The sequence below is a fragment of the Anastrepha obliqua genome, chromosome 5 (assembly GCF_027943255.1).
Source record: "Anastrepha obliqua isolate idAnaObli1 chromosome 5, idAnaObli1_1.0, whole genome shotgun sequence".
In the NCBI taxonomy this organism is placed as follows: Eukaryota; Metazoa; Arthropoda; class Insecta; order Diptera; family Tephritidae; genus Anastrepha; species Anastrepha obliqua.
The window spans coordinates 76399267-76661946 of NC_072896.1; the positions used below are offsets into that span (position 1 = coordinate 76399267).

General features: G+C 35.5%; 6 protein-coding genes across 12 annotated transcripts; 2 read left to right on the plus strand and 4 right to left on the minus strand.

Moving 5' to 3' along the window:
• Positions 1–185: 185 nt before the first annotated feature.
• LOC129247199 (intersectin-1) lies at positions 186–18203 on the minus strand. 3 transcript variants are annotated; one of them, XM_054886209.1, is made up of 13 exons: positions 18091–18203; positions 17298–17867; positions 16276–17079; positions 15786–16210; positions 15452–15725; positions 15248–15395; positions 14869–15129; positions 14153–14802; positions 11996–12251; positions 11429–11743; positions 10967–11240; positions 9771–9944; positions 186–567 (listed from the first exon to the last, which is right to left on the minus strand). In XM_054886209.1, exons 2-13 carry the CDS (start codon positions 17459–17461, stop codon positions 557–559), a joined length of 3756 nt encoding a protein of 1251 aa, XP_054742184.1. In that variant the 5' UTR covers positions 17462–17867; positions 18091–18203; the 3' UTR covers positions 186–556. The 3 variants fall into 3 exon arrangements, with proteins under 3 accessions (XP_054742184.1, XP_054742183.1, XP_054742185.1); XM_054886208.1 differs by lacking the exon at positions 186–567 and having other exon boundaries at positions 9343–9944; XM_054886210.1 differs by lacking the exons at positions 186–567; positions 11429–11743 and having other exon boundaries at positions 9343–9944.
• A 3110-nt stretch (positions 18204–21313) lies between these two features.
• LOC129249314 (ATP-dependent RNA helicase DDX47) lies at positions 21314–23336 on the plus strand. The gene is made up of 3 exons (XM_054889047.1): positions 21314–21611; positions 21683–21941; positions 22188–23336. Exons 1-3 carry the CDS (start codon positions 21429–21431, stop codon positions 23240–23242), a joined length of 1497 nt encoding a protein of 498 aa, XP_054745022.1. The 5' UTR covers positions 21314–21428; the 3' UTR covers positions 23243–23336.
• A 1052-nt stretch (positions 23337–24388) lies between these two features.
• LOC129249315 (transcription factor E2F2) lies at positions 24389–26282 on the minus strand. The gene is made up of 5 exons (XM_054889048.1): positions 25935–26282; positions 25604–25713; positions 25271–25526; positions 24876–25200; positions 24389–24815 (listed from the first exon to the last, which is right to left on the minus strand). Exons 1-5 carry the CDS (start codon positions 26109–26111, stop codon positions 24706–24708), a joined length of 978 nt encoding a protein of 325 aa, XP_054745023.1. The 5' UTR covers positions 26112–26282; the 3' UTR covers positions 24389–24705.
• Positions 26283–26609: 327 nt separating this feature from the next.
• LOC129249317 (M-phase phosphoprotein 6) lies at positions 26610–27308 on the plus strand. The gene has a single exon (XM_054889051.1). It carries the CDS (start codon positions 26720–26722, stop codon positions 27200–27202), a length of 483 nt encoding a protein of 160 aa, XP_054745026.1. The 5' UTR covers positions 26610–26719; the 3' UTR covers positions 27203–27308.
• Positions 27242–28599, minus strand: LOC129249316 (ubiquinone biosynthesis O-methyltransferase, mitochondrial). Its single transcript, XM_054889049.1, has 5 exons — positions 28398–28599; positions 28158–28346; positions 27727–28099; positions 27510–27669; positions 27242–27447 (listed from the first exon to the last, which is right to left on the minus strand). Exons 1-5 carry the CDS (start codon positions 28445–28447, stop codon positions 27332–27334), a joined length of 888 nt encoding a protein of 295 aa, XP_054745024.1. The 5' UTR covers positions 28448–28599; the 3' UTR covers positions 27242–27331.
• Positions 28600–34867: 6268 nt separating this feature from the next.
• Positions 34868–233998, minus strand: LOC129249318 (slowpoke-binding protein). 5 transcript variants are annotated; one of them, XM_054889053.1, is made up of 12 exons: positions 140080–140088; positions 122431–122507; positions 78685–79496; positions 76208–76327; positions 75756–75833; positions 59673–59880; positions 59343–59579; positions 58851–59032; positions 54126–54327; positions 49531–49656; positions 49286–49428; positions 34868–38116 (listed from the first exon to the last, which is right to left on the minus strand). In XM_054889053.1, the coding sequence occupies exons 2-12, from the start codon at positions 122434–122436 to the stop codon at positions 35152–35154; spliced, it is 5079 nt and encodes a 1692-aa protein (XP_054745028.1). In that variant the 5' UTR covers positions 122437–122507; positions 140080–140088; the 3' UTR covers positions 34868–35151. The 5 variants fall into 5 exon arrangements, with proteins under 5 accessions (XP_054745028.1, XP_054745027.1, XP_054745029.1 ...); XM_054889052.1 differs by having other exon boundaries at positions 75666–75833; XM_054889056.1 differs by lacking the exon at positions 34868–38116 and adding an exon at positions 45229–45546 and having other exon boundaries at positions 75666–75833.
• Between the last annotated feature and the right edge of the window lie 28682 nt (positions 233999–262680).

Consider the following 262680-nt stretch of genomic DNA (forward strand, 5'->3'; position numbering starts at 1 on the left):
AATCCAAATACGCCATTTCACAAGGCATTGAACTAATTTTCACATACACTTAACTCTTCGGGTGTATGTGCTGATAAGAGGCTGACAAAAATCATAAAGTACATTTTGAATGGTACGTGTTGACTTGCATAATAAAAATAAAAAAATTAAAAATAAATTAAAAAAATAAAAAACGATTTGCTAAAAAAAAATAATCAGCTTTGTTTACAATAGTTCTAAATTTAACTCCTAGGCAAATATTTAACAAATAAATTATGCTACAATCAATGATACTAGTAACCCTTTACTTTAAATACATTTATACCTTGTTTTTGCATTAATACTTTTCGTTTACAGTTCCTTTACACTTTGCTTTGTATTTTTCTTTCTACGGTTTTTTTTGTGTTTTTGTTTTTGTTTTTCAACTTCACTTTAACCTCAATATTTTTGTGTTTAGCAAATACCACAAATCCATTTAAACTTGTATAGAATAGCTCCTTAAGGTTAGTGCGGCTATATTCAGCATTGTTTTGTTACCTTCATCTGCTTACGTTTACATGCCAACGCGTATGACTCGTTATACGTTTCCTGCAAATGCAAAGAAGCAAATGTACTTTTAACTACATATACATAGTACGTTCAGTTTGTCTGATAAATCTTTTCATATGAAAATATTTGACAAGGAAAAAATGTTTAAAGTGGATTTGGAAAGTAATGTTTAATGAGTTATGTACGTCCAGAATTAAGAATATACTGCGAAATTTGCATGCGAAAATTCCCAATACTATAGCTTATACAGCCCATTAACTAGGTAGAGAGCGGTCCGCGCGTTCCAGAGCCTCAAACTTTAAACTCGTTTTGCTCGAAACTACTGTTTCCGACACGGTCTGCATGATAACTCATACAGTTTTTAATACTTTTTGATGCGGTGTTTTTTTTTTTAATATTCGAAAGTGTTTTCTCTATTTTATTATTTTTGATATTTTTATTAAAAAATTTTATAAACATTATTAAAGTGCGACAATTATGACATAAAACGCATACTTTTTTTAAAATGCCGTAAATTGCAAAATTTTTCGAAATTCAAAAATCCGGCTCGACCGACTACAACTAAAACTTCATTTTACAAGAGTTTTTTTACTTTTTACACATCCATCAACATTTCAAGGAGAAATGATGCAGACCATAGAGCAGCTTTTTTTCATTGTACTTTGGGTCACGTGATTTTTTACATACTAATTTTTGTAAAGAAAAATTAAAATAATTTTTTTTATTTATAAAGTTTAAATACTAATAAACAATGCATACGATTTTGTTTATATTTACTTCTAAAAACAGTTTATCTTTTGGCACTGCTGAGCGTATGTAAACCCTTAAAGTGGTTTGGAAAGTAATGCAAATATTGATGTATTTTTTTTTTTATAATAAAACTAACTTATTTCATTTGTGATATAGAGAAAAAGTGATTAAAAGAAATGTTATTTATATTTAGCACAGTCTCAAAATTCTTTTCACATTTCAACAAAATAAAAGTTCAAATAAATGTACACGACTATTTTTATATTGGTATTTGATGTGACTTCCTGCAGCATCTGTTACCAATTGTAACCAGGGATTGAAATTGCTTCGTAGTTTTCATTTTTGCTCTCGCTACTACTCTGAACTTGAACAGCTGGGTAGTAGAGCAGGTAGCGCAAAACGCGCGATCAACTCTTTCACTCTGCTCCAAGCTAGGTTTCGTTACTGCTTAGTAGCTAAGAGCAAAGCCGAAAAAAATTTCAGTGCTCTCTGTAGTTGGAGTAGTAGCAAAGAACTTGGAGTCGGCCGGAGCGCTACTTGCGAAATTATTCATACGTACTGTAGCTATATGCTGATGATATTATTGTCCTGGCAGACAATCCTAATGTCATGTAAAAAACTAGAAATATGTATATTGCGCTGAGTGGAAGCAAATTTAATGCATCCTGAGATGATGGTCTTTAGAAAAGGTGGTCAACTAGCCAGAGCAGGAAAACGGTGATACAAAGGCGGGAAAATAAATGTGGTAGCAGAATATAAATATCTAGGACTCACTCTCACATCCAAAATAGCGTTTGCTAAACATGTACAAGCCAGAAATAATTCAGCAAAAGCTAGCATTAATTGAACATGGAGCAATTTCTTAGCTACACCATACATTTCATATAAAGCAAAAAAGAAGTTGTTTCAAGCTGTGTGCAGAGCCATACAAACATACACAGCTCAAATCTGGGGTTATACGCTGTTTTGAAGAAGTAAATAAACTGCAGCGCTATTTTCTTAAAAGAATTTTCAAATTTCTTGACTTCACCCCGAATTATGCAATAACGCTAGATACTAACGTAGAAGATAGCTTCTTATATTCGTTAGAACTACACATGAAATACACTTGGAAAACTATCTATGAATACAACAGTAGACTCCGGCACAAAGCTTGATATACTCGTATAACTTCTACGGACTGGCAAGACCGCTGTAGCCAGCTTTTATCAAACATGAAATTACAAAATTTAAACATGGCAAAACAAAAAGCATTATCAAGCACGACACGAATATTTGTAAAGGGTTTTCCAATAACAGGTGTTATTTTGAATAGCCCGCTATATCGGTACATGCCAATTTTGAATATTTGACAAGTAGAAACTATGCCATTAATAAAAATGGAACGATACACGCTTAATCAACGCATTAAAATTCATTATAAAAATGGTAAAAATTTGGCAGAGACGGTTCGTAAAACTCGAACATTTTTGGGTCATCGTGAAGCACCTTGTCGGACCGCAATACAGCTCAAAAAATTCGAGCAGTTGGGACAAGTTAGCGATGTGAAGCATAAAACCCGTGCACATCGCTCAGGAACAGCCGAAAACAAGCAAAATTGTCGGATCAGGGGCTCAGAAAATCCTAGATTTATTGTTGAAAAGCCTCTCTATCCTCAACATGTCACGGTTTGGTGCGGTTTGTGGTCCGGTGGAGTCATTGGACCTTACTTTTTCGAAAATGAAGCTGGAACAACAGTTACGGTGAATGGATTGCCCTATCGAGAGATGGTTAACGATTTTTTATGGCCGGAATTGGATGGTATTGATCTGGGCAACGTTTATTTTCAACAAGACGGCGCTACGTGCCACACAAGCAACGAAACCATTGATCTTTTACACAGTAAAAAATGTTGGTTTATATTTAATACCAGTTGCTATTGAATTTATACAATTTTGGAATTAAATTTGATTTTTAATTCCAAAAAGTTTTATTTTAAGACGATGAAATATTCTTGCAATTATTTTAAATCCAATATGGGTTTAAAACAAAACTTTAATTGGTGCTGAGCGTTGCGTTTTTGAAATTTAATACCTATTAGATTTAACGTAAGACCGAAAAAACATTAAAATGCTCTCTTTAATGTTTCAAGCTATTTTGGTTTCAGTTTAAGTTTCAAAAACCAAAAAAGTATTAAAAAATTTTCTCGCTCTCAATTAATTTTAATGTACTCTGAACTTTAGTATTATTTGCTTTAAAGTAAAACCAAGAATGTATTAAAAAAGTCTCTCACTCTCAATTAATTTCAATGTACTCTGAACTTTAGTATTATTTGCTTTAAAGTAAAACCAAGAAAGTATTAAAAAATTCCCTCACTCTCTGTCACTCACTCACTCTCAGTGTCATTTTTTCCACTATTCTAGAAGCATGTTTTTAAAAGTGAAATACCACGCGGAAGTGCATTTCCTTAAAATAATCAATCCTGAAAGTGAGGAGTTCTCGGTGGATAAAACAATTGCATCAAGTAAGTAATCGAAACAATTGTTGAGATTTTATAAAATTTAATGGTGTTTTTTGGCAGTTGTACAACAATTAAATATTGATACTGAGTATGAACTAGCATTTAGAGACCGCGATGGAGCTGAATTTTTTTTTTGATGATTTCCAAGAAATTATTCGCCAATATAAGGGCTGTAGCTGTTTTTTATTGGAAATATACGAAAATTCGCCAAGGAAAGAAGCATCAGCTATTTCAAGCTTAAATCATAAGGTAAGTTGCAAATAAAGTGTAAGAGACATTTTAGTGTTAAAAAATTCAACAGGATCTGGAGAACTACATCAGAAGTGGAGATTTCTCTAGTATTTTTGAGGAATATAAAAACACTAACACTTTGAGTGATAGTTCCCGACGTAACTTAGTGCGTGAGCCGAGTCAATAATACGTCTTTTTCCTGCTTATAAGATTACCAATAGCAAGTTTGGAGGAATTGTAAGTATGCGTACCATTGTGCTAACACGTAAAAATACCATCTGATTTTAATTAAACTCCAAAATCATTTTAGGATTTGTTCTTTAATGAAGAGAACAATTCAGGTTATTTAGTTGCAAAACTAAAAAACATAAACACTAAACTTACAAAACTCGGTGGCTGTAGTTCCAAAAAACGTAAACTGTCCGAGGTCAACAAGGAAAGCGATGATAGCGAGGTAATTTCTGAAGAAGATCTTCGTTTTTTCAAAACTGCATAGTTAAAAACGAACTGAATCTGGTGCAGCAGAAATTGCGAGAAACGTTAAAATCTCGACAAAAATTTATCGCAACTGCGTGCAATGTTTTGGAAAATTTCCCAATATTTGTATATGAATCGTCACTGGTAATGCATAAACAATTATATCACCTACATTTAAATAGTAATAATAATTAATAATTAATATACGGGAATAACACCTCTTATTGTAAAACCCTTTATAAACATTTAGATCACTCAAAAAGAGAATCATGCTTTAAAGAAGATATGCGGCTAGCTGGCATCACAACAATATTTAAAGCAAGATGTAGTTTGTTAAAACTGAATGCAATAGCCTATGGAAACGCCGTAAAAATTTGCACACTATGCAACTCAAACGAAGGAGAAGATATGTATGTATCACTTCTTAGGAAGGTGCCCTGTACCGAAGGAAATCAGACAAAGATACGTAAATGCAGAGAAGCTAAGCAACGCTGAAGAAATATATATACTAAATAGCCAAAATTGGGAGTGCTAAATGGTTTCATATACTCAGCCTGGCAGTATAGAGATTTTCTTATAGCAGAGTTCAATTATTTATTAATTTAAGAGCTGTGACAGACAACATCGTTATTGCCACAAACATTTTTATTTATTTCTTTATTTACTTTAATATATTGAATTAATTAATATATGAATTAAATCAATTGTTAATCATGGTTTTTATACATTAAATAAAGAATTCCTACTACTACTACTACTACGTGCTGTAGCTACCGTTACTACTCTCGCGCTGGTTGCTCTGCTACTACTCCCATAGCTGCTATTTGGGCACTGTTCATTTATGTTTTGGTGTGCGCTTTTGTGGTGCTATATTGAAAATATAACCGACAAATTTGCACTACATAATTTGTTGGTATGGTTAGTGAGATCAGAACAATGTTTTCGTTTTGCTGCTCGAAGTAGTTAATGCAAACACTGATTGTAACTTGTTGGGCACTGATGCATTTTTTTGTTTTGGGTAATATTCTTGTGGAATATTTTTCCATGCCTCTTCAAGGAAAAAAATCGATTTTTTGTTTTTTCGATACTCCGAAAGTATAGCATCTTAAGAATATACTGTGAAACTTTCATGTGGAAATTCCCAATATTATAGCCTCTACACCCCATTAACTAGGTAGAGAGCGGTCCGTGCGCTCCTGCACCTCAAACTTTAAACTCATTTATCTAGAAACGACTTTTTTCGGCCTGGTGTTGTCAAAAAAAAAAAAAACTATTCAACCAGATTGTCTGAAATTTTAATATGTTGTTCACAACATCAAAGACTATCGTCCGTATTAAAATCATATTATTATTTTAATTATTCCGTATTTTTTTATTAAAAAACCAAAAACCTCCGATTTTTAGACTGTCAAATTCGCGTATCGGCACCCACGTCACTGTTGACAGTTATAATTCGAGGTTGTAAAGGACTTCGTTTATTTAGGAACCAGCATTAACACCGATAACAATGTCAGCCTTGAAATCCAACGTAGAATCTCTCTTGGCAACAAGTGCTATTTTGGACTAAGTAGGCAAATGAGTTGTAAAGTCGTCTCTCGACGAACAAAACTAACACTCTACAAGACCCTCATCATGCCCGTGCTAACGTATGGCGCAGAAGCTTGGACGATGACAACATCCGATGAAGCGACGCTTGGAGTGTTCGAGAGAAAGATTCTGCGTAAGATTTTTGGACCTTTACACGTTGGCAACGGCGAATATCGCAGACGATGGAACGATGAGCTGTATGAGCTTTACGACGACATAGACATAGCGCAGCGAATAAAGATCCAGCGGGTACGTTGGCTGGGTCATGTCGTCCGAATGGATATAAACGCTCCGGCCTTGCAAGTATTCGATGCGGCACCAGCTGGTGGTAGTACAGGAAGGAAAGGCCTCCTCTGTGTTGGAAAGATCAGGTGGAGAAGGACTTGGCTTCACTTGGTGTGTCCAATTGGCGGCGGTTAGCACGAGAAAGAAACGACTGGCGCGCTTTGTTAAACTCGGCCAAAATCGCGAAATCGGTTATCGCGCCAACTAAGAAGAAAAATAAGCAGCAGGCTATAATAAACAAAACAAAAATGTATCTCGAAAATACTTTTTTCGGCCTGGTGTCAAAAAAAAACTATTCAACCGGATTGCCTGAAATTTTTATATGTTGTTCACAACATCAATGGCTATCGCCCGTACTATAATCATATTATTATTTCAATTATTTCGTAATTTTTTTATTGAAAAACTGGAAAACGCCGATTTTCAGAGCGTCAAATTCAAAACCGCGCCATTTTGTTTACTTTTTATTCTGGTACGGGACTAGCTACAGTCATACTGATTAATAGTTTTTTGGTTTTTGTGTTTCAGATAAACGGCTCAAAATGGGCAATACCGTCCAGGTCCAATTTTTTCGGGAGGGTCAACTTCATTCAAAAATTTCATCTGGGCTTTGGACAGGAGTATCTTATGTATGTTTCCACGAATTTTTTGAGCAAATATATAGCAACCAATACCTGCATATATATATAAGACTTGTGCTTGAAGTCATTATCTTGATATATTATAATTTGAATGGTAATTTATTTGGATTTTCTGGGCCAGTGAGTCCAAATTTTTACACACTTCGTTCCAAATTGTTAATGTAAAACGTCTAAACAGATTTCTTTTGCCATGCTGTCTTCAATAATTTTAATTTCACCAATGACTTTGCTACAAATATAACCCCGTTCAACTAACTTTGCTTCCCAAATTTCACTGTGAGAACAATGTTCTTGTTCTTTGAGGTTTTTAACGGCTTTCTCTAAACTGTTGAGTCCATCGTGGTTATATAGCATTATTTTTGTCTCATCACAAAAACAAAAACATTATTCCTATATTTCGCTGAGTGCGAAACGCCAGTTAAAGCAGAAGAAAGTATTTTTTCACCATTAGGTTGCGATAGCAATGACTCTTCCCTTGCACTTCTTGATGTTGTGTTATAAAAGAACTCTTCGCAGTGCTTCATGACCTATTTTAACACCCTGGCGGCATGAGCCAAATCTGTGGCTAACATTCTGCGCTGCATTGCGGGTTTTCGTCAATATGTTTCACTATTGGCCTTTCCATCCTTGGGATGAGGTTTCTTGGCCTGCCACTGGAGTGTTTTAACTCTGGCCGATTTTCATTTTCTGCACAATTTATAACTTTGTACACTATCCGTACTTGAATAGAAAACATTTCAGCTATTTGTTTTGCTGATTTCCTTTATGGTAATTATAATAAATCGACCCAAATATTTTCTAATTGATGCGATGTACTGAACAGCACTAATCATTTGTAACTACCTGAATCATCGACTCTAAGTACGGCTGCAACCAAAAATTTACAAAAAAAATTATAGTAGACCGTTAAGTTTCTGGTATTTACTTATGTATGTTTCCACGAATTTTAAAAATAATTTTGATATGGCTCAAAATAGGACGCATTTGGGCTTTCGTTGTTGTTTTCGCGATCAAATAGCTATTTTTGTTCACAGGAACAAAAAGAAGGTGCCTTCCAAGTATTCTGCTACAAAAAACAGGAATTTATATAATATTCCGTAATCTAATCTACTAAGAAATAGACACTGTCCAATATTAAACTGTGAGAAGAACTATGAGACGAACTTTATATGTATAGGTAAATTGACCTAATGAATAATAAAGTTTTAAAATTTTGCCACTTGGAAAATTGTTCGCTGAAATTAAAAAACTGTACAATTGTAAAGACAAAAACAGTTGGCATTGAAAAAAAAGAAACAAAAAACAGCAATTGGTATTGATAAAAAATCGTAGTGACGAAAAAGGTATTGATAAAAACAAACAAACAACAAAAAAACAATTAGTATTGAAAAAAGCGAAAAAAAATTGAATAAACAAAAAAAAAATTGCCATTAAAAAAAGCAAAAAACAAAATTGGCATTGAAAAAAACAACAACAAAAATTGCTATTGAAAAAGAACAAAAATCAAAAATAAATGAAAAAAACGAAAAAACATTGGTATTGAAAAAAAAAAACAAAATTGGCATTAAGAAAAGAAAAACAACACTGCTAATGAAAAAACAAAAAACACAATTGGTATTGAACACAAAAAAAGAAAACAAAACACCAAAAAAAAATTGCTATTGAAAAAAACAAAAATAAAAGGCATTGAAAACCACAAACAAAATTGGCATTGAAAAAACAACAACAAAAAATAATTGCTATCGAAAAAAGCAAAAATAAAAAATAAATGATATTGAAAAAAAGAAGAAAAAAATTGCATTAAAAAAAACCAAATTGGCATTAAAATAAATAACAAAAACACTTCATATTGAAAAAAAAACAAACAAAACAAAAGAGTTTGCTGAAAAATAAAATATATTTTCGAATTCAAATCAATCTATTACAAATAAGCACTAAACTTAAATGCAATAACTGTGTATATTTATTATATTTATTATTGAACTATTTATGCACAAAAATTGAGTTCGTTTTTGTGTTGATGAAAATAAATATAATATATGTATATTTATATCAAAAACTATAAATGTTATTAGCTAAGCGAAATAACTTGTTTGCTTTTACCAAATTGAAAAAAAAGCTAGCAAGTTACTCGAAAAAATAAAAATAACAAATAACCAGAGATACATTATAATTACGTAACATTAAAATTATATTATTGCATTATTAAAATTATTTTACATCACGTGACGTTCGAATTTAAATACTAGGTATTTATAAGCAACCTATATATCATATATTTAAGAGTGAGCGATAGGTATTTGGGCATTTATCATATAATATCAATAAAAGTTATATACTCATTACAAAAACAAACAAAAAAACATTCTTTTATTAATTGAAAGGCAACAAATGGAATGAACGAGTAATCATTATCAGCAATCATGCCCAATTTCGCTGATTACCAATTACATTTTAGTATACAGCTGTAAATGCTAATAAACAAAGCAATAACAAAATAAAAATGTATAAAGCACATTCACTATAAAGTGTGTAAAGTGAGATAAGTGTTCTTTAAACTTTCGACCTAATAAAAAAACAGCTACTACGTTTGCACAGAGAGCATAGAGAAAACAATAACAAAGCGTAATAGCTTCTATGTAATATATAAATACTTTTAGAAAAATCAACTTAAAAGTTAAATTATGGAACACCATAACAAATCGAGTTATTCGTTCTTGCGCATTATTAAATAATTTGTTTGTGCTATTTGCCACTATTCGCCTTCTTACCGGATGTCACAAATGGACCAACATAATTACTAGGAAATAAGCCTGATAAGCCATTCAGCTCGCCTCGCCACCACTCGGGCTCATCGCGGCCCAATACGCTGATAATATCATCTTTTTCGAAAGAGAGTTCATCGTCGTTTTGTGCCTTATATGGATACAAAGCAATGACCTTGTCTGTAAGGGAAATATAACATTCATAGTAATTATTCAAATACAAATACAAATACAAATGATTGAAGGGTATTTCAAAGGTGACGCTTATATGACAGTAGTGAATAATTCCTAGACAGTAACTGTTTTATGTCATTTTTGACATTTGTCAAGTAGACAGATGTACAATTTTATACGATGGAACGCGTTAAAATTATTGAAACTTATGTATTATGAAAATGGTCGATCTTTAAGAACACATCGCAAAAATCGTGATTTTTTTGGTGGAAATAATCGTCCGAATGAGTCGACAATTCAAAACTTGATGAAACAATTTCGAGAAACTGGTGCTGTTGAGGATAGGAAAAGGGCTGGCAGACCAAAAACTAGACAATCTGTTGAGAATATTGCTACTGTAACGCAAAAAGTTGCTGAACAACCGTCAACATCGATATCCCATATCTCGACATTCTCAACAATTACGTGTTCATGAACCGACTATTTGGCGGATTTTACCTGTAGATTTGCTCATAAAGAAAAAAAAACACATAATAATTGGCCCGTACACTTCTATTAGGTGTTTGGCTGAGCTCCTCCTCCTATTTGTGGCATGCGTCGTGATATTGTTCTATAAATGTAGGAAGCTACATATTTAAACCGGCTCCGAACGGTGAGGCGCTTTTTCATGGCAGAAATACACTCGGAGGTTTGCCATTGCCTGCCGAGGGGCGACGCTATTAGAAAAACTTTTTCTATAATTTTGCTGTTTCATGCACGGAGATTCGAACCCACGCACTCCCGGATGGTACGCACGTACTCATGGTGGGCATTTAAAGGATGTCACTTTTCATATAAAATTGTTAAGAGGCGTTTTTTGAACAAAAATAGTGAAACCTGAAAGAATCTAGATTTTTTACTTATTTTTATTTTAAAACATCATCTACGCGCGTCTTTGAAAGACCCTTTATAAATGTTTACAATTCAAATACGATTTACTATCAATATTAAAAAAAAAACACTGCAAATCTTCATATATATGTACATACCTAAAATTTGTTCCGTCATTTCAATGCGACTGCCGGACACTGGCGTATTGCGCCCACTATTGCGTCCGCCTTGCAATACTTTCACATAGGTGGCTGGAAACCAACCGATTTGGCGACGCCGACCTTTCGCTTGCAGCTCGCCCTCCCACCAACCGGAATCGGTCTTCTTTCGTATCATTATCAATTGGCCACGGGTCAGTGACAGCTGTTCGGGACTAGTTGCCTCATAAGGCGCAATAACTTGTGCAATTTCTGAGCGTTTGGCGCGCATACCCTACATCGAAATATATATAAATATGGTATATATAAATTCAGCATTCATGTAAAATCTTATAATATAATTTTTATAGCAAAAAGGTTAATTTTAGTACGATAAAACAACATCACAAGATTACAACCTGATAATGTAACTACAAATGTAGGTTTATAAAATAGGATAAAGGTTGTTAACAAATTATTTACAGGCGTCATGGAAGAGGTGCGTGACATTGGGCGACTATACGATTCCGCAGTTTCATTTTGACTCTTTGACTGTGTATTGATTTGTGAAACTTCCGTGTCCAAGTCTTCATTAGTACGCGTGTCCTCAGCAGCTGCAGCCGCTGCTGTATTTTCAATTACCGTCTCTGCACTAATATCGCTACTAATTTTCTTTTGTTGATGTGTTGTTGTTGTTGCTGTTGTTGCTGTAGCGGTTGTGTCATTGCTTGTTATTTGATCGTGTGGTGTAGTGGCTGTTTTGGCGATACTGGCGATTGTATCAGCGTTGCCATTTTCCTGTGGAATGTGACAAAAGGCGGCAATGGAGCAGCATTTGAAGGAAATGTGGAAAAGCAATTTGTATTGTTAGTAGTCATACAAAATACATACACATGTAGTAAATGCAAATACGCGAACATGGTAAATGAGTGGGCGCTTGGAGCAACAGGAAGCTAGTAAATTTGTCACAAACAATTTAAACTCTAATGACAGCTACTAGTCCTTGAACTAAGAAACGAAATTGATAACTATTACAAGTTTTTTACTTACCTTTTGATCATCAAAGGCGCTGGTGATATCTGCTGGCATCTCTGTCACCGCCGCACCTACGTCGGCCTTCTGTACGTAGTTGGACGGGAACATACCTGTTCGTGTGCCAATTGTTCCTGTCCACCAGTCGCCTTCTTTCTTGATTACCATGACCATTTCACCGGCATTGAAACTCAAATCCCCTACTTCAGCAGACTGATATGGATAGGCAGCGATATAATATTCGACTTCACCGTTGTGTGCGTCTGCGCCGAGGCTGGGCAATCGAAAGAGAGAACAAAAATGTAATGTTAAAAAATAAAGTTAGTGTGTCACGAATTCAATTGAAACGAAATTGTATCTAATTTGACCCGGTAGATGTGCCATACGGGATTTGATCTAGGGACTCTTGTGGTTTCTGCGCCCAAACCCAGTAGACTTCAATGCACCTTCTCCTGGAATGCAGCGCTATAGCGCGGAGAAGGTGGAGACACCTTGACCAACTGCATCCAGAAAAAAGGCACATACGCTCAATCCAACCCAAGTCTACCTGAGTATAATAAGGGATCTGGGCCTGGATGAGTTACTGTAATGAGTAGAGGGCACAAACAACCATGATGTCGAAGTGCAAATCTCATAAAGTATCTATATAGATGTACCATAAAAGTTTAACGGCCATAAGGCCTCTTCGATTTTCCAAGCGATAGCAAGTGGCGAATAGATGAAGCAACGGGCATAAATAAACATTTGCTGGTAGCACTGGAAAATATCTGCCAAAAATTATATTTGTTTGGATGCACTTAATGAGTTTTAGTAAGACCGCGTTCGTACAGCGCAACATTTGTAGCTTCAATTCGTTACTTGTGATGCTCGTGTCCTGTCAAAACTCTTTGTGTTTTCGTTGTTCTCAATGTTGTTGTTGACTGTAGATCAAAAACTAATTAATTGCAAGGTGTGTGAACACGACCGGAACATCAAAAGAGAGTTTTTAAAGTTGAAGCCACAAAATTTGCTCTGTAAAAACAACAACAGCTTAATGAAACTTGCCAAATATCAGAAAAGAGAGTTGGCAGCATTCATTACAGTCAGTTTAATGAAGTGTAACCATACTCGCTCGTGGCGAATCTTGCTCGATAACTTTGTAGTTGCTTTCACATGCAAATTTTTCGTCAGGCGGACAGAGAAGTGCTGAATCGAAGGCGAACATTCGCTGCGCAGACAATACAACCTTGGTGATAAATTATTTGTAGGATCTCCAAAACACTATAAACAAATTTTGAACATCCGCGAGTAACTTGGCATAAGCGAGTCACATCGGCTGCCACGTCACCAGGGATTGGGCAGCAGAATTCTGCCCGCTCACTTCATACATATTCACAAGCTCGTCCAATCACTCGTTGTTCAGACGGCAACAAAGCTACGTTTTTTCATATACCACCTACACAATCTCAGTTTTTTCGCTGCTGGCAAACTGCTGACATAACCTCGGCTACGTTAACAAATCAGCTGCTTCCTTCAAATTCGCTAGGAGCTGGTTAACGGAATGATGAAATCTTTTCATCATGTAAACAAAGTGGAGACTTCGGACTAAATAAAAATATTGATAAAACCACATTTCATCATCATCACAGTTGGTGTGTCGCTCCGGATTGAACTTTATCCTCCAAACCAAACCGAAATTTATTATTGTAAACAAAAGCGACAGAGACTACTCAAATGCGAGGCTTACCATACGAAATAAAACAATAGAAAGGGTAAACAAAAATTTCAAATACCTAGCAGTATGGCTGAAAGACCAATAGGGCCATCAACATGAAATAAGCGGCAGAATAGAAACTGCTGGAGTGACCTTCATGCAGATTAGTAAACTCCTGACACGCCGGGACATATTAATTAAATGAAGGACACGATTTTTAAAATACTACGTATGGTCGACAGTTTTTTATGGATGCAAAGCCTGGAGGTATACTCCGACTAAAAGCCTTTGAAATGTGGTACTATAGAAAAATGATGAAGAAAATAGCTGGACTGACAAATCATCAATTAGCATAGTGCCAAATAGGACAGTAAGACAACTAAGGTGGCTCTACGTCGACCAAGAAGAAGAAAAGCAGGTTTGATGTATCTCTTTAATGATATTCAATAATCTGTCAGTTTCGTAGGTTTTACAATACTTACCTTTGACTGTTGTCGTTGAAGGCATCTTGTGCCGCATAACCGCTTATTTGCGTATCAGTATCCGCCACTGCTGTAATAGCTGGCGCCGTTGTAACAGTCGAATATTCGTCTTCGATTTTCTCCACATAAGTTTCCGGGAACCAGCCAGTGTGCCCATTTATCTCACCAGCCAACCAGCCAGGCTCTGCATTTTGTTCCAGTGGTACCAGTATTATATCCCCAGGCACGAATGTAATTTCATCTTGATTGCGCGCTGTGAACTCGTAAACCGCACGATATTTGACAAAGCCTTCAGGTGCTGGCCCCGACATATCTACAGGCGCAGCGACAGTTGTTGTAGTATCTGTAAGCGCACTGGTATCATTGGAGAGAGCATACTGGTCTACACTGCTGCCCCACGCAGCGGATCCTGTATCCCAGGCAGATGTCACTGCTGTAACATTGTCGTTCTTTTTGTTGTATTTCAACTCAAGCACTTGAGTGCGCTGCGAATCATAATCGGCATAGAGTTCTTCGCATTTAGTTATGAGTGCCGACAGTTCACCTTTTACTTCGGCCACTTGTACATCGTTTGAATTGATATCTTCTTTTTTGGAATCGATTTCATTGCGTATATTTTCGACTTTGTCTTTCAATTGCTTTATGATCAACTGCAAACCAAAATCGAGAAAGTACTATACAAAGAAGTTGCTTATGAAATGGCAAAGAAAATTTACTTGTTTGTTGGCAAAAGCAGCATTCAACTGCTCTTGTTGTGCAGCATCACCAGCTAAAATCGCACTCTTACTCTTCGTGTCCCATTTGGCGCGCTCCTGTGTAAGTTGTAGTAATTTTGCATTTTGCTCTTTGATGCGTGCTTTAAGTTGCGCCATTTCTGACATTGAAGTATCTCTTTGAGAACGCATGCCATCGATTATAGTTTTAACATTTGTTACACCAGCCCGTGTATCGCAAATTTTTTGAGACAAATCCTTAATCTGAAATTAAATAGCAAAATGTTCGGGAGATATAAATATATCGTACAATAACGCACACCTTATTATACTTATGATATATATATAAACCTTTTTCTCGTACAGCTTAACTGTCACTTACCTTTTCATTCAATGTGCTCAACTCAACATTGAGCTGTGTGTTGTGCGCTTTCTGTTTTAGTACACGTTCTTGTTCTCGTTGCTTTTGAGCATTCATCTCTGCTATACGAGCCTGCTCCCACTCCATTTGTCGCTGCTTTTCCAACTCCCTGCATAAAGGAATTGTTAATTGTTTAGTTCAGATCAATAAGTTTTCACGACTTACTTTCTGGCTGCCTCCTTAGCTTCTAGTTCTCGTTTTCGTTGTTCTTCCTTTTCCATTTCCAGCTCGCGTTGCTTCTGCAACTGTCGTTCTAACTCTTCTTGCTGCTTACGTTCGGCTTCAAGTCGTGCTTTCTCACGTTTCTCTGCCTCGTCCCGTTCTTTACGTTCACGTTCTTCCTTCTCTTTGCGCTGTTGATCTTGCAATAATTTACGCCTTCGATCCAATTCTGCTTGACCCTTGTCAAAGTTCTCTTTGCGTTTGTCTTCAAACGATGCTGTATTGATATGATGGCAAAATTAATATAAAACAGACATTTCATTGAATTTATTATTACTTTGGGGTAGGCCTGCAGCTGGATCAGCGTCAACAGTGCCTTGCGAGGACACGGAGGCATGTCGGGATGCTGGCGTAGATCCAGTCCGTGACCCAGGTCCTGATATAGATCCCTGACGTGATTTATTTTTCCTAAAACTCGGTGGTATCCAATCAAGTGGCAAGGTTACGGGCACCTTTTCTCCATTCATGGCTTTATCGCATAGAAACATAGCCAAAATGAACTCGTCACAGCTTAGACGTCCATCTGAGTCTAAGTCGGAGAGCGTCCAAATTTGCGCCAGTGTAGCTTGGGGCAACTTACTTTGTACGAGTATACTTCGTGCCTGTGCGCCGGTCAAATAGCCAGAACGGGTACGATCGGTTGCATTGAAGACTTGTGTGTACTTCCGCTTGGCTGGCCCCTTGATGGCCCACTCACTCTGCCTGCAAAGTTCAATAAAATAATATTCGTTTAAGTATCAATTTAAATTTACTAATTCGTCACTTACGGTGATTCGATGGATGGTGCACGGTCTGAAATTGACATATGTCGGCTGGGTGGGTTGCTTTGTGGTGGTGTTGGTGTGGCCGGTACCTTGGAAACCTCACCACTGTTCGGTGGAGAAGCAACTTTTCCAGGTGGTGGTAACACAGCACTTGATGCCGTTGTTATACCAGGGATCATAGTTAGAGGTACAGCCCCGCTAGTGGCAGCAACTGGCATTGGTACCATGCCGGGAACTGGTACGCCCCCTGCAACTGGTGGTACAATTCCGGGTATTATACCAGCCGTACCTACGCCAGTAATTGGGCCTACTCCAGGTATACCAGCTGCACCTGCAGGCATCATGCCAGGCGGTATAACACCGCTAGGCAAAACCATTCCTACTGTACCAGTAGTGGTGACAGGTATAGGCGCTGCTGGCATACCAGCCGGTGGAATACCAGATATCACGCCTGTAGTCATGGTAGGTGGCAAAACTTGTGGCAGCACGCCTGGTAATGTACCTGGTACGACGGGTACTGCTCCCGGTAATGTTGCCCCTGATATTGGCATATTAGGAACAACACCAGCGACGACAGGTGGCTTAACACTAGTAGCCATTGATTTCAGCGGATCCAGAGGACTCAGACTACCCGTGCCAGTGGGTGTCATTGTTGGTGTGCTACCTACAGCAGTAAGTGACGCAAGTAAAGTGGGTGGTAAGACTTTCGGGACATCCATGCCACGTAGCTTCAAATTAATCAATTTGCATGCGATGCTAAACTCATTGATATTCATCTTGCCATCGGAGTCAGTGTCCGCTAACGCCCTAAAAAATCAACGGAAGAAAGAAAAATAATTTTAATGTAAGTGACAAGTTATTTCTGAAAACGATGATAAAGAAAGTGAATTTGAGTAATTTATTCACAGAGGGCGTTTGCTCGATAATACTGATAATTTTGACACATTCAATTTACATATATATAAACATAATTATTTACGGATATATGCATGTAGTCCACAATACATACTTAAGTATTGACTCACCATATTTGTCCCAGGATAAGAGGAGGCAATTGCGATTGCAAAAAGAAACCTTTCGCTTGGGCACCAGTAACGAAACCACCTTGTGGTTGTAGAACCTTAAATTGTTCCTGATACTTCAGTTTCTCTCTTTGGGTAATAACCCACGGGTCCGTTGCGGGATTCATTGCAAATGCACTTTTGCTTTGGGTTTTTTATCGTATTTGTTCTACTTTCGGCAAGATGAAACGAATTCAATGACCGAAGAGGGGCGTAAGTGCTATGCGCAATGATCTGATGGTATATGAGAACACAGATATAGATGCAGGTCGCCGGTTAAGTAAAAAAATATGGTACTCTGCCAACGCCACCAACAAATATTAACTTCGGTTGCCGTTCAATTCTTTAAGAATTTTATTTACACTTTAAGCTGCGCTCGACTTTCTTTTGATTCTGTTATCGTGTGTATTCCTTGACGCCCCCTCTTGCTGCCGTCACCTTATCACTTTTATTTCCTATTGCCAGCCCCCTCCTTTATTGTGTACACAGAATTGTGTGAGGCTGCTACTGATTTCAATACAGAGGAGTGCAAATCTAAGACGTGAAAAAATCAATTAAGCATTACAAAGTTCTATTTTTTAACTGGCAAAGAATTTCTGTTTAGAGAATTCTTTTTAATGTGTATTAGAACATTTCACTTGCGCTTGATAGCGTATTAGCTATTAAAATATTAGCAAGAGTTTGAACTTCTTATAGGCATCGTCTCCACAGAAAACTCATTATTAATAGTTATTATTTTTCGTTCGCGGATTCTTACATATTTTCTTCTAGTGTTTCACGGTTCGTTTAATTTTAAGCTAATTTGTTGCACAGAAAATTTAACTTTTTCGAAACTTTTCGCGACACTTAACTTTTTCACGAAGCAATAAACGTCACACCGAATCAATAAATCGAATTGGAGCGGAGATGCCAGTAGTAAAAAATCGAGTAATTTTTATCGAAATCTTAGGTATCGACCAATATCGATTGTAGATATGAAATAGTCATAGGAAATATTTAATGCTATGTTGCTACGGCACCAAATTCGCGAATTACTGTCTCCCCGGCCCATTAGTAATTTACCCTTGTTATTTGCTTTTTATTGTTATTATTGGTTGTGCATATCGGTGAAGGAGAAATGGCTGTGCTTTCCTTTTCTACCACGATATATTTGCTTATAATGTCTAAGTGCGTGGACCGAATTTAAATATTATAACACGCAAATGTAGGCACTATATCAGCCTTTTGATTTATATTACTTTTTATAAATTAAAATTAAGAATTAATATAAATATTTAACGTTAAAAATGCATATTTTTTGCATAAGCTTGAAAAAATGCCCTATTACAGACGCTTATGTCACTTAAATACAAACACAGAAAAGTAACAAAATCACTTATAAACATTCTTTACTACATTAAGATTCGATTTAAAGCTATTTTTACTAAATAATAGTCCAAACTCTATTAAAATTCTATTATTACAAATGTTCTTCTAACCGTTTGTAATAAATTTGAGGAGCGAACTGTCAAACGAACGATAAGAGAGAGAAGAACAAAGCGAAATAAGAAAAAACCCAGTCAACCAAAAGGGAACAATTCTTTTATTATTATTTTTATTATCTATAGGGGCGTTTCTTTGATTTCAAATATACATATATATAACAAAAACAAATATTTTTACAAATACTGAAAATTTGGAATAAAAATCGCCCGGTTTTTAGTCCAAATTTTCGCCTGCGGCGCTTTTTTAGTTTCAAATATACACAATATTACAAAAACAAATATTTTTACAAATACTGAAAATTTGGGATAAAAATCGCGCGATTTCAAATATACATACATTGTATATTACAAAAATTCGAGCTTTCCCAATTTATGCTGAAAACAGTGAAAAACGTACACAGTCCCTTACCGCAGCCCATAACGAGCACAAAAACTCATCCCGAGAGAACAACTGCGTTCTTTTAATTACATATTTACACAATACATCGGTTTGTGTGTGTATGTGTTTGGTTGTATCTACACAATGTTGCCATTGATATTTTTGCTAACACACTTTTTCACACATCCGCGTTATCAGTTACAAATTTTCATTGTTTAATAAACCAAAGCCAAAAACCAACAAATGCAAATAGTTCATTTATCTATAATTAACATTATTCAACAGTGTTTTCAAGTTATTTTAATATATAATTATAAGTTTATTTTGTAAATGATTTCGAAATGTACTGGTTGGCAACACTGTGTGGTGAGAGAGCAATCAGCTGACAGGGTATTACGGGAATTTTTAAATATCGTGAAATAAAATCTACGATACTACGATACGGAAGGGAAGTAATTTTTCATTTACATGATGTTCTCATTAGTTTGATCGTAATAGCTGACAGGGGACTGCGTTTACGTCGTTCACTGTTTTCAGCATTAGCACGGGCCATTGTACAAATCCGTAAGCAAACACATTCTCACCTGGTCGTCACAAAATGCAAACAGCTAAGATCACCGATTTCAAAACGCCCTTTTCCGTAACATGGTTGCACAAAAAATTATTAAAGTTCTTAAACAATAGTATTAAAATAAGTGCAAGAAGGATTTCCTTACCTTCAGAAAATAGTACGAAACAATAATTACCCATTAAACGATTTTTTCTTTTGCTTATATTAATTTATTTCATAGTTCAAAAAACTTAAAACTGGTACTTTTATGGAACTGAAGTTTTTAAAAATATATATTTTTAATTATTTTTCTTCCATAAGCCGCATTTTAATTACAGTCTCAAAAAAATAAATTAAATAATTAAAAGTAAGAAATTGTATAGCTCGGCAACTTTCGACATTTCGAAAATTTAAATACCAAAAATGATTTTACCATGCCTTATAGTCCGGAAATCGCTTCACAAAACGCTAATTCGGCATAGCAACGCTATTAATACACGCAAGTGAAGGCGCATTCATTGAAAGTGTTGGCACTAGACCAACAACAATGTTTGTATGTTTGATTGTCACCAAGGCGACTTCAGCAAGTTTAATGTCAGGCTTATTTGCAAAACAAAACAAACGAACCGAATCAAGGTGGATTTATTAAGGTGACAGCATTCACCCAGCTGAAGTTTTCGCCGTAGGTATGGCTTACGTCAAAATGGTATGCTTTGTTTGTATGTATTGGTATGTTCACATTCGTATGTTTACATTTGATTACTGATTTTGACGTGATGCTTGGACCAAACGCAACAACAAATACATGTGGGGTTTTACTTATATGTGTTTGCTGTCACCTGTAATAAATTCGCCTTGAACCGAATTCACTGCAACGTTCTGTTCCGAGAATATGCAAAGAAAAGTAAGAGGAATTAGGTGTGGGGAAAAGTGGGCGAAAGCAATAGAAATTACCACACACATCACGTTCCCACGACAGTCGGCTCTACGTTACCGGAACGACCCGAATTTATATCCGGCCAAGGACTGTCACTTCAGCAGCATTCCCCATATATGTATGTGGAATCTTTATGCTGCTACAACAACAACAACAACAGCAAATTATACATACACATGCAGTTTCTTGCCACTGCGATATCCGCATAAAAACGCAAACAATTGCATTTGGAGATATTGTTACAATTCGAGCTTTCACATATTATTACGGGTCACTTCATTTTCATTTATTTTAAAGATGACAAATCAAAATATTGTCAAGCAATTAACTGAACTTTTACAAGCATGTAATTTCTCTTCCTTTAACTTATTTACTTTTAAAGAAAAGCTGATGGCCTAGTCGCTAATGCTTTTTAATTCATTGAGATTGTAATTCATTACATTTCCAATTTTCAAATAAAAAAAAAATACTTTTAAAGAAACGGCACATGAGGTATTCCGTCTACCTTGGTAGAAAATCAGCTTATGTAAATATGGCTTAATTCGCAGAAAACTGCCGATCAAACCTATTTGATACATTTATATACATCCCTGAAGTAATTTTGAGGTTATGTGCATCCTCATGGAAATTCTTTCACTTAAATTTTGGTTGGGGCAACGTGCACACTATACAAATATTATATTGCTGCTGGTAAAGTTTGAAATTTCAGCGCGATTTTCTTATTTTATTAATTTGATATCCAAAAATGGGTAGTTCAGAAGAGGACGAGAATTCTGCAAATGGGAGTAGTGAAGAGGAGGAAGTTGATGAGGTATTGTCCGGTGATGAAGAAGCTGCAGAAGACGATGAAAGCGAAGATGGATTGGATGGAGTAGATGAAGAAGAGCCAGACGAAAAGGTCGAAAGCTCTGTTACATGGAAAGACCTTGTAAGTATATTCAATTACAGTAAAATTCTTTAACTTTTGTACGTTTTGAAATCGAATTAATTTATTTACAGGGCTTAACAGATGTATTGTGTAAAGCATGTGAGGAATTGAAATGGAAAGCACCTTCAAAAATACAGAAGGAAGCCATACCAGTAGGATTGCAAGGGAAAGATATAATAGGATTAGCTGAAACTGGTTCTGGTAAGACGGGTGCATTTGCTTTACCAATACTGCAAGCACTGCTGGATAATCCGCAAAGGTATTTTGCGCTCATACTAACGCCTACGCGTGAATTGGCCTTTCAGATATCGGAACAGTTTGAAGCTCTAGGTGAGTCATATAGTATAAATGTAAAAGATGTATGGATACGGTGCATGCGGTTCAGCCCCTCATTCCCGTTTTCCTTCGAAATGTAAATTTGTAGAATGCAATGATGTTAAACCTTAATTTTGATTTTCTTACGTGAAACCATTTATTTTAGTTTCGTCACTACCTCTGAGTGCCAATAATAAATTAAAATTGTTTTTTTTTTTAAATAGCATATATTCGGTTGTTGTAAAACGATTTTACTTCCAGGTAGTTCGATTGGTGTTAAATGTTGCGTTGTCGTTGGTGGCATGGATATGGTTTCCCAGGCATTGCAACTTGCGAAAAAGCCTCATATAATTATAGCAACTCCTGGGCGCTTGGTTGATCATTTGGAAAACATGAAAGGTTTTAATCTGAAGGCTATAAAATACTTGGTCATGGATGAAGCTGACCGCATTCTGAATATGGACTTCGAAACGGAACTGGATAAAATATTGAAAGTCTTGCCGCGCGAACGTCGCACATTTTTATTCAGTGCAACTATGACGAAGAAAGTGAAGAAGTTACAACGGGCTTCGTTAAAAGATCCAGTTAAGGTGGAGGTTTCCAACAAGTATCAAACGGTTGAGCAATTGCAACAATACTATATCTTTATACCAGTGAAATATAAAGACGTCTATTTGGTCCACATAATAAATGAGTTGGCAGGCAATAGCTTTATGATATTTTGCAGTACCTGCGCAAATACTGTACGTACGGCGTTAATGCTCCGTGCATTGGGTCTAGCTGCTATACCCTTACATGGTCAAATGTCACAGAATAAGCGTTTAGCTGCATTAAACAAATTCAAAGCGAAAAATCGTTCGATACTTATTTCCACAGATGTTGCATCTCGTGGTCTTGACATACCGCACGTGGATGTGGTTTTGAATTTTGACATCCCTACACATAGTAAAGACTACATACACCGTGTTGGCCGTACAGCTCGTGCGGGTCGCTCTGGCAAAGCAGTCACTTTTGTTACTCAGTACGATGTTGAGTTATATCAACGAATTGAACACCTGCTTGGAAAACAGTTGCCAATATATCCTTGTGAGGAGGACGAAGTAATGGCACTGCAAGAGAGAGTGAGTGAAGCGCAGCGTACTGCGAAATTGGAACTGAAGGATTTGGAGGATAGTAAAGGTAGTAAAAAAGGAAAATACAAGAAAGGTGGAGATGACTACGATGACTCCGAACAATTTACTGGCGCTCGAAAACGTATGAAGCCGCAAGGTGGTGGTGGAGGTAAGAAAAACTGGAAGAAGGCGAAAAGAAAATAGAGCAACACTAGTATGTACTAATATTTAGTATTGTTAGCTCATTCGACTTGATATATGTAAATTTATTTTAATATTAAAAATTCACCTAAAATTACGCTTTCGTTATTCAATTTAAACAGACGGGGAAATACATAAATGCGAGTAGTAAGTACTATATACAGAAAATATGAAATAAGTGCATATCAGTGGATCTTTCACTGCTTTCGCATTCCTAGTTCAAACGCTCCTGCGGCCCTCACTTTTGTTATATTAGCAATTAAGAATTATTGAAGTTTTAATATTCTGTTTACCCCCAAAACTTACAGAAACACCCTAAGCAACCACAAAACACATAAACAAAATCAATGACACAACAAAATACTTAAACAGCATTAAAAATCTGTATAAAACTAACTAACTACTAACCTATCGTGCGCCAACACGAAATTATCCTTAACTGCTACCCATCCTCTATCCTACCCCTGAACGCAATGCTTAAAAAAAATATATAATGTATAATTTTCGGAAAGGGGTTCCGCTCAGACGAATTTGGAACAATCGTTTAAAGCAATTCATAAATTTCAAGCGGATGGTCTTGTCTACTAGGGTCTTTTGTCATGTAACATTCTTCTTCTTCTTGATTGGCGCGATAACCGCTTATGTGGTTTTGGCCAAGTTTAACAAAGCGCGCCAGTCGTTTCTTTCTCGTGTTAACCAGCGCCAATTGGACACATCTTTGCTCTGTTGGTACCGCATCGAATACTTTCAGGGCCGAAAGATTTGTATACACTCGGACGACACGACGCCGCCAAAGATGCCGCTGGATCTTTATTCACTGTACTATATCTATGTCGCTGTAAAGCTCATTGTTTCATCATCTACGATACTCGCCGTCACCACCAACGTGCATAGGTCCAAAAATACCCCGTAGAATATTTCTCTTAAACACTCCAAGGGACGCCTCATCGCCTAATTCAGAATTATTAATTCATATTATAAGTTTGTACAATAAGGAAAACAAAAAATCAAATATAATTGTTTACGGTATTTTTATTAAATCTAAAATAATCAATTTAAGTACGTTGATATTTGTTGAAAGATAAAAACCCAAGCCCAAGTGTGTTAAATCAAATTTAGGTCTAAAAATAAATATTTATTAAAATTTTGCCAAAGTCTTTAATTTCTTAAATTTCATTTACATAATCAAAATTTTTACTAGTCATTATTTACATTGTTTAATATTAACTAAAAATTTAAATACAAATATTTATATATCATTTTTGTGCTCATACCTAATACGCGTAGGTACCAACACAGTTTTACTTTACTTTACATTAATTAGGCTAAGTAAAATGAAAATTCAGCTACGCAAAGTCAAATCTACTTGTCGCGTTTGTATTGCAATTTGTATGGAAGTCATGTATGTATGTAACATACAACGACTATCAAAGATCAAAGTTTCCATAACCATTAAAGGCATAATCTCAGTATGTATTGCACTGTACGTCAAAAAGTTCACATACACCTTCATCTGGCGTCAACACGAAATTATAGATATCGTGAGGGGGATTTAGTTGAATGAGGGGCGCGTTTTCTGAAATACAATACGCAGCCCATTAGTATTAAAGTTTGAAAATAAAATATTACTTCTCACCTAAATTCGGATCATCCGGAAAAAATCTGCGTAATGAGTGTTTCGCTAATGAATTTTGAAAAATTACACGAGCCGCCAATTGATTTTCCAATTCATCCTGCTCCTTTTTGTGTTCAGGATTGCAAAAGTACGTATGCTCTTCAGTGACTAGAGTTGCTTTATTGGATATGCTCGCTTGTGAGCAATTGGACGAAGAGGGTGAAGGTGTTTCCAAGCGGGATACTAATGATGCAGTCTCGGGCTTAGGAGCAATGCAGGTGCCTTGTTGCGTTACCAGCCGTACATCAATTTTACCACCATTGTCCAGCGACACATACAAAGAGTTCTGAAACGTAATCAAAAAAAAAAAATGAAAGTAAAAGTACGCGATATAAACGAAAAATTATGCTTCCTACACGCGAAGGCTCTATTTTGACCTCCTCATCATGGTTGGGTATTACAAGGACAACATTTTCTCCATACGTCGAAAGTAAGTCATCACGCGTCACGTAGGCGTAGGACTTGTTAACTGAATCTTGTTTTACGTATTTCAGATTACGACGGGCATACTCTAATTGCAGATCCACATCGGCCTCCAGCGCCTTCAAATGTCTGGCTCGCGCATGCGCCGCCCTAAGACTCTCGCGGCCTGTACTTGTATTAAGTGCGCCGCTGTTAGTGTAAATATGAATACACATTAATATATAATAATATAAGTGTTTTGTTGTTTTCACTGCAAAACAACTTACCGCCATCGTACAGTACTGCTGTGTCGCGTCTTCTCAATTAACCCGATACCCTCCAAAACATTTGTTATATCGTAGATTCTACGTTTTTGGACATCCAACAGCTCAGTTGCCTAAAAAGTTACAAATTATGTTCATATCAAGGCAGAACGATTAGAACATAACCAAATGTTACTGCCCGCCAATAGCAGCTGTTTAAACTACTTGTATATAATGAGTGTTCAATAAGTTTTTGAAGCGCCAAATACAGTCATGTATTGTGCACCACCCTCCATAACACCCCACCCATTGCTATAACATAAATAGCTTGAATGCTAATCTACTTGCAAATTACCTCTTTGAGATCAATACGACCATTGTTCTGCTTCATTAACTGTACGAACTTTTGGGTAAGTGCCACTAGGGAACCAACCGCTCGCTGCTGTTGGTCTTGTCTATTTGGGGTGGGCGCGGAACCATTCACTACCACTCGTTCGCTCATCAATGCATCTTTCCCAGCTTTCACATCCATAGTACGAACGTTACTGCCTTCCCCACTTTTGTTATTATATCAGCAATTAATAATTCATAAAATACACTTGTCTACGAATTTATTTTAGAATAGTTTTTTTCGAGCGCGAATATTTTAGATAAAAAGTGGAGCAACTAAATTTTTAACACTGCCGCCATTTGGTCTTCTTCTTCCTTGCAATATTTCTTGTTGTGTTAAAAGTTCACAGTAGTGTAGCCGATTACGATTCGCAATAAGTACACAACATGGATGGCCGTAGACAAGGATAGCAGTTTATTGTAGTATGAAATACTCCATAATGCGCTATGAATTGGAAGTAATAAATTATAAAAAAATATATATGCATGTAATAAGCATTGTAACATTATAGAAATATTTCCATGGTTATAAACTAGATAAAATCTGTGGACGATGGCACTCTTCTTGGAAGGTAGTGACATCTGTCGACTATTTGAACTTATGATTTCAATTATCTCAATTTCCACGATTCATCAATTTTGTGTTTTTTTCATTGTTTTCGTCAGCGTGCATTGAGCATGCTTAAAATAATTTTCTTAACTTAGGATCGTATTTGCCAGGAAATAATTTATACATATACGAGTATAAAAATGTCTGCCAAAAAAGCTCGTCCACGTCTTTCCAAGGGTATCTTGGAGATGAAGTTCATGCAACGCACCAAGGCCAAAGTGGACAAGGAGATTGAGGAGGCCGAGGGTCGTGAAATGTACTCGCATGAGATCACACAAAAAATGTTGAATAGCAACTCTAACTTTATAATGGAACCTAGTTTTGTGCACTGCGAAGACCTTATTGAGGGTCGGTTAAGTTTTCGTGGCATGAATCCGGAAATCGAGCGTCTCTTAGAGTTGGAACAGCAGGAGAAAGCCGCTAACATACGCCATGAACAACCTACTGAGGTGTCTGATAAAGAAATGGCTGAATTTTACAACGCTCAGCAAGTGACAATGCAAAAGAAATTCCAAACAAAAGCCCAATTTAAAGGAAAACGCCGGCCGGAGGATAATACACGGCAAGGTAAAAAGATGAAGTTCCAAAAGCCAAAAGAGGACAATGGTGAAGATAGTGAATAGAACATAAATAAAGAATTGTGAGAATTAAAAAAAAAAATCTTTCATATTTTTAGTGTTTTTTATTTCGGTACTTATTATACTTCTAATATAAAATATCCAAAAACAATTTCCATATTTGTTTGTAATGATTTAACCAGCTTTAACAGCTTGGAGAGCGTAACACATTGCAGTGGTGTTAATCCATCGCCAGCGTTTGCGAAAAACGTCGTAAGTAAAGCCATTCACCATTACAGTTTGACAATTCACTAAAAATTACAGTTTAAAATTTAGTAATTTCGGAATGGAATTTCAAGTTTATCTAACTTACGCGCAGAAAGAATGCGTTGCACATCCAAAGGTGAAATCAATTTATTCCAATGGTGAGTGTTTTTCGGTGCGATACCAAACACGTATTCTCCTAGAATAATGCCACCAACCCACAACGGGATAGTTTTGTTCATTGTCGATATGAATATCGAACCACCAGGCTAAAAGCATCGGTAAGTACACAATTAAATAGTTGATTGTTACAATAGGAATTATACCTTCAATGCTTCTACACAATGTGTGAGAAATCCTGCCTTATCGTCAATGTGCTCCAAGACTTCCGAGCATACTACTGCATCGTAATGATTCGAATTCGTTTTTGCATGTACCTCTATTGGTTCGATTTTATAAGTTATACGATTCTTCAGCTCCGGACTATGTTCCTCTAAATGTTTTCGTGCCGCTGTTATGACGTCCTCGCCCAAATCAATTCCCGTTACATTGGCGCTTAAGCGTGCCAATGCTTCAGTTAATATGCCGCCTCCACAACCCACTTCCAGCAGATTTTGATCTTGTAGAACTTTGGTTGTGTTTATCAAACTACGGTCGACATTCCCACGGGCCACCATACCGTCACGCATGAAAGGAACTCTGCATAAATAAATACATCTTAAAAATTTACTTAACAATGCTTACTGGAATACCGCACCTCACTTCGTTAAGCGAGTGTAATCCATGCAACGGACCCCTCAGATCCCACCATGTTGAAGACAAATTCGCATGATGATCAATTTCTTTTTGTGTGCTGTCTGAACGTGCATCTGATGTTGATGTATAAGTTGTATTTGTAGATGTCTGAGCGTATCGAAAATATGCGGTATTATTTAACAGCAAATACCTAAAGAAAGGACATTTGTTTATAAAAGTAAAAATCAAGTAAAATTATAACCTTTGCGTGCTGAGTATAGGAGAAATTTGCTTGACCACCTTCAACGACATTTTTCTTTTGATTGAAAAGGAAGTATCACTGCACTCAAAATGAAAGCTAACCGATTAAAAGTACATTTTTTCACTAAAAGTTTTCTTATTAATATTTCGTGGTTATCAGCCGGGAATATGTAAGCAATACTATTTGATGGCTTAGGCGAAAATAATAAACAAAAATCATATGGAAATGACAACGAACCGCGTTGCCAGCGAGTGTAAGTAAATGCGATATCTTTAAACGTATTATCGAAAGTATTGAGCAGTAATCAGATTAAACAAAATATTTGCGTAATGAGTGACAGAATTATAGTTTTTATTGATCGACTCAGATGACGAATAGATGAAAATTGTTTACACTATCAATAAAATCTTCATGATAATTAGCTTAAAATGATCAATTTATTATGTCCGATAATTGCCTTTTGCTTTAAGTGCGTTTTGCCATCAGAAAACGTTCCGGTTACGTTTTATCGATTTTTTCCGTTATATTTTTTAGATCTTGAAAAAAACGAATACAAGTTATTTGACTTAATTTATATTTGTATCAAAATTTGCGAAGTCTAAAATAACTTTAGTTGGCTGACAGGCGATATTTCAAAAATAGAGCGTAATTCTTTTGAACCGCTATTAATAACAAACAATACCAGAACATTATTATTATTATGTATCACTAATTGCCGTATTATACAACTGGTAAACGCGTAGATTCGTACCTATATCGACCAAATCAAAAAAAAAAAAAAAAAATCAGTTGCTATAACGAACTCACCTTTTGCGGGTTTATCTTCAGCTCATCTTCATGTTCTTCTCTAGTTTTAATAATTTGCCTGTTAGCCTTTTATTGTTAGATGGATTTACTACAAATCGGCTTGTGGGCGATGTACCAATGAGTTCATGAAAAAATATAGCTAATTTATTTAAGGGGTTAGGGGTAATCAGAAGTAAAAAATAAATGGATTTTTTTGCATTTTCTTAAAGTATAATATCTTAGAAATATTGTGTGAAAATTTGAAGTGAATCCGTCAAATTCTTTTCGAGTTATTCAACAATTAACAAAGGGCGCTCGGGCGCTCCGTAATCCATAGCAAAACTGTAATTCGTTTTTTTGAAATGCTGATCACTGTAACTTAAAAACCACTTAGTAGATTTCAATAAAATGCATACTACTTTAGAAAAACATAAAAAGCTCGTGCCTGATCGAATGACTTTTTTCGAAAATTTCGATTTTTTTAAACAATTGTCGGTTTTTTTCTCGAAAATCTGAAAAATATTTCTTGAGGTCGCCATATTGTTATTTTTGAAAACAAAAAAAGCTTCGATCAGGCACAAGATTATCTATTAATAAAACTAATTTCTCTTATCCGATTGATTTTAGATGAATCTCCAAGGAGTTGCAATGATCACCGCAAGGGACTTTTGGAGAAACGGACTCCACACAAACAGCGATAACTTTTGCAATTATAAATTTTTTTTTTAAATTTTAAAGTCAAGTCGAAACATGATGTATTAATGCTATGTTTTAATTTTTGTAAAATAAAGCAATTGACTAACAAAAAAAAAAAAAATATTGAAAATCCTAATTTTTTCGACCCTCTGACTACCCCCAATCCCTTAAACATAGACAAGATAATAGTTGCTGAAATCAAAAGTGTTGCATTTAAAGAATAGAAGTTGAGAGTTTTTTGCTTACGCGTAAAATAATGAGCTGCACATCGAGTGGTGATATGAATTTATTTTATTCCTGGATGTTTTATGCAGCCTTCGAATGGCAAATGGTTTCTACATGTAAAAAGCTAAAAGTAAAAAGCATATAGCTGATATGCAGTTGAAGGTTTACCATTTGTTTGTTGAGAGGCATCCGCTATTAAAAAATATTTCAACACATAAGTGGGTATACAACTCGTGCATATAATGATGCTTTCTTCCAAGTCAATGCACTTTAACTCGATAGTCAAGCGCGCTGAAGCTTCAGTGAACCAATAAATTCTTATCTTTTACTACTGTGCTCCGAAAAAATACGTAAATATATTCAATGTTAAAATTTACTTAACGATCATTACCCGGAAATAAATGTGCCTTAATTCGTTATGCTTGTGTAGTTCACGCAACGTGCGATTTACTCTAGATTCTAGAAGATATGTAAGTGCGCATGATGATGAATTTTACCTTTTGTAACAGCTTACAACAATAATAACATCAATTTTTGTGTGTCAGCCGTATGTTGATGTGGTTCTTTTATGTGGCGGCTGAAAGTTCCAGGAATGCCTCAGTTTTCGGCCTTATACTATACGTTCTTGGATGTATCTTTATCCTCACGGCAATGCCCTACGAAAGTTAAGTATTCGTTTATACATACCAGAGACCTGCATGGCTCACTGTTTTCTTGAGTTGTTCATACGCTAAATTTCTTGCTCACATTCAGTCAATTGAACCAAAATATTTGGTCAAGTGCAGTCAGCTCATGCAGGCGAACGCGTAGTTCAGCTCAGTCAACACGTTTGATCTAATGTCTTCGACTCAAATCTAATCATTGAACAAAAAGCAGCATTGAATGAAATTAGCATCGGCCTTTGCGTTCAAACGATCAAACTTGTTCAAAGAAGTAATTGTCATTATTGTAAATAGCACATGTTCGATCAAACGAGCGTTGGCGTACAATGTACGCTGTAAATTGCGTTTCGTATTTGAAAGGATTAGTTGGTTTCAGCAATGTTTCCTTATTTACATTATTTTCTTTCGTGTTTTATTATAAGTTTTAAGAAAAAAAAAACAAATATGAAAATATAGTGTTTTTGCTTTAAAATTTTGGTTTTACTTTGCTATCGTTAGTTACAAGCAAAAACTCATGCGGGATCATACGTGTTCAAACCGGCTCATTTGCCTTTTTATTCTTGCTCAAAAAAATGAATGTACAGCCGAACGAGCAAATACTCGAAACGCCTGCTATGAAGACGATTGGTGATAACATCGGAGAGCTAAAACGCAGCACATGATTTGATTGAGCTGAAATGAACAATCACAATAACTTATTTGAACAAGTTCGATCGTTTGAACGCAAAGGCCTGTTTTTTTGTTCAAGCGAAGCGTATGAATGTTTTACACTGAGCCGGTGCAGTTCTCTTATACATACTTACGAGTCGGTGTAATAAGCCTGTCACAATGGCTCCGTTCCGTCCGTTGCGGCAATGAGTTTAACTCAGAGCTAAATAAATTATGTGTATTTGAGTCGAAGGCGCCACATACATACGTACCGTACATGGAGTAACCCATTATCACCCTTCCGTGTTTAAAATATATATTATTTACTTCTTCCGCTTTTTCTTTATACAGGTTGGCAATATATAACTTAAAATATTTCATAACATGAATTGCCTACTTTATTCAATTTGCAGTCCCTATTGGCAATTTCATTCAAATTGACCATTGAAAGTCATCCAGACGTTGAGTTAGCAACATTGCACGCATGAAATACGAGTTAAACAATCATTAAGATTGCAAAATCACCACAAGGCTCACACGTACTTTAATTTCGCTTTGCTCGCTGGACCACTTCGTTATCGTTGTCATTCTCTTGCATCTGCAGTGAAAATTCTCACAGCCTACAATAAATACAAGATCAAAATAACTTATGTAGTGAACTCTCTTGAAGCGCTAAAATTTCTCAATTTTTTTTTATATCCATGTTCACTCCGCTCGGGAGCATAGGACTTCGACAAGGCTCTTCCATCGTACACGGCTCTGGGTTGTTGTTTTTGCGCCGTCCCATGTTATGTTGGTATTTGCTAGCTCGCGCAACATCGACTTTCTCCAAATGATCTTTGGCCGACCGCGACTCTGCTTCCTTGCGGATTCCAGTCCAGTCTAAACTTCTCCGATGAAACTGTGCAAAATTTATGTTATTTTAATTCTTTATTATTAAAATGGTGTGAAAAATAGGTTTATTTTTGGATTATGCTCGTACAAGCGCGAAATTTGTATTAGTAGTTTTCCAAGGTTAAAACTTACCTAAGAATATTTCAGTCAAACGCCACTCAAATACATTCGTTTTATTTATTTAATTTTTATTTACGTAGTACAGTGGAAAATAAAAGTTAAACTATATACTTAACAATATCACCGATTTATGAGTACCTAATGACATAATTTACGTTCTGGGAAAAATATTTTTTCTAAAGCTAATCAATACACTAACGGGTATGAAAACGAACATGCACTATGCATTTTAATTTAATATTATATGTTTTTTACATATGTAACAACATTATCGTATTTATAATTTAGTTTTTGAATGAAACCGAGGCAAATTATATGCTTTGGTATCTAAATAAAAGTATTTTGTATAGCCTCTACAGTAATTATCTCTTCGTCTTTACAACAAAATGAAACAAGTATACTGACATGGCTGTTGTTGTCGTAATTCGTTATTCGGTTAAGAGAACCTTTGCCGTGCATTTTGTTTTTTTTACTACCAAAAGCAATAACAAATAACTTGAAAAAAATAGTGAATAACAAATTGCGACAATATAGAACTCGGCCTTCATGGTTATTCTGCATTTTCTTTTAAATTTTATTTTATGAGGTGCATTCCAAGTATGAACTGGATATTTTTCTACATATATAGTATATATGTATATACGAGTATAATATATTGTGAAATGTCGCATGCATATATTTTGACTGACTTTTACAATTAACGTTAGATTCGTGATATCGGTTATGTTGCTGCTTGATTGTTTTACATCGTTAAGGTAACTAGTTCATATTATTTTGTGGAATTTTCCTTTCGACTCTTGTACAATTTTTGCTGTCTGGAATGTGCGATTCATAGTGCTTGTGTATGTATGTGTGGGCATGGGTCTAAAGTTCTTTAATTGAGTTTTTATCGGAGATTTCGGCATTATTTAACATTTTATTATTTAACATTTAAACTTTTTTGCGTGTACTACATTTACTGAAGTATGAAAATAAAATTGAAAATAAAAAACAAAGTTAAATATTATATAATATTTATGTATATAGATTTTTTATGAGCTGTTTAAAAGCCACTTAATTTACATATATGGGATTCTCTCTATGCGACGGTTGTTACATAGTACTTTCTTTCGGTTTCCATTCCAGTTTCTTATCGAAGTCTCACTTAGCAGCAGCGACGTTTCGTTGCCTGGCGTTTCACATTTGTTTTACTTTAACATAACCGCATGCAAAATGTGTTCGTAATCGAAATGAATTTGTTAAGGCTTTGTTTTTGGTTTTCATTATAAATTAAATGTGCTGAGAGCATTTACTCGTACATGTTTTTATCTTTTCTGAATTTTAAAGCTAATTTACTACCAAAAGGTTGGGCATTCGTGATGTCATTAGCCTACTACTTAATGCGCCTAAAATTATACTATTATATGATACCTTAAAAGTATATAATAAAATTTGCCATCGTTTGCGGCGTCATGTATGCACTTAGAAAGAAATCTGGGGAAAATAATTTACAATACATTTATATAATATATATAATTTTCTTTTAATTTTTGAAAGCTCGATGCAATTCTTGTTTAATATTAGAGTTCAATATTTTTCACTAACTTCAACACTAGTACAACATGTTTTGTTTTTTCTTGGTTTTAGTTTTGAGAATTGCTACTAAGTATTTATTTTGTATTCAGTGGTGGTGTCAAAATGACACAAAAAGTTTTTCTGCAGTTACACTGTTTATGCTATTTAGTTAAAAGTTCGCATTTTCGAATATATGTATGTATGTGTATATATTTTTTCTATACCTTAATAAATTATTATTTTTTGTTGTTGAAATTTTCAAGCAAATAACGTATTCCCTAAACATTACGTCATATTGTATAATAAGTTTGTTTTATAGAGTTCTGCAATTCTTTTCAGGGTTTTTAAAGATTTATATGATTTAAAATTTTATAACACTTTGGTTGAAGACTGAAGGAAATATTCTTCAAAACACGACTCACTTAAATACATTTTAAATATATCTGCTTCATTTATTACTTAAAATTATCATAAGGATGGTAGTTGCTGTAGTAATGATGATAGTTAATGACTTTTCAATATACCATTTTTTATGTTGATATTTTCCTTACATAAAATTTGTTATTTCCTTTTTAGTTGTTCCTGTTGTTTTTTTATTGGACAATTTGTGAACGCTCATATATACACATGCAACCCTAAGAGTATTTAAAAATCGATTATATTTTCAAGAAAATGTTTTGTTGTGGTTTAGTTGAAGGAACACCTTATTTTAATTCCAAAGTGTTGGGCAAAATGGCAATTATGTAAGTTAAAAATAAAAATAACATTACAAAAAAAAAATCCAAAAGACAATACTAAATTTGTGTGCTTAATATTTTCAACTAACTGTTTTCTAAAATACGAAAATTTTTATAACATAAAAGAGCGCAATTTTCAATTTGCCGCAATTAAAACAGAAAAAAAAAACACTTTATAGTTAATTTCACATGCTTTGCGTTCAACATCTCAAAAATAATCAAAATAAATCTTTTTTTGCTTTATCTTTATAAACCTTTATCTTTAAATAACCTCTACTTTTTCTTGAATATATCGTGACTTATGTTTATACTCTTTTTGTGATCTGTTGAAGATCCGCTTCCTATTTAACGGGATTTTCACATACTTAAATATCATTTAATTTTTCGCGAGTTTATTTTAATTGTTTAATGTATTTACTGAAATTTAGTATATCACATTTTTTCTCCATTGGCCAATTCCTCCGGCTCAGTCGGACTGATTGGCGACATTTCAACGCTGTCCAGCAGCGGTGTCTTCTCCTCGCTACACTGGCTGCCTTGGGCGTCGTGCATGGCAAAAATCTTCGAGAGTTCAGCGCCACTTAATGTCTGATGTGTTGGTGAATCGTCGGGGGAACTGTTGTCGTCGGTGGCAGTGCAGGTACCGCTGCCTCCACTGCCAGCACCACCGTCACATCTATTCTTCTCGGTCAAGTTGACAAATTGATCGACGGATTTGAAAATAGCGCTACGTGAGACGTGTGGCAGAGCTTCTATAGTACTGGCTGCTGTATTGCTAACAGCATTGGGGGAGTGTGCTGAAGCGGAGGAAGCTAGATTTTGATGGCAGGATAGTGTAGCCAAAGAGGTGGTTTTCAGATTGATCGTCTTGAGCCGATTTATGGAGCAACTGCTCCAGCTCAATTGATTCGGGTAGGGACGTTTGGACTGTTGTTGTTGTTGTTGTTGGTGGTGATGTGATTGCTGTTGCTGATGTTGTTGTTGCTTTGCTTGCTTGACTGGCTGGTGTTGATTATAATGACTACGTCGCTGCTGTAGTTGCTGGGACTGCTGTTGCTGGTGCTGTTGTTGCTGCCGATTGTGCTTTTTCGCATGATGCTGATGATGTTGTTGCTGCTGCTCCGCGTAATACATATAACTGTAAACATTATTGTCATCATAGAAGCTCATTTCATCCTCAGAAAGGCAACATTGCTCACTTCCGCTCATCGTGTTGTTTATGGCAGTTTGCTTTAGTTTGGTTAGTGTAACTAAATGCCGCTCCGAATACGATTTACGTGCGTCCATAACACGTAAATAATTATTCGAATCACCGAGATCTTCACTCTTTGAACTACAGTAACGTCGGCCAGCAGCCGATGTGCCGACGTTACTGCAGAAGCTGGTGGTAACCGCCAAGCCTTGAGTGCCGCCCCCACAAAATGTCTGATTTAGACCCGATATCTCATTGATAGAACTGCCACGATTTAGTGATTGTCGACTGTGACTGCGACTGCCGTAAGAAGAATTGCTGTCGAAGTGATTGTCACGCAACGAAGATGGCGACAGTCGAGCTGAATGATTTGGTGATGTTTCCAGCAAGGAATCATTCGATTTTGCTATGCGATTCTTGCGATAGAATTTGCTATCGCGCCACATAGTTTGTCGGCTGGTCACCGAACCCGATGCTGTGGCTGGGCGCTGCAGCTCGTCACTTGGTATGACATTTGTAGTGCCTGCTGGTGAGGTGCTGATCAGTTGATTGGGCGAATTGTCATAGACAACCACTTGACTCGAAGTCTTGCTGATGCGAAAAGAGGCGTGAGTGAGTTTTTTATATTTTTCATCTCGTTGCATGTTGACGCGATTTTCCGAGTTTGTGCGATCTACAATGGGCATGAAAGCGCTATCAATGCGTCGTTCCTCTTCGAGGGAACGGAATGCCATACGATTAACATTTTTCAAGAGTTTGTCGGAAGATGAGCGTTTATTAGGCGACATATCTTCGAAAGAACTGACGCGATATTTTTGTGAAAATACTTCAATGGTGCCGGTACGTTTCGAGGGTGAAGTTGTATAAATAGAGTTTTGATCGTTAACAAGAATTTTGGGTGGATCGAATTGTTGTGCTTGGGGTAATGCGGCGCTAGACGAAGAAAGTGACGAATTGCTAGAGTTAGTGGTGGCAGTGACGAGTATTTTAGGCGAAAGAGAGACGGGAAACTGTTGCGGACGTACATTGCCTGTTGACCCGGACGAAGTGGATGCACCCGAACAAGAGCCGGACATGCCATCGTCAATGTTCAAAAAGTTACTTGGCGACGTTTCTCGACATGGTGATGATATAGCGGAATCTTGTGATACCATGCTCCTTGGTATGGTAGCTAGTTCTAAGCAAATTTCTTTCCCACCTGTTGTTGTCGCTATTATCACATCCTCTACACCCTCATCAATCGGTGATGAAATCGATTGAAAACTACTTATGCGAAAACTAGACGACCCAACTGAGAGATCATTGTCTGTCAACGACCCAAAAGCCGAATCCTGCGACGGGTTACTGCGACCATACTTCAAACACTTGAGTGAATACTCGAGCCGTCGGCTCTTTGAATTTTTGTAGTTGCATATGTCGGCCGTCAATTGATGGTTGAATGAAGCACCAGCCGATGCGACATTTGCTGCTGCGGCCGCTGCTGACGTGGATGCCTTTGCGGTATCATTGACATGACTTGGGCTAGTTGAATCGACTTGATGAACAGACGATTCACTGCTAGCTGTGCTGTCATTGTTTGATGTGCTATCATCGCCTTCGAGCTCCAATTGACCTGGCTGCATTGTATTTTCGCCAGAGTCATTATTCTCCTCAGCAATGAATGTAGCCGGTGCTGAAGCAGCAACGCCAGTTGTTGAAGCAATGCTTGTGCTACTTCCCGATAAGCGACCAACACTTGAACTCAATGTTGGTGCATTTAAATTATTGCTGGAGCTACAACGTATTGTTGGCAAAGGTGGTGGTGGTGATGGCGGCGGTGGCGTTGGTGACGGTGACTCGGTTCGTAGTTGTTGTGATTTTGAATGTTGTGTCGAAAGTTGATTTTCTTGAGTACTATAGATATTGTCATCAGATTGGGTGGTGGTATTTTCACAATAGTGAAGGGGTGACGACTCAGTGGCATCATATTCCAGCTGCTTGTTTTGTTTACAGTGCTGGTGATGTTGGACGTGATGTTGTGAAAATGCTGAGAACTGACCGTAGTAGTGCTGTGGGTAAGAGTGATGCTGGCGCTGGTGATAGTTTTGCATGCGCTGCAGCTGTTGTAAGCGTTGCTGGTGATAATTGCCATCGACAAGGATTTCATCAAGCAACCCTTCCTCGGAATCGCTAGATATATCGAAAGAGTCCATTGTACGACTAAAGCTGCCAGTTGGTTGTTGGTTGTTTTTGTTTTCGTTTGTTTTTTGTCATGATGTGGTGACACCCAGCATTGACAATGTTGTGAGTTTATCAGCACAAGCGAAGTAATTGGATGTGAAATGAGAAAAGATACCAAGTTTTAATCAAGTTGTAGGCAAAATACTGTTATGTTTTATATTTATAAGCTTTCTATGTTCACTCGCACAAAATTGAATGAGCTGTAGATGGCGTATGGTGGCGTGAGTTGTGAGTGTGAGCATTGATAGAATGAAATCATAAAAGTGATAAGCGAAAACAGGTAAACCAGCCAATAAAGTATAACAGAAATTATGCAAACCATATGAAGAGAGGAAGCGAGGTTGTAAAGCGTTCAAGTATAAAAAATGTTGGGAAGTTTACCTAGCAATTTATATATGTACAAGTTTATACAATATATCGGTGTGTAAAGATACTAGAAAAAATATTTTACTAATAAACTACTGATAATGCTTACGAAGAAGGATGTGAAAAATAATATTCTCGCAGAATATATAAATCTTCTCTTACAAAATATGAATCGCTTGCACCCCTTTGCAGCATATGAACTAAAACAAACAAATGTAATATTGTACAGTATATTTTATGTTCGAGTAGAGCCGAGCTTCATATCTGTAATATTTTTTTTATAATAGTGCCAGACATCTGCCAAGTTTGAAGTCTTCAGGAACAAAAAAGATTCCTCACTCTACTAATTTTTACTCAGTTATTGGCAGATTTCAATTAACCTGGATCTTTGTATACTAAATATAAGCTGATTTTTAAGAAATTTCTGTTGGAGTCCTTTGCTGTCAAGAAGACATTTGTTTCTCAAAATTGGTTCAGCTTCGGTAAAAGTTCACGAATGCAAAAATTAAAAAAAAAAATTTGTAAAACTTATGTTTCATCTGAGTGCTGCCATTGCAGAGTACAAGCAAGTAGATAGTAGAAGCGAGGGCTATTTTGCATATAAGACCTTTTCTATTCGCCATTTCCCCGTTCGCTATCCCTATGCTCAATTAACTTCACCAAAAATTTACATGCGAAAGCAACAACAAAGTTATCGAACCGCTAGCGAGTATGGCTATAGCGCATTAGACTGGTTTAACTCACTATCGTACAGACACAATTTAAGGCAGCTCTATTCCCGCGTTAGCAACATATCTTCATTTATTCCAGTTTCTTTATCTATTCGCTACTTGTTAACGCTTGGCGACATACACCAGTGTTCAAAATAATAGAAACTCGAGGAATTATAAAGTTTTAACTATCTTATTTGGAAGTCATCAACATTTTTTCAAACGTCATCAACATTTTCAACTTTTTAATCAGAATTTTTAGAAAACTTCAAGGTATGCAATTTCTAAGAAATTTTGAAGATTTTTTTTGAAATTTGTAAAATTTGTGTAAATTTTGTACAAAGTTTGGAGCTTTGTATTATTATATGGGTTTTGTTGTAGAACGCACTAGCCTTTTATTAAAAAATAAAAAAGAGGGAGAGACCCGAGAGAGAATGAGAGAGAGAGAGAAAGAGTATATACCTAATAAGTGAATTTGCAGAGAATACAAATAGACAAAATTTACAAAAATAATTTTAGATGAGAATTCATAGACCATACAAGTAAGTGTTGCTCAATATATACATACATATGTATGTATATTATGTTAGTTATGTTTGTGCAAAAGTTCAATTGCATCTTCAATTCTTATAGTGTTACATTGTATGTGCATACGCACTGCAGCAACTATGACCGACATTTTTCCAATGCATTTTCTAGATAGTATAAAATTTTGAAATTGAAAATAAATAAAAGAATACATAAAGAAAACCTCAAAGAAACGTGTTTGCATATATGGGACAACTAAATATAGTGTTGCACGCATACATATGTATGCACTGACGAAACCATGACCTACCTCACGAGCATCGCCTTATCATATTTCATGCAATAATTAATGAGTAAATATCCTAATGATCAAATTCCTGCCTAACAAATGCTAAAACAATTATCTTTTGCATATGCATGTACATGCACGTATATATTTGTATTCTGAACTTCCAGCAAAATAGTGCTTATTAATATACATACACATATGCACGCACATATAACCGCACACACAGCGCATTCCCTTTATTCCTCTAAATGCGCATGTCGTCCAAAGCTAAAATTCTATGCCTAGCGACTATAAGAACAAAATGCATTAATAGGCGCAGCCGTAGCGCCCATCATTCTAGTTGCCATAGTGCTGAACAGTCTGAAATAGTCGCGGCGGCGCCGAACAGTTTCAACTATTGTACAGTACAACAAAAACTCATCATAAATGGTATAGCTCTCTCTCTCCTTTTCCTCTACGTTATATCTTTTTTCTCTCTCGCGGAACGAAAATCCCCAAAACGTTGCATGGCTTTGAAATTTTACTCTCCATTCTCGCTCGTCCATCGACGCCCAAGAAGTTTCACTTCAAAAAACAAATTATATATAGGGTTTTCCAATAAGGGCGGGTAGATGTTGAAATGGAATAAAATGGCGTTTGCTGTGTGGCACGTAGCGCCGTCCTGCTGGAACCACATGTCGTGTAGGTCCATATGGCTCAATATGGGCCATAAGAAATTGGAAGGGCCACCACGTCTACCGAAAAATGCGCGCAACGTTTTCGTTAGTGAACACTCATTTTGATAATAAAGTTTTATCATTTGAACGTGCTGTTGCCATGATGATTTGGCATAAACAACTGAATAATAAACAAAAGATTTGACAGATGTCACCAAAACAAAATGGCTGCCCTAGGGCACCAAAATCGACCCGCGCCAATTGAAAAACCCTTTAGTAAAACTTAGTAATTCATAGCGCTCCTATTACACTGAATACACGAAAACTTCAAAAGGTAAATGTAATAGTTTCTATGGTTTCATCTGCAGGCTCTTTTCAATACACCAAACTATTTATGTCGGAAATATTATTCTCGAACTTTCTCGCAAAACCCAATCACACAAACTCACTCAGAGCTAAAGAATCAAAAATGAGTACGAGTACTAGAGTAGTTTAGTTTTCATCGGGTATTTTAGTTTTTATTTATAGTTCCTGAAAAACTTGGCAGATATCTGGCTCGGCTCCACTCAAACATAAAATACCATATATTGCTGGAAAGGTGTTTGAGTGATTTACATTTTATTTATAGTGGACTGGAATTTCTAGTTTGGTTCATTGTGATTGGCCGCAAGCCTATAATTCCAGGCCGATTTGAGCCACTCGGAACAGACAAACAAAATAAGCAAACGGAGGAGAAATTACATGTTTGTGTAAATTCAGTGAATGGCTTGGTAATACAAGTATTGTGATTTGTGACATTGAAACTAGACAATCTAATGAAAACGAAGTGCCGCGTGTTAAATTGTGAAAGCACAAATAAATATAAAATCTCAAATGCAGGTTTTTGAGTTTTTATTCGGATGGCGTGGCAAGAAGGTGTGTGTGTGTGTATAATTTCTTGTGTTTGATTTTACCCATTGCTTTCGCCTATTCTTCCTCTTTACAAGCAAGTAACTCGCTTTCCTTTTGTTCATTTATTCATGGGCTCTGATGACATGGGGAATTCGGAAGGATATCTTATTAGGCCTCTTTTGTTTGCCTCTCAACGAGTATGGTTGTACCTCGTAAAACTGGTATAACTCACTATTTTACAAACAAATGAAATTTTAGGCACGTCTATTTCAGCGCTGCCAAGAAATGTTCATTTTACCAGTTGCTTCAACTATTCGCCACTTGTTAACGCAGAAAAGGCCTATTCTATCATTCTGGAGACAAAATTATACTCGCTAGCGTCGAATCTTGCCCGATAACTTTCTTGTTTGTGCTTTCACATGCAAATGTTTCGGCAAGTGAGCAGAACCCAGAGATCGCGAGCAGAGAAGTGGCAAATCGAAGGCGTTGATTGGAACAGCTGATTTGTATTGTGAGAGTTATGACCCCTCTAATTTACCCTTAAGCCGGTTCATTTCGCATTCCAGTGTTATAGGGCTGCCACAATGGGTCCGTTGCATCCGATGATATTTAAAGCAAATACTATATTTTTATTTAATACTATATTTATGTTTAACATTGTATTTAAACACGTTTTTGTGGGTTTTGAAATATATTATAAAAGTAATGCTTATAGAAGCGAAAGAGGGTTTTAATAGTCGTAGTCTTAGCCGGTGAGTGCGACCATAACTTCGAGATCGGGACGCACATTCATTTTTCAGGACAACTTGGTCAAGCCTAGCCTTTTCTCTACTCTTTTAAGCTTTTATCGAAAATATTTTGTAAACTTCATTAGTATACATTTCATCATGGAACGCTACACACTTGAGCAACGATTGCAAATCGTGCAAATTTTTTATGAAAATAATCGTTCTGTTGCTGCTACTTTAAGAGCAGATTTTCCAAAAAATCATCTTCAGTGATGAAGCTCACTTTTGGCTCAATGGCTTTCTCAACAAGCAAAATATGCATTACTGGGCAGAAAGCAATCCACACGTGATTCATGAGGCACCGTTACATCCCGAAAAAATCACTGTTTGGTGCGGTTTACATGCCGGCGGCGTAATTGGCTCATATTTTTTCGTTGACGAGAACGATCGCCACGTTACTGTGAATGGAAATCGATACCGCGGCATGATAAACGATTATTTTTGGCCGCAATTGAATGGTATGGACTTAGACAACATCTGGTTTCAACAGGACGGGGTCACAAGCCACACAGCACACGCTACAATTGATTTGTTGAAGAGTAAGTTCGTTTTTTTTTTTAAGTTCGATGAGCGCATTATTTCCAGAAATGGACCGGTCGAATGGCCGCCGCGCTCGTGTAATTTGACGCCTCTAGACTATTTTCTTTGGGGTTATGTGAAGTCATTGGTCTACAGTAACAAGCCGGCGACGATTTGTGAGCTCAGAGCCAATATTGAACGCGAAATTGCTGGAATTTCGGCCGATTTATGCAAAAGAGTGGTCGAAAATTGGGTTCAACGATTGGACTTCGTAAAACGTGCACGCGGTGGTCATGCAAAAGAAATCGAATTTCGTACTTAAATTTATATGTTCAAACTCGATAATAAAAAAAAAATTGGTTAAAAAAGTCAAACCGTTTGTGTTTTATTCAAAAAAAAAAAGTTAAAGCGCTCTTACTGAAAAACGCTTTATAAGGGTGCATTTGAATTAACTCAATTAATTTAAATTAAGAAAATCCCAATTTGAGCGCAAAGCGTCATGGGGATAAGGATTTCGAATTCTGAAAGCACGTTTTATTAGCAGATGAAATCAATTTTAGAATATTTAGGTCAGAGAAACAATCATATGTGTGGAGAAGGCCTAATGAAGAGTTGCTGGAAAAAAACTTACGTCCGACAGTTAAGCATGGGGGTGGGTCGGTAATGGTATGGGGTTGTATGGTCTCTGCTAGTACTGGAAAATTGTGCTTCATTAAGGGCAATATGGACCACAAACAATACCTAACAATTATGGAAGAAAATTTGGTCCAAGTGCTGAAAAGTTAGAAATTAAGGACAATTTCCAGTACTATCATGACAACGATCCCAAGCATAAGGCACTTGATGTCCATCTATGGCTTATGTACAACTGCCCTAAAATACTTGAAATACCTCCGCAATCTCCAGCCATTAATATAAATGAACATCTATTGGCTCATTTGGAAAACCAACTGAAAAACCTTGTTATTAGAAACAAGAAAGACCTAGAAAATGCTATTAAAGAAGAGTAGGGGAAAATAGAACCTTTAACATGCACGAAGCTGGTGGAATCCATGGCAAAAATACTGAATGCTGTGAGGAAAAATAAAGGCTTGCCGACTAAATATTAATTATATTGTTTTTCCTCAAATATTATTTGCCTAACTCTATTTTATATAATATAAATGCCCGAGTTCTTTTTTGCCATGTATTTTGCTAAGTTTTTATGTTTGCATTTTCTATGTACGAATGAGTTAAAGTTTGTTTATGTTTTTTGTAGTTTTGAAGCATACGCTTGAAGAACAAACATAAATGTGACACATAAACGCATTAGATTTGCATTTTAATATGTATTTTTTGATGTAAAACCATATCACTTGGGTGTCCGAGTTCTTTATTGAGCCACAGTGTGTAATCTCTTTTTTCATGTCAGTCAAATTCGTTGCCGAAACGGACGCTACGGGCCCATTGTGACGGGCCTATTACACCATCTGTTTTATTCGTTGGAGCTGGCACTGCGCGACTTCTATCTTTTTTCAACTTACACCTTACAACTTTTTAGATGAAATCTGTATTATAAGGAACAATATTTCGAGTAGAAGAGGACGTAGAACATTGCTTCACAAACAATACAAGACTCAAATGAAGAGTTGTATGGATAGAGGAAAAGCTAGAAGATAAATATGATATAACTAAATATACATATACATACATACTCGTATGTAGGAAATCAAAATAGAAAGATTAGTTATTTAATAGGCTTGTGTACCTATAATTTGTCTCTTTCGAAGCAGGCTTACAACTGCTTCTCAATTTGTGACAAAAATTAGATTTATCCAATACAAATACCAAGTATGCTTGGCCATGTATCTATCATGCCATCGTAAGTAATATGAAAATGTGTGTAAAATATGGACAACCACCTCTTTTAAATATAATATAAGCAAGCTATTTAACTAATAGGGCATACATCTGTACTTAATTAGTGTAAACCAAGAAGCATCTTATCAAAAAAGCGAATAAAATACAATTGAATAAGCAAACAATCAATAAGTTTGAACATCAATACATATACCACATACACTACTACATACTACAATAACTAAATTGTATATGCACAATGTAAATAGAAAAATATAAAAAGCCGGAGAAACTCTTTTTCTGCACTCTACTAATTATTATTTGTTGTACACCAATGGCACTTGCTTGCTACATATATACATACATATAATTTACTTGCGATTAAAATTTTGGTATTGTGTAGTTTTGTTTGTCTGTGGTGTTGTAGCGATAGTTTTCGTTTTTATTTTGTTTTTGGTTTTGTTGACAAAAAATAGCAAGAATATATAAAATAAATCACACTTACCACTTTGACTAATATTTGCACATTAAATTTATATGTAGTAGTAGTAGTAGAAGAATTAATTAGTAGTAGGTAGGTGGAGGTACATAGGCTGTTGGGTTGTTTTGTCAGTTGTTATGAAGGTACGAGTAGGTACTGTATCCAGTTTTTTTTTGATTGTGATAAACAAAACCGCAAAATAGGCAATTTAGTAATTTTTTGCATCCATAAGTAGTAGTAGTAGTACAAGTAGTAGTAGTAGAAGTTGTTGTAGTTTTTGAGTTTATTTGTATGCATTTCTAAAAATGTTAGTACATACGAAAGACTTCATAGGGCGCAGGTAGAACACTGTATATATTTTGGTAACATATAAGTACTTGAATTAACTATAAAATGTGGCAAAAATGTTTCAACTTAGACGAAAAGTAAAAAAAAAAATTAAAAAAAAAAAAAACAACTTAATCGTTAATAATAAATATGTATTACACGAAAAAACAGCAAAATTAATGATATACATACACGCATATTACAAATAAAATATATTGTAGAAATAACAGATTTTTATTAGATTATGCAGAATTGTATTAAAAATAATCATAACTTTATTTGAGTTAGTGTAAGTAAAAGGTATTGAAATTTATCAAATAATTTAGTATCAAACTTCATGTTAGCGGCACAGTTATTGAGTGTTAGGGGGTTTAAGTAGTTTTTAAGCAAAATTGACTATTCATAGCAAACATTTAATATGAATTTTTTTTAGTAAATTTAAATAAGATAGAAAAATTAATAAACATGCTCGATTTTGAACAGCTTAGTAGCTAAACTGGGATATTTACTTTGGTTGTAAATTTAATTTCATTTCAAAAGGATATTTTAAAAATGATGTTGAAGTGTCGAGCAACAAACAAAGTGGCCACTTTATAAGACAAAAAAATTGGTGACAAAAAAAATTTTGAGCTAAGCCACGCTGTGATGATGAAACTGATAAATTTTATTAACTAATTCTAATATAAGGTGGTGCAAAATTAACCACTATATAGCAAAATTTATAATTTTGCATGTGGTTTCGTACGTCAATTATACGAGGGTCGTTTGAGAAGTCCGTGCAAAGTCAGAGAGATGGCGCTACGGGTGCGTATCGAGGTTATGGTTTTTTGAGCACAGGACGGCTGTATGAGGAATTAAATATTATGGTTGGTGACCACAACATCATGTCTCAGCCGCATATAAAATACTTGGGAGTACTGATCGATTCACACATGGCATGCAAGTCCCGACAATCTACAGTTAGTAAGTGACAAAGCTACACGTTTAAATGGTGCGCTGTGGAGGCTAATGCCTAATATCGGCAACAGTGACAAGCTCTGTGATCCTGCACGCAGCGCCGATTTGGGCTCATACGAAGAAAACCTATCATAAAGATATTTAATCAACATACAGAATTGGTGCGAAAAAGGTACCCACTGATCTTCTAGCGCATGAAATGGCACAGTTGTATAGCGACATAGGCCGTCGAATGCAGAAAAACAGGAAGAGTCCCACATCATGGCTTCGACCACAGGCTTTTGTTGCTCCCCCTCCTCTACCAAACAAAAATCATAAAGGTTATGTTTAGTTAGTAGCATCTTTTGGAAGAACACACACCAAGCTTCAGCCAGGTCGGTTTTGTTATTTGTATTTGGCGTTCGTTTGAATCGAGGAAGTAGAGTGATTTTCAAAAAAATCCTCGTCCACGACAACGCACCGGAAATAGGGGTTTCCCCCTATTTTCCAGATTATCCAGACTTGGCTCCAAGTCTCCATCCCTCGGACTACTATTTGTTCCCCAATTTTAAAAAAATGGCCGGCAGGAAAAAGATTTTATTCAAACGAGTAGGTGATTGCAGAAACGAATTACTACTTATCAGACTTGGAAAAATCCTATTATTCTGAAGGGATCAAAAAACTTGAACAGCATTGGACGGAGTGTATAGGCCTAAAAGGCGACTATGTCAAAAAAAAAAAACAAAAAAAGGTTTACCCCAAAGGTGGCCAAGAAGTATCCTAATTATAATAAAAGTTAATAATCACTCTTCAGTAAGCAATGGTATAACAGCAAACGCATTTCCATATTAAAAAATGCTTTTCATAAAAGACCACTTATATATGTCAAGGGTGATCAATTGAGAGGTATCGGATTTTAAATTGAAATAAAAGAACGAAAATTCAAAATGATTGTGCTCTCAAACAGTCGTTTATCATGACGCGATAGCGTTCGCCATTCACTGTAACATTGGTGCCAGCCTCGTTTTTGAAGAAATATGGGCATATGATTCCTTCAGCTCCATAGACCGCACCAAACGGTTGTTTCCAATGGAAGTAATGGCTGTTCTTGAATGGCTTTTGGTTACGCTTCAGCCCAAATATGGCAATTTTGCTTGTTGGCTTAATGGCTACGTTAATCGCTGAACACCATAAGTTGGCCTGAGCGATACGATTTTCTACGGAGTTGTACGATTTGTAAATGTTGTTGAGGCATCAAGTCCTTCCATGATGAAATGCCAATGAATATTGAAAACAATTATGTATTTAGTTTGACAGTAGTCTCGCGAGATCTGTCAAAAAACCCTATTAAAAAAGTATCTCCAACCTGATCACCCTTTATAAAGAAAAACAAAAATTATAAATAAAGGATAATTATTCCATTTGAATGTTCATAATTCTTTTATAAAAGTTTGGCTCACAGCCTAACAAAAATCAATATGTAAATCTAAATTTCAGACTTCGTATAAAAATTAAAAAAATTCCATAATCTTTTTATCATAATTCAACGGTTTTTAATTAGAGTGTCATGTGTGTCAAATATGATTAAAGAACGCACTATTTGCAAAAATTATAAATCATCCTATAGAGTGATTAATTTTGCGCCACCTCGTACATATGTGGCAGTTTGGGCCCTTGACCTTATAAGCTACTAAAATTAAAACTGTGTTATATGTTGCAAAAGGGGATTTTGGAGGCTGAAAGAGCAAAACATCAATTTTTAATTTGAAACACTTCACTTTCAACAGTGTTTAACCACAAGTGACACCGCAAAGCACACTGGCTATTAAGTACTTTAGTGTAACGTTAATAATAATTGAGTAATAATTATTATTTATTCTTCAAACAATCGGGGAGTACTTAATTATGGGCTAAAATTTTGTTTCCCTAAAATTGAATGCCATTTTCACTGACTGGTGCGTTGCCTACTCAAATATGCTGAAATGGCTCAGTCGAACTCAATGTATGTGTTTTGCTGTTTGTTGGGTGCGTTGCCGAACGATTTTCTAATTAAGTAGGACCACCTTTACAACAGTGTTAACTGGCAAAGGTGTGTGTACCTATGTGTGTCTTCGTATACTGTTCAGAGAGACACACACACGCGTTCTTGAAAACCTGGAGTATTTTTGCCTTTGGCACTTTATTTGTTGAGGACACAGTACAGTTTTATGCTGATTAAATTCGTTAATCCAAAAAACCAAAAAAAAAAAAAAAAAACTATAATAAAAAACACTGACAAAATACATACAAATGAATATGTTTAAATGATGATGAGAATATGTCATAATGAAGTGAATGTTGATAAAGAGTTATAACCATAACGGCGGTAGCAGCACTCACACAAATGAACTTACTGAAAATTTACGATGGTATGAGTATGAAATGAAGGAGTAAAGGTGACAGAGAAGGGATGAGAGTACATAGTAAGAACAATAAGAAATTTTCAGGATACAGCTAACAATGACATTAAAGGAATTTTTTTTTGTTAAAAAGTTAGAAACACGAAAAATACAGCGAAAAGGTTAGTAGTTATGCGTTTATGTTAGTTAATATGTATTAGTATGAGCTCAGATGAGATATGAAATGCTGTGTATGAGCTTAATGCAATAGATTTGTGCTTGGATGAGGTACAACATTTCATGTTTTGATATACTCGTACATATTTTATATTTTCTAATGTAGTTTTTAATGTAAATTAATGTCTCTAATGCTTGTTTATTTATGTACAAACTCATGTGTCTATGTATGTATGCTTATGTTTGTGTCGGTTTTCGTAGCAACTTACCCGCGTTGACTGTCACGTGGTGTTGATGGCGGCGTACTTGGTGAGCTCATCTCGCTAAGTGAGCTGCCCAGTGATGCACATTGCCGCTTTTTAACTGCATATAGCAAATTAAGTGTGGATCTGCTGAGGCTCGGCTTGATTGTCTACACGTGGCATTAGGTTTGATAAAAATTTAAAGCAATATTATTAAATTTCTATTTTTAGCTTTTCTCTTTTTTTCTGTCGCATATTTTGATTATACTTACGCTAAAGCATGGACCACGCAATTCACGCAAATCGATGCTTCTGAAGAGATCACATAAAACTAAGTCCTCGACGGAGGGGCACACACCGCTGGGCGGTTCGAATATTAGGCCAAGTACATCTAAAATCTAATGCGTGTTTGAGAGTAATTAGAAAAGGAGTATTAAAGAATGGCTGTAAATATTTGAATTTATTGTAAGTAGTTTTTTGAAATCAAGAAAGAAGAATGGATCAAAATTCCAAATATTTCCATATAAAAAATGTTCCCCTGAAGTTTTGTATTATAAAACTCTGTTTACACCTGGGCATGCCCAGAAAACTATTAGAGCAAATAAAGCTAATCTTGTTTAGTACGAATATATATATTAGGTGCGCAACTAAGTTCCCGCTGTTTGTTGATAGATGCCGCCAGCAGTGTGTGCTAGTCTATTCTAACATAACCTAAACGTCATAAAACAAGCTTAGACATATGGTAAACAAACTGCTTCGACATATTAGTGCTTTTGTTTTGTTATCATATACTTTTGGTTTTGTGAAAATGTCTGATTTTGTGCCGAATAATCATCATTTGCGCGAAGTGTTGATTTTCCTCTTTCATTCGAAAAAAAATGGCGGCTGAGAGCTCATTGAGAGCTACAAAAAGTTTATGGAGATACTGCTTTAAGTGAAACAACGTGCCGAGATTGGTTCCGTCGCTTCAAAGACGGTGCTTTTAATGTTGACGATCGTCCGCGTGACGGAAGGCCAAAAATGTTCGAAGACGCTGAATTGAAGGCATTGCTCAATGAGGATCCATGTCAAACGTAAGAAGAGCTTGCTTCAGTATTAGGAGTTACCTGCCAATCCATTTCCAAACGATTGCATGCTTTGGGAATGATGCAGAAACAGATTCAGAACAACTGCTCCAGCGGCAAAAAAGAAAGGGTTTTCTACATCGCATCGTGACGGGTGATGAAAAATGGATTCATTACAGCAATCCAAAGAAAAGGAAGTCACGGGGACTGCCCGGTCATGCTTCTATGACTTCAATTGATGCGATTGAGCCGAGCACTGCGCGAGATGCGGTCGCAATACGCGGTTGGGCATGAAAAAGTGATTCTACAGCATGACAACGCTCGGCCTCACGTTGCCGAACCCGTTAAAAAGTACCTGAAAACACTGAAATGGGAAATCCTACCCCACACGCCATATTATCCAGATACTGCGCCGCCCGATTATCACCTGTTCCGATCGATGGCACATGGTCTAGCTGACCAGTTGTTCCATTCATATGAAGACATCAAAAAATGGCTTGATCCGTGGATATCCTCAAAAGATGATCAGTGTTACCGCGATGGAATACGAGATCTAGCAGAAAGATGAGAAAAAGTAGTAGCCAGCGATGGGTAATACTTTCAATGATTCACTGTAACCATTTTTTCAGAACAAAGTTGTATTTTCATAAAAAAACAGCGAAAACTTAGTTGCGCACCTAATATAAAAAAAAATAATAATAATTTAAACATACACTTGCGAGCAAAACTGGTAATATACAAAGTATACTAAGTTACAGATTTTTTGATAATTTAAAATAAAATTTTAGAAGTAACTTCATGCTTCAAGTAACTTTAAAAACAACATTATTCAAGAAGCCAATAGTTCATGGAGAGATGATGATGCATGCCCAACTGCTAGGCTACTATAGCCGCAAATAAACAAGCAAAAGATAAAGGAATTGTTTAGGCTCTCAAGAGATGATATCTCGAAGGTCGTGGCTTGTTTCACCGGTCATTTGGCTATTTGGCAGGAATTTCTTGAGACTAGAAGTTTTCTTCCATCAATATTGTAGGAGTTGTAGAGATAAGGGAGAAGAAGAAATAGTTGAGCACTTCCTTTGCAATTGTCCAATCTTAGCTAAACTCGGAGTAGGTTGTCTGGGTAAACACTTTTCAATTCTCTTACTGAACTGTGTGACGTGGGGATTAGACCAATTCTGCGCTTCTTAAAAGCCCCAAAATGGTTTCAAGAAGATAAATAATAAAGTTCCCGTCTCGAACAGTGGTATCACAATGGACCTGTAAGTTCTAAGTGAGTTGGTCGTACGGACCGACTACCACCATAACCTAACCTAACCAATAACATTAAAAAATATGAAGTTTTAACCAAATTTATGTTAAATTTTATATATTTAAATTAGATATTTTATACAAAATTGTATATAATATTTTTACACTCGAAACTCAACAAATTTTCATCTATATTTTGAACCTTTTAATCTGAATATTTGGAAAACTTTCGTGTGTATAGTAACACGGCTCATGAAATTTTACTAAAATAAGTTTAAGTTTTAAGCGACTAACAAATCGTGTCTATTTAATAATTTTCTTTGCTGACAGCTCTTGCAAACTGGCGTTCGTTTTTTAATTTTTTTGTAAACTATGGTACTCTGATGTGTTGGCCCGAGACCACATCACTGCAGTGTATTTCAGCGAGCGAATTGTAAACTACATTTTTATTGGGTTCCAGAGCATGAGGGCATTAAAGGGAACCAGATAGTAGACGATATAGCGAAAAACGGGGTTTCTCTATCCCGACGGAATACCAAATTCAATACGAATATTATACAACGAGCTGGACAAAAACATGTTAAGAAAATTTAGGACAATATAGGATGATCCCAGTCGTACTCGATTTATACAATCACTAACACGAAGAGATTGAAGAACTATGATAGGTGTGCTGACGGGTCATGGCCCAGTATCTCGGACAGCGAGGAAGGAAGAAACACGTTTGAAATATCTGAGGTTACCCCAGTTTGATGGATAGGAAGATATCTCAGCAGTAAGTTGGAAATGTCTCCTTAAATTCGCAATAGAAACAGGCACCATGCGGGTGGACTATTTCAAAACACAAAACTCATAACTAATGAAGTACATAAGGCATCGCTATGGACTGAACCGGTCTATGAGTGACAACAAGTCAAGCAGTTCAACCTATCTTAAACTTTGTAACTGATCGTGCGCATTTCATTCCACAAGAAATTTAGTTTTATATGGAATAAAGAGCAAACTGCTTATTTATAATGTACGAGGGAGTATCCTAATACGTTTCCGATAAAAATATCTAAATATTTCGAGAAGTGATAATTATTTAAAGATAACACTGTAGGAGAGCGCAGATGATTTATTTAGATTCTTTTGCGTTTTTCTCGAAACCAACTTTTCAAAATGGTGGGCATTTACCCAAATAGTTTTAAACGATGGACCTAAAATTGGAACATATAATATCTTTTTAAATACTTATAGATTTCTCCCAGAGTGGCAGATTGTTTTTGATTATTTAATTAAAAAACAAATTATAAATATCTTTAACTAACTTTTTTACAAAAAAAAAACTTAAGGTCTACTATTTAATAATTTTTTAATATCTATTTATTTTTTCGGTCTTGGACACTTATAGTGTGATCAGGCACCATCTAAATATATTTTAGCATAAATACACTCGAATATTTTGATGTGTGAGCCATATTAGAATTATTTTAGGTAGCTTTAAAAATTGGTCTTGACGAAAATATGGAATTAAATGGGGATAATTTTCATGCGATTATTTTTAATATTTTATGACGTGTATTAGACAAGACAAAAATTCAGCGATGAACTAAAATCATTGTACTGCAAGCAAGCACCGTAAAAAACTATCACAACGAACATTTTCGTGGGTGCTGTTCGCTCAACGATGAACTCCGGGAAAATCGTGGAAAATCAGTTGTCGAGCCAGAAAATATCGATGTTATGCGTGAAATGATTGTATGTCAAGCATCAATAAGATTTTGCATTATAATTTTGTGGTAAAAAAGTTGTGCTTGCATTGACTTCCAATCAATTTAAAAAAAACACTTTGGAAACGTGACTGAACAGAGTGCTTTAAAATCGTTTCAAACGAATGCGAAAGTGTATTGATAATTATGGAAAATATTTTGAAAATCAATAAAACGATCCTCAACTACCAATGCACATTTGTTCCCACGACAGTCGGTTCTAAGTTGCCGGAATGACCCGGATTTATATCCGGCCAAGGACTGTCACTTCAGCAGCATTTCTCTTATACTTCTATGTATCGGGAATGTTTATGCTGCTACAACAATAACAACAACAACAACCAATACTCATTTTTTCATTGTTAGACCAGAAGTATAAATAACACTTCTCGTACCTGTTTCACATAAAAATTGTGGTAGGTACCACCAAGACAACCATTCGCCCACCAAGAGGGAGTGTCACAGAAAAACTGCTTCAATCTGAGGCGTGTATCTCCATCTTTCTAATCGTTAACAAAGGTGAAAAAGTTTTACGCCTAAGAGTTTAGCAAAAAAGTTATTTGCAATCATCTAATATTAATGCCATTAGAGCAGTTAAGTTTGTTAGCTTGCAGAAAAGCTTTTCAAAAATGTATAAAGAACTTTTTAAGCAATTTTGGTTCATAACAGGCTCAATAACGTAAGACTGTAGGAAATGCAAAAACTTCTTATTGAGAAATACGGCAACCTAAACCAGCAATCTTCCACAATTTTATTGCTGTTGCTATCAAAATCAAAGTCAAAAACGTTTATTTTACTTACCTGTGGGAAATGCTCCAATTCCATTTCGAGCACCCGCATGGACGGTTTGGGTGTGGTCATTTCTTGACCAGTGCACATTTCGTATATCAAATGGCCGAAGCAGATGATATCGACATTTTCGATTTCCGTTGTTGAACGCGACCACATAACAGCATTAATACGAGAACTAAGACCAAGCAGGCCATTCTCGAGGCCGGATAGTCTAAAAAATTTGAAAATGGTATATAACTTGTTTATTGAAGACGATTGTTATAATTCTTTCAATTAATAAATTAAGGTTTTAACTATTTTAGAAATTTTTATTATATCATATTACAACTGCAACGCATGTTACTTATACGCCCGGGTATCTCTTCGAAACAAACATGAAATCAAATGCACTTTGCATCCAAACATCTATTAATCCCTTTGTGCGCATACTTTTTGTATTATTTATATCTTGACTGCAAGCTAGCGAACCAAACGAACGATATAGGATATGCAATTTTCTTTTTTCTTTGTTGTGCTGCAACTGAGATTCGGTTGGGACGATTTTTCACAAATATGTACGCGGTAATAAGGTGAATTTTCAAATTTCGCGGGCTACGTACATTCGGCTTTTTATGTTGGTATACTTGTCTTGAAGATAAGTTAACGGTTTTAACAATATTCAGTTTTTAGTTTGTTTGTGAGAGGCATAAATAAATGGAATTAAGTGCTTAAAAATACTTGAAATGTTGACAGTGGCATACAGTGAGAAGACTCTGAGCATAGCTCAGGAATTGTTGAATGATGTCAACGATGATTCAGACTTGCTTAAAATGGTCATAACTGGTGACGAATCATGGGGAAAGGGTTATGACATCGAAACTGAAGCCCGATCGTCCCACTGGAAGAGTCCAGGAGACCAAAGAAATCACGCCAATTTCCATAAAATTTCAAGGCTTTGGCCACTGGTTTCTTCGATTACCATAGCAAAATGCGCCAGGAGTTCTTACCCCCAAGTCGTACGGTAAATAAGGACGTAAAAAACAATATTTGTGCAATATTTGTCATTTTATATTTACTATCCTCTGTTCTCCTCTATTCTGCTGAACGCCGTTTTCCATTTTTTCATTCTTCTTTATTTGGCTTTCCAATAAACCGAATGTGCGAATAAGCTGAGCTCACGATTTTAATTAAATAAATATAATGGACACTGTTATTCCAGTTAGTTGGGGATGGAGGTTTTCTATGATGAGACAATTCCGTCGGCATGTTACTTCGTTGCCATCTGAACAAGGCCGATTGGATGAGGGCGAATTCCGCTGTCGAAGCCACTAAGATGTGGCAGCTGAAGTTACTATCCCAATTTAACTTCATATGGCCAAAACTTGTAAACTATCAACTTAAGGTAGCAGTAGTATATATATATATACGTGAATTTTTTTTTTTGCAAATTGGTGGCTTGAGTATCAAAATCAGCTGAATATGTCTATGACGAACTCTTGTGAAAAGAAAACTAGGAACGTAATACCACGAATTTTGGTCAAAATGTAAACAAAACAAATTCTTTTGACTTGTAGTCCAATAAAGCGAAAGAAACAAAAAAAAAAAAAACACAAATCCGTTTTTCTAGTAATAACTCCTTAAATGAATTGAAGGCTTAACTCCTCCACAATGATCGCTAGAGTATTAGGGAATGGGCGCCGATATGCCAGCAAAACAAAACGAAAATATATCAAAAGGAAATCTTATTACAGAAATAATAGTAATAGTAATCATTTTTGTTGACAAAGCAAGTATTGCAAATTTACTTTATTGAGTTTTATGCGGCCAAAGAAGTCCTCCATGTGTACTTACATATATACATACATAGGTATGAATTTCCGCATACATTTACATAAATTTGTAATCCCTTTATGATCTGATTCCATTTCAAAATGCGTTGGATTTTGAGTGCAAAAACTACTTTAACAGATTGGGTAAAGTGTAGCCAATGCATTTTCAAAGGCAATTGAGAAGTTTTGAATTGACAATTTCATTGGAAAAATTGCCAACCTAAAATAGCGGCATATATAAATGTGAACTTTATTAATAAAAAAATTTCGTATGCAACGATGAAAGCCGTATTATTACGCAGTATTTAACTATCTGAAAATTTTTTATATTTAATATCTGCATTAAGGATAGAACCCAGGACCCGGATTGAAACATATAGGTTATGCGGCTTCAGAAACTTTAATACAATTCCTCATTTATGGTAAAATCTGTGATACTTCATTTGAATTGCTTAATTGAAATGCTTCTACAGATATAAAAGAAAATAAACTAATTATTTGTATTCACCATTTTATGACTAACAAACGACATGTAGTTTTTATTTATATGCAATGGGTTGAAAATATGTGTATGCCTCAGTGGACTTGACTATGTTGCTTAATTTTGGTATGCATTTATTTCTAAATACATTTTTTTAAATTTTTTGCTCTTTATTTAATTCAATTGCAAAGTGGCTCAAGAGCACCATTAGCATATACAAAAACAACCAGAGTTGAAAAAATTAAATTCCATTGCATATTCATAGATGTGTATGGAATTAGTTTGTTTTTGTTTGTTGTTCGTTGTTTGTTGCTTGGAGCGGCTTAACCTAGTTTTATGACACACTCAGAGAGTAGAATTGTTCCAATGTTTAGGTAACCCGGTGACTGTCAACATCAGACTGATTGTCAGAGTTCGTGCGTTTCAATTCAGCTACTTGTGTTTGTGTGCATGTACTCGTACTTATACATATATACCTATGTATATGTAATGAGGTGAAGTAGTAATTCTTGGCATACAGCAACACACTTATGCACATTTTTGACAACTATGCCATGTTTTTGTACAGTGGCAATATAATCACCCACCAATGAGATGTTTTAATTAAATTGGGTGGAATCTTAGGTCACAGCTGGATAAGAGAAATAATCGATTTAAAATCCCCGAAGGATATAGGTATACAGCTGGGATAAAGTATGCAGCGTTTGTTAAGAAGAAGATGTTGAAGCATAGGGTATTGTAGTTACCGGCATGCAACTTAAACGCACTTTATATAAATAAATTTTTTGAGTATCGCGGTTGTACTCTACAAGAGAGGGTGCTGATAGGGCTTGGAAAAGTCTATGAGGGCGATAGGAGAGCGAGAAGACTAAAGAAAATTTCCTTGTACTCACAAAGAGTATGGAAATAACTCTGATTTGGTGAAAGACCGTTAATCTATTTTAATTCAAGTATCGGGAAATACTCGAATCTGATAATCGTATGATTTTCTTGAATTTTTGCAAATTATAAATAAATTTAAACTTTAGAAAAAATACAAAAAAAAAAACTCAAATCGGTTTTCGGAAAAATCAGTGAAATATGCTTATAGCCTCACTAGGACAGGATGCACGTTGGAGCGTCGAAGCAAATATTAGCTCGATTTATTAAGTACTTTGGCGCTACTTAGATATATGCATTCATGTGATTCTATGTCTATAGAGAAAATATAGAGACTCCAGGAATGGCTTGATGTTGGAAACCTACAGTCACAAATAATAGTAGATGATATATATGTCCGCCATTTTGGTTGGGATGCATTTTTTTTAATTTGGCAATATGAAAAACTAAAATTTTTTCGTAAATTTAATCTTATTGCTGATAATAAACTAGAAAACACTTAAAAATATATATCTAGCCACTTAGTTATAATTCCGTAAAACCACAACCGATTGGCAACGGTATAAATGACTTGATTAAGACACCGAATGCCACTTCTAGCTACTTACCAGGTATACTTTGTTTTTATGAGTAAATCTTTTTTAAACGGGTTGCTGGCATTAGCCAACAGCAAAAAAAACAACAGACTATTCAATTCTTATGTAAAATCTTTTGCTGAGTTCCAAAATTCAAAAAACTTTTTTATATAATTTTTCCAGATTAACAATATAACAATAACGGGTTTGGAGTAAACAAGGGGAGATTATAAGAATTCTAATATCTGGTGATTGCATTAATCGATCAAATATAAAATCGATCGATATATAAAATTTTGGGAATATTGTGTTTTACTAATTTCTTAGGCCGCATATATTTCAGATATAAAAATTGTTTTGTTTAATATTTTTTCAATATATACAAATTTTGGGTTTTGAATCCGGACTCAACCGAGTGGTAGTCAAGCACAAGCACAAATTCTGCTACGGCAGCTACCGACTTTGTCGCCTTTGTCTTGAGGATGATGGGATATCTGATCATAATTATATTGCGAAATTTTTCGGCCGCGGTCAGACAAATAATTCTTTTGTATAGTCAAACACCTGGGTCTTGTCTTAACTTCGTCTACCAAGATAAGCTTCAAACAGCAATAAAATTATTTAAAATAATTATAGCTCAAGAGATATATTTATATTTATATTTATATTTATATTTATATTTATATTTATATTTATATTTATATTTATATTTATATTTATATTTATATTTATATTTATATTTATATTTATATTTATATTTATATTTATATTTATATTTATATTTATATTTATATTTATATTTATATTTATATTTATATTTATATTTATATTTATATTTATATTTATATTTATATTTATATTTATAATTTTCAGTTTTATTTTCTTATTTTTTTGTTTGTTTGCAAAACATCTGCACACCTTCTCATCTCGTGCGAAAAATGTCAAGTTGTCCATATGAGAGCAATTAAATTATTTTGTTAAGTGTACCCACCTGGCGGCGCCATTTTGTAGAATCACATTTCCGCTATGCAAATGTCCATGTAGAGGGAAGCCGCGCTCTTTCAGAAATAGCAATGCCTCTAAGATTTGTCGACCCAGTCGCTGCACTTGAGAGACGGGCAGGCCGTTGGGCTTGCCTGTGTATTTCCGTGCCCATGGTTCATTCCATTGCGTCTAAAAACAAGAAAGAATGGAAGTGGAATTAAAAACCAAAAACAAAAAATACAAAATACAAAATGAATACAGTGAAAAAGGTAAACGCGAAAATAATTGCTCCACCACGGACAAAAATAAACGAAGTGCACTTGAGGCCAATGCCATTTGCATGCATTTACATGCGCACACACACACATGTATACATGTCGAGGCATGCATAGGGGCCCACATGCACTACGTTTGCACTCGGTAGCAAGCATGACATTTGCAACTGGACTCCAGTGCATGAAAATATAGTGCATTAAATAGATTTTTTTGCATAGTTTACCCTATAAATTAAATCCTTTAAGCTGCCGCGCGAATTGAATGGCGTAACCAGACAGGCGAAATTACTTGAACTCAACTGCAGAAAACCCAAATCCAATATCGGATAAATGTATGGGTGATGCAGTGAGCCAAGTAATTCCATCAGCATCGGCTTCGGATTCTCATTTGCGGGCAAATCCTCAAAGGCGACACAGTCCGGTGGGAGTGGCAGCAACGTCAGTAGACGATCCGTGCGCACCTGCGAAGATGAAAATAAATAAAGTAGATAAATATTGATATTTGTAGATTCAGTAAACTTTGGTGCAAAACACTTTCGCCAAGCGCCACTCACCGTCGCATCGGTTACGAGAAACCAATTCTTGCCATGACGCGAACCAATCTCATCCAAATGTGCGATTATCTCGTAACGACCATTCGAGTTCTGCACCCACTCCTGCAGTGTATTAAAGGCGCGTTCGCGTTGGGCACGCTCACGTGGACTGCGCTCCACAATGCCATTGCCACTATCCAATGCCGAGTATTGATATTTCAGATTTGGCCTGCAAGGTGAATAAAATGATCGAAAATATGGCAAACTCTGGCTTAAATGACTATTGGTGGAAGCGTTTAGGAAGTTGGTCGGAACGAAAGGATGGCATAGGGTGGTGTCGGGAGGAAGGGTAAAATAATATAAGTATATACATACATAACTATACAGTTTCTTCTTTTATTGGGGAGGGGGAGTCTTTACAAAAACATATAAATTTTAGCTATATAATTTTGGTAACTAATTTAATTAACATATTTTATAACAATAAAATTCTTGCAGTTTTTTTCTCAATAATTTATATAAAATATTATTATATTCTAAATTTTAGCGTTGTACTGAGACAAAAAATATTTTATAAACGTTTTTTAAAAAATAAATACTTTATATGGCAAATGCTATTCGCTGATGATTAATATAATTGTGGCGAGGAAGCGGAGTTTATTGTTGGATTGATCTTTGCAAGAACATAAATTTTATGAAAAATATCATAACTCCATAAGTTAAAATTGAAATACCCAATCTTTTCAAAAAATTAAGAATTCCAAAAAAGAAAATCAAAAACATAAAAAAGCAATAACAAAAAAATAGCATTTTCAGCAAATATGTCTAACTGAATATGTATTTGCTAATGTTTATTTAGGGTGTTTTTTTAACAGCTTGAGAACTTAAAATGTTAATACTAAACATAAATATTATTGGAATGCTTTTTTTGATTATAATCTAGTATATAATTTCATGAGATTTATTTTGTGAATATGATATCCGGCATATGTTCGCCGCGGTAATGACCTATATGGCTCATTCGATCAGTCCAATTTTTTGACTAATTTTTGAATTTTCCACAATAAGTCTGGCCGTAAGGCCGATTGTTAAGCGCACTGTATGGCCAGTTGCACCGTCTTGTTGGCACCAAACACAATGGCTCTTTTGCGTGAAAAATTTGATGGCCGAATAATCTCACGCCGCGGCGATGTCAATTGGCCGCCAAGATCATCTGATTTGACACCGTGGACTTCTTTCTTTGGGGTTATTTGAAAGAAAAGGTGTGCGTCTATAAGTCAGCAACAATTCAAGAGCTAAAGGATGAGATAATTGGGCACATTGACGGCATAGAACCTCAATTATGCCTCAGCGTCATCGAAAATTTAGACCATCGGATGGAGGTGTGGCCTCGGCGGCCATTTGGCTGATATTTGATTCAATATGTTATTCAGCCATACCAATATTATCATAATACAGAGAAATGATAATAATTTTCATTTCAATACAGAGAAATGATAATAATTAAATTGCATTTTATTTAAAATCAACACCGGCCCGTGAAACTTACCCACTCTTTATATATACATATATATTTTTTACAGCACTCTTTACTGCTTTGCTTGACGCCCTATGCTCCAAATAGGAGTTAAAGAAGTTTGTGTTCACTGCTGCCAATATGCCTCTATCAAGGTTTATGCTGATAATACTAAAATTTGTTATTCGCTCCTCCCTATGTACCTTTGTGAGGACTTAGTTCTAAGACTGAATAATGATTTACAGAGAATATCAGTCTGGGCGAAAACAAATAGCCTTTATTTAAACGCTGTTACTACCTACATCGCATGATACTTTCGACCTTCGAATTATTGTGGAAGACACGGAAATCAAATTTCGATCAGTAGTGACTAACCTGAGATTTAAAACGAACTCGAGCAACACTTGTATGGATCACTTCAGTTATAGTGGGTCAAAATTATATTACACTTTAAGAAATCTATGACATACGAGTACTTGTTACTGCCTATTAGGGATGTCAATATTAGTGGAATTTCGGGACTCGTCCCGGGAGTCACCTTCGAACATAACTTTTTTAAATTTGATTCAAAACTCTATAATTCAATGCATGTACCATGAAATGAAACCATTTAAAATTTAAGATAAACTGACTTTGATGAATTGCACATTTATTAATACAAGCAATCCTGATGTAATATATGATATTTCCAAAATTGTACAAACAAATAAAATTTAAAATGCAAGGGCGTTTGGAAAGAAGGGTAAACAAAATGTTTAATTTTTTCCTTAGCAAAATTAAAAAAATATATTTAATTCTAAAAACATTTTAAAACAAAAAAATAATATTCCAATTAATATTCCAAAACAAAAACCCCAGAAGAAGTCCGCGCTTTAGAAGTGAATTGATACATTACTTTGCTGCTAATATGTACGTATATCTTTCTTTTCACCTCTTCTCTTCTCTTCTATATATTTCTATACTTTCACAACTTAAGAATAGTATTCATAAGTTCAAGCACAGTAAAATAACTTTTGTTTGTGTGTTTGACAAGCAAAGAAATAAAAATAAAAATTTGGCACTAAATAAATCTTAAAACGATTAAATTTAATTTTTTTCTTTCTTTCAATTTACTTATAAATGTAACCAAACATATAAATAAACCATTTATATTGCAAATGAAACTGAAAATTCAAGGTAGTTTGGAAAACACGCAAAACAAATTAAAAAAAAGATTGAAAAAAATTTATATTTTTTATCCTAAAAAGTGAAAAGAACTTTTTTTGATATTAAAAATACTAAAAGATATATTCCTTAAAGACCCTGTATCAAAATTCGGCTCTAAATAAATATTAAAACTATTAACTTTTTAATTTTTTTTTCTTTCTTACAGTTTACTTATAAATGTAACCAAACATATAAATAAACAAAAAAAAAAATAGCAAACAAAATTTAAAAAAATTTATTTATTTTATCCTTAAAACTGAAAAGATTTTTTTTTGATAAAAATAGTCAAAGATATTTTATTTTAAAAATTCTGTAGCAAAATTTTCGGCTCTCATTGAATCTTGAAACTATTACCTTTTTTTAATTTTTTTCCAATTAGTTTTTTCTTTCAGTTTACTTCTTGATATAGTCAAACATACAAATAAACCATTTGCATTACAAAGAACAGCAACAAAATTTAACCCTTTTTTCTTAAAATAAAAATTCATTCATTTTTCAGGTTTATTCTTAATATACTCAAACCTACAGTTTATTTCCATATTTTCAGAAAAATAGAGGGATGCCGAAATCACGGGATTGCAAGATCACGAGATTGACATCCCTATTGTCGACTAACAAATAAAAAACTTAAATTACTGCCTCATATGACCTCCTTGGATTTACTATTTTTCAAGCTAAGTTATGAAATAAAAATAAATTTAATTAAACTTTAAATATTAATGCCAGATTCATATATTGTAAAAGCGATAATCGATAACTCACTACAGTGACAATGCAAACTACAAAGTGACGCAACACCATCCAATTTCGTTTTTGAATATTTGTTTGTTTACGCGCTCCATTGCTTGCCTGTCTGTATACTGCAGTGATTGACGTACGCCGGCTTTTACAAAAATTAAAAATCTTTGGATAAAAAATAAATAAATAATTGGCGCGTACATTTCTGTTAGGTGTTTGGCCGAGGTCATTCACCTATTTGTGGTGTGCGCCGTGACGTTGATGCACAAAGGGAGGGACCTACAGTTTTACGCTGACTCCGATCGGCAAATGGCCATTCCCTACTGAGGGGCGACCGCTATTAGAAAAAATTTGTTCTATTATTGGATGTTCATGTACGGAGATTCGAGCATACGCACTCCCGAATGGTAGTTACGCTCCAACCCTATCGGCTACCTGCGGCCGCCGTAATCTTCAGATAGGATGATTAATTTTGCGCATATACACATGCGTATATACATTAATTTCAAGGATTACATTCATTCAAATAATTAGAAAAAGTTCTTTATATTTTTTAATTTTTTTGAATTTAATTGTTTAATTTTTTAAATTTAAAAACTTTTTTTTGTTAATTTAGAACCAAAATCAAAAATCCCTGGAAATGTGTCACGTCTGCTTTAACTTCTTATACATTTATCAATTTAATGAGATTAAATTTTAAAAATTAAAAATATTGAATTGAGCTGCCTTTTCATTTAGTTACTTTAAAAATAATCGATAACAACAAAGAAGTGCTTATTTTAAATTATTTTTTTTCAATTTAAAAAAGTAAATTTCTTGAAATTTTTCTTTATGTGGATGAAATAACAATAATAAAAATAAAAAAATACATTTTACAGTTTCATGTACAATCCCACAAACTTCCTGCGCACAATAAAAATCATCAGCTGCAATAAACAATGCACAAGATCAACCAATACATTCATATGTTTATATGTATGTAGGTTTGCATATTGCACATACATATATACAGTTTTTGCAATGGCATTCAGCAAATTGTGTGCTGTACAGTGTGGTGCCACTGTCATCTGACAACTGACTGCCTGGCCGTCTACAGTTGAGCAGGAATAGGGGCGACAGCAGCGGTGGCAGTGGCAATGGCAGCACAATATAACAAAATACAACACCATACGACAGCGTAGCACAACAGATGGTAGATATGATGTCACACAGCGGCAGCATGGCACAGCGGAAACGGAAGAGGAAAAAGATCGACCATTCGCGGTGGATAAACACAAAACACGCTGGATAATTTTTGTTGGGACACGAATTAACTAATTAAATTTTGAAATACACATTTGTAAGCTGATAGCTTTTCGCATAATTTTTAGGAGAAAATGCAAGAGATTTCCTATGAATTTTGTGGTTAGTTAAGTGACATAGACACACAAAAATTGAAATTCAGACACAAATTGTGTAAGCAGTTAATTTTTAAAAGTATTTAATTTATTTAAAAGTCGTAAAAATGTTGGAAATACTGAGAGTAGTTTAAATATATGAATATTTATAACAAAAACAAAAAAAAAAACAACAACATACAGCAACAAAAACACATTTAATTCATTTTTAATTGAAAGCACATGTAAACATAGAATTATGCATTTTATAATTTTTTTTTTTTGGATTTATGGTAAACACAGTTTTTGTATTATTAACGTGAAAGTGTGTGTGTGCTTGAGATCAAATTTGCTTTAAGTGAGAATTCAATATTGCAATTTGTTGACCATTAAAGCAAAAGTGAAATTAAAAGAGAAAAATTGTAGAGTTTGGCGTAAAAGCGAGTGAAAGTAAGAGTAGAGTAGTAGGAAAAATCGGACAGTATAGCTAAGAATTTGAATATACAGTTTTTTATCAATTTATTATATTATATTGTATTTAATTTTAATTTTGTTAATTAATTAAAGAAATTAAGTTTAAGAAGCAAAGGTAGTTATAGTGAAAAAATAAATTTACAAAAAAATGCAATAGCTGTTATAAGAAATCTATAAGAAAATCTCAAGTCCAATAACCTCCTATTAAACTTCCTTCCTATTTTTTTTATTATTCTTTATTTTATATTGATAAAAAATAATTTTACTGCATTAATTTTGTGGCAATGCAGGCAAATATGCAACCCAAACAAAAATATAAATTAGTCTGCATTTTTTCCAAGCTGAGTGAATGTAAGGGAAATATTTTCTGTTTTGTATTCCCCATAATAATCGCATATAAGTTTCGTAACGAATAAAATAAACGAAAATAAAACGAAAAAGCGTCATAAAACTCAACCAAGATATCAGTAAGCAATTCATGCTGGCTGCTTGCCACTCTTTCTATTTTTGTTGTTTGCTCAATGTGAAAGTTTATGAAGGCTTTTCCGTGCCCCTAAAAATATTTCTAACGCAGCCAGTGCGTATGTGAGCACATGCAAACATACACCATACACAGGTCTACTTAGCAAATGCATATTTGGGTGGATGTGTGCGTGTTGGCAAAAAAATCTAAAGCGCCTTTGGCAGCAAGATACAAACAACAAACAAAGCCCAAACAAAAAACGAAGTCACATTTTCTTTCAACCATGAATAGTGAATAACTTTAAATTATTCATATGTAGGACTAACAGCCTTGAACTATGCTTCTGAGGAAAAGCGCGCTTGAGAAAATAGTGTCTAAATTAAAGCGCATAGCGAAATACATAGGAAACCAGACATGCGGTTAGGCTCAGTGAAATGCCTATTTTGGACGCGCGAATATTTATAAAATTTTGACTTGCTTTGTATAATTTGTGCTTGCGCTCGGTTTTCTTTATGTTGAATAGACACGCATATTTGTATGTAAAACCGTTAGTAAGTTGGTATGTACTCAGCCGAAGTCAGCATTTAAATTGGTGCTGAAATAGCGGAAAAGACAACTGAAAGCTGAGAAGGACAGCGCAAAATTTCGCTGTTGCCGGTTATGTGGCATTCAGGAAAAAAATTTTGAATGAAAAAATTTATAAAATAAGTTAAATAAAATAAATTAATTAATTGCAAGAGAATGCCTGGGCAGATGTGAAGTAAAATGAAAATAATTGGTGTTGAATTAGCTTAGCTGAGTGACGTTTGAAATGCAAAGGAAGGTGAGTAGAGACAGGAAAATAACGGACAGGAGAACATAATGAAAATAGTAGGGCGACGAGGAATGAAATTAAATGAAATACAAAGCAACGAAATTAAAAGAAAATAAGATGTAGAAAAAATGTATATGAAATTTATAATATTTTTACGGAAAAATAAAATGAAAGAAATCAAAAAAATTTTATAAGAGATGGTTGAATACATAAAAATGTAATAAAGTCATACGAAGTAAGATAAACAAATTAAAAAATACGTAAAATAAGGTAAACAAAATTAATTCATTCATGCAAAGTAAGGTAGAAATTAAAAAAAAGAATAATGAATAGGGTGAAGTAAATGAAAATAAGATAAAAAATAAATAAAATAAAATTAAAACAAAGCAAATCCAATGACATAAAAAAAAATAAATATATAAATGAAATGAATTATAATAAAATAATGCAAAGTGACAAAAAATATTGTAATAAATTAAATTAATAAAAAATTAAGTAATAAAGAAAATTAGGTAAAATACAATACAACAATGAAATGAAATATAATAATATGCAGAGAACTAGTAACACGACATGAAAAGAAAACAAAAAGTATTAAGAAAGGAAATGAAACTCAATAAAACAAATAATATACATATTAAAAATAATAAATAATTAAAAATTAAAGAAAAACCAAAATAATCGAAATGAAATAAAATCAAATAAAATAATTAAATAAAATGGAAATATAAAAATAAATCAAATAAAGTGCAATAAAATAATGTAAAGTCAGAAAAAATTAAGTGAAGTTAAGTAAAATAAAATAAGAAAAATAATAAAAAATAATGAGACACGTATTTTTTTGTTCGCCCGAAAAAAATTTTTTTCAAGAGTTATCGGCAATTTTGTTTTTCGGCTCAAACTCGATTTTTTTTAATTATATAAGAAAAAAATTTTTTAAATGCCCATAACTTAGTCAAAAATGAACCGATTTTAATAATTCTGGGTTCAAAATGATCGTAATTACTTACACGAGCGACTTTATGTAGAAACAATTGCAAAACAGTAGTTGAAACTCTTGAAAAAAAATTTTTTCGGGCCAACAAAAAAATACGTGTCTCATTATTTTGACCAGAGAGCAACATATTTGAGTTACATCGAAATCGAAGAACATGACCCGAATAGCCCGGTTGAATTGAAATGGAAAGAATCAGAACCAATTTAAATCAACATAAATTAAATAAAATAAATTATAATAAAATAATGTAGAGTAAGACGAACGTTTTCTGGATTCCTGAATGCAGAAGAATTCCTAGAAATTGCATCGCAAATGAGTTTGCTAAGAGGAGATCTGAATTCCTAAATTAGTGAATTTTGCCCAAAATGTGGGCATCCCTTTATCCTCAAGTAAGTTCTTGATCAGATTGGTCTACATCACGCTAGCCAACAGTAGATGGACTACGGAGCCCATTTGTGAAATAAGTAGACAGGATTGGGCTAGAAATAATGAGCACAGAAATGGGTGCCTCATCAATCTGGACTAGTTCTGTGGTTGGTATCATCACCTGGCATTGTGTAGTGGGGACAGGATGGGAAAGGATAGGGTTTCATTCAAACGAATTCCGTTACAGTCATAGAAAAAGGAGGAGGCGGAGGGCGTTGAACACTTCCGCTGTCACTCTTGACCGAACGCGATGTCGCTCTTACAGCTTTGGTTGTCTTACAGACTAGGGATCGGCAGCTATCCACAGTATTTATCGGGTATCTGAGAGACGAAGTGATTTCACCACATAAGGAATTAGAGGAGGACGTCAGTCCCAATTTCTGATATCACAATGGGGTTCCAGGCCTAAGTAAGCCTCTAATGGAGAGTGGTAACCAACGTACCTTGAAATAGGAAGAAAAAATAAAATAAAAATGAAATAAATAAAAATAAAATAAGATAAATAAAAAGTATATTAAAGTTAAAATTAAACCAAATTAAAATTAAATTAAACCAAGTATAGTAAAGTACATAAATAATGTTAAGTTAGATAAAAGCTATAATAATTAAAAGTAATAGAAAAAAATACAAATAAAATAAAATATAATAATGTAAAGAAAAATAAATGAATAAATAAACTAAATTTTAAATTCAACTCTCAAGAATTTAAATATTAGTTCATATTCAAAAAAAAAAAAAATAAATCCATTATTTTTTCGGTAGATGGCTCAACATCTCGATCGACATCTCGTACCATCAAACAATTTAAAGTTTTGTTCGTTGTCAAGGCGACATTTCACACTAAAAAAGCTAAAGATCGACGATGAAAAAATTTTAAACCATTTATGCAAAATTTATATGCAAAAATAATGGATATCATTACTGTTTTATTAATGGCATCTGGATGAAAGCAAAAATTAATAAAAAATAGAGAAGAAATATTAAAGTTTATTAAGAAATATAGAGTTTATTAACTTATATATACACCGTAATATTAGGTACTTTGTTAGAGAATTCGCAAATTATTTACTGAAAACTGAGCGTCATGATAAAAAAGCATAGTAAATAATAGGCGCGTTTCTACTCCGATTGCAGGTGTGACCCCTAATTTCCTCTTAATTGTGCTCGAAACTTAAAATGTATGCAGCTCGGAATAACAAATATTTTGCTAAAGTGGTTTTGTTTGGCAAAAAAATATTCGATATTTCGGAACAGTTGCTTTTAGCAGCAGTAGCTTTTAAATATTATTTAATCAACTCACAACAGTGGCAGCGGCGGAAGGTTTGAAAGCTATGCTTAGTGGGGTCATCAGTTTACGTGCGCCATGCCTATCGTTACTAAAACTTTGGTGAAATAATAGAAGACTTTTGTTTAATTACATTAAGGCCCCGGGTACTGCAATGAGTCGCTGCATTAAAATATGCGTGTGTGTATAGACTCCAACAAGTGGTATCCGAATACTCTCTTCATCATATTCATTTTTGTACTTTTAACCGAGTTGGAAAAGTAAGAAAAAAACATATTTTGAGTGAGGAAAATTTTTATTTTGACCCATACGGGCTCCATTGCTTGCCTGTTTATAAGCTTCGTCTAGTTTACAAGAGCAAAATAAACGATGTACGTCGCCATTCGAAAAAATTATAAATCTTACAGTGAGGAGATTGTTTAAAATCTTATTCATTTTGCGTCATCTTGTATATTACAAATTTGCATGATAAATTTCAAAGCTCTTTCGATTGTTGATTTCCGGATATTTTTTGCTTCCTTTGCCACTCAAATATTATATATAAATATATAACTGGTGCTTCAACACTTTTTTTTTGCTCTTTAGCCGAGCTCCTTCTCCTATTTGTAGTGTGTTCGTTGATGTTGTTCCACAAATGAAGACATATACAGTTTTAAGCCGACTAAGAACGGCAAATGGTTTTTTATGAGCAGGTTTCTCATGGCAGAAATAATCGCCTGGGCTTGCCATTGTCTACTAAGGAGTGACGGCTATTGGTAAAATTTTTTTCTATCATTTTTCTGTTTTATGGTAGAAATACTCGCCCAGGTTTGCCATTGTCTATCGAAAGGCAACCGCTATTAGAAAAAACTTTTTCTATAATTTTTCTGTTTCATGGTTATATCGTTTTGCTACTCAAAGGTTAAAGATAAAGTTTTAGCCCGATCGATTTAGATTTAATAAATTTGATGTGAGTTTGAACAATTCACTTTGCTTAATGAAATACCGATTTCTTTAATTTTAATTAATCAATTAGTTCACTTGGGAATCACTAAACCTAAATCGATTTTTTTGTATATCCTAAGCTTGGGGTAGTAAGGGAGCCGCCAACAAATAAAATTCGGAAACCAAAATAAGCAGATCATTGTGAATTTCGTCACCTTTAATTGTTATAGCAACATTTTTTTTGAAGTATGTAAATTCTCTACAAATACAACTGCGAAAATATATCTTGCTTATTAAATTTATTTTTCGGTGACTTTTGCATATACAAATCGTGTTTGCCATTGCATTATCGCAATCATTCCATTGCTCATCCCATACTGAACCTCTTATTTAGGCACTCGCATGGTGTACATTTTTATCTCTATTCGATATGTGGACGTATTATGAATTATTGACATAACTGTTCGTGACCCGACATACCTACCGCCCACACAGTCGTATTCCTACATACATGCAAAGTGCAAATGTCAATCCGGTAATATACTTATGCATATATTTCCATACATTTGATTTCGGTGTCTGCTAGATAGCTATGATTCTATATGTTCTTCTGCTGCCATCTTCTCATCTACACTCATCCGCTTACGAGATAATAAAATGAAATTTTAATGCCATAGCGTGCTCGATCTTATCTTACGTTTGTGCATATGTACATAGACTCGTTCGATTGCTGTGCTATGCTGAGCTGTGCGTCGTGGTCTGCTAAAGTTCACATGTGTTCATATGTATAATAAAAAGTATATAAAAATTATGTAGCCCTGCCATGCTATTCAGTGCTTCATGTGTGTGCCTTGCCGTGTGTCGTGTGTAACGGTCGTCAGGTGGAGGAAGTGCCTTGCTCTCTTTTGTGTGTGGATATACTTCGGCACACCTTTCTGCGCAACAACATACTGAAACACATTTCGTTGCACATAGAAAAGGGTTTACACTAAGTGAATAACTGTTTTTGTAGATAAGTGTGGTGGCCCAATGATTGCCTAGCGATGATGTCATAAGTAGCTTTGGAATTGTATTACGTGCTTGATAAATTTATTATTACCGAATAAATTTTATTATTATAAATTTGTTACTATTTTATTAATATAACTGTTTATGCCTATCGAATGCATTTTTCTTTTGGCATAGTAAAAGGCTAAAATCAAATTATTTTAGATTAAAGTTGAATTTGGAAATAAATGAATGATTATTTTAGAAGACACAATCAGGAGATATGATGATACAGTTAGATATTGTTAATTTGCCTTCCCTAATTTTTATGTGCGAAAAGTCCGTGCGGAAATAAAAACTATGTACTTCATTTTGTGGGATAACCATTTTCTATTTTTCGACATATATTTCCTTTCCTTTTACACTTCGACCAACGCTGTTCAAGTTTGTTGATCTCATCTGAATGATAAGACTGGTTTGGGTCTGAAAATAGCCATTCGTGTCTGCAATCACCTCCTCGTTGAAAGAAAATCTTTTTCCCAGCAACCATTTCTTCAAATAATAAACCGAGGGATCCAAGGAAGACTAGTTTGGATAATAGGGGGGATGTGAAACAATTGTAATCTTATTTCCATTAATTTTGCAATGTCGTGATGGAAAACGGAAATTACTCGACTTCCTCGATTCAAATGAATTCCAATCACAAAAAAATATACCGATCTGGTTGAAACTTGGTGTGTGTTCTTCCAAGAGATTCTACAAACCAAAAATAACTTCAATACACGACAGTTGTGACATTACATTTTTTAGTCAAGCAAGCCACTTTAATCTTAGCTTTTCATCCGGGAACTTCGGATTATTTTAATTAGAAAGTTTTTAAATTTCATCCAAAATCCATACCTTTCTGGACGGAAAGTGAAGCAAGCCCTTAAGCCTTCCCTCATTCATTGTATTTCTCAAATAAATTTTTATAATATTTTAGGCTGCCTTTAAATTTGTCGCATGAGACCATTTTTGGATTCTTCAGCACTCGGTTTACATATCAAAAACAGCTGATTTCTTGTGAGGTGCAATGTCTTTAAGGTGTATTTTACTATTTTGGCAAGTGGCAGAAAGGTATTTTGCTTGCTAAGTGTGTAAAAATAGAAGGAAAAGGAAAGGCAAGGGGTCTATTGGCGGGGTCTTGATAAGTTCTAAGATGCCGTTTATATTTAAGGCTCAAATTTGAGCTTGTGATATTAAGCTAATTTGCTTTAAGGAGATAAGCCAAGCCGGGTATTGAAAACCAAGTATTATAGGGTACCTACTAGTGAAGCTAAACCACCGATCCTGATATTATATACATAAGTATTGAAAATCCCGATCAGTTGTAATGAATTAAACCTCTCGATTTTGCTCCCATATTTTCAAACAGTCCAGTCAAATAACCTGTTCGATGCTCAATACTCGAAAATTTAAAACGTGAGCTAGGGTATCTGGAGCTTTTTCGAGCAATAATACATATGTTATACAGGGTGGGCCATATAGCGTTTGCTTTTTGAACCACCTATTTTTTTGAGAATGGTAACACAAATGACATGTCGAAAACCGAATAATCAGCCGAAATTCCGATATGAATTGGCCGCCTCGGAGCTGTGATTTAAGCGCGCTGGACTATTTTTTGTGGAGAGCCGTTAAGGACAAATGCTATGCGAACCATCTAGAGACGATTGATGCTTTAAAACACGAAATCGAAGTTACCATTCATGAAATTGGAGCCCAAACAATCGAAAATGTGCTTAAAAATTGGGTTGATCGAATGGCCTACTGTAAAGCCCGTCGTGGCAGTCATTTGAACGATATTATTTTTCATGCATAAATGACAGTGTTCAATCTTCAAAATAAAAAAAAGTTTGAAAAAATATTGATTAGTTTTTTTTAAAAGCCGATTGCCGATGGAGAGATCTACTTACAAATAAAGAAATTAACTTTCCAATAGCGTAGCAATTCGACAGGATTTGTGTGCAATAAATTTATATCACCGCTTAAAGAATCAATTTAAAGGCTCTGTTATTTCGAAGAACCGACGCACACAACTGTTCGCAAAAGAGAAGGGTTCACTCGTGAATATTACGTTTACCCAATTCCACTGTGTATTTGCTTTAACTCATGCAAACGCAGTTTTTTGGATTTGCTCCGGAATTTCAGGTATTTTGCTCGTAAACGTCGTCGAATCATGTTTTGGGATACATTAACCCGAAAACTGCTTCAGCTTCACGCAACGGTAAATTCGGTAACAAAAAAAAATAAATAATCTTCTGATCTTGCTTTGGAGAGGTATTTTTTATCGGGTGAAGTTGTTTATGAGCGTCTGAGACTTCTTCAAATATTTTGTTGCTGATGCACATGTCATTTTTGGTCCTTTAGCGTGTGAAAATAGGAACACTGCTTCAAATCGTTTTTTATACTCGGAACTCATTTGGTAAAAACAACGTAGTTTTCTAATTTTCTCGCAAAGCTAACAAATTGCGCAATATGCGAAATGATTACTCAGATTTAGCAGCATTTAAATTTGTTTTATAACGGAACTCTAAGTTTGAATTTTGCCGGTCACGCTATCATTAGACATACTGCATTCTACAAAGCAATATGATAATACTCGGACTATGGTTGACTCGCAGATAAAATTTAAATACAATTTTCTGCAATACGATTTTTTACAGTTTACACAAACTGTATTAGGACGACTCAAAAAAAAAATGAGGTAAGCATGTTTTTTTTATTTAATTTTTTTTTTTTAAATTTTGGGAGGCATTCAGAGTGGTTAAAAACTAGTTCGAAATATATTATTTTTAAATAAGGCTAGGGTATAATTTTGGGGCATTAATGGAGGAATTTTTGAAAAACAGAATAAGTTAGTGCGATCACTTCACGAACACGAACGAGATTTCGAACTCTAGCTTTTTCGGTGGCACTTGACCGCGTGAAAATATTATTTTTAAAGATGAGAAAATCTTCATTGTTGAAGAAGTTTTTAATAAGCAAAACAACAGAATCTATGCTAAAACTTCTAAAAACGCAAAAAAAGTTGTTCCAAAGGTTCAGCGTCGCCACCATGCAGCCTACGTAATGGTGTGGTGGGGAGGTTCTTGTAAAGGCGTTATATCTCTTCATTTCTGCGAAAAATGGGTTAAGGCCGTGGCAAAAGTGTACCAGGAAGATGTCTTAGAAGACTTGGTGAAGCAGTTGAGCAGTAATCTCTTCAATGGAGAGTGTCAGATCTTCCAACAAGATTCCGCTCCAGTCTTTAAGGCCAAAACCACCCAGCAGTGGTTAAAAAACAATATTCCTGGGTTCATATCCGCAGATCTAAATCCATTGGACTACAGTTTGTGGTCAGAATTAGAGAACATGGGCTGTCGCATGGCCTCACAGAAATTTGGAGAGTCTCAAACAATCTTTGGATCTAGCAGTGACTTCAATATAAATGGAAACAGTCCTAATAGTTTGAAGGCTTGTTTAAAAGCAAAATGTGATCATTTCGAATGAAAATCAAAAAAACTTTTTTAATATTTACATAAGTAAATAAAAAAAGCATTATAGTTTTATACCTATAACGGATTTAACTTGTAACAGAGCTTATCGCAGAACTAAGTAGTATACAGGGTGTGCCTCACACATCGATCGAAGTAAATTGAAGTAAAAGTAATTCTAATGAACGAAGTAACTAATTTTGCATTGGGTGTTTAGAATTACAGTGTAACCTCTCCTAACGGACCCTTCTACTAGCCGGATACTTCTCTTGAGCGTACATTTTTTTCTATACCAAATCTTATGTATCACAAGAAGCTACGCTCTCTACGTGGAGGCACTCACTTGGGCGGACAAAAGTTGACTGACGGCGAGTGTACGCCCAAGAAAAAATTCTCTAAAAATATATTTTTGGGTATTTAGAACAGAAATAAAACTAAGGCCCCATAGTTTGAGAATAAATTTTCAAGCATTTACACTGTTAATTTCACTTAAGTTTCTGACCCAATTTAAAATTTTTTTTTAGATACTTTAGCAGATTCCGGTAGCTTAATTACTTACCTAAACCATTTTTTTCACATGAAAAATGCTGGAGTGATGTAAGATTTCAGGTTATTAAATTTTGAAATGCCACTCATTTTCTGATTATTTTTTATGTTCAACTGTCCCAGCACCCATCGAGCACGTATACATAAGTATTCATATATGTATTTATGTACATAGATGTAATAAATGATAAGATATGAAAAGCGTTTGTGCGAAAGGACATTGAAAGCGTAATTTCAAAACATGCCAGTGCCATCTAAATGCATATATATTTATATAAACTCACACATACATAAAAATACAGACGTCCATAAAATACAGCGCTACTAAATAGTTTATGGTGAGTGCAAAGTGTTCATAAAATAAAGTTAAGCAATACTATTTTTTTTTTGTCTGTGTAGGTGTTTAATACTTAGAAAAGTAAGATAATCTATAACATCGTACATAAGTACATCAAGATATTTAAAAACAAAAACAAAAGAAGATCGTTTCGCTCGTTCTGTGTTAACATTTAGTTAGTAGCGATAAGATTTAAAAATTTTAATACATACAAGTATTTAGGCAACATAGTTCCATTTAACATATTTTACTTCAATTCATACTTTAGCAACACGATTTGAACTAATTTTAAATATTTTACTTTGAATAGAGAAATATTATTTACTTAGCATTTACAATTGGAATAATTGGAAAGAACTTAATTTGATTTCTTAAGTCAATATTTTTAAGGTAGAAAGTAAAGAAATTGCAACCTTGTTGTTAGCACAGAATCTATGGTATCTCTACTTCCGGTTTCCGCTGGCATCGATTTGCTAAAAAATAGCCTAGCTAGATTGTCTAACCTCGCGCTAACCAATGGTGATTTTTCCGAGTGCTCGGATAGATCTGAATTATCTTGTTCCGAACTGGCTGATCGATTGCTGCAAGAGAACAATTTTGTTTGCATCGAAAGAAACGAAACGAAAGATAAAAGAACAGAACAAAGAAAATACACACAAAAATTAGAAGATCAATTCAAAACTGAAATCTTTCGAATTGTGGTATTTCAAAAAATGTTAGGTAATTTATGGATATTCTGTTTTTGTTATTTTTTGTTATCAAAAAAGAGCTTGGATATACTAATAAAAAACGTGGATATTGATTTTCAATCAACACTTTTTTATGGAAATAAAAAACAAAATTAAATGGCACAATTGGTGTGAAAATTAAAATTTGAGAAAAAACGAACAAAAACAACTAATAAAAATAAATTATGGGCAGAGATATTGTTCATTTCTCAGTTAAAAGAACTTACCTGCTGTAGATGTGCCGACGGTTGGCAGCTGTCAGTGCGGATACGTCAAATTCGATCGCTGAGTTAGAGCGTTTCAGGCCATTTTGCTTATGTAATTTCTTCATTATATGCTTAACTTTCCTGCGATTTTATTTCGGTGTTACGCGTATGAGTAGATTGTTATTTTAATTTTTAGTAGATTATTCACATATTCACGTGTTTTTGGTTTTGTTGTAGGGCAAGCAAATTAAATGGATGTATTAGTTTTTTATATTAGCAAAAAAATGGAAATTTGTAGTTTTTTACTTTGCGAATTGAAAGTGGTGGGAAATTTTGTTGTGTGCATTAAAACTCGAAATGGTGAGTTGTATAGAGACTAGAAAGGTCTGTTAGAAGATGGATATTTTGTAAAAGTTTCTAACTTAATCAGTAGAGAATTTTAGAGGAATTTATTTCTTAAACTACCATCTCTCAAAACCTCAAAGAGTGTAGATTCTGTCTGGAGGATTATGAAATTACAGAGATTATTCTATGCAACTGTAATGCCTGGGCAAAGGCAAGACTGCACATCTTTCATCGAGAGCAAATGGATCCGAATGAAATCAAGAATTCTCCTGTTGGAAATATTTGGAAATTTGTCCGTGAGATAAAAAATTTACTGAAAGAATTTGGCTTTCAACTAATTCTCAGTCTAAGGCAGGGAAAATCTACGTTAAATAAAACACAATTTAATACATTTAATGGCAGTAGCGCCAGTCAATAGGATTATCATTAAATACTTCTAAAACATGTAGTAGGACACAAAAGATCTTTTAGGTCGAAGTGTTGGCTATTGGGTACACTACAGATATTATACTTAATTATTAATTAGATGGCAGTTGGCAGCATGCAACTATTTATGTTGGTAAATAATAGCCTTCTTTATTATACCAGCTCAAATGAAAACAAACTTGACATTTTTTTGGAAAAGTATACCCAATAATGTCAGCAAGAAAAGAAATTGTCGAAAGCCAAAGTAATTTCTGAGCCATGGGCAATAAAACTGCATGCACGAAATATTTTTAAAAGCCTTGTCTCGAAGTTTTGATGAAAATTTGTTGAATTTTTTTTAAATTTCATAAAGTTTGAAAATTGAATTTATATAACTTTTATGCTGGACTATATTTTCATAAAAAAATTATTAAAAGAAAATAGGAGACAAATAAATCGTGAGAATTGTACATTAAGTCACTGTGCTATAGTTATGAAACGCACTGTACTTATATATAAGTATGAGTATGTAAATAAGTTATACTAAGTAAAGACCAATCTTCCTTAGACCCTGCCTGGTACATGTAAATATTATTTTTGGGCTTAATAAGTCAGCCATATCACTAAGAGATGAGCAGCATTTTATGTGTGGCTATCCCGAGTATTTTTGACTACAAGGAATTTTGCAGCCGCCTTAGGCTAGGTTAAGTTAGGTTCAGTGGCTGTTATACGACACACTTAGGCCTGAGTTGATACCACTGGAGGTCATTCTTTATACTCTTAAGTCTTCTCGGCAACCCTGTTTGTAAGACCTCTTCAAAGATGCCAAGCAAGGCGAATCTGAGCGTGGAAAGCCTTCTACGGTTTCTTCTCCTTCAATATCCTCCTAAGGTTCAGTAGCGATTTTTTGTGGCCGTGGTTCCATTCTGACCTGTTTATTTGACAAAAGGGTGATTGCTTTCAAGGCCAGAGTGTCTATCTATTACAGCCATCACCCTTGAGGGTCGAATGCGGTGATGAGAATTGAGGTGGGTAGAGCACAACGAATGTAACGAAGAGCAGAAAGCTCTGAGAATTTGGTAGTTTTCTCCCATGATAAAAACTTGTGCTTGACTACATATTCAGAACCTTCAGTTGAATTAGGGCACTATATGAGACGTTGCTGGGAGCATTATTTGCCATTCTTCTGCACTGTTCGCTTGACCGATGGGTACCGAAGTAAGGAGTTGGAATGAAGAGGCTCGAAAGGTTATGAATATTGGAAAATGGCTAAAAAACCAACGCCTGAGTTGAATTACTTATGCATAGTTTTGGACAAATATTTTTACATTCAGCATTCTTGGGCTAACAGCCAAAGCGAAACGCATACGAACGCTATCAAAGGAGAAAGTTTAGAGGGACCTGACTGCTCTTGATATAAATATTTAGTGCTGCCTTTCAAAGGGGAAATGTAACTAACAAAGTTGTTCGGTATCGGCAAAACCACTTAAGAAGAAATGAAAAAGAAGATCAGAAGAGGAACGAGGTTTTGATGAGTGATTTTTCCTATATTATGCCATCATTGAGGTCTAGCTAGAAAATATACTAAATACTAAACTCTATTACTCGAGTGATCCTTACCCCTTACTGTTTCATTTTTAGCAAATTAAAAGTCATTAAATTTCCCACATCAAATCATAAAATTTCCCACCACCATCTATGATAAACAAACACTTTTAAATCATTTTTTAGTTCACTTCCACACTCACTTTTCGGGCACTGGTGGACGCACGAACTGATCGTGACCGGTGCAGGCGTTTGCTCGATTTTCTGCGCGATTTTGCGCAGCCGCCTTATTGAATTTGAACATTGTGAATGACTTCTTTGCACTGGCCACCTCACAAACGCGCACTATGATCTTGCGACTGCTCTTGAATACCGTATTCAGCGTTTTGTAGACGAGTATCGACACGGACTTGGATGGCGGTGGATGATGGCTACCGTTGACCGCTTGCGGTGGATGTAGGGTGGCTGGCAACGATTGCTGTTGCTTTAGTTGATGGATAGAGTGCTGCTGTTGTTGGGGATGCTGATAGTGGTTGTTATTGTTGTTATTGTGCAATTGCTGCAACTCCTGTATAACTTTAGATGATTGTGATCTTGTGATAACTTTTTGATTTTGTTGGCGGAATGGTAGTGGCGCTGGTGCGGTGGTTGTGGCTGGAGTGGCAAGAGGGTTGTGGCCGTCGGATAGGGGTGTGAAAATGGATTTCGTTGGGTTAGTTCCTGGTTGTGAGGTTGGTGTGGGTGCGGCGGGAGTGGTAGGTGTGGTGGTGTTGGTGGTTGGGGTTGTGGTAGTGTTGTAATGTGATGCTTTGCACGGCTGTTGATGCCTTTGTTTTTGCTGCTCAATAAGCAACAGCTGAGACGGAGGCTGCGTATGACTGTGCAGCAGTAATGGCTGCTTTTGCAGCTGCAGTTGATCGTTCTGCCGGCAACTGTTGCTGATGATGACGTCGTCGGCAATGTGCACTGGCGTCGACTGCAGTGACGGTATATCGCTCGTAATGTCCTGTAGTGGCTGATGAGCGTTTACAAGTACGACGAAAGTATTTTTTATTTTGGAAATTATATCGAGTTTTATTTTTTTTGTGTTTTTACATTTTTAGTGTTGTGGTTTGTTGTTATTGTTTGATTTATTTGCGTTAAAGAAACCGAAAAAAAGAAAGAGAAAGAAAATTCGTTTTAAAAAATGTGTATTAGTGAAAAATGGCAGAAAATCTTTAACAACAACAGTAAAAGCATTTTGACATTTGACTTTGCGCAGAGGCTAATAAGAAATATTACAAAAAAAAAAAACAAAAAAAACAACAGATAAGCACAATCGTTGCGCATAAAACGAGTTGCAAGTATTGCTGCACTGCCAGAGCGAACGAGTGAATGTCGAGTGAGCGGGTGTGGAAATACGAGGGAAGCGCGCAGTTTGACGTGACATGACTTGAGGTGTGGCATGAGGTGTGGCATGTAGCATGTGGAATGTGAAAAAGACGTAACAATGCAACAGTTGCAATTCGATATAGCCTCGACCGAGAGGGTGTGGATGGGGGTACGACTACTACGATAGGCAATATGAATGATGGCACGCAATAATAATAAGTTCGATGAAGTTAAATGCACTGAAAGAGGATACTAAATACATGGTTTTGCTATTGTTTTTTGTTTTGCTTTAGGAAACGTTGCACCATTGCTATAGATATACATATGTACAAGTGGCTGCGTGTTGGTGTTTGGTGAAAAGTGAAAATTTGCTGTACAGCTCCTTACTTCAAGGTTTTACGAAAGCTTTTGTTTTTTTACAGTGTTAGAAATGTGTATGGGAAAAGCCGCAGCACATGCTGCATATATTTGCGTTAAAGTTTTTAATAAATTTTTAATAAACTTTTTCTAACAATTGAATTGTCTTTTAAACTCACAATTAGTTAGCAAGAACTTGATGCAATTTGTTCTGCTTTCAATTCGTTAACGTTGATAAATACAAAAAAAAAATAGTTTTTTATCATTAGGACAAGTTCACATACGTATGTATTGGGATGATTTTACTAATAATTTTGATACAAAAAAAAATTAAATAAAAAAAAAATATATAAATATATATATATGAAAAATGCGTACTGGTAAATAAAAAAAAAAAATAGTTATTTGATAAAAGGATTACTCTCATGTTAACTAATGCTAAAAAAAATATAGTACGTTTTCATATCAATGGTGTATAATTATGACAAGTAGACCAAGTTGCAGCAGTGCTTACTTATTGAGAAGTGATTGTCTGCTTGCATATGGTACTTGTTAAACTTTTAGAACTCCGGTCAATTACACTTGTTTACAAATTTTGATTTTTGTTTGTAGAATCTCGAAAGACGCCGAAATAAAACTGGCTATTATGTGCGGCCAACTAGGAGCTCGACAATTTTTAATTTTCTGCTCAGGAATAGTCGCTATGTATGTACCCATACATAGGTAATTAACTCATGCGCGGTTTCAACAAATCACAAATAAAGCGGACTTTCGCCAATTGGGGCGGTACAACCTTTAGGATGCCCTCAAGTGTAGTAAGTTCTAAATGAAAATAGTTCACCAACAAAAGGAGTAGAAAGGGGGTATTTTTTATTACGCATAAAGGAATCGGAAGTTTAGGCTAATATCAAACAGTATACTGCTAGTAAGTTTGTAAGCTGACAATCTTGAATTCGAGTGTAATTCCTGAGAGCTAGAAATTTCAGAATATCTAGAAAGTGTGACTTTCAATAACCTCAACAAATAAAAAAACAAGCTTCACGAAGTGCTAAAAGTAATGAAAATGTCTTAACTAAAGTAATATAAAGTAAATCCAGGAAATTTATTGAGGTTTTTGCAGTTGTTTCCGGTGTATTTTCATGGCTCAGAAGTGGGCAGCTAAACACCTCTTTGGATTTTTTGTTAAATGGGCTAAGATCTTTTCTAATTAATAATAAATAAATATTAATATAAATTAAAATATGCAAGACATATCGTTTTCTTACTCTCATCGTTGTGCTAAACGACTCGAAGTGTATACCTATGAAACCGGAAAGTATGACCTTTCGAACGGAATTAGTCGCGTATTTAATGATTTCGACCTCTGTTAATAATAATCTGTTATAACATTATACGTTTTTATACAATGCAACTTTTTCGGATTTTTTTTTAATTTCTGATACGAGGCTCTAGGTCCAGTTGAAACTGCCATAAATCAATTCATCGAGTTACACTGCGGTTTGCTGTGAATATAATAGGTCTAGAAAATCGTGAGTTGCAAAATAAAGTAGTTTTTTCTGATGGGAATGCACATTTCTCAGTGCAATACGCACCAATCAAATGGTAAAGGTATTTATCATCACTGCCCCATGCGACTTAAATATTCACCAGATTCATACACCTACTATGGTCAGGCAACATCAAGTCACCCGACACAAAGAAGAGTAGGAGCTCCGCCAAACATTCAAAAGGGTATATACTTGTATATATATACATATATGGTCAGACATGCAACTTAATTGCGCCATTAGGAAATTTGAGCAATTGAAGTCTAAATGAGGCAGATTCATCATGCTGTGGTTTGCTCAATGAGAAAATCATGAAATTAGGAATGCAATGGAAACGAAAAATAGGATTATAGGTACATCAATAAAACCCGATGAAGGTAAAATTGACGGTGGGTAAATAATAAAAAAATTAACGAAAATATGTTTTAAAATACTAACTAAATTTAACTTAAAAATGATACCACCACTACCACCAAAAATAAACAAAAAACCGAGTGTAAAGTGGAGGTGGGTGGAGGTAGGAAAGTTGTACTCCTTGAATAGCGGCCAGAGGGCGTGAAAGAGCTCAGGGGAAATCGAAAAAATGGACACACCTACGCATAAATAACAGATAACCTCTCTAAGCTAGGGTAAATCTAAAACCCATGGGATATGGTAGTAAAATGCAATATTTATTTTTAAAACTGAATGTTTTTCCATTGCTTCAAATTCACAAACACAAGTTTTCACAAGCAAAATCAATACATTTTCAGCTTCCATTTGATAGTTGAAGAAGCTTAATTGATTGTGTGCGGTCAGCAAAATCCACAATTTAAAAGAATGAATAAAAATTGAATTAATCTAATTTAATTTCCTTAATTAAGTTGCTGTACGGATGCAAAACTTGGAATGTCTCAACAGCTAGCAATAAAACAATGTAAACCTTCATAAATTGTTGCTTGAGGAGAATTTTGAAAATATTGTGGCCGAACTTATAAAGCAAATGTCCGTGCGCTTTGAGATATGAAAAAGAAAATGCAGCTGGATTGACCACATCGTGCACAGAGGAAGTGGAGACCTAACAAGAACTGTCATTGGCTGCAATGCTTACAAAAGCTGTAGACGAGGTAGACCAACAAATACCTAGAGTTAACTTCTAGCACTGAAAATCCGCTCCATGAACCTGAGCTGGAGTGAAGCGAAAGCTTTGGCGTACAATTGACCGGAATGTAGGAATATTGTTGTGGGTCTTTGTTCCAACTTAGGAAAGATCTACATATGTATATACACATATATGTGTGTACTTACATATGTATATATGATCAGCACCACCTTGTTTCTTAAGAGAATGTAAAAACTAACTCGAGGATTAGTTTGGATGAAAAAACGAGACATATGTTCGTGGCTGAAGAGAGAAACACAAGGTGGCGCAAAATGAATCAACCATTTTTGTTTTTGAATCACACTTTTACTAAATAAAAAACAAAATAAATGAAAAAGAATTTTCGAATAATAAAAGAGTTTTTTATAGGTTTCATAAGTATGAACATGGTACTGCAATATATCTTTTTGGAACATGATTATTTATATATATATATAATATATAAATAAATTTAAGTGCCTAATTTTATAGAGTGAGCATTAAGTGTGTAATAGAATTTCAAATGTAGCTCTGAGACAGAAAAAAAGTTACCGATGTAATCAGCAATGAACGCCTTAACAATTTTCTATTTCGTTTGCTGTGCTAATTGATGGCTTTCTGAGAATACATTTTACTAACGCCCTTTTGGGGGGAAAAATTAAAAATATTTTCCCTTCTCAATTTTCTAGCTCTTCGCCGGTGATTATAAACCTGTTATTTATTCATCTGTTAAGGTCCCAGTGGATGCTTAGAAGCGTCAATTCGACTTAAATATTTTTCATCGATGAGGTCGCGCATATTAAAAATGTTTTCCTTTAACATTTTCGAGACCTCAGCACATTTTTAACACATCCTACACGATTCTACAATAATTTACTGCAAAATGTCACAGAGTTTAAGGACTTTGGAGTTTTTTCGACACCATATTTCCCTTCAATGGTCACATTAATTTTATTATTTCAAAATCTTTTCTGATCTTACAGATAGCTGCTGTTTACAGCTCTTGTTAGATCTCACTTAGTTTACGCTGTTATTTTTGGGAGACCTTATGACCTAATATTAGCGTTGAGAAATTTTTCTTAAGCAGGCATTGTGTTTCCTATTATTTTAGGCCACTGTTCCATTCTATAATTCTCGGCTAGTTAATTTAGAATCTCTAGAAAAGAGAGATTCGTTAATTCTCAGTTTATTATTTATTTCAGTTCAATAGCATCTTCGGCTGTCTAGTTCTACTTGAGCGGAAAGCAATTTTTATTCCGTTTCATACTCGCGCACTTTGAGTTGCTTGAGGGGCTTAGGTGACCTAGAATTTTCAAAAAATTGATTTTTTTTTCGGAAGTATGGGCTTTTAAGAAAATACTGCAACATTTTTGGAAGGATACCTCCAGCACGTAGAATCAGATTCGTCGCGCGGCTACTCTCAAAACTTTAAACCCAATTATCGCAAAAGTACTTTTTACGGCCTGGTGTTGTCAAAAAAACAAAAAAAAAACTATTCAACCGAATCATCTGGCTATCGCCTGTACTATGATCATATTATTATTTCAATTATTTCGTTTTTTTTTTTTTATTAAAAAACTGAAAAAAACCGGTTTTTAGAGTGTCAAATTCAAAACCGCGCTATTTTGTAAATTTTTTTTTGTTTTAGTACGGGACATAGCTACAGTCATATTGATTAATATTTTTTTTAGTTTTTGTGTTTCAGTTAAATAGAAGAGTCAAAAGGGACAACACCATTCAGGTCCCATTTGTCGGGAGGGTCAACTTCAGCGCCATTTTTAAAATATTAAAATTAAAGTTTTTATTTTTTTCAATTCTATGTAAAAGAGGGTAAATAAAAAGCCTAAAAAATTTAAATATCGTTTTTCATTTTTTTATTTAAAAAAAATCCTGAAAATACCATAATACCAAATAAATTTTCGAGCTGTAGACCACTAGGATCCCTTAATATTGTAATCTTAGTGATTGCTTATATTTTAGCTGCCAAATTTGGCTTAGGTTTTTTTTACATTTTTGTGTAGTCTGTAAGGCAATTTAACCTGTAGTTTATCAAAATAAGTAAGAAATAATAATAATGCAGAAATTTAGAAATTTTCAGGTTTCATAGAGGCTAAATTTCCCACATAATAAACGTAGATTTAAATCTGTTTTGTGTATGCATGGTTTGTAGATTATGTTAATCACTGTTAGTTAAAATAAAACAAAATAAAGATATTTGTATATTAGTAACAAAAAATTAAATATTTAATTTATGTTCAAATTTACGAAAATTATTTAAAATTTTGTGCTAACTAATTACTGTATAAATCTAATGTTTGTAAATTTAGCATTTCCAAAACAAGCTCGCATGCAATGGTACAATTTTTATTTACATAAAATTCTTTTCATATAAAAACATAAAGTTCAGATAAGTCCAGGGCAGCCAATTCAATTCCAAATTCAGCAAATTAAAAAATAAAAATTACGGTAAGTGTTACGGATAGACTAGTAGTTTTTGTTATTTGTTCGTTGCTGACAGCTTAGAATCTTTATTGATTTGTGTTACTTAATGAATGATAAAAAATAATTTACGTTTCGACTTGATTGTATTTTTTTTATTTGTATATAAGTTTCCATATATTGTAATATATTTAAATACAGAAGATATCTGCTTAAGTAAGGGATTCCGATAAATATGAAAGGTTTGCTTTTAAAACTAATTACCACGTTCACAAATATATGACAATGGTTTAACTTAATTCAATTAATACATGAAAAGTCCCGGGCCTAACAAAGAAAACACGTTTTTTGTTTGTTAAAAATTAGCTTTATTCATCTACGTAACTTCCATCAAGAACAGCATTCCAGAGCCGCTCTAATATTTCAGTACCACTTATGTAGAACGATTTATCTTTTGCCTCAAAGTAGGCCCCAGTTTCAGCGATACGCTCTTAATTCGAGCGAAATTTCTTACCGGCGAAAATTTTGTTTGGTCTGCGAACAGCCAGTATTCGCTAGGAGCCAAATCTGGCAAATACGGTGGTTTCGATACGGGAGCAATTCGAAGTTGAATTTATGTAGTTTTGCCATTGTTTTGCCATCATCAACACGTTGAACCCATTTTGAACAGAGTTTTCTCATAGTCAAATGCTCATTCAATATTCAGCCAACACTTCTTTTAATATATTTACGATGTCAGCTAACTCACGCACCTTCACTTTTCTATCATTCAAAACGGTTTTGTGGATTTTTTTGATGTTTTCTGGTGTTACCGCCTCATTTGGACGTCCACTGCATTGTGCATCATCGGTATCTCTATGACCACCTTTGGAGTCAGCGAGCCATTCTTTTATAGTTGTTTCTAATGGGGCGGAGTCTCTATAACACTTTTAAAGCCATTGCTTTGCTTGAACGGTATTTTTTTCCATCAAGAAGCAGCGTAAAATTAAAAAAACGAAGTTCTTTTTGATCCATTGCTCTAAAAGTAACAAAAGTCGCGAACTAATGAATCGAATATCATGAAACTTGAACATCTGTCTTTTTAAGGTTAGTACTAACTAAAAAAGAGGTGAATGCAATAAAACTAGAGGCATCTATGTGTTAGGCACGAGACCTTTAAGACGTTTTGGTAATGTGTGCAAAACACAGGGCTGAAACTATGGGTGTAACAACAGATAAAAGAGGAAATAAAAAGTCAAAACCAGTTACCATAATTCATTATAATTTGAATATGTGAGGTATTGACACGTGCGACCAAATGGTTTCTTACTTCTCAACCCTGTTAAAATATGTCCGATGGTACCTAAAAATATTTTTCCATATCATAGATATGTGTTTTTCTTTAACTCTTTGTAGAGCATAGGGCGTCCAATCAAAACATGCTGGTTGTATAACCTTGTTAACAACAAGAAAAAAACGTATTTACAATTCCGTGAAGATATTGCCTTGGATCTTCTTCATATTGATGCTCAGTAATTTACCAGTTAGCGACCACCTAATTTTCCGAAAAAATTAGCTGAAAAGTTAAGATGCTGTGTCTGTGTCTATCAAAAAAAGAATACGTCGCCAACCTATTTTACGTTTACGCGTCCATTTTTACGAGATTATCATATCTAAAATAAGCCATAACACCATTTAGACATAATATTTCGTAAGTTTTGAGTAAAACGGAGTTGTGTAAAATCTTACATTTTACTGTCACATAAATGTAACCCTGGTTTACACAAAAATATATTTACCATAGACCAGCGTAAAAAATATGTGACAGTATTAAGAGAATTACTTTTGTAATAAGTTTGAGTTTCTAAGATACCCAGTGACAAGTAAAACCAACATTACTAGACAAAAGCATATTCATTTCTCGCTGGTCTGTGATTGTGAACTGCTTTAATCCCTTTGGTAGCAAACGTGTTAAATATAAGAAGAAATTTCAAATTTCTTCAGACATTTCATTCATATAAATTGTTGCTGAATAATAAAACAATCTTAGTGAAAATTCAGTCGCCGTAGCCGAATAGGTTGGTGCGTGACTATCATTTATGCCATGAAAAAGCCCCTCAATACTCTGAAAATTAGCTGGTTACTTAAGCTGTTAATATTAGTAAATTCATTATTCAGAAAAAGATAGGTATATATCCGCACTGTTTTGTGCTGTTTTTTGAGTAAGCACGAAAACATACCAACGGGTCTGCCATCAAACAAAGTTAGGTTAGTTTAGGGAAAGTGTTCATCAGATGAGCTCAGAAGTCCATTGTGGTGTCCAGAAAACCTTCCCAAATCCTATATCTACATCTCTTCAAGCCATCCTTAACTTTTTTCAAATCCAGTCAGCACCTTCAGTGAAATTAGGTGATATTGATACGTGAGAAAGTAATTTTTTAGAAGTCTAATCTTTATAAATCTGTTCGCGAAGTTCATAGAGCACTTTGTCCATTTTACGTGCGGTTTACACGCGTAATCATCGGTACTTATTTCTTTCGAAATTAGAATGCAGCTGCCATTACGGTGAATGGCGAGTCCTTTCGAGTCATTTTGATTGAATTTTTATTCCCTGAAAATTAATCAGCTAAACATCGACGACAATTGGTTCCATTAAGACAGCGCAACTTGCGATACAGTGCGCTTAACAATCGGTTTGTTGCAATATTCAAGCCCCCATTGATGTCATGACGTCAGATTTATTGGAAAAAGAAGTCAAAAATTGGACTGGTCGTATGGATCATGTAACTTGTAGCTTCGAAGGACACATACGCCGAATATCATATTCACAAAATAGATGCCATGAAATTTTATACCAGATTATAATACAATAAAAGAAATTCACCTGAACAATATTTCTATTCTGGAGGCCGCCGTAGTCGAATGGGTTGGTGCGTGATTACCATTCGGAATTCACAGAGAGAACGTTGGTTCGAATCTCGGTGAAACCAAAATTAATAAAAACACATTTCTAATAACGGTCTCCCCTCGGCAGTGAATGGCAAGCCTCCGAGTATATTTCTGCCATGAAAAAGCTCCTCATAAAAATATATGCCATTCGAAGTCGGCTTGAAACTGTAGGTCCCTCCATTTGTGGAACAACATCAAGACGCACACCTCGGCCAAACACCCAAAAAAGGGTGTACGTGCCAATTATATACATATATTTATATATATATATATATATATATTATTTTAAGTTTTCAAGCTCTTAAAAACACATCCCAAACTATTTTATGTTCAAGAATCATTCCATGGCTTTAATCCAATGCATGAAACCTAAGTTTGTACGATAGCAAAATGCTTTTATTTGTAGATCGGCTTTTAATGGCTTTGTTTTTGTTAGTCATGGTTTTAGGTAGATTGGTGGTAAATTAATGACAAGTTTATAAAAAGTGAAATTCGCGCTTATGCTTTATGTAAAAAATAAGTAAATTATCCATAAATTTACAATAAATTTTTTAATGTTTTATTCGAGGCGCATAAAAACTGTAAGACTCTCTCAAATTTGAAATTTATTGTAAACTACACCCAAATGTGAGATTAAGTACAGAAATGTGAGCATGTGTGTGCATTTCATTCATGCCTATTTTAGCACTGATTTATTTCCACCATTCAAGCGCAATTTAATGGCATTTCATTTCCTTACTTTGTCCTTTATTTTTGGAAATTTTTTATGTATTTTTGTTATTGGCAGGAAATCTGCTAACGCGCATGTGTTTGCCCGCACCTCCCAAAGCGAGTATCTGTTTAAGCGGCATCCTGCCATGCATAACCAAGCAATCTACGAGTACAAACAAAAAATGCGAAGAAAAAACACACTGAGCTAAAAAGCAAAGGCAGCCAGGTGCGCTCTGTGTCTAGCAGCGCCCCCACGGCAAGTTAGGCTACATTGCCAGATATGTTATTTCTAAAGTAAATAGAAATACCCATGCCCTTTTGCCTTACTGCCCCTTTTTGTGTGCGTTTTTTTGAATGGCTGTGTGCCGGCTTATTGATAAATACTTTTGATGCTTTTCTATTGTTTCTGTTACTTTATTTCAATTGCTACTTTCTACTTTTTGCTAGAGTTTTTTTTCACATATCTTGCCTTTGTGTCAGTGTGTTAGAATCCATATGTTCATATGTACATATTTGTATTTATTTCTCGACGAGCCATCAAAATCAAATCGAAAGTCAACTGCGTGTGAAATGGTAATGAATGTGAAGGCAAAGAGAACGGAAGGGTACGATATATTTGTACGCCTAATCTCATGCCAGTAAAATTTTGCTTTTTTCTGTTTTTTCTGCTTTTGTACTTTGTGCTATCCTTTCTTAGATTTCAATTTATTGTGTCTTTTCCTGTTGTTATGTTTATGTTAGTTTTTATAGGTTTATTGATTTTCCACTACAATCTGCTTATATTTATACGAGTATGTGTACCTATATTTTGGTATGCAGAGTGTATAACCAAATGTGGTGGAAAAACATTAGGTTAACTCACGCAATGGGTTTGGTTTTTTGGCGCTGGCATGCTTGCAAAAAGGGAATTGGCCATAAATGTTTGATATTATATTTTTTTAAGTGTTTTGTTCAGGTTCAAAACTTTTTGAATTGAGGAAAATCTTAAAGCGTTTCGCGTCGTCCTTGCGATCTCTGATTGTTCCAGTGTCTACAGTAAATGATTCAATATAATCATATTTCCAAAGCGACATTGATTGACATATTCATGTCGAAAGTTAATACCATGACTCGGTGAAAGTGGAATGAGCAACTCGACTAGATGAGCTACCGCTTTGTGCTGAGTGTGAAGCTATGCTCAAGAAGAGATACCAGTATCTTTCAGCTGAAGAAGCTTCCTCCCCTAAACAAGGCAAAACATTGTGGATATGTTGCAGAATACAAAAAATTAGTTGATTTTTTTAAATTATTTTTCCTGACGGAGTTGCACCTTTTCGCCATATAAAAAATCTCGTGCGCGGGTAAATAAAGGGTGCTTTTTTTAGAGGTTAGGTTTTCAAGCTGGCACTACTTTTTTCGTAGATGGTCTTTTTGACAGCTGTCACTTGATTTATGCTCAGTTTGGTTTGCCATTTCATAATGAATAGACTTACACCTGAACAACGTTTGCAAATCGTCCAAATTTATTACGAAAATAATGGTTCGGTTCGCGCGACGCATCGAAGAAAATTTTGTTCAGCGATGAAGCTCAGTTTTGGTTGAATGGGTATGTCAATAAGCAAAATTGTCACATTTGGAGTGAACATAATCCACAAGCCATTGCTGAGACGCCGTTACATCCTCAAAAAGTCACTGTTTGGTGTACTCTATGGGCAGAGGGTATCATTGGTCCATATTTCTTTAAAAATGAAGCCGGCCATAATGTTACAGTCAATGGAGAGCGCTATAGAGCCATGATTAATGACTTTCGCGCATTATCTCGCGCCGTGGACCTGTGGCGTGGCCTCCAAGATCGTGCGATATAACACCGCTGGACTATTTCTTGTGGGGCTAGGTGAAGTCGCTTGTCTACGCAGATAAGCCCGAGACGATTGACGTCTTGGAAGAGAATATTCGGCGCGTTATTGCTGACATACGGCCCCAATTGCTGCAAAAAGTGGTCGAAAATTGGGCCTCTCGGCTGGAATTTATTCGAGCCAGCCGCGGCGGCCACTTGCCCGAAATCATTTTTAAAACATAATGGCAAATCCTTATCTTTATAATAAAGCTAAATTCTTGGCCATAACATTAAATTGTATACGTTTTATTTCATCTTGAAAACCTAACCTCTCAAAAAAACACCCTTTAGTAAAAAAGGGGTATTTTTGGCGCATAAAACAAATTTAGGGAGCAGCACTAAGATGCTATCTGATAGTATCTACAGTTTAAGGCACCTCAGATGACCTTATATTCATAGTTTTATTTGGAAGGAAATTAGTTAGATGTAAATGTCACTCAATGGAGTAATCCAGAGTGCATTCAAATATGTTTGACGGATATTTTCTTTATCGATTGATCCACGAATGAAATAGGTGCTGGAGCCGGATAGTACTTAAACGGTAGTAATAAGTATCATTCGCCATGGGATGAATGGCAACTGTTTTCCAAATGGAAATTTTGCCCATCCGAAAAGTAGCAGAATGAATAATTCAGAGAAGATGGAGCGGGAAACAGAATGGAGTTTTTAGTGACAGTTAGGCTGCACTAAAGGTTCTGAAGAAAGCACAGTAAACCTCAAAGATTATTGAAGTATGTAATTCTGTTGCAAGCGTTTACTTATATGGGTCTTTTCAGTATTCACTTGTATGCCCTTTATGACAATTCCGCCCAGTTCAGCTACAGTTATTTAACCCCGTTTTTAGCTGCTTGCCTTTGATATTTAAATTACATAACTCAAGCCTATTTGGTTTTGAGAGATTTTTAGTGATAACGTATTGATCGTACTCTAAGCTTATAATAGGCGTTTTCGATTCGCCAAGCGTTTGCGAGTCGCGCATAGATTAAGCAACTGGCATAAATAAACATATGTTGGCAGCACTGGATAGGAGCAGGCAGTAACTACATCTGTTTGGCAGGCCATAATGAATATTACCAAGTTTATATAGGGCAACTTATGTCACTTCGTTACTTGTGATGCTGGTGCACTGTCATCACCTTTTGTATTCTCGTTCTTCTTAATGTTGTTGTTTATTGTAGATCACAAAACTAATAACTGCAAGGTATGCATACAGGGAACATCAGAGGAGAATTCGTAAAGTTAAAGCAACACAATTTGCTCTGTATAAACGCGGACTAATGAAATTGCCAAATATCAGAAATGTGTTAAAATGAGTTATAATAGTTGTATGAGGTATGATATAACTATACTCGCTATTGGCGAGTCTTGGTCGATAAATTTGTTGTTGCTTTCATATGGAAATTGTTCATTAAGCGAGCAGAGAAGCGAGGAATCGAGGACGCCTAATATCAGCTGCGAGCTAAAAGCATGACAATAATATTGAGCTGAAATGTTCTATTTGCTACTCTTGGTTTCGATATGTGAAAAGTAATAAAGCTGCTTATGCAATAATTTGTTATTGTTTATGAAAATCGCTTTTATTTTACGCTTTGCGGACTTGCTTTCAAACATAAACCAGAAAAAGAGGGAGAACTGTCGCTTTTCCTGTTCGTTTTTTTATTTCCTTGTATGATCAAGGAATTAGTGTGAATCACAGATATCCCTGAAACCCGCAAATAAGTTGAAATATCGAGCAACACAACTTTTGATTCGGAATCGAAATACAAAAAAGCCTGTTTGCTTCATCTGTTAGCATCGAATAAATTTATTTTAAAATTATTTTAAAATTACGTTTGAAGTGTTTGAAGGTTGCTCAAAATTGTTTATATAATGAGAATTGCAAAACATTTGTTAAGAAATATTGTAATAATACAGTAAAACAGTTGAAAGTATTAAGCCTCGTAGCATCGCTTGTAGACACAATATTTGCGCTTCCTACTTTATAGTGCTTGCAAAAAGATATACGCATTCAATGGGACATCGATGCGAATTGATACCTCGGACGAAGTTGCAGTGGTGATCACAGGCATGACGCTTATCGATATATTGGCGGAAGAACAACAAGAGTGTACGCGCAAGAGGAGCAGTGCCACACTAACATATCAGCGATTATAGAGAAAGAGAAGACTGCATCCTCACTAAAATGGCAAAAGCGGTGAGCTAAACTAGCTGGAATACAATTCCTGACAGGTTCTAATTACTAACAGAAGTACTCACACCACTTTAAGGTACGCGAATCGCCTTTATGACCAGTATACCATGAAGAGGACGATGCAAGATATGGATTTTTTGTATGCGCTCGATTTACGGCCAGCCAAAAAGATTTAGCTACAGTATCAGAAGATCCGATAGCAGAACACAAAGTATGCGTAGGATATGATTTCGTCAGCAATCCGTGATATGCAACATGCATTAAAGCACGCAAACGGCTATGAGGCGAGCGACAGCTAAACAGACGGTATTTGACAAAGAAACAGACTCTTAAATCGATGTGGAACAAGTATGGAAGATCAAAGTAGATGCAGTTTGGGAAGATCAAAATAGATGCAATTTTTAATGGACTGCATGTGAAGAGTAACTGACGTAGATTTCTATGCAAATTGAGCCTCCTGATCTCTGCGGCCTATACGAAATTGAACCCAAGATAGTTCCCATACATAAATCAATACCTTTGTATTTTGACTTTCTTTTTATTTTTGGATGAGAATACTTCGATTTTTGTTGCTTTTTACTTCTTTCTTCTTCTACTACTGCCTACAAAGTACCAAATAAATGACAGTTTAACTGCTTTTGTAGTCGTTGTTCGAACTTTCATTGCTATTTTGACCATTTGTTCATGTGCGTTGACGTTGTGGCGTTTTTTGCTATGTGTTAATAAGCAATTACAAGCAGAAGGCGAGTCGATAAGTTTGACCGCATGTTTATATTCATATCGGTGTATGTACTTGCTGTCGCCGATTGGCCTTCTAAGTGCAAATATACAAACCCAATTGGCTATTAGGCAGCCATTTGCTCGCAGTTTTCTCTAATGCTCTTCCCCCTGATTTATCTATGTTTACTTTAGCTACTCGCACAAAATATCCACAAACAACTTTTATAGCAACAGTAGTTGCTCAACTTCTTTGTTTGGACATATATTATAAGTATATACTTTGTGTTACGTGTCCTCCTTTTCCAATAATAAAAATAAAAATATGGCGCATGCAATGCCAACAGGTTTGGGCCGTTGCTTCTGCCTACAGTTCATGTGAGAAGTTTTTGCCCGACAAAAATGCATTTGAGCTGAGATCGAACCAATTGCTTTCGTGACAACAGCCGACAAGCTACGATACCTACGATTTTACCTACGGCGGCCTCTCCTCTAACGTACTCATTGATGTTGTGCCGTGGTTAGTTTACAATTCTGTCAGCACATTTCTCATACCGCATATTCGTACACGTGGCCAGAAGCGTATATATGTATAAGCACACAAGTGCATATGCATGTATTTGTGGCTGGCCGCATGTCTAAGCCCATTAACTGAGTAGTGTTCAGGTACAGAGTGGTGTTAGCGTTATTTACTATATTTATTTGTAGTTGTATGCATGTATAATGTGTGTGTATGGTACTTTTTATTGCATGAAATGAACGCTTGTTTGCATCTCTGCTTATTAATGTGTTCTAAGGCGATTTTGACATTTATTGACGTGTTTATTGGTTATCTGTTTCAAATTGAGTGCGCGAATGACCGATTCAACGAATCCAAAATGAAAAACACGGTGCATTACTATTGCAAAATCAAAATTCAAATATTGAATTGTTACAATTAAATGATAGAAACCAAAAGATAGTTTCATTACAACCACATCAGCGAAGTGCAGATTGGAGCTGAATGAAATGGAATTATGGATGGCCAGAAAACGCTTGGAAAAACTACCCCAACAATATTGCCAATTGTACTTGAGACCAGGAGAGAGATTTTAAAGAATAGGGAGAAAGGATATACTGAGTGTGCATTCATTATTCCTCTGCAAGCTTTGCAGATTTTTTTTTATATCTTAGCCAGACGGCGGTGTTAATGGGGACTACCGGCGCAGTTAAATCAGATTAAAATTGTAGTGTGGCAGACGGTTGTTACGCGTATTAGTGAACAGCTGATTTGCTTTTTGAATTGTATTGTCAAAGATGTACCAATACGTGTATTGGCTGTCCTGATACTAAGAAACAATTATTTGTTTAAAAAATCTTAAATATAATATCAAAACAGTTAATGTAATTTCGAACGTGTTAATGCAAACTAGCATTGCATTCAGTCTTTCTTGTTCTTCTTTTTATAATTTTTGTTACTTTTCATTCACAATAGATGCTAACAGTAAGTTTTCAGGAGTGTTGCCATTTAAAATTTTCCTAATCCTCTTAAATTATGAGAAATAAGTCGAATTGTCAAACAGCATTAATTGCATTTAACTCCTGAGAAAATCCCAAATTAAGCCGTTAATTCCGATTAACGCCACCGTCTGTCTAAGCTATGAGGAGTTTGACGAGGGAAAAAAGAATGTAGCTCGTAAATTTTAAGTACATACGACCCAAAAACCTAAAATTCAAGTCTATCGAAAGTCGGACAGCGGCAGAAAAAATGCTCTGTACTATTCTCATTCTTCAAACAAGATGGTCATGGTGAATTCTCGGGGATGTCTATGGTGACCATATATCGTCCCCATGGATTGTGCCGCGCAATTAGTCCTTTCAAGGTTCATAGCGAACTTCTCCGCTGTATGAGAAGGAATTTCGTAAAAAATAATTAGAAACTTTCTAATCCTTAAATTACTCGGATGACCCAAATCAGTTCAAGACCATTGGAAGCCTTGAATTATAAGCGCGTAGTCAAGCACAATGGCTGTAACAGAGGTCGCAAGGTACTTTGACCCAATAAAACTAGCTAACAACTCTGTTGGATATCAAAATTTTAATTTTATGGGAGGTGGGTGAAAGTTTTGTGAAATTTAAATAATTTTCCCAATCATATCGAAACGTCACAATCTATCTATAGTGTCGTAGATTATGTTTGATTGGTTTATTTAACATTTTTTTTTAATTTTTAACTAACTGTTTTTATAAAAAAGTACCTCAATTTGCGTTTCTTCCTACAAAGATTCCCATAAACTGAGTTGATTTGATAATTAACATTGTTTTTATAATTTTTGAACAAGCTCCTTGACTACAAAACAAAAAAAAACAAAAAAATGTAAGTTGTTCTAATTTGAGTAATTTAATTTTGTTTGTATACATTTTTCATTTCACTTTTTTATAAAAAAAAAAGATTAAAAAATAAAGTGCTGTTTGCGCAAATAGTTTCTTTCGAAAACGGTTACATCCCTGTGTAGATATTTTACAAAACTTTAAAACGTCTTCATTTACTTGTTTCAGTTAAAAATCGCTCAGCCAATATTCAAAACTTATTCCTAACATATTCGAGTTCAATGCATTAGTTTTTACAATTACCAAAAATCAATTCTCAACAATTCAAAGATAATTATTATCCTGTTTTTATTAATAAATGGTCTATATTAGCATTAAGTCAGTAGTCAGTAAAAACTTTTGTGTTGTTGATTAAAAAATAAATAAATTAATAGGATACATTAATAAAGGATACCAGATACTGACAGCACCCTTAAGCAACATTTTTTTGGAAAATTCAATTAAAAACTTGTTTTCAAAAAGTGCATTAACAATTCTCTCAAGTGATTCTCAAAATAGCAATCGCTTATATTTATTTTATTATAAATATATTCCAACTGGATATTTAGCTTTATATTTTTGGCAGAAGTTTGCAAGGCGCCGATTTTTTAATGTGGTCGGAGTTCTCTTTCACATGAATTTCGGCGGTTTTTTCATTCATTCATCCTTTGGAATGGAAAACAATCATGACCCAATCATCTATTTTTTTGCAAATGCAACAACTTTTTCTGAGCATATTGTTTAAATAGTCTTTGAAAGGACGCGCCCAAAGGTTGTTTTAAAATAAAACATGCGAAAATTTAGATTCTTTCAGGCTTCCCGTGTTTTGTGACTTAAGACTCCATTCTGTTGAAAATAAAGATCGCCAATGCCCATTCCTTCAAGATCAATCCACAAAATCTCTTCTATGAATTGTCTATAGCGATGCCCATTAACATAACAGCTGTTTCATTTTCATCTTCGGAGAAAAACGGGCCAATATTTCACCATCCCAAAAACCACGCTAAACAGTACAGTTTAGTAGATGTAATGATTTTTCTGAAATTACTCGAGGGTTTTCTCCCCCCAGATGTCGAAATTTTGTTGCGTTGATAATGCGGAGTTCTATAATGTATGTATCCATGGTACATCTGCCTACTTGACAAGTAAAGATGACATAACAAAAGAAGATAGCTATTCACTATTGATATATAGGCATCACTTTTGAAGGATCCTTTATAATATATACACAATTGCTTGGTCTCAATTTTTAACAAATTTGGTTTTGAAATTTTGGAGTTGGTTAATTTTCAGAGAGTGTTGGGCAAAAAATCTAAATTTTTTGGTCAGAGGCAAAAGAGGTTGTCATGTAAGTCAGTCATACTTTACTAATACACTTCGATTCCTCCTATTTATTTTGTGTTCACATGCAACTTGAAAAATTTTACTGAAACCTTAATGAGTTCGCGCAAATTGGATAAGCCAGAATGTCCGACCATATGGTGCAAATGGGTCAAGACTCACCAGCGACATGCAGTCCTAACAGTTTCGCGTGAGAATCCTTACAGAATATTAAGCGCGAAACAATATTCGTATACAAGGTGGCGGAAAATTAATCTCCCTACCGGCAGATTTTTACGTTTTGAAAATGATGCTGTAGGTTAATCATATATGACACTTATGCACTATACAGCTGCAGTATAAAAATGGACAAACTTACAATGGTGCGCGTAAAGGTCACAATAAAGTATTACATCATTTAAAATTATTTTTTTTAATAGTTAATTAATAGTTAAAAAAATGGGTGTTTATTATTAGTAGAACCCACAACTTTAACATTGATATGTTGTCAGTCAGAATAATTTAAAATAAATACGAGTATATGATGGCACATTTTTCTTCATTTTTGATTCAAAGGATTCAGGTTCAAAAGTTTTATTATAGAGTTTGAAAATAACAAAAAATTTCAATACGCACCAAATATTACTATTTCCTGTTTTTTTTTTATTTAGTAAAAAAGTTATTCAAAAACAAATTTTTATGATTAAATTTGCGCCACCTTGTAGTTTAGTAATTTTTTCACACCATATAAATCCAAACATTCAACGCGCAAAGTGAATGGAATAAGGCCAATAACTTGGCGGTTTGAGTTTGAATAGTTGAGTTGGCAACTAAGCATATTTTAACGTGACAAGGTGCAATATGAAACAATTAAATGAGCACAGCTAATTTCACAAGGCGCGCATCGTATCGTACCTCAATCGCGTGCATACATTTCCCTGCTATATAAATATTATATACTCGTATGTGCATATGCTTGGTTTGTGTTTGTGTTTATGTTGGTTAATGTGGAACGCGCGTAAGTTTTTGAATAGATAGTTTTGCTGTGTTGTTACTTTTGCCTCTAGTTTTTATCGTTTAATGATTTATAACATCGAGCGACAAAAAACTTTTACTCATTTTATGATATTAATCAGGATATTAAGGGAAAAAAGGATGCACGCAGCTATTCAAAATTTGTTTTCGTCTTACAATTTTGTGTGTAAAAGCAACAAACAACAGTTTAGTAATGTTCAAATTATTCGGTTTTTAAACTCTTTTAAACAATACTCTGTTTTCGCTGTTCGTCTTTGAAACTGTCTGCCACTAAAGTCGAAAAATATTAAAAACTCACTGCGTTTTAGAAACAAGCTTCGGAAATATTACATTTTACCAATTGCTAAGTAACGGGTGCTTTTGTTAACTGCATGAGAATTATCGATATCCATAACTGTGGTTTGATAGCTGAAAATGGGAAATTGTGTTGACATTTCTGTTCAGTAAGGTTTGCCAAGTCATCATGAACGTTCTAACGCCAGAACAACGCTTGCAAATTGTGAAAATTTACTTTGAAAAACAAAAAAAATATGTTCGCAAAGTTCATAGGGTCCTTTCCATGCATCGCACATATCAATCGATTAATTGCAAAAACAATTTAGCGACAACTTTCATTCCAGTAGTGGCCCAATTTACTGGCCCCTCGTTTGTGCGCTTTAACTCCTCTGGATTACTATTTACGGGGCTATGTTAGGCCATTGCTTTTCGCCAATAAATCAGCAATCTTGAAGCATTGGAGCCAATATTCAAGCCACTATTGATGCCACACGGCCAGTTTTATTGGGGAAAGTAGTCAAAAATTGGACTGATCGATTGCAATTCCGCGGCAGACGAACGCCGGATATCATAATCAAAAAATAAATGCCATGAAAATATCTACCAAATCATAGATTAGATTGTAAATTTGACTACGCCCAGATAGATTGTAGTGGAAAGAATAGAGTGACAGGGTAGATACAGTATAGATGGTAAGACTGAAAATCTTGCTATGAGGTCACTCTTCCGCGAATCTTTTGGATTCATTGATGAATCTTAAGAGATCCACAAGAGGCAGAGTATAAAGTTTATCCATGCTCAACCTAAGAATTCCTACAGCCTAAGCCTGATTCTAGAAAACGCCGGACAACTACAAAGAAAATGTTCTGCAGTGTCCTCGTTTTCTCGGCAGGATAGGAATATGGGCCGTAAATGATTCTCATGGTAGCCATATGCTGACTACAAGCGTTGTGTCTTGCGATTACACCCACTAGTACTCTCAGGTCCTTCCTACTAAGTTTTAGGGGAAAGGTCGCTAGTTTTCTTTTTGGTTCTTTCACAAAGCACCTGGCTACCCTGCAGGAGCCCAACTTAGATCAACGTCTTCTATGGGTAGAATTCACGAAATTGTCTACCAGATTGAAATGAAGCAAAAAATCATTCCAACAATATGTTTGTTTTGTATTATAGTTAAGTTCTCAAGCTCTTAAAAAACATTATTTTCCATGTACTATTTTCTGCCACTTGTTTTTTTTCCCATTAGCTTAACAACGAAATTGAAAAGTGAAAAAGTGTGAAAGTAAACATCACTTTTTTAGCAGCTGAACACACCTTCTGTCATTTGATATCCATTTTAATTATTTATTGAAAATTTAGTACTTCGAAACTCTAAAAGTAAATTGATGAGGAAGAAAACTAAGCATGCAGCATTACTAAAGGCACCTTCGATTCACATTAGCGAAGGGAGAATAAATGAAGCAACTGGCATAAATGAACATATGTTGGCAGCTCTGAAAAGGGGTAGCCAGAAATTACATCTGTTTGGCAGCACTTAATGAGTATTAATAAGACCGCGTTTATATGGGGCATCTTTTGTTGCTTCAACTCGTTATTTGTGTTACTCGTCAAGACCCTTAATGTTTCTGTTTTCTAAAAATTGTTGTTCAATGTAGCCTAAAAAACTAATAAAAGCAGGTGTATGAACACGACGGGAACATTGAAAGATAATTCGCAAAGTAGAAGCAACAAAATTTGCTCTGTGTGAACACGGTATAATGAAACGTGCCAAATATGTGAAAAGAGAGTTAACAGGATTGAAAATAGCGAGCCAGTTTTATGAGGTATAACCATACTAGCTAGCGACGAATCTTGTTTGATAACTTCGATATTGCTTTCAAGGCAAATTTTTCGCCAAATGAGTAGAGAAGTGGTGAATCGAAACCCATAAGAAAATAAAAATATGTTTAGCGTTCTAATAAACATTTTCTAGGATTCTTTTGTTGTCATACATTGAATATAAGGATTTTCGGTGGTTAAAAATGTCATAAGTTTCGCAAGTTGAGTGAGTGTTTACTTTATAACTGCTTTTTGCTTTTTCAAAATTCATGCGCTTAAATTACTTTAACTTTTACTTTTAAGTTTATTTTTACTTTTACTTTTTTTCCTTTTACTTTACGCTAGGCTTGACCTTTACTGTTGATTTTAACTTACTTTTCATAACATGTTTTGCACGCAGGTATTTTTTATTTTATTTTTTCATATATTTTCAGCATTCACACAGGCGCAGATTGTGCCAATTTACTATTTTAAGTGCACCTTTTCTACCTTTCATCTTACACCGAAATATGAGTCGCACTCTTCATAGAATGAAAGCGGAAATATTATTCTGTGAATTTTTGCACGCTTACACACTCCTCTGCCTGCGTGTATTTATTTATTTATTTATTGCCTTAAGCCGCCTGCATTTCCCTACACTTTTCATGCTTAAAGCGAAGGTCGTCCAGTACTTTTTCTGAATATTTATATTACTGTGGCTCATTGCACTTTAATTAAATTTGTATTTGATTAAAAAATTTTCCTTTTTGCTCTTAGTTATATTTACACTTGCTTTTATTCCTTTTCTGGTGAGCGAAAAAATGTATTATTGGGTTTTAACACACTACTGCGCAACTATCAACAAAGTTACATAATTTTACGGTTTAAAGGAAATAAATAACAATTAAATTCAGTTAATTTAATACGTATAAAAATATATGTTGCAAACACAAAAACTTTTTCCCCGCTAGCATTAATATCTCGCACAGCACGAAGTAGTCCAACGCAATGGCTCGTCGTCAGGTCGCTTTTGACAATGAAAGCAATTCACCGAAAGTGTATTGGTTAAAGCGAAAAATATTGAATTTCATTTCATTGTTTTTGTTTTTTTATTATCGTTTTAGCTGTCTATATTTGTTGGCCCTATGTTTCGATTGTATTTGTATGTATATATATATGTATTGCATATGTATATGCGACGATTATTTCAACAGCAGTGTGGCAAGAGCTGGTGGTTTGCTTTAAGTGGTAAATTCAGGTAATGGGTTTAGAGCTATCGATTCACCTCTAGATATATATATACTGCTATATATTTACGTATATAAGTAGATACTGTTAGCGCTAAATTTCTATACGATATTTGCACAAATATTCCTTGAATATGTGTGTAAAATGTACAGGGTCTCTCAAGCACGGATTTTTTTGTTCGTTGTTTTTTTTTTGGTAACAGTCACAGTGCGATGTAAAATTTGATCAGATTGGAGGTACTTTTCCAATAGGGGGGCTTTTGTGGCAGAACACGCGTGACACATGATTATTTTCAGAATTTATTGATATTTCATCGGGGAAAGACTTCCACCTCAACAACGCTTCCAAATCGGAGAAATGTATTACGAAAATCGACGCTCTGTGAAAAGTGCTCATCGCGCGCTCAGGTCAGTTTATGGTGTATGGCGATGGGGCCAATTTTCGGCTAAATGGCTACGTGAATAAGCAAAATTGTCATATTTGGGCTGAAACGCAACCCGAAGGCATTCAATAACAGCCCTTACATCCATGGAAAACAACCGTTTGGTACGGCCTATGGGCTGGAGGAATCATCGGTCCACATTTCTTCAAAGACGTGGCTGGCGCCAATGTAACAGTAAATGGCAAACGCTATCGTGCCATGACAACCGACTTTTTGATACCGTAAATTGAAGCCCGTGATTGCCGCAACATTTCCGTGAGTAATTTATCTTTCCCCTCGAACTAGTGGATTGCCCACCAAGATCGTATGATACCACACCCTTGGACTTTTATTTGTGGAGATATGTAAAGTCTAAATACTTTGTGGACAAACCAGTTTCGATTGAGGCACTAGAGCTCAACAGTACTAAAATTAATATATTTTCAAGATACCGACCGAAGTCTTCCAGCAAAGACATTCAAAATGGTTTCTTGCGAATGGCTGAACTACGGCGCAGTTTTGGCTTACATTTGAAAGGGCTTAAAATAATAATTTCATGAATGATTCTATACAAAAATAATAAAAATTGCTCAATCAATTTGATTTTTCGTTGCCTAATTTCAATTTAAAATGCGATACCTCTAAATTCATCAGCCTTTATAGAGGAGAAAAACTAGAATTTAATAAAAGGGGTTCGATGTCGTACGAGAAAAGCATACAAGTAATTGAAATTAACTTGTGAACTTGTTGGATTCTTGTTAGCTACATTTTACCAAATTGTGAATTAATTGTAAATCAGCTTGCTTTGTTACGGAAAAAGTGTATGTGCTCTTCAAAGTTTCAAAGAAAAATTTTCAAAAAATTATTTGAAATACCTGCACCCACTCTAGGATAGTAACATGGATATTAAAGGAAAGAGATTATATTCAGTACCTTGGCATACTAAGGAGCGAGTGAGAAAACTGAAAAGCTTGAGAAATAAATATTTGAAAAAGTTTAAGTTATCGCACTCCATTAACCGCAAGGGTAAATATTTAGAGAACTTAAATCTTTAGATTGGAATTTAAATTGAAATTATATTCTTAAGCTCGAATCGGACATAAAATTATATCCTAGTTCCTTCTCCAGGAAATCCTGCTAAAGCAGTCCTTCTGTTGTAGACTACAATGAAACTCTTCTCTAGATGCAACTAATATTTTTGCAGATTTTTTCCGCTCAAATTTTTGACGTATACTCGTTTTTAATTCATGAGTGTCACTTGCACATGGGTTGTTTAGTTAATTTTGATCGTTAAATTTAATGCTTTCTGTTGTGTAAGATGGAATTCGGCAACTCAAGGCATCAACAAAAGTTAATTTACACAGACCAACTTCGTATCTTCTTAAAACCGCAAAAACTGCTCTGCTTTGCTCACTTTTATTAATGTTCAACAAATGCCTTGAACGCGGAGGGTTCATAGATGCCTGCCATGGAAAGTAACAACCATTTATCTAGCATTCCTGACCAATCGTAAAATTGTCTACGGCTTCAAAATTTTTGTCAAATATAAAATTAATTTTGTAGTTAATCATTTAATCTCTGTTTTAAATCATGGAATGTTTTCTGAATATTGTAAATCAGTCTTTGAAAAAAAGCTTAAGTGGGCACTGTTTATACTATCTATAATTTTTAATGATATTTCCAATTGTTTTAATGATGCAATTTTTTTGAATCCTTATGATTTAAAAATAAAATCTGTGATTGCAAGTACAGCAGATTCTATAAATCTTTTGATTTAGAAAACGTCGTTGCTTGGTGTAAAAGGAATAAATTCAATCTTAATATAAACAAATGTTTTATGCTCATTATTCTAAATCTTGTTCTCTTACCACACTCCTACTATCTTCCTATCATATTATTGGTTCCAGATTCTCCAATCCAGGTGATATGATTGATTTTTACTCTAAATTTTCTTTTAAATAACATTTAACGTCATTGGGAAGCCAAATTCTGTACTTGCTTTTATTCGACGTGTTAGCTCGGACTTTGTTTGCTGTTATTTTCGTCTCTTGTGGTCGAAGCTGGAATATGCCATCATTATTTGGAGGCCATATTAGGCTTGCCATATTAGTGGTCTTTAACGTGTCCAGAAAGCCTGTGTGCGTTGTGCTTTTCATTATTTGAATTTCACTGATCTAATTTCATCCTGTAAAAGTCGGTGCTTGTTCATTATCTACTCTCTCCTTCACTTTCAAATTGATAAGTGGAGCCAGTGACTCGCCATCTCTACTTTGGAAAATTAGTTCAATATTCCTCAGCGAAGCTTATGAAATCAGGATATTATATTTTAAGTTTAGCGACGGTTAGAACTGACTATGGTTCCAATGGTCCCATTTCTAGAACTGTGAGCGAATTTAAAATTATGTTGGTATAGATTTTTAAATGAATTGTTCAACTAGATTCAAGTATTCTCTTACATTCTTTCACTGTAAACTATAAGAAATCTTACATTTTCTGCTATTAAATAAGTAAATTATTATTTAATTTATTTTTGATTTGAAAATAATAAAAATGAACTGGCTCATTGTATCGAATTCAAAACTGTCTACATATAACAAAATAATGGTATACAATAAAATTATCAAACCAGTGTGGTCTTATGGCGCACAAATTTGGAGCGGTTCTAGTCAAAATAATATCAACATAATCCAACGATTTTTAAATAATATTCTCAAAAATATTGTCAACGCACCGTGGTACATTCACAATACAAATATTCATCGTGACCTCAAATTTCCTACGGGCCACTCTATGAGGCTCCAGAGGCATGTTAACGAGCAAGCAAGCAAATTTCTCAACACCGCATTCCTAACTCGACGACTTCAGGGAAAAACCATACGATCTTATTGGTTGTTGATAGAAAAGAAAGATTTGAAAATTATTAACCCGAATTAAACACCCCACAAAATTGTTAAAGTCACAATTTAGTGTCAACAAATGTTTGTAATAAAAAAATTGAAAAAAATTATTTTTGATTGCATTAAAAAATTAAAATGTTTTTAATAGGGCTAGAAAATAGAAATATCGCATTCTTAGATCCTTAAATAAATAAATTAAAAATAAATTTTTGGCTATTTTTCGGGGACAAGTATACATATTTTATAGTATCCATGGCGTATACTTCATTTCGTAGGAGAAAAGTTGAACTATTAATTTTACGTGGAAGCTTAACTACTCGCAGGAAGAACAAAGTTGAGATAATAATTTTTTTTTAAACAGCTGAATATATCCTCCTTTAATCAGTTTTTGAAAATTTAGTTCGTTGATATTTAAAAACCTTTAGAAAATTGAGTTCATGAGAATGTTAACAACTGTATCTGCAGCATTACTACATATCTATATAAAATCTATAGTCTTACGTGCAAATTAAATTTTTCCTTAACCCTCCGTTGACCATTCAGGTCTGCCCAAACTGGCTCTTTCGACTGTGGGCGTGAATTTCACATATGTTTATTATAGCTAACGACTTGAGCTGCCACGCAACTTCCTAAGTTTTAATTTTCTATCTATTTATGGATGTAACCTTTTAAAAAGGATCCCCGAACAAGTCGAAAAAAGGCCAGACCCGGGTGTCCAGCCGAAGGTTTTAAGAAAGGTGTACAACGGAGCATTAATTACTTTTACTATCGCACGGCATTCGTTCTATAGAGCGCAACAGAATAAAAAAGTTACTTAAAATATTTAACATTTTTTTTATAGAACCAATAATAAGAGTGGAACAACTGATGTTTTCAGCGCGAAACTTTGACACATAGCAGATAGTAAAATCCAATTCAAAATAATTTTCTTATTTGAATTTAGAAAAAGAAACTTCGACTTGCAAGGTACTGTGTAATTTTATCACAAATACATATTTTGCAGGTCTGCCCAGCACGTTTAACAGATGGTGGTGTAGCACTGGCCAGCAGTACACATCTGTAAATACCCCTCTACGTTCGCGCTCATATTTGTACATGCGCCATACATACACATACGTCATGAGTCTTACTGCCCGTCTTTTTAGTGCCTTCTTTGCCATTGTTGCACTAACTGGATTAAAAAATTGATTTTTAATTTTTATGACAGGTTCAGTAGTGCTACGATAGCTGGAAAGTAAGCACAGCAGCGTTATTTATTTGAAAGCAACTGCTACTGCACACGCCGCAGACAATATGTGGTTGCTATTGGTTGGCCGTTCCTCGTTGTATCGAGGTTTTCTGTCCGCAGCTCAGTGGGTTGAGGTCAATTAGTTGCTTTTGCTAGATTAAAAACAAAATATATGAGTGAACTCGTCGAAGAAATCGTCAACACTTTGGCTACTAATGTCAATAGCAGGTGTTAAATAGCAATTGATATTCGAGTGTGTCATGGCGTATGAGTGACTAGTAGCACTCCACATATGGAATGCTAACCTTTAAATCGTTGCAGTATTTTGTTTAAGGTCATAAGATAAACGTTTGGCTTTCATTGCAATAGTGAAATTAAAACTACAAAGTAATAATTCAATTTTGCAAGCATTCACTCCTCATGTCAATATTTTTTTAATATAAATAAAGTGCTTGATTGAGCTTTCAGCCCGCCTGAAACTTTGAAAACCCCCACGTTCTTGCTAATATCGTTTTTACGAATTATGCTGAGTTTACATGAAATGGATTATCTAATTTTCTCAATGTATAACAGAATTCGCATATGAGACATGGTTCTCTTTGAACAATTGGATAAGCATTTTAGGCGGCAGGCACTGTTGTTTTACCAATCCAATTACCTGCGCTGCATACTTAAATTTTCTGTAGAAGGCAATGCTTGGTTTTTAAAAGACATAGAATTGAATTAAAGGCAACAAATGTGGTTTCAGCATGACGGTGCCGCAACTCATTTTCCATTTGCCACTAAAGAGTCTTTATATCAAAGGTGAATAAGAAGAGATAGACCGTTATTATGCCTGTGCATTCGAAAACTGTAATATTTGGTAATAGCCTTGAAGGGCTGTTGTTACGAATTAATCAAAACAGTCAACAAATTCGAGCCCACTTTTCGCATTCGACTCAGAAAGGTTAGGCTTTAAATTCTTTTTCAAGTATCCTACTAAAGAGAGATTACAATACCCAATTACTCGGCAGAATACAAAGATCAACCTGTGCAATAATAGTCGGTGCAATCATATCATGTCCTATGTAGGCCCTCAATGAAACATAACCCATACATATTCAGAAGACGGCAACCATGAGTGCATTTTGGTTAAATGAAGCGCTACGCTGGAGGGGAAACACTTATGATCATGCAAGTCTATTTCTGCCACAAACTCAGTTAACCTCGGAGAAACCCAACTACATCGTCCCGATGGTAACATTTAATAGGAATTTTGCCACTCTCTTTCCATCTAAGGAGGAATGCAACAAGGGATTTTCACTAAACAACTTCGACACTTTAGTCAGTAGATGGCAGTTGTGGAGTGTGAGCTGGTATATATTTTCATAGACTTAAAATCGAAAAATCTGTGGGACTCCTTAATACCAGCAGTGCCTTCCAGGCGGAAGTACTGACAATAGAGGAAGTTTGTAGGCTACTCATCGCAGATTTCTCTTTTAAGGGCAATATCGCTATTCTTTCGGTCCAGACATTGGATTCGGCTACATAAACCTCTAAGTTGGTGGAACAAAGTAGGAATAGCCTTACCACCTTGAGTGAAAACCACAAAGTTACCTTATCTGGGTCCCGGGGAAACGGAACATTGAAGGTAACGAAAAAGTAAATGAACTGGCAAAAGGGCGATCTGCCATGAATAACGCTCTTGCAGGATCGGTATTCAGACTATTAGGTGCAGTCAATAATATAATTTCCCTAAAATACCTCCAAATTGCAGATTGTAGATGGAGATTGCAAATTGTATTTGGATGGACACCTGGACACTAACGGCAGTCATAACTGGCATTTGGTCTGTCGGAGAACAAGTGTCCATAATGGACATCCCTTACAATATAAACTGTCATAGTTGTAATCAACCGGGGAAAAAGGAAACTAGCTTCCATTTCCTCTCTAAATGCTCTGCCCTATAGAAGGACAGAATGTTAACCCTAGGCAAACCGCAGTCTGGCGTGGATGTAAACAATTTTATAAGGTTCTTAAACGCACACACTGAATAGAGTCTTGTTGTAAATAACAGTTAAACAAGTTGGTAATGAGGATGTGACAACAAAATGGTGCGGAAGCGCTAGTTTGATTCTGTATGAATCACCACTTCAATCAATCAACCAATCCTCTTAAAGTTATATTGAAAAAATCAGAATCTCTTAGGCTAATTCGACTTTACTTAAGTTCTGGAGCCTTTGTATGTATAGCTAGTATTAAATTAAAATGAGCTGGCAAACAGAGAACATTCTAAAATAAGAATCCGTAAACTTAAAAAAATGCACCCTTTTGCGGCTTTTCGTGTATCGAGCATCAATGCTAATTTAAGCGAGAATTTGTTTGGCATGCATTTAAATCCAATTAAGAAGAGCTCGCTTCAGCGCCTGGAGAAGAGAATTGGATGTAACGTGTTGAAAGTCACCCCATGATCCTATCACAAAATATTTTGGCTTTTTCTACATAAAGTTTTCAATGAACCTTTGGAAAAAAATTGGGGATATTTTTCAATGGTAATGAATATTATTTTCGATAACAATGAAATCGAAGAACTGCTAAGTGGGCAAAAAATAAAATGCGATTAGGGAAGACACATATTTCGAATGGATGACAACAGAATTGCAAAGACGATTTTCAATTCTCGCATTGTGGGCAGCAGAAAGTGCGGACAGCCACCAAAAAGGTGGGCAGATAATGTGGAAGACGATCTGCGTAGTAGTGACCGCCATTATAAAAAACTTTTGCTATCATTTGATGTTTTATATCCGGAGATTTGAACGTAGGCATTTCGGACTGGTAGTCACGCAGCAAACTATTTGGCTATTCCATTAAAAAGGAGTATAAAAACATTAAATAAAACTCCAACTCCAAAAAAGTTGTAAAATTCACTGAAACTGAAGCATAAAATGGACGGAATTCATCAGATTTGGAGTATTTTCGAAGCTATTTTTTAGACCCCCTTGAGCGTGTAAGTATAAAATGAAAAAGTTCTCAAAAAAGAGCTCACATATAAGAGAAATGCTTCGATATAAAAAAGTTTAAAATTCATAACATAGTCTTTGAGTTAGCCGCGTGTGTTCACTTTTTCGAAGTTTGCGTAGTTTTAATTCGAATAGAATTTAAGTACAAATTACAAATATCCAAATATTTATTATGTGTTAAATAGCAAATTTGTTCACTTTTTCAAACTCACGCCCTACTTATATATGCATTTTTAAGCGGTGCACCGTGGCGTATGAGCAACAACAAGCACACACAGTAGCGCAATCAATGAAAAGTAGCTTATTTGTATGAAATACTTCTCGCACTGATGTGTATTTTCTCACTTGCTACTTTAAGGCGAACTAATAATTGAAAATAGTCACCCAGTAACCAGATATTGAATTCAAATGAATTAACCGAAAATAAACAAAAATCGCTAAAATAACTTCAAAATTATATTTACACAAATTAATTTATTTACGAATATCTAATTCACGGAATATGCGTTGTGATTCGCTTTACAACTCAACACTAACTAAATTATACTAAATATATTTTCGCGGTAATATACTTGGGGCGTTCAAAAAAAAAAACAAAAAACAAAAAGAAAAAAATAGAGAGACAGCGTGTCCTTAACAGTAAGCCATTAACAACAACATGGCAACTACAAAAATTCATACACGAGGTAAATTATATTGAAAGGAGTAGTTGGCAGAATAGGTGCCTCAACACGCTAGTCCAGCGCAGGGGAAAAGGCTGGTAGGCGAAGTGGCCGGCAGGCATATGCTAATCGCTTGCTCTGAGATTGCTCACCTAAATACGCTTTATATAATATTACGAATTAGCTTAGTTGTTACTTTTGCTTTGTTTTATGCTTTTGTATTTACTTTAGTTACGTTTTATTGCTTTGAGCTCATAAGAATGGTCAACCGATTTATCGTTTGTTGACTGCCAATGTTGCCAGTTTAGAAAATAGAGATAGTAGTTTTTGGACTGAAACATTTTGTTTCTTTTTGCTTCAAACAAAAAAATTTTAATATGCTAGGTGGTGATCACTATGAAAATCTGGACTATTAGAAAGCATTTGCTCGACCAAACCACAGTAATTTATGGTGTGCCCTACTACGGAGAGTCCCTGACAAGATCGTCGATTTGCGCACTACGGGACTTTTGGATGTCGGATTTTACGTAATGGAATCTTATCAGAGCCGATTCGAAATGAAGCGCGCATGAAGCAGGTCTGCATCTTATCACGCTTCTTTTCCTGATCGTCATTAATGAAATGCTAACTGCTTCAATTCATGATGTAGAAAGAATAACGCTGTCGTGACATCCTATTTCAATGAAGCATCTTGGAGAGTACCGGGAATGTTTAAATAAAACAAAACAGAGTTAAATTTCAGGCAAATTTATTTTATGTCCTTCAAAATATGACCCGTCTGAAGCAACACATATGTGCCAACGTTTAACCTAGTCTTCCATGCAGGCCGACGAAGGGATTACCTTCAGCTTCTTCTTCGCTTTCTCTTTGATCTCCTCTATCGACAGAGATTTCCTTCCAGCATCTCTAAAATGCTTCAAAACGGATAAATAATATTACTACGCCTTGGCAATCGAAGAAAGCAGTCAACATTACCTTCCAGGTAATTTTTGATCATAGGCTAATACGGCTTTCTCAGCGCAGATCAGACGTGTAAAACAAACTGAACGACCTTGTCAGACACTCTAACACTGCTGGACTCAAAGTAAATGCAAAGAAAGCAATATATTTGGCGTAAGCGACATTTAATATCTTGGAAGCCAACTAACGACAGATGGAGAATGCAAAAGTGAATTGTACAAGGCTGCAGGAAGCAAGAAATGCATTTGCTAATTTTTGGTCCAAACAAATCGGCGAGTGTAGCAAACTTCGACTCCTTATTACAAATGTCTGTCCTTCTTTAAGTTTGTGAAGCTTGGTGTGTATCAGCAGAAACCATTGAAATCTATGCGGATTTGGTGGCCAGATAATTGGGTATCGAACGCCAGTTTACACCGACGATGCGAAAGTGGAAGCTCTGCACATATACTACGCAAGGGAGACATGGATATCAGCAGGCAACCACTAGATCGGAATCCCCAAGGTCAGCGAAATCGAGACAGAAATAGGAGCTCATGGCTCCATTGCATCGAAAGTGAAATAAAAGCTGTGTATAAAAACCCGTCGTGGAAGCAAATAAAAGCAAAAGCAGCGAACAGAACGAAGTGGAAAAATTTTGCTTTGACCCTAAGCTTCGCAACTGAGTTCGAGGAACTATGCTGATGTTGAAGGCATCGAAAATCTATCCTGATTAAATTATTATTGACAACGTCTTGTTAATTTTATTTTAAGTAATAAATATGAATCAATTTCTTTGTTTTCTATGGACTAAAATATGTTTTTCCTTAATGTCGGATATTTTTTTAAAACCTCGTTGGATTGCATTGCTTTTTATTATGATCTGGAAGATAATTTCATGGTATTTATGTTTTGAATATGGTATCCGGTATATGTCCGTCCCGGATTTAGAAGGTCAATTCGATCAGTCCAATAAATGGATTGTTAAACGCGTTGCATGACAAATTGCGCCGTCTTTAATGGAACCAAATGTGTTTGATGTTTAACTGACTCATTTTTGGTAACAAAATGTTAGTCAGCATGACTCGATAGCTCTCCCAATTCATTTCGAAAGAAATAAGGACCGCTAATGCCGCCAGTACTCGATGAACTTCGGGAACAGATTTATTATTTTCAAAGTAAATTTCCACAACTTAGAAGCGGTGTTGTGGCGTTAAACGATTCACGATGACTTGCCAAACCTCACTGAATAGAAATGGCAACACATTTTGCCATTCTTAGGTGTCATTAGAAAAACGCCGCTATTAGAAAAATGTTTTTCTTTATTTTGGTGTTTCACCAAGAATCTACCATCTCTGTGAATTCCGAATGGCAGTCACGCACCAACCCATTCGGCTACGGCTGTCGTCTTAGGGTTATGTTAACGCGTACGAGGTTTTCATACTCGATGATCGTCTATAAAATAGTCTCCTTGCAATTTTGATGGAACATTTTAACCCTTTAGTAGCCTCTTTTAACCACCTTTTATTATCGCTATTGTGATAATGGGTCAAAAATGCCCATTTAGGTATGAGTTAGAGGATTAAGATATCTTACAAAAAAATTCCTCGTTAAATTCTGCTGTGGAAATCTGTAAACAGAAATTAAATTTCAAGTCGTTTCATAAATGATAGTTTGGATGAACTAATCGCACTTTTGGTTGTGTTAAAAACACTTTTACAACTTCAACCTCCGTGGAAAAAATTCGACTCACTGGACTAGTGCTGTCTTTCACAAAGTTGGTCTAGGAGACATTCTCTTTAATAGGTGATAGCATTTGTTTGTGTTGAGTACAATTTTTTTTTAAATTATTGGACTGTATTTTGGGTAAAAGTTCAGCCAGAAGACCACTGCGGGTGCAATAGTTGGGTAGCCAGAAGCTAAAAGAAGTCCCTACATGTTTGGAATATAGCGAACTACAAAATATTTTCAAAACAATCCACAATAAAATATTCATTCAGTTCGCAAGGGAAAATTGTACCATTAACGAAAATTACGCACTAAGTTACCGCAAATAAAGAATACCATTCAACCATAATGAATTCATCACATTGATCGCTAAATGATCTCAAAGTCAGTTTCTCACATGGATGATGGATTTTATGGTTTGCTCTTTAACTATGGTGAAAAAGAATATTATGAGGTGAAGTTAGCCTGCCAACTTACTTGGGGATTCGGCAGCCGAAATCCGCACGATTATTTCACACGCTCCTCCAATGAGTCGTTGCTCAGACGGCAACGAAGTCTCATTGGTTTATTTTTTTCGTATATCATCAACACAATCTCAGCTGTTTGGTAAACACACCCCAAGTGACGTCAGGCCATCAGCTGATTCTCTCAAATTCGCTCACACAATGACGGTCTGCTAAAGACTACACCTCTAAAATCTTTTCACCGTGAGTTTCTCAGTTTATTCACTCTGGGCGGTGACCGCAGAGCCAAATTGGTGCAGTTTACAAAGAACTGCAGAACACAAAATAAAGCTGGGTGCTCGGCTTCTCGATAGCGTAGCACTTGTAATATGCTAGGAAAATAGAGATAGATACACAGCCGATAGAGTAAGGGTTTTAGTTATAAAAGCATTTCAGTCCCACGCTACAGGGGCTAGACTTTCGAGACATTCTTCTTGTAAAAAAATTGACATAAGCCTACAAAATATTAACTTACTCTCCTTCTTGATTTTCTTAGACCTTCGAGGCACTCTTCTTGTCAAAAAATTGACATTAGCCAAAAAAAAAAAAATAATAATTTTGTCCTCTATTTAATTTTTCTAGACTTTCGAGACCCTGTTCTTGTCAAAAAATTGACATTAGTCAACTCCTATTTGTGTTGAAAAAAGTCTAATTGATGGTAAATACACTCGTACATAAATATTTACAATTCTTTTTTTTTTAAGTAAATAAAATTTTGGTAAGATTGGTTTTATACCAAGTGTATTATATTTTGCAATATTTTTGTTTTTTCATTCTTGGGGTAAAATTTTTGCTGTGTGGCAATACTGCTGGCGAGTTGTATTTGCTTTGGCTTTCCGCTCTTGCAGTACACACACATACACACCATGACCTTTGAAGCTTTGGCGCTTTTTTTGTTGTATTTGAATTTTGTTTTCTTTTCCCATTTACTTGTCTACCATAAATTTAACAGTCATTATTTTGATGGCAATGGTTTACTGTTTATTTCACTTGCCTCTTATTGCCATTTATTATGGGGGTGTTTCCTGCCAAAATGTCATTTGACACGTGCGAAGGGTTGTCTGCAGGTAACTGCATATGGTTGTGTGTCGAAAAGTAATGCCATGCTTGATTGTTTGGCGACTCTGTTGTTTGATGTAGTGTAGTCTGTCATTTTTTAGACGTGCCCACCTCTTTTTTCTTGGCCGTTCAAATGATAAATATTTCACTATATATTTATTTATACATAAACATACAGAGGAGTTTGTGTAAGTGTTTTATATATTTGCCTTTATTGGCACGTAAGCTTGTGCGTGACCTTGACTGTTTTGTACACTGTTGCATGAACGTGCATATGTGTGTTGGTAGGTTGCAATTAATGTACTATAAATACATGGTATTGTACATAGATATGTATACATTTACCTTTGTGCAGGCCGTGCTTTCGCCAGCTTTTGACTTTCTTGGACAAAATTATATGTGTGTTTTTGTTTGTGTTGGCGCTCTTTTCATTTCTTTTTCCGCCTTGGCAATTGCCATTTAAATTTCGCTTAGTATGATTGCACTTGAACTTGTCAACGACAATAGATAATCGCTAGCCGCTGTCGTAGTGGCTGTCATTATCGTCAAGGTTATGCTAACTGTCGCAATGGGCTTTCTAAAACGGCTTTTAGTTTTTAGTTGAAAGCCAGGAAAGTAAAACATAAACTAAAGATTTCAAAGCTAGTTTCAGTTTTTACGAAGAATTTGTACGAGCAAAAATACGCGAATTCCATATACTCGTCTGTAGGTGTGTGAGGCAAGTACATTTTTTATTGTATACGCACACATACCCACATACACCTTTTTTGCCTTTACCATCTGAATATGACACATTCGGCACATTTGCTGGACGGTGTGTGTGAGTGCGTCACGTTTCTATTTGTCTGACTAGCTTTGAGGCTTAGTAACTCTATACTACGCAGTGTATGCGAGTGTGTGTCATATGCTTTCGGGCCATGTGTGCATACTTATAGGCGCTTGTGTGCTTTAATAAGCATTTGTTTCTGACATACACGTGGCACTATCATGGAAATTACCTAAATGGATACCCTTTTGTTTACTAGAATCTGCGCAATATGCAGTAAATAGCGTTTATTCAAGATTTTATTATTACAAATACATATGGAGATATATATATATATATTTATAACCACATGTGAATGCGAGTATCTATTGCTAGCGTACAGTGACCACAACCTGTAATAAAAACGAGTTACTAAAACTTTAGAAATACATAACATGCACGTTTGTATATACATAGATTCAATTTATGCAAATGTTTGGTCATGAACACGAAGGCAATAGAAAATTTCGAGCGCATCTCTACCGAACGGAAGCGACATAAAACTATATGGCACTCAAACAAAGGGTGCTTACTTTTCAGTAACAAATTACACACGTGTGGGACACTTATAAATGGTAAAACTTTATTACGATCGATATGAGGGTATGCTTTTCTCTTGATCTCTTGATGTTCAGTTAATAAAGCATTTTTCGTGTGGGGGCTTTTTTGAAGTCGCCGGCTGTCTACTTCAAAAAGCTGACATTAATCCTTGCCCACGAAGTTAAAATAAATAACAATGGCTGTCTTTGTTTCAATTCTGCCGGATCTCGGCAGCAGAGTCATTGAAAATTATACCAATTCACTATGAGCCAGAAGCTCTTTACAAGTGTCGAAAAAATCAAGCCCTTATTCAATTTTGAAACTTTGCATGGAGAGGAGGTTGAGATCGCTTATTACGAATATAAAGTAAGTTTTATAAAAGTAAAATTTACGAAGTTTTATAAAACTTCAAATTGCAGATCCAATATGGTGGATGACTTCATACCATTTTAAATAAACTTCGTATAAGACGTGTGATATGAAGCGTCTTGTGGAATCAACTCTTGCAGTTAAACACAGTGGGCTTGTTTTGATTAAAATATAAAAAATACAATATATGGATGGTAACTAGGAATTATTCACTTGACCGGGGTCGGTATTGAAAGATGCTTTGCTTTTTCATATAATAAAAGAAAAGTTTCATGCGAAAAAAACAAATCATGGGCACGCTCTGACCGTTAAATCTGATCGTTGTGCATTTTACTCTAAAGTTTTCGTAGATCTGGAACCTAGAAAAATGTATCAAGAAATTCTGATTTCGGGGACAATAATTCATTCGATTCTAAAAATCCATCAGGAAAGAAATTAAAGATTTGGAACTTACCGACATAGAAGACGAATTACACAGTGCTACAAAAAAAAAACGAAATACACCTGACATATTACACACTGTAGGTTGTTTATATGGCCGAATAATGCATAAAAATATTTTTGTTATTTTTGTTGTACCCTCCAATTTTTATTTATTTATAAAAAACCGTTTTTTCAGACTTTGCGCGGTAATCTACGGATATCTCGGTCATTTTTTCACCGATTTTCAATATTTTATATGTTTTGAAAATGATATTGTCAGACCTTTCAAATGATGTACAACAAGTAATTATTCAAACCAGTTAGTTCTGATTTTTATTTGATTAGACCTGGAGAAAGTGCGTTTTTTATCATTTTTTTAACTTTAACAATTTTTTATTGCATAATTTTACTACAAAATTAAAAATGTTTGTTAATATTCTTTGAGTGCATTTATAAACGAAGAAATTAATGTATTACTTTCAATAATCGGACAAAAATTGCGTAAACTACGCTAGTTTTCCGTAAATAGAAAAAAATGCCTTGAATATCTATCCATCTGTGGAACCATAGTTTTTGTCTTTAATGATTATTTACTTGGAAAAATCACTGCATTCTTTCGCAAAATCCATGAAATACTCACTTTTGCACGATCCATCGATGAATAATCGCAAATTTTTCGATTGATGTTTTTTTAAATTTTTAGCTAGACCGCGACAAAAAACTAAATTTGACGCAACATCGAAAAACTCAAATTTCAGCAGTAAAAATCGGAAAAGTAAAAGAAGTTTGTATATTTAAAGAAAACGAGTCAAAATATAGTGAAAAACAAATACAAATTAAAAAATAAATATTAATTATCTTAATATTCATAATAAAAATTAAGTGATGATGGGGTCATATTCATACACGGGACTGGTGTTTGTTAAAAACCTTATCAAATAAAAAAAAATATATTTTAAAAATTCACAAAAAAAGAAAACCATTTAATTTTTACATAAAAAAGAACATTAAAAAAAATTAAAATATATATAATATATATAGAAATAAAATGGTCAAAAAATAGTGCCGAAACTCAGTCGTGGGAACAAGGCGAGCAGTCGGCATTAAAGGATAAATGAAACCGACTTCAGATTTTTAATTAGCACATTGCATAGAAAATACATCAAAATATATTTAAAAAATACTATTGTGCTTTACATTTTTCACACAAAATTCTGCGAAATTGTGATCAAATTGACAGAAGGGCAGTTAATAAAACTTATCGAAAGTATAAAAAGGTTAAAAAATGTTAAAAAACAAAAAAAAAATGTATACAAACTGAAAGAAAGCAAAAAAAAAAAAAAAAATTTAAATAATAAAAATATATAAATTGAAAATAAATACAAATTAAAATATTAGTTATGCTTCAAGTTTCTGACACGATACTAAGCGGTGATGTGGCGTCTTAAAAAAACTTATCAAAAATAAAAAAATAAAATTTGAAAAATTTTACAAAAAAAAAAAATTATAAAAATTTAAAAAGGGCTAAAAATAAATTAATAAAAATGTCCAAAAATAGTATGGCAACTCACTTGTGGGGACTAGATGAGTTGCAGGCGTTACAAGATTTGTAAAACCGACTTCAGATTTTTTATTAGCACAGACAAAGTAGACTATTCAAAACTTAACATTTTGGATGTGAATCTAAAAAGTAGCAAAATGTGACATAAAGTCCTTTAGTGTGTACTCAAGAGCAGAACATTATCTAGGAGAAAGTGGCCTGCGATCAAAGCAACTGACATAAAGTCATTTTTTCTTGACCGATTAAGCGCCTTTGAGCATCTGACGTCCCAATTACGTCAGATTTTTTTTGTAGCGTTACATGTCAAAAACAAAAAAACAAAAAACAATTCACTCCTGAACCCCAAGAACCTTATCTTTCTAATCCGTACTCTCGCACAAAAGTCAGCGCATTATTTGCATTGTGGCTGCTAAAACAAGCAAAAACAAAACCATAGAAAAAGACGCAGTTACACATTGCGTCATTCGCGCCAGCAAGAGGAAGCGGGTAATCGCGGTAATAGCACAGGCACACCCAAATTTAGCGAAGTCTTCAACCATCTATGTGATCCTTCTGACAGAAAAATGTGAAACACAGATGGCGCTAGAAGCAGCAAGAAGACGTTGTTCTTAAACAATGGCAGGTGGGTATTCCCAGTATTTAGGACTGGGAGCGGCAGGCTAATTTCTTACCCTGCCAGAAAGCAAAATAGATTAACGAAACCAACGCAAGACTGAGTCTTGTCGAGGCTGTATGCTCTCGAGTGGAGTGAACAAGGACAAAAAAAAAACATGTCAGACTATCAACCCATCTCGTGTTGGCTGAAGTCGCAATGCTACTTGTACCACGCAGTTTGTAGGTTGATAGGGGTATAACTGCAATCACCATAGAAAGAGGGAGGCGAGTGGAAAAACCCTTCGCGCTAATCTGTCTGTCTTACATTTCCCTGTAATGTCAGTATGCCCTGGCACCTATCAGAGTAATGCGGAAATATTCCTTCATCTGTTGGACCAACTATGTCCTTATTTTCTGCTGTATTATTTTTCTTTCAACCTGCAAAAAGAGCACCCGGTGTCGGTTAGATTTTATATTTACTTGATCCATTTTGTTTGGTGTTATTTGCGTACCCAGGAAATGGACGTTTCGCTTTATTCAAGGCCAATGCATACAAGGAAAAAAATAAAACAAGCCAAACAATAGGCCCCTTCCATTCGCCCCTTCTCTGCTTCCTATCTCAATGCTCGGCTAACTTTACATAAAATTTGCATGTGAAAGTTATCGAGCAAGATTCGCCGCTAGCGAGTATGGTCATGCCTCATCAAATTGGTATAATTCACTATTTTACAAACAAATGTAATTTTAGGCAGCTCGATTCCAGCGTTTCCAAAACATGCATATTTTCAGCTGTTTCATGTAATCGCTACTTACTAACGCTTGGCGAAAAAAGATGTCTAATAACGAAAACATTTAAACCAAATTAAAAATCAGCTAATCTACTGCTTTCAGCTAGTATCGACGCGCCTCTGTTTCATCCAGCAGTTTGACATTTAGCTAGAATTTTTCAAGTACTTTCCAGGACCTATTTCTACTGGTATTTTGTTTTTTACTCTACAATATTAGTAATCAGGTTGCACATAGTTGTGCGCTTTGAACTTAAGCCGAGTAGGATATTTTTTGTTGATGCATTCCACGTAATTCTCAAAATTTCATAGTATTTTTTTAGAAGTCGGGTGCAAAAACAACATAGTTATATATAACAACATAGTATTATATTGAGGGACTGCTGGTCCATAGTGCAACCGGGTCTGTGATACCGATCCTTGGCAGACAATGCTAAAATTTTCGGTGGCATGAAAAAATTTCAAAAAACTTTACTATCATTCGCGGCCATTATAAGATGCACTCAAAGTTTACACTACAAATTATAATATATATATGAGAAGTTGGACATAAACGCCAGTTTGTTATTGCGAACTATCGGGTCAGTCCATAAGTTCGTGGGTTTTTTAAAGGTGGTTTTAAAATTAATCAAAAAGATGTGTAAAGTATTTATTAATCAATAATATATTTTCCTTCATTATTTACAATGTCTTCCCAATGTTTAGGCAAATTTTTAATTCCCTGCTCAAAAAATGTTTTGTCCTTGGAGTCAAAATACGCTTCGATATCCCTTTTTATAGCTTCTTTTGAGGAGTAGTTCTTGTTACTCATATGGGATTGAAGTCCACGGAAAAGGTGATAATCGCAAGGTGCAATATCCGGAGAGTATGGTGGATGCGGCATTAACTCCCATCCGAGCTCGTTCAGCTTGCGTAATATTTGCCTTGCGGTATGAGGTCTTGCGTTGTCGTGGTGAAACAAAACTTTGCGTCTATTCACTAAAGACGGTCGATTTTTTTTAAGTGCCTCATTCAGGTTTGATGATAGATGGGAATAATAATCAGCAGTTATCGTCTGGTTTGGTTTCTGTTCGTTAACAGTGTTTATTTCTGCAGCAGCAGTTGTTGCATTTTTACCACTTTTATAAAAAAAATGCAAAATATGCTTCTTATACGCGTTCGAAGATTCCATTTTATTTTTTAACAACACGTGCTTCTATCCGCGATTAAAATCACTTGTTGAATGCACAATATATCAAAGAAAATATGAATAGTTTCGTTATATTCCGCGAATAATTTTTTGTATGCAAAAATCGTAAATCAAAAGTGAAATTATGGGTAAAATACGCAGGAACTCATGGACTGACCTGATAATTTTGTTTGTACATTTTAACCTTATTCCAGTAGTTATTGTTTGCCCTATAAACTGAATAAGTTTCAACAAAAAAACCAAAGACTAATTCGACGACAATCCGTAGATTTTGACGCGTTGTCTCTCATAGAATTAAATGCCACAGAATTAAGTGTCTTTTTTTTAAGTCATATTTGAAAAGTGACCCTGATGGGCTGTTCTATTTGCTTCAAGCTTTTATTGCTTTTATTCTGCATAATCAATTTTTCCTTCTACTCATATTAACCATTGGAAATTGGCTTCAATTACACCCATTTTTAAATCTGGTAACAAAAATGATGTTAAAAGTGGATTTTTGTATCGGTTGTACAAGAGCCCAGAACGTGGATCTCGAAATCGGCTAAGAAGATGTTGCCATAAGTTTTTGGAATGCGAAAAGAATTTTGTTTGCACACTGGGAAAACAATAAATTTTGAATATTATTGCAACCTTTTAAACCAGCTGAGGGAAAAAATTGCTAAAAAAAAAAAATAGAAAAATTGTAATGCACTGTGTCCCAAGAGCATTTTAAAGTAAAGATCGAATTGTTGGAACATCTACCGTATTCACCAGATTTACCTCCAAGCGAGTTCCATCTATTTCCTGGCCTAAAAAAATTCATGTGGGAAAAGCGTTTTTCATCAAATGATGAAATTCAAGGGATGAAATTCATAAATTGGAATCTCGTTGGAATAAGTGTATTGATATTCAGGAAGACTATACTAAATACATAATAAAGTGGATTTCAAACCATAATACTTTGTTTTTCTTATCGATCTGAGAAACCCATTGAACAACCATGAGCAGATACGTTTCAAAGTAGCAAACAGTGCTTAGTAATGTAGTTACTTTATTAGAAACCACCTTAAGTTAGCTTTTTTAACATTTAAAAGACTTAATAAAGAAATGAAATTTACTTACAGTTTGTAGTAAATGTTACGTTTTTTGAAAAACAAATTTTTCTTTTGTGGATTTTGCTATGTAAAAATACTTAATAAATATCATCTAATATTTTCTAAGAATATGCAGTAAGGCAGGGACGGTAATTAAAATAAAATGTTAGCTTAAAAACTGTTGACTCAAATTTTAAACTTATGCCTCAGAATTAGTTGCGCAACATACACTTTTCCTGCTAACCATGCAGGCCGAACAGGTTTCGAATTCAACTGCATGTAAAATTCACTGCTTTCTTTTTTTCTTGAAACGAATATTTGGCTGAGATATGCATATCTAATTGCATTTAGAAGTTTGCAACAATAGGAATCTAGCTTCTGCATTCATGTATATGCAGCACGTGTGCCTCCTTTACATCCATATGCATATGCGCAGACTTTATGATATTCATATATCAACCAGAAATTTAGAAATTTTGGTAAATTTTTTAACTAATGCACGTTCATTAGTACCCCAGAAGGTATTGAGAGGGGAGTTTAGAATATACCAGCGATATATTAAAGTCAACATTTAAATTTTTACATCTGAAGTTGTTAATATGTAGCTAAATCTAATATTAATATAATATGTACATACAGTTACACGAAATTTGTTCAAGTTTATTTTAAAATTATTTTTATTCTTACATGGAACTTTACTATATATAATATTTTCACTTATTCCATGCACACCGTACTTTAATTTTCAAGTCGGAATTATGGTATAACATTAGCTAAGAAACATATATATTAATAAATTTAATTATTGTTGATATTCTTAAAATTCTTATTGAAATCTACTTATACATACGCATATATTCGTAAGGCAATGATCTCATGCTTTCTTGTGGATACATACCTGCATCGTCGTATCCAATATGATATTACAGCGATACCGGCTATGACAATGGCACCCAAGGCACACCAAAAAATGGTCTGAAAAATAAAAGACGGATTCGTGTGTGGTTAAGTCCGAAAGTGAAAAGGGCCAAAACAAAGAGAACAAAATAATTCAGTTATGAAATCTTAAGCTTTCTTATTACTATTATGCTTATATGAAATAATATATTTTTAAGGCCAAGCTTTTTTAAAAATTGTGATGCTGCATGCTTTTCCAGGTCTGTAGGTTAATTCAATAATAGTCTTAAGTGAATATTTATTCAAAAATATTAAGATTTATGGCACCTAAAGCAAGCTTGGTTCAGGTAAAATTCCGTACGAATCAGAGAAAGAAGTTTTTTTTTGTTTTTTTTTTATAATTACAATAACATTTTTTATTTATATTTTACATTTTTGACTTAAATTTATACAGTGAATCAAAAAATTATTGGCACACTCGAAAAATCAAAGTTCTCAGTGCAAAGAATATTCTTCTAATGAAAGTATAAAAAAATAGAAAACGGTATTTTCTAAATGACCACTGTAGTCGAATGGGTGGGTGCGAGATTACCATTCGGAATTCACAGATAGAACGTTGGTTCGAATCTCGATGAAACACCAAAATTAAGAAAAACATTTTTCTAATAGCGGTCGCCCCTCGTCAGGCAATGGCAAACCTCTGAGTGTATTTCTGCCATGAAAAAGCTCCTCATAAAAATATCTGCCGTTCGGAGTCGGCTTCAAACTGTAGGTCCCTCCATTTGTGGAGCAACATCAAGACGCACACCACAACCACAAATAGGAGGAGGAGCTCGGCCAAACACCCAAACAGGGTGTACGCGCCAATTATATATATATATATTTTATTTTTATTACGTTTCTGAACAAAGAAAAAATTAATTTCGACTTAGGTTTGCAAGCTCACCTTGAAAGGTAAAGTAAGGCACAAATTCACATCAAAATAGTATTGGCACAGGTAGTGTAATCAACTTGCACCTTTGCAGCTGTAACGCGCTAATACTTTGTGGGCCCTCCTTTAGATTGAATAACGGCCTGCAAACGTCTCTTCATACTATTTACCAGATTTGAAGTTTCGGAAGGTGTTATTTTATTCCATTTAGAAATTATTGGCTTTTTTAGAGAATCCTTTGACGTTATGTGGTGAAATCGTATCTTCCGTTCCAGAAGATGTCATATATGCTCAATGGGACTTAAGTCCGGCGATCGGGAGGGTGTTTTAAGCAGTGTGCAATGGTATATCAACCACTCCTCCACAAGATAAGACGAGTGTTTTGGGTAATTATCTTTTTGAAATTGCCAAGTTGTTCCATTAAGGCCCAGTTTTTCGACACTTGGACTTAAATTTTCTTTAAGAATGTCGCCATACACATGCTTATCCGTTGTCTCATCTATGAATACGAGCTTTCCGACATCAGATGCCGCAAAACACTCCCAAACCATCACATTTCTTCCACCATATTTAACTGTTTTGAGCAGGTTGTTCTATTGAAGCTATTTATTTGGCTTTCGCCAAAAAGCGTCGAGCTTATTTAAATACTGTTTAGCAAATTCTACCTTTTTTTCTTATTTACCTTCGAAATGAAGGAATTGCGTCGATGATACCCAGCCTTATATAGGGTATTCTTAACAGTTTGGGAGTTGAAATTGATTTCAAATGAATTTTTCAGGGTCGCGCACAGCTTGACAGCCGAAGCTTTTGGATTTCGTGCCACCGCACTATAGGTCAAATTACTACTTTTTCAGTGCAACATTAATTACAGCTAGAAAATCGTGATATTCAAACCAAAACTAGTCAGAAATTTACTAGTAAGAATAAGTCTTAAAAAAAAATGGAATGGAATGGGTTAACGACCACAATTAATGTAAACGTGACAATTCATTTATTTATTTTTTAATTATAGAAAACATTATTAATTGCTTATATCTAATTCATTTTGTAGATTTAATTTAAATATAACACCTTCATATTCATTAATTTCGTCGTCTTGGATGTTAAGATTAAATCCTTAGCAACATAATAGTTCAATTACTTAGGAAGTGTGGAAGGTTTGCGCTTTTGTAAGCGTCTATTTAAGAATAGTGCGGAAATTAATGGATTTGAAGTATCGACAACCCAATTAAATACGTTTAACAGACGCTTTGCTCTCTTCTTCCATTACTGCTTGAAAAAATTCTCTTTGCATCTCAACAATTCTTTCAGATTGCAACGAAACTTTTACAAGGGTATCTTTTGCTTTTATACCCTAAGGTTGACATTTGAATTTAGTGGCTATAATTTTAGAATAGTCTGGATAAATACCGCAGTTTCTTAACTTATTTTCGTAACGTATTGCGCTGTTTTGCTATTTTGTAAAACTCTTTTGAAGAAAGAAAGCTAAAACCTTATGTGCAGAGAGTTGAATTGGCGATTTGGTAGCTTGAATACACATCTTCCGCATTTTTAATGGCCTTGTTGGACTTTCCATACTATCTTTCAGAATTGCAGCCAAATCGGTATCTCCTTGCTTACGAGCCGATGTTGCTGCAGCTTTCTCAGTTAAAAGCTCTGCGGCTTCTTTTTTTTTGCCAAATTCTGATTTTTCGCTGAACGGCTTACGTGGACGACCAACAATTGTAATGGTTGCTTTTTTGGGAATGCTATTTACCACCAACTTTAACTCTAAATGCAGCCACACATGATTTTAATCCTTAAAGGCGTTTATCTTTCTGTGGCATTTTTTCCACTATTACGTTAATTTTCTCATTTCATGAGATATATTAATGTTTTTAATTTTTCTAAGAACATGATTAAAAACGGCCTCAAATTTATTTTTTGGGAACATTCTTTTCGCCATATTTCAAACATATCGTTTTTTTATACCGAGGATGCCTAAAAAAAAAGTGGAATTACTCTTAAAACGCAAAAAATCGCAATTTGAAATAAATTGTCAATAACTCATTAAATAGCATTCCATCTATTTTTTTTAATTTGAAAGAGGTCAAATGGGGTCAACATTTTATAAGGCTTCCAGAAAGTCAATGTGGAAGATAGCTTGTATCACTTCAAGGTTATGCAGGATAATAAGTTATTTACAAATATAGCAACAAAACTATTAAGCGTTTTAATTAAATACATATATTTACTGTATTTTCCATTTTACACTAATAAATTATTTTCAACACAATTCGAGAAACGCGGACTCAAAGTTCATCAAGCACTGCTGAACTCGGAAGCAAATTTCTACGAAAAATTACGTCCTTTGACGCGTGCCTGTGTCACGGTGTACTTTTATTAAGTGAAAATATTATGCACGCACCTCTGTTTTAAAGTATTTCTAATTACAAAACAACAACAATCACATTATCACTTTTGCACAGCAAAAAAGGGTCATTTCACCTAATGTGCACTGTGGACACCACACTTCGTTCCTGTCGTTTGGTTAATTTTTTTGGGCGCCTAGATCTGCTCTCCGGACCTATTTTGCTAGTGTTGCAATAATAATTAACGGGAGTTTACCGTTACGACGCTAACATAATGAATGTTTCAATACTTTTTTAATGTGAATTTGTGCCTTATTTTACTTTTCACGGTTGAGCTTGTAAACCTAAGTCGAAATTAATTTTTTATTTGTTGAGATACTTAATAATTAAATACATTTAGAAAATCCCGTTTTCTATTTATATATACATTCATTAGAATAATAGGTATAGGACTGAGAACTTTGATTTTTCGAGTGTGCCAATACTTTTTTGATTCACTGTATGTGCACACTTAGGTTATGTTAGATTAGCCAGGTTGCTTGTCTAAGACATGACACTCGGTGGGGCTAAAGCCCATTGTAATAAGTGTATTTGATGGCCATCCCCTAATTAAGTTGCTTAAACCACTTGGATTTTTTTAAGAAGGTGACTAATCCCTTTAGCGAGGCTTTTGCAAATTTCCCAGGTCTTCAAAGAAATAATCGCCTTGGCATGGCTTCGAAGAAGTGCAGGATATTCACCGACTCAATTTCTTCTACGTCTCTACAGCTCCTGCAAAAATCATTATGAGTTACGTCTTTTCTAATGTCTATGGTGCCAATAGTGCGATGGCTCGTTATAACACTTGTAAGGACACTGGTAGTTGATCTGTTGAATGCAAGCAGACATTTTGTCCTTTTAAGAGTCAGTTTTGGCCAGAGCTCCCTGGGGACCCTGCAGTTAATAATCAGAGACCACCTTCTATTGGTTTCCCCGATATAGTTCGTTTGGAGGAACACTTGTATCCTCTACCACTCGCTAAATGTCAAGCTTAGTGCCTTTCTTCGCATACTCATCCGCTCTTTTATTTCGCTCCTCTCCAGAGTGGTTGGGAACCCAATAAAGTGTGGTATTGTGTTGTTGAATAAGCGAGATGATCCTTCAGCATTCTTTAGCACATCTTGATTTTATGCGGTCCTAAGACAGTTTGAGACCATTTGCGAAAAAATAATAGATTCCTTTTTCTTCGAAACGGTAGTTGATTATATCAGTAGTACCTCACTGAATTTTTAATAAATAGAAATAAATTCTAATAAATTTTATATCAAGCTCTACATCTAACCTGAGGTGTTCTATGACCCAAACTGAGATGTGATAACAAGGAGTTGCTCGCTGAACGTACTGGAACACATGAGTAAATAATCCAAGTCCTATGTGTGAAATTCTCTTTAGTCTATCAACACCTTGTTAGATGTTAAGGCGGCATTGTTTCGCAATGTAATATGTTACATGGTTTTAGGATTAGTATACGTCCCTTGTGAGGGTGTTAAACTAAATTGTTGCTAATGCGAAGATGTAAAAGCTATTTTAAAAGCCCACGTGAAAACCAATAGCCCAATTTTTCAGAACTTGACAAAATCCTTATTTAATGAGCTCGCCGAAACTTTTTGTTTATATCTCAAAAAGAGATCCAGTTAGTAACAAAGTGTTGCAGACATTTGTGACTTCAGAATAGTTAAATTTTGTGGGTTTATATAGTACAGGAGACATAACGTTTTTTGTACACCATACCAGTACCGTTGGTTGGCTAAATGTGTACCGCCATTGCAGTTCATATGATTTTTCTTTAAATAATAAACTGTGAACTGCATTATCTAACCAGAGAAATGTAAAACTTTGGCTGTGAAAAAAATGAAATAATAAAAATATAAAAAAAATCACAACTAAATTATTTGTGCCTGCGCTAATGACTCCTTAATATCCAATGCCTGCGGCTCACAGAATCATTTAAGCAGCCGCTTGCTGTCATTATATTATAAATTTCCGCCACTTCAGCATAAATTCGTTTATGCTTGCATGCAAGAATGCCATTTTTCCAGCCAAATGACAACTTTTGGCATGTCACACTCCAAATGAGTTGCCGAAAAATGAAACCACAAAGCAAGCGAACAAGAAAAAAAAACAAAGACAAAACAGCAACAAGAACAAAGTTGGCGGCATTTAGGCAGGAATTGCACATTACTCAGAGCGTCACTGTTGTTATCTTTTGGCATTTACTTTTTGATTTCGACTTTGCTCCTTTCAATTGCATTGGCACAAGACCAAGAAGTACAAAGTGAATGCATGACTGGCTGTGTATTTGTTCAGAATAACTGCAAAACCAGACAACATTCAACTGCATGCCAAAAACGAACGTCCAAGTGACGATAGATTTTTATTGTTTTACAATTGTATGAAAAATTATATATTTTGGCAGCCGGCAACGTAGTTGGAGAGGGTGTGGAATGAGGAATTGTGATAGCGAGAAATTGCATGTGGTTGCCTGCAGTAAGTTTTAGCAAAAATGCCACTGGCCACTATTCTGTGGCATCCACAAATACTGCTGCTGGCGAAAACTGAAAATCGACACCCAAATGCGGATGAGAATGAATGTGTGTATGTACTTATCCGCTTATATGTATTGTAACTACTTGTACATTAATTCAAAACGTGATTGTGGTAACTCGTATGGTACGTGGATATTTGCACTCTTATACAGATTAAAATACTTGTGCGTACACCACGTCCACTGCCGCAGGCAATAAAAATATGGATGAGTTTACGAGCTTATGCTGCATCGCGTTGACAACTGTGTGACAGTGTTGTATTTTTACAGGCTAAGTTACTGAATTTTTACACATTTTATTTATAAGTTAATGGTACATTATCCAATAAAATGGGGAAGATTATTGTTGTCATATAATAATAAACTCAACAACTGAATAAAAAGCTTTCACTTTTCTCTGTTATTGGATGTATTTGAATTTGGGTCAATTATGTCGTTTCTTATTTCCCATATAGAGAAAGCCGCTGGCTGGGCGAAAAAGGAACATTTTTTATAAATATTTTTATTTTTTATTTTGTATTTTTAATTTTTTTTATTGGGTACGGGAATAACTTTCCGTCATTTCTGAGCAAAAGTTACGAATTATTAAACAATTCATGCTATTATGTGAAGCATGTGCCCCCGTAGCAGAACGGGTTGGTGCGTGATTACCATTCGGAATTCACAGAGAAAACGTTGGTTCGAATCTCGGTGAAACACCAAAATTAAGAAAAACATTTTTCTAATAGCGGTCGCCCCTCGACAGGCAATGGCAAACCTCCGAGTATATTTCTGCCATGAAAAAGCTCCTCATAAAAATATATGCCGTTCGGAGTCGGCTTGATATTGTAGGTCCCTCCATTTGTGGAACAAAATCAAGCCGCACACCACAACCATAAATAGGAGGAGGAGCTCGGCCAAACCCCCAAAAAGGGTGTACGCGCGAATTATGTATATAGATATGTGCATTTAGAAGCTACAATTTGACTCCATCTTTCAGGCAGCATACGGTTTTCACTGACGAAAAATTCGAGTTGTTTTGACTTGGTCCATTCATTGAGCTGGTTTGCGATGCTCTCGTAAGAAGTTAATCGTTCTCCAATAAGGGCTGACTGCATTGATCGGAACAGATTGTAATCCGAAGGCGCAATGTCTAGAAAATATGGCGAGTGGGGCAAGATTTCCCAAATCAGTCCCTCTAAATATTTCTGCACCGATTTAGCAACATGGGGTCTGGCGTTCTCATACAATAAAATCAGTTTGACATGTCTACCGTCCCATTCCGGCCACTTTTCTTTGAGAGCTCAGAGCTCGATTGATACGCATTAGCTGTAGTCGGTAACGATGTCCAGTGATGGTTTCAGATGGTTTAACGAGCTCATAGTTGGTGACACCCTTTTGATACCACCAGATGCACAACATAACCTGGAACGCATGAATATTTTTGTTCGCTGTAGATGGGCCTGGTTCATGTGGCAGGCGCCAACTTTTTCGACGCTTAGGGTTATCATAATGGATCAATTTTTCACGGTCAGTGACGATGCGATGCAGAAAAGCTTTTCTTTTCTACCAGCATCTGACACGTCACTCTTCTTCAGTTGATGTGGCACCCAGTTACTTGCTTTCTGGGCCATTCCCATCACGTGCAAAAGTTTACCGACGGTTGATCTGTTAACAACCAACTCTTTAGACATGGGTTCGACATGCGTCTTCATCCAATATATGTTGTAGTTGAGTATCTTCGAATTTTTTGGTGCCCCTTCGGGATCTTTATCACTAACGTCGAAATTACCACTTTGGAAGCATCGAAAGAACTCTTTACAAGTTGTATTTGATGAAACGTGGTAACCGTAAATATTGATGAATATACGTCGCGTTGAAGCTGCACTTTTCTTTAAAAGGTAATAATGAAGCGTGACATCCCGCAAATGCTGTTTTTCGGGACGAACGTAGACATTTTTGAAGTCAGATAAAAATTTTTTATTATTCAAACATTCCAATTCTTACACAACTTCGTGGCTGTTTTCCTGCAAGCCAAATGTGAACTCTGTTTTTATAAGTTCATATACTATCGTATTCTATCTTAAAGTATAACTACAAAGCATAAATATTTATTTCAGTATACTAATTTGCTGAACCCTTCAATAATTCAGGAGACCCGGTGTTTCTCCAAATTGAGTTTCTTGAGGTTTTCCGCCAGATTTACTTGAACGAGTCCGTGAACCGTTATAATAAGTGGCAATATGAATATCTTTCTAATTTTTCTCTGCCGCTTGCTGTCAACATAGGAGTATTTGCTCGGTTTTTGAGGGCTTTTGTTCAATGGAACACCAATGTCTATGACAATCAAATGCGGTGTACTCATTTTTATTTACTACAAATATTTTTATTATTCTTGTGGTATTCGTAAGGATTGTTCTGTCGTAATAGAGAGGAATTTTGTTGTCCTTATGCGCTGGTTCTGGATCTTATCTGTAATAGGCTGTGTTCTCACGGTACAAATCACAAGTCGTAGGTGTAAAATTTTTACAACGTCTTGTGGTGTAGTTTAAGTCAAAAATAGTTTGTTAACACAGCACCCAGGCAAAACATGGTTCAGGGTTTCGCCACGGCCGCCTCGTGCATCTATTCGGCCTTTCCATAGAAGTAATTTCAACGTTTCAGGATCAGCTGGTCTTGCAGTGCTCCGATGTCAATTGTACCTCTCCCTCCTTCTTTCCTAGACAATGCAAATCTTAACACGAGTTTTTAGGATGATGGCATCTATGTTTTGTCATTATTGTTAGCATCATGCATTCCAAGTTATTCAGTGTAAAGGTTGACCACTTTACTATACGAAATGACAGGCACTGCATTGTTCCTACATTTTTATTTTGCATTCCCCAAGTTACTTATAAAATTCGCCCTTTTCCATTTCCTTAATGGTCAACATTTGGAACTTTGCTCTTTACAATTTATATTTTTTGGCATTTATTAAATCCTATAGGCATTCGGATGACTTTAGAGAAGCTAATTACGCATTCTAGCAATTTTTTCAAGTGTTTTTCTTTGCCAGCTTATAGCTTTAGGTCATCTACATAAAATAGTTAGCTGATTGTAAACTTTCTCATATCGCCATATTTTAACCCATATCCATGGTCCGTTTTCTTAAGTATGTCGCTGACGGCTTACTTACAATCGCAGCCAAGAGTGTATAACAGAGTCGTAATCAATCTATGCTGCATACAGGTTTCGATTTTGCTTTTTCACCTGCCCTATAACTACTTGATCTATAATTAGCTGCTCCTTGTAACCCTTTTTATTCTTTCGTAAGTATGCCGTTCGGTTGAGCTTGGTCGTAAATCAAGTTCGATATGCATGATGTAAGAATCTGATAGATTACGGTAAACAAGTAATGGGCCTATATGCTGCCGGACTGCTAGTTTCTTCGCCTTTATGAATTAAACACGTTGTGGCTAGTGTGAGGAAATTTGGTACTTCTTCAGCCGCCTATTTTTTACGTTTTATTTTCTAATTTTTACTTTTTATATTTTCTTTTTTATTTTTATGTGTACGAAGTGTATTCAAAAAATAAGGTGGATTTTCATTTTGCTCCAAAAATATTCATTTATGCATCAATTTCTATTATTTCTCCCTCAAAGTAGTCCCTATCAGATATAATACTCTTGCGCCAGTGTTTTTTTTCCAATCCTGGAAGCAGTTCTGGTATGCACTTTTTGGTATGTCTTTGAGCTCTCTCGCAAAACGCCGTCCTTTCATGGGCCTCTTCAAACTTGATAGTTGAGACATGGTAACGGTGTTGTTTTTGGCCAAATAATCTCTCATTAGCAAAGATGAGTGAGAAGGATTATTATGATGCAAAATCTATGAATTTTTTCGCACAATTCCGATCGTTTTTTTCGTATTGCTTTTTACGTCGTTATTTACCATACGACCTTGTGGTAAGAACTCCTGACGCACTACGCCATGATAATCGAAGAAATCAGTGAGCAAAACCTTGACATTTGATCGAACTTGGCGTGCTTTTTTTAGTCTTGGCACTCCTGAATTCTTCCATTGGGACGATTCGTCATCAGTTATGAGCGATGCTCATGCAACGTTGTTTTTGGTCAACGCTTCGTGCCCAAAATTGCCGAGAAGATTGCATGCCATGAGCCAACCGATGTGCCGACACCCTCAGAAGCATTTCTAATTGTGATTCCATTATAATTTCCTTCCCTTTCTCAAGATTTTCGCCGAGAGCGAGCGTCGCCATTCACATCTCCTCGACTTTCTGTGAAAAGCTTGTAAACAGTTTTTTGAGTCAGAGTATTCTCACCGAATGATACTGTCAACACTTGAAGCCTTTTTGAGCACTTAATTCTATTTTTTACACAAAATTTTATACAACTTCTTTGATCCATTTTTTCGGTAGCAGAAAACCACCGAAGACGCAAGACACTTGTCTTATTTATGCCTCTCACAAAGAAACAAAAAATGCTATATTGCTAAAACCGTGAACATATCCTTGAAACGAGTGTACCAACATAAAAAAAATAATAATAATCGAAAGTCGAATGTACGTAGCCCTAGATATTTCAAAATCCACCTTATATTTTGAACACACCTCGTATGTGAAGTTTCATTTGATAAGCCAATTTAGTATCTGTAGTTTTAATATCTTTACTGGTAAAACAATAAATTCTGAATACTTTTGTAATCTTGTAGACCAACTCAGTTTGCAAAAGAAAAAGTTCTTTTTCATCTGGACAATGCACTGTGTCACTAGAGCATTCCGTCAATGGCTAAAATCCATGAATTAAAGTTCGAATTTTTAGAGCATCCACCGTATTCACCAGATTTGCCGCTAGAAATCTCGTTGAAACAATGTATTGCTGTTCAGGGAGACTATACCGAATAATAAAGTGTACTTTAAACCATAAAATTGTGTTTTTCTTATCGAACCGCAAAACTTATTGAACAACTTAGTATGTAGTATTAATGACTTAGTTTTGTGTGTTTTAGATTATTTAGTTTTAGGTATTTAGCTTAGCGAATTAATATCTATAATCGATTATGTCGGTTCAAGTTGACTGCCTAAACTCTACTCCCATATGCTCTGCTTTTTGCCTCTGTCAGTATCCTTTTCATTTCGATCGCTGTTTCTTCTATTCTTACTTGTACAGGGAACACTGCTTAGTGACAGTATTTGGCCGGCTATAAACACGGATCGTTCCGACTACGTTATGCCTGTTATTAATTTCATGTTTCTAGTTGATTAAAAATTAATTTTAATAATTCAAAAAAATCCTAATTAAATATTACTAGAGACATTTTTTGCACCACCTCATTTATTGGCAACACTTGCGCACCGAAGTCAACCAGCCAGCAACCACAAAAACATGAACAAAACATTTGCTGCTGCAGCTGATTGTGGTTACGGTCAATATGTGTACACATTCATGCAGTATCGCCAAGTGTAGGGTCTTTCAAGCTTAAGAGTGGTTTTTTTTCAATAAACAATTCAGCACATATTTTAAATGGGAACTCTTTTGGCTCAATTTAACGGCGGGGAAGAAAGTGAATTGGTTATTTTATACTTTGTATTAGGGGGCGCTAAATTAATCCACCTATCGGAAGATTTATAAAGTTTGCAAACGGCGTCATGCATTACGCAAGCATACAAACAATGGAGCGCGTAAAGGCCAAAATAAATATTTCCATCCCTCAAAATCCTTTTTTTTTATTTAGTAAAAAAGTGATTGACAAACAAACTTAATGATGATTAATTTTGCGTTTTTTCCATTTTTCGAAGCACTTCAAAAAATAGTTTTTTATATCTTGTTTAGCGCCTCTTTCGATGCTGTCTTTATCTCGTCGATCATAGCGTAGCGTCGTCCTTTCATGGGCCTCTTCAGTTTCGGGAACAAGCAAACGTCACAGGGGCCCAGAACTGGTGAATACGGTGGCTGTGGCATCATTTGTGGCTATTTTTGGCCAAAAAGTCGCGCACAAGCATTGATGTGTGAGCAGGAGCGTTATCGTGATGCAAGAGCCAATTTTTGTTCTTTGTTCTGGCGGGTTGCTTCGCAAAATGCGCATAACTTGCAGGTAATATTCCTTATTGACCGTTTTACCCTGTGGCAAGAACTCATGGTGCACAACGCCCCTGCAATCGAAGAAAACGGTAAGCAAAACTTTTACATTCGACCGAACTTGGCGCGCTTTTTTCGGTATTGGTTCGTGCGGTAGCTTCCATTGAGTTGGTTGAGCTTTGTTTCCACGTCATAACCATAAACCCACGATTCGTGACCAGTTATGACCCTCTGGAGCAAGTTTGGGTCGTCTCTGACAGAGTCCAACATCTCATTAGCAATGTTCATGCGATGCTGCTTTTGATCGAAATTGAGCAGTTTTGGTACGAAGTTTGCTGCGACCTGTCTTATGCCCAAATCATTGAAAAAAATCGAATGGCACGATCCAATCGATATGTCTAGGTCCTCAGTAACTTCCCTAACGTTGATTTGACGATTGGCCAATACCATTTTCTTCACTTCATCAATTTTTTCATCTGTTGTTGAAGTGCTCGGGCGTTCGGCACGCTTTTCGTCGTTCACATCTTCTTGGCCTTCTGAGTACATTTTGCACCACCGATAAGCGTTGCTTTGGTCCAAAGTAGCTTCTCCGTATGACACAGTCAACATTCGTTTTTCACACAAAATGTGATACAGGCTCTTTGATTCGTCTTTTTGAATAGGTAAAATCGAAGATAAGCCGGATCACGTGCAAGGAAAGCAGCTGTCAGCTAATTAACTGAACATTCAAAATGGCCGAACTCGTCGGCATGAGTGAGAGACATGAGTACCAACATATCGCCACAAAAAATCGAAATTCGAATATACGTAACCTGCGAAAATTCAAAATTCGCGACACTTTTTGAACACACCTCGAATAAGACCAAAAATAGCCGTAATTGGGTGAAATGTAGTAAATGTATAGGTTCATCATTTTTGTAATAGATTTTAATTATTTTTCTAAGACTTTCTCATGCATTTGTCTCTCTAATGTATTTTTATTAAATTGTGGGAGTCTGCTGAGCTTTCCTGAAAAAACCAAAAAAAAATTATCAAGAAAGGATTGTGAGCTTGAAAAACCCTGTACATATGTGTGCATATAAACACAGAGCACAGTAGAGAATTTCGAAGCTCGCGGTTATTCGCGTGGTTGAGTATGTATGGCTGAGTGTACCCACGCTGCCACTGCATGCAAATTGTTTACTCTCACGTATTGCATTTGCCGATTTGTATTTTGCATATTTGTTTTATTTAGTTGCTTTTGTTTTCGCTCGCTCATTTGCGAATTTATTCTGCATACAAATGTGTTATTACCGAATAAAAGTAAAATGAAATTCAATTTAATTCCGCTTACAATTTTTGCCAATATATTGAAGTTTCTGATTGGTTTAGTTTGTAAGCTCGAGCAGTTTACGCTTAAAGCAAATGGGTTTAACTAAAAATGTGTTGAATAATTGTGCGTAACAGTTTCTGGTGGTGTTCTTGACAAAATTATACTCTAAAGGGATTTGACGGCAAGCGAAGTGAATGGTGAATAGCTGCATTGATTATTTAGGACTGGGCTTGGATTAGAACTAAACAAATTTATCGAAATGTTCTGCCTTCTAAGCACTAAGCTTATTAATATAGATTGAAAATAGCTGCTGTAGCCAAATGCTTTTGTGCATGACTATCATTCGGTAGCAGCCAGGTTCGAAACCCACTGTGTCCATGAAACACCAAAAGTCCTAATAGAGTGTGACAATGTAAGTTAACACCGGCTACGTGTTTATCCACGAAGCCTTGCAAATTCCAGAAGAAGCTATCATTTGTTTTTCCAACTAAATTGAAATCAACAACAAGCACAGCTATCCGAAGATTACGATAGTTAACACCGGCTACGTGTTCATCCACAAAAGCTTACAAATTTCAGAGGAAGCTAACTCTTCTTTTTCCAACTAAATTTAAAGTAATATGAAACTGCACCTGCTTTTGAGCTGCTACAATAACAAGATGTGCTACGTCAATATCAAGGGCAGCTACCCACACACTATTCCCACAAGAAATGCTGACGATAAGTCTGCTACCATACAAAACATTTAAACAAACAAAACAACATGTTGAATTGCATCAAATAACTGTGGCAATAGCGGATGCGCTGGCAGAGGCAATGACGGCAGCGCAGCAACAGAGCAGGGTAGAATAAACATTATAATTGTCTTCATAATAACTAATTTAAAATTGTAAAATCACTTTCCCGGCAGACTGGCAACGTGAAGCATCACAACTCGGCAACTCCTAATAATAGGAGGAATAAAAATTAATTGAAACTTTATAAAAGTTTTTTATTTAACCGATAGAGGTAAACTTGCACTCAATAAACGGGCGACTCATAATCAGGTCTCACTGATTTGGGTACCAGGACATGAGGGACACAAAGGAAACGACAAGGCAGACTTTTACCAAAAAAGGGGTAGAAGGGCTATTTATTGGAACAACCCCATTTTTCGGCTTTAACAAAAATAATATAAAACAGGAAAACAAAAAATGGATCCAAACAAAAACCAAGGAATACTGGAACGGCCTTAATCACTCCAAAAAGGTTTTGAACTTCAATGCCAACAGTGCAAAGTCTGCTTTAACCCTAGGTCACTAACACTTACAGGCCAGTACAAGATCATGCAGGTTCTGTTGTGATGAATAGGAGTCTATGGAACACTTAATCACGAACTGTGAGGCATTAGGCCACTGGAGACACAGAATGCTGGGCTCGTACCTACTAGAGGAGGAAGACCCACAATTGCTACCTTCTAAGGAGCTCGTTCGATTCCTCGGTATACTAAATAATTATAATTAAGTAACTAGGGGCGCACAATAGATCAATCTGGGCCTCAGCCTAACCCGTTCAACCATTACCATTACCCACACCAAAAGATGGAAAAGGTTGTTTCTAAGAGCGGTCGGCCATTGAAAGGCAATGACAAACCTCAGAATGTATGCCATAAAGAAGCTCCTCATAAAAAAACAGCTCTTGTTCGGAGGGGGTATGAAACTCTAGAACTCCATTTTTGGAAGGACATCAAGACGCACACCACGAACAGGAGGAGGAGCTTGACCAAACACCCTATTATATAAATCCATATAGCTGCGTAGCCTTAGCATACTGATTTCTATTACAACGGGCACTACCTTATAGGCTGATGCGACGTGACTTCTGAAAAAACTGTTTAAACGAAGAAGAGAAAGAGACGATTCCGCACCTTCTGAGCAGGACAGTGCTCTATCTAGACAAAGGTTCACCACTTTTGGCAGACAATTTTTTTTAGTGAATTGGAAGATCTCAGCATTGTGAAAAAAGGATCTTCTAACATTTTAGAAAAGTGCAGACTGGTTTTCGGAGAGATAAGGGCAAGGACAAAGATGCCCACTATGATCCGGAGTGTGTCCCATAATGGATAACCATTATGCTGCCGTTGAGACTGATCTAAGCTTTAGAGTACTTATTTTTTATATTTATTAAGTTTTCATTGCGACTTTTTGAATAATATTTAAAACTAACGAGCAACAATGTAGTGCCTTGCATAAAACAAATTAGTATTAGGATATTCTACTTAAATAGTAGTAATAGTTCGTAGCGCTTTTACCGAGACTTATTTAAACAAAAAAACAATGAATATATCAATAAGTTTATCAATTATCCTTTCGTCCAACCTGTAGATGCCGTTACACCTCTTTGTTATAGAAGGTAAGGCTCTTGATACGGTTTGACAGGGTGCAGAAGAGATGGTCAGAACAGGGAGCAGAAGATCGGTCGGTGCAAGGCCCGGAGAATACGGCGGATATTGAAGGTCCTCTCATTCGAGATCTTGGAGTGCGGTTTTGACGACTTGTGCAATATTAGGCCTGGCGTTGTTGTGAAGGAGTGTGGTTTGACCATATCGATCAGGTTTTTCAGTCGAATAGCTTCATTCTCGCGGTGTAGCTGGACAATTATTTTCGAGCATTTCCCTGTTTACCATGCGCTCCCAGTCCCACCACCCACTTTCTGCTTTGCATTATATTGTTGTAGAGGCACCATTTCTCATCTTCCGTGTCGTTTCGGTACAAAAAGCGCTGCTTACGACCGCGTGTTGCTCGATGTCGGACGAGATTTCGAGAAGCAATTTTAGGTGACTTTCTTTGTTTTTTTCGTTGAGCTCGTGACGCACCAAAGCTCCCAATTTTTTGGTAGATCCCATTGAATGAAGGTGATTGAGAATGGTTTTATGATCGCAGTTCATTTTTTCCGCCAATTCATGACTGGTTTGGTGGCCCTTTTCCTTCAAAAGTGATTTGAGATGATCCTCATCGAATTCAGAAGGCCTTCCGCTGCGGGATGTGTCATCGGCGTCAAAGCCATTTTTGAACTTTGCAAACCATTTCCGTGCTGTAGACTCGTCTATGATACCTCCTTCTTCATACACGTCGCAAATGAGTCGAGCTGCTTCGGCAGCTTTTTGACCTCGATAAAAAGCAAAGAAGAGCTGGTGTCAAAAAAGTCGATTTTTGCCTCCTGAGTATTCGATTTCTAAGCCTCAGAACTAATAAAAAATTAAATAACTCAAAAATACAATTAACATATTAGGGCAGGCCATGTAAAATTTGCTTTTTGAATCGGCTATAAACAAAAAACTAATCAATATTTTTTCAAACTTTCTTTTTTATTTTGAAGATTGAACATTGCCATTTATGAATAAAAAATAATATCGTTGAAATGACTGCCACGACTGGCTTTACAGTAGGCCATTCGATCAACCCAATTTTTAAGCACATTTTCGATTGTTTGGGCTCCAATTTCATGAATGGCAAGTTCGATTTCGTGTTTTAAAGCATCAACCGTCTCTGGATGGTTCGCATAGCATTTGTCCTTAACGGCTTCCCACAAAAAAATAGTCCAACAGCTCCGAGGCGGCCAATTGATATCGGAATTTCGGCTGATTATTCGGTTTTCGAAAACGGTAGCCAAAAGTTCGAGTGTAACTTTGGCAGTGTGACAAGTTGCGCCGTCCTGTTGAAACCAAATGTCGTCCATGTCATCCTCTTCAATTTTTGGAAACAACTCGTTGAGCATGTCACGGTAACGCTCGCCATTTACTGTAACCGCGGCTACTCGCTCATTTTCGAAAAAAAGGCCCGATGATGCCGCCAGACCAAAAACCGCACCAAATAGTGACTCGTTGTGGATGCATTTGCTTCTCTACAGTAACGTGTGGATTTTCTGAGCCCCAAATCCGACAATTTTGGTTATTGACGTAACCACCGATGTGAAAATCAGAAAAGAAGAAGAATACTCACCACTTTGGAAATAGGTTTTCAAGATTTTCCAATTTTGTTCAAGCGTATAGCGTCCCATTCCGTAAATGTCAAACCTTTAAGTAAATTATGAACATATTTGACATGTCATTTGTGTTACCATTCTAAAAAAAATAGGTGGTTCAAAAAGCAAACGCTATATTGCCCACCCTGTAGTTTTGTAGACCAGAAAGGGTTCTATCGAATGAATACCTACTCACCCAAATAGCAAATAAAATTTAAAAACGCTATGAACTTAATCCCTAACCAGTTTTTTTATGTGCAATGAACTTCTTAACAAAAACTTCAGACACAAATTCTGAAGTCGTTTATACACGTATATTGCTTTCTATCCCTTCTACCGGAGTCCATTGCCAAAACCGTGTTATTTTGTTGTGTTGTACAGTGTAATAAAAATTATTTTTTTAACAATATTACTTACAATCCAATAGTGTGTTTCAGCACGTTCTCTCACATTAACTTTCATTTCACGTTAATATCGTGTGTCACAGAGTTAATCTGGAAAGATAATAAAATAAATAATAACAAATTAAATTCGTGTCTGTGACAAATTTTTACATTTAATATAAGAATTTGTTGCTTAACTATAATGTATGCCACTACGGCTTCGTAAGGAACTTATAAAAGAGTTTAAGCTTTACATCGTAATACATCGTTTGTTTTTTAGCCGCATGAGAGCTATCGATATTGAGAACCATGGTTTGACAGTTGAGAATATTAAACTGTGTTCAAATTTCTGTCAGTAAGGGTTGGAAAATTCTCATGAATCGCATGAAAGTGTTGAAGACGACACCGCAATATCGATATTCTCAACTTTCCGGCCTTTGTTGTTCGACTATGTGTAAAATTTTACTTAGGGATCTTGGCCTATAAAATCCAGCTCGTGCAGGAATTGAAGCCTAATGAGCATCGCTTGCGTTGCTGTTTCGCTGATTAGGCTCATTTAGATTTATTATTCAGATTTATTGGACAAAGTAGTCAAGAATTGGACTGGTCATATGGACCATGTAACTTTTACCCACGGTGGACACAGGTATGCCGTTATAGTATTCAAAAAATAAATGCCATGCAATTAGCTACTCGATTATAACAATATTTCTATTTTGTGATATAACGTTCTAAAGCTCTTAAAAAACCTAAACTGTACGTGCTTGCATTGCATATTCTGTAACTATAACCAATTTTTTACTGTTACACTTATCATTTATCATTTGCTGGAATCCAATTTTACCAGTTACTATTTTTGTGGTATTAGATATAAAAATGATTCTGAGTTTAAAGCAGCTGTTCCTATACATGCATGTGTAAGTTGTTGTAGGTTTCTGCATGAGTACAATTCAGTGAGTTCCGGCCCGACGTCCGTTGTGGGAATGAAACTTCAAAGGCAGATAAATTTGTATCCAACGGCTGCTCTTGCTGGGCTTGGCATGCAATGACAAGTCACCAATATACTGTGCAACATAGAAGCTTCACATAAAAACTATCTGCCACACGCAGGTGACATAAAAATGTACGGAAATTGAAGTTTAGGAACACAAATCGACTAAATGTTTCGATACCATCAACTGAATGGAAGCGTATTCCTTTCAAGGCAATGTTTCATTGATCGAAACAAGTGGCAAGGAGAATGAGAAATCATTGGGCTATTCGGCAGGCTAGGTAACAATCTCGGTCGCTATGTCCTAATAGGTTTTAACGGCTTGCGCAAGATGTGTTCGAGCCTTGATGAAAAGTCAAGTAGCATATCTGGATGTCCAACCCGATCGTTTCTGGTTCCAAGAACGCTTCAATTTAATGAATTTTTGTTAACACCGTTGCCGATTACTAATTTTATCCAGTTTAATCCAGCAGCTCATAACATACCACACTCTTTTGGTCCCATCAGATACACCAATTCACCTTCGAACCATGAATATTCTGCTTTGGAGTCGATGCGTCGAGTTGGTCAGGGTTCACATATGATTTTCTATATTTGCGGTTTTCAAATAAATTTTTCGTACCTAGTAACGATACGCTGTTCTCCATAAGCCGCATACAGCATTCAGCGACTTTCATGTTTCTTCAAATGAAAACAAAAAATGAAAGCCTCCGGCTAATGGAATTTTGTAGGCAGAAAAGTTGACATAAGAAGTCGGAGGTTAAAAAAATATGACTAAATGGGGTTTCCATAACTTAACGGTGACGCTTGAACATATTATTGCCTGAACTCTTATAATTCTAATGGGCCCAGGTAACTGGACTCCTGCCTGGAGAATCAGTTGGCAGCCCTCGCACCAAAATTGGATGCGGTAAGCCAATCACCGACCAATCTTAATTTGAGGCCCAATTCGAGTTGAACAAATATAAGTACGAGTATATGGGTCACGAAAACTGTCGACTACTTTTTAAATTTTTTCGATACTTCAAAACAAAAAAAATGTTTTAAACTTAATAAAAAAATAGGACAAATAATCAAGCAATAGTGGGGTGGGATGTATAACAAAGATAATCAAGGATTCGTACGTCATCAAACATTAAAAAAAATTTAAGCTTAAAATTTAAATAATCATCTGACCCGACGCAAATATTTATTTACTTATTTAATGATCTAAAAATGGAGTATTTTTACAGACTGTGAAAAATACAATAGATTAATGTTAAACAATTCAATCAATAATAAATTAAGCTAATAATTTATTTATTTCATTTTAATGCAGAAAATCTACATTTTCTTACAGTCTACAGAGAAATAATATTAGAGAATACTTAGAACCTAGTTTAGCAATTCATTTAGTAACATTTTGAAGTGGTACTTTGTGAAAGAAAAATCTAAGCCAATATTATTGCAAACCGAATTAATTCTTTCTTAGTCCTAGAAATTGCAGCATGCAAAACATAATTAGTTCAGACCATCCCTAATCAGAAAATATCATGATTACGTAAACTTCGCTAAAGAAAATCGAAATTATCAGATCGAAAACGAAAGTGAGGGACAGAAAAGTACTTCTAATATCCAACTTTTATAAGATGGAGTGGAGCCAGTGCCTACTTATATGACAATAATAAAAAGGACTATAAATAAGGTGGCCTATTCCAGCATTGAACGTACAAGAAAGGTATAGAATGGAAATGTCATTAAAGACAATTATAAAAAGTTGGGACTCAGTACACTTCCTTGGGGTATACCAGAGGACGAAGTAAAAGAAATAAATGACGCACCATCAACATTAACAACACATTTCCGAGGAGAGATGAAATTTAATCCATTTTAAAAGAGTGGAATGAAATGATTTATATTTATTTTATTTATTGTATAAAAAAAACTAAATTTTGGCAGTACCAGCCTACGTAGATCGTATTATTTTTTGTGTAAATATCGGTGTTATAAATGCTGCCATATTCTTCCAATAAAAGTTGCCTAGAGTTTATTAAGTAGAAAATATTTATGTTATATTTTATGTTATAGCACAATTTTCAGAATAGGGTATAAATTTTAATTCTACATTATTATATTTATATATTTATTATATCTTATTATGTATTAAGATTTTTTTCGAAGGAAACAACTACACACCGCTACACATCTTACAGGCTAGTGTTAGTAGATTTGGCAGATTTGCAGTTTCTTAATATGCGACTATGTGATATTACTCCAGGCTGGACGGGCATATAATATTATTGGCTTAAATATATATAAATACCTGTAAATTATTAGTTTGTTTTCATCGCTTAAGCCTGAGCGTTTATTTATTATTTATATTACGTGATCGCAAAAATACACTTTTTTATCAAAAATCACCCCAAGATATCGTACGGTATTGGCTCATGGGATATCATTACTACCGAGTTTCAAACCTAGCTTCTTTTTCTAGTAAACCAGGCAGCTTGCGTCTTATCAATCTTTACTTTTATTTTTTAAGTACACAAATAGTCTGGCATGTTTTGTAGCGCATCCTGAAGTTTGGTTACGATTTCATTACCGAACCCATGCGAATAAAATAAGTCAATGTCGTCTGCATACATAGCATTTGAACAATTGGCCAATTTGGGAAAATCAGGCAATAAAAATGCACAATAAAGGACCTGCCTATCATAATTTTCTAAAAAGCTATTGATGGAAACATATTTACCTAACAAAAGGGCTTCTGTATAATTTAGAGGTATATCATATGAAGTCTTTTTTCGAAAGTATGATTTTCGACTTAGGCTATTACATCTTTTATTTGGTGCTCGGTTGCCCCTGTTGCCATTTGTGGGGTGTGTCTTGGCGTTTTTTTACAATTATAGGAAGCTGCGGTTTTATGCCGTATACTAAAAACTTTCTCCCACACAAGCCAACACTTTTCCGTACACGGCGTATACGCAACATTTACGGGTATATGACTTTTACTGCTGACATTGAAAATGTAATCACTGAATTATATGCCTAACGAATTCCAAATGTTGTCCTCGAGAAAAAAGAAAACACAAGAACCATAAAACCATGTATACACGAATTATGGTGTGAATAATAATGAAACCAAGTGCAATGAAGATGAAAAAAAAACACACAGAAAAAGCTAAATATACACAAACCACAACCAAGAAATCAAAACAAAAAATTTACATGCAAATTGTTGTATATACGTATATACGTATAACGTATATTGTTGATGTTGTATGTACATGTATAAAAGCGTTTCACAGTATACATGTGCATTTGTTTGTACACGAAAGTGTAGGCGAATTTCGGTGCGGTGCTGCACTGGCTGGTGTTTTGCTACTTACAAGCTTTGCAAAGGCCGATTTTGGACTTTCATAGGAAATTATATGTGCATACCTACATATATACTTGCTACCCACAATATGATAATAAATATTTTTTTTTTTACTGACAACATTAAAACAACTTATCTGCTATTTAGAGTCGAGTTATTGTTATTGTACTGGTCGTCGCCAATGAACTCTGGCAATGTGAGGGCATCAAGGCTTGGCGTCAGCAACTCTATTGGTCTTTACATTGTCTCGAAGTTGTGTTTTTGAGTGTCACTTAAAGTTAGTTCATGTGCGTGTTATGAAAAATTTTGAGTTCTTTTCGAGTTAGTTCGTAAGTGGTTTAAGTGTCAGAAGGCGGTGATGAGTTGAAGAAATGAAGTGGTCATAAAAATAAAAGTGCATCAAGGTTACAATGCACACCTTACTCATAGCTTAAAGCATATAAAAAAATGGCGATACTTCAATAATTATTCTGCATATTTTTGTAGTATTTGCGTTCAGAAAGTTTAAATTTAAGTGCTTTTGGGTAATATGCTAAGTATTATATGTAAAGCGATTATTCGCTATACATTTTTTTATCATCATTTTACTGCTTTCATCTTTCAATCTAAGATTTTCTTGGTCACACTTACTTCGCCGATTAAACAACGTCATTTGCACATCAAAGACCCAAAATTTAATTTTCATTACAAAAGTTGGAGAAATTGTAATACATATTTGACAGCATTACTCGAGGCAGAATAAAATAATCAAAAAAAAAAGAAGTAAAATTCACAAATACTCAATTTAGTGGCAAATAAAAAATTGAGGAGGATGAGAAAAGCGACATCATAAAAATACATTTTTCAGCAGAAATTCGCAAGTAGTGGAATATGAAAGTGATGCAATACCGAGACAGGCAAGTTGTGTAGGAGTAAAATTTGCGGTTATAAATCGTGTCAAGGCAGTTGGGCAGCTGAAGTTGAAAAATCACAAATTTCACAGAAAATAAGGAAATGAATGCTCGATTCAGTTGGGTGGAAAGAGGCGTATGAATTTGCAAGTACAGAGACAAAATATGAAAAATATTGGGATAAGAAAGGGTATTGAGGTTTTTGCATACTAATGCGAATCATTGAAATGAAATTGAGTTGTAGGAAACTTAGATGGAAAAGTGTGAATGTAAAATAAATATTTATCATCAGTGAACAAACTAATTTTGTACTGACTACACATAAACCTAGTAATAAAAACAATATTTCATATTTTGTGAGAAAATGAGGTGATAATTTCAATAATTCCATTAAGTTTTCCAAGAGCTTGACTGATTGGTGCTTTGATAGCATTGTTGGATTTAGCTGTAAATAAGTAGATTAAGCTAGTACAACGCCGGTTCCTAGTAGAGATATTGAGAGGTATTCTACTTTGTTGAATAAATGGCTTCCCATGTGAGAGCCCACTTCGATAAAATATCAAATTCATCCATAGTGATGCCATACAGAGGAAAAACAGAGGGGGAAAATCGAACAGGGGGAGGAAAGAAGAAGGTCCTTTAGTTCATCAACTCCCTAGGTTGATGACCAAATGTTGACTCATTACACTGATGAAATTGACCAGCTGTTTGATATTTAAACGCGCAATATCCGCAGATATAGCAAAAAAGTGAGAGCCCGATGAGAGCAGGGCGGCTGAGAAGAAGGGGCTGAGATGATTCCATTTCATCCAGATTTTGCTAAAAGGACTTGAAACATCCCAAGTTTCATCGAATGGACACCTAACAGACAATGCCCGGTAAGGAGACACACCAAATTCGAGATCTGTGGCTTTGTTAGCCTTAGAAGTTCCTTCGTGCGCCCTCGACCTATTCTCGGTCAGAAGAATCTCGCGATTTTGTATGTTTATGCACAAACCCAACGCTCACTGAGGCATATCTTTCCAGGAGCAGACTATAGGTTCTCAAAGGAACCACACTTCTCTCATTTCGTGATGAAAATGTTTCGAGGGTCTTTTGTATATCCAGCTCATCAGCCAGTACTTCTCCGCTATGCCACTGTGAGCTTACCTAATATAGAAATATTCTGATCCAGTCGAGAGGGAAATCCGGCATGCCCCGACTGCTTCTTTGGAAAACACTACAGTGAGCTTGTTGGGAAGATCCTCGCGAGCTTTGCTATTTAGAGCATGGAGTTTTGTTTTGCGTTTTCAAAATTCATATCATCTCAAAAATTTTCTATCAAAATTTCAAGCAGAAGCTAAATTAAAAAGTCATGAATATTTGAGCGCTTGTTGGTCCAGGTCGCGTCTAAAACAAAGAATTTTTAGAGAAAATCGGTTTGTAGGCTCTTGGTGCTACAAAGAATTGAAAATTCAAGAAAGGCTTGCCAAGGATACCTCAAGAAACATCTCCTTTAACAAATGCATTTGCATTATTTTTTCATTTTGTTTTTATTTATTTTTTATTTTTATTTCAGATGATTCAGTTGTATGAAGCCAAACCACTTTTTTCGAGGCACCTCTGGGAGATTCATTGCCGCTCTCTCAGTTTTTAATGTATTGCAATTAAAAATTTATTTTAATGTTCCACTATTATATGGAAATTATTTGAATAAACTTTTAATCTAAATAATCTTAAAACATACCTCGTTTTAATCGAGTTAACCTAACCTCTCCCTTTAATAAAACGGACTAATTTCACTTTCCTTTTTTTAAGACAGAACAGAATTTAATGTGCACCGCAAAAACTGTTTTCTAAGGCGTCTGCGGATACGCACTGCCACTCGCTCAATTTTCAACAATATGAAAAATTTACCACGTAAGAAAAAAACTAAACGGTACCAAATAGAGATGCCAATTCTGGAATACCGTAATCCTGGAATGAATATTTTTCGCTAGTGTTGACATCGTTCCTATCAAACAAAGTGTTTGAGGGAGCCGTATCAGGCAACATTTTAAAAGTGAGTGTATTTTTGTGTAGATTAAAGTTAACTATTGCAATTTTAGGGCAAGTAAAGAGTTCAAAGCCTTCATACACACACTATGTTTTTTTAAGTATTCATTTACCAACGAGCAATTTTTGGAAAATTCCAGAATGCTATTCTCAGTACATACTGAAATAATATTTTTCAGTGATGTGCTACTTCAATTACGCATTACCTTTTAATAAATTGTTTTTGTTTTTAGATACCAACATATGTTTGTATTTTGAAGTCTCCCATGAAATTAGATTTTAGCATTTCTAAGAGAGGCTGAGCACCCTAATGACCTTCGGATAGATGCAAAATATTTAGAGATATTTCTTAAATTACCGCCGCTAATTGCCGTGATCTTGTAATATGATTATTTATAGTAAAGTAAATAAATAAATAAATAAATAAATAAATAAAATAATAACACAAAAAAGTTGTATTGAAAAATTTTGGACTCATACTATAGTGTATTTATATATTTGCTGCTAGGGACACATAAATAAAGAGTTTTCCAATAAGAGGTGTTATTTTGATATTCAAGGAAAAATGCTATTTTTTAATATAGATGATCTGATGTTTATTTCATTATAAAGAGGAAGGTATGCCGTTAATAGTGGAAAATAACATCAGGCAAATGACCAACACGGCCACGCTTACAAGACAATATCCTTTTTATGAAATTTATCATAACCGAATTGCAAAGTGGCTGCCCTATGTCCTCGATAGCCTCACGAATTCCATCTTTGAGGTTTTGAATCGACCCTGGATTGTTGGCGTAGACCTTCTCTTTCACATGGCCCCAAAGGAAAAAGTCACAAGGTGTTAAATCACAAGATCTCGATGGCCAATTGTGATCACCTCTTCGAGAGATAACACGATCCGTAAAAGATCAATGGTTTCGATGCTTGTGTGGCACGTAGCGCCGTCTTGTTGAAAATAAACGTTGTCCAGTTCAATACCCTTCAATTCCGGCCATAAAAAATCGGTTAACATCTCTCGATAGCGCAATCCAGTCACCTGTAACACCTGTTGTTGGAAAACCCTTTAGCAAACCTTTTAAATAAATATTTTTTTGTAAAGATCTTTGTTTACACTAAGAAATTGTGGATACTTATATTCGGTTTTGTAATGAAATTTACATTTGTGCAAAATATATACCGTTTATTTTAAATAAATCAGAATCATAATCACGTTTTATTTTTTGCATTTATGTTTGATATACAAAAAATAGCAAAAAAAAAACAGCACTAGCTCACGATCCTCAGCTGATTTTTCCAATAAACTAGTATTAATTATGATATTAGCTGGGTCTTATGTCTAAAATAGGAATAGATGTATGTATATAGGCAAATAATGCTTGAAATAACTCGAAAATATTGTTTTGAGGAAGCTAATAGGAAGGTGACTCATCAAAGCTCAGTTCTTTGGCGGTCGTAGTAGCAGAAAAAGGACACTCTTATCAAAAAGACATATTAAAACTCACCTTACGTTTGCAAAAGCCCACAAACGTAATCATTTGCAGTTTTTTGAAACCGAGATAAATATAATGGGTCTAGGTGGGAAAACTTTTGTATATCGTCCGAGTCGCCTTTAGGTGTTTAATTTCAGGTTTGCACAAAACCTGTGTCGGAATCATCATGTCTGGAGAGGGTTTTTTTCTGCCACGGCGTTGAATCGATGGTGCGCGTAAATTGCAAAGTTAACCCATTTCAGAATTTGGATCATCTTCAGAATAAATGGAAGCTCTTTATGAGCAAATGTCACTAAACTGGACATTTATGAAAAACAATGATCCGCAGCTTTGACAATGATGTCAAAGTGAAAATATCAAGTAAACATTTTAAATTTTTTTCTAATTATTAGAATTTTCACGAATTCATTAAACGGGTTACTCGATCACAAAGCAAAGATGTCAACATCCTGTGGATAGTATTGATGCGTGGAATAAATATGTGAAGAATTTATTAAAAATGGTGGCTAAAGCACAAAATGCTGGTATGGTGAAATATATTTTAGCGTAAAAAAAATGATTTGATTAATCGTTTTCTTAAGCTTTATTTCAACTATTTTCAGATGCTGTTATTAATATGTCTCAGTTGTTTTGGGTATTAGAGAAGTTTTCGTCAGTTAAAAGAAAAATATAATTTAAATAGTTTTAGTTCTTTTCTAAATATTAAAATGTATTATTTTTAACACAGAACTGTGTGTTAGTACAAGGCGTACTGGTTTGTGCAAAGTGGCGTAAAAATAATCACCCGGGGGATTTATAATTTTTGCAAATGGCGTCGTACGTCAATCATATTTAACACTTGTGAACTAGACAGCGGCAGTAAACAATCATACAAAGAGTGGAGCTCGTAAAGATCAAAACAAAGATTTCCATCTCTAAAATCTTTTTTTTATTTAGCAAAAGAGTTATTTGAAACCAAAATTGGTTGATTAATTCGGATGATTAATAATATTTGCAGAACAAATATTGGCAACCGAGGGATATTCTGCTAAAAACGTCAATAAAATCCACATGTGGTTAACTCTTGTCCTTAAACTACCGCGCCCATTTCGATGGGTTTATCTCCTTAAGTAAAAATATACTCCAACAAATATTTTAGCATGATTTGTCTGTTCCGGCATCTGCAATAAAACTTCAATATTTGCAAATGCAAGTTTTTTGACACCTTGTATGTGTATTAGAAACTGTGTTTAGAACTTCCTCTTGTATTTTTTTTACGCTTGACATTTTTTTTATTATAATTGAAGTAACTTACAAAAACTCGAAGTTATAGAGTTTTTTGGCGGAATATTTCACTTCCACAGTTAGAAATTAAATTTATGTTTATGTACATAAGTGAAGCTTCAATTAATCTTTGTATTACTGCGAAATCTGAGTAAAGGTTAAATAAAGCCAAAAAATTAACTGTCTCACAGCAATTACACTCCCGTCATGCTTCTAACCAGCAGTCAGTAATGACCGCCTGAACTCAATTATTTATGCTCGAAGATACAAATTATTTAAATTTCTTCCGTCCAAAAGTTTTTAAGTGAGCTTCAACGTATTCAAATATTTAAAAAAAATTTTCCAATTGCGTCATCACTGACCTAAGTCAACTAACTTGCAATCAACCAATCGCAAAATCCTGCGCATATGATTTGTTTTTTTAAATAAATTAACATCATTTTCCGTAACCTACACGTATTAAATAAATTCTAATATTCTTAAAAATGTTAATTAAGTTCACTTTCAAAACCCATTCCTTTCACAGCTCATTTAAATAGTAGATGAAAATGTAAAATAAGAAAGTCTAAAGAACTAAGTAAGTACAAAAAATAAAATTATAATTTTCCATAATACCTCCCACTTGGATGCTTTTAAACTTCTTCGTCTAACTGTTGGCATACTTCTACGAAAGTTGAAAAGTTTTCCAAAAAATTTCGTATCTTGTTATCAAATATCAACAGATGTGCGAGTAACTGTGGCAGCTGCTATGTAAGCAGTAGGTACGTAATTTTGCTGGCGATATGAAGCCAAACACTCGAGAGGCAGAATGTTCATTAAAGCAAAAGCGTTTGGCTTAATCGTTGGCATAGCAAATCGAAAGTTATAGAAGCTGCGAAAAAACTTTAAGGAAGTGAAGCCAGAAGAAGAGTATGCAAAAATTAAATTTATGCGAGTGTGAGTATTTGTAGCTCAGTAAAATATATTTGTGTGTATATGTCTGCACCCAACAGCAAAAAATATTATCGACTGCGCAACAGACTTAAAATACTTGTAATTTAGTGACTAAAAAATCAGTACTTCTAATAAAAATAGTATAATTTGTAACTCGAACTATTTTTTCTTGCAAGTGTATAAAGTCATTCTTTTAATTGAATTTATTTTTACTTTTGAGATCATCTAAACAGATGAGTTTATTATTAAGTCGGATTTTGTACTCTGCAATTGCACAGGGTGTCATTTTAATGTTTTTCGTGTTATATTTTTTCAAGAGGAAATCATAATATTAACACTCATAAACTCATGGCCATATCAATAGTCAAGTTTGATGCAGTTGAGCTTCTCAGGCGCCTATGGAGCGTTTACAAATCGAAGGCTTTTCTGACCGACGGCTGCCGTAGGTGAATGGGTTTGCGCGTGAGTAACATTCGGTGGAGCCCGCTTTCTAGACATACTGTGGGTATGAAACACTAAATGATACAAACGATTTTTTCAATAGTACGAGTATAGTTCAACTCCGGGGCCGGCACTCGAAGCATAATGAATTAAAAAAGGGCATAAATTTAGTTTGGAAAATTCAAAATAACAATTGTCTGAAAATAATACAAAATTAAGAATAGATTTACTTTTGCTCGATATGACCACCTTTTACCGTGACTATGGCCTTTAGATGGTCCAGAAACGAATCGCAAGCTGCCCGAATGCTTTTTTGCAGCGCCTCGAGACTGGTGAATCTTTTAGTAGGGACCTTGCTCTCCAAAATGGCCTAAAGAAAATCCATCATCCATCCATCAGATTCGCGTTTGGTGAATTTGAGAGCCATTGTGTGGACGTTATGAAGTTCGGAACGTTGTTTTTTTAGCTATTCTTGGTCCACTCGAGCTTTGTGAGACGGTGCCGAGTCCTATTGAAACGTCCATGATCTGCCACCGAAATATTTGTCTACCCACGGTTTCAAAGCAACCTCCAGAAAAAATTCCCGATAATACTTCGCATTTATCTTGATGCCATGCTCGATGAAAAGGATTAGAGACAGCTCATCTGCAGTTACAACGGCACAAGCCATTACCTGTGGTGGGTGTTGCCTCCTTGTGGCCAATCGATGTCTCAAATTCTCGTATGAACGGTTGGTCAAATAAACTCTATCGTTCTGGGAGTTTACGAATTGCTCAATTTGAAAAATATTCTCACCAGAAAGCACCATGTTTGGAAATTGACAGCTTTCGGCCAAGCGAAGCAACTCCTTCGCTCTCTAGTCTGACTTGTTGCTGCTTTGGTGTGAGATCACGCGCCTGTTGGATCTTGTAAGGCGTGACTGTGAAATCATTTTTCAGTATCCATTACATATTTTTTTTTTCGCTTCTACTCTCGGCAAAATGTTTTCGCGCGGTCGTAAACAATACTCTGGACTGTCATTTAGCCAACTAACAGACAGTTGAAGCCCGTGCACCAGCTGGGCAGTAGTGTGAAGTTTGTAACACTTCAAGTGCCGGATCCTGTAGTTGCAACTCGGCAAGCAATGGCGAACATATGAATGATTTTCTGCCTTAAAACAGCTTCTCATAAAAAACCGCCTGCCTTAAAAGATACGAGCATACGTTATATGGAAAATACAAATTATCTCAAGTCAATACAAAGTTTGGCCAACTTTAAGCGTGCACAAAATTACCTTCATCAAAAAGTTTCCGGAACAACCGCTAGGTGATGCTCTAAGGCAATTGATTTGGGTTCTGTTTTTTGTTCATCACAGAGTTGGAGAGTTGGCAGAGGGCTTGAATATCTCCTATGTCTCCATTCAGGATAGTTTAGTTAGTGATTTGGGTTTTTGACGTTTTGCTGTAAAGTTGGTCACAGTTGGGAGGGCCCTTAATTTCATGCAAAAAAGGTTTGATATCGCCAAACACGGGATTTCCAAGGCTGAATAAGACACTACATTCATTACACGAATCATTACTAGAGTCGAGACGTTGGCTTACGAGTCCAATAAGCAATCAAGTCGTTTTCAGTCAAAAAAAGAAAGCAATGCTCACGGTTTTTATGGATTACAACCACGATTTTTTGTCAAAAGATCAGACAATATATAGCCAGACAGGACTATTATTTGGATGTTTCAAGACGCTTACAAGAAGCAATTTGCCAAAAAGAAAAAAAGTATTTGTGGGAAAGTACTACGTGGATTTTGCACTTTGACAACTGACCTTCGCACATTTTTGGTCAAGAATGAAACGAATACCATCCAACAGCCATCAAATTCACTTGATATGGCTCCGTGCGATTTTTCAATTGAAAGATATGTTAAGAGAAACCACTGTAAGGTAACACAATGCGACTCTGAGGCCATCGAGTCAACTTTTTTAGAGCAGCCTGTCTCATTTAACCTTACTTTTAATTTTTTTTTTAATTTTGCTAAGTATTTGCGTTAAAAATAATACGAAAGGAAGAAATTATTTTTATATTGAATTGACAACTCTCTTTTTGCACACTTTTACAGTAAAGTACAGCAAAGGCAGCAACAATTTGATATTTATTTTTTCCCAGAAATAAGCAAATGCTCGCATTTGAAGTGGCATGTTCAGGGACATATCTAAGTGCATATACTACGTATTTTTTACCTGAATAAATTAATGTAAATAAAGTTGTGTTTTCCACATAGGGACTTTTGTGTATTAAGTGCAGTTTCACGGGTTTGTTCATGTACCCTAGGGTGCACCAGTACCCATATTGATGAAAATTATTGTATTTTAAACCATCCATCAATATCGTACAAATATTCAGGGCTGCGAGAGCTGAACCAATTTGGAAGTACTAAAGAATCTAATTTTTTTGATTTCGTTAATAAAACTGTTGAATTCTAGCATATGGAGTGACTTTGTGGAAAAAATATTTTTAAAAATTAATTTGGCTTATAGAAAACTCGATTTTTGGAAGTATTTTTAAATCGGTTAAGCACACATAATACTTAGTATTTTTCCGAAATATTTTGACGGTTGTTTAAAATATAATAAATTTTATAATTTCATTGGAATAGCCACAGTTGTTTTGGATGAGACACCCTAATGTAGATACATACATTTTTGTCATAAAGAGCAGTAACAGATGACAGCGGCATCAACAGCCGTTTGCTCGTTCTGTTTTTTATTGTTATTTTTCGTGCCCATTGTTGTTGTTAGCGAAAGGGCTTAAACAGTTTGTTACGAGTACAAATGTTATTTATTATTTGTTTTTATGGCAGTCAGCTGGCGTTTCCATTTAAGTTGAGCGAGTAAGTGAAATGATTTTTGAAAATAAACAGAAGTCTGCTTATAAGTACATATTTAAGCTAGCATAAGTAGGTGTGATAAAGTTTGTAATTTTCATACATATTAACTACACCTAACGACTTGCGCACTGAGCTAAATTTGTTTTGTGTAAAATTTCTCATAATTCAGCTGTAAGTAATTTGTGCATTTGCGATTTTATGACAGCACTTAAATACCCATGGAAGAGTATATGAAAGGAAACACATATACATATGCATATACATATTCATATACATGAATACATGAGTACACACATACATATAAGTAGTATTTGGAGCTTAAAGGATATATGAATTCCTACGAGAAAGTAATTAATTCGATTATTTGTGTTATTTTAACGCCCAGGTAATTAATAAGAGGAAATTCCCAGATACCCTCTGCAACATAATGCAAAATGCTTTGAACGATGTAAGCCGGTGGGCTGCATCGAGTGGGCTTGAGATAAATACCAATAAAACAGAACGAATCATGTTCACCAGAAAATACAGGATATGCTCTAAGCTCCTCTACCCTTGAGGGAATCACACTTTCAATTAGAGAAGAGGCAAGCTACCTAGGACTAGTATTAGAGAGGAAACTCTCGTGGAAACATACGATTAATGATAGAGTAAAAAAAGCAGCCACAGCACTCTATATATGCAAATGAATTGTGGGGGCAAAATGGGGCCTAACCCCAAAAATAGTGCACTGGCTATATACAGCAGTGGTAAGGCCTATCATGACATACGGTGTCTTAGTCTGGTGGCCAACACTCGAGAAAAGAACAACAGTAAAACGCCTAGAAAGTATTCAAAGGGGTAGTTGTCTCTGCATAAGCGGGTCACTAACGACTACGCCCACGGCAGCGATGAATGTCATGCTGCACTTATTGCCGTTTGAGACCTACAGCAAACAGTTGGCGGCGAAATCGGCACTTAGGTTAAGAGAATCTTCTAACTCAGCCACTAACAGAAGAGGTCACGCAAGAATACTAGACGAATACCGCATCCTATATCAAACGACAGACTTCAGTGGAGTTGCATTAAAACACATCCTTTACCACAACTTTCCCAAAGAGAGAAGATTGGGACAATGGGGTAATAGACAATAGAAGCGGAATCAGCTATACTGATGGTTCCAAGCTAAATGATCAAGTAGGCGGAGGCCTTCATTCTGAAGGAATGAATGCCAACATCTCATTCCGATTACCGGATCACTGCAGTGTATGATATTTCAAGCTGAAATATTGGCTATCAGGTAAGGCCTGCTAGGCCTAAATAAAAGTGTCATTACAACAAGAGATATAAACATATATTCAGATAGCCAATCGGCCCTGAAAGGCTTAAAATCGCCTAATATTAACTCAAAAACAGCAAAAAAATGTATCGACGTTTTGACAGAACTATCACAGTACTTTGTAATAAAACTGCTCTGGGTGGCGGGTCATAGAGACATAGAAGGCATTTGCAAAGCAGATGAACTAGCGAGATTGGGTACCACATTACCGATCTAACCAGACAAAGCGAACATACCTATACCTTTAGCAACTTGAAAGATGCTTATAGATAAACACACTATCAGTGCTGCCAACAGGCTATGGTCTCAGTCCCTGACCTGTGAAACTAGTAGAATGACGTGGCCGGAATGGAACATGGGCCACCCAAACCGACTGTTGAAACTAAACAGGAAAAACATGAGAAATCTTCTCGGGGTCCTAACAGGGTATTGTCTGATTGGCAGGCATGCCAGTAGACTGGGAGCGCCCTATAACGACTATTGGAGAAGCTGTAACGACATTGAAGAAGAAAAGACTATAGAACACTTTCTATGCGGGTGCATGGCTCTGGCAGAAGTAGCCAATATAAAAATAACAAATCTTGTGAGATATATCAAAGCCAGGTTCAATGAGGACGATGTAGAGTGAGGAGAGGGGACAGGCCCGGTGGTATCACAATAGGTTCTACAGCAGGCCTAGGTGTGTCAAACGACACCACTATACCTACCCTACCCTAACGCCCAGGTATGACATACAAATGCGCGGCTCATAAGCTTTAACACTACTGACTTTGTATTTATATATTGACACTAGGCAACAATTTTGTGGTCATTGCCTGAGGTGGGAATGAAAATAATTTTAGATCAAAGCACAAGATGGCGCAAAATTAATAATCCAATGTTTTTGAATAATTTTCGTACTAAATAAAAAAAATGATTTTGAGTTATGGAAGTCTTTATTTTGAGTGTCAAATATGACTGACCTACGACGCCATTTGCAGAAATCATAAATCTTACGATAAGGTGAATAATTTTGTGCCCTGTACTGGGACCATGTAGTAAAGCCTCAAAAACTTCTGAGATACTAAGCTAATTTTTTTTTGTTTAAATCAATTATTTTTTAATTTATGTACCTGAGCATTTTTCGAAAAAGTGGAAAAAGTGGTTAAATTACTAATCTGAGCAAAATACCTAGTTGAGACAAGGATAAAACTGAACTTTTTACTGCTTCCTTCATACGCATTTGCGTTGTGAATGCTGCCTGTGCTGGCAATTGTTATTTGTATTTTATTATATCGACAAAAATTTTTAAAGATGGGCTTATTCAGGCTTGAGTATAATAAAAAGTAAACTGAATAAATTTTGGAATATTGCTGAGATTTATTCAGTGCTGAAAATAGAGATCTTGGTATAGAGTGAAATATTTTCAGTTCTTTATTCAATAATTTCTTTTTCATTTTGGTTCTCTATTCATTTATTTTCATTTTCATTATGATTTTATTTTTATCTTTATTCATTTATTTTCGTTCTCATTTTAATTTCTGGCTCTTTTTCATTCATTTTTCTATCTTTTTTAATTTTTGGAATAAATAATTTTTGTTTTAATTAAAAGTTTTAAAAGTGTTTTTGATATTGTCATCAATTCTGAATAAATTTTGAAACAATTATGAGATTTATTCAGTATTGAAAATTTTGCTTATTTTTAAAGTGAAATACTTTGCATTCTTTTTAAAAATTTTGTAATATTTTTGTAATGTTATAGGAAAAAACATCTATAAAAAATATTTTTTAATATGTTTTGTTTCAAAATTGTGGGAAAACAATTTTTTTGTAATTCCTGGAAAACGCTCTCGTTCAAATTTATTCGATGTTGAAAATTTTGGTACAGAATTTTTAAACGGAGATATTTAACATTTGAATTTTTAGATTTTTGGTTTTTGAATTTTTAGAGTAAATTATACTTTTTAAAAATTTCTTTCAGGTATCAGGTATCAGTTCAGATATCAGTGAAACTTAGCCTAAGATATGGACTTTTTAAAGTGAAATACTTTTCATTCCTTCTAACAATTTTATAAAACAAAAAAATGGTTTTTAATTATATTTGGTCCATTAGAATTAAAAAAAAATTATAAAATTTAACTATACATACTTTGTAAAAATTTCTTTTCGAAATATTAATGCAAAATACTGCTCTAGCAAAAGTTTCATAGTAATCCAGTTTCATACTAATCTAGTAATAGTCTGAACTAATAATAAAAGAAATAATTAAAAAGTTTTACGGGCAAAAATGGCAGAAAAATTTATCTTCCAAATTTGTTTTTCAAATTTTTTTGCTTACTTATTTCCCAAATGTTTTTTTTGATATGTTTTGTAAAAGATTGTGTTTTTTAATTATATTTGGTCAAAAAAATATCAAAACATCCGAAGATATTCCATTTTAAATAATTCTATACCAAAATTTTAAACTTTGAATAAATTTCATAGTTATAAATTTTATTTTGGTATTGATGGGTGAAATGCAAAATTGCATTACAGCTGAAGGCAAACTCAGATATTTGACATTAATTACATCAAATTGCAAGAACAAATTACATGGGAGTTTTTTAGTTGATTCAGATACTGATAATAGCCACGGTACACGGAAAAAAGAAGGAGGTGCCAAAAGCCATTAATCGCTATTTTATTTGTTCGCGATTTTGACAACCGAGTACAGCCAACAAACAAAAAGTAGGTAGTAGTAGTACTCAAGATGCGAGTGCTGTTCGTGCTCCAGTTCAGGGATACATTCAAGTATTTGAAAGCTGAGAGCACCCAGGTGGCATAGTCTAGTTTGTCTAGTTTGCATTAGTCTAGTCGAGCGAGCTTGACAGCAGCATAGGAGATACTCCCGGGTTTCTTTTGCATCCGGCTCATTTTTCTTACTTTTATTTGTACATATATTCGCAACACTGGCGTCACGGCGAATTCGGAAGATGCAAATAGCGATGATTGCTTTGGTGGTGACTCTGGCCACGAACGACCACCGTTGAAAAAATTTTATTAGTATGAACGATTAAGCTTTTATGATTCTAAGCTATTAAACAAAAAATTAGAACATTTTTTATAACTGAACTAATTTTCTAAAAAAACAAAACAGATATTTTTGCAGGGAACCTGTGTAAATTTGGACGCAAAAAGGAGTCGTAACAAGTAATTACAAATATAATTTTAAAATGAATTCAGTTATAAATACAACAAAATGTTGATAATGCAAATAGTTTTGGTGGCCGATGGAAGCGTTGCGCCCCCAACATAGCTTTTAGACTGTGTTATCAGACATGCAAACGTTGATTTCTAGTGAATATATTTTCATTTCTCTACTAAATTTCCATTTACACTTCCATGATATCGACATCGAAATGCTTTCATTCACTTTATTTTATTTGCAAAATTTCCATTAAAACTACACCAACTCAGCATAGTTTCTTCGTATTTTCTAATAAATGCGCACAGAATTTTCTCTTTCACAGCAACCTATTTCGCATAAAGTAGCCTTAAGTGCTAGTTATAAGAAAATGATGCCTTCAAATGTACTACAGTAAGCGAGCACCTACTCCTGGCGCCCGTAGGTATGCAAAGAATAGCTTGAGTGTTCGGTAGCATTGCGCGTTGGTATGAAAGTATGTGTATTGTTGCGAAAATAATAAAGAGAATAATAGCAAAAGTATTTGCAATACCATTAGATTATTTAATATTTTTTATTATTACACACTGGATGCTATCGTAATTCTATACTCACATTTTAGTGTATGCATTGTACTCGTAAGTAAGAAAGCTTAGTGCGTTGAGTAGCTAAGAAAGGAATGTGGGCATTTTACTGTCATTTCAATGCATTTTACGCAAATGAGTATGAATATAATCACATATCAGTTTTAATAAAAGGTAAGTTGCAATGCAAATGAATGCAATGAACAAAACCAAGACGCACGCGACAAATAGAAGGAGGAGCTCAGCCAAACAGCCAAAAAGGGCCAATTGTATACATATATATATTCATATATACTTATATAAGTTGTAATGCAATTTATTTTCTCCTCACTAAAAAATGCATTATTTTTTTATTCTATAGAAATATTCATGAAAAAATTGACTTCAGCATACAGCCTCCGTAAGCTGTTTGGCCAAACTTGTGTTTGAATTAATGGTGTAAAAATGAATTTTATTAGAAGTTTTTTCAAGATAAAAATGCTCTCGAGGGTTTTTGTCCAGGTTTTACCCACAATAGATTTCTACATCGGGACCTAAAACATAATAACACACTGATGAGCTCGGTTGCATTGGCCGTAGGGCTGACGATATTAGTGATGTTTATCAATCCCGATATTTTGAGTTTTTCAAACAACTTATCGATCACAAATCTACGCAGAGTGAAGCCTTAACTTTAATACATAATGCATACAATACATGATCCATACAGGTAAACCAAGAGATAGCGTCATAAAATATGCTGTTTTCACTAATTAAATTTGTCCATCAGAAGAGTGAAAATATTAATACATTTTTGCATTTACAATGTGAAAGTTTTGAAATTTCAAATTTTTGGACATGCTTTCTAGGAAGAAAGATCTCTAGGAAGAAAGGCACTTCGTCGGGGATTTCGGTCAAGTCGCTTCTTCACATTTTGAACCATTTCACATAACGTTGCAGTCTTTTGGTGACCACCTCCATGACGTTTCGCGATGATACCAGTATCATTGTAACGAGTAATTGAGCGATAAACACACACTTTATTTATTTTAAGGTGCTCGAGCTCACGAAGAATCGCTATTTGTGGCGTGCGTCTTGATGTTGTTCCATAAATGGAGGGACCTACAGTTTCAAACCGACTCCGAACGGCAGATATTTTTATGAGGAGCTTTTTCATGGCAGAAATACACTGGGAGGTTTGCCATTGCCTGCCGAGGGGCGCCCGTTATTAGAAAAATGTTTTTCCCCATTTTGGTGTTTCACCGAGATTCGAACCTACGTTCTCTCTGATTTAAGAATGGTAGTCGCGCATCAACCCATTCGGCTATGGCGGTCGCTGTACACTACAGCTCCGAAATAAGAGTCTGATGTAGAGCATTTCATAGTAGAAGCTTCTCTGTCGATCCATGCACACCGTTAACGCGTTAATTTTTGTGCCACTCATACACACTTCTTTTCGTATCCACCTTTAGTCAAGTGGTTCCAAAGAATTTTTGTTCAATAGTTATTATATGTAGCTTCTGGGAAATCGTAAAAGTACTTACGAGTACATTATGGTTCAACTCAATCGGGTTATTTTAAAGATATTTTAGAAAATTGCCTTTCAGTGCGCATTTTTTTACATCGAATATACCGGAACAAAATACACAAAATCAAAATTGCGCGTGACGGTATAAGAACCATAAATATTGGGCTCATTTTCGCTCATGTGAATTGTGTTTTCGCTTTTGCGAAGATAATCTGGAAAAGTAAGGCGTATTTTCTCTTTGTTGGTGCTCATCCATGGAGTGTTCTCAAATAATAATGAGCAAAGTAAATACAAAACTAGCTCAGAAGTTATTTAGTACAATATTTTACTCATCTAACTCCATCTAGCGTAACCTGAATCCATTTATAAAACGAGAGATAGCGACTACTGAAACCATTTTTTGGAAGAATTTGAATGAATTTCTATTTGCTTCAACTTATATCTATGTACTTATATAGTCCATCGTCCCATTGTCCTCCATTAAAACAATCCCAACAAATCGCTTATTACTGGAAAGTCATAGTTACATGAACAAATAATTTTCTGTTATTTTTTAAATCCTTCTTTTGCCCGAGCCAAAAAAATCGAAATTTCCGATATGTTCAAACGGAATGGAACGTAATTGGGGTTAGTAAAATTCTCCATTGCACTTAAGGTCGAGAGAGATGATTTAAAGGAAAAGTAGAGTCAGGTGGAGTGTGCATTCATTACTGCTCCGCAAACTTTACAGATTTTTTAAAGAACCTTTGCAGTTGATTGAGGGAAAATGAATGCCCATTCTCATTACATCCCACTCAAAAATGTACTATCTAAGTCTGTTGAAAGTTAGAAAGAACGGCGCTCATTCTCAACATGTCTGACCCAAAAATCTACTTCCTAGAGAGCACTCCACATCCTCAGTCTCAAAACAAGATGTACTAAGTTTATGAGTTCTGCTTCGTAGTTAGTTAGTTAGTTTAATCAGAGCTTATAGTCTGAGAAGAAATGTTGATATCATCGCCAGGTCTTTTGTCACGATGTACTGGGCTGGTTTGAAGATGCCAGTACTGAACCAGTTGTTTTCAAGAGCTTTATTAGTGAAAACCTTGATAAATACGACTGTATCAGCTTTGCTTAACCCTAAATTTGGTTCCGGTCCAATTGGACACTCCAATGAACGGCAATTCACCATCTCATCAGCCTGTCTGTTGTGTTGAACGCCATAGTACCCAGAAACCTATATATGTGAGTTCAAGCGTACTTCATCATTTTATTTTGATAAGATAATTTTTTTTGTTTTGTCAACAGATTGTTTATTTATTTAGTCTAATTTATTTATTTTTTTCCTTTAACTCCAATTGGAGCATAGGGCGTCGTTCTCATTTTTTATTAGATCTGCTTATAAATAAAACCTTAAAATAGCTTTTAAAATTCCGAGTCCAGAGTCCACGCTTTTAGCTCAAATCTTTTGATCGACCCATTTTGGGCAAAGGCCGATTTTTAAAAGCCTGGTAGATCTCATAAAGCATAAAGCTTTTGCCAAAGAGTTTTGATAATTTAGTAATTTTGTGATGTATTTTGCTCTGCTGTTCTCTACTTCAGCTTCGATCACCAGTATTTGCAGATCTCTATGAATACCATAACTGTGGCATATTTTTTTGAATTTGGAATGATTCACTTTTAACCTAGTTTGGATGTACATAACTTGTTTGGATTAAATTAATATGAAATACTTAATATGAGTGTAAATATTTTATTCCAAGCTCATCCCACACTTTAACTTCAAACAAAATTAGCTACTAGGGTCTTATATGATGACCTATTGTTCCGTTTCGTTGATGAGGTTAGTTTAAGATTAGCAGGTTATCAGTCTACCTTTCCGATTCTGGTGCCGTATCTCCGGCTTTATGCAATGGCATTTCCTCAGTCTCGAATGCTCGGCCGTCAGAGTCTCGTTTGCGAATAAGATGGTTGGATGTAGTTGAGGCTGACAATTGAATGGGAGAGGCAGTATTTTCGCAATTTCCATCTCAGAGCGTCAACTTGATAAGATCTATACCCTTTTAGTTGTGTAATATTATCACTGAAAATTATATTTCATGATAATAAGTAAAATATAATATAATAATTAATAACTAAGCCCGGGATTTCTTTTACCTTACATTTCTTTTTAATTCTGTGATAGCAGGATTTCCATCCCAAATATGCACCCATATGTAAGGACTCTCTACGAGTAAGGTAAACAGTCAGATGTGCCCATAAATATATTCCCATACCTTGACTGTATTTCAATCACTACCCCTGTAGCATAGGTACAGGTAACAATATTTTTTACTCCCACATAAACACTTAAACAAAAGCATATCCCATACAAAAGCGGCACTCCATGCCAACGCTGATGATCAATGCACACAGACTTGAAAGTATTGAACGAGTGAAATCCAATCAATAAAATTGATTGCTTGAAAAAAGAGTGAAACGAAACCGTAAGCCGAGGGTATGATAGTAACAGTAAAAATAAAAGTGGAAAATGTTGAAGCGGCGCGGAAATTGTGTCGCAGGTGAAAAGAATCAAACAGAAGCCATTACTCTCTTCCCACGTCCAATGGAAATATTAGATGTGAGCGCAGGGCAACGGGACTCATCAGAGGAATGTTGCAAATTTTGCAAAATCATTCGCTGTTCAACTGGTGGGATTCGTTAAAAATGTAGCATTCTTGTTATTGTATTCGTTGGCTTCGATTGTGTAGTAGACAGGTGGTGGCGCGCTATTAGCACTTATACTGCAAAACATACATATAGCTATACATACATGCACACATTCACGCCAAAAATAGGTTGGTTGTCAAGTGAGTCGATTACACTAAGCCGAATCAGTTAATGAGGGAAGGCAATAAGGTTAAAGTTTTAATTGGACTCAAGTTGGCTGAAGGAGGTGAACAAGCGGCGGATGATTACGTTTTCATTGGTAGTTCTGTCGCTCAGCTTATACCTACCTATATTAGTAACTATGTGTCATAGAGAATTCAGCATGTCTCGTCAGTGTTTGTGTATGTATGTATGTGTGGGCGTATAGCTAGCAATCAAGTGCCGCAAAGTAGGACAAAAGTGCAAAGGATGATAAATGCGAAGATAAAAAAAGTTAATAAATAAAATAAAATTGAGCGGAATTTATGGAGCATAAATTTATAACATCTGTGTGATGTTGATTTATTAAATGATAAGGTGAAAAATGCAGTAGTCTGCCAGCTTATCTGGAGAGGAAAGTCTTAATACTACTTAAAATTACCACAAGTGGGCGGAATTGAAATGTCAACAACTTTATATTCTTATCCTTTTCGTTTAACCTCTTTTAAAAGCTTAATTAAAGGATTAGATTAGAAAAGAAATTAAGTAAGATTTGCTTGACTTTCAGAGCACAAGCGAAGCTGGTGGGTACGCATTCGGCCAATTTCATATTATATAGGGTTATTCAATAGGTGCGCTTCAAATTTTTTCCGATAGGGAGGGCGAACGACGCAATATTTTTTTGTTTTTCGCTTGTCATTTGTAAACTTCATTAGTATACATTTCATCATGGAACGCTACACACTTGAGCAACGATTGCAAATCGTGCAAATTTTTTATGAAAATAATCGTTCTGTTGCTGCTACTTTAAGAGCATTACGGCCATTTTACTGTCCATTTAACAAGCCGTCCTGTTTTGGGGTTATGTGAAGTCATTGGTCTACAGTAACAAGCCGGCGACGATTTGTGAGCTCAGAGCCAATATTGAACGCGAAATTGCTGGAATTTCTGCCGATTTATGGAAAAGAGTGGTCGTGCACGCGGTGGTCATGCAAAAGAAATCGAATTTCATACTTAAATGTATATGTTCAAACTCGATAATAAAAAAAAAATTAATTAAAAAAGTCAAACCGTTTGTGTTTTATTCAAAAAAGTTCAAAAGTTGAAGCGCTCTTACTGAAAAACCCTATATGTATTATAGTTTGCTGATTTGATTCAATTTTCGAATGCAAAATTTCTATTGAAAGCGTTTAACCTACAATATTGGATTAAACTAATTTCATTTTATTTCTTTTCAATTCTTTTGTTGCAAGTGGTGCTGTTGGTGGTGTTGGTTGAAGTGGTGATTCTCCAAGAATCTGATTAGGGCTTCCGCACCATTTTGTTGCCACATCCTCGCTACCAACATGTTATAGGAGTTATTCCTGCACAACTATATCCAGCCTGTGGAATTGAAAAACCTTACGCCAGCTCTTCGAGGTTTTCAAAAAGCGGTTTGCCAAGAGTTAGCATTCCATAGGGCAGGGCATTCACAGATAAAATTGAAGCTAGTTTCCTTTTTCTCCGCTTGATTACAACTATGAAAGTTTGTATATCGTATATTGTAAAATGGGTATCTCATTTTGGCTGCTTGCTCTCCTATAAGCCAGAAGACAGTTAGCACTGCCGTGAGTCTGCAGGTATCCCTTCGTTACACATTTATCAGTATTAACGTTTGCTTGTGGTTAAGGGTGGGTCCTAATGTACTGCTATCTTTGCATGCCGTCTGACCTTTCCATCTAAAATCCGTGATTCGGAGGTGTTTTGAGAAGATTGCATTCTTGATTGCACCCAATGGTGTGAATACCGATTCTGCAAGAGCGGTTCGTCTTTTCCCAGTTCGTCTGCTTTTTCGTTTCCTTCAATATTCCGATGTCCCGTGACCCAGATCAATGTAAGATTAAGATTTTCCTTGAATGTGGTAAAGCTATTCCTGTTTTGTTTCACCAGTTTAGAGGTTTTTGTGTCCAAAGCCAATGCTTGGATTGCAGTTCGGTTATTCGAAGGATTAGCGATATTGCTCTTAAAAGAGAAGTCTGAGATTAGTAGCTTACAAGCTTTCCATATTGCCAATACTTCCGCCTGAAAGGCACTGCAATAATTAGGAGGACAGATTTCCTAATGTCTAAATCTAAATTCTAAGTCTATGATAATATAAAATATTTCTGCTCCAACACCACAATCCATTTTTGAACCATCGGTATAGACTGCTGTATTGAAGTTGTTTTGTGAAAGTCCCTTGCTCCATTCCTTTCGAGATGGAAAGAGAGTGTCAAAATTCATAATGAATTTCACCGTTGGGGCGATGTAAGCAGTCCTCCCTGATGTGTACTGAGTTTGTCACAATAATAGGCTGGTATGACCATACGTTTTTTCCTTCGAGCGACCCTCTTCATTTAACCTAAATAAATATGTGTCTGTGTATTAGGAACCTCACTAGGTAATGATGTAATTTAACCAACCGTAATTGCATAGACTGATCTCTGTATTCTGCTAAAAAGTTTGCTGTTGCAATCTCTTCGTAGAGCTTATGATCAAACTACCGATCCGAAAGATAAAATTGGTCGTATAACTGCCTTATACAACTGTAAAGTATATTTAAGTAGAAGTGGATCCATTCTGATACTCAAGCGGCTATGAAGGTTTTTAGCTCATTGATAAGCTAGTCAAAATTAGACAGAATTTGCCGGGCTTGCAAGTCTAACTTTTCTTTTGATCGTTTTTGAATATTTCCTTAATAATCTGATATGGGTGCCTGCCGTGACCCTGCAAGAAACTTCTCGGCTGATCAATTTACTAGGCAGGATAACATTGATTTGTTCATTCCGAGCAAGAGAGTTTATTTATTTACTCGTGAATTTGAGCTAGTGAACCTCATGCTAGCTAAAGAAATAAGCCTCTCTTTTTCTAATCGCCATTTATGCAATTTCCAAGAATGTCTCAGTGTCCAGGGACCCAATCGACGTTCGTACTGCATCGCTCAGCCAGCTCACTTAGAAAAGCACTGCACTCAATTGCTATTTTCGAGGAAGTAAACGTGGGCGAACATTCGTTTTTGATGAGGAGCGACCAGGACGCCCAGCAGACGTGGTTACGGAGGAAATCATTTAAAAAGTCCACGACATGATTGTCTCTGATCGACGAACGAAAGTTTGCGAAGTAACAGAGGTCATAGGTGTGTCGACCGGAACGGCAATTAATATTTTATATGATAAGTTGGCGATGAAAAAATTATCGGCCCGATGGGTGCCTGGATTGTTCCCGATGGACAACAACCGGATGCGGCTGTTAAATTCGAAGCAGTGTTTGGAGCAATTTAAGCGAGATTCGGAGAAATTGTTGCATCGATTTGTCATCGTTCATGAAACCTGGATTCATCATTACACAGCAGAAACTAAGCAACAATCAAAACAATAAATTTCTTCCGCTGAATCTGCACCATTGAAGATGAAGACAGTCCTATTGGTCAGAAAGGTCATCACGACGAGTTTTTGGGATGCGAACGGCGTCATCGCCACCAAACTGCATGAATTGCTGCCGCTCCCTCCGTATTCACCAGATCTGGTTCCCTGCTACTTTTCCTGGGGAAAAAAATTTCGTTCAAACGAGGAAGTCATCGCCGAGACAGAGGCGTATTTTGGAGACTTCGACAAATCCAATTTTTTGGAGGGGTTCAAAAAATGGCATGAGCGTTGGGAGAAATGTATCTTTCTTTTGTTGAAAAACAGAACAATTTTTTTTTTTAAAAATTGGTGTCTTCATTTCTTGCACGGGTACATATTAAACCCCCTCGTAAAAAAAGTAAATAAATACGGATACTAGAAGAATTTTAAGATTTCTATAAATTCGTTGTTACTAAAAATAAAGTAAAAGAAAAACCGAAACATGTAATTTCTTGCTTAATTTAAGTAGAAGTACTCTAAAAGAAAATTAATGAGATTTTCTATTTATAAAAACATCTGAGAGTCTCATTGTTTTAGCCTTCAGAAGTAAGCCTCGTGCTCGCGATATTAGTCATTCTGACGGTATTTGGAATCCCAGAAGTCATGTGGTTATGTGAGCGCTAGATAAATCTCATTAAGAATTTAACTAAATTTCGTAAACATTTTATGAAAAACACTGTCCAGTTATTTTCCATTACTTATTTATACGTTTGCTCGCTTAAATGGCTTTGTGCACTTTATTTTGTTTAAATTGCATTATTTATGTATTTCATTAACCAACAGGCAGCGCTTGGCGTGAGTACTCACACGCTAAATGAATTAGTCGCATATTTGAAATTCCATGCAGCTTTGCTAATACCAATGAACAAGCACTTCTACACATACACATAGGTACATGGAAGGTTATAGAATTAGGACATTGGATTGACGGACAAAAACGTCAATGGCGCACCTGCACGCCAATGTTAGTAGATGGTTTATTGAACTATGCATACATACGAGTACAAGAGCAATTAGCGCCGAGTAAATAAATTACAGCAAATTACATTTTATCGTATCAGAGGAATTGCATTATATAAAGAAGTAATCAATTACTACTCGTATACGAGTATAATATAGGCCATATAAATATCAAGAAGAAAGACTGCATAAAAAAATTTGGAAGCAGTAAATTTTCATTAAGAAAGTTGCACTTATATACCGGGTGCGTACGGTATTTGAGGACAAAGTGGAAGAAAAACTAATTGAAATGAAATTCAAATTTCCTACACAACATATTATTATATATGTACTAGCAATCCCGGCCCGCTTCGCTGGGCACACTAAAATAGAATAGATATGGTTTAGAACAGAAAAGATATGGTTTTCATATTATTTATTTCTTTATTCTCATATTACTTATTTCTTTATTCAATACCACGTTTTGGTCTCTATCTCGAGACCCTAGTCACGGAGCGGCATGAAAAATACTCTGAACTAAAGCATTCACCAACAGCTTCCATTTGATATCCATATTGTACAAACACATTCTGGGTCCACGTGTTGGTCTCTATCTCGAGGCCCTAGTTAGGGAGCGGCATGAAAAATACTCTGTACTAAAGCATTCACCAACAGCTTCCATTTGATACCCATATTGTACATACACATTCGAAGGTTACCCGGGTCCACGTTTTGACCTTTATCTCGAGCCCTATCAACCAATAGGCATCCAAACTATAAGGAAACCATCTTCAATACCTACTTAACAATGTGTGTAAGTTTGGTTTAATTCGGTGCAAAGACATGGCCGGTTAGCGAACACACACAAAAAGTTGACTTTATTTTATATATAAGATGATATATATATATCAGTAAAATAATATATTAATAATATATCAGTAAAATCATTTAATAAAATTTTCATTAACTGCAATAACCTCCTCAATTCGAAAACGATTGGGTACCCGAGTCAAGTTAGTTAATTTTGTTTATAAGACGATTTAATCGAATAAACTCGCTGTCCTGGTGTTTCTCCAAGATTAACTATCTTCTACTCATAACTTAGGATTTATACTGGAGATCTTCATGAACAACTCGACGGATAAGACTCATAAAAACATTAAGCTTCCTCGCAAGGGCCCTCATTTATTTTGAATGAAGACACTAAAAGTTCGACTCAAATTGGGGGATATCAGAATTCGTTTTAGAGGTATGGTTCCTTCGGCAAAGTTTCTTATTTTGATCCCTAGAATATTATTTTCACAGAGCAATGGGCGATTTTTTTGCCTCCCCACAAATCGACCCAGCCTAATATATATATAAATAAATGTATGTTAAAAAACATGATGTTGTTCCAAAAATGGAGGGACCTACAGTTTTAGAAAAAACGTTTGCCGTCATTTGGTGTTTCAGGCACGGAGATTCAAATCTGCACGCCTCGGAATGGTACTCACGCGCCAAACCATTCATATGGAGTGACCCTTGACAACAGAAAGTCACTACAAAATCTGTATATCCGAAATCTCAATGAGAAGCGTGCTTTGAGGGCTTTGGAGCACCTCTGCGAAAAGTTAATGTATGCAATTTTAGTGAACACATTTGGTACCTGTGAATGCTACACATTTTATGAGGAAGGGGCTAGCTCATCTATATCTATTTCAATTTCATGTGAGCAAATAAAAGCACAGTTTTCGAACGCGAGCTCGAGGGCTGGGCCCTTGCTGCTGGGACTGCTTTAGAGTGATGATTTGAATTTAGAATGGGCATTTGAAAACAAAGAAAAGCCACATTGAAAACTGTGTCAGCGGAGGTCAAAATTGAACTCGAATTGGTATTATAACCCAGGAAAATTGTCACATGCGCGGTAGACTATAAATCTTATATAGTAATGCTGCATACTCCGATTTTCATTTTTTCATTAATAAAAGTTGGTGGGGAAATCTATACAGACGTATCCGTTGCGTAACCTTTTTTCTTTTTATTGTAATAATTTTGAATGGTTTTTGTGAAGTATTTAAAAATAAAATGTAAGACCCAAGCCTTCATTATTTGATTCTCACTTTTTATTGTCATTCATTATCATTTCGTCTTGCAAAAACAACAGCAGAAGAACGGAAAGGTGTGCCAACTATTAAAATATTTGTTTTTAAACTTACTTGTATAATACTTTCAGACTAAAAAGAAAATAACTAAACTAAGAGAAATCTCAAATCTTAAACCGATTTTTGTGTTTTTTCGTATTTAAAAAGGCTAACGCTTCCGTAATTTTGTGCCAAAATTTGAAGCAAAACGGAGGAAATCTGAGGGAGTTATAAAACTCTGACTGAAAGGATTTAGCAAGCGCAAGTTGGTACTAGAGAGGCTAGATTTTTATTTTATGTAGAACCAATTTTTGTGTTTTTTACATACTGAATAATGCAATCTGTCACTGTCAAGCTCATGCAACTGATTGTTTCACAAGCTAAAAATTGTTACTGCTCAGGTTTTGTCTGCAGGGCTATCAGATTTTGGTTGAACTTTGTTTAACTCACAGCCAATAAGCGTTGCTGATAAGTTATACTACTATATACGAGGTGTGTTAGAAAAATAAGGTGACTTTTCAAATATCGCGGGCTACGTACATTCGACTTTTGATTATTATTTTTTTTTTATGTTGGTACACTCGGTTCGAAGATATGTTCACGGATATAGCATGTTTAGTTTGTTTGTGAGATGCATAAATAGGACAAGTGGTTTGCGTGTTGGGCGATTTTCTGCTATTTTTTGAACACACCTCGTATACATAAGCAAGCATAATGATAATTTGTTTATTCTCTTTGAAGTTGTATTTATTACTAGCTTTAACCCGGGGCCCCGCTCGCGTAGGAGTAGTTTTGAGGGATTTGGGATATGTATATAAAAGAATTACGAACAATAATTTCATAGAAAATATTTTTTTATTAATAAACATAATATTACAATACCCGGCATCCGTTGCTATGCCTTGAAAACAACCAATCAGAAAAATATCAAGCAAAATTATTTTTATTAATTTTCTATCTCAAACCGTTTTTGAACTTTGCATTTGGGTCATAGTTGAACAACTTATGCGGATTATGAGTGTGCTATAAATAGTTGGAAATAGGAAAAACTAAGATTTTTAGATTAATTTAAGCAAGTATTCGATTATTAGTGACGAATAAGAGTGGTGGCGCAGCCTGGGGGCTGTGGGAAGGGAGTTCCATCATAAAAACTTGCCTATGACCTTCATTGGGTGAAAATATAAATGTATAAAAATTTTTACGTCATTTGGTGTTGTCGTTTCTTAGTGATGCGCGGACAACGTACAGACATTCACCTTTATAGTATAGATATTTAAATATTCAGATAAATACCACTTTCTTTATGAACGAAAAGAAAAATTTAATAATAATTGGTTTTAATTGTCGTGTCACTTATCTGATGGGAAAAATCAATAATAATAATATTGTGCAACATCATTCATGGGCGCAATAATTCCAATGCAGAATAAAAGTCCCGTACAGTAAAAGCTCAAAATAGTCTTGCATTCTTTGGTCAAAGTTCTTGCCTATTTTAAATATGCAATATTCTGCCTGATGTGGGATGAGACAGTGTCCCGTCAGTACTTCAATCAATATTTTCTCGTCTTTTCCACAGAGTTTTTTGTCTTTGTATTCCAAGTCCTTAGCATAATTTTGGCAGTTTTGTACGAGGCTGGTTTGTTGCGCCACAGATTTCAGCTTCAAACATACTACAGTAATTAGGGAATCTGAAAGACTTTTTGAGATCAAATTGCGGATCCTTTCGCCATTTCGGACCCATCTGTAATAAAATTGTATGAATGGTTCGTGGATTCTACTCCTTTCTACCATCCATTTTGCCAAATTAAATTTGTGGAATTACGTAGTCTGACCTTTCGATTGATTATAGAACGTTGCTGTGACCTGACATATTCAGTCTTGGAACAGATATTTTGTTTTCTTGATTGGATGCCAGTTGAGGATTCTTTCTATTGGCGGTGTTGAATTTATGCTCACATCCCTGCAATCCTTTTCACATTTTCCAATATTTTAATGTAAGTCTCTTTATCGCACGCCGTCCCCCGTACTAGTGCGCCATAGAACATTATTGTTCTAGTATGTTAGCGAGTTGCATAAAAAAAATATGGTGGTAGACTGGAAAAGAGCAGCTAAAAATTACATTTGCTTGGCAGCACTTAATGAACTGTTGCTTGAACTCGTTACTCATGCTCTGTCAACACCCTTTGTGTTCTCGTTTTTCTCAATGTTGTTGTTGATTGAAGACTAAAAAATAATAACCGCAAAGTGTGTGAGCACGATGAGAATATCAAACGAGAATTCACAAAGTTGTTGCTACAAAAGTTTACCTCTATGAACACGGTCTAACGAAACTTGCTGAATAAGAAAGAAATTTCACCGAATCGGCAGTTGATGATATCAGAGAGACCAATTTTGTTTAGGTTATATGTCAGGTTGCAGTGGCCTATAAACATCAACACCTTTGCCAGGCCTTAGAAATTCTTTCGCTTGTCGCTGACTGAGAGAGTTTTGCGAATGCTCAACTTTTTCTTTCTGAGAAATTCGTTAATGTGGCATATTATAGGTCCACACAAAGGCCCAGGACCAATTATAGGCATGTTTTCCCCATATCCCTCATGCCCTGTAAGCCAACCTAGTATTGTGAGTTGTACTAGTTTTCGAATCTTGCCCCATAGCTTTGTTATTGCTTTTACATGTAAATTTTCCATCAATCGAGCAGAAGCCAATAGGCGAAACGAGGACATCTATTGTTTATGTAGTATAGGAATATTCCAAACAAAATTTTCATATTCACTTGATATAACTGAAAAACAAACATACATACATATTGGCCTGAGTATTTTCAATTTTATCTGTCTTTCAGATTTTTCTTTGCCAATATTTTGATCTATGCTTCTGACAGTTATGCGTTGATAAATCGTTGAGAGTTGTGTATGAATGGATTTGACATGTTTGCAAAGCTCGTACACACCTATACTCAAATTTCTCCATTTATACAAAAAATATTGTATATGTAAATATGTATATGTACAAGTAGGAAATTCTGAACTGGAGAGACTGACAATGTCTTTTTGGACATTGTACAGGTTGGTAAGGACTTTCATCGAGAGAGAGCTCAGCCGCAATCCGGCAGAAGGGAACTTCTACTGGTTTCCCTTCGGTCGATCTTAAGGAGGATTCTGGCCTAACAAGCTTAGTCGCCTTATTGTTACTTTCGATGTTTCTTTGTTGAATTAGGGATAAATAAGCGGAAAATTAAATTTCATTAAAAATATTTGTTTAATTTTAATTTGAGAAATAAACTGGAACTTGTAACAATTGTGTGTGCCCTCAGTTGAGCGATTGCGAATTTTCGTGCTAGGACAAAGCGTTAAAGTAAATACGAGTATCCGAGTATAGGTATAAGTATTTAACACGAGGGCTGCTATTTAAATTTCTTGCCAATAGTGTTGCAGGGTACTTCTGGTGTTGTCCGGCGCCATTTGACATTTCCTTTGGAAAGTTTGACATATTTCTGCATAAACGAATTCAGAATGTTTTTATGTGTTAGCGATATTAGTGTTGTTTAAAATAGCTTTGAAAATTCATCTCGGGAATAAAATGTGAAGATTTTCATGTGGCTTCTTCTCCTTCCTCTTAAATGGCGCGATAACCGCTTATGTGATTCGGGCCGGGTTTAACCAATCGTTTCTTTCTCATGTAACCGGCTCCCATTGGACAAGTGAGGCCAAGTCCTTCTCCACCTGATATTTCCAAAGCAGAGAAGGCCGCCTTCTTCTTCTTTCTCTGCTAACACTAGCTGGTACCACATCGAATACTTTCAGAGTCGGAGCGTTTGTATCTATTCGGGCGACATAACCCAGCCGACATAGCCGCTGAATCTTTATTCGCTGCGCTATATCTATGGCATCGTAAAGCTCATACAGCTACATACTCGCCATCGCCAACGTCCAAAAATCTTCGTCATTGTCCAAGCTGCTGCGCCATACGATAGGACGTGACTGGTGAGAGCCTTATAAAGTGTTAGTTTTGTTCGTCGAAAGAAGACTTTGCTTCTCAACTGTCTACTTAGTCCAAAGTATAACTTTTCGTGGGACCATTTTTCACAATTTTCGGCGTTGATTAACAAGAGAAGAATGCGTCGACGACCCGCACCGAAAATAAACTGGCACAATGAATTTTCTTGTGGTTGCTGTTTGCTGGCCGACGATTTACGGAAGGTTATCCAAAATCAGTTGTTTGGCCAGAAATGATCAAATCTGTGCGAGAAATGATTGCGCGAATTCGTTATGTTACATACCGTGATGTGAGATATCCTTTGGCCATTAGTATGATGAGAATCAATAAGATTTTGAATGATCACTTTGTGGTAAAAAAGGTGTGTTCGCTTTAACTCCTGGTTTGCTCCTGGTTTGCTCCTGGAAAGATGGGCCTCGCGTCATTTCAGCGAGCGCTGGGTTAGTGCGCAAATGATAGGTAGATCGGGACGCTCGAAGGAACTTCTCAGGCTAACAAAGCCGCAGCTCTCGAATTTTGTAGGCATCCTTAACGGACATTGTCCGTTACGTGTCCATGCGGTGAGGCTTCAGTCTTTAAGTTCTTTCTGCAGAAACTGTCTGGAGGACGAGGTGGAATCATCTCAGCTGCCCTGTTCTTGTCGGGAAAAGGTTAAGACATCTGGGCTCTCACTTTTTCATTACACCTTCGGATATTACGGGTGTGAATATCGTACACCTGGTGAAATTCTTCAGTAGCTTGCAGTGGTTAATGCGAACGTAAATCGTCGGCGTTGGCCGTCATCCTCTAATTCAAAGCCTTTTTTTTCCTGTCTGGCTTCACCTGTCTGGTACCTTCATGTCTCCTTTCCCCTCCCCTGCCTCTTTAAGTTATCACAACGGACAAAATTTGAATATTTGTCCAAGTGAGTCCCTCGCAAGTGCAGCCATTTACCCTGGCTGACAGTGTTAATTTTTCCATTTTAAGGCCAAAAATATAAACAGCAACCCTCGTGACATGTGTGTGCAGATCCTTGTGCGCAGATTGTCTCTTCAATATTTTCCATTCATTCGCCGCGACTGCTGCGAGTAGTAGCACTATTTGACCTCAGCACAAACAAAATTGTTTTTGTAAATGTAATTGGTTCGAGATGCTTGGTCAATATAATTTTTTTGTTGTTTATTATTTTTGCGTTTTTCTGTGCATCATTCTTTTGTGTGCCAATAAAAACTGATACGCTTTTTGTTTTTTGTAAATGGCGTCACAAGTTTTGTATGCACAATACATAGTTGAATGTTTTTGTGCCACAAGCACTCATGCTTTACTGCAACATTTTTATAAATTCTCTTTCATGTGAGTATATCAATCAATACCAAAATAAATGGGTAGATGAGTGTGCACGAAAAAAATTTAGTCACTTTTTATTTGAAAATATACGTAGGAGACTTACTAACTTGACGTAAATTCTCTTTGGCGGCGATTTATTTATTATTTGTGTGGTTGTGAGCGAGCTACCAATTTATTTGATTAATGAAAACATAGAAATTTTATAAAACTGCCAATTTCCAGGCGTTCACATACATACATATATCCGTATGAATGTATGTAAATATTATGTATGTATATTTACTTTGATGTTTGGCCACTCAACAATTAATGAAATATAACTGCAAAGTGGTCGGTCAAGATGGCATATTTCCGTGTTTACTTTTGTACTGACCAGCCTTGTACCGCCTACTGCATTCCATTTACTGCCCACCACTTTTTCTTTAATTATTATGCTTTTTTGGTTGGTACCTAAAAGGCTCACTTTTTGCACATTTCCTGCCACAAAGCTTTGCTAACTAAATTAACTGAATATAGCCGGGATAAGCAAAAAGTCGTATTGCTTTCTTTTTGCTTTTGATTTCATTATTTGTTTACGACTTTGCTCCATTTACTGAATCCGAAATTGCTTTACAAGCCGCACCTGCTGGCGTAGATAGTTAAGTATAATATAAATAGTTGTATGCCTTGGTGATAAAATTAGCTGGCATATATTATTCGGAACCTTAAATTTGTGATGCGTGGAGTTGCTTGAACTGAGTGGCATGTAGGAGGGGTGCCTTTTATATGTCGGGATTAGAGAACAAAAACAAATTTTAATCATCGAAAATCACTTTATTGCTTTTCAAAATATGAAGATCTATACACTTTTGCATGTTTTTGAACCAATTGTCGAAGCACTTTTGCCACTCTGAATGAGGTACCTCCAAAACATGCATTCTGAATGCCGCAACCGCTTCTTCAGCTGTCAAAAAACGTTGACCTCTCAGTTTGTTTTTTACGTACGGGAATAAAAAGAAGTCATTCGGTGCCAAGTCAGGACTATACGGCAGATGACCCATTAATACGATGTTTTGGGTGCTCAAAAATGCAGTTGTTTGAGCCGATGTGTGAGAGCTCGCATTATCCTGGTGAAGAGTGATCCGTCTTTGGCAATTGGTTTTCCTAATTTCTTGGAAGACAACTGGCAAACAAATGGTTGTGTACTACTCAGAATTTACTGTTCTGCGTTGTTCTAGTGGTACGGTTGCGACATGTCCAGTTTTTCCGAAAAAACAGGCGAGCATTTGCTTGCAAGTGCTTCGTGCGCGAATAACTTTTGTTGGATTTGGCTCATCCTGAAACACCCATACAGTCGACTCCTGTTTACTTTCGGGCTCATACGCATAAATCCATGATTCATCACCTGTCACGATGTCATAGACGTGTTTCGAAGCCCCGCGATCGTATTTTTTGAGCATTTCCTTCGACCAATCGACACGAGCCTTTTTTTGAGCGATTGACGAAATTATGTGGGATTCAACGCGAACAAATTTTTTTGACAGTCAAATGTTTATGCAATATTGAATGTATGCTGGTCCCACTAATGCCTAAGATTGTCTCAATCTCACGATAGGTCACATGACGATCTTGCAATATCAGTTCGCGCACAGCATCAATGGTTTTCGGAACAACAACTGATTTTGGACGACCTTCACGAAATTCGTTTTGGAGTGAACTACGACCACGATTGAATTCACCATACCATCGATAAACACTGGCCCTTGATGGAGCTTCATCGCCAAAAAATGAATTAAGTTCATCCATGCAATGTTGCTGAGTTAATCCACGGCGAAAGTTGTAAAAAATAATCGCACGAAAATGTTCACGATTTAATTCCATTTTTGGACCGACTTTTAAGTTACTGTAAAGAACACAAATAGCGCTGGTATTTCAAAACGTTCTGAGTACGTAAAAGCCAAAAAATGTCAAACTTTGCGATACAGCTGTCAGTTGCCAGATTGCAACACCAGGGTTGCCAAATCCCGAAATATAAAAGGCACCCCTCGTATGACATTTTGTTTACTTCTCTTGTAGGTGTATTTTGCAGAGCAACATTTGATTATGCTTACGAGGTATAGCTGTCTGGTTAGGAAAAAATGTGACTACCTTTATAGAAATCTATATTTATTCTGATAGCCAAGTGGCGATTAAATCTCTTCGTGGGGTTGTCACTAATTCCTTCATTGCTCGCAAATGCCGGACATCTTTTAACGAAATGGCGGAATATATCCGCATCCATTTGATATGGGTGCAAGCATAGTCACATATCAGGGAATTGTAAGGTAGCCAAATTAGCGAGAGAGAGAGCACTACCACTCTCCTCCCACTCGGTATGGAGAGTGTAGGTATACCTCTTTCAACCTGAAAACTGCGTGATGTAAGTAGCATTGTCACATCAACCAACACGAGATGTATTGTTGGACGCTATAAAAAGAGTTCGACTACAATAGGCGCTTAAAGGAGCTTTGATCACAGGCCACTGTCTCCTAGGTCGAGCTGCTCAAAGATTGCTTAAAGAATAATTTAAGTAGGCTGCTAATTTCTTAATCTGCCCAATTTCTAATGCTGAAAATTATGCAGTTTATTCGTGTTTTCTTAAGTGCAGACCAGTGGCAGACTAGGGCAGTGGCTACAGTTTGGTTTAGCTTCGTCTGTTGAAACTTGTACCGAGGATAGCGGTACTTTTCTGCGGCGTGAATTCTCTGTATGAATCTTGTGTTTTGTTTTTGCATTACAATGAAATGAGTGGGCACTTTTTTGTATTTATGTTGAGAAATTATTCAGTATAGGAATAAGTCTCTGCCCTCGCAAAAGAGTTGTCGCTGCTGATACTATTTTTGTGTTCGCTATAGTAATATGCTGGTGATTTGAAGGTGTGAGGTCTCGATTGTAGTAGCTGACATTCGTTTGAAGCGTAAAAATCCTTTTTTATTTGACGTCAAAAATGTTTACGTTTTTCCCGAAAAAACAGCATTTGTGGGAAGTCAATATTCATTATTACCTTTTAAGGAAAAGTGCAGCTGAAACGTGTCGTATATTCATCAATATTTACGGTAATCACGCTCTATGAAATACAACTTGTAAAGAGTGCTTTCGACGCTTCCAAAGTGGCAACTTCGACATGAGTGATAAACATTGCGAAGAGCCATCGAAAAAATTCGAAGACACTCAAATACAACAATTATTGGATAAGGACGCATGGCGAACCCTTGATGGTATGTCTAAAGAGTTGGATGTTGACAGATCAACCGTTGGTAAACGTTTACACGCGATGGGAATGGTCCAGAAAGCAAGTAACTGGGTGGCACATCAACTGCAGGAGAGGGATATCGAGAGACGTTTGGTGCCGTGTGAGATGCTTCTTGAACGGCAGAAAAGAAAAGGTTTTCTGCATCGCATCGTTACTGGCGATGAAAAATGGATCTATTATGATAACTCTAAGCATCGAAAATGTTGGAGCCTGCCAAGTGAACCAGGTCCATCGACAGCAAAAAAAAAATCATTCTTCAAAGGTTATGTTGTACATCTGGTGGGATCAGAACGGTGCCATCTACTATGAGCTCCTTAAACCATCTGAAACCATCACTGGCGATAGTTGTCGATTGCAGCCAATGCGTTTGAATCGAGCTCTGAGCTCTCAAAGAAAAGCGGCCGAAATGGTGAATGATTTTACTCCATGACAGCGCCAGGCAACATATTGCTAAATCGGTCCAGAAATATTTAGAGGGACTGAATTGAGAAATCTTGCACCGACCCGCCGTATTCACCAGACATTGCAACTTCGGATTACCATCTGTTCCGATCAATGCAGTCAGCCCTCATTGGAGAGCGGTTCACTTCTTACGAGAACATTGCAAACTGGCTCAATGAATGGACAAAGTCAAAAGAACTCGAATTTTTCGTCAGTGGCATCTGTATGCTGCCTGAAAGATGGAGTTGTAGCTTCCAATGGCACATACTTAATTTAGTTTTTTAAATAATTCGTAATTTTGGCTAAGAAATGACTGCAACTTATTCCCATGCCCAATAAATAAAAACACATTAATTTTTATTTTTTGTTGCATAATATGGCAAATATTAGCCGGACAAGATCTACCATTGAAATTTGTAATTTTACAGTTATTTATGTTGTTTTAATTTTTCTCCACAAATGTCCAAAACTTGCACTATTTTTTGAAGCGCTTTATTTAAAATTAAAAAATAATTAGAACCATTTTTTGTAGTTTACATTTTTTTGTATGACAGAAATGCAAGCCATCGTTAGGAGAAAAATTATAAAAAATGTACGAAAATTTTGAGCCACTGTAAACTTTGTTCCATTTACATTTCATAAAAATGCGTTCCGAAATTAAAAAGAAAAAAATATTAAAAATTTGATATTTTGCTGAAAATTTAAGTGGATCCTGTGATCCTTTATTATAAATTCATGGTGATGAAGCATCAGTGACTGAATAGTAAGCAAAAGTTTTGATCGACGCCGCCAAAATCATATGCCCACTATGGGATAGCAACAACAATGCATCGCTTTACAGAAACCTATACATGCAATTGTTGAATTGTGGTGTTGAGTTCATGGTCGTATTCGTTTGCATATTAATGTACGAGTATTAATGCATTGTTGATTGTTTGCTTGTGATGTTAATTAATGGTTTCTCATGAGTCAAAAAAGCGGTAAATACATACGCATATCATGTTCGTTGTTCATTTTGTTCAGATGCAAATCAAAAGTGAACTAACAATCACAGAAGTACTAAAAATTAAAGCCCAATAGAAACACTCTTGACTCCCTCGGTTTTCTCACTTTTAAAAACAATACCACAAAGATGTTTTTAAGTTGTGTGCCGAGGCGACTGATCACCGAAGAAGAAGGAAAGCATTTGCATGTTTCACAATAGGAAAATAGCATCTCACTGTTAGTTCATGTTTCTTCAATATCTCCACAAGCGTCGCAAGAAAACGATTTACGGTATGTTTTAAATCAGGCAGCCAAATCTAATGCATGGTCTATGAAGTTGAAGAAGCTTATAACAAAATCTATGTATCTCGCCTGCAGAAGTTTTATATTTTATTATTTTATTATGAATATAAATGATTTCGATTCAAAACTGCTCTGCTTCCTAGAAAAATCCGTTGCTCGCTAAAAATTTGTATGTGAAAGCAACACCAGTTTAACGATCTTCAAGTAATTTTATTTTTAGCCGCTGAGCTCGTGCGCTTGTGAGGTAAGGGCTTCCAAGATTAAGAAGAGATATTTGAATTATGTTATAATTTGCAGACTTTTAGACGAGATGCTTTGGAAAGCAATGGAAGTATATAACAGTTTGTGCAACGTTGGATTTGAGGACATTTTTTGTTTTATTCTGTTTGGTCCTCTATGACTTATCCGAAAAAAAGTAAAAAGAAAAATAATGGTCTCGGGAAATTGTAGCCATACATGCCCTCAAATACTGTATGCACCCTGTATATATATATATACTGAAATTCTTTACACTTACTGTTTTTCTGTGTATGCAATTATATGTGTGTGTTGGTAAGAATAAATATGGCATAAATAACCTGGTTTGTAAACAGAGTGGATAATTAATGATCGATGTCATTTGAATGCTTGGCATAGCTAATAATATTTTGTGACAAGATAAACTTCCTGAAATGCACACACAAACACACTTACATATTCTTCTGTACGTGAGAACAAATACTCGATGCGATTGAGTAGATAAGTGTCTGCTGTCATAACACGCTTGGGTACATATTAATTACATCCCTGCAGGAAAAGCAAAACTAGTATGGGAATATTCCAGTTCAGATATTCGTATTTAATGGGAGAAACCACACTAGCTTGTCTTTGAGTAGAATAATAAAAGTAGTAGAATAATGAATTTGCCAGCAAATTGACTGATTTTTCTCAGATAAGAAAGTGTAAGGCTCATGTATGGATGCACGGCGTCCATATATAGGAATGCATCGTGATGATGGAATTAATATATAAAGGGTCTTTCAAAGAACACATATAGATGTTAGTTTAAAACAAAACATGTAAACATACAGATTCTTTCAGCTTTCACTATTTTTATTAAAAATATGGTTCTCAAACATTGTATGACATCATTTAAATGCCCACCGTGAGCTCGTCTACAGTAAACTCCACCAAACAGACAATTTTTGAAAGTCTAATTGCTGAGCACATGGAGATATCGAAGGTTGAAGGTTTGTTCAGTAACACTTTGCGCTACAGCAGCAATATTCTCAACATTCGGTGCAGTTGTTGGTCTATCAGTTTTTTATCGTCTATAGCCCCAGTTTCTTGAAATTTTATTCAATTTAATCTTGTTATCTTCTCAACTTTGCAGAAGTTTAATTAATATGAATGAACTAGCCAACTCGGCCGGTGTAGCCGAATGGCTTGGTGTGTGACTACTATTCGTGAATGCGTAGGTTCGAATCTCCGTGCATGAACTTCAAATAATAGAACAAGTTTTTTCTAATAACGGTCGCCCCACCGCGGGCAATGGCAAATCTCCGATAATATTTCTGTGTGAAAAAGCTATTAATAAAAACTATTTGCCGTTCTGAGCCGGCTTAGAACTGTAGGTCCCTTCATTTGTGGGAAAATATCAAGATGCACTCCTTAGTTAGCCAGTTCTGCCACTCCCTTCTGCAGCCATCAAAGCCACGGTTAGCAAATGGTTTACTACAACCCGCAAGCGAGCTTGGCAGGCTGAGAGAGACTGCAGATGGACTAAACGGATGTTACCTGTCATGTCAGATCGACTGTCGCAAATCCTCCTGTCACTAAGCAGAAAGGACTGCAGACAGCTAGTTTGACTGACGGCAGGGTACTTTCTCTGTGTACAGACAGTGTACTCTGGGCAGCTTGTGAAGAGGAGGTTGCGGCGGCGGACCACTTCCTGCGTGTCTGCCTCGCTTTCGCTCGAAATCTATTTCAGGTATTTGTCTTTGATTTGTTAAGAAGCGGTCACCTTGGCTCCTTGGCACCACAAGATCTACTTAGAGTTCTTCGAAGATCGGGTAGATTTAAAGAAAATTAAAAGGGACTCCAAGTGTAGTACAATCGACTTAATTCTGTTTGAGTGCTGCACTTGCTAGTGGTTCCGACAAAATAAAAAAAAAAAAAAAAAAAAAAAAAAAAAAAAACTACAATATGAACTGGTTGAGCTGGAAAGTGGTGTGCTAGTATTCTAGTTCCCAACTACTATTTTTCCCAGTCAAAATAAATGTGCATATTTTCAATGCATTGTTTGCTAATTGACAAAATAGTGCGGCCGTTATTATTTTTGTAGCTGTTTACAAAACCCTGCCTAGCGCGGTGAGGAAATCAGGCTATTCTTCAGTGTACGACCAGAGAGAATTAGGTGGTATATGTATGAGTGATGTTAAAGTTTTTGTCTAAAAGATAATTTAATATCGCATCCGCCACATTCTGGGTTCTCGTCCTATTCCTTTTCATTTGGTCGCCTTCAAATCGAAATTTCTCGCTATCTTGTTAATCTTTTGTATTTCTTCTTTTAGCATATTTTGCTCTGCGCTTATTCGTAGTTTTCGATTTTATTACTTTGTTTATCATCATTTATATGCACACAGTTTTAGCACTATCCACTTTCCACCGTTTTCGCGTGAAGAAGCATGGAGAAGGGGATAGAGGATGTTTTTTTATCGAATAATCGTAAGGAGTTTGACGCATAGGTACATAATTTATTTTCTTAATAAAAAATTTTCACCACGACGTTATATTTTGTTACTTTGATCCAATTGGTTCAGCCACTACCAACCAAGTGGTTGTAAGATGCATGTGAAGAAGTGATTAATGTCATGCGTGGTACCTTCATATATCGAACATATGTTGAGTATTTCTAGGTCAATTTTGAATCATTATCCAAATCGTTATTGTGCGAGTCTCACACGGAAGCTCTTTTTCTGCAAATGGTAATAGTTTAACTACGATAATGACATTGAGCGAGCGAAAGTTCATCAGAGTAGTAAGAGACTCTTACTGACGATCGTTAATAGCCTGTCTGTATACTGTGAGGTATAGCGATTGAAATTAAAAGAAATTAAAAATATCTAACATTCTCGTCTACCCCAATTGTGCAGGCACAAACTCACTTGGTTGAAGAATAAACCATAATTCATTCAAAAACTTGAACAAATGCCTGACCAAATTACTGACTTGAATTAAATCTCACTTTAATCTTTTAGCTTATTTCCGTATGAAGAGGAGTATTGTTGTACAGCAATGCACTTTCTATTCCACTATGGCAAAGTTGCATTACCCTTTTCCTTGAAAGTTTTTCAATAATGAAATAGCAAGAAATGCTTTGAACTGGCGCTATATTCAAAAGAAATATTATCTAAGGAAAGAGTTACAAAAATGATTTCCATCGTTAATAAAAGGTGATCAGATAGGAGGTAGTTTTTCAATAAGGGGTTTTTGACAGATCACGTGTGACTACTGCCAAACTAAATACAAGATTTTTTCAGTATTTGTTGACATTTCATCGTGGAAAGACTTAGGCCTCAACAATGTTTACAAATCGTAAAATTGTATTATGAAAATCGACGCTCTGTTAAAAGTGATCATCGCGCGCTCAGGCCAGCTTATGGTATATGACCCATTGTAGGCCCATTTTTGCTTAATGGCTACATCAATAAACAAAATTGCCATATTTCTGAAGAGCAACCCGAAGCCATTTAAGAACAGCTTGCATGCATTGACAACAACCGTCTGATGCGGCCAATGGGCTGGAGGAATCATCGGTCCATATTTCTTCAAAGACGAGACCGGCGCCAATGTAACAGTGAATGGCGAGCGTTGTCGCGCTATGATAAACGACTTGTTGATGCCGGAAATTAAAGCCCGTGATCTCGACAACTGTTGAATTCGGTTCCATTAAGACACTTCAAGACGCTACTTGCCATACAGCCAGTGAAACAATGGATTTACTGTGTCGTCGTTTCGGTGAGCAATTTACTTCTCGTCTCGGACCAGTGGATTGGCCACCAATATCCTGTGATATCACATCTTTGACTTTTATTTGTGGAGGTATGTAAAGTCTAAAATGCAGCTTCAATTGCGGTATTGGAAGCCAACATTACTAAAGTTATTCACAAGATACCGACCGAAGACTTTCAGCGAGTCGCGAGTGATTCAAAATTGGTGTTTACGGATGGCCAAATTACGGACCAATTGCGAACAATAATTGAAATAATTGAATTAATTTAAAAAATAAATGTCATGAATGGTTCAAGACAAAAATAACAAAGATTGCCCAATCAATTTCAATTTTCGTTGTGATATTTCAATTTAAAATTCAATGCCTCTAAATTGATCACCCTTTATTATTGTAAGGTGCAAAACTCAGTAGTTGCTTGAGTTGCTTGTATTTTACCTGTTTTTCTTATTCTGATTCCTTTTCATTTGATATTACAAATCATTTTATTCGGAGTTTTGCAAGGAATAATGGGGCAAGAACAATTTCCTACCCATTGTTACACTTACGCGTATATACCTCGAAGTATACGAAGCACAGGCACAGTAGAGTATGTGCTCAGTTCTCCTCTCCACTGTTTATCTCAACACATTCTGTAATGACAGGTTTAAGTTAAAAACAAAAGTAAACAAGCAATAAAAAGCAAAACAAAGTAGCTCGAATTACATTTTAATTGTCATTTGCTGTTGTGTTTAATTGCCTGCTTTGTGTCTTTAGTATTCTATTACCGGCGATTAATTTTTATAGTAAGAATTTATGTACTAACTTTTGCATTTTGGTATTTGTTGACATCAGAAAATAAGAAATTGTGTTGCTATATAAATTACATAGAAACAAAATTGGGTGTAGGTACTGCGAACTGAAAGCCTTTTGTACTTCAATAAAGCGTTCCAAAATCTGATGTGCCAAGGATTTCTTCAATTTCTCTAGAGAATGATAAAAGCTCATTGTTAGACGAATTGTCAACACTCAGACTTTTGACTATATGAGTGTTTAAATCTCTGTGACTAAAGCTGGACAATTATTCATTATCTTTCCAAAAGCAGAGTCTGATGCCGTATCGGTGAAAATCGTCTGGAAGCTTTTCAAAAGTGGTGATTTTGATGTGAAAGGTAACAAACTTCCTAGGTAAATGAAAAAGTTTTAGTATGCTGAACTGTAAGCATGACTCGATAAGTACTGGTGAATCCATTACTTGCGCACGACGTCGACTAGACCGAATCGGAAAAAAGTAAAAAACAGAGCGCAATCGCTTAATTTTCCAGCACTATAACTTTAGGTTTGAACCTTCGTGCATGAAAGAATGAAATGATAGGAAAAGTTTTTTCTAAATAACAGTCGCCCTCCGACAAGCAATAGTAAGCCTCTTAGTGTGTTTCAGCCATAAAACAGCTCCTCATAAAAAACCATCTGCCGTTCTGAGTCGGCTTAAGGGGTCCCGATGGTCTAGAATTTTCAAGAAATCAATGTATGTAATCAAAGTATAAGCCTTTAAAAATATACTGTTAAATTTTTGGAAGGATATGCCCAGTATTTTCGATTCTATAGCCGTTTTAGCAGGTAGAGTTAGATTCGTCACGCTGCCACTCTCAAAACTTAAAACTCAATTATCTCAAAATTACATTTTCTGCCTGGTGTTGTCAAAAAAAACAAAAAAAAACTATTCAACCGAATCGTCTGAAATTTTATTATGTTGTTCACAACATCAATGGCTACCGCCTGTACTAGAATTATATTATTATTTCATTTATTTCGTATTTTTTTAATAAAGAAACTGAAAAGAACCCGATTTTTAGAGAGTCAAATTCAAAACCGCGCTATTTTGTAAATTTTTTTTGACATAGCTATAGTCATATTGATTAATAAATTTTGGGGTTTTGTGTTTCAGATAAATGGCTCAAAATGAACAACACCGTCCAGGTCCTATTTTTCGGTAGAGTCAACTTCAGCGCCATTTAGAAAAATATTAAAATTAAAAAAATATTGGTTTTTCATTTTTGTATGTAAAAGAAGTTAAATAAAAGCCTAAAACATTTAAATATCGTTTCTCGTTTTTTTTTATTGTAAAAAAAAAACAATCCTGAAAATACATTACACATACACATTAAAACTGTGGTCCTTCCACTTGTGGATCAACATCAAGACGCACACCACAAGTAGGAGGAGGAGCTTGGCGAAACACCTAACACAAGTGTACGAGTCAATGATTTATTTTTCTAACTTTAGGTCACATGTTGTACATAAATGCCATCAAAACGTATTTATATGCATTCAAGCGTAAAATCTCATCATATCCGGCATATTCACCAGATATTTTATCTTCTAATAAGGGATTCTCTCATCATACGCAGTAGAATTTGACTGCCCAGCGAATAAAATTGAAATTGAATTAATTTGTTGATTACTTCTAAAAGGAAATCATTTTTGTGAGGAAAAGTTCAATAACTGGCTCAGAGATGAACGCCATTTTGAATCATTTATTGTAAATGATTCGCTTTCAAAACTACTAAAAGTTTTATATTTTTTAAATAAAGTAATTAGATTTCCGCATAAATTGTCGCAGTATGTGATACGAAAAAACATTTTTCATGTAAACATCTAAAGGAAATGGACTCAGAATTCGGATTTTTTCTCGATGAATGCATAATAGTACGCGGTGGCACAGCCTTTGCATGCAGTTGCTGACAGAATTAAAGGTCAAACACACCAGACAACAAAGGCACTTGCAGGTGCTTTACGCATTGGAGGTATTTCAATGATTTTTATAGCAGGATGTGGCCTGCTTGTAGTAAATGCCTATACATTCGGAAACGAGTAAAAAATGTGCAGCCTCTGCAATTTGAACGAAGAAGAAAATGTGAAGCATATTATTGGAAGATGTCCTGTACTCGTTGAGCTTGGAAATATTTATTTAGAAAAATTAAATTAACAGAAAAAGAAATTATAAGCATAGTAAATGCAGAAAACGATGAGAAGTGCAGATAATTTTTTTTTGTAGTCAGTTTTAGGCTACAGAAATTATTTGCTAGCGGAGTTTAACTAATTGGTTTTTTTTTATATTTATAATATATTTATATTATAAAAATAATATGACAAGCGACAAATAAGCAAGTCTGCTGAATGTATAAAGTATGTATATATTATTATATAAAGAAAATGAGTTGTTAAAACTATTTGAATACCTGAAAAACTAATATGTCTTACTACTACAATTGCTATCATACCACCACAACTTAAAGTTAGAAAACAAACGGAACTTTCCAAAGTCAAGGTTTTAAGGAGAAAACAAACGAAAGTTTCCAAATTTAAAGTTTTAAGGGGAATTTGTTTTTTTTATTTATTTGTTTAATTATCTAAAAATGCATTCTTAAGATAGAAATAGAAAAAAAAACATTGTGAAAAACAGATTAATGCTAAACAATTCAATCAAAAATAAATTAAACTAATAATTTACTTATTTCATTTTAATGAAGAAAATGTAACATTTCTTATAGTTTACAGATAAAGAATATTCGAGAATATTTAAAACTCAGCTAAATAATTCATTTAGTAATAATTTGAAGTGGCACTTTGTGGAAGAAAAATCCAGGCCAATATTATTTCAAAGCGAATGAAATTCTTTCCTAGAAATCGGAGCCTTCAAAGCATAATTAGTTTTAAACATCCCTAACCCTCGACCAGATTTTCACATTACGCCAAATCCTGGAGAAGACCCTAGAGAAGTAGATCGATACCCACCACCTTTTCGTCGATTACAAAGGTGCATTCCACAGACGACAAGACTTCACCTGTGTGTCGCCATGTCAAGGTGATCTCTTATCATGCGATTTTTTTCAATTTGATGATGAAGAAAATTATTCGCGCCGCCAACATCGACGTCTCAGACATTATTTTCCATAAAAGTTTCATGCTGTTCGCTTACGTTGATGATATCGATATCGGTTGCATTAGTCAACGAGCAACATTCTCCAGTCTTGAAAATGAATCCCGTCGAGTGGGTCTTGCGGTAAACGAGGGCAAGACAAAGTACCTTGTGTCAACAACCAAAACGTCTACGCATATTCGGCAGCAGGTTGCGATTGACAGTTAAGAGTTCGGCGTAGTCAAGGACTTTGTCCACCTAAGATCCAGCATTAACACCAACAACAACGTCAGCCAAGAGATTCAGCGAAGAATAATTCTTGCCAACAGGTGCTACTTTGAGCTGGATAGGCAATTGAAAAGCAAAACCCTTTCTTGATACACGAAAAAAGGTCTACCAAACACTCATCCTCCCAATAAGACAGGGAAGCGCTGAGTCTTGGACATTGATGAACACCAACGGAGGTTATTAGGAGTTTTCGAGAGAAAGATTCTTCGCAAGATCTATAGTCTGATTTATGTGAATGATGCATATTGAATAAGATGGAATCCCGAGCTGTACGAGCTGTACGCCGACATTGACGTAGTAAAGCGCATTAAAATTCAACGGCTACATTGGCTAGATCCCGTAGAGCCAATGGACAATAACGTTCCAACAGAGAAGGTGCTCTTTTCGAAATGCACTGGTGGAACTTGCAAAAAAAGGACTTTTCATCTTGGAAAGACCAATTCGACGACGACCTGATCGCCCTTGGTGTTTCTATCAGAAAATATCATGATTTTGTAAGCTTCGCTAGGAATATTGAAAGCAATGCTTTCGAGTAGAGATGGGGAGTCAATCACGCCACTTATCAATAAAAATAAAGAGAGGGAGAGAAAAGTGATTCTGATACCTAATGTTTTTAGATTAACAAGCAAGCAGCGACTTTAAGGAAAGGGATTGGACCAGTGAAATGCAAAGACCGCGAAGCATAAAGCGCAAAGGCTTCCTGGAAAGGTTGAAGCCTACTAATATGGCAAGCATAATAAGGTCTCCAAATAAGGCGGTATATCCAGTTTCGAACGCACAAGAGAGGAGGAAGATTTGTAGAGTCTGCTGTACTCGTAATGTTTGGAGTTATATAATGTAATAAGTGCAATGACACTCACTTCTTTCAGTATCAAGGACCTGGACATAGAGAAAGTTTTTTCAGCCTTCTATTAATAAATTTTCATTTCAACTAAAAGGATGGCTGGTTTTCAGTTCTTTCAATTTTCCTTTTCCAAATAAAGAAACTAGTTTTATGCAAGGCATTAGGAATTGTTCGCAAGAATAAGCAATAATTAATTTTTACATCAGCATATAAAATAAGTTAAGCACAGCATAATTAGCAAGAATAGAACTAAAAATGCAAATATTCTATGGAAATAGTTACATATATCACAGTAAACATTAAACCATTACAAATTCTAAGGCAATCAAAGCTATTTAAATATGTATAATATAATAGTTTAAAAATTCTATATTATAAAATAAATATAGCCGGAATTCTGAAAATCACGAAGTTTGCGTTCGTATTCTTTACGAAAAGTGTTTAATAAACTAAAAGTCCAATAAGTTGAAATATCCTGTACAAAGCCAATTCCCTAGTTAGTGGTTTTTGGGCAGAACAGGAAGGTCATGACAGTAATGAACAGGTGAACTGCTTAGTGAAATTAGGCGCAAAATGAAAGTTTCAAGGACTAGAACAATTTTACAAGCTTAACAAGACCCACAAAATGGAAAATGTCACACGGAACTCATAAGACTCTTGATGAAAGTGCAGGACAGATGCAGGCAAAATATATATACTGTCTTTTTGAGGAACGTCAATTAGGCGCTTAAATCTAAATAGAGAGTCCTCTCACTTTCACTGGTTACGGGTCGCTGTCGTTTTAAGTATTCTTTCAAGAAAACTAGGATTGGTCGAATCAAGCGCTTGTCATTTTTGAGAACTGGGCGATAAGACACCAAAGTACATCCTCTGCGAATGTGCAGCACTCGCAAGACGAAGACTCACTCCCCTAGGTGGCATGACTCTGAATATATAGCTAATATGGAACAACACTACGAAGAAGTGCTCAAATTTATTAGAAGTCTTCAATTATAGGCTCGCAGTCGAGCACAATAGACCACATCGGAGGAGGCGGTGCGCAATGTTCTAATAAAATTAACCAACTAAGTTTTCGAAAGACGTTTTGCCAGTTTTAAAAGCTCAGTTTATGTAGAGTTGTTTTCTGTAAGAAAACTTAACTGAAGAAATTGTAATTAAACTGGTATTCGAAAGCGCACACTAGAAATGTTAGAATTCACATTTTAATCCTTAAAAGCCAAGTTTGCGTAGTACTCAAATTTCACCACCATGCGTTCCCTAACTTTTGTTCAGCCGAAAAAGGCTGTGCGTGTCTTTTAATTGGCCAAGTGGAATATTTAATTTGCATATAAAGTTACAGGCAAAAAGGCTTTTTAATTTGACAGTTTGTCATGCAGATTAGATTTTAAGGAATGTCCTTCCAAAAAAGGGTAAGAATACTAATTAAGCACATAAATTTAAAGGCTATAATTTACGAAAGAGCTTTAAGGCTTTTTAGCAAGTGAAAGCACCGTTTTGTTAAGCATTTTCTTAATACTTGTGTGTGACACAAAAATACCACCCTCTTCTGACTTGGTTCACCTGCTTAATATACTTATAAACACATCTGCGAAAATCACGTATACGCCCCGTATTACCTTATTGACATCATAAAGCCATTTACGGCTTACATACATAACTACATATGCACATGTATGTCTGCTGCAGGTATTTGGTAACCTTGTTGGCTCACAATTAAGTAATGAAATAAATGGCGTTAAAAGGAAATGTAATAGGCAACCGTTGATTAACCGACAACCCGGCGTATCTACAGCTACAATAAAACGTAATAATTTACAAAATACATTCCTACAAATACATACAAAGTTTTAGAAAAACTCAATAAGTTTAGTCTTACTAAATGGCAAATATATAGCGTTGTAAATGAAGAAATAATATAAATGGAATTTAACGAAATAAAATAAAATAAAATGAAACGTAGTGAGTGCAAAGGTGAAAAATGTAAAAGAAAGCAAATAATAGACAATAATCATGCCATGCAATGTAGACAGAAGTGTATAGGTACATTTTTCGAAATAATGTCAGTGTTAGAAGTAAAATAATGAGTGCGTGACTTATTCCAAACTATTCCCAAAAACGGTGCTGAACATGACTACAGTAATAAAACCTGAATAGCCAACACAGAATAAACTACGACTTTGTTGAGTTGTGAACCATTTAAAAACAAAATAAATGTTTCTTGTATGAAACAAGGAAGGAAATGCCTGAACCATATAATATTATAATATTTTTTGGAGATAAAGCAGATACTTATATAAGCCTAAGATAGGCCAGGCCACGATTTTTTTCGACATGCTGTGTACAATTCTAGAAAATAAAGCTGAGTAAAGCCGTGTTTTTTCTCAGAATTTCATGTGGAATCCGAATTTGCTAGAAACTATATGGAAAACAATTAACCCGTTCTAACATAAGATAAGCTAATCTGCTACTGAAGTCTTTCTACGTGCAAGCATACGACATTTTTATTGTCTTGCTTGTGTTGCAGTGATTTTATGGTTGCTTAATGCCACTCTTCTTCTTCTGTTTTGAATGGAAAATGTGTTATAGTGTTAATGCTAACATGTACACCAAAATCATCTACCCCCCATTTTCAAAGGCTTTCGTGTGTACTTATACATCCACATGAGGCTTACATAAAATTTCGTTAATGTTGGTTGTTTTAATGAAAGTGAATTGAAAAATCTGAGAATTCAAAAGGTTATATGTTATAAAAATGTGTCTCAAAATACTCTTTGATTTTTGATAATTTTTTTCTCTGACGGCGCTTATACCCTCTATTGTGTGGTTGGCCTATTTGTGATGTGCGTCGAGATGTAGATGAAGCGACCTACAGTTTTATTCAATCTCCGAACGGTAAATGTTTTTTTTTTTTGTTTTATGAGCAGCTACGGCGGACGATAATAATTTTTAATTGGTTGTTACTATTTAAAAAACTAGCTACCTTAAATAAAAATAGATATTCTTGTTTGCTTATAAAATCGAATATATTTTTAATGACCAGCGCAAAATATCGTCTCAGCTAAGCGTTAGCATACGTCAGTTTGCAAATCGGTCGAAGAGAAGCAGTTAAACGGATATATTCCGGGATTACTGAGTATAGTATCACCAAAAATAAGAACAAAAATCTGAGGGAACGCGTTTTCAAAAATGACAAGCACAAGAGCACTTCTAAAAATTAAAAAGAAAAAAATAGTTTTCCAAAAAAAATTAAAAAAAAATTTAACACTAAGAAAAATCAATTTCATATTTAATTTAAATTATTTATTTTTTTTTAATTTATAATAAATTAAAATTTATAGTAAATTAAAAAAATGTTATTTTCAATATTTTTGTTTACAATATTTAGGGCAAAATGGACATTTTAAACAACATTTTTTTAAGGGGAAATAAGAGGGTGGCCTGGAAATTTCAAAAAATCGATTTTTTGTTTTTTCGGTATTTTGAAAGTACCTATAGTATCATAAGGATATACTCTGAAATTTTCATGCGGAAACTCCCAATATTATAGCTTCTACAGCCCATTAACTAGGTACGCGCGCTCCTGGACTTCAAACTTTAAACTCATTTATCTCGAAATGACTATTTCGGTCTGGTGTTGGCAAAAAAGAAAAATAATAACTATTCAATCGAATCGTTTGAAATTTTAATATGTTGTTCAGAACATCAGTGGCTATCGCCCACACTAGTATAATATTATTATTTCAATTACTTCGTATTTGTTTGATTTAAAAACTGAAAAAACCCAATTTTCAGAGTGTGAAATTCAAAACCGGGCCATTTTGTCAATTTTTTTTAACCTCAGCGCCATTTTTAAAATTATTAAAATTAAATTTTTTTTTTCATTTTTTTATATTATATAAAAGAAGTTAAAAAAACCCTAAGAAATTTAAATATCGTTTTACATTTGTTTTATTTAAAAAAAAAAAATTTATTAAATTATTAATTAAGTTAATTGTTCTATTTATTTCTTAATTAAAAAAATGTTTAATATGGCCGAGTATATTTAACTTTATAAAAATCTAAGCTATAATTTTCGACATTAAATGACGCATAAATCTCTGAATTTTCAATTTTCTTTTAGTTAATTTTTTCAGTACTAAACTGAAGTCTACAAATGAACTAGATTTTAGAAAAATTGACTACAATGCCAAATTTCTTGGATCGCTTGACATAAAATCACTCTTTACGTAGTAAATATCCCAGTACTTTTTTTCTCTATTTGCTCATTTTCCTCTATTTTTACTTTGTCGCCTAGCGCTCTACTTGCTTTTCGTGCCTACATATATTCTTTAGTAATTTCAATTATCCATCTTAAGTCATAAAACAAAACCAATTTCAACAGAAATATTATATTTTGTCTAAACAACACCTTTTAATACATAGCAACTTTTCAAATATGTCAACACATGTTAATTATTGTCATTACTTGTCAAAAACTACATCAAAGATTTAGCAAAGGCATGCTCACACATACATACATACGTACAGTACCACATCTACAAACAATGACTTGCAACTCCTAACTTGATTACTCCTTTCCAAGAAACAAAAACCAAGGGTAATATTAATAAATCGTCAAAACGCTGTTTATCACGCGGAGTGGGTGGCTGAGGCTATGAATTTAGTTATACTCTCACGCAGCAATGTGCGCTTGAGGGGAGTGATATTCCAAATTACAACGGCTCAAATATAAAGTAATAACAATGAAATTAGTGCAATGAGCAGCGAGTGCGTTAAGCACAGCACAATAAAACAACGTACGAATAACCGTAAATTAGTGATTAATTGGTTAGCCAGACTACGCATATACATATGCGCACATAAAGTTTATTAAGTGTATTAGTGTGCTTTCAACAAACGAATCAAATTTGGCTTAGCACCTGCTGTGTTCGCAGCAGTAATTTACTGGAGTTGGAAGGCAACATAGCGCTTATTTTGTGTTATAAGAGTTTAATTTCAAAACCAAAAAAAAAAAAATATAAAAAATTAATTTATAAATACTTCTAGAAAATATAATAAATTATTGCGGCGATAAACAAAAACAAAAGCAAACTATGCTAAACCCAGGGTGCCTGTTTTGTGAGGCCAACTGATATATTGGCACGGTCGAATAAGCCAGATATCTAAACTACGCACATTAAACACACACAGTCAAAGCTTCCGCTAGTTAGCATGGATGCAGTTGTAATTAATATCCACTAAAGTCGCACAGGATATTGTAGTTAATTTCCAATTTGGCGAGAATGTCGAAAGTGGCAATCAGTAAGCTTTTTCCACACATACTCGACAAAAAGTTAGCTTCTAAAGTTACACATTAGTTACAACTTTGCCACCCCAGTTGAATTGTGTGTTAGTATTTTTTATTTGGTATAATTTGTTATAACTGTATACTCCGCCTTAATTGGTAACACAGTCGGTTATTGATGTTACTCATACGCCCCACCCTACTCTTTAGTGTAATTTTGACATCATTATTGCTGTTTAATAAGTTGGCAAATTGTTGTTAGTTCGACAAAATAGAGGGCAAGCGATTAAACGCTATTTTAATTTCCGCTGAAATATTGGCATTAATTAGGTGCCTTTACATACATATATACGCATGTGTGAGTATACCTGTGTATGTGCGGTAATTGTGTAGCGGGTGAGCTGGAGTGAGTAGCTGTGCGCATAAATCAATTGGTTTGGGCTCTCACTAAAAGCACATTAATTTTGTTTGAATGACACGCAAAATCTGCTCGAGAGGCGCGCACTCTTGCTAGGCCATTAATTAGCGTATAATAAATTTCATTTCTTCTGAAAAATTCTGTTAGTAAGCATTTACGACTTTTTGTACCTGCTATAAATTAGGCGGCGATCGAAAATGAGAAATTAAATGACTATACATATGCTAAGTTTATTACACCGTATAATTTTTGCCCCAGGTAGTTAAATATTTGACATAACAAGAATGCAAATTTCTAGTACATTTTATTAAAACCTAAAATTAATTTCTCGATTTCTAAAGTAGAACATACAGTTTAAGAACTACCATTTTTTCCAGTTATAACCTTTCCGAAGCTTAATTTATTCGTCTCGAACGTAGCTTGAGAGTGATTCCGCATATTTGCGCGCTTACCAATGCGTTAATTTTTTGATTGTTGAAGGACAGTTGTTGTTAAGTTGCTGATTTTGAGTTCAATGCAAATTTTGTAAATGTTTGATTACTAAATATTGCAAATTGTTGATTGTTGAGTGGACTGATTTCGTTAAAAAATGTAAAGCGACCACAAAACAAACACCTTGTCGATTCACCTCAAAAATTGTACAAATTTATTTAACTGATGAAATATCGGCCTACACGAATTTGAGCGTCCAAATAGTTGTGTGAAAAAAAACGTAAACGTGTTTGGCAATTTATTTTGTTTGCTATTCTCGTCATAAATATAAATTTGTTATAATAAATTTGTAAATAAATGAATAATTTGGCAACGTTCTCTTTTGAAAAACAAGTAGGAGTATTTCTGATTTTTTTTAGAATACATCAAAATGTTTTTAAGTATACAATTTTGTTACATTTGTTTTTGCGATTTACAAATATGTTTCGATTTTCTTCAATTATTATAACAAAAGAAATACGTAAATTCAATAATTATCAATAAATATCAAATGAGATTTTCATTCAAAGAAGTATTATTTAGAGCAACTTTTATGATATCATTGCCCAAGTTCACTCAGAAGAAATATTCTACAGCGCCCTAGTATAAGGGTGTCGTATTTTTCTTAACAAAGTAAAAAAATCTGGAAGTCTCAATAAAAGTGAAACCGGGTGCGAAATTACTAATAAAGTTTGAATAAGCGTGTTTAAGAAATTCTGAAATTGTGTGAAAATTGAGTCATTCTGAAGATGTTATGCGGATTTTTTTTAAATAAAGGCAGTTCTACGAATGGTCAATGTTGATATGATAAAGCCAAGGAAAAGCTCATAAAGAGAGTTAGCATTTGTCGACGTGGTAAACAATTCGACAAATTATTAGGTACTATTTTGCCAATGCAACTTAATGCACTATTAACCGCTTATAAGGGTGGGTAAGTTTCAAGGGCCGGTATTGATTTTGAATAAAATACAATTTTTTAGGAAATTATTATCATTTCAACAAAATATCGGCGAAATAGCCGCCGCGGCCTCCGCGGCACACCTCCATCCAATGGTACAAATTCTCGATGACGCTGAGGCTTAATTGAGATTCTATGCCGTTAATGTGCCGAGTTATCTCATCCTGTAGCTCTTGAATTGTTGCTGGCTTATCGACATACACCTTTTCTTTCAAATAACCGCAAAGAAAGAAGTCCAACGGTGTCGTTGACGTTTAGGTGTGGTTCACATCATCGGCCCTTGAAATTTAACCACCCTTTTTAAATATATTGTATAATATATTGGCGTGTACACCGTTATGAGTCTTTGGCCGAGCTCTTTCTCCTATTTGTGGCGTGCGCCTTGATGTTGTTAAAGAAATGTAGAGACGTACAGTTTCAAGTCGACTCCGAACGGCAGATATTTTTTATGAGGAGCTTTTTCATGACAGAAATATACTGGGAGGCTTGCCATTGCCTTCCGAGGGGCGCCCATTAGAAAAATGTTTTTCCTCATTTTGGTGTTTGACAGAGATTTGAACCTGCGTTCTCTTCAAATTCTGAATGGTAGTCACGCACCAACGAGTTGGCTACGGAGTCCGCTTTTTTATACTTTTCCATAAAATGTAAATGGTTGAAATCTCCGACGAAGTGCCAATCAAATGGCGAAAGAACTGAAAATATCTGGCCATGGAATCCGCCGCATCCGCTGCATACTGAAAAGTTATCTTAAAGTCAAGCCTTACAATATCCAAAGGGCGCATGATCTCACACCAAAACAGCAACAAGTCAGACTTTATAGAGCAAAGGAATTGCGTCACTTGACCGAAAGTGATCAATTTCTGAACATTATGTTTTCTGACGAGAAAATTGTTCCAATTGAGCAAATTGTAAACTCCCAAAACGATATAATTTATTTGACCGATCGTTCGTACGAGAATTTGAATCATCGATTGGCCACAAGGAGACAGCACCCTCCACGGGTAATAGTTTGGGCCACTGTAACCGCAGATGGGTGCTCTCCAATCGTTTTCATCGAGCCTGGCGTCAAGGTAAATGTGAAGCTTTATCGGGAGAGTATTCTGAAGATTACTTTGAAGCCGCGGGCAGACCATGGACGTTTCAACCAGACTCGGCACCGTCTCACAAATCTCGAATGAACCAAGAATGGTTGAAAACCCAAGTTTCGAACTTTATAACGACTACATAATGGTTCAAACTGAGAGATTCATCAGTCTCGAGGCGCTGAAAAAAGTCATTATAGCGAGTGAGCCAAAATACCTGCAAATCTCATTCGAGCAGCTTGCAACTCGTTTCTGAATCATCTCAAGGCCATAGTTAAGGCAAAAGATGGTCATAGCGAGCAATGGTAAGATTATACTTAATTTTGTATTATTTTCACACATTTTTTACTTTGAATTAAATAAAAGTAATTATCTAAACTAAGCTCATGGCCTTCTTAATTGGTTATGCTTCGAGTTTCGGACCCTCTATACTACCGTTATGTGAAAATCCTTGCGCATAAGTGCGCGTGTGTAAAAAAATTTTCATCCGCAAATTTGTGCAGTTGACCACTTGCCCATAGACCTAACAACCACACTGTACAATCCAAAGTGACCAAATGATTATATCGGTATTACTTGTATTTGTATACCAGACAGTTGTTGTTGCTGTTTTTGTGTACTGTTGCAAAATAAATGGGTGTGTTAATAGCCAGCATAACGACTAACTAACTGACTAGCCTTTACTGCAGGCAAAACACATTTTCCGTCACTTGCAACCTCAATTTTTTTGTGTAATTGACTCGAGCACAGAAAAAGGAAAGCACCGACAAAACGGCCATGTTTTGCCTGCAGGAGATTAAACTACGGAAGATAAAAGGAAAAATTGAGTAGAATGAGGACGAGCAGAGGTAAATTTTTAGATTGTAAAAATACTTTGCTATAATGCTTTCGATATATGCGGCGCATAAAAGCCAACAAACAGGAACACTGACTGTGTGCGATTGCATTTGTGTGTGTGTTTTTGTTATGCACGTAATTGCGTATGTTTCCATGTGTGTACTTGAGATGAGAAGAAGCTCGAGCAATATTTATTACTGGCTTATTAGCCTGCATTTGTTCGGAGGCAGCCGCATGGCACCGCTGCACAGTGCGCCGAACGTGGGCAAAACGGAAATACCGAAAGCATTGGAACTTGGTCTATTTGGTGTCATTTGAAAGCTAAAACTCCATGCAGGAAAAGTTATTAACTTATTTTGTGTTAAAATAGACTTTGAGCTTTTATATATCCCCTCTTTATAAATAATTTGTATACACCATTTCACTTCCACGTTTGGCATATAAAAGTCGGCGTGGTAAAAAAATTGTTCAAAATACACTTTTATCCTTAACAAGATGAACAACTGTACTTTTATGAATATAATTATGATAAAACCAAAAATATATGTCTAATGAAGATAATTCGAAACAAATATTTTTTTCTTAATATTAAGTAAATCCGGGTTCGAAGAAGCTAAAGTCCCAAAATTGGAAAAATTTAGAGACACAAAGAAAATCCGCCAACATTTTTTTTTATGATTTAAAAGAATATTGACTGTCTATTACTGGTGGAAAGTAATATTTTCTCCGCCTTTTTCCGTCTTGTGAAAATATCTCCCCTTTTTCGTATTTGTTTTAGCTTATCTATCTTTATAATACTAGAACTCTAAGGTTTTCTCTAAATCAGCCAATTCATCTATTTGATTAAAACTGCCGAACACTGCTATTATTACAGGTAGAAGTCTTTTGAGATCCCGCACGCGTGATAATGCTTAGCAAACGCGGGAAGAAGTAGATAGTAACAATATTCAAAACTGGCCAACTCCTGTAAGGAGGAGAGGAGATCAGATTTCTTGGGTACGCAAGCAACATTTATCAAATCTAAGTTGTAGGACAAAGGAACATAGAGGGAAATGGAATTGCTGATGAGCTGCCCAGAAGGGGTCGGCTGGATTGGTATCAGAGGTCTCCTACCCGGTCATCGGCATATCCCTGACTATTGCTAAAAGGGAATAGCATAACTTATTTCTCAAGAAAGCGCAGAAAAGATGGAGCTCCACTTTTTCGTGTGCTTTTTCGAAAACACTTTGGCCATGTTGTACTATCAAAATTCTATTTCTAAACTCGTAGCTATGTTTACTGATCATTCAATGATAGGAAAAGCTAGGTTTATCATTTAATCGGCATTGCAGAAGCTTTGGAGAAATTTTAGAGAAGGAGACTGTTGAGCACTTTCTCTTTAAAAGCATGGGTTTGGTAGATAGACGATTAAGATCACTGGGTGCTCCTTTCAGCGACAGCCTGGGGCACCAAATTCAATCCCATTAACTTTCTCAATTACACCAATAGCTATGGTTGGCAGTAGATATCTGCCTATTGGAGGGCTCATAATAGTATTAAAATGCCGATTTAGTGCTACTTGGATAGGACCGGACTGGTACTTCAACTGTTTCATCTACCTACTTATCTAATCCTCGATTTAGCGGTGTAGAGTGATTTGAAATTTGTTTTCATTTATATTTACGAAAGAGAGAAAAATCATTATTTTGTCGGAGTACAAGAAATTCTTCAGCACAAATAAAAACGAGCTTGCGGAAATATCATACGTCATGCACTCCACCATGATCGTTGGTGCTGTAGCTAGTATTTTAACCGACACCTATTCTTAAGCAGGTGTTTCATATACCCCGCAAGCCCAACGCTTGAACAAAATATAATACCTAAGCCAGATTATTATAAGTTTGGTTTATCAACCCTTCATTGCTGGATTCGATTCTTTGAATATATATTTCTTTAGCCTACCTTCTGCCCTTAGAGACATGGAAAGTACGAAATGAAAACCAGGCTATATTTATTGGAAATAAAACCCGAATCCAAAAAGGGTTCAACAGTAAAATGGGATCAAATCAAGTAAGGGTTTGGTACAACAAATAATGGAAACACTGCTCTGAGTTTTTCTGCCGCAGGGTTTACTCGTCTGGATAAACCTTTGATTTACAATTTTTCTGTGCTGCTAAAAGTCGTCTCTTGTGGAAAAGAAATAGACACCTATGAGTTCAGTAATTTGGTAACCGGAACAAGATGTTTGTACTTGGTAAAACAAGCTTAGTTCTGTGCATATAGTTTTAGTTCACGGATCTGATGTAAATAAGTTGTTTGATTTACTTATAGACTGCACATGTCATAGCTAATGTGAACATCCCGATACCCTAATCGTTGACGGTGGAACTACTTTCTGCTACCCAACCAAGATATGAGGATGGCGATAATGCGTCTGAAGAATAACAAAGCTGTGGGAGTCGACGTACTACCGGTTGAACTATTCAAGCGAGAAGTTGGTAAGGTGCATCCGTTAGCTCCTATGCAATATATAATCGGATGAAAGTATGACTGCCGAATCCACAGGAATGGTGATACTGCAATGTGTACCTATTAGACCTGGAAGATCCCCAATCGAGCAGATATTCACAATACGACAAGTCCTTGAAAATACCCATGAAAGGAGAGTCGACCACCATATCTGAATTTGGTATTCCTGCAAAACTAACATAGCTATGCAGAATGACGTTGCTCACTACCAGTAGCGCCGTTAAAAGTGGAAAGGACCTCTCCGCGCCGTTTGATTCCAAACAAGGCTTCGGACAGGGTGACTCTCTGTCGAATGACTTTCTTCACCTGATGCTGTAAAAAATCGAGCGAGCCGCAGAACTTCTTCGCTTAGACACTTTTTATAACACATTAAAATGACCGATGACCGTAGCAACTGCGATTTTTCCAAACTGGATAAAGAGACAAAGCGAATCGGTATCAAACGAACAGTCTTCCAATCGGCACCCACATCACTGTTGACTGTTATGATTTCGAGGTTGTAAAAGACTTCTAGAAACCAGGATTAACACCGATGACAATGCCAGACTTGACATCCAATAAAGAATCTTTCTTGCCAACAAGCGCTACTTTTCCCTAAGTAGGTTATTGAGTAGTAAAGACGACATAGACATTCGCTTTGGCTACAAACGCTCCGGCTCTTAAAGTATTCGATGCGGTACCAGCTGATGGTGGCAGAGGAAGAGAAAGGTGGAGAAGGACTTAGCTGCACTAGGTGTGTAGAACCAGCGTTGTTAAACTCGGCCAACACCAAGGACACATAAAGACCTATACATACATGGTTGAAAATGGAGAAACTAATAATATCATGGAGCTCTTTGCATCAATTATAAGTTCCTCCTCTGAGGATTTAAGTTTTGAAACTGATGGATAATATAATATATATACAATGAATATATCATCAACTAATATTTCCATTTTATTTTCTTAATTTTAGGAAAACTGTGTTGTTTTCTTTAGACGTTTTTATTTTATTATATCATAATTGAACATGCCAACTATAATCCTGCCCTTTTTACCTCCATTTAAAAAAACTAAAAAACTCGGTTTTTCAAAACTGGTAGCCGGTAGGGAAACCCGATTTCAGTTTTGAAATTAGAGGAATGTAATCCTTTTAGGAATAAGGTTTCAAAAAATTTCGACCACTTCCTCTATTTTTGTCCATTGTTTATATGGAATGAGAGTACTGTGCGCTGGCCCAAAAATATAAATTATGGGCCTGATAGTGGGCCATTCAATATTGTGTTGCCATTGCACCTTTGCTTATTTTTCACTTTAACCACTTGCCGATACGTTTAAAAATTAGAGTAATTTATCGTTGATCTACTGCGTACTTTGCATGTACGTACAAGCATTTCCTGCTTGCAGGCGAGCACAAGTAGATGGACGAAAAATCCATTGAAGCACTCTTTGATTTTGTTTGCGAGTGCACCTTTTTTGTGAATATGTAAATCTTAATTACCATCTCAATTTGTTTACTTTATTTTATTTTTCATTAATATTTGAATATATTTTGAAGAGTTTGCCCAGTTGGAAGTACCAAAAATACAAAAATAAGATAAATAAAAAGTATGAGTTGAGTGTGTGTTATGTTGTGTGCATCGCATGCGTTTTTACATATCTTATAGGGGAAAATGGAGGGGAGGTATAAGTATCTATGAGTAGTACTGAACTAATGCACATTTCTCTGTAGAGTAAACCAATTTGATAAGTAGTAAAATATAATAGGATGAATAGAAATATTTTTAGAAGCTGTATGGGAAATGTAACATTCTCCGAATTTATTTTTTAATTATTTTTGCAAGTTTATTTATTAACTTAATTTAGTCTATCTGGCTTGACTCTCACAGATTCAAATAAAAACTAAAGTTAGAAACTGCAAACATATATGCAAGGTGGCGCAAAATTGGTCACTCTGTCGGAAGATTTCTATTTATTGCGAATGGCGTTGTACGTCAATCATATTTGATATTGGTGAACTAGGCAGCTGCAGTACACAAAAAGACAAGCTATAAAGATTTCCATCACTCAAAATCATTTTTGTTTATTTTAGAAAAAAAGTTGTTTAAAAACAAAACGGGTGATTAATTTTGTGCCCCCTTGTATTTAGTTATGCTGGATTTTATTGCTGAAATATTCACAAAGAAAGTGTTTTGAATATTCTGTGATTGATTCAACGTCGATATGTATCTTAATAGGCTATCTACGGGTGTTTTTCATAAATGTAAAAAAAAAAGATTCCCAAATACTTTTTTCCAAAAATTTGACAAAACAAAAAAATTGAATTAAAAAAAAGAAAAAAAAGTTTTAATTAGTATATTACTTCCTAGAAAATAAAAAAACATTGTAGTGATGTTAAAAAACCCGAAAATATTGAATATTACAAAACTCCATACAAAAATTTTGCTCATTGAACAAATCTCAGAGCTTTTTTTTCCTATTATTTTCAATTTACATTTTATTGCACTCAAGCCTATAAGTAGACCACTTTTCAGAGAAATTTAAGTCCATGCCCAAAATACTTGGATCACGTGGTTTGGAGTCGCTCTGTTTTAAAAACCTCTCCAGTTGAAATCGATAAGTTTGCCCGCAAGCCATGCACGACGGTATGCGAATGTGTTTACAGTTTATTGCTTGTAGTCACATCACTCACACTCAACTACTGATGTATGTGATATGTAACAGTGTTTGTATCAGCAGTTTTGTAAATTAATTTCCCGTACAAGTTTCTACCACTCAATTTTAATTAGAGCTACAACTTTTTGTGGCCACTCGAGCTGAACAATTTGATACCCAGACATCTTTAGCAGAGTAAGCATGCGTAATTTATGTTATAGTATGTGCATATGTGTATGTAGATCCCCATACATTTATAAAAAACAGTTTTCGAAAAGGAGCTCAAAAGGCATGCTATTAATTACTATCAAAGCTCAAATAGCTGATGGAAGCTCAATTTCAATGTAGATAATCTGTATATAAATGCATGTAGTTGAGTGCTTGATATAAAGGAAACCACTGAGCATGAAAATATAAAAACTTTGCCTCACTTTAACAGACAGCGCTCGCATATTCATCCATTTATTAACTCATTCACTAACTTCAGCCACAAACGACTCTGGGTTATGCTTTTTAACTATTTATTTCATAAAATTAGTAAACCTTTTTAAATTTTTGAAACTGCATTACCTTGATTATTTTCATTTAATTTATTCCTTTTATACTCAATTTGAAATATTTTTCAACATTATTGAAAGTTTCCATATGTATGGCATCAATGCGATGAGTCTAATTATTTGAAGAATTATTTTGATTGTTTTGTTTACCCTTTACAGATTTGGGCAATTTCCCCAATTCGAGTGTACGTTTTGTTGGTATTCTACAAATAGTAAATGAGATCAAGATTTTTATTTCTCCTCTCAGCGTAGCTAACTTAACTTCACAAGAACCTCTTTCCAACCAGAAATTCACTTAAAAATTTGCTCCTTCTAGTCGAGTAGCGGCCGCTCTCATTTTATGCTTTACGCTTGCGATTACGATTTAATCCACTACTTCTGTGTTATCAGCTGGCGGGGCACACTTCTAGAACTCTTAGGTATGGCTGCCAAAGCTATCATAGAATTGAAAAGTAATGTATTCTTATAACCCAATTTTACTTTGGCATAAAATTAAGGCCAACAAAATGAAAAGATTTTCATTGATATTTTCTGAAAGCATTCACTGAAATTTTTTTGCACTTCTAAATAGTTGTTTTTTTTTAACTATTTGATTTCCATCTTTAAAATTGCCTGAAATGTTATTGTAGGCAAATTAATAATATTTGTGATTAAAATCAACTTTTTAGGGGGAGAGCTTAATAATTATTATTATGATTATAATCATATGTATATGTACATATTTTGAAATTTGTTAGGTAAAAATGAAATGTGGGGAAAATTTATGGTTTCGATGTAAAGCGGCCACTGAAGCATAAGGGCTTGGCGCTTGCCTATCAATCGGAAGTGCACAGATTCGAAACTTTAGGTACAGAACACCAATTGGTAGAAACAGATTTTTCTTATGGCGGTTATATATTCCGAACATCTGGAGATCTCTTTAGTTTTCGACCTCATGACTATTATACTGTCTTTTAGGACGAACTGGTGGTAATAATAAAAGTTTGGCACTGGTACAGTGTGACGCGATACCTCGAGATGATAAAGTTGACTAGGTTTCTGGCCATAGTGACATTGAGGGCTAGTGCAGAACCATTGAACTAGCGAGACTTGGCACCAAGTTGACTGATGAGTACACAGACAGTGACATAGGCATAGCCTTAAAGGCATGCAAGTTATTTATCTTTGAAGAAATTGTAAGAGTAGCATATGAAAGATGGCGTAATGAAACTACCTGCAGAATCGCTTTACAATTCCGGCCAACTGTCAATGCTAAATGCACACAATCTCTGCTAATCCGAAATAAGCTTAGTCTTACCACACTGCTTTCAGTCATATTCAAAGCCTTAGTAGAACTAAGGGTCCGGAAAATATATTAAAATTAGAGAAAACTGATAATTGTTCGATCAAAAAGGTTTTGTCAACAAAACAAACTATTTGCAAACTATTTTTTTCTCTTCTACATTTTTTGCCACATTTTCATATTGGAGTGTAGTATTTGAAAATGAAATATATACTTAAATATATGTATGTGTATATATAATTGTCTGCTACACCCTTTTTGCTGTGTATTTGGTTATGCTTCTTCTCCATTTTTTGGTGTGCGTCTTGATGCTTTCCATAAAACGGGAAGTAGTAGTTTTATGACGCCTCCGAATGGCAAATGGTTTTTTATAAGGAGATTTTTCAATTACTATTGCCTCGCGACCAGGGGAGATCGTTATTAAAAAAACTGTTTTCTATCATTTGGTGCTTCATGCACGAGGCACCAAGCCACTCGGCTGCGTTAGCCGCCATTTGCAAATGCAAGCAATAATAAACTTTGAGTATTTTTAATTTAGGTTATTCACGTCTAGGGAATCGGCGCTTTATTTTCCGTCATGACACTTTTTCTATACATCAACATTTTTGAACTCCACTTATTTGCCTTGTTGTATTTATTAGGGTCGAAAGACTTAAAAACTAAAATGACTAAAAAAGAAGCAAATGTTTCATTGATTTCTGTGCATCATCATACCGAAGCATTCTTTGAAAAAGTATGTGTGAATAATAGGCATGCGATTAGTTCACTCTCAGTTATACTGCATTGCTCTGTCTGTTTTCCTAGGCGCAAATGCAGCAGCATTATATACCAGTCAAGGCTAGGCCTTCCGACCAAGAAACAAATTAAATTCAAAGTTTCAAATAATATGCTCGGAACTCGTTCAAAACTCACCTTTTTCAATGTTTGCTCGAAATTTTCGAGCTTTTGAAAAATTTAGGTAGCTTAAAAAAATTTGTCAGTTTTATTTATTAGCAATTCTTCAGTTTTCCAACGACGTCGCCACTGTGTATAAATACCTGTAATTTGTAAAACTTTAAAAAAGTGCTCTAGTTTCTAGTCTCGATCCATAATGAAAATATTTATAGAGGTGTGACCTAGTTCAGACTGAATTTTAAAGAATCAGAATGGCCGACGTCCCATGGGTCATAACATTGGTTTATTTACGGAAAAACTGAGATTGTGTTGGTGATATACGGAAAAAAACCAACACAGTCTCGTTTTATATTACTTCGTTTCGTCTGAACAAGGACTAATTGAGCGAGTATGAGCATACTAGTTGTCGATGAAGAAGCATTGTGAAGGAACCTTTAACGCAGCCCGCGTTGTTGATGCTATGAATGATGATAAATGACTCTCGTTTGTTCTGGGTTTGTTTTTTGCTGAATTGCTATGAATTCAATATTAATTAAGTTGGAATATGGACGCATATGAACGAGATGATAAATTTAGTTGATTCAGCGAAAAGTTTGGTCACCTTAAAAGGCTGTCAGTCCTTGGTATAAAATAAATAATGAGTATGAATGAAAATGGAATACAGGAAGTACTCGTATATTTTCACACGGATAACTCCAACTCTATGCCGTAGTGAAGAGCAAAATGATCAAGTGAACTTAAATTTGCCTACTTTAGATTTTTGTATATCCTTTGAGTTCCTTTTTGGTATTTTCATTATGACCCATCCCTAGTGACGCCGTAGTGAATATGCCAGGCTAACGACCGTTCCGCTGTGGCCGGCTGCTAATCCATCAAACAGCAATTTGCGTTCCACTTATAAATGAGAATACATGGCGTGGAAATTGGAATTGAAAGGTTGTATGTGCGCGCCGTACAATTGCTGGGAGGAAAAAGGCAGTAAGTAGTCATAAGCATCCATATGTTTGCAAAAGAATATAATTGGTAGTTATGACAATGCATTTCAGGATTTTTGATTCAACCGAGCGACACATTGATGCAATGCAACTGACTTGACTTAACCACAGCATAGGGTTTTTCAATAGGGACATACAAATTTTGTTTTTAGGTATAAATACGTCATTCATGGTATATGTTTTTAACATCTATAACTATATCTAGAACTAATTACAAAAATTTACTACAGAAATTCTGGATTGGAAGGCAGTAAACCGGTTTTCGTAGAAAGTAATTATTAAAAAAAAACTCTGAGCGAAATCTTTTGTGCAGTGTGAAGAAATACTGTGCAAAATTTCAAAGCGATTGGTCTAGAAGATTGGTATTGAGGTATAGCGTATATGGATTTCAAATGTAGCAAGTTTTAGAAATATGCTTTAAAGTCGAACAGGTATGACTTAAAACCCGGTTTGAAGCAACGTAGGCTCAAATACTTATGCACAAATTTGCTAAGATCGATTCGTAATTTTGCCAAACAAGTTTGGTGATACTATGCACTCTTTTAAGAAATAAAATTTTAAAAGAGTTGCTTATGACTGCTACGTTTTCGGTTAAATTTGAACAAAAGAGGCTTATTTGCTCACGAAAAAGTCTGAATTGAAGTTCAAAAATATAGAAAATAATACTTTTTTTTAACGCAATTTCAATAAAGTGTAATTTTTGTGTGAGATTTTTGAAAATGTACGCATTTTTGAATAGCTCCGACAGGGTGTTTGAAAAGTGTTACATACAGATAATCAGTGATATGAAGTTTGCTTAAACTTTGATAGGAAATTTATTTCAATATATTTTTATACAAGGGGTTTTGAAATTGTTTTCATAGGATTTTATTGTTTTACAAGGTGGTGCAAAATTAATCATGCTATCCGAAAATTTATAATTTCTGCAAATGGCATCTTGCGTCAATCATATTTGATACTTGTGAATCAGACTGCTGCAGTATAAAAACAGACAAGCAATGGACCACCTAAAGGTAAAAAAATATGAAACACTCAAATTATTATATTTCTTAATATCTATACTAATATTATAAAGAGGAAAACTTTGTTTGTTTGTAATGAATAGGCTCAAAAACTACTGGACCGATTTTAAAAATTCTTTCACCATTCGAAAGTTACATCATCCACGAGTAACATGGATTATATTTTATTTTTGAAATAGGGCTCGAGATATAGGTCAAAACGTGGACCCGGGTAACCTTCGGATGTGTATGTACAATATGGGTATCAAATGGAAGCTGTTGGTGAATGCTTTAGTTCAGAGTATTTTTCATGCCGCTCCGTGACTAGGGTCTCGAGATAGAGACCAAAACGTGGACCCTAGAATGTGTTTGTACAATATGGATATCAAATGAAAGCTGTTGATAAGTGCTTTAATACGGGGTAATTTTCATACCTATTGATGACTAGGGTCTCGAAATATATGCCAAAACGTGGACCCGCCGTGTCTTTGCACCGAATTAAACCAAACTTACGCACATTGTTAAGTAAGTATTGAAAATGGGTTTCGTAAAGTTTGGTTGTAATTCGGAGCACTGGCAACGGGTACAGCGTTCTTTTGAACCAGCCATAATGTCGCTTACTTTTTTAACGCTTGGGGCGGAACTGAACTGTCAAATTGACAGTGTGAGTTACAATGTGTCAATATTTCTTTCTGATTTGGATGCCATAAGGAAAAAACGTAAGTGCAACATGTAAAAATTGTTTGTGAATTTTTTTGGAGAGGATTTTGGAACAGTGAATAATTTCTTACGAAGTTTGAGAATTTAATGTGAAATCCGAATGAAATTATGTGTTCGTGGGAAAAAAATTTGTTTTCGTTTTTTTTTTTGAAAAATATAAATGGATAATGGTTAAAAAAGCTCCAATGCTTAATAAAACATATAAATTGAAACGAAAATTTCATGGATGATCAGGAAAAAAGACGATTGTTTCTTAGTTATTCATATGCGTTGATTTGAAATTTAAAAACAATCTTCTTTTTTCCTGATTTTCAATTTATATTTTATATTTACTCAAAAACAAATAAAAAACAAAAAATATTGTTTATGCCAAAGCGCTTGAATAAAGAATAAAGAAATAAATAATATGAAAATCATATATTTTCTGTTCTAAACCATATCTATTCTATTTTAGTGTGCCCAGCGAAGGGGGCCGGGTTTGCTAGTTTAGTAATAAAGTCATTTAAAATTGGATGATTAATTATGCGCCTCCTTGTCCGTAGATAGTGGCACTTCAGAGAAGGCAGTTTTCTCTATATTTCAAAAATATTTTTACATTTTGAATAGCTGACTCCATATTCGGATTCGGGGGCAATTTCTAAATAGAAAATGATAGTTAAAAAAGATAGGTGAATTTTTTATTTTATTTGTAAACTATTGTCAACGTGAATAAATACTGATAAATACGGTTGAACATATTTGCTATAGAATATATTAAGCTATATTGGCGTATAATATAGCTGCCAATGAAAGATTTACTTCAAAATTACCCAAATCAGCCTCTTCCCCGCCATTTATAATAATTGTGAATAATAGTATCGCACATGATCGAAAATTCGACCAATAACATTTCTCACTTGGCGATTCGGCAGCGACGAACCAGTAACGAAGTGTCATTGGCTGATTTTTTTCGTATATGACCAATACACTTTCAGTTGTTTTGCAACACACAGGGTGAATTTTGTGTAAGGATGTCAGCTTACACCCTTACAGAAATAGATTATAAATAATATATTGCATAAATCTGCAAAAAGAAGTGCTCGCTGGAAATCATAGAAATTTCACTATTCTTAGTATGGAGAGCCGTAAGAAAAAGCCTGTCCGGTGTTCCTCCTGTAGTCTTTGTAGTCATATTTTACTAGAAAAAAATAATTGTCAGCACCCAACATAAGGATTTTAAAAAGATAGGGGTTTGGTTTAAAGAAAACTATCTAACGGGAAAAGCTGAGCGAGCAATCGTTAAAATTATTATAAATTTTGGAGGGTATTAGATTTCATTGAAGATACTTTTGTTATTTTAAAAACAATGGATCAAAAAGAAACTTGTGTTTTAACTTTACACTTCGTAATGGGGAAAAATGTCATTCAAGCAATACCAAACAATAGCAGACATAAAATAAAAAGTTGGTTTGCTGACTTCAAACGAGGTCGTAGAGACACCGAGATGCACAACGCAGTGCATTTCCAAATGAGGCGGTAACACCAGGAAACATAAAAAAATCACAAAATTGTTTTAAAAGATTGAAAAGTGAAGTTGCGTGAATTAGCTGACATCGTAAAGAGATCAAAATAACGGGTTGGCTTTATATTGCATGAGCATTTGACTATAAGAAAGTTCTGTTCAAAGAGGGTGTCGCGTTTGCTCACTATATGAATTAAACTTCGAATTGCTCCCGTATTCACCGTGTTCGCCAGATTTGGCTCTAAGCGATTACTGGCTGTTCGCAGACCTAAAAAATGCTCTCCGGTAGGAAATTTCGCTCGAATGAAGAGGTTATCGCTGAAACCGAGGCCTATTTTGAGGCAAAAGATAAATCGTTCTACAGAAGTGGTATTGAAGTTTTAGAACGGCACTGAAATGATGGAGTTGTTCTTAATGGAAATTACGGTAATGAATAAAGCTAATTTTGAACAAAAAAAAAAGTGTTTTCTTTGTTAGGCCCGGGGCTTTTCAGCCCATGTGTTATATATGTGTTTATATATGTATGTATGTCTACCAGACTCTTAAAAAAATTGTTGAAGACTAAAATAACTTTGAAAGCCAATATGGCCTCAATATGATCTAAAGGCCTAAAGGTCCAAACGCCTTTCACACACACCATGGGAATTGCATGTTTGGTAATTTTGATTTTGTGGATTTTATTTTCATTATTTTGATATTGGGGATTTCAAGCCCAGCCACTCTTACTGATTTCAATCACAAAACATCTGCCATTGGGCTGTTGCGTTATGCCCCTAATAAAAACCCCTATAAAGAGAAAGGAGCCAATTGACAAAAGTGTGTCTCTGGGACAAACAATTTTTTATTATTATTATAATCACAGTTAGTAGAAAGTACCCAGTAGTCAAGTGGACAGGAAAGGAAATGCAATTGCCATTAGTTAGAGAGTATTAGTGCGCATAATAATTAGGTCGTTGGGCGGTACCTATTGCAGTTAGTAATTATTTTGTTCACTCTACATTTAGCTATCTCCAATATTCGTGTACTATAGTGTGCACTTTTATGGGTAAAGTCATAAAAGTATGTATATTCATGCGGCAAGTGCTTTTCCTGTGTATTGTGCATTGCAATTTAAAAGGCTATACAAGTTTTTCGCACTCTTTGCCCCTCTCTTCTTCGCGCGCGCAATTAATAGTTCCGCTTCTGTCGTCAACCAGCCTGTGCGATCTTACTTAAGTTTTGAGACATGGCAACACGTATGTGAATATGCCAAATCGGAAATGTTTGTCGTAAAGTTTGACATTTTTAATGATAATCGTAGTCATAAAGTTTTGCTATACAAGTGGTTTTTGTGTTTTTCACTCTAACCTAAAATGCTCAGCTTGGGCAAAAACTTAATTAAACCGTGAATATTTTCATGAATATTGACGTAGCTCAAACAGCTTTTGGTAATGAATTACCATCTAGAGCTACAGTGTTTCATTGATTTTCCAAAGCCAATCCTGGTCACACTCCGCTACAAGACGAGTTCCATAAAGGTCGTCCTCGGGTTTTGAGCTAGAAATAATCGACGTTCTGCATGAGCTCATATTGCAATAGCGTCATATGATATACCGTTCGATAAAGGCAGACCTTTGGCATTGGTTCCATTCACCGGCGGTTAGTAGGTAACCAAAATTTTACTACAAAAGTATTTGTTACCAAAAAAACAAACAAAGAAAAAAATAGACTCGAATCGCTTACTGTAAAGGAATCAGAATGCATCAACAGGGGTCTACTGGAATACGAAAAGTAACGAAGCATGAATATAGTCTTTCGCTCATTTACTTCAATAGTTTTATAATCCAAAAAACAAAAATGCAAGTAAACGTAGAGTAAATACACATTTTCATCTAATGAGTTACTGTTAAAGGATATCGCCATAGATTTTTTACAGAGCATAAATGAAAAGTGTAGCTAAAAGATTTTTTTGGTTACGGACTTCAATACTATTGTATGATTGTATGAGTAAATGAGACAAAATGGTAACACATAAACATTTTGACCAATTTCGACTAGTTTTATTTTTTGTTAATTTTCAGTATTTTTGTTTAAAAGTATGGCTCATTATCCAACAAAAGTCATTTAAATCCAATTTTTAGATTTCATACAAAAAGTAGAAAAATTACGCAAACATTTTATTCAAACTTATACCAACTCCTCGGTTTTTAATTAGAAACTGTAGAAATATTTTTGGTATGTAGTTTTATAGCTTATTAAATTTTGGTATAATAAAGTGAAAGTTTGAAGTTGGTCACGAAGCAATAATTAAAGGTGATGTAAGAAGTTTAAGTTTTACCCTGTGTTGGCTATATTGAGCTACTTAATAAATCCGTGATGCCCTCTTGAAAAAACTACTTTTTATTTCAGGGCGAATTCTAAAGGAAAAGTACTTAAAGGCATAAAAATGGAAACTTTTGCTTAAAAAGTTAACAAGAAATACAATTTTGCTCATTATACTTCTTGTTTTGACTTTTGCATTTTTCAATCAAGATTAGAATTAAATTTTATGGCAAGCAAGCGGACTCCAAAATAAGAATCGGAAATATAAAACTGAAATACGAAACGCGGATGGCTAGTTTAACCAATTGGAAAGTTACCAGTATCATATGTAAACGCACATATGATGACAGGTGTACTACATCGCTTATATCGCTGGAAGGAAGGACTTGTAGAACTTTAGTTGTCTAGTTGCAGCTATGCATTTTCTATGCCACTGGCTCTCTCGAAGACTAGGTGTGTGCTCTTAGTTTTGAATGACTAGAACCTATCCCTGAACTTTAGCTAGAGCGACTCCTAAAATTCGCGAACAGTACGCGTTTCTTGTTGTTGTTGCTGTTGAAGTGGTTAAATATTTCCACTGAAATAATACTAATTAGTGACTAGCACCGTTTTACTACCACTGCCCTCGTGTGATGATGTTTTGTTTTGTTTTTTCCCGCTTCCAAGCCAGATCCATTTAGTGAGGTCTAAGTTTAACAACAAATACTTTATCTCGATGACTGAGATCCCATTTATTTGCTGCAAGAAAGGCTTACCGAAGGAACGGAGTCGTGCCCTAGCTTGCCCTGGTCATTCACATAAGTAGTGGAAAAGACTTTCCTTCACCTCTTCCGTTTGACAGGTTCTGCAGATGGGATTGAAGGAGACGTTGAGTCTGGCTGCATGATCCCCTACCTTCCAATGACCTGTAAGGGTTGCAGTGATGCGTGAAATGTTAGCTGGAGAGCATCCTAGCAGGTGATGCGTCCTTTGGATTTTGCACGTCGGCCATGTTTTTCTTGTTGTAATACATGTAATGTAGTTAATTGCTTCCACCTTCTATCGGCTAAGGTATGATAGTGCGCAGCAAGGGATGCTTTGGGATTTCGTTCAGTGGGGTTGAGACTGCCACCGTTTCTGCTAAGTCTAGGGACGAACTTTTTCATGCTAGCTCATCCGCTATCTCATTACCTCGTTTGTTCCTATGACCGAAAACCTATATCAGAGTAATTTCAAGCCAATGACTAAGCAATTCCAGTTCCTCTCCACACTGTAAGACTAGTTTGGATGAAATGGAGTTGGAGTCTAGGGCTTTGATAGCTGCTTGACTGTCTGAGAAGATAGCTACTCTTGCACCAACTTCCTTGTAGAGTTTTAGTGATTTGCATGCTTCTCTGGTCGCTAAAAGTTCTGCCTGGAACACGCTGGCAGGGCGAGACTGCGATAGGTTGAGTGGCTCCGAATGGAAGCCAGCTCCCACACCACAGTTCAACTTAGAACCGATAGATTTCGATATCGTATCTTCCTTCCTTTTGCTCCATTCGGCGCTCGGTGGAAAACGTACCGTAAAGTATTTCATGAAGTTAAGGTTGGGGACCTTTTGGCTAAAAAAAATGACTCGGATCTGGTATCACTATGGACCAAATTAGTGTTCTGGTTTCGGCCAGAAAGTATAACCTAACCTAATAAAAATAGGCGGCCGCCGTAGCCGAATGGGTTGGTGCGTGACTACCATTGGGAATTCACAGAGAGAACGTAGGTTCAAATCTCGGTGAAACACCGAAATTAAGAAACACATTTTTCTAATAGCGGTCGCCCCTCGACAGGCAATGGCAAACCTCTGAGTGTATTTATGCCCTGAAAAAGCTCCTCATAAAAAATATCTGCCGTTCGGAGTCGGCTTCAGACTGTAGGTCCCTCCATTTGTGGAACAACATCAAGACGCCCGCCACAAATAGGAGGAGGAGCTCGGCCAAACACCCAAAAGGGGTTGTACGCGCCAATTATATTATACACCCGCTTACAAAGTTTCACTTATTTAAGCGCGTGTGTAGTGTGTTAGTATGTTTGCCTTACAATTTAGACTTGGATGATTGCAAATTGTGGTGGCAATTCGAGTGGTCCAAATCATTGATTACAACTAAAAGCATGTTACTGTCTCCTAAAAATGCACCCTTTGCCCCACTTGATTATAATAGCAGTAAGTGAGAATTACTTACATTAAAGACAAGAGGTTAACATGCCCGCAGCAACTGCTGTAAATTGTATTGTCAATAACAAACATTATTTGTAAATAGATTTTAGAAGTGAGTATTAGTAGGTATTTACATACATGCACACATACACATGCATGCATATGAGCGTGGATGTATATAGAAGTATGATTTTACACATACAGTTTAAAGTGCGTGCCAATGCATGTAAGTAGATCTTCGTTAAGTAAAGCCATATTTCTATTTGATATTTCATTTGCATATTTAAGATTATTTACCAATTTACTTATACTTTTTCCAGCTATGCGTGTCTTACACAATAAATTGCAATCAATGCATGCTAGATTTATAATGTGATCTATTTAATTGTTTATTTAATTTACTGCCCATTGCCATTGTGACCCAAAGAATAAATATTGTTGTTGGTGCAAAATTGAAAAATGGAACTAGAGCAAATAAATTGAGCGCATGCGAATGAATTTATTATGCAAAATATGTTTTAAATGAAGTGGAAAACCGAAGATAAATAAATAAATAAATATCTTTAAGCAAATTGAAAATATCAGAATGCATTTTATATTGCATAGAAATTTGTATTTAATCAGCTCATGTAATTGAGGACGCTCTTGCTTATGCTCAGAAGTTAATCATACGCTCTGTTAGTCATGTATTTTTCGCATGCCTCTAAACATAAACTCAAGTCTATTTCTTGATGTTTTAGATATGATTTTGATATGATTTTTTATGTAAACGACAAAATGTTGAACGTATGTTAATACTCTGATACCATTGAACGGTAACTTTCAATTTAAACTTACCGGCTATACCGATTCGGACTTTTGAAAACTTTCTTAAGTATGTTTGTAATTTTTACTTGGGGTAAATTTATGTGGTTGCTAGCAGCACACCATTTTTATTAATAGAGAATGTAGCAGTAACAGTAGCTCCAACAGTGACTTCTCTGTTCGGCAAGAACCAATAAAGCGAATAAAACAAAGGGGCGGGTGCGTGGTGGAGTCAAATATCTAAACAGCGCATATATGCGATTTATATGCATGCGAAATATGGGTGGTCTGCGACTGCTCTGATAAATAAAATTTAATTTTTAATTTAACCCACCATACCAAAGCGCCATATATGATAGTACAATGGGTCTTACCATTTGGGTGTAGATCCAGAAGATCATTTTAGGGTTCAGACCCCAGGATTTACCCAAGAGTTGTTTTGTTGTCCAAAGGTTTTTCGTTGCCTTTTTTATTACTGCGTTGAAGTGAGTTCCAAGTGAGTTTTTTATCCAAGAGATATTTAACCTCTTCCTTTAGTGCTACGTCTATTCCATTTGTCCTTATGGTCCTTTCGAGGTTGCCTTTAATTATTACAGAAATGTCATCTGCATACCTTATTGTTTTGTATCCTTTATTGTTAAGGGTTTGTACCAAATCGTCAGCCAGGATATACCAGAGCAATGGCGATAGTAGGCGGTAACACTTAGGGTAACTTACCACAGCAAGGCTGTGAATATCTTTGGTTTAGCATGTTTATTACCCACTTAACAATTGCTGGATCGGCTCCCTTATTGGAGAGTGCCAGTTCTATTGCTTGAAAGTTCACGTTATCAAATGCACCCTCAATGTCTATAAAATCACGTAAGGCTATTTCCTTTAGGTCAGTGGCCTTTTCTATATCGCAAACAATTGTGAGTGTGGTGCTGTAACTGTGTATCTCCCTTTTTGATATGCAAATTGCAGTCTATGGAGTGGGATTATAACAGGTAATAGTCCAGTAACTTTTCGATGGTTTTCAACATGAAAGACATAAGACTGATTGGCCTATGGGATTCGAGAGATTCAGGAAGTTTATTGCCTCCCTTTGGTAGGAATAATACCTTGGCCCCCTGCCAAATCTTAGGGACATAACCCAAGATAAGACTTGATCTGAATATTTGTACCAGAATTTGTATTACTTTCACAGTGGCCTTGAAGAGCAGGGCTGAAAAAATACTCTCTGGTCGTGTGATTTATAGGGTTTGAATGAGCTGATTGTCCCTTTGAATATCGGAGACTCTCCAGTTGTTGATCATATCAAGTGAGTGGTTAGTTGTGAGTGTCAAGTCAAGAATCTCTTGTCGAATAGCGTTTACAAAGGTCGGTTTTTTGCCCATTTGCCATACTCTTTCACGACACCGCCAGGTTCCATGTTGCACAAGTCCTTAAAGCCACACACCATTAGCTCGAGGTCCTTCAGCATCCGACGTATTCTCCGACCTTATGAAGGGCTTTACCTTCCATAACAAAAAGGCCCTTAAAAACTGGCTCAACAACTTCTTCGTCACCAGACCAGGCGATTTTTGGCCAGACGGCATCAACAACTTGGACGAGAGGGGAGAAGAGGTTGTATATAGCAACGGCGAATATATAATTGAGTAACTTATTGAAATAAAAGTCTTCGGTAAAAGCGCTATGAACTTATTCCCCAACCTAATATATATGTATACATAACTGGCACTTGCACCGTTTTTGCGTGTTTGCTTAAGCCCCTCTTCCTATTTGCGTCGTGTGTATTGATGCTGTTCCATTTGTTACAAATAAACTGATGGAAATCTTTACTTTGAACGCCAATTGTCTGGTTCAAAAGTTTGATGTTTGACGTACGACGCTCTTTGTAAAAATTATACAACTTTCGGTAATGTGATGCATTTTGCGCCACCTTGTACTGTTTCTCAATTAAAAAGCAAAACTTATTTGAGTTTTTGCGAGAATAAGTGAATTTGTTCTGCTGTTGCAGCAGAAATCTGCAACTCATCTTCCATTTCCTGTCCCATCTTTTAATACCTTTGGTGAATAAGTAATGCAAACAGGAACACATTAAGCACCTTGCGTTGTAAGGGTTTACTTGTTATGTAGAAAATATTATTACTGTATCATCCATATCGAAGTTGTGCTCTATATGTAAATTTTCACTTTAGGCCTCTCGTGCTGGATGTCTCACGGTGGTTTTCTGTTTTGAAAGGAAAACAAAACTTGCACTTTTTCTTGGCATTTTTGTAGTTTACTTGATGTCTTGTAGAATTTCAATTTAATAGGAAAAGAGTGTAAAATTTCAGTTTAGTTTTACGCATAAAAGCTCAAACAATCATTTGAATTTTCGTGCAACTAAATGAAAGCAAAAAATCAAAGGACGCATTTCGGTTTAAATGAATGCCAGATATGCACAAAGATAAATTTTTTGTTTTTTGTGTTCATATGTTTTCAATTTTTACCATATTCCATTACTATTAGCAGGAAGGACTTGAGTATAAAAAATTTATTTGTAGTTTTGGGCCTCGTTAGTATTGCAATAAAAATCTTTCATTTCATCGTTTTCTTAAGCTATTAAAACATAAACATAAACAAAAAGTAGCCTTTCCCAATTAAAAATGTTTACCTAATATTGCCAGGACCATGAGGATACATGTGTACGCGTAGACAACGCAGTAATACGTACCTACATATAAGATATTCCTATGAACTGCCACGTTTACGTAAATATCTCAAACACATTTTTCATTCTAAATGCATGCAATTAATATGCTAATTACTAAGGCAAGATAATGCGTTAGTGCACAATAGGCTTAAAGTTAGAAGCTAAAAGAAAAGATAGGGCAAGAAAAGTAGAAAGCACAGGAAAGAGGTAAAAAACAGAAAGTAGGCCTAAGTAGATAAAGTCTTCTAGCATAAAAGGAAGTAAACAGATTATATACATATGTACATACAATACATATGTATTTTGACAAAATTAAGCTTGGTTAAGGAGTTCGACAATCTTGATAACATGAAAATGAGACGGCTAAAAAAAATTTTGTTTTCGTAAAATTTTGGAAAAAGGACGTATTCGCATTTTGTTCCAATTCCAAAGCTTTTAAATCTCCTAAAAGATTTCAGAAAAGTAAAAAACATCGACCCCAAAAATGTAAAACTTTTCTAACTTTTTAAAATAAGTATGAAAATCACTAATAGGTATGTGCAAGGAATCTTGAGTTAAAGTGTTTCAAAAAAATATGCGCCATTTAATTTACTATAGACACTTGAAGAAAAAACTAATGGCAAAGGTAGTTTTAAACGAGTTTTTCTAAATAGTTTAGACCAACTTGAAAACAAATTAGGTTTTCTCGTTAGGTAATTTTTTGAGGGGTACTTTGGATTCTACGTCATTCGCTTTGTATTTCACAAAATTTAGCTTTAGCTTAGTGAAACACAAAACAAATGACGTCGGCATATCTGTCAAATTCGCTCAGAGCCGAATAATGGTCTGCTAGGTAATATACCTCTAAAAATCTTTTCACCACGAATTCGCTGTAAAAAAGTGACCCAATACAGTGCATTCTTCCTTCAGCGGACACCCACCGTCAGTCAGTATTGGCCTCTCAAGAGAGGTGTCCACTCAAAAGAGCGTAAATTCTTCCGATTCATAAGGTTTGGTAGAGAAAAAATGTCTGCTCAAGAGATGTCTGGGTATTAGAGGTGTCCGTTAGGAGAGGTTACACTGTATTTTGTGGCTCCGTTTTTTTTTTAATAAAAAATTAACTACAATTAACTTAAAAAATCAAAAATTTAAGAATTAACTTAAATTAGCATTTATAAAAGTTCAGTTTTAAAACAACAAATACCCTCATTCCACTCTGAAAACAGACAGAGGGTGCAATAGGTCCATCTGGTTCTTAAAGAGAATAAGAATGTCAAAGTGATGGCACCACTAATTGGGCCTGAAAACATTTGCTTTAAAAGAATTTCACCTCATTCTACTTCTTCCCCCTCATTTTAACTGAAATATTTGCCATATTTTCTGATAATTTATGCTTAAATCGATATGACTAAACGCTTCCTCCGCCTTTAGTAAATTTTATGCGGAACAAAGTACTTAGCTCTAATATACATAACTGTGTACAACTATTTACATTTAAATTCTCATTTTGTTTTCAATATATGTGTATTTGCTTCCACTTCCTGCTCATTTAAAAGTCAAGGTCATTTTAACGAATTAACTCGGACCTATCACTGCTTAAGTGCCTGTATTTGATGTAATGGAAATTTGCATTTCACATGAGACTGAAATTACTGATGGTTGGCGCAAGTTTATGCCAATTTGTTGACATACGAATTAGCATATCTTTAGGCTAAAGTGATTGACAATATGCCAAGTCATATGCGCTATTCTCTATCTGACACAAAAGTATGTGTGTAGTTGAACATTGCATGTGTATCCATTTGGCACACCCCAGATGGCTTTTGTTTTCTTAGAGGGTGCAATGCAGGCGATGTTAGTGTTGCTGATATGGCAGCTATAAATATATATTAAAGTATACTTATATTGAAATGCATATACTATATATATAAATGTCAGGTTGATATGACATACCAGCATAGTGGAGGCAGATTCAAATTTTGCATGGTGCACAATTTTCATATTTTCTATCAGGAAGGTTTATGCTTAATGTAATTTGTACGTTAATTTATTTATAGACACTTTAAAGATGTTTGTGGCTTAAAATAATTTGCATATCATCATTAAAAATAATGTGCCTATCATATCGCCTCTATTAATTTCCCTCTAATGCCTCTGTAAGCTTATCATGTATTTTATTTTATTTATTTAGTTGATAAAGTACAGTAAAGTATGAAGTCCTTTCAATGTACATATTTGTATGAAAATTAAATTAAGGGGTTATATACCTTATGGTCCGGTGAAATTAGCGAAAGTTGGGTTTTTTTTAAAGATATGTAGCAATAATTTTATTGTATAAAAGTTTTTGTTATTGGATATTACAATGTTTAAAGAAAAAAAAGGCTTTGTTTGTGTAAAAATATTTAAAAATGGCGGAGTTATGGCGTTTTCCCCAAGACCCTTTTTTTGGAAGAGGCTTGCGGTGGACGCGATTCAAGTCCACCAAGTCAACTGAAATCAAAAAATCGAAAAGATTTCATTAGTATAGGGTTATATCTTCTTAGTGAACGATCAATATATTAAATATTTTGATTTTTGTGAAAATAGGAACATGTTTTTAAAAAACTCCACTTCTACAGTCCTAAAATTGGCATTAAAAAATTCATATCTGCAAAATAAAAATTTATACATAAAAAGTTGATCATTCACTAAGAGGCGACATCAATTACGAACAATTTAAAAAAAAATTATAAAAATAGGTTGAATACTTTTTTTGCAATCGCGTCCACCGCAAAAGCATTTTTGGAAAAACACGTTTTTGAGATAATCGCGTTTAAAGTTTCAAGCGCCGCATGAGGCCGTACACTCAGGACGTGACGACGCACAATTTAAAACGCTGTAACTTTCGATCTATTGCTCAGATCTCTATGAAATTTTTGGAAAATGTTCTCAAGGGATTGTACTTTACGATAAAGAAATAAAATTTATTTTGATTTTTTTGAAAAACACAAGGTATATAACCCCTTAAAGTAAGTTATCTTAAACAATTAAATTAAATTAACTCAAAAAATTAAAAATTAGCTTAAATTGACTTAAAAAATTAAAAATTAAAAAACTAACTTAAATTAACTTAAAAAATATCTAATTAAAAAATTAATTAAAAAATTAGAAAATGGCTTAACAATTAAAACATTTAAGTTAATTTAAAAAATTCAAAAATTAACTTAAACTAACTCAAAGAATTAAAAATTTTAAAATTATTGTAAAAAATTAAAAATTTAAAAATTAACTGAATGATTAAAAATGAAAACATTAACTTTAATTTCCTTAAAGAATTAAAAAACTTGCTTAAATTGACTCTAAAAATTAAAAATTAAAAAATTAACCCAAATTAATTTCAATTATTAAAAGTTCCAAATTTAACTTAAAAAAATATACATTAAGAAATTAACTTAAAGATTAAAAATTAAAAAAACTAGCTGAAATCAACTTAAGGGGGTAGTATGGTATTGTTTTTTTTCTAAATTATTCTATAACATCTTAAGATTATTGTGTGAAAGTTTGAAGTGCATTGGAGTAAAATTGACAAAGACACAAAGGATTAAGTATCTACCTCTCCAACCGGATTTCACGCTGCCGAAATCTTTAAACGCGTTTTTCTCACACTTGCCTTTTTTACGGTCGGTGTCCACTGTAGATTCATATCTACTGCACCGATTCTTTTCAAATTTGGTTTTTTTTGTTTCTTTACTTTATTCACGAGGTAATGACGTCGAGTTTTTTTTTTTTTTAAATTTTGTCATATTTTAAAACAACAAAGTTTTCAAGTTTTTTTTATGAAAAATCGGTGTTTTGACTTCAAAGCGCTTTAAAAAATTAAAAAAAAAAAAAAAAAAAAAAAAACGACGTTGTTACTTGCGAAACTTTATTAGCTGATGAAATCAATTTGGTTTTTTGATTTTAGTTGATCCAGTAATGAGTTCTGAGGGACACCGCAATACAACTTTTTTATGAGACGTCCGCGAAGATTCGCTGCCACCAACTCATTTCTTCATAAAAATCAATGAAAATTTCACACAATATTCTTTAAATATGACTTTATAATAAAGTAATTTTAAAATGTTGAATAAATCAACTGTGTCGACAAAAAAAATTTCGAAAAATATGCTTGTTTTACACCGAATTAACCATACTACCCCCTTAAAAAATATCCAATAAAAAAATTAGCCTAAAAATTTAAAAAATAACTTAAATTAACTCAAAAAATTAGAATATTAACAAAAAAAATAGAAATTAAAAAACTAATTTTAATTAATTTAAAAAATTAAAAATTAATTTAAAAAATTGATTGACTTAAAAAATTTGCTTAAATGAACTTAAAAAATTACGATAAAAAAATTAACCCGAATTAATTTAAAAAATTAACTTAAATTTATTTTAACATTTAAATTATAAATTAACTTAAATTCACTTAAAAAATTAAAAATGAATAAATTACCTTAAATTTATGGAAAATATCAAAAAGTTAAGTTAAATTAATTTAAAAAATTGATTGACTTAAAAAATTTGCTTAAATGAACTTAAAAAATTACGATAAAAAAATTAACCCGAATTAATTTAAAAAATTAACTTAAATTTATTGTAACATTTAAATTATAAATTAACTTAAATTCACTTAAAAAATTAAAAATGAATAAATTACCTTAAATTTATGGAAAAAATTAAAACGTTAAGTTAATTTAATTTAAAAAATTAACTTAAAAAATTTAATTAAAAAAAACTGAAAAATTTACTTAACGTAAAATATTTTAAAAATTCACGTAAATTTACTTAAAAAACTAAAAATTAAGAAGTTAACTTGAAATTTGTCAAAAATTAAAAAATAAGTAAGTTAAAAAATTTAAATTTGGCGCCCATTTCTCTTATTCTACTCTGAAAACAGGGCGAATTTCGTCCCCTTAATATTATTGTAAACTAGCCTATAAATTTTTTGATGTTTTGAGAAAATGAATTTCAAACTTTTTGTCGAAAGTAGCTCTCACTCAAATCTCGTTATGTCTGTAAATATTTATTATTTTTTGACTGACGTTTTGACCCACTTTGTGGAACTAGAATTTGACAAAATTTTGACCACATATAAAATCGACGATGGAGAATCCAAAAATTTAATAAAAAAACAATAAAAAAACATATGAGCACATAGGCTATTGTTATACTAAGGGGACGATTTATTTTTTATAGAGAATAAGAATAAGTACTTTGTTGTCTAATTTATTCTGCTTTGTTTTACTGAAATAATCAAGGATGATTGATTACACAGTTTGGTCATCCGTAACCAAATTCTGAGAGTAACTTCAACTGCCGCGTCATCGGGAACTCGGCAGCAGAATTCTGCGCACTCATTTTACACGTATTCTTACGCTCGTCTAAGCACTCGTTGTTGAGACGGCAACGAAATATCAGCTGCGAAGCATTGGTTGCGTCTCGTATATCATCAAAACAATTTCAGTTTTTTTGGAAGCCTCCATGACGCAAGCAAATTAGTTGATTCCTTCAAAATCGCTGAGAGCTGGTTAACGGAATGATGTTGACCACACCTCTGCATTTTGTACATCGTGGAAATAACAACCGAGTTCTAATTAGATTAACACAACAATATTACTTCATATTTGTTTTTCATAGTTAAAAAAAAGATATTGAAGGGGTTGGACTCTGAGAAATACTCTGAATACCTGAAATGTACAAGTCGCTGTGCTAAATCGCTTCATAATAATTATGATAATAGTAATAAATTTATGAAACTATGTGGAACCGCATCAAGATGCACCCCAAAAATACGAGGAAGAGCTCGACCAAACAGCCAATATGATAGAATAGAATTTTTGCTTTTCACTTAAATATTGGTATCCATAAATTTCGTACTCCCTTCACTAAGAATGTAATAGAATAAAACTAAATGGAGGTTTGCACTTTCTCCTTAAGATCTTTTGTTTTTCTACTCATCACAATACTTCATTCAAACCCAGTTCTCTCAATAAACCCGGGAATGACAACAAACACAATTCACTTCAGGCCTTGTCATTCTTTGATGTCAAGTCCTCAATAGTCCTTGAGTGTGTAACGGCCCTACATTTATTATAGGCGCATAATCACAATCGGGTAATATGTATCCCTGAGGACGAGGCAGGGGATGCATTGATTAGACTGACTGGAAGCTCAAAACTAATAGCCTTTCAAAGAAGAGCTTAGGTTCAATGAAGAGCGAAAGCGACGAGACATAAGCTGTCAACGATTTGTGTCACTGCGTCAGACTAAGAACTTGGGGTATAATCAAAACAGATATAAATATCTCATAAAGCATCTTATAGTCAAACTTATAATTCTTAATGGCATTCTTACTGGATACTGGCACTGAAGACTAAGCAGCACAGGCTCGGGATATGGCTATGTATTAGGGCAGGTCGATTTAAAAATCGCTCATTGCTCTGTGAAAATCAATTCACAGAGCAATGGGCGATTTTTTTGCCTCCCCACAAATCGACCCGTCCTACTATGTATACTATATATAAGTATTATATAAATAGGACTACATGTACTCACTTCTTGAACGTCATGCCATAGCTAATAGGATCACATACGCACACCAAGAAATTTTTCACCACGAAAACATTCGTGTAAAATACGCTTTTACAACCATTATTAAACCACGACTAAACCTGTGTGTTGATTTGAAACCACCGGAGTTTTATACTCCCTCCACTAACAAATTTTCAACCATGGGAACATTCGTGCAAATACATAATTATTTTTGCAACAATTCTTAAATCATGTGAAAATATCAGGAGCTTGACAACGATAATTCCAGTTTATATGAGATCACCGAAATAAGTCCTTACTCCTTCTTCGCTATCATAGCACTAACTATTATTATAATTCTACTTCTTTGAGCAGTAAAGTAAGTATCCTGATACAAAGTGAGCAAAAGCGCACTGTTTAATATTTTATCTTAGCCTTTGAATAGTTGATCAGCTATTTTGGTTAACGTGCCCGTGAATCTTATTTCATCATTTCCATTTCCTTCTTCAGAAGTTTTTGTGTTTATTCTTCAAACTACTTATTTTCCATTTATACCGTTACTCCCACTTACTACGCTTTGCTATTTACAAATAAAAATAAATGTGCGCTCATACAATTTTACGATGACTCCTTTAATGACGCCAAGATATGGGCTGGTAGAAATTCATTTGAGTAGTATTTGACTTTTACTTGAGTTGATTTCAGCTGCCAGTGTAAGTTCTCATGAAGCTCTATTTACGCATGTATGTACATATACATATGCACATAGATATAAATATATGTATGAATATGAGGGTAAGTATGCTGAAGAGCATGAGTATGAGTATGCATGGGTATGCTTGGTATGCACTACACTTCTAGCAAATTTCGGTCTAAAATATTTTAATGGCATCAAAAATTGGTAAAACCACTTAACGATAGTATTATATACAAGGTCTTTCAAGTTCAAGACTCATTTTTAAATTCAAATTAAAAATGAATTAGATTCTGAACAAGAATTAATTCGTTTTTTTTTTAATATATGGCAGGGTCTACAAATTATACATGATAAACGATATATCTCAAAATATCCCCCGCATTCACACCTACTGACATCGATTTTTTTTATGAATTTTTCGTTGATATTAGACATAATTGGGACTCCATCTAAGCGATTACATGCTGAATATTATTTTGCAAAGCCTCATTTGTTTCTGAGTTGTTAGTATAAGGCATATCCTTGAGATGTCTCCACAAAAAATAGTTCATGGGTGTTAAATCGAACTTCTTGGTGGCCAAATAGGTGTAGAGCATTACAAAATTATTCTTCCCGTGAATTTCATTTGCAATAAATTGCTTTGCCTGTTGGTTTTCGGTGGTATGTCGTACCGTCTTGTTGAGAATTTATATCGCAAAAAAAATCAATGACATTAACTTATCGCGAAAGTGCAATTCGTTGACGTTAAGCAGTTATCCACTTGTCTTTTGATAATTTTCATTACTGTCCTCTTTCTTACTCTTTAGTCTTTTATTTAGTCTACTACTACGTACAATATAATGCCTTGTCCATCCATATAAACCATTTGGTCAAATTTATTATAATTTTCTCTAATCTACCATTTTCGTAGTGATTTCTAATTGTTTTATATGATTTTAGGGCAAAACGGAGCTCATTTAAGTAAGCTGCAGATTATCTACTCTCAAAACAAATGCCGCCGTATTCGTTTTTAAAAAAGAAAGTCGAACTTAAAAGACCCTGTAAGCAAATTTTGAGACTCCACATGAGCTTAGTTCTTGACATCGGTTTCCCTTCTTTCAGGTTTCCCTACCTTTGCCCAAAATACGGCTCTTAACAATTATATGTGAAAAACAACATCATCGCATTACGCTCTACCTTGTGAGTAAGACTCATTAGAAGAGACACAAGGCACAATAAAGGCACTAGTGTGCGCTAACAAACCTTACGGGCTATCAAATAAATAAACCTGTAAATGAGCTGACACAGAAGCTCTGGTAGGTATCACTCCCCTACTCTCCATAAACGTTCAATAAACTGTCATCCCGATCACAAGCACTCGAGGGACTATTCGATACAAGAGCTAAACCAACAATCACTCAATCCTCGATTTCCCCACTCTCCCTAAGTTAAACACGCCGCATTGCTGGTTCATCACAAATTAACAATTGCGACAATACAAAAAGAATATACATATATCATATATGTATGTAGAAGTTCATGTAATAATATGAACAGTAATGTTATGTGCTCACTTAATGCACCAATGCGTAGCAGTAACAGTCATCTGTGTGTAGCATGGTTGACTGAGCATCGCTCACTATGCAACTATTTACCAACAACTAGTCGACAGTTTTATTTAACAGCCAGATTCTAACATACTATGTTAAGGGATATTTCTGGTGAATGTTTTCAAAACAGTGGTGGTAGTGTGACTATGAGAATAAATGACGAATACGCGATGCAACGTGTTATGTTATTTGTATGAATTTGTAGGATTTTATTTAAATGTACTTTCACTTGCATATTCGCCTATGCTTGACGAGTACTGCGTTTGACTACTGCCAACTCTCACAAAATACTTGTAATTACGCACGAAATGACAGACAATTTTAGGCACTTACGCGTACATACGTATATGCTCACATATACATAATACTCGCACAAATACAGTAGAAGGTATGTTTGCACATTAATTAGTAGCAAACGCGTATGCAGCTTGGAATTCCAAAGGTAGCATTGCTTGCATTGCTTACGCGCCAGATTCTACGAATTTCGTCCTTAAAACTCATCATTTGTTGTCAGTTAAGTGTCCTTGTCCTAAAAATATACACGCATAGCAGAAATTTGGTTACGCAATTCTGTTGGATGAAAAGGGTGAAGGAAGTATTGAGCAATGCGTGATGGTTGCGGATGGTGGAAGTGATGAGCGGTGGGCAAAAATGACAACAATTATTGTAGACAGCTGCAAGTTCATGTGCATCTCAGTTATGTAAAGAATGTGTGCGCGCAGTGTCATTCCGCATTATCGATAAATTACTTGTGATGAGTTAATATAATTTGTATAATAACATATACTTATATGCTCATATTAGCAATAAATGCAGAGCCAGCCTTTTCAGGACTCAAAGTACAATAATTTTTTTTTGACAGAATGATTAATTATTTTAGAGCAAGCCAACACTCTTCGCATCATAGTAGAACCATTAGTTTCTTTTTTTAGTTTTTTGGTGGGTGAGATAGGGTTCAAAATGCCTTCGCACTTACAAAACAATAACTTCTATCCTTTTAACCCTTAACACCCTTCCCGGGACTACTTTCTGCATTACTTCGGGAGGGCCCAGAACGGCATCCATAAAGAACCAATTCTATTCACCCACGTTTGGGTCCACCATATTTGTAGCCAGCTTTCATGCTATAGGCTTGTCTTCTTGTGTCTCTATCTATGAGACTTCGCTTTGTTGTACTGCGTCGAGGTTTTTTTTCTTCGTAACATGCCTTCAATGCTTTCTTTTAACCGCATCCAGTTATCTTCGCGTTCAAGCATCTTGCCGATCACTTTGGTCGGTGCGATGTCGCCAATCTGCTCCCTCAGAGCGTCTCTTCCGGTGAGTCATGTGTCAGAACTAAAAAGCGTGTGCTCGGCGTCATAGCTCGGCGCTTCGCAGTATATGCACCTGGGGTCATTTTTCCTTACTCATGCGGTATATGTATTTCCGGAAGTATTCGTGACCTGAGAGGAACTGAGTCATGAAATAGCCCACTTCCCTGAAGTTCCTTTGAACCCATTTACATATTGCAGGAATTAGCTTTGCCGTCCATCTGTCATTCGATTCAGGTAGGTAGGTGAAATGCTTGAAGTGCACCCGGCACTCCTCAAGTAGCATTAAAGCGCCGTTTTGATACCATTATGGAACCTCCAACAGGCATAAATCTACAGCCAGCCAGAGCTCTTAATATAATGCAGAAGCTTGATTGGATTTAGGTTGGCGCACTGCCCCAGGCTGTCGAAGAAAGGAGTTCCCAGTGACCTTAGTCGTCTAGCTGCCAAACCCGGACATTTACAGAGAAAATGCTCTACAGTCTCCTTCTCTGAAAGGTCCCCACAGCTTCGATTCAGTGTCCCGCGGCATTAGTGGTGGCGTGTTTTTTCCTAGAATCCCACGCATCTAGTCGTTCCCGGGCCATGAGGTCGACAGGTATCTCCCCCAAAGCTGCTGCGCCTGAGACAGTGCGGTAGACTGAAGCAATTCTGAGTGCCGCTGTTCGTTGTACAGCCTCCAGTGCTTTGTGCCTGGTTTTACAGTTTAGCGCATCGCACAATCAAACGAGACTGAGTATGGCTGGCGTTGAGTGGCACTACGAGTATCCGCCTCATCAAAGTCCTTTACGAGAACTGCGAACTGGCAGTGCTTCACACCGGCAACATCAGCGACCCATTCACCACCAACGCAGGCGTAAGGTTCTCCCTACCCCTCTCTTCGCCATTGTCTCCGCCAGTGTCGGACTAGAGGTCAACATAATAGTTAACGGGTGCCCGGCGGAATTTGTCGAAATCTTCTGCTACCTTGGCTGCACTATTACGACAGTCGGTGTAGCAGATGAAAATGTCAACTGTAGACTAAACAAAACAAGGCGACGTTCGGACGAATGCATACAGTATGGGCGAGTTCGTAAATCTCCAGGCGCACTAAACTGCGAATATTCAGTTCATGTATGAAGTCAGTATTATTCTACGGAAGTGAAAAATGGCTGGTCCCTAACACCTTAGAAGGTCGATGTGTCGCGAGCTAGCAGATGTCGACATCACATGGGACGGCGCAACAACAACAGCCCAGAACCGTGTACAAAGGATGAGTCTTTTTGAGATCCTATGCTGCCGAGCGGAGTAAATAAGGATATAAAAAAAAATCCACCACATTTATTACTCCTGCATTAGCACAAGACAGACTTAGTTTTTGAATAAGTAAAATCGAGGAAAATTCTGACACTCTTGCCAATTTTATTAATTATATTTTCAAGCATTGACAATGTACCACAGTAGCAGTATACACAAAAACACCCCGAAACACAATGAAAAAGAAGAGAAAAATAGAGTTATCGCTTTCCTTTATATTCTGTCAAATGCTAGTTGCTTATCCGTTTGCAAAAAGGCAATAAGCAGCGTCCTTAACAATGTTGCAATGTTTCAGCGTCTGTATGGTAACAGTACATGACAATAAGGAGCAACTCCCTGTACTCTTATGTTCAGCTAACGACTTTTACATTTTCGTTCTTCGAGATTCTATATGTCCTTCGATATGAAGTCAAATGCACTTGCGGCATACGAAAGGACATTGAACGCATCGTTCCAACTCATCTGCGCTTACAAATGTGATTTTCTATTTTGTTTTTGCTTCTTAATATTCTCTCACGAAAGTTAATATTGCCCGCTGGTTATTTTTGGTTTTATTTTGAAAATGTAGAGTTTTCTGAATGAATGAGAGAAAAAATAATACGCAGGTGTAAGGAATAGCGATCGATGGTATATTAAACGTTAAGACTCTGGAATAAATTGCTTCTAGTTGCTCTTCAGCAAGTATGTAATTACAAGACTTCGAGTGTATTTTCGAATATCCATGCTGTCTTAGTTTCGGGCTTATATGATCTTGCTGAAGACTGCTTCTTAGCAGGGAGAGCTCGGCCAAATACTCAAAACGTGTGTAAGCGCCAATATATAGCATACAGGATTTTCGGTGGCAGAATTAGGAATTAAAAGATTAATTAAAAATTAAAGTTTTTACCAATAAATATTACAAAGAAGGCAAGTGCGCGTTTTATTTTTTTAATTATGTTGTTCGCTACGTTGAATTCAACTTGGTTTCTGTATTCCGCGCCACCCACTGGAGAAGTGATGTCGACATGCTATTAACCATTTGAACGATATTTTATTTTAGCGCTAAGATGGTCGCTCGGTTTGCTTCATAGACTTTACTTTTGAGATTTCACCATAGAAAAAAGGGAAGCTCGGACGACCTGTGTGGCCAGGAGATGCCACCGAAATGGTTTATCAGTTTGTCAGGGAAGAAATCCGCAGTACCTTTCCATTTAAATGAAAGTGGAATAGTTTTTACCGCATCAAATCGCTGGCACATTGTCTCGCAGACAGTTTTACGCAAATTGTAGTTTCAAGTGATCACACGATTATCATTTAGAAGAGGGGAAATTTAAGATATTTCCTCAATATTTCATGCACAATCTAGTCAATATCTCGTGCGCAGTCGTTCTCTTGCGCACGGACTGATACTGATTATCGTGCAAACATGTAGTGATGAGTGAAATATTAGTTTCGGGAAAATAAACTCATTATTGTCTCGATAGATGGCTGTAGTGATCGATATCTCGTAAAGTATCGATCAAACAACTTATGATTTATGCTCAATGTGACATTTCCACAAAACAATTCTTTTCCTACTTTTGTTTGTCCCATTCAGTTGTGAGTTACAGGGCGTCAACAATGGAAGTCAACAAAGTGTAGTGTAGTAACTTGGTTTCTTCACAGGAAGAAAATTTTGATATTGAGGTCTTTAAAGTGAAATATCTTCGGTTTTTTTTAATGGTTTTATATTTTTGTTTTTTACTTTTTAAGAAAAACCCGTTCTTTGGAAAAAATTTATTTTATGTTCAAAATTTTCGGGAAACAAGTTGTTATTACAAGTTTTGAAGAACACACTCGTTTTTTTCATAAAAGTTTTTTTAATATAAGTGTTTTAGGAAAAGTTATACTCCTAAAAAAAATGTTTTTAAGCAATTTTTCTAAAAAGTCGGTCTATTTGTAGGCTAAAGTAAATAATAATTTTTGGAAAACACCATGGTTCAGATTTTTTCGGTGCTGAAAATTTTGGTATGGAAATTTTCAAAGTGAAATACCTTTGCTCTTTTCAACAGTTTTATACATTTTTGTTTTTTAATTTTTGGGAAACAATTTTTTGTTGTTGTTATTTTATGAAAACAGCTTCGTTCAGATTTGTTTCTTTTTTTATTAATAGCTGAAACTATGCTCAGTAATCATTGCAGGGAGACCCTCATGATGGGATACCCATAACTTTTAGAGTGAATCAACTATAGAATTAAATCTTAAAGTTTTTGTAGTCGGCAACAAAACACCCTGCATATAAAGTCTCTTACCACAATAAGTATTTACCGTGTTATATGTGCATACTTTGAAACTTCTGCCACAAACAAATATTTTTTTTCACCCATATTATTTTAGATAAATAAACCTTAAAACGAGTTCAATGACAGAAATTTCACTAATTGAGAGTGAGACAATTGAAAGTGGCATACTGTGTGTGCAATATGAAATATCCATTAAATCTAGTAGTATGAGCACTAATTTAGGGCAATTGACCTAAAAACTGGCAATTACTTATTCTCAAGTATTAGTTTGTATTTGTAAGTTCCCACAAAAATAGATAGTCATTTGTAGGTATCATTAATATTAGACTCACCTGTAACCGATAGCCATGCATTTACTGCTCCAATTGAGTTATGTATTTTCTATTTTTAAATCACTTTTCAAGTGTGCTTTCTGTTGAATTTTTTCTGCTTATCCTTATTATCTTGGCGTTGTGGTACACTAACATACGTACGTGTAGTATACGTACATACTTAATGGAAGCTATTGATGTGCTTGAGTATGTTGCTGATATATTTTATGTACGTGTAATGTTTATTTAGTTTTATGGTACACTAAAGTGTTGTTTAAGTGCTTTTATTTGTAACTGAACTGCAAAAATCATTTATTGAGAAAAAGGAAGTAAATTAAATCAAAATGGTAAAACACACACATTTAGTATATTCTATATGATTTAAAAAAACTTTTTTTATACGGCGAATGTGTTGGCAATTCTATAGCAATGCACTCGTATAGTATAAATATTTGCTTTTAGCTGATTGATTTTGTGATTTTCTGATTTTATGTTGGCAAATTTCAACGGTAAATAAAACGCAATGCCTGTTGAGAGCAAATATTGTTGTCCTTGTTTTTGTAGCGCTCACGTTTCCGTTGAATTGTTTCTTTTATTTTATTTATTCGGCATCAATGCTGCTTCAACAACCACTCTAGTTGCTGTAGTTGTTGTTGCCCCTGTCAAAGCTATTGCAACAATGAAAGAGAACGAGCTCAGTTCTATGATTTTCCAGTTCAATGACAGTGAGTATAAATGAAATAAAGCAAAAGAAAAAATAAAATATACAAAAACAGAAAAAAAACTAAAATGCTCTTCGGCAGCTGTGAGTAAATTAATTTTGCTGCATTCTTCTTAAACGTTTCTGCCTTTGCTTATTATTTCATCTCTATCGTTTTGCTTTCGTACGAATATAATTATAGCGCACATAAATCGACGCTGCATTTGTTTAAGGTTTTGCAGCTCATATCGCTTCTGGTAGTGCCCGTAGTAGTTTTCCAACCAATGTATTTTTTCGTTTTAAATTTTAAATGTCAATTTGTATTCCACTTTCACTTCTCGTAAAAGCTTCGTTTGGGTTTTCAGCAACATGCCTGTATGCTGTGCTGCCACGCGCACATACACAGCCACACACTCGCTCAAACAAAATTGGTAGCTAAAAGGCTTCCTTGCACAACAGCTTCACAAAATCCGTTAGCTGAATTTTCCGAGAAAATAGTAAAATTCACTTTTTCTTCACTTAAACCACAATTAATTTTCTCTAAATTTCATGGTATATTTTCAAAATCTTCGCTCTTTCAGTTACATTAATTTTTCTCCTATAAACATGCCCATACTTATAGTAATGTAAGATTCATAGTACCGTTTCAACGAAATTAATTCCATATCCGTCGACACGTCCACTTTGCCCTGTGACTCTAACTTGAATGATTGAGAGCCCCGTGGCCGCAGAATTCATTGTGTGGAATATGTGCGTGGCTGCAATGAAAATTTCCTTCTTGGATAACGAGAAAAACCGACATGCCATCATTGTGCGCGTATATGTGTGTGCGTCTGTTTTGTGGCATTGCGAGTGTATCCATAAAGTTTATATTCCACTGACACGCACCATCCTCTCTTACCGCTGACCTCTTGCTCTACACATGTACGAGTATTTGATATTTACTTGCACTCTCTAGCCAACGTGGAGAGTCAGCCACAATTTCCAGTCACACTTACTAATTTACTTTGCTCACATATACACATAGACCGGCGAAAGCTTTGCTGATTTTTCCTTTTGGTGCGGGGGTATTTTGTGCAACGCGTTGTTGTCAGTCACAGCTGATTGAGACTGGTGGTGTTTTTGTTATTGTGTTTGTGATTTTTTGTGTATATTTTCTAAAACAAAGAGAGCCAATGCTAGCACATGCTGATATGAGTAATGGAAAGGGATGGAGGAATTTTTCGAACAAAGCCACGCACATTGATGACGTTTGAGCAATGAAGTTCACGAAGCTATACCGTAGTTAGGGAAACCGTCTCATGAAGCTTAAATAAAGTGAAAACTATTTAAATATCGGAATACTAAAACAATTTAATTAAACTTTGCCGTACTAATACCAATAAAAGACTCGAAGTTTAGAAGTTATAACGCCGTGTTTCTAAATTGAACTATGGCTGTCGTAGAGGAGGGAATCGGTATACGCGCGAAATAATAAATAAAGGTTTTTAATTTTTTACAGAATGTCTAATATTTTTTAAAGGATCTTAAAGTTTCTAAAAGGACATCGGTTTCAGGATGTTGTATAATTCTAAAATGTAATTATTTATTTATTCAATCTACAGCATAAACTTTTCTATTTCTAATTTAAAAGAGGGAATAAACTTAATTTAAATTTAACAAAAATATAATTAAAATCTTTGTGGCGTGCATAATTAAAATTACATAGCTTATGCCCCAATTTACGCCTAAATATTTGAAATACAAACAACTGTATAATTCCTCACAGTGAATTCTTCGACTTACTAAGTTGTAGACAAAAATGAATGCGAAGTAATTTCTCCAATCTTATGAAGATTGTAAGCCAAGGAGTTTCCGTCCGCCAATGTAAGATGGCAAACGGCGAATCTATTTTAGCTAAGTACTATCTTGGTAAACGTTTTTTGAACTCTTTCAATTTTATTAATATGTGCCGAATAGTAGAGATTTCACACCAGGACAACAATAATCGCTCTTACTAATGAATTTAATGTGCAGCGATCCTTAAATTCATTTGAATTTCTTGTAATGCATCACAGCATAGGGAAAGCTTTAAACACAATAAAGTCGACATGTTTGATGAAGGTTAGTGCAATATAAAATAACACAATTAATAACATTACTTATGGAATAGTCATTCATAATCCGATCACGAGTTTTGCGGTATGAAACCACAATGCATTACTTTGTGTTGCGGAGCAAATTATTCTTTGAATGCCATTGCTGAAAGGCAGAAAAAAATCAGCCTAAAGGTTATGGCAATCAATTGAATGACGTATAAGTAGATAGACTTTGATATTTAGCAAATTTGAAATCGTTATGAACAACTTAAAGGGTTATATACAGTTAGAAGGCCAAAAAAAGGTGAATTTTCCAGAGTTTTTTTTTGAGAAAACTTTTAAATTTATTGATGTAAAAATTTGTACACATATTATAATTATTTTATCTTTTAACTGTACTTTAAGGCTTAGTAATAGTAAATATTTATTTGGAAAGGAGCTACAGCTGATCTCCGGGAGCTCCTCTCAAAAAGATGTTTTGCGGTGACCACTATATATCTAAAGAGATCCTCTGAAATTAAAAAACCAAACAGGTTTCGTTAAAGTAATGTTAAGTGTAGTAATTAATGGAAGGAATAAGCAAAATAATTTTTTTGGACAAAATCGCGGTTTCTCAGAAAAAAATCGATTTTGGACCAAAATTTCGACCTCAAAATTGTTTATAAAAAATATAATCAAGGAGAAAAAATCTTCAATTAATTACTAAAAAATATATTTAAGAAGCCTGTGTTAAAATTTGAGACTAATCGATTTAGGCGTTTTCGAGTAATGTTGGTCACCGACTTTGAAAATACCATTTTGAGAAAAACGCGTTTAAAGTTTGTCTTGTTTTTTAAACACTCTGAAACACCTTTTCAAATTTGGGTGGAACTTCGAAAATATTCACTGGATCGGTATTAAATTTTTTGTGTGTATTCTTAAATATATGAAATATTCTAAAATAATTAAATTAAAAAAAAAGTATACAAAAATGACGATTTTTTGAAAATTTCAACTGTATATAACCCCTTAAATAGCAGTGGCACCCGGTGAGTGCCTTGTGATATTCTAGGCCATGTATTGATGACTAAGTTCCAAACAAGTATTCTTCTTCTTAATTAACGCGATAACCGCTTACGCGATTCTGGCCAAGTTTAACAAAGCGCACTAGCCGTTTCTTTCTAGTACTAAATAGCGTCAGTTGGACACACCAAGTAAAGTCAAGTCTTTTCCGTCGGATATTTCCACCACAGAAGAGGAGGCATTCCTCTGCTACCACCAAATTGTACCAAATCGAACACTTTCAGAGCCGGAGCGTTTGTATCCAAACGGATGACCTGACCTAGTCAGCGGATCCACTGGATTTTTATTCGCTAAGTTATGTCTATGGCGCCGTAAACTTATAGAGCTCATTATTCCATCGCCTACTACACTCGCCGTCGATAACGTGCAAACATCAAAAAATCATCCGCAGAATCTTCCTTTCTCCAAGGGACACCTCAAAGAATATTGTCATCGTTCAAGCTTCAACGCTGATATGATCTTGATAAAATAGGCCAAAGTAGCACTTGTTAGCAAGGGAGGTTCCGGGTGACATAACAGAAGGTACTTCCGCTTGTTCTCCTTCCCCCACAAGAGCCATGGTTTTCTTCTTTATTCAGCTTAAAAAATTATGAATAATAGCGTGGTTGTTAATTTAAGACAGTCTTGTATTATTTAACGACATTCTATGCCACATTGCGGCTATCCTGTGTACTAACAAGACCAGCGGGACGGGCTTGAAATATTCTTTGTCGCCCAAAAAATTCACTGAAGGAGTTGAAGAAGATCTCTTTAAAGCCGTTTGAAAGGTACTTTGATTACTAGACTAATCATTGGCATATGTGCATTGCCTCGAATGGAGCCTATTTTGAGGGCGGCAGAATAAATTTTGATAATTAAACAATTATTTTACTTTTTAGGTACTTTTTAGAATCGATATTTCGGCGTCTTCTTCAACACTTCGCTCTATGAACTAGGTTAATAGATTTTTTTCTGCGAAGCAAATTTTCCAATTTGAAAGCGTTGTTCTGAAGTTAACCGATTTATGATGCCTTGCCAAACCTTACTGAACAGAAATGTGAAAACAGTTTGCCATTCGAATCATAATCATGAAATCATAATTATCGAAATAAAAAGTTCTCATGCTGCTAAAAAAGGCCCGATAAAAACATATATTTAAGTACTTTTCCATACTTACATATTTATTGTCGGGAATACGACCGACTTTTGCAAAGTGAAAATATTTCATCAAATACAATCATCTTGCAGTGGGTGTATAAATGTAGCAGGGCCATTAATTGGCTTATCACAAGCAGGCTTTCTATTAAAGAGAGAGTTGTTATTGAAATTGAATGAGAGTCATTGGAAAGCGCATCGTTCTCTTCTGCCAAAAAAGCTTCTCCCAAATACACTCACCGACTAAATGATGACGCCAAACAGGACAAGCTGGCTGTAAAGCTGTTGCTGCAGCCAACGAATGCACATAAGTAATCAAAGCGGGAGGTTGCAGAGGTTGTGTTGTAAGAGGTTGCGGCGAATGTGGTGCTGATGGCAATGGAAGCGGTCTCTATGGCTATGGCCTCTTGCATGCCGGATTCATTGATGCCCAAATATAGGTCAACAATGTGCACTGGGCGAAAAATTCGAATGCAACGGATCGGTGTACGCTAAAGTAAGCGACAAAAAGAACGAATCACTACTTTACTGAAAAGAGGATGTGTTGCCGAAGTCTGCTGAAACGAGTAGCTTATGGGTAGCGGAGACAGGTAAGATGAGAGTAAGCACGGAGGAGAGGTGTGTAGTAGCAGTACATAAAGAACAGAATAAAGACGTGGCCTCAAGCACAATACAATGAAAGTATGTTTTTCTGTGAGTGAGCGTGTATGTGCGAATTGTTAAATGTCAACGTGCGCCTATTTCCGTGCAGCCCATGAGTACGTGAAATTGTGAAGAAACAAAAATTGAGTATACGCCCAGGTGACATGCTCTTCAAACTAGCGCGTGGTTTCGTTTTTGTCTTTTTATTTTTATAGTTTTTATAGTGTGGGCGTAGCGCTGTGGCATGTCGGGCAAATTACCGACTGGTTGATATGGAAATTACAAAAACGAAAATACCAACGCGTGCATTGAAGGGTTAATATCCGATTGCTGCAGCACAATGAAATGATTGAACCGCAACCAAGCCAACTGATGGCAAAATACAATTTTACACACATAATATGCACATATGTGCTTAGGGATATTTGCATATGCATTTGGTGCGTTGCGAAAGCCGTGTAGCGGTTTATGTGGCCTGCCACGGCACACAACTAACAAATCCACCGGCAGTAAACTGGCTTCGAGCGAACAGCAAGCGGCAAGCGGTGAGCGCACATGACAGTGCGATAGCTTGACATTTTATTAGGTCAGGTATGCAGCAGAAATGCACACCTATGCTGTTCGCACATGCAAACAAATTTAGTTGCACTTACGTATTTATGCAATCGTGCCGAGGTGAAGAGTTGTAAGCTAGAAAAGTTTATATGTTGCATGCACGTCTGTATGTCTGTATGTTATATACTCGTGCCTAATGCGGTGCTCGAATGCAAAACTCGCTCGTCGAAATGAGTTATTTTTACTACTTTGCACCTCATATTGCCGACTTATGCGCATATGAAGCCGTAATGTGTGTGATTTTTCTTCCGCTATTCCACTTGCTTCGTATTTCTGTGTTTATTGCTTTTACGTGCGAATAACTTTCTATCATTATAGCCATACCTTAGTTTGAGTTTTTGAAATTTGAAATATTTAGCGGCTTAAGTATCGTTAGTAGGGAGGTAGATTTTTTAGATTTCGACGATCTCGCGAATTTCGGGATCCTGTTATTGAAATTTCAGTACCCCGTACTAGACCCGGGATTTATATATTAATTAGTATGCAACTATTTTAAATCACATAAATATTGTTTGAGAAGTTCCTCTACCAAACACGAGCAATATGTGAATAACAAATAAATGGACTTTAACCGCTTAATGATTTTGAGCGAACAGCCCTCGCGTGCGGTGGACATACCCTAACGCACCAACTCGGGCGCTTCTCGCAGGTTTCGACATGTTTGTATGCCATATGAGACATGAATTCATATGGCTTCTTTTTTTATATTGGAGGTTGAATTAGTTTTAAAGGTGACACACAGATGGCGCTATTTATCACTTTATCGCGTTGGCAATACTGAATATATATTCATGACAAAGCCTCATCCCTAGGCTTTGTTTATCAGTATCTGTCATTTCCGAGTATGTCAACTTTCGTGCCGTCGAAACGCAATTTGCGGGAAGCTTTGCTTTTCTGCTTCAATTTGAAAAAAAATACAGCCCAAGCCCGTGAATTGCTGCAGGAGGCCTACCCAGACCATACTCCGTCGATTTCAACATGTGAGTACTGGTTTCGACGATTCAAAAGTGGTGATTTTCACACCGAAGGCAAGGAGCGTCTTGGCCAGCCCAAAAAGTTCGAGGACGCGGAATTGGGGGAATTGGTAAACGAGGACTCGTGCCAAACCCAAGAAGAGCTTGCTGAATCATTGGGCGTTGATAAATCAACCGTTTGCAAGCGTCTAAAAGCGATGGGAATGATCCAAAAGCAAGGACATTGGGTCCCGCACGAGTTGAAGCTGCGCGACGTCGAACGGCGATTTTTTACGTGCGAAATGCTGATCGAGCGACAAAATCGGAAGGATTTTTTGCATCGGGTGGTGACTGGCGACGAAAAATGGATCCACTACGATAACCCAAAACGCAAAAAATCATGGGGTTTGCCTGGCCACGCATCAACGTCGACGGCCAAGCAGAATATTCACGGCAAGAAAATCATGCTCTGCATTTGGTGGAATCAGGTCGGCGTCGTATATTTTGAGCTGCTCCAACCGGGCGAAACAATCACGGGGGATCGTTACCGACTGCAATTGATGCGTTTAAACCGGGCATTGAAAGAAAAACGGCCGGAAACGGTAAAAAGGCACGACAAGGTTATTTTGCAACATGACAACGCTCGGCCGCATGTTGCTCAACCTGTCAAGAAATACCTTGGAACGCTTGGCTGGGAAGTGTTACCCCACCCGCCGTATAGTCCAGACATAGCTCCCTCCGATTATCAGTTGTTCCGGCATATGAGTCTCGATTTGGCGGACCAGCGGTTCTCCTCGTACGAGGCTACCAAAATATGGGTTGAGTCATGGATAGCCAAGCAGCGGCCAGAATTTTGGAGAAACGGCATCCGGAAATTGCCCGAAAGATGGGCGAAAGTTGTAGCTAGCGGTGGCCAATACTTCGAATAAAATATTTTGTACCGTTTTTTCACAATAAAGCCCCAAATCTTCGAAAAAAACCTTTAAAACTAATTCAACCTCCAATATTTTATAAAATTTGTTTGAAAAAAATTCGAGCATCAAGTAATTAAATATCCCTTTTATTTAAGGCGAAAAATATTTCATTAGTGAAAACACAAAAAGCAATATCTTGTGGTTTTCGAAAGAAGATCGATGCAAAAGAACTAAAAATTAAAAATAGTGGCGGAAAATTAATCATCCTATCGGAACATGTATAACTTTTGCAAATGGCGTCATACGTCGATCATGTTTGATATTTGTGAACTAGACAGCTGCAATACCTATAAGAAGTGTGAATACAATCACAGTTGGATGATTAATTTTGCGCCACCTTGTATTTTGCGGTACAATTTAAGAGGAAGGTAGTAGGATTTAGTCACTTGGGAGTGGCCAGGATGATTCTTCTGCATATGGTTCAAACAGCTCACAACTTCCGGGCTTAGACCAAGTATCCTCTGGAAAGCCTCCGATCACCCGTTCAAGAGCGAACTAATATGAGAAGACGAAGCAACCCAGGATAATTGTTTATGCACTGGGTTTACTGACTACGACCACTGCGAACAAACTAAGGATTACGATTTCAGGGCATGCATCTACCATGTTCGGCCCTTTAATGGGGAAGGTGCCTCTGTACGGCTGGTTGATGTTCTCGTAGCAGCCATTCAAGAGATGCGATGAACGAGGCAAGGCAAGAAAAACATGGGACCTTGCAACGTCTACTACAGCTGCCATGTAAAGGAGCGCAAATTCGGTGTTGGATTTGTTGTGGGAGAGAGACTTCGTCGCCAAGCGCTTATGTTCACTCCGATGCACAAACGTCTCGCAATAATCCGCATCAAAGTGCAATTCTTCAACATCTCGCTCATTTGCGCCAATGCCCCGACGGAAGAGATGAACTATGCGAGCTTCCACAGCTTAAAAATCGTGATTGTCGACTTGAATGCCAGGGAGGACAAGGAGGGAGTTTTTTGTCCCACAGTCGGGAAATGCAGCCTGCGCAACGAAACAGCCGGTTATGGACAGAGGCTGATCGACTTCGCTGGGCAGCACCAATGTGGCTTTTCCTAAATGATAAACTAGCGCAGTCGCCGGCAGATGTTTATCGCTTCATTTCCTGATTTTTTTAAGTCTTATTTCGCTCATGAAACATTTTTGCTGCAGATTTTTCTACTATTTTTTCTGCGCCTTTAAATTTCGGCGTAAAAGTCTTACAAGTACGTTGGAAGACATTAGTAATGTGTTTCTTAAACAAATCTCTTCTCCGCAAATGGATATTAATGGACTTTCTGCAATTCAAGTCAAAAACTCGTCAACTTCAGTTTATCCCTTGAAGTTATTATAATAAATAATAATAATAAATTATAATAAATTATTATTATAATAAATCTTTATATCCTAAGACTTCTGCTGATGCTTGAAAACTTACGACAATAACAAGCGGCGATAAAAACGATAGTAGAAGTTATCGATCTGTATCTAAGATTTCTAATATTTTCGAGACTTCAAAAGTATAAAAATCCCGGTATCTCGAGATTCACATCCATAGTCGTTAGTTAACACAAAAATGATGAACATTTTTATCAATGTACTTGTTAATACTACTCACTTGCCATTTTGATTGCTGAACGATGCTAACTAAAGCAAAAAATACTCCTCATAAAGTGACTAAAATGGGGTGGACCATCTGCATTATCTATTCTTCAGTGATCTGTCTTTTATTTGACAAATGATTATTAAACTCTTAAAGCCTGCCAGTAGTAGAGATGAAATCAAGAAGGCAAGAAAAGAAATCGTATTAGTAATATGCGGATTCGTACGCACGAGTTGATTGCATTATCTATTTTCACCCGCAACAAAGTTTCACACGGAGTATTGATAAACAATTCACTTCCTTTGGTTTTCATTCAACTTTGCTGCAATGACTGAAATTCCCATTTGTATCGAAGCATTGCTTTGCAACTGTGGACCATATTAAGAAACATTCTTCTGAACTTTTTTTCGATAGCTCTGATGTTCTACATGGTAGCATTCTAAATAGCTCAATTGCTTTTATATTCTTTATAAACGACATCGGCTGTCACTTTTCTTTTGCTAACTTTCATTTATATGCAGATGACTTGTATTCAGTTGTTGGAAACTCTGATGACCCGATGAAACTCCAATTCCAGCTGAATAATTTATATTTGAGATCACAACTTTCATTAAATTTTAAAAGTGGCGCTGTAAGTAAAGAATAAGCAGAACAAAGGAGAACAAAAATGAGGTTTGGTAGAGCTTTTCATCATAAATTGAATTATTTATTATTATAATTAATCAAAAATGGTGGAAACTTCGAAGACAAAACGTCAATTTTATGCATTTGAAAAACATGAATATCATACAAATTTTACAAATCCAAGTAAAGGGTTTATTTTGAATAGCCCGCTATTTCGGTAGATGTCACTTTTGAAGCTGTCATTATTTGATATTTGACAAGTAGAAACTACGCCATTAACAAAAATGGAACCATGCGAGTTTAATCAACGCATTGAAATGATTAAAATTCACTATAAAAATGGTGAAAATGTGGCAGAGATGGTTCGTAAAACTCGAACATTTTTGGGTCATCGTGAAGCACCTTGTCGGACCGCAATACAGAAATTGATGAAAAAATTCGAGCTATTTGGACAAGTTAGTGATGTGACGTCGCTCAAGAGCAGCCGAAAATATTGCTGTAGTAGCCGAAAGTGTTGAAGAAAACCCAGGTTTGTCCATTCCTCGTCTTTCTTTGTAATTAGACGTTCCACAAACGTCATTACACCATATTTTGCATAAAGATTTGGGTCTTAAGGCTTATAAAGTCCAGTTAACACAAGAACTCAAGCCGGCCGATCATCAACAACATCGTGGCGTTGCTGATTGGGTCGTTGAAATGCATGAAAATTATCCGGAATTCCATCAAAAAATCATCTTGAGTGATGAGGCCCATTTCCACCTCGGTGGCTTCGTCAACTAGCAAATTTGCCGGATCTCGGACTCAGAAAATCCAAGAGTTATTGTTGAAAAGCCTCTCTATCCTCAATGGGTGAGTCATTGGACCTTACTTTTTCGAAAATGAAGCTGGAGCAACAGTTACGGTGAATGGATTGCACTATCGAGATATGATTAACAATTTTTTATGGGTGGGTATTGATCTGGGCAACGTTAATTTTCAACAAGACGGCGCTACGTGCCACATAAGCAACGAAATCATTGATCTTATACGGGAATAACACTTCTTGTTGGAAAACCCTTCACATCCTTAGGAAGGTAGTTGAAGCACCTTTCTTTCGATGTGAACCATTTATAAGTATTTTGTACGCGGTTGAGAAAATAATTTAAATACAAATTCATTAAAAAGTACAGCCAATTAACTTTGATTAAAAATATCATGCGCCTCAGTGAAACAGACGTAATTCCTCTGCTACCTTTACCACAACTTCCACATCCCCGGAACCGATTTTAGACATTACTTCTTGGGGGGAAACGGGAATATTCTGCACTGTTACGCTGCTGCTTCTCCCAACCTATGAGCTGTTTTAGAATATTGTTCATGATGCTGTTAACGGATGCTTAATCATTAACTCCCTTTACTGATTCTGGGTTAAACTCCCACCAATTCTTACCTCCGGAAACTGAAAACCCAACTGACTCATACTCGTATATGTGACGCTTGGTAGAGAACGTGTTAAGGAACCCATAGAGATTACTGAACATGGCCTGGGCTATTATCAAAAGTAAAAGAAGAAAAATAACTAATAAATAACTAAGGAAGATGTTTGTCGAAAAAAAGACAGTTTAAAATTTGTTTACAAAAAAAATAAAATTTTTCCTCAAATAATTATTTTTGAACATGGTTTAATTTAAAAAAAAATATTAAAGATTTTAAAAGACCCAATGTATTTCACTTGTAAAAACTCTATGCCATAGTTTTCAACATTACTATTCTTATGAGGAGACACAGCATTGCGACCTTAGATATCTATTGTGCTCCTTCATGGATTCAGAGCCATTCTCTGAGCCCAACTTCCTCAATAAATTTTCGTCTGTGTCCTATTTTATTGAATTTTATTTCTTCCTGTAGTAAAATCTATATAGTCAGGTGTTTGTCCCGCTTATCTGTAAATATAAACATTTTTAAATTTTTCTTAAATTCTTCTAAATTAAAACTTCAGTTCACCTTTGAAATTTACAAGCCTGCAAATATTTAAACCAATTTTTGCATGAATTGATGACAACGTCCAAAATATAATACTTGAAGCACTTGTCATGGAACCGCTCATAAACATTTTTATATAACTAATGGGAGACCAATGCGTCTGGCCACTCTACGCCGATGCCCAACTGCCACTTCCACCACAAACGCCATTGTTTCTTTTATCGTTTGCGTCCTTTCTGCATTCTGTTTTTTTTTCTCCCCGCTGGCATCTGCTTAGTGGCCTTGCAGTAATTCGTTGACCTCAAAAAGTCAGTGGGCGAGAAATTTCCAAAACGCATACGCAAGAATCGCACAAAGCCAGTGGGTGTTGAAAAGCGGTGTTGTGAAAGCAGTGCGGTAAGGGGTAGCAGTAGATGGAAAGTGCCTGCAATGCGCTGCTGTGACTGTATTTCATACGTAGCATATAAGTATGTTTGTATGTGTTTGTTTGACTGCAGCATATAATTGTAGTCACAACGCACGCATCATCCTCTGTTGTTCGTGAACACAAAAGCACTTCGTTACATGTAATGAAGTTTAGAAACGTATTTTGCATCGCTGCTGCTGCACTGGCTGGTCGCGGTGGTCCCAAAGTTAGTGGCAGTGACAATGGGTGCAGCTGCGTTGAAGCCACGACCGCATGGTCCCTGAAGTAGTCGTTGAAGTACGTGACAACAAAATTATAGCATACTTTTCAGCGTGAAATATTAAATGATCATACATACAGTACGCTAAAGGTAGGGGGTCCAACTGACGCACTGATTGTCTGCATACTCAACTACTGCAATGTAATGTTGACACAACAAAGTGCGTTTTTGAGTGCGCAATCTCCCTTTCGTACCTTCTAAATTATCATTTTGTGGAGCATTCATTATCCGCATTTAGATTGGAAGTTCTCTGAGCACAACCACCCGTATAGCAAACATATACGCGCACACATTGTCCCCAATTTTATCGGATTTTTCATACTGCGCGTACAGTAATAAAATTGGTAATGGAATTTTTAATTTTGATAAACTTTTAATTATCATTACGTATACGGTGGCCGCCGTAGCCGCATGGGTTGGTGTATGACTACCATTCGGAAGTGCACAGGTTCCATACTTCGTGCATGCAGCACGAATTGACAGAAACGGTTGGTTCTAATAGCGGTCGCTCTTCGGCAGGCAATGACAAACCTCTGTGTAAAAAAGCTGTCGGGGAAAAGTTCCTCATAAAAGACAATCTGCTATTCGGAGTCGACTTAAAATTGCGTAACGCATAATAATTTTGGTGAGATATTATAGAAAAAAAGCTGTATTTGCGGCAATAAGATGAAATGCGTTTTCCAACGTTTAGCCTGATGGAGCTCACAAATGTCGTACCCTAAAGGCAAATGTTGGCTTTTATTCATCGAAATAGTTCTTCGTATTCTGATCCCTATACCCTCAAAGGGTTGTACCCGTCTTTAGTTCGGTCCAGGTTAGAATACGGAGCACTTATTTGAAGGCCGTTTCATGCAGTCTGTATGTATTAATATTAGGTTGGGGAATAAGTTCGTAGCGTTTTTACCGTTTTTATTTAAACAAAAAACAATGAATATATCAATAAGTTAATCAATTATATATTCGCTGTTGCTGTTTACAACCTCTTCCCACCTCTCGATCAATTTCTTGATGCCATTCCACCAAAAATTGCCTGGTCTGGTGTCAAGTTGTTAAGCCAGTTTTCAAGGACCACTTTGTTATCGAGGGTAATTCCCTTCATTTGGTTTCACAGGGAGCGGAAAAGATGGTAATTGGTCGGTGCAAGATCCAAAGAATTGGGCGGATACTGAAGGACCTCCCATTCAAGCTCTTGAAGTGCGGCTTTGACGATTTGGGCAACATGAGGCCTGGCATTGTCGTCAAGGAGTATGGTTCGATCAGGTCTTTCAGTCGAATAGTCTCATTCGCGCGGTGAAGCTGGTCAAGCTGTGGTATTCTTTTCGATCATTTCCCAGTGCACCATGCCCTCTTAATTCCACCAAGCACATATCATAATCTTCTTTGAATGAAGATCCGGATTGACTGTTTGCTTTGGCATATCTCTTGGAGGCACCCACTTCTTTCTTTGTGTTATATTGTTGTAAAGGCACCATTTCGCATCCCCCGCGGACGAGATGCTGAAAAGCAATTTGAGGCGGCTTTCTTTGTTTGTTTCGTTGAGCTCGTGAGGCACCTAGGCTCGCAAGTTTTCGGTAAATCCCATTAAATGAAGGTGACTGAGAATCGTTTGATGATCACAGGTAATTTTTTCCGCCAATTCACGACTGGTTCGGCGAGCGTTCTCCGTCAAAAGTGATTTGAGACGTTCTTCATCGCATTCAGAAGGCCTTCCGCTGCGAGAAACTTTATCGACGTTTGAAGTCCCCCTTTGCAAACAATTTCCGTGCTAAAGACCCGCCTAAGACATATTCTCCATACTCGGCGCAAATGTCTCGCGCTGCTTCGGAAGCGGACTTCTCGATGATCTCGATGAAAAGCAAAGAAGAGCAGGTGTGGGAAAAGTTGATTTTTGTCTGCTGGGTATTCCATTTCTAAGCCTCAAAACTAATTAAAAATTAGATAACTCAAAAATACAATTCACATAATTTTGTAGAGCAGAAAGAGTTCTATGCAATGAGTACTTACCCTTTGCCAAAAATCGTTGTAAACTAAAAGAAAATATAAAAACGCTATGAACTTATTCCTCAACCCAAAAGATAAGAGTCTGTTTAGCGAGCTTTTGTTCGCTTTGCTTTGCGCTCTATGAAGTTCGTTGATCCTATTCCGTTTTATAGCTCTTGTTTCTTACTTATAAATCTCATGTCCTTAGAGTGTAAGCCTGTTCTGTTGTCAACATGTTTTGTCTTTGATATTTGTGTTGCCTCAATAGATTGTCATGGTTGTCTGCTCAATCAAATTCACTTTAACCTTCCCTCACACATTTTTCTCATTTTGTTTTTGTGGTTAAATTATTTCACTGACTGAAATTGGTCGCTCATCCAGGAAAATAGCTCAACGATTGGAAATTTGCTATCAAACTGTACTTAATGGTCTTAAACGACGGAGTATAAAGGCTCCAAAGGTTAGTAAAAGGCGCCTAAATCTTCTTTTTGACAAGATGCCCGAGCAATGGTGCGATTATTGACTCTTCAAGTAGCTAAAACATCAAAAGGAGCCGCACAAAATATTAAAAAGTGAGATGACAGAATGCTGAAAAATAATCGAATTAGATGCCGTCATCAAGCCACAAAAGCCAGCATTATCTGAGAAAAAACTTGGGAGCGAGGTTGAGATTCTGCGAAAAGTACAAACACTGGAGTGCTGATAGATGAAAAAGGGTAATATGGTCTGGTGAGACCCGTTTTAACCATTCCCAGTCGGATGGAAAGCAGTATTAGTGGCACCAACAGTATGAAAAGCTGTAAAGGCTTCAAGTAAAACAAACGTGAAGCATGACGGCGGTATACTTATCGTGTGGGGCTGCTTCACGTAGTGGCATATTGATCCATTGGTACGAATATTCGGAATAATGAAAGAAGCCTATTTGAATATCTTACAGACCAATTGCCGGATTTTGTTGACCTAAGCGCATGTCCAGCAGAAGAGTTTATATTTCAGCAAAACGGGGACCCGAAGCATACCGCGAAAATTGGTCAAGAGTGGAAACAAAATCTAGAGATCCAACTTCTAGAATGGCCAGCACAGAGTCCTGATAGAATTTTCTGATTCTCAAAGGCCTGATTCCTAAAGTCCTGATTGAAAATTTGTGGGCTAATCTATAGAGGCGGCTAGCATCTTACGAAATGGGCCCAAAGAACGTCGACGAACTATGCGCAAGAGTTAAGAAGGAATGGTGTGATCTTCCACACTCAACTAATCAAAAACTTGTCTAGTGCATGCCAAGACATATATATAGCAGCATTAAGGCGAAAAGTCTATGGACAAAGTAAGGCGTTTTTCAATAGGTGCGCTTCAACTTTTTTCCGATAGGGAGGGCGAACGACGCAATATTTTTTATTTTTCGCTTGTCATTTGTAAACTTCATTAGTATACATTTCATCATGGAACGCTACACACTTGAGCAACGATTGCAAATCGTGCAAATTTTTTATGAAGATAATCGTTCTGTTGCTGCTACTTTAAGAGCATTACGGCCATTTTACGGTTCTTCAGTGATGAAGCTCACTTTTGGCTCAATGGCTTTGTCAACAAGCAAAATATGCGTTACTGGGCAGAAAGCAATCCACACGTGATTCATAAGGCACCGTCGGATCCCGAAAAAATCACTGTTTGGTGCGGTTTACATGCCGGCGGCGTAATTGGCCCATATTTTTTCGTTGACGAGAACGATCGCCTCGTTACTGTGAATGGAAATCGATACCGCGACATGAAAAACGATTATTTTTGGCCGGAATTGAATGGTATGGACTTAGACGACATGTGGTTTCAACAGGACGGGGCCACAAGCCACATAGCACACGCTACAATTGATTTGTTGAAGAGTAAGTTCGATGCCGCGCTCGTGTGATTTGACGCCTCTAGACTATTTTCTTTGGGGTTATGTGAAGTCATTGGTCTACAGTAACAAGCCGGCAACGATTTGTGAGCTCAGAGCCAATATTGAACGCGAAATTGCTGGAATTTCGGCCGATTTATGTAAAAGAGTGGTCGAAAATTGGGTTCAACGATTGGACTTCGTAAAACGTGCACGCGGTGGTCATGCAAAAGAAATCGAATTTCATACTTAAATGTATATGTTCAAACTCGATAATGAAAAAAAAAATTAGTTAAAAAAGTCAAACCGTTTGTGTTTTATTCAAAAAAGTTCAAAAGTTGAACCGCTCTTACTGAAAAACGCTTTATTAATATTAAATAAATTTTATGCAATAAAAGTTATCGCTGAGCAAAACTGGCTAAATGGAATATTTTGATACTTTTGTTCTTTTTTCTTAATTTTAAATAAAGGGTTTTCCAATAAGAGGTGTTATTTTGATATTCAAAGAAAAATGATATTTTTTAATATGAATGATCGGATGTTTATTTCATTATAAAGAAACAAAATAACATCAGGCAAAAGACCACCACGACCACGTTTACAGGACAATATCCTTTTCATGAAATTTTCAATAACCGAATTGCAAAGTGGCTGCCCTATGTCCTCGATAGCCTCACGAATTCCATCTTTGAGGTCTTGAATCGACCCTGGGCTGTTGGCGTGTACCTCTTCTTTTACGCGGCTCCAAAGAAAAAAGTCACAAGATGTTAAATCAAAGAGATATCGGTGGCCAATTGTGGTCACCTCTTCGAGAGATAACACGGTCCGGAAACTTCTCCCCTAAAATATCAATAATTTCGTTGCTCGTGTGGCACGTAGCACCGTCTTGTTGAAAATAAACGTTGTCCAGATCAATACCATCCAATTCCGGCTATAAAAAATCGTTAATCATCTCTCGATAGGGATTGATAACACCTGTTATTGGAAACCGCTTTATTTAAACATAAATTAATACTCTTTATTTATTAATAAATTACGCATTTAACTCGAAGATTTGAAAGGGTTATTTTGAAGAATTACTCTACAGCAATGAAAATGCATGAATGTGGCATACATCTAACCGGTTCTGCTTGCCACTACGCATAAAGAGAAATTTTCGTAATTCTAACACTTTTGGATAATTAAACTCTCGATGGCAACTGATAAATTAGTCACAAAGTATTTGACTTTTCCACATTTTATTTAAGGACTGAACGTCAGGTAAATATTTGATTATAATACATTAGAATACTGGCTTATTAAATTCCTCGCGTTGGGGGCGCGAATAGTGGCGAAGTAGAGCCACACTACTTTTCATTGAATTATTCCAAGACTGACACCGATCACAAGTTGAGATAAATACATATAAATACATTTGTGTGTTTTTATCAAAAATTTTACGTTTCATTGCACTTTAAATTCTTAATTCGGTGGCGCCCATTTTACATGCTTCACGCGCCTTCGAGCACATGCTAAATGTGTCTCATAACGAACGAATAAATATAGCTACCACTAGTGACGCTTTTATTTATATGTATGTGTGTGGATATGTACATATAAATATATACATTTATAAATATATTTATGTATGTTTTTATGTGTTTCTGCACGTAGCATCCAAAATTATGTCGTAATAACCAGAGCTCGTAGAGTGGCGTGCGTATCAAATCGATGACGTCTGTACGATACTGCCTACTTTTAGGCTGTGGTTGGTGGTGTTGCTCTTTTCACAACCGCTAAGTTCTTTTGTGTGGAATATTTTTCCATACAAAGGTTATTAACTAAGTGAATGTATTAATGTTAGGCTGTGTTTGTGAATACGTTTGTATGTATGAAGTATTCGCAGGCTTTCGTTGACTAATCCCCAAAAGAAAAAATGTTTGTGAAAACGAGTGTAGATTTCTGCGCCCACGTGACCTCACAGATTGCTTTTCCCTAAGGATGGCGCGACAAATGAAAATTGTATGATGTACATTAGGGTGTAGCACCGTACATAGAAACAAAAAATGAAAAAAAAAAATCGGTACTGTTTTTCCATCGGAAATAAATAATATGTAAAATGTATTATATTTTAAGGACTTCGCCAAAGTATTACGGAAAAGTATTACGATTTACGTGCGATGGACCAATCCGAATGATTGCCTCCAAAAATCTCATTATATTGGTTCCGTTAGTAAAAATGTTAAACAATAATATGCAGTCCATTTCAAATTAAACTCATCTGAGATAATTTTTTGGAAAATTAATTTTATTTACAAAAAACTATATTTTTGGAGGTACAGGGCACGCTCGATAACGTGAACGCTCTAAAGCGTGAACACCCCAAAACGTGAACAGACATGTTTGTGCATTGACTACTCTAAAACGTGAACAAACCCAAAAAGCTCTATAACATGAACAATAAACGTTACAATTAGTTGAATGTAGTTTACGAGTACATTGATGGCCAGTAATTCTGAAATTGGGGAATCCCCTAATTATAAAATAGGCATTTTATTCGTAATTGCATGTAAGGAGTAAAATATTTCATTCGCGGTTTTGTTTTTGCAAAGAGTGTTTCGTCTTATGTTTTCTGGTGAAAATCAGTTCTAAAAAATCCGTGTGCTTGACATTAAAACAAAAGGCTAAAATTCTCGGCTTTTTAAAAAAAGGCTCACCTGTCACGATTTTAACAAAGGAATATAATGTTGCTAAATCAACAATTTGTAACATTAAGGCGAAGAAAGCAAGTGATTTTAAAATGCGTAAACAACACGTATTGTGGACCTGGAAATAGAAAAACACTGCGTTCTTCAGAGTTACCCAAAATGGAGAGAGCTCTTTTCGTTGGTTTATCCGAATGCGAGATAAAAACTGGCCAGTAAGTGCTCTAATGTTGAAAGAAAATGCAAAAACACTGCATGCAAAATTTAAAGAAAATGAAGCAAACTTCTTCGCTAGTATCCATCACTAGACTCCAAGAATTCAAAAAGTGGTACGGTATTCGTCTTCTTAAAGTATCAGGCGAAAAACTGTCTTCGCAACCTCAGCTAGTGGATCCCTTAAAAAAAAAAACTTAAATCAAAAATGACCGAATTGGAGTTGTGCAACGATCAGTTATATAATGCTGATGAGTCGGCCTTATTCTGGAGACTTTTTCCAGAGAAAACGTACGCGTCAAGTTTGGAGAAGACAGCCTCAGGGGTAAAGACCAAGAAGCAGCGAGCCACGTTTTTATGCTGTCCAAACGTCACTGGATTCCACAAGCTTAATCTTTTGGTAATTTGAAAGGCGAAGAATCTACGCTGCTTTAAAAACTTTCAGTGTTCCACCGACTATAAGAGCTCGAAATCCGCTTGGATGACGTCGGCTATTTTCAAGCAATAGTTTCATGAGTCATTTGTTCCACAGATGAATATTCCGTTTAAGTTTTGTCCGATTTTTAAGGTTAACTGGTTGCTGTTTAAGGGTACATCGTTTTTAAAGGAGAAAGCCTTACCAATTAAAGCTCTTCTCCGAATCGACAACGCTCCTTCTCACCCAAATGAAGCTTAACTGACCACGGAGAATGGGCAAATTTCGGCAATGTTTATGCCACCAAACGTTACTCACCTCATTCAACCGATGGATCAGAAAGCAATAAAAATCACTAAGTTGCATTATAGAAACAGCCTTCTAGCTTCAACGGCAGCGACAAAGTCTGATTTGCTGGAGTCGTTGAAAAAAATTAACTTAAAAACAGCTATAAATCTTTTGGATGCGGCTTGGTTTCGAGTTGGTGAAGCAACATTAGCTAAGTGCTGGAACAGTATTTTAAATTTTACGGTAAACAATGATGATCCCGAAGATAATGTTCCGTTGGGGGTTTTAAAAGAAACATGGGAAGCTGAACTTCGCACCTTGAGGAGCAAAACCGTCGATCTCCCTAGTAGTTTAAATCCTGAGGTTCGTTCGTGTTCGCAGATATGTTCAAAGATATGTATGTGGGTTATTAAAAAAACTTTTTTGTATTAAAAATTTCAGATTGAATTCACCTTACCAGCCATTCATGAATGGAACGAAGATATCGAGGAGGGCAATCCACATGACGATCATCAACAAGAGGACGAATCCGATGATGACAGCGTATCAGAGCAACTGGAGAAAATTAAGCCGACTGAAGCAGTTGAAATTTTCAACAAGGCGTTAATATGGGCTGGTCATGAAAACGTCGATCAAAATGATATGAGTGTGCTAAGACGGTTAAGGGAGAAAGCTATGCTTCAAGTTTTAGAAAAACAGAAGACACAAAAACAAATAACTGATTTTTTTAAATAAAACCATCGTATGACTTAATTTTCAATTAATATGTAACGAAAACAAGAATAAAATGTGAATTTAAATGTGAAAACATTTATTTACTTAGTCCTTTTGGGCATTCCAAAACGTGAACACTTTTGTTAACGTGAACTGTCTTGGTTTGAATTAGTTCACGTTATCGAGCGTGCGCTGTATTTCGGTCCAGTTCACGTAAATTTTAATATTTTTGCAGACTTTTTGGTGAGACACTCTAATGTAAATATACACAGCCGTATGTAAATATATGAATTCGGCTATTTTTATTAGAATATAGATATGTATTATTAGATATACTAAAATATAAAAAATTAAGATATTTCTAAGTTCGACAATATTTTCTTTATTGATGGAGTGGCAAGAAATATTTAAGTTTTTCGAATGACCAATACTTCGTGAAATATACTTGTGGAATTAAAAAAAGTTTGATTTTTTAAATTTGATTAAACTTTTGCTGACCCATAGCCCAGGAGTTACTTCAATATGTACGTAGCATAAAGCAGTCATGGGTAATGGTTTTTACAATAACCAACTGACGATTGGAGGTGACATAAAGCTTCATTTTTGGAAAGCGATAGTTTAGGCTTTATGCAGAACAGTTGCAATGAAATATTATATGAGTGGAAAACTGTGTCATGTTGATAATAATGTTTAGCCTTCAGCTGCACGTACACCAAGTACTCCAAGAGGAATTGAAATATTTTTCTTTCGTACGAACATACCACCTTCGTACGAACCACACCAGCTCTGGAACTATATTTTTGATATAGCCATCAGAGCCATTTTCAATTTTTCCATTACCACCTTTTGGCTGTTAAAACGCATTCCCCGTAAGGTTTTTGACTTGATCAAAAGGAAAAAAATCGCACGGATCCACATCAGGGTAATTTCTTAGGCGCTGACTGGAAGGCGCTCAAGCATAACAAAGGCTATATAAGGAGTATCGGCATTCATCGTGATCTTGGTACACCAACTGTGACTGAAGCAAGGAAGTAATTTACCATATCTCACAAAAAATGATAAAAAATCATGCCAACGATGCAGCATCCAGCTTACTTCAGCTGAATTCTTCCCGAAGGCGTTTAAAACGCACAACGGTACTGTAAAGCGCTTCTTAAAACCAGTTAAATTCTCAATACTTAACAATGAATAAGAATCGTCAATAAAAAGAAAAATAAAATAAATAAAAAAAGGTGAATTCGACAAGTTGTTTCTCCTTTCTTTTTTGGAGTTTTTTTGCTTGATGTAAGCATCCCATGACGCCAAGTCTTTACTAATTGTCTGACCTTCTATAAATGCGTTTTTACCGAAGACGGGTATGGTGTCAAAGAAGTTGTTGAGCCAGTTTTCAAGAACCTCTTTGTTATAGAAGGTAAGGGCCTTTATACGGTTTGACAGGGAGCAGAAAAGATGGTAATCGGTCGGTGTAAGGCCGGAGAATGCGGCGGATGCTAAAGGACCTCCCATTCGAGGTCTTAGTTTACGGCTTTGATGCCTTAGGCAACCTGGGGTCTGGCGTTGTCGTGAATGAGTATGGTTTGACCATGTCGATCAGGTCTTTTCAGTCGAATAGCCTTACTCTTGCGATGTAGCTAGGCAATGTAGAGCTAATTGTTGACCTCTTCGAGCGTTTCCCAGTGCACCATACCCTCCTAGTCCCATCAAACACATATCATGATTTTCTTTGGATGAAGATCCGGCGTGACTCTCTGCTTTGGCGTATCTTCTGGAGCCACTCACTCCTTTCTTTGTTTCATATTGATGTATAGGCGCCATTTCTCATCTTGCGTGACGATTTGGTACAAAAAACGGTGTTTATGACCGAGTTTTGCTCGATGGTGGGCAAGATGCTGAGAATTTGAAGGCGACTTTCTTTGTTTTTTCATTGAGCTCGTGAGACACTTTGGCTTCGATTTTCGGTAAATCCCATTGAATGAAGGTGATTGAGAATCGTTTTCGGATCGCAGTTCATTTTTGCCATCAATTCGCCACTGGCTTGGCGACCGCTCTCCTTTAAAAGTGATTTGAGACGTCGAATTCAGAAGGCATTCCGCTGTGGAACTTTTTTTAACTTTATAAACCATTTCCGTGCGTTTCTCGTTGCAAATGTCTCGAGCTGCTTCGGAAGCTTTTTGGCCTAGATGAAAAGTAAAGAAGAGCGGGTGTCGAAAATGTTGATTTTTGTCTGCTGGGTATTGTTTGCTAAGCCTCAAAACTAATAAAAAATTAGATAACTCAAAAATACAATTAACATAATTTTGTAGAGCAGAAAGAGTTCTACGAGTATGCAATGAGTACTTACCCTTTGCTAAATAGCAAATAAATTGTTGTAAAATAAAAAAAATATAAAAATACTAAGAACTTATTCCCCAACCCTATAATTTGCACAAACGGTTTTCTTTTGGAAAGAAAGATCTCTACCTTGACCGGAAGATTTAATGAAAAACCGGGCTTTCGAGTTTGCGCGATAATCGTGAGAAACACTGTCATAGGCTTTTAAAAAGTCATAAGTGCAGAGACACAGTATTAGGAAAATACCACTAGATTGGTAACTGACAAACTTTTCGAAGATTTGGGTACAGTTAGTTAGTCTCGAAATAGTTCTGTAATTTCTAACATTGCTCTTATTTCCAGATTATGAATTCGAGTGATCGACGCAAGCTTCCAACGGTCAATAAATACACTCGTAGAACGGGAAAGTTTAAAAATAAATTGCAAAATGTCGAAATCTCATCCAGATTATTTCTCAAAGACGATTGAAGAGCAGAAATGCTATTAATGATGTCTATTTCAGTCACCGTCATCTATTTTTGCCACCGATTTCGACAGCATCGATAATTGTATCGAACGTACTTCATATTGAATTAAAAACATTTGAATTTACTTAAATATGATTCGTTTGTTTTTTTAATTAGTTAACAGCCATTAATTTGCTACAATGCTGTATTTACCGTGGAATGCGCCACATGCTCGTAACGACTGTTGTGGTTCCAACAAATAAATGAAAGTTATTACAGCTGTGATTATCATACCGTATTAAAAACAGTCCCATTTTTTGTTTGATTGCGTGTATCAGAAATAACTTTTATTGACGAGTGATTCATGCCTGCGTCACGTGACAAAGTAGAATCATAAACCAAGTATAGCATCACAACTGTGTGTAATTCTCTCAAGAAAAACTGTTTTTATTAGCACTAAAACCGAACTCTTTGCTCGAAAATGGAGCTTTTCTTTCCACTGAATAATAGCTTTTGTAGATTAGTAGCCGAATGGGTTGGTGCGTGAAAAGATTTTTCTAATAGCGGTCGCCCCTCGGCAGGCAATGGCAAACCTCCGAGTGTATTTCTGCGGGTTGGGTACGTAATGCTGTATGATACAAAATTCTGTATTTCAAAATTCTGTAAAAAATATTCTGTATTGCCGAAATGCTGTATTGACGAAATTCTGTATTGCCGAAATGCTGTATTGACGAAATTCTGTATTGACGAAATTTTGTATTGACAAAATTCTGTATTGACGAAATGCTGTAAGTAAATGATAAGAAATTCAACAAATTTTATAAAAAAGGTGCGCCCTTTTTTTCTTCAGTTTCGCTAGAATCCACCGTATTTTTGCGTAGAATCCCTTTTTGCGTGGGCGGCTTTCGGCCGCGCTTCAAAAAACTAACCCTCATCAGTCCAACTCCGGCTACGCAATCCACTGTATTTTTGCGTAGAACTCCTTTTCGCGTGGTCGGCCTTCGGCTGCACTTCAAAAAAATAACCCTCATCAGTCCGACTCCGGCTACGCAATCCACCGTATTTTTGCGTAGAACTCCTTTTTTCGTTGACTTTTGTCAACACAAAATTTTTTCAATACAGAATTTTGTTAATACAGAATTTCGTCAGTACAGAATTTCGTCAATACAGAATTTTGTCAATACAGAATTTTTTTAAGACAGTACAGAATTTTGTTTTTACAGAATTTTATAAATACAGAATTCTGTAAATACAGAATTTTGTCACTGCAGAATTTTGTTACGTTAATTTACAGTATTTCGTACGAAAAGAATTTTGATATACAGCATTTTGTAGGGATCCCTATTTCTGCCATGAAAAAGCTCCTCATAAAAATATTTGCCGTTCGGAGTCGGCTTGAAACTGTAGATTCCTCCATTTGTGGAACAGCATCGAGACGCACACCACAAATAGGAGGAGGAGCTCGGCCAAATACCCAAAAAGGTTGTACGCCCCAATTATATATATATATATATATATATATATATATATATATATATTGGTAATCGGGAGAGCACCAAAAATTCAGCTGTAAACCTTGTTCATAATTTGTGTGTATTTTTAAATGCATATCTGTTGATATAATTAAATTTTATTGCACTTTGCTGATCACAGTTTTCCGGTACTCCATTCGGCGATGTGTTTACTTAGTGATAAGAAATCCACCTGGCTACGTAAAACTTAATAGTAAACGCTACTTTATGATAGGCTACCCAATTTAATGTTGCTACCATTTGAACTTTAGTTGCTTTTACAAGGTAAATATTTACACCTGTATATAATTCTTAGATAGCTCCTACGTATGCTGAGTAATCTAAACTTTAAAGTGCAGCACACATACACATACTTGACTGTACGCATATGTGAATGTGCATATATAATATATGTACATATACGAGTATGTGCGTGTATGACGCATAAATTCTATTATATGGTGAAAATATCATACAAAATATTGTATAAGTGATAAGCAAAAACCGCAATTCACTTTCGTATAAAACGCTTGCGATGTGAACATTGACTCCCCCTCCGAATAAGCCAAAAAAATGTGCAAACTCAGCAGTATTACTCGCGCAAGTGCATGCAAGTGTGCAAATGTTTAGTTGTTGTTGGCAAATACTCGTATTTACGCAACGTAAATAAACTTTGGTCACGGCCCCAGAGCACTTGTGTCCGATTTGATAAGTGTGGCTTTGTGACTCATTAACTCAAAAATGTTTTTAATTTGATAGAATTGCTGATCGACATTTCAAACAAATTTTGTTTGTTCTTTTACTATTCATCGATCGATCTTATAAGCATTTTAGAGGGTTTTATTATCTTCTCGAAATATTTCAAATTAACTCACTCACTCTGTGCACTACATACGTTTTGATGATAACTAATTATTTGATAGGTAGAGTAGTCAAAGGCGAATGAATTTGGTTTGTGTGTCGTAACTCAATGGAGAGGTAAGGGGAATTCGGAGGAATAACGGACTATAGTATATTAATTGCTTTTTTTGCAATAAAGTTCTTTACACAGCTGTACAGTTTTTTGTGTGTTGATAATGTTTGTTAGCTTAACACTTCTTTTCAAGACTTAAGTTATTTGAAGCATTTTTAAAGCTTTTTCTTGATAACAGTTTAGGAGGAGTGAAATGAAATCGACTAAAAGTTTGAGAAAGTAAGTATACGCAGCTAAGTTTTCAGTAGGCAAGTTTTTCATATTATTATTAAATGAAAGCTAGTAACACTTCTGTTAGGTGTTTGGCCGATCTCCCCGAGGTGGTGGTGTGCGTCTTGATGTTGTTGCACAAAAGGGTGGACCTACAGTTTTGAACCGATTCCGAACGGCAAATTGTTTTTGAGGAGTTTTTCATGGCAGAAATACACTCGGAGGTTTGTCATTGCCTGCCGTGAGGCGGCCGATATTAGCAAAAACGAATTTTATAATTTTGTTGTTTCATAGAGATTCGAACCTAAGCAGTTCCCAATGGTAGTCACATACTAACACATTCGGTTACGGTGGCCACTCTTAGAAACCCAGGTATTTTAATCGCTAAAAATATGGCACTAAATTCACAAAATATGCCCCAAAAATGCTTATAAATCCTGAAAAATCCATATAAGCCTTAAGTTATGCATTCAAATTTGAACGGTCAAGCGGAAAAAATTATCACAAATAAACAAGAACCATTACTTACTAACATTTCAAATTTACAGGCTAAGGTTCAACTTGGACCACCGCACACATTTATGGTGATAGTAAAATTTAATGAGCTATAATAGATGGACTTAAAAGTCCCTGGCCACTGAAAACACAACAACGCACTCAGTCCAGCGCCGCTGTTACATTTAACTTTTGACTTAACTTTTCATTAATCAAATCAAGCCTCAGATTCAGCGATAACGTATTTCTTCGAGCAAAATTTCTTCCCGGCGAGAATTTTTTTTAGGTCTGCGTGCATCCAGTAGTCGCTGGGAGCCAAATCTGGCGAGTAGAGTGGATGTGCGAGTAATTCGAAGTTCAATTCTCGTAGTTCTGCCATTGTTTTGATTGACTTGTGACACGGTGCGTTGTCTTGATGAAAGAATTTTTTTTCTTTGCTATAAGCGTACATCTTTTTTTACAATTTCGGCCTTCAAACGCTACAGTAACGCTATATATAAGTAATATTTACAGTTCTCCCTTCACCTTTCTCAAGGTAGTTGATGAATATTACACCATGCGCATCCCAAAATATTGAGGCCATAACGAGGTTCACCAATTGCTGTCCCCTCAGATGATCGTCAGAGTGAAGTGGTGGATACATGTTTCATCCATTGCCCCATATCGACGCAAAAATTCCGGTTTATTACGTTTAAATATGGCCAAACACTGCTCAGAATCATCAACACGTTCCTGTTTTTGGTCAACAGTAAGCAAACGCGGCGCCTGCTTTGAATAGAGCTTTCTCATAGTCAAACACTCATCAAAGATTTCTTTACGATGCCAGCTAACTCATGCAACTTCACTTTTCGATCATTCAAAACGATCATGTGGATTTTTTTATGTTTTCTGGTGTTACCGCCTCATTTGGACGTTAACTGCGTTGTGCATCATCGGTGTCTCTACGGCCACGTTTGAAGTCAGCGAACCATAGTTTTATTGTTGTTTCTGATAGAGCGGAGTCCCCATAACACGTTTCAAGCTATTGCTGCACCTGAACAATATTTTTTTCCCATCAAGAAGGAGTGTAAAATTAAAACATAAATTTCTTTTTGATCCATTGTTTTGAAAATAACAAAACTAGCATCACTCTTAGCACAATAACTCACGAACTAATGAGTGGAATATCATGAAATTTTACCAGCTGTCTTTTTAAGGTTAGTACTGAACTGAACGAAAAAACAGGTGAATGGAATAAAAGTAGTGCATTCAAGTGTTAGTCCCAAGACTTTTCAGGCTATGTGTTAAAACTGCGTACCTAAATTTTTTTAGAACTTTGATTTATAATTTTGAAGTTTTGTCGAAATTTTTAGATCTTGAACAAAGTTTGGGATTTGAAGTTTTAGGATTTATATAATGAACTACTTATATATTAAAAAACAACTGAAATTAAAAAAAAAAAATAAATAAATAATTAGTCACAACCTATCAATATATGGCGGTGCCATAATTCTGTAACGGGGTATAGTGCATTTTCCTACTAACAAATGATTCAACAAATTTTCTTCAGTGTAATTAATCAGAATTATTGGAAAAGTTTTTGGTTATCCGGATAATAGGTCCCTGAATTTTGGCATAATAAAGTGTATGTTTGAGACAGCTCAAAAATCGCGTAAATTTGTCAAAATTTTGTGTAGCGTTCGAATTCTGTAATCATTTTGTAGCGCAGAAAAAGGTTTATTCAAGGTGGCGCAAAATTAGTCACCCTATCGGAATATTTATATATTTTGCAAATGGCTTCGCGCGTCATTCTTTTTTGACCCTTGTGAACTAGACAGCTGCGGTATACAAACAGGCAAGGAACAGACCAGGTAAAGGTTTAAATAAAGAATTTAATCGCTCAAAATACTTTTTTTCCTTTTTTCTGGTTATTTAAAAACTAAATTGGATGTTTTGCTTTGTGCTACTTTTTATAAATACGCCGTGAATGTGCACTTTGATATTCATTGCATTTTCGACAGTGTTACCATATTATTGTCAGCACAGACATTTTTATTAGTTCTAAGCATAATAAACAAATAAATAAATAAATAGTTCTCTAAAAAATATAGCAAAAACTTTGTATTTTTTTTTATAAGCCGCGTACCCATTTCATAAGCCTGCTGCTGCCTGCATGCGTGGTATGGTAGTTTGGGCTGCCCTGGTTGTCACTTTTGTTGTTCTCGTCCAACTCGTTTTCGCTCCCATCATGTACTTTACATTGTAAAGCATTCGTAGAAGATTTGTTGGCTACTATAATAGTATACGAAAATCATGGATTAACGCGAGAAAATTTATTGCCATAAAAGCTCAAACTATTGCACCTTTCAATCAGCATTCAAATCTTTCCACAAGCCTTCCTATTTATAATAAAACATGATGAAACAATAGTATATATTTTCCCTAGTTTATGGACTTAATAAAAATTATATGAATCAAATTTATGAATGTATATTAAATTCCTTTCATGATAAAAAAATTTTATTTTCATATAAAATATGTATGTACATATGTATGTATATGGCTTCTGCAAATTGTATTTTTTCGTGCATCAGCAATAAAATGTCGCAAGTGCAAAAAAGTTTTTCAAAAAATCTGTACCCAAGGGTTCAAACGTATGTGAGTATTTGCACGCTTTGTATATTTTAGTATTATTTTTTATCTTAGTATGATCTAAAAATTCATTAAATTGACCTATCTTCCACAAAGAAGAAATTTTGATGTCCGCTTGTGCATCCATATTCTACGTTCATGCTAACAATAATTAGTATACCTTCAGTAAACTTTGTTAAAATATTGCTATTGACTTGAGCTAAGCTACTATTTTATATTATAAATAGAAAAAATAGAAAATGTGCGCCAGGTATAAAAAGTGCTGTTCTGACCGAATTTAAGCTCT

Excerpts from the sequence above, each read along its gene's own strand:
- LOC129249315 (XM_054889048.1), bottom strand. The coding sequence starts at position 26,111 with ATGGATGTGAAAGCTGGGAAAGATGCATTGATGAGCGAACGAGTGGTA. Across the intron at positions 25,527-25,603 it reads AGCAGTACTGTACGATGGCG|CGGCGCACTTAATACAAGTA; the intron begins GTAAGTTGTTTT and ends TTACACTAACAG. Across the intron at positions 25,201-25,270 it reads TCAAAATAGAGCCTTCGCGT|AACTCTTTGTATGTGTCGCT; the intron begins GTAGGAAGCATA and ends ATTACGTTTCAG.
- LOC129249314 (XM_054889047.1), top strand. The coding sequence starts at position 21,429 with ATGGGTAGTTCAGAAGAGGACGAGAATTCTGCAAATGGGAGTAGTGAA. Across the intron at positions 21,612-21,682 it reads CTGTTACATGGAAAGACCTT|GGCTTAACAGATGTATTGTG; the intron begins GTAAGTATATTC and ends ATTTATTTACAG. Across the intron at positions 21,942-22,187 it reads GGAACAGTTTGAAGCTCTAG|GTAGTTCGATTGGTGTTAAA; the intron begins GTGAGTCATATA and ends TTTTACTTCCAG.
- LOC129249318 (XM_054889052.1), bottom strand. Across the intron at positions 76,328-78,684 it reads CGTCCACCAGTGCCCGAAAA|GAAAGTTAAGCATATAATGA; the intron begins GTGAGTGTGGAA and ends ATAAAATCGCAG. Across the intron at positions 59,580-59,672 it reads TTCTCGTAACCGATGCGACG|GTGCGCACGGATCGTCTACT; the intron begins GTGAGTGGCGCT and ends TCATCTTCGCAG.
- LOC129249317 (XM_054889051.1), top strand. The coding sequence starts at position 26,720 with ATGTCTGCCAAAAAAGCTCGTCCACGTCTTTCCAAGGGTATCTTGGAG.
- LOC129249316 (XM_054889049.1), bottom strand. The coding sequence starts at position 28,447 with ATGTCGTTGAAGGTGGTCAAGCAAATTTCTCCTATACTCAGCACGCAA. Across the intron at positions 28,100-28,157 it reads CACTCGCTTAACGAAGTGAG|AGTTCCTTTCATGCGTGACG; the intron begins GTGCGGTATTCC and ends TTATTTATGCAG. Across the intron at positions 27,448-27,509 it reads GCAACGCATTCTTTCTGCGC|TGAATTGTCAAACTGTAATG; the intron begins GTAAGTTAGATA and ends TGTAATTTTTAG.
- LOC129247199 (XM_054886208.1), bottom strand. The coding sequence starts at position 17,461 with ATGAATCCCGCAACGGACCCGTGGGTTATTACCCAAAGAGAGAAACTG. Across the intron at positions 17,080-17,297 it reads CTTATCCTGGGACAAATATG|GGCGTTAGCGGACACTGACT; the intron begins GTGAGTCAATAC and ends TTGATTTTTTAG. Across the intron at positions 16,211-16,275 it reads GCACCATCCATCGAATCACC|GCAGAGTGAGTGGGCCATCA; the intron begins GTAAGTGACGAA and ends TGAACTTTGCAG.